The sequence below is a fragment of the Aotus nancymaae genome, unplaced genomic scaffold, assembly GCF_030222135.1.
Source record: "Aotus nancymaae isolate 86718 unplaced genomic scaffold, 86718_ANA_hifiasm-v0.15.2.pri h1tg000028l, whole genome shotgun sequence".
Taxonomy (NCBI): Eukaryota; Metazoa; Chordata; class Mammalia; order Primates; family Aotidae; genus Aotus; species Aotus nancymaae.
The window spans coordinates 19,445,217-19,731,347 of record NW_026988441.1 but is presented as its reverse complement, the minus strand read 5'-3'; the positions used below and the strand labels follow the sequence as shown (position 1 = coordinate 19,731,347).

At 46.5% G+C, this 286,131-nt stretch overlaps 5 protein-coding genes, 1 long non-coding RNA gene and 1 pseudogene across 16 annotated transcripts in view; 3 read left to right on the top strand and 4 right to left on the bottom strand.

Annotated features, from left to right (window-relative positions):
* The window catches only part of TDRD12 (tudor domain containing 12), an 81,503-nt gene extending 5,283 nt beyond the window's left edge, over positions 1–76,220 (top strand). Inside the window, exons 1-27 of one of the 2 annotated variants that reach the window (XM_012448451.3) lie at positions 6,216–6,339; positions 8,954–9,090; positions 11,576–11,695; positions 13,730–13,785; positions 15,077–15,162; positions 16,102–16,291; positions 16,851–16,943; positions 29,868–29,965; positions 30,562–30,638; positions 36,439–36,519; positions 44,076–44,136; positions 44,493–44,600; positions 47,819–48,004; positions 51,009–51,165; positions 51,577–51,704; positions 53,907–54,098; positions 54,352–54,480; positions 55,466–55,583; positions 56,474–56,607; positions 56,738–56,958; positions 61,047–61,146; positions 63,541–63,728; positions 64,627–64,837; positions 67,099–67,191; positions 68,820–68,992; positions 71,401–71,469; positions 74,200–76,220. In XM_012448451.3, coding sequence (XP_012303874.2) covers positions 6,271–6,339; positions 8,954–9,090; positions 11,576–11,695; positions 13,730–13,785; positions 15,077–15,162; positions 16,102–16,291; positions 16,851–16,943; positions 29,868–29,965; positions 30,562–30,638; positions 36,439–36,519; positions 44,076–44,136; positions 44,493–44,600; positions 47,819–48,004; positions 51,009–51,165; positions 51,577–51,704; positions 53,907–54,098; positions 54,352–54,480; positions 55,466–55,583; positions 56,474–56,607; positions 56,738–56,958; positions 61,047–61,146; positions 63,541–63,728; positions 64,627–64,837; positions 67,099–67,191; positions 68,820–68,992; positions 71,401–71,469; positions 74,200–74,350 — 3,426 coding nt within the window. In that variant the 5' untranslated portion in view covers positions 6,216–6,270 and the 3' untranslated portion in view covers positions 74,351–76,220. Of the gene's footprint in view, positions 1–6,180; positions 6,340–8,953; positions 9,091–11,575; positions 11,696–13,729; positions 13,786–15,076; positions 15,163–16,101; positions 16,292–16,850; positions 16,944–29,867; positions 29,966–30,561; positions 30,639–36,438; positions 36,520–44,075; positions 44,137–44,215; positions 44,351–44,492; positions 44,601–47,818; positions 48,005–51,008; positions 51,166–51,576; positions 51,705–53,906; positions 54,099–54,351; positions 54,481–55,465; positions 55,584–56,473; positions 56,608–56,737; positions 56,959–61,046; positions 61,147–63,540; positions 63,729–64,626; positions 64,838–67,098; positions 67,192–68,819; positions 68,993–71,400; positions 71,470–74,199 lie in introns of those variants that run through there. The other variant, XM_012448450.2, reaches the window with a different exon arrangement.
* Positions 54,103–71,976, bottom strand: LOC110567327 (uncharacterized). Its single transcript, XR_002477783.2, has 5 exons — positions 70,720–71,976; positions 64,458–64,805; positions 64,078–64,334; positions 63,025–63,172; positions 54,103–54,894 (listed from the first exon to the last, which is right to left on the bottom strand). It is a non-coding gene; the product is annotated as an uncharacterized LOC110567327 (long non-coding RNA).
* A 7,159-nt stretch (positions 76,221–83,379) lies between the features above and the next one.
* Positions 83,380–113,849, bottom strand: SLC7A9 (solute carrier family 7 member 9). The gene is made up of 12 exons (XM_021666649.2): positions 113,743–113,849; positions 110,683–110,830; positions 110,172–110,414; positions 108,243–108,368; positions 107,901–108,000; positions 106,158–106,202; positions 105,406–105,529; positions 103,936–104,039; positions 92,797–92,893; positions 91,003–91,152; positions 87,053–87,227; positions 83,380–83,998 (listed from the first exon to the last, which is right to left on the bottom strand). Exons 1-12 carry the CDS (start codon positions 113,827–113,829, stop codon positions 83,934–83,936), a joined length of 1,464 nt encoding a protein of 487 aa, XP_021522324.1. The 5' UTR covers positions 113,830–113,849; the 3' UTR covers positions 83,380–83,933.
* A 7,377-nt stretch (positions 113,850–121,226) lies between these two features.
* Positions 121,227–201,198, bottom strand: CEP89 (centrosomal protein 89). 5 transcript variants are annotated; one of them, XR_010344299.1, is made up of 20 exons: positions 201,048–201,198; positions 195,568–195,674; positions 188,589–188,747; positions 187,070–187,256; positions 182,682–182,784; positions 176,767–176,795; positions 174,262–174,304; positions 169,800–170,018; positions 167,160–167,302; positions 163,124–163,174; positions 162,099–162,182; positions 159,570–159,673; positions 154,513–154,628; positions 151,798–151,978; positions 141,856–142,023; positions 140,498–140,639; positions 126,893–126,982; positions 125,198–125,367; positions 123,060–124,572; positions 121,227–121,694 (listed from the first exon to the last, which is right to left on the bottom strand). XR_010344299.1 is itself a non-coding variant. In XM_064381513.1 (19 exons), the coding sequence occupies exons 1-19, from the start codon at positions 201,084–201,086 to the stop codon at positions 124,332–124,334; spliced, it is 2,376 nt and encodes a 791-aa protein (XP_064237583.1). In that variant the 5' UTR covers positions 201,087–201,198; the 3' UTR covers positions 121,227–124,331. The 5 variants fall into 5 exon arrangements, 4 of the variants coding, with proteins under 4 accessions (XP_064237583.1, XP_064237586.1, XP_064237585.1 ...); XM_064381513.1 differs by having other exon boundaries at positions 121,227–124,572; XM_064381516.1 differs by lacking the exon at positions 195,568–195,674 and having other exon boundaries at positions 121,227–124,572.
* On the top strand, positions 139,231–139,313 carry LOC135276909 (U4 spliceosomal RNA; annotated as a pseudogene).
* Positions 201,199–201,458: 260 nt separating the features above from the next.
* On the top strand, positions 201,459–208,324 carry FAAP24 (FA core complex associated protein 24). 4 transcript variants are annotated; one of them, XM_064381512.1, is made up of 5 exons: positions 201,459–201,484; positions 202,056–202,174; positions 202,294–202,430; positions 202,914–203,066; positions 204,931–208,324. In XM_064381512.1, exons 2-5 carry the CDS (start codon positions 202,069–202,071, stop codon positions 205,180–205,182), a joined length of 648 nt encoding a protein of 215 aa, XP_064237582.1. In that variant the 5' UTR covers positions 201,459–201,484; positions 202,056–202,068; the 3' UTR covers positions 205,183–208,324. The 4 variants fall into 4 exon arrangements, with proteins under 4 accessions (XP_064237582.1, XP_064237581.1, XP_064237580.1 ...); XM_064381511.1 differs by lacking the exon at positions 201,459–201,484 and adding an exon at positions 201,487–201,639; XM_064381510.1 differs by lacking the exon at positions 201,459–201,484 and having other exon boundaries at positions 201,487–202,174.
* A 1-nt stretch (position 208,325) lies between these two features.
* On the bottom strand, positions 208,326–282,572 carry RHPN2 (rhophilin Rho GTPase binding protein 2). 3 transcript variants are annotated; one of them, XM_064381507.1, is made up of 15 exons: positions 282,500–282,572; positions 264,482–264,597; positions 248,202–248,330; positions 245,980–246,055; positions 240,829–240,906; positions 239,375–239,499; positions 234,424–234,590; positions 229,115–229,302; positions 228,545–228,701; positions 225,576–225,695; positions 222,625–222,819; positions 220,550–220,626; positions 218,463–218,609; positions 217,467–217,622; positions 208,326–210,583 (listed from the first exon to the last, which is right to left on the bottom strand). In XM_064381507.1, exons 1-15 carry the CDS (start codon positions 282,566–282,568, stop codon positions 210,326–210,328), a joined length of 2,058 nt encoding a protein of 685 aa, XP_064237577.1. In that variant the 5' UTR covers positions 282,569–282,572; the 3' UTR covers positions 208,326–210,325. The 3 variants fall into 3 exon arrangements, with proteins under 3 accessions (XP_064237577.1, XP_064237579.1, XP_064237578.1); XM_064381509.1 differs by lacking the exon at positions 282,500–282,572 and adding an exon at positions 275,446–275,462; XM_064381508.1 differs by lacking the exon at positions 218,463–218,609.
* Between the last annotated feature and the right edge of the window lie 3,559 nt (positions 282,573–286,131).

Here is a 286,131-nt window from a genome sequence, read left to right as displayed (position 1 = left end):
TGTGTCTGTTTTTGTACCAGTACCATGCTGTTTTGGCTACCGTACCCTTGTAGTATAGTTTGAAGTTGGGTAGCATGAAACCTCCATCTTTATTCTTTTTGCTTAGGCTTGTCTTGGCTGTATGGGCTCTTTTTTGGTTCCATATTAATTTTAAAGTAGTTTTTTTTTGTAATTCTGTGAAGAATGTCAATGATAGTTTAATGGGAATAGCATTGAATCTATAAATTACTTTGTGCAGTATGGCCATTTTCACAATACTGATTCTTCCTATTCATGAGCATGGAAGGTTTTTCCATTTGTTAGTGTCCTCTTTTTTCCTTGAGCAGTGGTTTCTAGTTCTCATTGAAGAGGTCTTTCACATCCCTTGTTAGTTGTATTCCTAGGTGTTCTCTTTGTAACAACAATTGTATTATTTTAATAACCTTGTACCTTGTAGCCTTGCAAAGTCAATTATTAGTTTTAGTATGTATTATATATTTCTTATTGTGGCAAAATACATGTAACATAACATTTGCACTCTTAACCATTTTTAAATGTACAGTTCATGGTATTGAATACATTCATAATGTTGTGCAGCCATCACCACCGACCATCTCCAGAAGTTTTTCTCCTCTTGCAAAACTGAAACTCTGTACCTGTTCCCCTCTCTTCCTGGGCCCTGGCAGCCACCACTCTACTCTCTTTCTCTATGAATTTGACTACTTTGAGTGCCTCATATAAGTGGAATCATATAGTTTTTCCTTTTCTGACTGGCTTATTTCTCTCAGCATAATGTCCTGAAGGTTCATCTATGTTGCACCATGTGTTAGAATTTACTTTCTTTTGAAACCCAGTGCCATGAGATGAATGTGAGGACCCAACTACTTGGGAGGCTGAGGCAGGAGGATTGCTTGAGGTGAGGAGTTTGAGGCCAGTCTGGGCAATATAGCAAGACCCTGTCTCTTAAAAAACAAAACAAATAAATGTCTTTTTTTAAAAAAAGAATTTCCTTCCTTTTTCAGACTGAATAATACACCATTGTATACCACATTTTGCTTATCCATTTGTCTGTCAAGGGACATTGGATTGCTTCCACATTTTAGCTATTGTGAACAATGCTGCTATGAACACAGGTGTGTGAGTATCTCTTCAAGATCTTCCAGTTCTCTTGGATCTATACCCAATAGTGGAATTGCTGCATCATATGGTAATACCATTTTTCACAGCAGCTATGCCTTTTTACATTCTACCAACAGTGCACAGTGATTCCGGTGTCTCCACAGCCTTGCCAACACGTTATTTTCTGTTTTAACGCTCCTTTCTTCACATTGAATTTTCAAGGTTTTTTTTTTTTTTTGACAGTAGTTACCCTCATGAGTGTCAGATAGTATCTCATTATGGTTATGAATTATATTTCTCTAATGATTAGTGATTTGACCATCTTTTCATGTACTTATTGGCCATCTGTATATCTTCTTTGGAGAACTGTCTATGCAGATCCTCCACCCATTTTAAAATTGGTTGGTTGGGATTTTTTTTGTTGTTGTTGTTATTGTTTTAAGAGTTCTCTGTATATGCTGGATATTAATTTCTTATGAGGTATATGCCTTGCAAATATTTTCCCCCATTCCATAAGTTGACTTTCTACTGTGTTGATAGTGACTTTTGACGCACACAATTTTTAAATTTCAATGAAGCCCAATTTGTCTATTTTTTCTTTTGTTTTCTGTACTTTTGATGTCATATCCAAGAAATTATTGTCAAATCCAACATCATAAAACGTTTGCCCTGTGTTTTCTTTTATAGTTTCAAGCCTTCCATTTAGGTCTTTGATCCATTTTGAGTTAATTTTTGTGTATGGCATTACATAAAGGTCCAAATTCTTTTTTTTTTTTTTTTGAGATAGAGTCTCTTTCTGTCACCCAGGCTGGAGTGCAGTGGTGCAGTCGTGGCTTACTGCAACCTCCACCTCCCAGGGTCAAGTGATTTTCTTGCCTCAACCTCCTGAATAGCTGGGATTACAGGTGTGCCCCACCACACCCAGCTAATTTTGTATTTTCAGTAGAGACAGGATTTCACCATGTTGGCCAGGCTTGTCTTGAACTCCTGACCTCAGGTGATCCACCTGCCTTAGCCTCCCAGAGTACTGGGATTACAGGTGTGAGCCACTGTGCCTGGCCTCTTAAGTTCATTCTTTTGCATGTGAATATTTAGTTTTCCCAACACTTGTTTGTTACAGAACCTTTCCCTGAATGGTTTTGGGACCCTGGTCAAAAATCATTTGACTAGATACAAGGGTTTATTCTGGACTCTCTATTCTACTCTGTTGGTCTGTATGTCTTTCTTTATGACAGTACCACACTGTTTTGATTCCTGTAACTTTATAGTAAGTTTTGAGATCAAGTGTGAGTCCTCCAGCTTTGTTCTTTTTTGAGATTGTTTTGGCTATTTTGGAGCCTTTGGGATTTCATGTGAATTTTAGAATGGACTTTTCTATTTCTGAAAAACATGTCATTTGGATTTTGGTAGGGATTGAATTGAATGTGTAGATTGCTTTGGGTAGGATTGACATCCTAATGATATTAAGTCTTCCAGTCAACGAATGTGAGATGTCTTTCCATTTATGTCTTCTTTAATTTATTTCAGCAGTGTTTTATAGTTTTCATTATAGTTCTAATTTTTAATAGACTCTTTAAGATTCTCTGTGTAGACAGTCATGTTTTTTATGAATAAAGACAATTTTATTTCTTCCTTTCTAGTCTTCCTGTCTTTTTCCTGTCTTATTGTACTAACTGGGACCTTTAGTACAGTGTTAGTGAGTGCACCCCTAGTGAAATTTTTATTTTTCATTTATGAAATTTACTTTTTCCACAGCTTGTGTGTATATATATCTGTATACATATATAGTTTCCATTTCTTACATGAGATTCTTTTGTTTTCAACTCACTATAACCATCTCATCCTTAAGTTCTCTATTTGTAGTAGCTGTTTTTAAGTCCTTGCCTGTTAACTCTAGCATATGAATGTCTTGGGTTCACTTTCTGGCGACTGCTTTTTCTTGGCCATGTAACACATGATCATTTCTTCAAGTGTCTAATAATTGTCTGTTTTAGGGTGGACGTTGTGGTTATGATGAATAAACTGCAAGTATTGATGTGTAGTTTAGTCGCTGACTGGCCGGTTGCACTTTGGAAGGTACACTTTGTGTACACCAGTTTGGTTTTGCCCTGATTGTCGGAGCACATCATCTTTGTCCTGGAACATGGTCTTCTTGAACATTGCCTGAGGTGCTTACTAAGCCTCTGTAACTTCTTTTCACGCCTGAGGTGTTTACTAAGCCTCTGTAACTTGGTAAGATGCCTACTCCAAATTCCATTTTCCTTAATGAGTGTCAAAGACAAACAAATATAGACATTAGTGATAGTGGTGAGAACAGATTTTATTCAATAACAGTAGGGGAAAGAACAGAGCTCTATTCTGATTTGTGTACAGGTGACTGGGCCTTTTAAAGGGAGAATGGGCAGGAGCAGGACTTGGGTGAAAAGTTACAAAGACTGGGTCAGTGTATTTTTTTTTTTTGCAATGGAATCCCACTCTGTCTCCCAGATAGGAGTGCAGTGGTGTGATCTCAACTCACTGCAACCTCCACCTCCAGGGTTCAAGCAATTTTCCTGCCTCAGCCTCCTGAGTAGCCGAACCACAGGTGGCACCACCACGTCTGGCTAATTTTTGTGTTTTTTTTGTAGAGACAGGGTTTCATCGTGTTAGACAGGCTGGTCTTGAATTCCTGACCTCATGTGATCCACCCACCTCTGTCTCTCAAAGTGCTGGGATTACAGGCATGAGCCCCTGTGCCCCGCCTGAGTCAGTGTAAATGTGGCGAGGCAGTTCTGTCTGCTAGCTGGTAGTTATAGAAGTTAGGATTCTGTCTTCCCACAGAGACTGGAAGACGCTTCCTAAAGATTACATTTCAAGGAAAGCTTTCTGGTCCTTGAGAAAGACACTCATGAGTTGTAGTAGGTACACATTCCCAATCTTGAGCCTTTTTTAGTACGTGCTCCAAGAAGGGGAGGTGAGGGGGCTGTGTCAGGTATTTGATGAACAAACCATAAACTTTCCTGGCAGCAGTGAGCTAGCTCAGGCAGGCATTTTGATGCGGTGCTGGTTGTCTCAGGGACACAGCCTTATGCTGCTAGAAGCCACGCTAGAGTTTGGTTTTCTCCAAGTGCAGAGGTTTGGATGGAGTTGCTCCATGTCCAGGATTCTGCATTTCTCACGAGCAACAGCTGAAACTGCGTACTTTTTGGAGACACAGTTTCACTCTGTTGCCCAGTCTGGAGGACAATGACATGATTTGGCTTAGTGCAACCTTCGCCTCCTGTTTTCAAACGATTCTCCTGCCTTAGCCTCCCCAGTAGCTGGGATTACAGGCCTGCACCACCACTCCCAGCTAATTTTTGTATTTTTAGTAGAGACAGGGTTTCACCATGTTGGCCAGGCTGGTCTCAAACTCCTGACCTCAAATGATCTGCTTGGCTCAGCCTCCCAAAGTGCTGGGATTACAGGCGTGAGCCGCTGCGCCCAGCTAAAACTGCGTATGTCTTTCAGCCTTCCCACTGTCGGTCTTCTCTGGACTCCTTGGGGTCTCATCTCTGCTAATAATGTGACAGGTGTTCTCATGCAGACTTTAGTGCTTCCCCTCTGTGGCTCTCCATTTAGGAATTTTACCCTTTAATTCTCAGCTGCCCTGGCAGCCCCAAACTCTTTGCTGATTCCTCAAGCCACAGACATTATGACTTTGTCCTTGAATTGCAGCTGCGTCACACCATGTGAACTGGGGAATGGACTCGGGGAAAACCCATGTAAAAGTAGATCTCACCCAGGGAAGTTTCCTTCTTTCAGGCGTTGAAGCTCCTCCAGGTTCTGCTCACTTTGGTAGCTCTTCATGCCTTCAAATCGTTATTTTGTATTTTTTCCAGGGATTGTTGTTGTTACCCACAGGTGATATAGAAACTATTCTATTGTTACTGGAACCAGAATAACTGCTGTTCTTTTTTCTGATTATTTGTTATAAAAATGTTCAAACATTCAGAAAAGTAGAAATAATACTAATGTGAATACCTGTATTCTTGCCACATTGGATTTAGGATCCCAAATCTTGAGATGTCATTGCTTCTAGGCAGCGTTAGGTAATACTTTTGAAAAATCATGAGTTCTTGGCCGGGCGTGGTGGCTGACACCTGTAATCCCAACACTTTGGGAGGCTGAGATGGGCAGGTCGCCTGAGATCAGAAGTTTGAGACCAGCCTGGCCAACACAGTGAATGAAACCCTGTCTCTACTAAAAAATACAAAATGAGCCAGGCACAGTGGCATACGCCTGTAATCCCAGCTGCTTGGGAGGCTCAGGCAGGAGAATTGCTTGAACCTGTGAGGTGGAGGTTGTAGTGAGCTGAGATTGCGTCACTGCGCTCCAACCTGGATGACAGAGCGAGACCTTTTGATATTTTCAATTCAAATTTAACTTTTCACTTTATACTTGTGTCTTTAACAATGAAAATCTTGGTTTCTAATAACAGTAGTACATAACAAAATATGTTCCAGGAAGTCTGACTTTCTTCCATGTCCCTTGTCCATTTGTTCCCTCCCCTTAGGTGATGATTTGCATTTATTTTGGTTTATCTGCCATTAATTCTCTTATTATGAGCAGGATGTGCTTATATTCACATTTTTTCCTCTGTCTTACAAAAGAAGGATACAGGTCAGGCACAGTGGCTCATGCCTATATTCTCAGCACTTAGAGAGGCCAAGATGGGAAAATTGCTTGAGCCCCAAAGTTTGAGACTAGCCTGGGCAACATAGGGAGACACCATCTCTATTTTTTGTTGTTGTTGTTGTTTTAATTAAAAACATTTTAACCAACAAAAGTACTAAAAACTTTGCTCTGAACCTTGCTTTGTACATTACGGATTTTTTCAGAATATAGGAGATTGAGGACATCTGTTTGTTTTTTGAGTCATGGCACATAATTGAGAATTACTTACATGTTTTAGAATTTTATCTTTGGTCTAACAATTTAAGCAAAGGCATTTGTCAAGAATTTGTTAGGTCACTTAAGAAACAGTAATCGTGGCTCTAAAGTTTATTGTGGTACTGCCTTTAAATCATACATTGTTCTGTTTGTCTTTTAAAATTTTTATAGATTGAAGATCCGGGTTGCTTCTGGGTTATTATAAAAGGGTGTAGTCCCTTTGTAGATCATGATGTCGACTATCAAAAATTACATAGTGCCATGAATGCCTTCTACAACAGCATGTGTCAAGATATAGAAATAAAACCATTAACATTGGAAGAAGGACAGGTATGTATCTAAATGTCCATCTCAATAAATAAAAAAGTAAATAACTAGGAGAAGTCGGTGTCTTTAAGGGACTAAAGTTTTAAAGGACAGAGTGGCTTTCTTGTTAGGGGCTAATGCAGCTGGTGACTTTTAAGTTGAAGCCAGTACTCCTTTACCATTCCAAGAGTCCTCTGACCCTTAAAGATTATGCTGGCTCTGCTCTATCTGCTCTACAAATGGAACAAGAAAGCCTGAATGACAGCACATCCGTTTATAGAATGGCTTACTGAATATTTTAAGCTTACTGTTGAGGTCTATGCCCAGAAAAAAAGATTTCTTTCAAAATATTACTGGTGAGCTGGGTGTGGTGGCCTGTGTCCACAGTCCCAGCTACTTGGGAGGCTGAGGTGGGATGATGACTTGGGTCTGGGAGTTCAAGTCCAGCCTAGGCAATGTAGCAATGAGACCCTGTCTCTCAAACAAAAAACAACAATCGGTGCTGATGGCCACTGAAGACAGTGCTCCTGGTCACTGAAGAGCTCTCATGGAGATGTGTAGGAGATGAATGTGTCTCATTTTCATGAGTCATTTTCAAGGTTGACTGCTGTGTGAATTACTGACTATTCATGGTATTTCTACGAGATGCTTTGACTTCAGCATTAAATAGAAATACCCTTCATCCTTTGTCAGGATTTCTGTTGAATTGTTTGAGTTTTGACTTACGTAAGGTTCTCTAGAACCTATCCCTTACAGTATGGTTGTATTGTATTTTCCCACTTGGATCCCCGAGGACCTCAATCTCTCTCGGTCTCCTCCTTTTCTGTGTGAGCACAGCTCTCCCTGCTGGACTGCTTTGTAAACCTGTGGTTAGCATATGGTTTGTTAGCTGAGTTGGCTGTGGCCTGGTAGTCCTGTGGTACAGTTAGGATGCCAAGGGCTGTCACTTCTGCAGGGTGGTTCTCCTTAAAAGGGGCTGCAGGCATTTACAGATGCTTCTTAACTTACTATATGGGTATGTCCTGATTTTGTAAGTCAAAAATACACTAAATATACCTAACCTGCTGACCAGCCTAGCTTAGCCTTGCCTACTTAAATGTGCTCAGAACACTTACATTAGCTTATGGTTGGGCAAAATCATCTAATACAAAGTCTATTTCATAGTAAAGTTTAAATATCTATGTATTTTATTGAATACTGCACATTATGTAAAAATTGCAATAGTTTCACACCATCAAAATGTTGAAAAATCGTAAGTTAAACCATCATAAGTCAGGGACTCTGCATTTATTCAGCCATCAAACAGGTAGTTTATTGATTGATTGATTGAGACAGACTCTCATTCTGTCGCCCAGGCTGGAGTGCAGGGGCGCGATCTTGGTTCACTGCAATCTCTGCCTCCCTGGCTTAAGTAATCTTCCTGCCTCAGCCTTCTGAGTAGTTGGGACTACAGGCACATGCCACCATGCCCGGCTAATTTTTGTATTTTTAGTAGAGATGAGTTTTCCATGTTGGTGAGGTTGGTCTTGAACTCCTGACTGCAGGTGATCCAGTCACCTCAGCCTCCCAAAGTGCTGGGACCACAGGCATGAGCCACCATGCTTGGCCCAGGTAGTTTATTTTTAAAACATGTTATTACTATTGTTTTTTGGAACAGGGTCTCACTGTGCCACCTAGGCTGGAGTGCAGTGGTGCAGTCGTAGTCCACTGTAGCCCACTCCAACTCCTGGGTTCAAGTGATCCTCCTGCTTCAGCCTCCCAAGTAGCAGAGACTACAGGCACGTATCACCATGCCTGGTTCAAGTAGTTTTTGAAGACTTAATAAATGCCAGGCACTGTACTAGGTGCTGGGAATACGGCAGTAAACAAAACAGAGAAAAATCCGTGTCATCAAGGAGCCAGCGTTCAGTTATGACAGATAGTAAGCAATGTCAGGGGCCAATACGAGTCACAGAGAAGGGAGTAGAAGGATGAGGCTGGTGGTAGCTTCCTGTTGGTCTGACACGATTGACAGTCATTCCTAAGCATTATTTCCTGATTTAAGAAGGTAAAGGAATGCATTTTCTTATTTTACTTTCTAACAATCGTCCTCAGTTAAGGAGTGAAAATGACTGTAGTAAGTAAAACAGTGACCTAGTACCCAGGTAGCCTGTGTTCCTGAGGTTCTCTTATGGGCAGAGGGGCTCAGCTTGGGCACGCCCAGCCTCCTGGCATCTCTTTCCTCTGCTCTAAGAGAGGATGTTGGCTGGCATGGTTTTGAGAGTAACTTTTAGCTGTCTTCTTCTATGACAAGATGTTAACACTGACCTTAAAACCTCTCTGTTGGCCGGGCGCAGTGGCTTGCGCTTGTAATACCAGCAGTTTGGGAGGCTGAGGCAAGCAGATCACGAGGTCAGGAGTTTGAGACCAGCCTGGCCAACATGGTGAAACCCTGTCTCTACTAAAATAAAAAAAATTAACTGGGCATGGCATTGGGTGCCTGTAATCCCAGCTACTCGGGAGGCTGAGGCAGGAGAATTGCTTCAACTTGGGAGGCGGAGGTTGCAGTGAGCTGAGATCATGCCACTGAACTCCAGCCTAGGCGACAGAGTGACACTCTATTTCAAAAAAAAAAAAACCTCTCTAATTAATTTTGCAGGTGTGTGTGGTCTATTGTGAGGAGCTGAAGTGCTGGTACAGGGCCATTGTCAAGTCAATTGTGTCTTCCGCAGACCAGTACCTGGCAGAATGTTTCCTTGTGGACTTTGCCAAGAACATTCCAGTCAAATCTAAAAAGTATGTACATGTTTATCTCACCTTACACTGTTTTCGGAGAGAAATGTCAGTTTCAGAGGAGAATATGTCTTTTAAACTGTGGGGCTAGAGGTCACTACCATTGAGAAAAGACAAAATTGGAGTTCTTTAGCTTCAAGAAGGAGGCTTTGTGGATTTCAGGTCTGCACCCAGTGACTGGCAGAGCGGGTGGGCAGGATGAAGGCTGAGGCAAGCTCTGGCCCTCTGCCGCTGTCTCTCCTGGCAGGGCAGGCAGGTTCAGGTGGTGTTCTCTGTGTTTCCTGGGGTTCCCTCTGCATCTCCTGGCTGCTCTCTGCAGCTCCTGGCTACTCTCTGCATCTGCTGGGGTTCTCTCTGCATCTCCTGGCTGCTCCTTGCTGCCCTCCTGGCCTGTCCTCAGTTTGCTTGTGCTGTTGAGGGAGGCTTGGCTGCAAGAAAGACGCTTCCAGAAAGTAGAGAGAAACGCTTCTGTCCACAGAGGGGGGTTGCTAGCATAGCCTTGGAGAGCAGAGAGCAGAGCATGTACTCACGTAGGTGTTCCTGGTTGTCCTACTTAAGAGAGGGAGGGTGTGACCATCAGTGAGGTTGGGAGACTGCTCAGAATGAGCTGGTGCCAAAATGGTGCTGTTCAGCCTTCACTCCTTCTGGGACCACGTGTCCTAGCTCATTAGAAAACACCAGCAACAATTCAGTCTTGGTGTTTTGTGATGAGTTTTCCATAGTTTCCCATCCCAGAGTAAGAGGATGTCAGTTTAATAAATATGAGGATTCTGATTCCATTGAACAAAGAGCAATACCAAATAGACTTGATTGCAATAAGAGGTGTCTATTCTTTTTTTTTTTGGTGACACAAAGTCTTACTCTGTCACCCAGGCTGGAGTGCAGTGGTGTAATCTCAATTCACTGCAACCTCTGCCTCCTAATTCAAGGGATTCTCCTGCCTCAGCCTCCTGAGTAGCTGGGACTACAGGCACCGTGCCACCATGCCTGGCTAATTTTTGTATTTTTAGTAGAGACAGGATTTCACCATGTTGGGCAGGCTGATCTTGAACTCCTGACCTCAGGTGATCCACCCACCTCGGCCTCCCAAAATGCTGGGATTACTGGCGTGAACCACCAGTGTCAATTGAGTAGAATAATTTCATGGCAGATGTGCTTATCAGACATTGGGAATTTGCAGTACTTACTGTAAGAATTTGAGCTTGTGATCCTGTATTTCATACAACCATAATTGCTACAAAACAATTATTGTGTTTAACTGGAGAGCTTTTCTTTTTGCATTTGGTATTTTTCATTTAGTTTGTTTTGGGTGAGAAAATTGTAGGATTAAATAGAGCTTGACGTTTCAGGGGCCTTGAGTGCAGCCACCTTTTTCTAACCTGTCTGAGACAGAAGATGGCCACGCTGCCCAGACCGGGCACAGTAGGAACCCTGGAAAGAGAGCCAGTTCATGTGGAAACAGTAAATGGAAGCGGTTTTTTGTCCAGGAGCAGTGACTCATGCATGTAATCCCAGTGCTTTGGAAAGCCAAGGCAGGAGGATCGCTTGAGACCAGGAGTTCAAGCAAGACCAGCCTGGGCAGCATAGTGAGACCCATACTCTACGAAGAAAAAAATGTAAAAATAAAGCTCTGTCTTTTGCTGAAGAAGAATGGAAATTAAATTGCCGAACGTACAATTTAAAAATCTCAGTCCTGCAACTCTTTTGTGCAAAGTTGGCAAATACTCTTAAAACATCTGTTTATTTACAGAAACTTTTAAGGTAATTTTGGTCATACGTTGAGATTGATATTTAGAAAATCTTGAATAGAGTTTGCTTTACAGTTTTCTTCATTGGTATCCAGTATTTGTTCACCTAAGGAGCCTTATTAGACTTTTTTTTTTTTCTTGAGACCGAGTTTCTCTCTTGTTGCCCAAGCTGGAGTGCAATGGTGCAGTCTCGGCTCACTGCAACCTCTGAGTCCCAGGTTCAAGCGATTCTTCTGCTTTAGTCTGTTGAGTAGCTGGGATTATAGGAGTATGCCACCACTCCTGGCTAATTTTTGTATTTGTAGTAGAAATGGGGTTTCACCATTTTGGCTAGGCTGGTCTCAAACTCCTGACCTCAGGTGATTCACCCGCCTCGTCCTCCCAAAGAGCTGGGATTACAGGCGTGAGCTACCATGCCCGGCCAGGAGACTTATTAGACACTTTTTCCTAAACTCCTACCCCTAGGTCATGAAATAGCTTTTTCACTGATACACTATCTATGTACCATATCGGTGCTTTATGTATCAAAAGAGTTGATTTTTTTCAGCCTCCCAAGAAACAGCTTTTCCCTCTCAGCCAAATGTCTCCAAGCACTGTTGATGGCTATATTAGAAACAGAAAGAATTGTTTTTTGTGTGTTTTGTTTTACATTAAGTATATTAATAAAATAGATGTACTTTAATGGAATATGTTGTATATAATTTTCTATATAACGGAGCTGTTTCTGTTTCACTTTTTAGCATCCGAGTTGCAGTAGAATCGTTTATGCAGCTTCCCTATAGAGCAAAAAAATTCAGCCTGTACTGTACAAGGCCTGTCACATTACACATTGACTTCTGCAAAGACAGTACTGATATCGTGTAAGTACAGCTTCTTAAGACCTTTGAATCCTTAGTAAAAGTCTTCTATCAAGTGCATGGTGTTATATGAAGCCAGTTTCTCTGTAGAATTGCTGAGCCGGAGGCCTCTGTGTTCCTCAGGAGGGGCTTCTGGGTCAGTGTTTGTCTGACCTTGCTGTGGTTGAGGAGTTTGGTGCAGGCCTAGCTCTGTGCTTCTTGCCTTTGTTTCAAACTTATAAAAAGTAATAAATTAACTGTAAAGAAAAATATTCATAAGGCAGAATCATGGAGCATTATATACATGTGTACACACAGACGTTTTTTGAGACAGGGCCTCACCCTGTTGCGCAGCCTATAGTGCAGTAGCATGATCATGGTTCACTGCAGCTTCAGCCTCCTGGGTTCACGCAATCCTCCTAACTCAGCCTCTCGAATGTCTGGGACTACAGGCACATGCCACCACACCCAGCTAATTTTTCTCTTCCTCTCCTCCCCTCCCCTCCCCCACCCCACTCCCCTCTCTTCCCTTCCCCTCCTCCCTTCCTCCCCTCTTTTCCCTCCCTTCCCCCCTCCTCCTCTCTCCTTGTCCTCCACTCCTCTCCCTCCTCCCCCCTCTCCTCTCCTTTCCCTCACCCTGCCCTGCCCTGCCCTGCTGATGTGGTAATTCTGTGTGTGTGAGAGAGGGAGAGGGAGAGAGACTGGCTGATGTGGTTATTGTGTGTGTGTGTGTGTGTGAGAGAGAGAGAGACTGGCTGATTTAACTGTTCATACACTAGACTGAGTTTTCTCATGGGTTATTAGGAATCAACTCGCTTTTGCTTTTTTTAAAAAAGCTAATTTTTAGGTGATTCTTTGTGTGTAACAAGGTTTTAGAACTACTGTCTTTACTGCCTTTTAGAAATCCTTTGTAATTTTCTTGAATTGCTTAATATCTCTCTTAGAAAAATAAAAATAACTACCAGTTTTGAGTAACGATTATGTCCAGGCACTGGGCTAAATGTTCTATGTACATTATCTCCTTTGATCTTTAAAGCAATTTTTGGAGGATGGTGGGGGCATCCCTGATACATAAAACCAGAAGAAGCATAGAGCATCATTCTGACCTTACATTTTTCTCTTGCTTACAAGTTTCTCCTCCTTCCCCACTGCCTACAGTTTTGCCTGCAAGTTTTTTTTTTTTTTTTTTTTTTTTGCAAAGCAAAAGAAAGATGTAGAAAAGACAAGATGGTAGGGGTAAAATGGGAGCCAGTAAGAGGGCTCTAGGGTCAGCAGAGTGAGGAACCGTAGTTCCATAGTAGCTGGGACCCAGTGCAGTAGTTCACACCTTTAATCCCAGCACTTAGGGAGGCCGAGGCAGGAGGATCGCTTCAGCCCAGGAGTCTGAGACCAGCCTGGGCAACATAGCGAGACCCTGTCTCTATAAATAAACTTTTTTTTTCATTGCTGGGTATGGTGATGCACACCTGTGGTCCTAGCTACTCAGGAGGCTGAGGTGAGGGAGAGGATCGCTTGAGCCCAGTTCAGGGCTGCAGTGAGCTGTGTTTGTACCACTGCACTCCAGCCTGGGTAAAGAGTGAGACCCTGTCTCAAAAAAACAAAATGAAACAAAGATAGTAGCTGACTGTCCTGTGACTGCCTGTTAGAGTGTTGGTATGCTAGCACATGTGCCCTCTTTGTGCCAGATTGTGCTAGACACCCCATACTCAGGATCCCTGCTCCAGGAGCTTGTGTTCTGGTTGGGGAGGCTGATTTGTCCCAGGTAGCTGGGGATGGTGGTGTCGTGACAGGCAGTGCAGTGGTGGGCACAGGTCATTCTCAGTGGGGCCTCTGTGCTGTGAGTCTGCACCTGTGCAGGTGACAGTTTTGAGAAGAGCGTGTTGCAGGATGTAGTGGGATCCTCACCCCTGGAGCAGCGCCAGTGCCAGGCGTCCCATTATCTGCATCACATGTTCCATATGTAGTGTGAGAAATGTCCGGTGCGTGCTTTACAAAATGCTGTTGGTGTGCTAGCCTCAGATTTTTATGTAATGAAGTTGCATCTGTTCACTGTTCCAGACCTGCCAGGAAGTGGGACAGTGCAGCTGTTCAGTACTTTCAGAATCTTCTCAAAGGTAAGCCAGTGCCTGATGACTGCAGCCTGCCGGGAAGAAACACCCACAGAGGCCCCGGCTTCTGCTGCTGGAGAGGGTTGGAGATGCCACCGCTAGCTGAACGGCCCTCCTCAGAGGGGTTCCCTAAGCTACCTGGGGCTTCTTCCAGCTCAGGTGCCACTGTAACTCTGCACCCATAGTGGCGTGGATGTCAGTAATTGACAGCTGAGATCAACAGGGGGCTGTTTGTGCAGGGGAACTCCTACACAGTAATAATGCCTGCCTCTTAGTTGGCATAAAAGCTGTGGCACTGCAAAATAAATTCATGTGGTTTTTGTTGGACCAGCAATTGATGAAAAACCTAGCATTTTTAGTGAGCAAGAGATAGTAAATGGGTATCTATTGTGTAATAATCATTACTGCTAATTTAAGATGCATAAAATGTCTTCAGCAACCAATTTCGTGTGCTCTTTTTATTTTAAATCAGTGACTATAAACAGTGTCTTTTGTGGCATCTGTCTTAACCCTGGCAGTCAGATACCTGGTTTTAGTGAGAGGGTTGGTGGGTGGGAAATGCCTGGGGTACTGCCTGGTACCTCATTGGGTCCTGGCTCCTCTCCTGTGCTGTGCCATTATCTGAGTAGAGGAGGAGCCAGATCCTTTGACCTGGAAGCAGTGGGAGGCTGGGAGGTCACTGGGGCTGGAGTTTTGGCCCCTGTGAGCCACAGGGGCTGCTGGGAGATGGGAATGTGGGTCTGGAGGAGGCCGGCCACCTAGTCCTCCATGGCTCAGGCGAGTGACAACTTCTGAGCCTGGTCTCCTCGCCGGTCACATAACCACTGTACTTATCTTGAAGGTGGTGGTAAAAACTCAGCGAAAGAAGGTTTCTAAAGGACTTAGCACAGTGCCTGGTAGGTGGCAGTGATGCAGCTGCCCGTGGGGTTTGGAGTCTCTAAGGGAGTAGCCAGGTGCTGCGCTCCGTGGGGATTTGCAGGGTACCGTGGATCTCACATGAAGGCTTGGGACTGGAAATCTGGGTTTGGGAGGCAGTGGAGGAGAAGAGAGGACCAGGAGCTATACTTGAGGAGGTATTCATGGAGTGGCACAGGAACCCGTTGATAGGGACAGGACCCGTGACCCACTCCACAATTAGGAGAGCCTTTGCCTAACATGCTCCCTCTGGGTCCTGCCTGAGGAAGCCATTTGGGCACTCTTAAATGGTTAGCAGAGGTTACTAGGTGGGAAACAGTCATGATTGTTTCAAATACACTCTTAACATCAGCTAATTGGTGTTTTCATTTATGCTATTTAGCAACTACCCAGGTGGAAGCCAGATTATGTGCGGTGGAAGAAGATACATTTGAGGTTTACCTTTATGTAACTATAAAAGATGAAAAAGTAAGTGAAAGAACTGTATTTTTAAAATATTTTATCATGATTTAAAATTTTACTTTAATAAAACAGAAAAAATGCCAAGAAAAACACTAAAAACACTGTTGTTCACACAGCATAGAAATTGTCCTCATCTCTTAAGGTCTGCCTTAGATTTGAAGTTAGCCAGGTCTGTATTTTCTTCTTTCGATTGCTTTAAAAAATGACTTCGGCATTTTATTTCAAAATGACCAAGAAATGATCATTATCGTGAAATGTTGTTTTCTTCTCATTGGATGTGATTTTTATGAATATAGTGATTTGCTGTAGCATTAGTTCACTGCCTTTCCCCCTGTACTTGCTCACTGTATGTAACGCGTGCTTGCTGTGGAAAATTCAGATCACAAGTGGAAAGAAAGCGGATATCACATGTGAGCGGCCCTGGTAGCATTTTGGCTGCTGCCCTTTCTGAAGGGTGGCTCAGGACACAGCTCAGCGCCGGACAGAGGTGGACAGAAGGGGCAGATCCAGGGCTGCTCAGAGCCCACGGAGGGTACCTTCACCATGGATTTTTAAAAAATTATATTTTGAAGTAGTTTCAGACTTACAGATGAGACACAGAAATAGCACAGAGATTTTGGGATATGCTTTGCCCATTTTGTCCTTATGTTAACATAGCACAAAACCACAGTACGGTTTTTAAAACCAGAAAAGTAATATTGATAAAATACCATTGAAAAAATGCTCATCGTCACTGATTATTAAAGAAATGCAAATCAAAACCACATTGAGATACCACCTCACGCCAGTTAGAAGGATTAGTGGGAAGTATTTGGTTTACCAGAGCAGGAGTCAAATGTTTCTATCAGATTATGTTCTATAAAATAATTTCTCTGAAAATTGAAATTTGAATATTTTCTTTAAATTCTCTTGACTATGTCTTATGAAATGTTTAAAATTTTACAGATTTGTGTTAATGATGATCTTGTTGCAAAGAACTATGCTTGTTATATGTCACCTACAAAGAATAAAAACCTTGATTATTTAGAAAAACCAAGATTGGATATAAAATCAGCACCCTCCTCCAATAAACTCAATCCAGCACTTACCCTCTGGCCAATGTTTTTGCGAGAAAAGGATGTTCGAGGAGTGGAAAGTGAGTCGACTCTCACCATATCAACTTCCCTTATGTTATTTTATTAATAATCTTAGTATATAGATATAAGTTGTACAGACTTTTCCCCACATGAAGACAAAGACTTGGACTCTGTTTAATATTTAAAGTTTAATCCTGATGAGGCCGTGACAGATTGTAACATCATAAAGTGCTACATGTGTTCGTGAGACCAGGAAAAATCTGTCCTCAATTTCTTATTAACATCAAGTTACGTTGTTAGAGGTCCAAATGTTTGTAATTTAGAGATTCTAACAAAACAAGGTTTTGAATATTTAGACTTCTAGACACTTTTAAAAAGAGCTATTTATCACAAGTAACCCTTAGCATGAAAATATAGGAGCTCGTCACAGACCGTGGAAACAATTTCCGATGTTTCTGTCCACATCCAGTTTTTAGTCCCCTCACCTTGGGTCCCCTAGTCAGCTCTCCTGTAACCTCAGAGCAAAAAGCAAGAGCAGAAGTGGTGTACAAATGAGTTCACATTTTTATATTGGGTTTTATTTCATGCTTTAATTCTGAAATTTATTCTTTCTATCAGATTCACGTGGCTTAAATTTTCTGGCACAGTCTCTGCAGCATACATGGTGCAAGGGTGTTGTCGGTGACCTCAGGCCAACAGCCACAGCACTGGGTGAGTTCTGCTAGTGTGGTTTATTTCATAGGCAGCATGAAAAAGGTATTCATAGCTTTTTAAAGATTAGAAAGGTTGTCTAGAAGGGCCATGGTAATTCTCTGCCTCTCTTTTCTTAATCTAATGTAACCAATTTGTGATGTAGATGTTGAAAGAGATCACGTGTCTTGCATTTCATACTTAGAAATTTTACTGTCACGTAAAGAACACGACAGGCACCTGTTTGTGTGCAGGACTGATTTATTTCTGCCTAGCCATTAGACCAGTAATCACTATCCGTTCTCAGAGTATACGTATATATTTATGATTGATTTTTCACTTAGGCAACAGAAAGCGTAAAAAATATGGAAGACAGGGTTATAAGGGCAGAAATACCTAGTTTTTAATGCCAGTCTTTAGGATATTTAATTAGAATTGCTGGGTGAGGGTGAAATTTGTCAGCCTCTTTGTTGCCTGACTCGTGCTCTGTGGTGGTTCCTCCGCCATTTCACTCTTATGCTAGATGTGTGTCCAGGAAGGCCTCACTTCATGTCTCAGATAGGTTCTTGGAAACTGACCTTAAGTAAAACAGTGTTATAATGAAACAACCTTGAAAAACAACATAATTTGAGGGCCTGCTGTACTTTGTTTCACTTAAATCCATGGTTTCCAAGAACCTGTTGACGAGTCAAATGAGGACTTACTGATACTTGTGGTCATAATATTTCCATAGTAAACCACAACTACATTAAAGCTTTAGCCAATTAAAATATTCCCTGTACTTCAGATTATTTTCAGTTACTTTGGTAATGTTGCTCATCATAGAGAAAGAAAGATACAAAGGATTTTTCTCAGCCACTTTACCTACTGGGGTCCTCCACAGACAGCAACATCCAAACCCTGTCCCCCACCTGGGCCTCACTCAGCCCGGGGCCTGGCCGCTGGAGGCTCCCCACTCACTCGGCCCACCTGTGCTATAGCATTCAGTGGTTCCCGAGCTCTTGTCCCGTGTCCAAGAAGAATGAGGTTATGCTGACAGTTAGAAGGGTGAGGATGGGCAGAAAAGAATTTTACTGAGCAACGGAACAGCTCTCAGTATAATCTCATTCTTCTTGGATGGGTGGTTTCTCTCTCAGTGTGGCTGGGCTGGGGCTTTTTATGGACTCAGAATGGGGAGTGCGTGCTGATTGGTTAGTGAGTATGCAAAAAAGGTTAAAGTAAACACACCACTCAAAGGTGGGTATGACATTGTAGAAAACCAATTAGGAAAGGGTAGGTATATGTGAAATAGGTGAAGGGTAGAGATCAATGAGAGGAAAAAAATGCCAAACAGGAAGACAAGTCCTCAGTCCAGTCAGTGGATTACCTGAGACTTGTAGCTAGGCTTTAAAACTGTTTTCTGCTTGAAGATTGGGTTTCAACAGGGACCCACCCCTGTCTGCCTAGACATTTGGCTGCCTTTTGCCACTATCAATAGCCCAAATTGTAGAAACCTGTCATCTCACTACCTACTTTTTAAAATTGCAGCGTCATGGCCAAGTGCAGTGGCTAATGCCTATAATACCAGCACTTTGGGAGGTCAAGGCTGGCAGATCACTTGAGGCTGGGGATTCAAGACCAGCCTGGCAAATATGGTGAAACCTCATCTCTACTAAAAAAAAATACAAAAATTAGCCGGGTGTGGTAGCATATGCCTGTAGTCCGAGCTACTTGGGAGGCTGAGGCAGGAAAATCGCTTGAATCTGGGAGGTGGAGGTTGCAGTGAGCCAAGATTGTGTCATTACACTCCAACCTGGGTGACAGAGGCTCTGTCTCAAAAAACAAACAATTAATTAAATTAAATTGTAGGGCAGGCACGGTGGCTCATGCCTGTAATCCCAGCACTTTTGGAGGCCAAGGTGGGTGGATCACCTTTGAGACTAGCCTGGCCAACATAGTGAAACCCCATCTCTACTAAAAATACAAAAATTAGCCAGGCGTGGTGGCACGTGCACTGAGCCAGGAGAATTGCTTGAACCTGGGAGGCAGAGGTTGCAGTGAACCAAGATTGTGCCACTGCACTCTAGCCTGGGCGACAGAGGGAGACTCCGGCTCAAAAGTAAATAAATAAAATTGTAGAGCTTTTCTTTCCAAAGTTTTCCATAGGGTATTTATAAAATTTTTATTTCACAGAAATGAAATCCTACTATATATGCCTCTTTGTAATATATTTTACTTAGTATATGGCTGAACTCCTTTCTAGGTCAAATATATTCGGTATAATGTGTTTAAGGACATAGGCTGTGATGTGAGACTGTCAAGGTATCAGGCTGCTTCCTTCTCTGGGACGTGGGGCGTGTCGTCCCCATCCCCCTGGGAGTTGCTGAACTGGGCCATCTGTGTAGTGTGCTTGGCTCAGCGCCTGGCCTATGGCAGCCTCAGCCCATGTGGCCCCTGCCTCAGATTCTGATATGCCTCCTGTAGGGGGTCCAGTTGAGAATTATGGCAGAAGGTAGCCCCTATTGTTGATGGGAGTGTATTCTTTCCTTTTATATTCTTTTTCCATTGGAGGAATAAAAATACCAGGTACTACATCACTGTGTTTAATTATTGTGTGGCTTTCCATTGTGTGATATGTCAAAATTACTTTCAGGAGTCCCAGCTTGCTGGGCAGTAATTGTTTCCTGCTTACCACAATCAGTACTGGAATGAACAGTGCTTATCTTTGAAAAAGAAAAGGTTATGGTGAACAACAACAAAAAGCTAATGTGAGGTGTGACTGAATTGGCATGTAAAAAACAGAATTATTAGGTGTTGCTTTTCCAAGTACGGATTTCCCTTTCCTTTAATTATTGTGAGAAGCTACCTCAACTATGTTTCAGTTAGTTTTTGGTGTTTCTCTTTGAAGTTGCCTAATATTTTTAAGAATCAAAGTATAACACTTTGCTAATACTTGATTTGCTAATACTTGATTAAACAATCCCGTATTACAGAAGGACTACAGTGAAAAATATTTTTTTCCTTTGCAACCTCTTCTTACCCCAGGATGTCCCCTAGAGATAAACCCACTTTTTAATGTTGTTTATTTTGGTAGTTTTCTCCAGATTTAAAAATAATTATGTATATTTTACTATTTTACTTCTTAGCTTTAGACATTGTCTTGATTTCTAGGGCAGATTTGCCCTCATGTCCCTAACTCACATTCATTCATTTATCAGATATTTATGAAGCCCTCACTGTCAGGTGCTGTTCTAGAGATTCACAGGAGGGAAACAAAATCTTTGCTTCCATAGAGTTTATAGCCATCTCCTCAATAAAATTTTTTATTTTACAATAATCACAAACTTACAGAAAAGTTGGAGAGTATTACAAAGAACTTTTTTCCCAAACCATTTGAGAATAAGTTGCTGACTGGCTTCCTCAATACTTGAGTTTTTCCTAGAAAGAAGGACATTCTCAAAAATATCTACAATACAATGATCAGAGCATGAAGATTAACACTGATATATTGTGATCATATAACTCCCAGGCACCATTCAGGTTTTGCTGATTATCCTAATATTCCCTTTTTAGCAAAGAGATGTCATTGAGCATCACTTGCTGCATTTAGAGAACACATTTCTTTACTCATCTTTCCTCTGGAATAGTTCCTGGGTTTCCTTGATTTTTATGACCTGGCGCTTTGGCAAATTATAGACCCGTTATTTTGTAGAATGTGTTCTGGATTTTGGCCATTCTAATAGGGGTGCAGTGGAATATCACTATTTTAATTTGTATTTCTCTAATGACATATGATGTGAGCATCTTTTCATATGCTTATTTGCTGTTGGTATATCTTCTCAGATGAGAGGTCGCTTCAGGATTTGCCTATTTTATTTTATTTATTTATTTTTTGAGGTGGAGTCTTGTTCTTTCACCCAGGCTGGAGTGCAGAGGTGTGATCTCGGCTCATTGCAACCTCTGCCTCCCGGGTTCAAGCCTCTTGCCTCAGCCTCCTGAGTAGCTAGGATGATAGGTGCCTGCCACCACACCTGGCTAATTTTTGTAACTGTAGTAAAGACGGAGTATCACCATGTTGGCCAGGCTGATCTCAAACTCATGAGCTCAAGTGAGTTGTACCCCCTTCTCCTCTTCCCCCACCCCCCAACTAGCTGGAAGGGAGACACAGTGATAGATCATTTTGGAACAGGAGATGGCAGCAAAACCTTCAGGATGGCAAGGCCAACAAGACAGAAGGAGCACAGACTCTGATGACCTGCCTGCATGCTTATGACATGTTAGAGAATTAATCTTCTTTCTTCTTTTAAAAAAAGAGCAAAAGAATTGACTACTTAATAAAAAAAATGATAAAGTATTGTGGAGTTTCTAATACATGAAGGATTAAAATGCGTGACAACAGACCGGGCACTTTGGGAGGCCGAGGCAGGTGGATCACCTGAGGTTAGGAGTTTGAGACCAGCCTGGCCAACATGGTGAAACTCCATCTCTACTAAAAATACAAAAATTAGCTGAGTGTAGTGGCACACACCTGTAGTACCAGCCATTCAGGAGGCTGAGGCAGGAGAATCATTTGAACCCAGGTGGTGGAGGCTGCAGTGAACCAAGATTGCCCTATTGCACTCCAGCCTGGGAAACGAGCAAAACTCCATCTCAAAAATAAATAAATAAATAAAATAAAATGCATGACAACAATTGCACAAAGGTCAGGAGGGAAGAAATGGAAGGAGACTGCTGTAAGTTCTTCATGCTATCCATGAAGTGCCTAATACTGCTTGAAGGTACACTGTGAGAGGTAAAGATGTTTACTCTAAGCCCTAAAGCAATCACTAAACATAAAAAACAAAAAGTTATAGGTGGCCAGGTGTGGTGGCTCGTGCCTGTAATCCCAGCAGTTTGGGAGACTGAGTTTCTGCCTCTGTCTGTTCTGAGTCTCTCTGTCCACGTGTCAGTCTCTCCAGTGTTGGGGCAGCAGTTTGCCCTGTGACCTCACTTGGATGGACCTAGGAAGAGTTCCTGATTTTTCAGTGTGTTCAGCTTTTTACTTGTTAGGATAGAGTGATAACCATCAGGCTTTTTACATGTTCGACTGGGAACTGGAAATTACACTAAGTTTTAAAATGTAAGACTGACAAATATAAGTTTACAGCGTTTACTTCTTGGAGATTCTAATTGCTTTTCTTTTTTTACTTATGTTGTCCATCTTCATTGACTCCTTAAGTTGTTCCAGATTCTCATTTATGGTATTCAACATCTCCTGTGATTTGAATCTTTTAATATCTATTGAGACTCCTATTATGAGCCAGGATATGATCTCTCTTGGAAAATATTCTGTGTGTACCTTAGAAGAATATGTACTTTGCTGTTCTTGGGTAGAAGGTTATAGAAATCTCAACTGGTTGATAGCGTTCAAACCTTCTTTATCTTTATTGATTTTCCATTAACTGTTCTGGCAATTATTGAGAAAGAGGTTTTGAAGTAGCCAACTATAGTTGTTCTGTTTTCTCTTTCTAGTTCTGTCAGTTTTTCCTTCATGTATTTTGAAGGTTTGTTATTTAGGTACATAAAAGCTTAGAATTTTTATGTCCCCATGATAAATTGATTCCTCAGTCATTGTTAAATGGGTCTCTTTATCCCAGATAGTATTTTTGCTCTGAAATCTACCTTAGTATTAATGTAGCTGCTCTAGATTTCTTTTGATTAATATTAGCATAGTATGTTTTTTTAATGCCCTTTTAGTTTTAACCTATTTGTGTCTTTATATTTAAAGGGGAGTTCTTGTAGGGAGCATATAGTTGTGTCCAATCTGTCCATCTCTGTCTTTTAACTGGAGTATTTAAATCATTTATATTTGATGCAATTTGTTTAAAATTTTTTGTCATTTAAAATTTTTGTGAGTACATAGTAGGTATATATATTTATGGGGTACATGAGATGTTTTGATACAGGTATGCAATCTGAAATAAGCACATCATGGAGAATGGGGTACCTATCCTCTCAAGTTTTATCCTTTGTGTTACAAACAATCCAGTTACACCTTTAAGTGATTTAAAAATCTAAAACTAAGTATTGATTTATAGTCACCCTATTGTGCTATAAAATAGTAGATCTTAATTCTTTCTAATTTGATGTAATGTATTGATGTTATTGGCTTTTAATCTAGCATCTTGCTATTTTCTGGTTATCTCGTCTGGTTTTTGTTCCCTTTACCCTATTTTTCTGCTTTCTTTTGGATTAAGTACCTTTTATGTTCCATTTTAACTTGTTTGTTAGCTTATTAACTATAACCTTTGTTATTTTTGTTATTTTTTTTTTTTTGAGACAGAGTCTTGCTCTGTCACCCAGGCTGGAGTGCAGTGGCGCAATCTTGGCTCACTGCACCCTTTGCCTCCTGGGTTCATGTGATTCTCCTGCCTCAGCCTCCCAAGTAGTTGGGACTACAAGCATGTGCCACCATGCCCAGCTAGTTTTTGTATTTTTAGTAGAGATGGGTTTTAACCATGTTGGCCAGGGTGGTCTTGAACTCCCGACCTTAAGTGATCCACTAGCCTCAGCCTCCCAAATTGCTGGGATTACAGGCACGAGCCACCACACCTGGCCACCTATAACATTTTGTTTTTTATGTTTAGTGATTACTTTAGGGCTTAGAGTAAACATCTTTACCTCTCACAGTGTACCTTCAAGCAGTATTAGGCACTTCATGGATAGCATGAAGAACTTACAGCAGTCTCCTTCCATTTCTTCCCTCCTGACCTTTGTGCAATTGTTGTCATGCATTTTATTTTATTTATTTATTTATTTTTGAGATGGAGTTTTGCTCTTGTTTCCCAAGCTGGAGTGCAACAGGGCAATCTTGGTTCACTGCAGCCTCCGCCACCTGGGTTCAAATGATTCTCCTGCCTCAGCCTCCTGAATGGCTGGTACTACAGGTGTGTGCCACTACACTCAGCTAATTTTTGTATTTTTAGTAGAGATGGAGTTTCACCATGTTGGCCAGGCTGGTCTCAAACTCCTAACCTCAGGTGATCCACCTGCCTCGGCCTCCCAAAGTGCCCGGTCTGTTGTCACGCATTTTAATCCTTCATATATTAGAAACTCCATAATACTTTATATCATTTTTTTATTAAGTAGTCAATTCTTTCACTCTTTTTTTAAAAGAAGAAAGAAGATTAATTCTCTAACATGTCATAAGCATGCAGGCAGGTCATCAGAGTCTGTGCTCCTTCTGTCTTGTTGGCCTTGCCATCCTGAAGGTTTTGCTGCCATCTCCTGTTCCAAAATGATCTATCACTGTGTCTCCCTTCCAGCTAGTTGGGGGGTGGGGGAAGAGGAGAAGGGGGTACAGCTCAGAGGTTGCACACGATGCTTCCTCTCTCATTGAAGGTCTGGGAGAAGTTGTCCTTCTTTTGGATTGCCAGGCTCCCACTAAAAATCAGGGGTTCTGTTACCTCAAAGTCAGAGTTAGAAAACTGCCACCATGGGCCAAATCTCACCTGCCACCTATTTTTGTACAACCTCTAAGCTAAAAGTGATTTTTCTATTTTTTAAATAGTTGAAAAAAATTAAAGGAGAAAGAATATTTTGTGACACATTAAAATGATATGAGATTGAAATCTCAGTATTTACACGTACAGTTTTACTGAACATAGCTGGACACATTTGCTTACATATTTTGTACAGCTGCTTTTGCACTGTCACAGCTGAGTTGAGTGGTTGTACCTCAGGCCACCTGTTCCACAAAGCCTGCAGTATTTACCAGCTGGCACTTTGTAGAAGGAGTTTGCGGACGCTGATCTGGAGCTTGGACTGAATGATATTACAGGATAACTAACAGACCTTGTCACATTCCCCAGCACGGTGACCACAGATTTTGTATGTCTCTTTAGACTTTAACTCAATTTTAAAAAAAATTTTTAAGATGAGGATATATGTTTTTATATTTACCTTCATATTTATCATTTCTGGTAGTCTTTATTCTCTTTTTTTTTTTCTTCTTCAGAGACAGGGTCTTGCACTGTTGCCCAAGCTGGAGTGCAGTGGTGTGATCATGGCTCACTGCAGTCTCAAACACCTCAGCCTCCCAAATTGCTGGGACTAGGCACATACCACCATGCCTGGCTAATTTTCAGACTTGTTTTAGAGACAGATTTTCATGATGTTGGTCAGGCTGGTCTCAGACTCCTGACCTCAGGTGATCTGCCTACCTCGGCCTCCCAGAGTGCTGGGATTACAGGTGTGAGCCACTGCGCCCAGCCTTTCTTTAGCTTACTTTGCTTGGATAGAGCACATCCACACCCTAAGGGCCGGGTATGTGGGAGCTGTTTCTCATCAGCTCTTGAACCCTGTTACTCTCATTGCAATGGCAGGGGTGGCCTTTTGGATTGCAGATCACTTTCCTCATTACTTATGACACTGCACATGTTTTCATGTTCCTGTCGGCAATTCGTGTTTTCCTTTGTGAAGTCCCTGTTTACATGTTTTAAAACTTAGGTTTTTCTTATCATAATAAGCTGTGAGACTTTTTATTTTTAATCTTTTTGGAGACAGGGTCTCCCTATGCTGGCCAGGCTGGTCTCAAACTCCTGGCCTCAAGCAGTCCCTCTGCTTCAGTCTTCTGAAGTGCTGGGATTATGGGCACAAGCCACTGTGCCTGGCTGAGTTTTTAAAAATATATTCTAGAGGTGTCATTTGTCATATATTTGTATTATAAATAAATTTCATTCTAGTCTGTGGCTTGTCTTTTCATTTTCTTAATGGTATTTTTCAGAGAGAGAAGTTTTTGATTTTGATAAAGTCTAGCTGATCACTTTTTTTTCTTTTAGGATTTCATGTCCTCTTTTTTTTTTTTTTTGAGATGGAGTCTCACTCTTGTTACCCAGGCTGGAGTGCAATGGCGCGATCTCGGCTCACCGCAACCTCCGCCTCCTGGGTTCAGGCAATTCTCCTGCCTCAGCCTCCTGAGTAGCTGGGATTACAGGCACGCGCCACTGTGCCCAGCTAATTTTTTTGTATTAATAGAGACGGGGTTTCACAATGTTGACCAGGATGGTCTCGATCTCTCGACCTCGTGATCCACCCGCCTCGGCCTCCCAAAGTGCTGGGATTACAGGCTTGAGCCACCGCGCCCGGCCGGATTTCATGTCCTCTTTAAGAAATCTTTGCTTTCTCTATGTTTTCTACTTTTGGCTTTTACATTTAATTCTAGGATCCATTTCGAGTTAGCGATGTGAGGTAAGGGTCAGGATTTGGTTTTGTTTCTTCCGTGTGAATGTTCGGTTGTTCCACTATATATTATTTTGCATTTGTTGAGCTGCATCTTCAAGGTATATTCCTGGAAGTGGGGTTTCTGGTCAAAGAATGGTTTTATCTCTGTTGCCAGGTGCTTTGGGTACTGTATTATCTGGGAGTCTCATGGGAATCTAGGAGGCTGCCTGTTTGCCCACAGCCTCACCAGCAGAGAGTTTCAAGTTTTTGGATTTTTTTCAGTTTGCAGTGAGAAATAGTAACTTAAATGAGTTTCTGTTTACATTTCCTTATTATGAGTGCCACTTATGAGTCTTTAATAAGTCAGATACATTTATTGTGATTTAATATATATTTGGACTTCTTTTTATTATCTCATTTCGTGTTTTTGTTTGTTTGTTTGTTTGTTTGAGACAGAATCTCTCTCTGTCACTGAGGCTGGAGTGCAGTGGCTTACTGCAGTCTCTGCCTTTCCGCTTCAAGTGATTCTTCCATCTCAGCCTCCCAAGTAGCTGGGATTAAAGGCACGCGCCACCACGCCCAGCTAATTTTTGTTTTTTTAGTAGAGATGGGGTTTCACTATGTTGGCCAGGCTGGTCTTGAACTCCTGACCTCAGTGATCCACCTGCCTTGGGCTCCCAAAGTGAGCCACCATGCCTGGACTCATTTTGTGTTTTCTATTGACTGTAGTTTTCCTCTCTAGTTTATTTGTTATTTTCTGCCTCCTCTTGAATTGACCATTTTCTCCCTCTTTCTACTATTTTTTTTTTGAAACAGAGTTTTGCTCTTGTTACCCAGGCTGGAGTGCAATGGCTCAATCTCAGCTCACTGCAACCTCCGCCTCCTGGGTTCAAGCAATTCTTCTGCCTCAGCCTCCCGAGTAGCTGAGACTACAGGCGTGCGCCACCATGCCCAGCTAATTTTTGTATTTTTAGTAGAGACGGGGTTTCACCATGTTGACTAGGATGGTCTCGATCTCTTGACCTCGTGATCCACCCGCCTCGGCCTCCCAAAGTGCTGGGATTAAAGGCGTAAGCCATCGCGCCCGGCCTCCTCTTTCTACTCTTTTATATATCGCATTTCATTTCTCTTAGCCTTAAATTTTATATATACTTAATGCTTTCTAATAAAGTTTCAAGGTAATCATGGTTCTCACATCAAGAATGTCACCTTTTCTTTTATAAACTCCTCTTCCGTTTCTGTTCTATTTTCTAGAATTTTAGTTTAACTTGCTATTTTATAAATACTTTTTTAAGTTCCTTAGAGTGGAATTGCTTGGGTTCGAGTCCCAGATCTGTTCTGTATTAGCTGAATAAACATGGGCAAGTTATTTCACTTCTCTGTGCCTGCTTTCCCTAATCTCAAAAGGGGGAAATAATTGTGCCCATAGAGAAATCACATGGAATACAGTAAAGTACATGCTACTGTCACATAAAATTGAATTATATAAAGTTAATTCATATAAAGCATTTAGAATAGTTCTTGATATATAATAAGTACTAAGTAGATGTTGATTATATAATTAATATTATGGAACTACTGGTTTCTTCTTCTCCTTCCCCAAGTATATACTTTGTAGTTCTTTTAGTAGGGAGCTGTCTTTGTTCACGCTGCTATAAAGGAATACCTGAGACTGAATAATTTAGCAAGAAAAGATTTATTTGGCTAACGGTTGTGCAAGCTGTACAAGAAGCATAGAGCTGGCATATGCTTCCGGTGAGGCCTCAGGAAGCTTCCAATCGTGGCGGAAGGGGAACAGGAGCTGTGTGTCGCCCAACGAAAGAGGAAGAGGGAGAGAGGGGAGGGAGTGCTATATTATCCATCTATTTATTTATTTATATTTTTATTTTTTGAGATGGAGTCCCACTCTGTGACCCAGGCTAGAATGCTGTGGTGCAGTCTCAATTCACTGCAACCTCCACTTCCCAGGTTCAAGTGATTCTCCTGCTTCAGTGTCCCAAGTGGCTGGGACTACAGGGGTGCATCACCATGCCTGGAAAACTTTTGTATTTTCAGTAGAGACAGGGTTTTTTTTTTTTTTTTTTGAGACGGAGTTTCACTCTTGTTACTCAGTCTGGAGTGCAATGGCGCGATCTCGGCTCACCGCAACCTCCGCCTCCTGGGTTCAAGCAATTCTCCTGCCTCAGCCTCCCGAGTAGCTGGGATTACAGGCACGCGCCACCATGCCCAGCTAATTTTTTGTATTTTTAGTAGAGACAGGGTTTCACCACGTTGACCAGGATGGTCTCGATCTCTTGACCTTGTGATCCACCCGCCTCGGCCTCCCAAAGTGCTGGGATTACAGGCGTGAGCCACCGCGCCCGGCCTGAGACAGGGTTTTACCATGTTGAGCAGGCTGGTCTCAAACTCCTGACCTCAAGTGATCCACCTACCTCTGCTTCCCAAAGTGCTGGGATTACAGGTGTGCCACTGCACTTGGCCTGTTTGGTTTCATAAATACTATTTCTTCTTTTATTTCTTGGATATTTTAAATAAGTTTATTTGAAAGTCCTTTTCAGACTGATGTTTTATCTTCATATGGTCAGGTGTGAATATTTCTCTCCCAATCTCCTGTTTTATTTATTTATTTATTTACTGTTTATGATGGCATTGGACTACTTTGTGGACTTAGTGATTTTTGTTTAAGAGCTTGTCTTGTATGGACATTTCTCTCTTGGTGAATTTTAACTACCACCTCCACTCCTAGTTCTAGAGTTTATCTTTTTGGCTGAAAGTTGTACCCTGATAATGTAATTCCAAACCAAAAGACCACATGACATGCAGACTTGGGTTCCAAATTACTTTAAAGAAGGGTTAGGGCAGTTTATAGTATCATTTCACATTTCAGTGACTTCTGTTATTTAATAGGTGAAAGGTGTATCTTGTCATTTCAATTTGTGTTTCTTTTATTAATAGTAGGACACTTTTGTAGAATTGCCTCTCTGTTTCCCTAATAAATGATTGCTGGGTAAAACAACAGCCATTTTATAATGCTCATGGGTTCTGTAATCAGGAATTCAGTACAGGCATGGCAGGAGGGTTTGCCTTTGTTCCACACTGTCCAGGGCTTCGGGAGGGAAACTTGAGGGCTTGCAGTAACTAAGCGGGTGTGTCTGAGGACTCAGGCACGTTCTGGCAGTTGATGCTGACTTTTGGCTGGGACCTCAGCTGGGGCTGTCGTCCACAATACCCTGGCAACCTTTCCATGTGGCGACTTCCCCACAGCATCATGGCTGGGCTTCAGACGTGAGCATCTAAGATGGCAAATCCTGACTATGTCGCCTTTTGGTGATGTTGCTTTAGAAGTCACACAGCACCACTTCCCTGTTGGTTATGAGCCCACCCAGGTGCATGGGAAAGGAACATAGAGCCCACCTCTTGGCGGGAGGCAGGGTCGAGTTGTAAGAAGAGCCTGTGTGTTGGTGCACGTTGCTCTTGTCTTAAGGAAATGTCACCTGACAAGTTGGGAAAATATTGTGTTCAATTATTAGTCGGTTGGTATGGGAATTTTTAGAACATTGTAATTGTTTTTTTACAATAAAGGTTGAAACAAGATTTTAAAATATAATCCCCTCAACTAAGGCTTATTATAAATTCATATTCCATAAAAATTTTACATATTAAGATTTTATAATAGTATTTGCTTTTATTATATTCCTTTTTATCCTATTTTCTATTAATATCACTTTTCCATGTAGCTTTCTTATTACCATTTTTATTTTGCAGACGAAGCTGTAAAATGTAATATGGATTCATTGAGAGATTCACCAAAAAACAAATCTGAAAAGAAACAGCATTGCCTCTCTTTAAAAGATACAAATAAGGTTGTATTTTTAAAATGTTCTTTAAATACAAAGTTCATGTAGTGTTAACTTAAAAATTTTCTCTTTTGAAATCTCTCTGAAACCAAAAGTAAGTTTTCTGTTAAAAAATCCTTGGCCATGTTAGCTTTGTTCATGAAAAAGTATAGTTTGCACGTTTGCTTATTCTGAAAGGAGAAAATAATTCCAACTCTTTCACATCAAGCGCTTCTTACTCGGCCTAGTTTGCTTTCTAAAGAATTGGATATTGATTCTCCTTTTAACGAAGGTGTGAAAATCTGGAATTCCGGGGCATTGTCATAGGGACGTGCAAGTCTAACCTGCCCTCCAGTCCCTTTGACAAGACAGGTGAAAGTCATTGCAGGACATTTTAAATGTCTGGAATGCCAGTGGCCTGCCATTTTGATGTTTAATGAGTGGTTATGGCGCTGGCATAATCACTCAGTTTTCCAGTTTTTTGTCTCTCCATATCTCTGTGTGCATGAAAATTGTCTGGGATGGTTGTTCATGAGAATAACTCCCATGGAATTTTAGTTCCAAAAGAATGTATATATGTTGCTGGCATACACATTCTTTCTGAAACAAAGTTTTTTTTACAGTGTGTTGAATCTTCGGCATACTGGCCAACAAAAAGAGGCATAACCATATACGCTGATCCAGATATACCAGAAGCAAGGTATGATTTGAAAATTCAAGCTGGTGTGGTGGTGCCTGCCTGTAGTCCCAGCTACTAGAGAGGCAGAGCTGGGGGGATCACTTAAGCCCACGAGGTCGAGGCTTCAGTAAGCTATGATTGTACCACCACACTCCAGCCTGGGTGACAGAGTGAGACTCTGTCTCTAAAAAGAAAAAAAAAAAAGAATAAAGAATAAATAATTTGTGTATAATTGACTAGAGACTTAAGGGTGATACTTTTTTTTTTTTTTTTAAAAGAAAGAAAGAGAAAGAATAAAGAAAAAGAATAAAGAATAGGAGGAAAAAGGAAGAAAAAGAGAGAGAGAGAATGGAAGTATTGCTTTCTTGCCCAGGCTAAAATGCAGTTTAGTAATGGGTATTGAAAACCTCTTTTATACCAATAATTATACTTGATGTAAACAGGAAGGAATAAGGGAAGAAAATAACAAACGAGCAGCCAACCAATATTTCATTTAAACCTATGAAGTGCTATGCGATTACTGAGGAGTGATTTACTTCCAATTATGTAGTCACTTATGGAATAGGTGTGAGGTGGTAATGTATGTTTTATGTATTTGAAGTGGAGAGTTCTATAAATGTTTATTAAGTTTACTTGTTCCGGGTCTGAGTTCAAGTCCTGGATGTCCTTGTTAATTTTCTGTCTCATTGATCTATAGAATCATTAGCTCTTCTTGTTACATTGATCCTTTTGCCATTATGTAATGTCCTTCTTTGCCTCTTTTGCTCTTTGTTGCTTTAAAGTCTACTTTATCAGAGGCGAGAATTGCATCTCCTGCTTTTTATTTATTTGTTTATTTTTACTCTCTGATTGGTTGATAAATCTTCCTCCTTCCCTTTGTTTTGAGTCTTTGTGTATCGTTGCATGTGAGATGGGTCTGGATGCAGCACACCAATAGGTTTTGGCTTTTTATCCGATTAAAATATATATAACTTTAATACTGGCATTTGATGCTAGCTGGCTGTTTTGCCCATTAGTTAGTGTAAATTTTTTGTTGTGTTAATGTTCTTTTCTTTTTGATATATTTTTGGAAAGGCTGATATTGGTTGTTCCTTTATATGTATAGTGCTTCTTTCAGAAGCTCTTGTAAAGCAGGCCTGGTGGTGGTGAACTCTCTAAGTACTTGTTTGTTCGCAAAGGATTTAATTTTTCCTTCGATTATAAAGCTTAGTTTGGATGGATAGGAAATTCTGGGTTGAAAGTTCTTTTCTTTAAGGATGTTAAATATTGGTCCCCACTCTTTTCTGGCTTGTAGGGTTTCTGCTGAGAGATCTGCTGTAAGTCTGATAGGTTTCCCTTTATGGGTAACCTGACCTTTCTCTCTGGCTGCCCTTAGTATTTTCTCCTTCATTTCAACCCTAATAAATCTGGCAATTATGTGCCTTGGGGTTGGTCTTCTTGAAGAATATCTTTGTGGTGTTCTCTGTATTACCTGGAGTTGAATATTACCCTGCCTTGCCAGGTTGGGAAAGTTTTCCTGAATGATATCCTGAAGAGTATTTTCCAACTTGGATTCATTCTCTTCATCACATTCAGGTACACCTATCAAACGTAAATTAGGTCTTTTCACATAGTCCCATATTTCCTGGAGACTTTGCTCATTCCTTTTCATCCTTTTTTCTCCAATCTTGTCTTCTCGTTTCATTTCACTGAGCTGGCTCTCGACTTCTGATATCCTTTCTTCTACTTGATCAATTCGACTGTTTAAACTTGTGCATGCTTCGCGAAGTTCTCGTGTTGTGTTTTTCAGCTCCATCAATTCACTTATATTCCTCTCTAAATTGTCCATTCTCGTTAACATTTTGTCAAACCTTTTTTCAAGGTTCTTAGTTTCTTTGCATTGGGTTAGAACAAGTTCTTTTAATTCACAGAAGTTTTTTATCACCCACGTTTTGAAACCTGCTTCTGTTATTGGAACACACTCGTAATCTATTAAGTCTTGTTCCGTTACTGATGAGGAATTGCGATCCCCTGTGGAGGGAGAGGCATTCTGATTTTGAGTATTCTCTACCTTTTTACGCTGATTTCTTCCCTTCATTATGTATTTATCTGTCTGTTGTCTTTGTAATTACCGACTTTCTAACTAGGTCTCTGAGCAGACGTCCAACTTGTTGATTCCCAGTGCCGAAGTCTGAGCAATCCACTGCGCCGGCCAAAACAGCGGTGTTAAGATGGATGGTGCTTTTCTGCCCGGGAATCTCCAGACTCTGCACCAAAAACTGGCGCACTAAGGTGCCAGCTAAACTGCCGCGCCGGCCACAAGAGTCGCTCTGGCGACACGTGGGGCTCCTCTGCTGGGAATCTCCTGAACCGTGAGCAACAAATATTCGTCTGAAAGTGTGGCGTCCTCTCGTTCTCTGTGCTTTCACTGGGAGCTAGGAGCCCGAGCTGCTAGTGATCAGGCATTTTGGATCTCTCTCAAGGGTGATATTGTCTTATACAGTGTTCTGTAAGATTGATTATGGGAAAATGGTCCATTTTCAAAGAGTGGCCCAGGCAATTTTGGTTAAACATCATATATATTAACAGAAAAATGTGACACCTGGTTGATATCAGAGTTGACTGAAAACTGGTAGTGGCCCTGGAGTCTGTCTCCTCTTTGCCTTGTTGGACAGAGCTGTCTCTGTAAGGCAGTTCTGAAGTTTGGCATGGAGTGGTCCTGATGGGCGGGATGGCCTCACATGGCCAGATGGAAGCAGAGGCTGAGTGGTTACCCAGGGTGGAAAGAGAAGAATGGTTTCATGAGTCTCGGAGACTGGGTCTGTACTCTGTCCTCTTCAAGATACATGTCAGTGACGTTAATGACATCGCAGAAAGGATGTCATATTGTATCACTTCGTGAATGATCTAAGAACTCAAAGCAGTAGACTTTCACACTTCGCCTCGTGGACGTTATGCTGTGGTTTGTCGTATGTTTTACTTTTACATACCTCATAAATGCTAGACTCTATTTCACTTTTATTTAAATAGTCAATTATAACCTACAGAGAGTTAACTAACACAAGTGTCTTCTCTTTTTACCTATGTGGTTGCACTGGTGTTTTTTACTTTTTGTGTAGATCTCTATTTCCATCTGGTATCATTTTCCTTCTACCTAAAGCACTTCCCTTAGTATTTCTTGTATTGCAGCTCTGCTGTTGATGAACTCTTTCAGCTTTTTTTTTTTTTAAGTATTCAAGTTCATTTTAAAAAGGATACCTTTGCTAGATGTAGAATTCAAGGTCGACGGGACTTTATTTAAAGATGTTGCCCCTCTGTCTTCTCGCTTGCATTGTTCCCAGCACTGCCTCTACTGTAACCGCTGCCTTTGTTCCTCTGCCATTTCCTCTGACTGCTTCTCAGATTTTCTCTTGATTACTGGTTTGAGCAATTTAATTTTGGTATACCAGCTGGGCACAGTGGCTCTTGCCTATGATCCTAGCACTAGCACTTTGGAAGGCCGAGGTGGGCAGATCACCCGAGGTCAGGAGTTCAAGACCAGCCTGGCCAATATGGTGAAACTCCGTCTCCACTAAAAATAGAAAAAAGTTAGCTGGGCTTGATGGTGGGTGCCTGTAGTCCCAGCTACTTGGGAGACTGAGGCAGGAGAATCACTTCAACCCAGGAGGTAGAGGTTGCAGTGAGCTGAGATCATGCCACTGCACTGCAATCTGAGTGACAGAGCAAGACTCCGTCTCAAAAAAAAAACTTATTGTATACCTTGCTGTCATTGCTATCATATTTCTTATGCTTGGGGTTCATTAATGCTCTTCATTTGTATCTTTCCTACATCAAATAGTCATTATGTCTACAAATATTTTTTCTGCACCAATCTCTTTTTCCTCTCCTTTTAGAGATTCTCATAAAACAAATGTCAGATATTTTGATATTGTCCCAAAAGTCCCTGAGGCTCTATTCATTTTTTCAGCCTTTCAGTCTTGCTGTTCTTTAGATTAATGATTCTACTGATCTGTCTGTATGTTCATTCTCTTCTATCATCTGCCTTCTGCTATTGAGCCCATCCAGTGAGTATTTTATTTTATATATATATATATATTTTTTTTTTTTTTTTGAGACAGGGTCTTGCTCTGTGACCAAGGCTCTCAAGTGCAGTGGAACAATCCTAGCTCACTTCAGCCTTGAATTCCTGGGCTTAAGGGATCCTCCTACCACGGCCTCCCAAGTAGCTGGGACTACAGGCATACGCTACCACAACCGGCTAACATTTAAATTTTTTGTAGAGGTGGGTGTCGCACTATGTTGCTCCTACTGGTCTCCAACTCCTGAGACCAAGTTATCCTCCCACCTCGGCCTCCCAAAATGTTAAGATTACAGGTGTGAGCCATGGTGCCTGGCCTGTATTTCTTATTACTAAAATTCTCCCTTTTTTTTTTTTTTCAAAAGTGTGTATTTCTTTGCTGAGAACTTGTGTGTTTCCACTCAGGAGTGCTGGCCTTTTCTTCTTGTAGAGTGAATGTCCAGTGATCGCCACCCTGAGCTACTGGGGTTGGCGCCTGCTGATTGTCATCTCTCTCAGCAGTCAGTCTGGTTTTCCTGGCCCATGTGTGCTGAGTAGCTTTGGACTCACGCTGAATATTTTAAATGTTATGTTGCGAGACTCTGGTTTCTGTTAACATTCTCTAACGAGTGTTGGTTGTGTCGTCTTAGCAGGAGGTTGGTATCTCCCTGAGGTCGGGCCCTCATACTCTGCCTCGCAGTCTCTGGGTGGCGGTGGCCGTGTGAGCGCAGGCTTTGGGGCAGCCAGTGGCTTGTGTTGTGTCATGAACCAGCTTGCTGTCTTTCTTTTCAGAATTTCCCTTACAGTTACCAGTTTCTAGGGGCTCCTTCCCCCTGTTCCTCTGGCCAGATGGTTTCTCTTAGAGGCATTGCTGTGCAGTAACGTGGGATTGGGCCACCTTGAGAATAAAACAAATAAGGGAGAAAATAGATAGAGATTTCCTCACGCAGTCTTTGGACCACAGCTCCCGTCTCTGAGTTCCTCTGGATTTAGGTGTGGGTCTTCTCTCAGGGTTACAGGTCACCACACTGCTGTTGCTGTTGCTGGGTGCAGCTCTAAGATCAGAGCTGGCTTTGGGGCGGGGCGAGGAAGGAAAAGAAAATCGATGGGAATTCCCAACACTCTCTGGTTTAAAGGGCGCCTCTTCCTACTTCTCTGGCTTGAAAGAGGAGGTCTCTCTTGGATTCTGCCGTCCGCATCTGCCACAAAGTCACCCTGAGGTCAACACAGAAAGACGTGGGGAGGAAAAAACAAGAAAGTCCTGGTGATTCTGTTTTTCAAGTGTTTGACTTCTCTCCGCTGCTGTTGGGGCCTCATCCAGAATCTCTAGATGTGATCAGCAGGAGGAGGAGGCTGTGGTGGGCCTGCTCCATCCTGGCCAGGATCGGCACCAGAAGTGTCAGAAGTGAAGCTTAAAGGACTAAGCTCTCCTTCTCACAGAAATGTGCTTATGTAGATAAACCGATTCCTCAGTGGTGCTTCTTAAATTTTTAATCCAGAAAATAAAGATATTTTCAGCATTGGGGTAAATGGGTTCATAAATTTTCATATTTTAAGAGACAGGGTCTTGTTCTTGTTGCCCAGGCTGGAGTGCAGTGGTGCAATCACAGCTCACTGCAGTGTCCCAACTCTTGAGCTTAAGCGATCCTCCCACCTTGACCTCCCTAGTTGCTAGGACTATAGGCACATACCACCATGCCTGGCATTTTTTATTTTTGTAGAGATAGGGACTCATTACGTTACCCAGGCTGCTGTTGTCAAATTTTAATTAATTATTTTTTCTAGTGATTTAAGTCAGAAGCCAAATGAGAAACCTCTTAGATCAGCTGAGAAGAAAGAATATGATGAGAAGATTGGCTGTGTGAAGTAAGAATTTTTTCCTTGGCCTGAATTGTGTATTGAAATAATTATAATAAAATTATAAACGAGAAATCTACATATTTTATTATTAATTTCAAACCTACATTCCTATCAAAAAATAAATGTACAATGCAGCTTCTGTAGGGTTTGACATTAGTTTTTTCTTTTCCATCCCACTTGGGCACATTTTTCTGTTAAAAGCTTTCTTCCAGTGTAAGTAGTCATTTTCTACCTCACTTTCTGGATTAACTTAGTGAAGCGAACCATGTCACAAATCGAATTAGATACAGTTGATCTTTTGGGGCCGTTGATGTTCTGTGGGTTGGTCTTTGCTTTCTTTCCAGTTCTCTGAGGCAGCACTGCCAGAGAAACTGTGAGCAGTTTGCCTTTATTTTATACTTGTGTAATCTACAAAATATTTACATACCAATTTTTGTTTTGAGACAAGGTCTTCCTCTGTCATCCAGGCTGGAATGCGGTGGTGCAGTCACATCTCACTGCAGCTTTGACTTCCTGGGCTGAAGTGATCCTCCCACCTCAGGCTCCCAAGTATCTGGGACCCCAGGCATGCACCACCATACCTGGCTAATATTTTATTTTTTTGTATGGAGGGGTCTTGCTATGTTACCCAGGCTGGTCTCAAACTCCTGGCCTCAAATGATTCTCCTGCCTCAGCCTTTCAAAGTGCTAGGATTGCAGGCATGACCACAGCTCCCAGCCTCATGCCATTTTTATACTGTCATGGAGCTCTCAGAGTGACAGAGTGTGACAGGTCAGAGGTGGGGAGGTCCTGCTGTATCCACTGGTTTGCCTGGGGCTTGGAGCAAGGATGTGGACTGGGCAGCCATGTGGGCTTCCCAGAGGCCACGCTGATGGCCTGCCAGGGCTTCTTACCCCACAGGACACCACCCAGTATTTCAAAGCTGAGGCTTTGAAGGCTTCCAGGAGCCCACAGAGCTGGGGAATGCTGTTGATGCACCTGACTGACACCCCCCTCACAGGGCAACCTCAGCCCTAATACCCAAAGGTTTTGCTGTCACAGTGGTTATTTTCCTTGGAACAGAAGGCCTTGCATTATCCATGCAGCTTATTTCTTTATTATTATTATTATTATTTTTTTTTTTTTTTTTTGAGATGGAGTTTCGCTCATTACCCAGGCTGGAGTGCAATGGCGCGATCTCGGCTCACCGCAACCTCCGCCTCCTGGGTTCAGGCAATTCTCCTGCCTCAACCTCCTGAGTAGCTGGGATTACAGGCACCCGCCACCATGCCCAGCTAATTTTTTGTATTAGTAGAGACGGGGTTTCACCATGTTGACCAGGATGGTCTCGATCTCTTGACCTCGTGATCCACCCACCTCGGCCTCCCAGAGTGCTGGGATTACAGGCTTGAGCCACCGCGCCCGGCCCTATTATTATTATTATTATTATTATTATTATTATTCATTTTGAGACACAGTCTTGCTCTGTTGCCAGGCTGGAGTGCAGTGGTGCCATCTTGAGTCACTGCAACTTCCACCTCCTGGGTTCACGTGAGTCTCCTGCCTCAGCCTCCCAAGTAGCTGGGATTATAGGTGCCAGCCACCACCATGCGCAGCTAATTTTTGTATTTTTAGTAGAAATGGGGTTTCACCATGTTGGCCAGGATGGTCTCAATCTCTTGACCTCGTGATCTTCCCACATCAGCCTCCCAAAGTGCTGGGATTAAGGACCTGGCCTCTTTATTATTTTAAATTGTAACCTGGCAAATTAACCCTGGAATATTCTTTCTTTCATTATTATTTTATTTTTTAAATTTGAGACAGAGTCTTGCTCTGTTGCCCAGACTGGAGTGCAGTGGTGCAATGTCAGCTCACTGCAACCTCCACCTCCCGGGTTCAAGCAATTCTCCTGCCTCAGCCTCCTGAGTAGCTGGAATTACAGGCACCTGCCACCATGTCCAGCTAATTTTTGTATTTTTTGTAGAGGCAGAGTTTTGCCATTTTGGCCAGGCTGGTCTCGAACTCTGGACCTCAGATGATCAGCCCACCTTGGTCTCCCAAAGTGTTAGAATTATAGGCATGAGCCACCATGCCCAGATGACCCTGGAATACTGCATTCCCTTTTATTTTCATATTAGAAAGTTCTGTCTTGTCTCCTGTTTTGCTAAAATGCCTTTTACTTAGAATCCATGGATTAAATGTCAGTTATCCTGTCAGTCTCCTGTGGGTTTCAGGGAGCTTTGCGGTGGTTCAAGATTAAACAGCAAAGAAGGCTTGGAGTTCCTTAGGGACACAGGGATGACCTCGTGATCCTGGGACCCACTCCCTTGACCAAGCAGAGGTCCTGCATTGGTTGCACTGCATCCAAAGCCTGGGGAACCCTGTGCTGTCATTTCTGGCAAGATAGTGAAGGCAGCCTGGAGGAGAGGCACCCTTTCCTTAAGGATGGCCAGTCAGTGACCCGCATTGCCGCATCCCCAAACCTCACTTGGGACTATGATAGTGACTGTCACGATGTGGCCAGAGGGGCACAGGGACCTTGGTTTGTTGCCAGAGGCCAGGTGTGAGGAGAGAGGCTGCTAGCCTCCTCTGTGTGATGCCTGTGGTTTTCTTTTTCCTGTCTTTTTGTCTCGTTGATGGCATTGCTCAAGCTTGTAAGTACCAGCAAGCAGTTATGTTTCTTTCTCCTCGGGCCCGTTCCTTCATATAACTCATTTTGGAGACCCTCAAGGTTACAGTACATTCAGGAAGAGGTCACCCCAGATTCAGTCTGGCCCATTCCAGGATCGCATACCACCGTCCCCTTGGGAATCCTAGATGCTTGGGTAGCAGAGGGAGTGGCGGGGCCCACACCCGGGTTTAAGGGCCCTCCTAGCTGATTTCTCTCTCCTAATCTTTGGGTGTCCAAGACTAGGAGAGAGAAACCGCTCTGTTCACTAAGGGCTTCTGGAGGTGGTGAGGCAGCCTGGATTGGGTTGAGGTTGTGTTTCTAAGCTGGTGCCAGCTTCCGCCCAGCCTGTGGGAATATGCTGGGTCGGGGGTGAGTCTCAGCTCTGTGTGGTGACTCTCGGAGCATTATTTTCAGGAGGAGTTTGGACTTTGGCACTGTAGCCATATGTGCTGCAGGGAGTACTTTGATGACTGGTTAAGAAATCCTGTGCATGGGAGGGTGGAGTGGTGCCTGCTTGCTGCTCACGTCATCTCTGATAGTTAACGTACCCTGGAGCCCTCTCTGCAGTTCTTCGTCTTTCCATCTTCTGTGTCCCTCATGCCTACTGTGATATTCATTCTTTATTCTTCTGTTGTCTTCCTTTAAACATTTTAACATCAGCCTGCTTTGTACTGCTCACTGATTGAAGATGGAAACATTCTCTGAATACATGCATTCTTTTTTTTTTTTGGACAGAGTCTCACTCTGTGGCCCAGGCTAGAGTGCAGGGGTGCGATCTTGGCTCATTGCAACCTCTGCCTCCCAGTTTCAGGCGATTCTCATGAGTCAACCAGCCAAGTAGCTGGGATTACAGGCATGTGCCATGACACCTGGCTAATTTTTATTTTTATTTTTTGTATTTTTAGTAGAGATGGGGTTTCACCATATTGGCCAGGCTGGTCTTGAACTCCTGACCTCAGATGATCAGCCTCCCAAAGTGCTGGGATTACAGGAGTGAACCACCGCACCTGACTTAAATATGCACATTCTTCGTGGTACCATTTCGGTGTCAGAGTCTGAACAACAGTGCATGTTAAAGCCTGGACTGAAATGCCCTTCACACAGGCTGCTGAGTCCAGGGTCAGACGCTGTCCTTCTAGACCCAAGCCCTCTGCCAAAGAACACAGGAGCGGTGAGGACGCGGCTCTGTTGTACAACCATTCCTCTTCCCTCTTGAAATTACACCCATGCTTCTGTTCTTCCCATGACCCCACTCTGGCTGCATCATGATCCAGTGAGATGAGTGTGCATTGTCCCCAGGCTGTGAGCAGGTGAGTGCTGCAGAGCCCTGCAGTCACAGAGCATGACTGCTTTTCTATTCTCACATGGCCTTTTGGTTTACCTGAAGTTAATAGTTGTTTTTTTTTTTTTTCTTGGATGGGGTCTCACTGTGTTGCCTAGGCTGGTATCAAACTTCTGGCCTCAAGTGATCCTCCTCCCTCAGCCTCTCAAGTAGCTGGGACTACTGTGTGCCACCATACCTGGATCACTTTCCTAAATTTTTAATCTGTCTTAAAGATTCATCTCTAGAATTCTCCTCTGTTGTCAAACTCAGATTCTCACTTGTGACTCTTTGGAGATCTCTCCAGACCCTTCCCGCCTGCTTTGGTGTGTGCCTGATGTGTCCCATATTTGTCACCAACATCCTGAGATTCCGGCATCTTTCTTGAATTTAATCCCTTCTTTTCTGGATCGTCCATCTTCTTACTTAGTTTACTCCCTTGTTTTGGTGGAGAGCATCCTTTAGTAGCTTTCTTGGAAGGGAGACACAAAACATAAATTTTTTAGAGACTTTGCGTAAATGCTTTTAGACTATCTTCACACTTGATCAATAGTTGGGGTAAAAATTTTGAAGACATTTCTACTTCTAGTTTCTACTGTGAAGACGTCCACTCTATTCTGATTTCTTTATATATCTCTCCTTTTTTCTCTCTCTCTGGAAGCTTTATAGGAAGCTTCCTCCTCTGTTGCCAGTGTTTGGAAGTTCCTGATGTTGTGCCTTGGCACAGTTCTGTTATTATGCTTGTTGCTTGGTGGACCCTTCCAATGTGTAGCCTCGTGTCTCTTACCCCTGGGAAATTCTCTTGACTTTTTCATTGTTCTCTTACACTCAATATTCTCTGTCTTCTTTTAAGAATCTCTGTGACTCATATGTTGAACCTCCTGAATTGGTTGTGTAATTTTATAAAATATATTTTTCTTCTTTTTTTTTTTAATCTCTTTGTCTTCTTGCTTTATGTATTTTTTTGAAATGGAGTCTCGCTCCGTCACCCAGGCTGGAGTGTAGTGGTGGGATCTTGGCTCACTCTAACTTCTGCCTCCTGGGTTCAAGTGATTCTCCTGCCTCAGTCTGGGATTACAGGTGCCTGCCACTACACCTGACCATTTTTATATTTTTAATAGAGACTGGGTTTCACCATGTTGACCAGTCTCAAACTCCTGACCTCCAGTGATTTGCTTGTCTCGGCGTCTCAGAAGGCTGGGATTATAGGCATGAGCCACCATGCCTGGCCTGCTTGACTTTTTGGAATGTTTTTACAATTTTGTCGTCTTCTCATTTTATTGAGTTTTTTATTTCGAACATCACATTTTTAATTGGCAAGGGTTTTCCTTTCATTCTCTTTTCTCTTTCCAATAGTGTTGTACTTGTTTCATATATATGATAGTTTCTCTCATTTCTCTAAGGAGACTAATGATTTTGGTGGGAGGAGTTTTCTTCTCCCTACACTGCTTCTTTTTCTTGCAGGGTGCATTATTTGCTTTTTAGGTTGGAGGCTTTCCTTAGATGTCTTGCGGTCCTTGGTTGTCTACTTTTATTTCAATGTAGAGGCCCAGTGAGCTGGTGAGGGTCTCTGAGTGTACAAAACCTGTGAGACTGAAGTCTTTCTCTCTGTCTTTCCTCTCCGGTGGGCCAGATGCCAGAGGGAAGGTTTCTCCTATCTCTGCCCACTGTGGTGAAGACCTGCCCCTGTCCTGGGGGCTGAGTGGAAGGTGCAGGCTGGGTCTCCCTGTCCTATGTGTGCTTAGCCTCCCTCTTTTCAGTTCAGCACCTCTGTTTGCAGCTGACAGCTCGTAGCCTGAGAGTTCTGCTTTATCCTCTCCAGAGATTCAGCCCCTGGGCTTCCTCGGATTGGGGTGAGTGGCTGTCTGGTGTGGAGCAGCAATAAGGCAATGCAGAGGTTCCTCCCTGGCCACACTGTTGCAGCCAGGAAGACTGGCCCTAATTCCTAAGCTTTCTGAACATTGTTCTCTGCAGACAGAGTCAGGCCTCCCGTGGCTGGCTCAGTCTCAACTGTCTTGGGGCTACTACCAGTTTGTCCATCTGTTTTTTAGCTTCTAACATTGTTTTGGAATATTGTCTCTAAAATACCGCTTTTTTGAGATATAATTCATGTCCCCTTTTTCAAGTGTACAGCTCAGTGGTCTTTAGTATATCCACAGAGTTTGCAGCCACACAAGTCCATATCCATTAGTGGCCACTCTCCATTTTCCTCTCTCCACATCCTTTGGCAGCCAGCAGTCTGCTTTCAGTCTCTGTGGGTTTGCCTGTTCAGGACATTTCATATTGATGGGATCATATGGTGTGTGGGCCTTGGTGACGCTGGTTTCACAGGGCACGGTGTTTCCAAGGCTCACCTCTGCCATATCGTAAACGAGCATAGCATGCCTTTTCATGGCTGACTTATGTTCCATTGAGTACATGGAGCATATTTCATGTACCCATTCATCAGCTGATGGAGTTGGGTCTTGTGTCTTTTGTGTTTAAAAATTCATTTACAGGCCGGGCGCAGTGGCTCAAGCCTGTAATCCCAGCACTTTGGGAGGCCGAGGCGGGTGGATCACGAGGTCGAGAGATCGAGACCATCCTGGTCAACATTGTGAAACCCCGTCTCTACTAATACAAAAAAATGAGCTGGGCATAGTGGCGCGTGCCTGTAATCCCAGCTACTCAGGAGGCTAAGGCAGGAGAATTGCCTGAACCCAGGAGGCGGAGGTTGCGGTGAGCCGAGATTGCGCCATTGCACTCCAGCCTGCGTAACGAGAGCGAAACTCCGTCTCGAAGAAAAAAAAAATTCATTTACAGGGCTGGGCACAGCGGCTCACACCTGTAATCCCAGCACTTTGGGAAGCCGAGGTGGGCAGGTCACCTGAGATCAGGAGTTTGAGACCAGCCTGGCTAACATGGTGAAACCCTGACTCTACTAAAAATTCACCAGGCGAGGTGGCGGGTGCCTCTAATCCCAGCTACTTGGGAGGCTGAGGCAGGACAGTCGCTTGAACCTGGGAGGCAGAGGTTGCAGTGAGCTCAGATCGCGCCACTGCACTCCAGCCTGGGTGACAGAGCAAGACTTCATCTTAAAGAAAAAAAAGTCTTATTTACAGGAATAGGGCTTTAGGAAGGAGTACAGTTTGCCATGTGTAAAGCCAACCCTCTTTATCCTGGCGTCCCCGCCATGTCTGTGGGTTGTGACTTCTCTGTGACTGTCCCTGGCCTTACCCATGTTAGGGTTGGGCTGGAGCTAGAGGAGAGCAGTTTCAAATTCCTTCTTCAGAGGTGGTTGTAGACAAGTCCTATCTGGTCTTGTTTTCTCATCCATAAAATAAAGATATCGAAGTACACTAGTAGCTCCTGAGCTTGGCTGGGGCCCCTCAGATACTCTCAGGGGGCCTTTGTGTGGCAGGGTTGTGGCAGCACAGGTGCAGGCCCTCATGTCTCACAAACCAAGCAGAACAGAACAGGTACTGGTTGTACAGCCAAGCCATGGGCTGTGCAGTCCCTGCTATCTCCATCAAGGAAGAACTGAAAGAATAGCTCTACTGAGGAAACAGAAACACCTTTTTCTTCACTTTCTTCTTTTAACTATCTTACAGATTACTACAGTTTTTAAATCCAGATCCTTTGAGAGCTGATGGAATCTCTGATCTCCAGCAGGTATTACAGGCCCTAAAAAAGTAAATTAAAAAGAGAGAAAATTGCTTATTCTTTACATCCTTCTCCTTCCTCCCTCCAGACTTGAGATTAGAGGAGAAACTCCTTAAATGGGGGACTCTACCTGAAGACATCCTTTTAGAAACGATCTAATGGATTGTTGCTTCTGAGAAATTGTTCCATTTTTTGCGGGGGTAATAAATGGTCTTCCTTTTGGAATTTTTTTTTTTAAATAAGCATATATATACACCCAGGTGTTTACAGTGAAATCTGTATTTCCTTCATTTCTATGAAATTCTTGCTCTCCTGTGCTAACGCCTTGGGGCAGATACCGTTGTCTAATGCACACGTTCTCTTAGTTGCAGAAGCTGAAGTCGGGCCTGCAGCCGCCTGTGGCAGTGCTCCGGAACAAGATCAAGCCCTGCTTAACCATCGAGTCGTCACCACTGTCGGCAGAACTGAAGAAGGTACAAGCGCTCGTAAAACCACATTTATCAAGAAACACCAACATTTCCTAATATAGAAGGATTTTTAAATGGTTCTAAGGTTGCATTGTATAATTCCTTTGCTTTTGAAATTCTGTGCGCGTGTGTGTGTGAGAGAGAGAGATCACAGGCATGAGCCACCATGCCCGGCCTAATTTCTCATTTACTCTTAAGTCCAGGTTAGCATCTTAGAAGTGAGTGAGTGTTTTGTGAGGCAGCTGCTGTGGAACTGTGAGCCTCTTCTGCAGTCAGGTTTCCAGTATGCCTGGGGACAGGGCTGCGGGAGGAGCAGCAGGCTGCCAGGGGAGTTATAATGCATTCCCCAGCTGTTCTTTTCAAAATTGCCTTACAGATGTGGAAAACTGATCATATATGTTTATCTACTTTTTTCTGATTAAAAAAAGTTAAAAAAATTTTTTTAAGGTAGGAAGATAAAACTACCAGGACAAATAGCATGAGAGAGAAGTGGACAGATTCCACAGCCTTAGAAGATGAAAGCAGGAGAAGGAGTGTGGCTGCCTCTGCAGGGAAGGAGCACTTTGCAAAGGGAGCGTGAACCCCTTGCTCTGTCTCCTGAGCACCCACAGCTGGCTTGTATTGTTCTCAGCAGCAAGGTTGGAGGCTCTTTTTGAAGAAACTGAATGGCCCTAGAGAAATGACCTTCAGATTATGCTATTTGAAATTCTCCCACGAACAGGCCCTGCTTGCTGCCCTGTCTTCCTGCGGTGAGGTGACACTCGTGGTAACAAGAGTCGCCCAGTCCACAGAGCCTCCAGTGTCTTCCTCTCCACCATGAACAGACATTAGGGGTCATGGACATTTGAAGAAAGCCTTCACCTTAAAAAAAAAAAAAAAAAAAAAAAAAAAAACAGGCCGGGGTGCAGTGGCTCACACCTGTAATTCCAGCACTTTGGGAAGCTGAGGTGGGCAGATCAGCTGAGGTCAGTAGATTCAGATCAGCCTGGCCAACACGGTGAAACCTCATCTCTACTAAAAATAGAAAAATTAGCCATGCATGGATGGCACATGCCTGAAGTCCCAGCTACTCGGGAGGCTGAGATTGGAAAATCACTTGAACCCCCAGGAGGCAGAGGTTGCAGTGAGCTGAGATTGTACCACAGAACTCCAGCCTGGGCAACAGGCTCTTGAAGAAAAAAAAAAAAAATCAAAATAAACTCTCAAGGAAACAAGCAATGCAGTGAATAGGAGAAAGTGTTAGAGAATAAATATCCCTAGAGAAAATAAATATCCCCAGAGAGAAGATATTGCATCCCTAACAGTTTACTGTTAAAGGAATGCAGTATCTTCTCTCTGGGGATATTTAAAATAGGATATTTTTTAAAGGAACAGGCAGAAAAAAAGGTTCTTGGAAATTCAAAATAATGAAAAATGTAAAAACCACTAGTATGTTTGAGATATAAAAGAGAAGCTAACTATCAGAAAGTAGAAGAAAAAGGCAAAGAGACGGAAATGAGAGGGAAAATTTTTGAGGTTCTCTTTGAGGTCTAGTATCTCAAAATGGAATTTCTAGGAAGAATGAAGGAAGATGGTAGGAAATTTTCTGAAGATTAACATTTTCTGGACCTAATGGACAAGAATCTTCAGATTAAAAGGACCTATCCATCACAGGCCCAGCACAACTGCCGAAGAAAGAGATTAGACATGTTCTTCTGAAGCATGTAAGGTGAGGAATCCAAAGATTATGAGAGATGAAACTGGTCCTACACACCAGACCAGGAATCAGAATGGCTTCAGATGTCTCCACAATGCACCAGATGAGCAATGATGTCAAAATTCTGATGAGGCTGGATGCGGTGGCTCACGTCTTTAATCCTCATACTTTGGGAGGCCAAGGTACTGATTGCCTGAGCTCAGGAATTTGAGACCAGCCTGGGCAACATGGTGAAACCCTGTCTCTACTAAAATACAAAAAATTAGCTGAGTGTGGTGACACGTGTCTGTAGTCCCAGTTGCTTGGGAGGCTGAGGCATGAGAATCACTTGAACCTGGGAAGCAGAGGTTGCAGTGAGCCAAGATCACACCACTGCATTCCAGCCTGGATGACAGAATGAGACTCTGTCTCAAAAAAAAAAAAATTTTTTTTTTTTTTGATGGAAAGCTCTTTCCAATCAGAGGTCCATACTCAAACTGTGGATAGAGTGTGAGGGTAGAATGAAGACATTTGCAGACATAGAGTCTCAAAAAAACTTACTTCCCTTCTATCTTTTGTTAAGAAGATACTGAAATTTCATGTTCTCTACCAAAACGAAGTAACCCAAGAAAGATGACCACATAGGTTGCAGAGGAAGGGTGATGGTGAAGGATGATCCCAGGATGGTTGCTGAATGCCAGGTGCAGCGCATGGGTTCTGACTGCAGCTAGGGCTCAGGACTCAAGAGGACTCACAGAGCTTATGGTGTCAATGAGCTCAGCCTTTTGGAAGATCCTGTACATGTGGGTGGAGAACTCTGTTGGAACATTTGGGTTTTAGTGACAGTTACATAGAAAAATAAGCAAATAAAAGCTTACCTTTTAAAAAGCTTTACAGATGAAGCTGATGGACTGGCAGGTTAGGAGAATGAAGAGGAAAAGCCTCATCCTTGACCGGTGAACTTTAAGTGCCTGTCAATCGGCCACCTGTTGGATCCTTTTAATTTAGAAAATTGAAACAAGAATCTTTTTTTTTTTTTTTTTTAAAGGCAGAGTCTCACTCTGTTGTCCAGGCTGGAGTGCAGCGATGTGATCTCAGCTCACTGCAACCTCCACCTCCCATGTTCAAGTTATTCTCATGCCTTAGCCTTTGGAGTAGCTGGGATTATACATATGCGCCACCACACCCAGCTGATTTTTGTATTTTTGGTAGAGGTGGGGTTTCACTATGTTGGCCAGGCTGGTCTCCAACTCCTGACCTCAAGTGATCCACCCGCCTTGGCCTCCCAAAGTACTGGGATTACAGGCGTGAGCCACTGTGCCCGGCTGCAAGAATCTTTTATTGGAAGTCTTAATAGGAGAAAGAGCAAGAGTCTTTTAATAGGAGGTTGGTACTGAGAAAAGATTCTGGGAAACTTAACAGGTTAGGGCTTGGGGAAATACCGGGTTTGGTGATGGGTAGTGCTTGTTGGGGTGAAATGAGCCATGTGACGGAGTTGTTGTTAGATTTCTCTACCTTGTTTTGGTTTTTGGTTGTTGCTGTTTTGTAGGCTCTTCAAAGAAATAAGTTTCCGGGCCCCAGCCACACTGAGTCTTACTCTTGGCCTCCCATAGCCCGTGGCTGTGACGTGGTTGTCATTTCTCACTGTAAAAGCAACCCTTTGCTCTACCTCCTACCAGTGCTGACAATTTTGCAAACAGGGGCCTGCTACAAGTCATTACCAAGTAGAAACGGAGTAAGTCAAAGACAGTTTTGCCTCATAACCAAACGCGTTGAATATTTATTTTAAAATTATGCGCCTCTCCTTTGGGGAAAGTCAGGTTCCATTATTCAGTTTGATTTTCAAACTTCCATGCCAGAAACTATCCTGTGAGAAAGTGTCCTTTCCCCATTCCCATTACTGATGCACTCACACTGATTCTCACCTGGAGCCCCCAGTTGTGGGCCATTGGCTGAGGCTTTTAGAAATGGTTATTGAGGCCCAGCACTGTGGCTCACGCCTGTAATCCCAGCACTTCGGGAGGCTGAGGCGGGTGGATCACCTGAGGTCATGAGTTCGAGACCAGCCTGGCCAACATGGTGAAACCTCATCTCTACTAAAAATACAAAAAATTAGGTAGGCTTGGTGACCTGCCTGTAATCGCACCTACTTGGGAGGCTGAGGCAAGAGAATCGCTTGAATCTGGAGGCAGAAGTTGCAGTGAGCTGAGATCGTGCCATTGCACTCCAGCCTGGGCAACAAGAGCAAAACTCCGTCTCAAAAAAAAAAAAAAAAAGAAATGGATATTGAGTTTCTAAAACGCTCTCACGGACCTGAGTCTATCTAACCATCACAGCAGGTGCATGAGATGGGCAGGCCATGCATTGTTCTCCCCATTTCACAGAGGAGAAAATGAGGTTCAGCAAGAGTTACTGGGGTCAATTTCCCGCTGACAGGGCTAGGAGTGGGGTTGAAGTCAGGACTTCCACTGCCTTGTCCCATGCTCTGCCAGTCATTTCCTAGCTCCCCACCCTGCTTCTTAATCCTTCTTAACTTTTCCCATGTGGGGAAACCTCAGAATAACTATATTAAGTCTGTTCTAGCATTGCTATAAATACCTGAGGCTGGGTAATTTATAAAGAAGAGGGGCTTAACTGGCTCATGGGTCTGCAGGCTGGAGCAGAAGCGTGATGTCGGCATCTACTTGGCTTCTGTGGAGGCCTCAGTAAACTCACAGTCATGATGGAAGCCTAAGGGGGAGCAGGTGTGACACGTGGCCGGAGCAGGAGAGGGGGAGGTGCCACATACTTTTAAACGCTAGATTTCAAAGAACAGCACCCAGAGGACAGTGCTAACCCATTCATGAGAAACGGCCCCCCGATTCAGTCACCTCCCACCAGCCCCCACCTCCAGTACTGGGGATGACAATTCAACATGAAGCTTGGGCAGGGACAGAGATGCAAAACCACATCACTAAGAAAGAGGCGGTGGGAAAGAGAGGAGCAGTGCGAGGGTAAATGACTAAGAAAGAGGCGGTGGGAAAGAGAGGAGCAGTGCGAGGGTAAACGACAGAGGGTGTGGCCCTGCACTGCTGGGTTGCAGCTGTTAGGGGCCTGATGGGCATGGAACCTGCATCTTGGGGCCTGGCACTGAGGGTGCTCCAGACAGGGCTCTGCCAGTGAAAAACAGCAATAAAAAGACATAGGTTGCAGTTAGAAAAGATACTAGCTCATTTTTCTAATCATGCTATGCAGTTTCATGATTTCTCTTTAGAAAGTTACATCTGTTATTATGAATCGATTTAATCAAATCAATGGATACGTTCCTATCTTCCAAATTAGTTAGCAGCAGAGCCCTGCTGATGAGAAGCCACTTGTGTAGAGGACAAACCCTGGGTTGGGGCAGAAAGCGACATCCAGGTCTCGTCCCTGTGGCCCCCAGCTTTCTCCATGCCTCCATGGTCAACCTGCTTTCAGGCCTGTGCCTGGAATTTGGGCCCACCTGGATCTGTGTGAATGAAAGAGGAGGCTCCACTTGTCTTTGGTTACTGGAGGGTGTGTGCCAGGAAGGTATCTGGCAGGCAATGCAACTTCAGGAGTTACCTGTGGGCTCACAGAGGGCAGGGTTCAGAAGATAGTCTCCTAAGGAAGAGGAGTTTCTCTCTTTTTTTTTTTTTTTGAGACAGTCTCGCTCTGTCACCCAGGCTAGAGTGCAGTGGCATGATCTCGGCTCTCTGCAACCTCTGCCTCCCGAGTTCAAGCAATTCTCCTGCCTCAGCCCTCTGAGTAGTTGGGACTACAGGCACACGCTACCATGACTGGATAATTTTTGTATTTTTAGTAGAGACAGGGTTTCTCCATATTGGTCAGGCTGGTCTCGAACTCATGACCTCGGGTGATCCACCCGCCTCAGCCTCCCAAAGTGTTGGGATTACAGGTGTGAGCCACTGCACCCAGCCAGGGTTCGTCTTTTTTAAGGTCCCTTTCAGGAGGCATTACTTCCCTCTTGTGCTTAGGATCTGTACAGAGGATCTGGAGTCAGACTGCTTGGGTTCAAATCCTATTGCTATCATGTATTAGCTGTGCAGCCTCGGGCAACTGACTTCACTTCTCTGTGCCTCAAATTCCTCACCTATGAAGTGAAGCAGTGATAGCCTCTGCCCCATGAGAGCGTTTTAAGAGCTAAATGAATGAATACTTGTGAAGTGCTTCATTGAGACTCTCAGAAAAATATGACTCAACGTGTCTAAATCTAAATAGATTTAGACACATTGAGTCATATGTATTTTTTTTTTTTTGAGAAGGAGTCTTGCTCTGTCACCCAGGTTGGAGTGCAGTGGCGCTATCTCGGCTCACTGCAACCTCTACCTCCCAGGTTTAAGCCATTCTCCTGCCTCAGCCTCCCGAGTAGCTGGGACTACAGGCGCATGCCACCACGCCCAGCTAATTTTTTGTAGTTTTAATAGAGACGGGGTTTGACTTCACCATGTTCAGCAGGATGGTCTAGATCTCCTGACCTTGTGATCCACCCTCCTCTACCTCCCAAAGTGCTGGGATTACAGGAATGAGTCACCACGCCCGGCCTGTATCTAAATCTATTTTAATGAAATTATACTGTAACTTTTCTGACCTATATGATGATGATAGCAGAAACTTACAGAGTGCTGCTTCCGTACAAAGAGATGTTCTTGATGTTTCACATGTGGATGCTGAATTCCTAACTACTGTCTGGAGTCATTTGAATGTGTCTGTCTTCGCAGCCTCTCGCAGTCATTGTGTGCCCTGGATGGAAGAAGGCCCAATTTATTTTTGAATTATTGGGAGAATACAGCATGTCCTCCAGGCCTCTTCATCCTGTGCTATTAACAATTGGGCTTCACAAAGAGGAAGCCAAAAAAACGAAGCTTCCAAAGGGCTGTAAGTATCCTTTTCAAGCAGCTGGGTTTCCCTACAGAAGACAGTGGAGCCTGGCCAGGCAGGCCTGGGTCCTCAGTTACGTGGCTTATGTGATAATGCACTCACAGTCACTAGTCCAGACCTGCATGTCAGCTCCCAACAGTATCAATTATGAAGGTTTGGTCTTGACTTACGTCTGCTTCACTGAGAAAACTATGTCACTTCATTCATTCATCAGCTATTTACTGAACTCTTAAGCTGTTTGTTAGATGCTGGGCATATGGTGTTGACTAAAACCCACCCACCTAAGGACAGAAACAGTGTTTTGCTTCATTGGAAGGCCTTTCTAGAAAGTATGTGGACTGTTAGCAGAGGAAATCTTAGAACAACCTGTGGAAAATTGAAAATGTTCACTTTTTCTTTTAAACACAGGTGATGTGATTGTTACCACCCCACACAGCCTGCTGAGGCTTCTCGCCTGTCAGAGCCTGCTGTTCCTCAGGCTCTGCCACCTGGTCCTGGATGAGGTGGAGGTGCTATTTTTGGAAGCCAACGAACAGGTGAGTGTGGCTTAAGGTCCTCATTACTCAGAAGAGAGACGTGATTAACGTGCTAACTGCTGGCAGGAAGGAGGAAAAGTGTCTGGTGGGGGCATACACTGATTAATCTAAAAAATTTTCTTGCTTTAATTTCTATAATTAAGAAGAAAGAATAGTTATCTGAAATTTCCTTCCCAATGTTAAAATTCTTTCTGAAGAGCAAACATTCTTTCCCCTAGTGATTTCTTAAAATGCTTAAATTTTTTCTGATTACAGAAGCATGATTTTTATTTTTATTTAGAAAATTTAAGACTTGGAGAAGAGCACTTGAAAAACCCAGTCCCCACAGCCATAGTCTTAGAAGGGATCCTTCTTACTGTTTTGGAGTACTGGCTTCTTTGAATTCCTGTGTTTGTTGATAGACATAGGTAATCTAAGATCAGGGTGCATTTTACAGGCTGTTGTATAGCCCGCATTGTGCAGGGCGCAGCAGCATGAGGGCCACCGCTTCCTGTTCCACAGCCTCATGGCTATTGGCCATGTGGTATTCAGTTCCGTGGACATCACAGAGTTTGTTTTAAAACTGTCTTGATTTTGGACATTCAACATAATTTGTATATGTGTGTGGCTATGGAACATGAATTTTTTTTAAATTGCCCAACTTCCTGTTGATTCGTAAGAACATGAATGTTTTTTGCGCTTGTTTCCTTTAGGATGAATTCCTAGGAAGGGAATCATGGGTCAGAGGCTGTGAGCTCTTGTAAGGCTTTTCTTGGAAGCAGTGTCACACGATCACCAAGGGTGTGCACTTGGGAGTAACGATGGCCTCAGCTTTGAATCCAGGCTTTGTTACTGACTATAGGGCTATGCAGGGTTCCTGAACTCATCTGAAGTCTCAGGTTCTGATTTTCATAAAACTAGTATCTAGGCCGGGCGCGGTGGCTCACGCCTGTAATCCCAGCACTTTGGGAGGCTGAGGTGGGCGGATCACAAGGTCAAGAGATTGAGACCATCCTGGCCAACATGGTGAAACCCCGACTCTACTAAAAATACAAAAATTAGGTGAGCGAAGTGGTGCACGCCTGTAGTCCCAGCTACTCGGGAGGCTGAGGCAGGAGAATCTCTTGAACCCGGGAGATGGAGGTTGCAGTGAACCGAGATCTTGCCACTGCACTCCAGCCTGACAACAGAATGACACTCTGTCTGAAAAAAAAAAAAATGTTTAGTAGTAGTTTTAATAGAGACGGGGTTTGACTTCACCATGTTCAGCAGGATGGTCTAGATCTCCTGACCTTGTGATCCACCCTCCTCTGCCTCCCAAAGTGCTGGGATTACAGGAATGATATAAAAAATTACTAATGTCTAGGCATACTGCTCTGTGCAGCGTCCTTTCTGAAAGCATGACCTGACATGCACTCCCGTCAGCCACATGCCAGGCTCTCCACACCCCTGTGAGAGCAGGCTTGGCCCAGCTTTCTCTTAACAGTCTAATTGGCCAACAGTGCGATCTTGTCAGCCTAATTTATATTTCATTGATTACTTTTTAAGTTTTCAGTTAATTCATATCGATCATTTGTCTCCACTCTGAGTTGCTTATTCATTTCCTTATTTTCTGTTGGGAGGATCATCTTTTACTGATCAGTTTTTAAAAGTTTTTATTAGAAAATGTTAATCTCTTATTAGTTTGTTATACATATTCACCAAGATGTTGCTTGTGCTTTAATTATAATGAAGATTGTAGGATATTTGTTGACTTTAAACTTAACATTTTCTCCTATTTAATTTTTGCCTTTTTTTTTTTTTTTTTGAGACAGAGTTTCATTCTTGTAGCCCAGGCTGGAGTGCAAAGGCATGGTCTCGGCTCACTGCAACCTCCACCTCCTGGGTTCAAGCGATTCTCCTTCCTCAGCCTCCCAAGTAGCTGGGATTCCAGGCATCTACCACCATGCCCAGCTAATTTTTGTATTTTTAGCAGAGGTGGAGTTTTGCCATGTTGGCCAGGCTGGTCTCGAACTCCTGACTTTAGGTGATCCACCCACCTCAGCCTCCAAAAGTGTTAGGATTATAGGCATGAGCCCCCATGCCCGACCTTTTCCTTTTGTTTCTGAAAGGCTTTCCCTACTCTGAGAACAGAAAATATACAATCCCTTACATTTTATGTTCTGCCACACTAGTTCTTACTCTTCTGAAGTAAAAATGAAATTAATCATACTCTTTTTTCAGATGTTTGCTATATTAGATAACTTTAAAAAAAATATTGAAGTTGAAGAAAGGGAATCTGCACCACATCAGATTGTTGCAGTTGGAGTTCATTGGAACAAACATATAGAACATCTCATCAAGGAGTTCATGAATGATCCCTACATTGTGATCACAGCCATGGAAGAGGCTGCTCTCTACGGCAACGTCCAACAGGTAATTGTGTGTGCATGTGTGTTGTTGGAGGGCTGATGAACACCAGCAACTTTTATTTCATAGCTTAATATTAAACAATTACAGCTTTGATTTTATATATAAATTATGAATGAAATACAATTATAGTTGAATATTTAAATTTCTATTGATTTCCTATACATTCTTTTCTATTAAAATCCCAACACCTATGGAAAGTGGATCTGGAGCACCTAGGGCATTAAAAAGTCACATTGCTTCTGTACTTCATTACCAGGTAGTTCATCTTTGCCTAGAATGTGAGAAAACCTCTACTTTACTCCAAGCTCTTGATATCATTCCAAGTCAGGCACAAAAGACCTTGATCTTCACCTGCTCTGTAGCTGAAACAGAAATAGTGTGTAAGGTGAGCCCATCCCCACATAAAAATGTTCTGTTTGTTTCAACTGGTTGACGCTCATGTCATCACAAAATTACTGGGGTAGTTGACTGTGTGGCAGGGAAGTACAGTTTTACAAATTTAACATCAATCAGAAGAGGCGGTGGGGTTGCTCACTGAGCATGGAGGCTGGAGCCCTGGCGCTGGGGAGAAGCAAGTGGGTGGGCAGGGCCTTTCCCCTGCAGCAGCGTTCTCCAGGGCAGAACAGTTTCATCTTGGTGGACCATTAAAAGTATCAATTTATAAACATGACAACATCTTCTGTACCCTCTGTTTAAGAAGATTGAGGTTGCTCGTGCCTGAGATCCCAGCCATTTGGGAGGCCGAGGTGGGAAGATTGCTTGAAGCCAGGAGTTCAAGACCAGCCTGGGCAACATTTTTCTACCGGAAAAAAAAAAAAAAAAAAAAAGGATTGAGAAGATAACAGTAAAAGATATCATACAGCCAAAAAATCAAATAAATTGGCTAAAGATGTATTCAGTTTTATTTTGTATATCTTAGTGCTAAAATGTAGAAGTGAAGCCAACTACCAAATACGAGAATTAGTAGTACATCTACCTTTCTGCAACAGTGAGCTAGAAGGTATAGTTATATGGTACTCCAGTCAACAAGGACTTTCTATCTGATGTATATGTGTATATGCATATGTATATATACATATATATACACACACATCACACACAAGTATAGCTGTGCTATTTTCAAAGGAAGCAAAATTTTTAGCAAAATATTGCTTATTTCACTTGAGGAAGGTTTTAGACATAAACTACTGAGTTTTGGAAATAATATTTAAGTTTATAATCATCTAATTAATTCTTAAGAATTACGGGATCAATGAGGTAGTGCCCTCACAGATAATTTAAAGTGCTTTACATTGGCAATTACTGATGGAACAGTTGGCTTCCAGCCTATATCCCTGACTGCGACCTGGCTTCTTTGGTTTCATCTTTAGGTAGTAGAAAGCAGTTCAATATTTTGCTTGAAGATGCATAAAGAAGTGGTTTTTAACTTACAAAATGTTTTAGAACAATGGAAGAAGAAGTTAAGTTCTGGCTCTCATATTGTATTAGGTAAGTGTTTTAATTTCTACTTCTATTTAGTGAAGGCTGAGCTACTAGGAATCCTGTCTTTAATTCATTTGTATATCTCATCTTCAGATTTCTCATTATTCCCCAGGTTTACTGACAGTTTATTAGCAATGTTAATTTCAAAATGAAAATCTCCACTAAGATTTTGATGTTGAGGTGAATTTCTCAGGTCAGTAGGCAGCCACCGTTAGTCTAGATATTCTCCCTAGAGTTATAGTTTGAGGATCACTGTCATATATAAGGAGACATATATATAGTCATCCATTATTGCTAAATTTAATATTAGAAATATAAAAGTCAAAATGTGGAGCCAGGCACAGTGGCTCACGCCTGTAATCCCAGCACTTCGGGAAGCCAAGGTGGGTGGATCATGAGGTCAAGAGTTCAAGACTAGCTTGGCCAATGTGGTGAAACCCCATCTCTAAAAAAAAATACAAAAATTAGCTGGACACAGTGGTGCATGCCTGTAGTCCCAGCTACTTGAGAGGCTGAGGCAGGAGAATTGCTTGAACCCTGGAAGTGGAGGTTGCAGTGAGCCAAGATCATGCCACTGCACTCCAGCCTGGGCTATAGAGTGAGACTTCATCTGAAAAAGTAGAAAAGTCAAAATGCATAGAATAAGTGGAAAACATATGGGCTGCTTGGATTTGTAATAAGAGACATTTTTCAGGCTTAAAAAGGAGACCACTTTTCTCTGGATTTTAAGCACTGGGCTGTGGCATTTTGGGGAAAAAATAGGGGAGAAGTTTCTCTGCAACCAAAAAAGTAAAATATGATACAGAAATGCACTGTGGTGTGGCCGTGGGAACTGCCGGTTAAACTAAGTGTGGTAACTTCAGCGCACGTGACACTGTCGGACTCCCTCTCTGCAGCCCTCACGGATGACTGCGTCCCACTCTTGGCCATCACTGATGCCACGTGTGTGATTCACTTCAGCTTCCCTGCCTCGCCAAAAGTTTTTGGTGGACGCCTGTATTGCATGTCTGATCATTTTCACACTGAACAGGTTTGGTGAATTTTTATTCTCTTCCATATTCCACTGGCATCTTCTGTGTCATGATAAACTGAGTCCACAAGGTTTCTTCATTCAGACTGGAATAGATGATCCACTTCCTTTATTCACCCCCACTTTTCAGGGTTCTCCTGCAGAACAGGGAGATAAGAAAGCCAGATCTGTCTTGCTGCTGACAGAGAAAGATGCGAGCCACGTAGCGGGCGTCCTGCGCTACTTGGAGAGAGCGGACGCCAAAGTCCCTGCAGAGCTGTACGAGTTCACTGCAGGAGTTCTGGAAGCCAAAGAAGATAAGAAAGCCACAAGACCTCTTTGTCCATATCTGAAGGCTTTTGGTTTTTGCAAGTAAGCCAGTGATTTGTTTCTTATTAAACTGAGGTATAATCTGCAGTAAAGTGCACAGCTGTTGCAGTGTGGTGAATTGTCATGTATCTGTAGAAGCCACCACCTGCTCTGAGGGAGCGGCCCTGGGGTTCCCTCACTCTCATCCCCATGTGGTGCCCTCCCCTCTGCAGGGCTGTCAGTGCTGATTAATTTTGCTTGATTTTGAACTCCATAGAAATGGCATCGTGGTTTGTTGTTTCTCATGCCTGGCTTCTTTCTCTCAGCCTCCTGTCTGTGATGTTGGTCTGTGTTGTTGTGTGTATCTGTGATTTGTTCTGTAGCTCAGTGTTCTGTTGTATGACTGTATCACAGTGTGTGTATCCATTCTCCTGTGGATGAGCCTGTGAGTGGTTTCCACTAGCAGGCTATGATGTTTGAAGCTGCTAGGAACACTTTTGGCCATGTCTTTTGTGGAAATGTGCACCCATTTCTCTTGGGTAGACGCTCCGGAGTAGAAGTAGCAGGTCCTGGGGTAGGCATGCATTTAACTCTTCCAAAGCGGCTGGCCATTTTCTGGTCTGGTCAGTGCTGTCTGAGAGGCTGAGTTGTCCCCGACCCTCACCAATGCTTACTGTTGGTGGTGGTGGAGTGGTAAACCATTGTGATGTTAATTTGCATTCTCTAATGATTAATGATGTTGAGTATCTTTTCATCGGCTTATGGGACAGTTGGCCATTCTCTTTTTGTGAAGTGCCTGTTGAGGTCTTTTGACCAGTTTTTACATGGAGTACTTTTTCTTCTTGGTTTGCGGGGGAGTAGGTTATCTATACTCAATGTAAGTGCTTTGTGGATTCGTGCATTGAGAATGTCTCCTGCAAGCTATGGCTTGGATTTTCACTCTTTTTATTTATTTATTTAATTTCTGGGGTACATGTGCAGAACGTGCAGATTTGTTACATAGGTATACACGTGCTATGGTGGTTTGCTGCATTCGTCACTCTGCTGATGAACAGTCATTTTTAATTTTGATGAAGTATTATTTAAGGTTACTTTTTGTGTGCTTTTATTTAGGAAATATTTGCCTATGTCAGCTGGGCATGGTCGCTCATGCCTGTAATCCCAGTACTTCGGGAGGCCAAGGTGGGCAGATCAGTTGAAGCCAGGAGTTTGAGACCAGCCTGGCCAACATGGTGAAACCCTGTCTCTACTAAAAATACAAAAATTAGCTGGGTGTGGTGGCACAGGCCTGTAATCCCAGCTACATAGGAGACTGAGGCAGGAGAATCCCTTGAACCTGGGAAGTGGAGGTTGTTGTGAACCAAGATTGCACTACTGTACTCCAGCCTGGGCAGCAGAGTGAGAGATTGTTCCACTGCACTCCAGCCTGGATGACAGAGAAAGATTCCATCTAAAAAAATTGTCTATTTCAAGGTCATGAAGGCATTCTTCGATACTTCTAGAAGCTCTGTAGTTTTAGCTTTCACAGTTACACTTATAATTCATATTAAATTAGTTTTTATGTATGACCAGGTATGGTGGCTCATACCTATAATCCCAGCACTTTGCGAGGCTGAAGTGGGAGGATCACTTGAGCTCAGGATTTCAGCCTGGGCAACACAGGAAGACCCAGTCTCCTTAAAAAATATAAACAAAAAAATTAGCCAGCTGTGGTGGCACATGCTTGTAGTCCCAGCTACTCAGGAGCCTGGAGTAGGAGAATCGCTTGAGCCTTGGAAGTCGGGAATGCAGTGAGCCATGATTGTGCCACTGCACTCCAGCCTGGGCAAAAGAACAGGACTCTGTGTCCAAAACAAAATTATATGTGTAATGTGAGATCTGGGGGCAAGGTTTGCTTTTTCTATATGGATGATGGTTTGCTCCAGCATCATTTATTTAAAACATCATTTGGTTCTCACTGCATTAGTGTGTTTGCCATAAGCCAGGTGATGGTATATGAGGTCCATTTTTGGACTCAGTTCTGTTACAGTGGTCTATTTGTCTAACTTTATACCAGTACTACACTTTCTTAGAGCAAGTCTTGGGAGCTGGTGTATGAGGCCTCCAGCTTTGGTCCTCTTCAAGGTTGTTTGGCTATTTTAAATCCCTTGCATCTCCACATACATTTTATTTTTTGTATTTTATTTTTCTGAGGTGGAGTCTTGCTCTGTCACCCAGGCTGGAGTGCAGTGACACGATCTTGGTTCACTGCACCCTCCGTCTCCTGGATTCAAACAGTTCTCCTACCTCAGCTTCCCAAGTAGCTGGGAATACAGGTACCCACCACCATGCCCAGCTAATTTTTGTATTTTTAGTAGAGATGGGGTTTCACCATGTTGGCCAGGCTGGTCTTGAACTTCTAACCTCAAGTGGTCTATCTGCCTCAGCCTCCTAAAGTGCTGAGATTACAGGCATGAGCCACTGCACCCAGCCTCCACATACATTTTAGAATGAGCCTGTTAGTTTTTCTGGAAACCCTGAGGAATTTTTCTAGGGACTGCCTTGATTGTGTTAATCAGCTTGCAGAGCAAGGTATCAGCTTGGGTACCTTGACAGGCAAGGGGCCCCTCTGCGTGATCCAGACACAGCACCACTGCTTGCTTGATACACAGACAGCTGAGGCTGGGGCTTGGGTGTCTGATACATAGCTGCTGGATTGAATTTGAAGGTAACTGTTGACATTAATGGTTTTGAATTATGGTACATTAAATGTGTTACTAGCAGCATTTCTATTTATATTTAAAGAATACCGACTTTTTTTTTTTTTTTTGAGAAAGATTCTGGCTCTGTCACCCAGGCTGGAGTGCAGTGGAGTGATCTCAGCTCACTGAAACCTCTGCCTCCCAGGTTCAGGCAGTTATTGTGCCTCAGCCTCCCAAGTATCTGGGATCACAGGTGTGTGCCACCACACCCAGCTAATTTTTGTATTTTTAGTAGAGATGAGATTTGCCATGTTGGCCAAGCTGGTCTCAAACTCCACTCCAGACTGGGGAACAGAGTGAGACCAAACTCTTAAAAAATTGCTAGAGAAATAATGAAGTATGGGCTCAAGTGATCCGCCTAACTTGACCTCCCAAAGTGCTAGGATTACAGGCATGAACCACCGTCCCCAGCCAAATACTGACTGACTGACTGATTTATTTATTTATTTTATTTATTTGGAGATGGAGTCTTGCTCTGTCACCCAGGCTGAAGTACAGTGGCACCATCTTGGCTCACTGCAGCCTCCGCCTCCTGGGTTCAAGCATTTCTCCTATATCAGCCTTCTGAGTAGCTGGGAGTACATGTAGTAGTAGGCACTACATGTAGGTAAATTTTTGTATTTTTAGTAGAGATGGGGTTTCACCATGTTGGCCAGGCTGGTCTTGAACTCCTGACCTCAGGTGATTTGGCTGTCTTGGCCTCCCAAAGTGCTGGGATTACAGGCATGAGTCACTGTGCTCGGCCTCAAATACTGACTTTTAAAACGGCAATTTTTAAAACTTTTAAAACAGCAACTATTTCTCCATGTGGAAGTAGCTTTGTAGTTAAGGAACGGCCTGTAGGTTACAGATCGATTGGCCTTTGTTGTGTATTGTGGCAGTGTATTTCTAATTCAGTCTTTATTTTGGAAGTATACTTTGTTCATTTACATAAGGCATTTTAGAATGCCTAGAGAAATAGGGTGGCTGAGCTGGGAGGATCTCTCGAGCCCAGGATTTAAGAGGCTATGGTGAGACATGATCGTGCCACCGCACTCCAGCCTGGGCAACAGTGAGACCAAACTCTTAAAAAAAAAAAAAAAAGTTTTGACATGATCATGCCACCACACTCCAGCCTGGGCAACAGTGAGACCAAACTCTTAAAAGAAAAAAAAAAAAGTTTGCTAGAGAAATAATGAAGTAACTCATTAAGTTTATTTAGTGTTAATTAAAATGTAGAATCCATTTCCATTTATTTATGTATTGTTAATGTCATCTGAAATATTTAATGTGGTTATTCAACTTTTAGGGTGTTTGGAACAAAAATTCTCTGATTTAAGTTGCAGATTAATTTTCTGAAGAAAGCAGTAAAATTCACATTAACAGTTGTTATTTATTTATGATTTTTAAATCTCGTCATATTATTTTCAGAGACAAAAGGATCTGTCCTGACCGACACCGTATTAATCCAGAAATAGACATGCCAAGAAAACTGTCCAGCCAAGCCTTACCTTCATTTGGATACATTAAAGTAGGTTAAAGATCCTTGTGTCCTGTGACGAACCGTCATGTTAATGAACGTGTTTTATTTGTTAAGCAGGATCTTAGTCGATGTAATGAAGCCTTTCAGTGATCAGTATTAACATACCACCATCAATCCGACCGGAGGCACGTGTCCTTACAAGGCGCCTTATGTCAGGGCCCCAGCTTATTTATAAGCCAAGATCAAATTCAGTAAGGGATGACAGTTTAAGGATTTTTTTTTCAATTATATATTCAGAAAAAAACGTTTCTGTTTGGGGACTGTTAAAAATAATGCAGTGACCTGGTGCGGTGGCTCATACCTGTAATCTCATCATTTTGGGAGACCAAGGCAGGCAGATCACTTGAGGCCAGGAGTTCAACACCAGCCTGGGCAACATAGTGAGACCTTGTCTCTACAGATTTTTAAAATAATAATAATGCAGTGATTACATGAATCTTTTCAAGACATTCATGATAATTTCTTTGAGGAAAATTCTGTAACAAGATGCAGATAGAATTGCCAAGCTAAGAATTTTTTATTTTCTTTCCACTCTTTTTTTTATTAATTTCTTCATTTCTTTTTGAGCATGCCGTTTCTCTCCTTTTCACCTGTTTCCTTAGGGCAATATCTGTTTGGTTAGTTTCGTAGACTGCTGTAACTGATTACCACTGAGTTAGTGACTTCAAGCAAGACACATTTCTTCTGTCATGTTCCTGGATGCCAGAGTCCAACGTCAGGGGATCAGCAGGGCTGTGCCCCTCCACAGCCTCCAGAGGGTGACCTGGCCTGCTCCTCGCCCGGCGTCCTTGTGTCTCAGCCGGCAGCCACTGTCACTGTCTCTCCACCTGCATCTTTACATGACCTCCTCTTCTCTGTGCCCCTCATAAAGGACATTTCATTGGAGGGAGGGCCCACCTGGATAACCCAGAGCCCTTTCCCGGTCTGCAGACTTCACTACATCTGCAAAGACCCTGCTTTCAAGTCGGGTCAAAGTCACAGTGGCCTTGGGGGTTAGAACATGGACATACCTTTTTTGGGAGAGCCACCATCCAACCCACTATAGTTTTCATTATTGAATTTTTAAAAAAATTTCTAAGTCTTTCCTGTGTTCTGTCACCTCATTTCTAAGTTGTTCTAATTCTGATCTGTTACTCTTTTATACACGTATCATTTTCTTAGTTAACAAACTAAAAGCAGGTTTTCTTGAAATTGAAGGTTATAGTTTTGATCTGTTTTGTGGATGTATCTTTCAAACAGCTTTCATTGTCTGTAGGGACTATTCTTCTGCTCTTTATTCTCTTTTTAATTACTTTTATTTACATATTATATTTTATTATTTTATGATGACTTAATATCAGATTTGACCTTGTTACTTTGCTATTGCTTGTTTTTAGATAAAATATGTTTTCCTGACATTTTGGAGGAGGTACGGGTCAGGGTAACTTTTCTAATTTCACAGAGTTCTCATTTCTGTTGTTTTACATGCTGTGTAAAATAAATATGGTGACATAGTTATCTGGTTTTCTCTTCCTTCATGCCTCTTGTCCCTGGAGAGATAGGGTGGAGATTTTGCAGGGGCTCCAGCCTTCACCCACTGTGGGGGCAGGTGAAGCCTTCTGGGCTCACTTGTTGCACTGACTGAGCCCGTTCCCAGGGAGGGCCTCTCGCCTCTCCTAGAGCTCTCTGTTCTCAGGTCTGTCGCTTTGTTTCCTCCTGCCCAGGCACAGACACTGGTGCCTGTGGGTGTCACCAGCCTGACCCTCTCCCCCATCCTGCCAAGTGCCTACTTCTCACTTCTGGGCAGCCAGGGCTCCCTGCCTTCACACAGAGCATCTGTGCCCTCTGCAGACTTTCCTTGCACACTGTTCCCCTGCCTACTCTAACCTGTGAGGGGCTGTCTTCTCCAGCACGTGCAGGCTGTGGCCTCTCTGTCCACTTCTGGATTGCTGAGGGTCTCTGTAGGATGCGGCTTCATCCCTGTAACCCTGGAGGCTGGTATACAGTAGACTCTTGATAAAATGCAACTTGTTATCTGAAAAAAGATCAGAAGGTCTCAAGAGACAGCGGTGGTATTTTCAGAAGAATTTTTATAAAAGTACAGTTAGAAGGTAAACAAAGGAACACTTACACCTAATAATGAGGTTTTAAAATAATGAAATTTGCAAAAGAAAAAAATCTTCTTTCACTAGATTTAAAGTGAAACTGTAATTCTTTGTGACTGTGGTGTGAGGTGTTGATTTTGCTTTGGTTTTTGGCTAGCTTCCTAGTTTATTTCCAGATCCACATTACTAAGCTTTGGGTTCTTAGGTTGGGTACTGATTTCTGCAGATACAGGGAGTGTGTACATCTTCGGTTTAGACTAAGTTTGTTTCCTGGTCATGTTTACTATATATGTTTCAGATAATACCCTTTTATATTTTGAATGCAACAAATTACTTTGGCCGTGTAATTGATAAACACATGGATCTGTATGCAACTCTCAGTGCTGAAATGAATGAGTATTTTAAGGATTCCAATAATAAAACAACTGTGGAAAAGGTGGAGAAGTTTGGATTGTATGGATTAGCAGAAAAAACGCTTTTTCACAGGTAACGTATCTGTTTATTTCATCTGTAAAGTTTTGAAGCATGAGGTAACTAATGGTATTGAGTTCCGATTTCCACCTCTGTCATTTGACTCATTGTGTATGTAAGCCTGATGACAGCAGGGTGTCCCTCCAGATGCCTGCTCCAATTCTTCATGGGAAACTCTTTCCCAGGCTCCTGCGCCCAGTGACACTGTGACATGTTGAGCCATCACTGCGTGCAACATACACATACATCTTTACCTCACTTAATTCTTGCCAAATTCCTGTCAAGTGGGCATCATGCCCATTTTACAGATAAGAAAACTGAGACTTGGTGATGTTATGAACATGGTGTAAGGTCAGCTCGATACCTGGCATAGTGTGTTCCAATCCAGTCAGTCTGAATCACGTTTGCACCCACTTGCCTTGAATCCACACCTGGCGCCACTCGGTGATAGCCTTGAATTCAGAAACTTTGAAACTTGACAGGCGACGTGGCTCATGCCTATAATCCCAGCACTTTGGGAGGCTAAGGTGAGTGGATTGCTTGAGCCCAGGAGGTCAAGGCTACATTGAGCTGTGATCATGCCACTGCACTCCAGCCTGGGCCACAGAGCAAGACTCGTCTCTACAAAAATAAAATAAAATAAAATAAATAAACTTTGAAACTAATTTACTATGTTAATTTTTACAATGTAGTTAGATAAAAGGATTTAGTCTGTTCAAAAGTACTACATGTTTTCATACTTACATACACTTTAATCCCCCACTTGAATTTCTGAACACCTTAGTTTTTCATTTCTAGTATAGAGTACAATTATAGAGTTTCTTTTTGTATGTTTTCCATTTCATGGTAATTTGAGGCAAAGATGATCTTTTCTGGGATCTCTGGGTTGAACCGATTCCCCATTGCTTTCTAGGGTTCAGGTGTTGGAAGTGAGCCAGAAAGAAGACGCCTGGGCCCTGGATGACATCCTTGTAGAGTTCATTGATGAAGGTAGGACGAGGCTCGTCACGAGGGACCAGCTGCTGCATCTCCCGGAGCATTTCCACGCGCTTCCCCCACAGGCTGTGGAGTTTATTGTCTGTAGGGTGAAACCTGCTGACAACGAAATGGAATGGAATCCAAAGGTGGATTATTTGGGCTTTTTATGTTTTGTTGACTTTTAGAATATATTTAACCCAGAATATACACAGAATTGAGGCCTGTCTGAATTTAGAGTGTTGCGTTTGGGCAGGGAAAGCACAGTCTGCTTAGATCCCTCTGGTGCGGGAACGTCCCAGGTGAGCCCTTGGAGAGGTGCCAGGAGGCCGTGACACTGCTGCCACCACTATCCTTGTGCTTATGGTCACAGAATTGGTATAAAGTAAGGATGATGGTAAAATAAATTGCTCATCAGCTTAAGCGGTGGAAGCACCTACAAAAGCGAACATTCCAGGCTGGGTGCTATGGCTCATGCCTATAATCTCAGCACTTTGGGAGGCTGAGGGATGAGGATCCCTTGACCCAAGGAAGTTGAGGCCACAGTGAGCTATGATCGTGTCACTGCATTCCAGCCTGGGTGACAGAGCGAGACCCTGTCTCTTTAAAAAAGAAAAACGTGAAAAAAGTAGACCCTCCAGCAAAAGAGGGGGCAGAAGCAATGGGCAGTCTCAGGAGAGGCCAGATGATTCCCCTGGGGCAGGGACAATGGCCCAGGAAGAAGAGATGGAGGCCAGAAAAGCTGCCAAAGGAAGGGTCATTTTCTCTGGGCTTCCTGAGTTAACTAGGATGTCACCAAGTAGAACGGATGAGGCATTGAAAGCGAAGAGAACCACCAGTGCTGAGGCACAGAAGAGGGCCCCGTGTGGGCTCATGTGGCCGTCCAGGTGGGGTGGACCAACCCCTGCAGACCTGTGCTGAGGCACAGACACAGAGGGGCCCGTGTGGCTCATGCGCTATCCACATGGGGTGGGAAAGCCCAGCGCTTGCAGCCAGGGAGAGACCTGCAGCAGTCCTGCCTGTCACTGGAGCGTCAGTCATGTTGATGAGTGCCCCCATTCTCCAAGGAAAGGTTACATTTTGCATAATTCGACAAATGGGATTCAACATTACGTCAAATTCAACAAATACGTCATTGCAATTGGTAAAGTAAAAACAGTTGGGTTATAAGCAAGGTTAAACAATAGGAAATAAACAGGTGAATATTTACACGTTACAGGATAAATACACAACCTTACTGTCCTAAGTGTAGTAAAAGGAGCTTTTATCACAAGGCAGTGGCGCTCCTTCTTTCTAATGACTGTCTGCTGTGTACCAGGTGCCCTGCTGGGTTCTGGGGATGTAGCTGTCAGCAGGAGGGTCACAGTCCTTTCCCCAAGAAACATCTGACCTGTAAAGATGACAGACCAAAAGTATTCCTTGAAGGAGTAGCCTTCTGTAGAAATGGAGAAAGGTTCTCCTGTGTATGTTCTTCCGAATTAACTCAGTACAAGGGGGATGGAAACAGGCAACTCCCTCCTGCCCTGCTTTGTTCATGTTAAAATGTGCATGAGAGGTTGCTCGGATAGGTCCTGCCTGTTGTGTTCCTCCTTGAGAGGAAACGGCCATGGCTAGACGTGCTGGCTCACACCTGTAATCCCAGCGCTTTGGGAGCCCAAGATGGGAGGATTGCTTGAGCCTAGGAGTTCAAGACCAGCCTGGGCAACATTGTGAGACACCATTTCTACAAAAGAAAATGTTTTGATTAGCCAACTGTGGTGGTGCTACTAAAAATTAGCCAAGTGTGGTCTCGGCTACTGGGGAGGCTGAGGCAGGAGGATCGCAGGGGCCTTGGAGTTCAAGGCTGTAGTGAGCTATGATTGTGCCACTGCACTCCAGCCTGGGCGGTGGAGAGAGACCTTACCTCAAAAAAAAAGAAAGAAAACAGCCATTTGCTCAGGAATGGGTACACAAAGACCAGGCCTTCAGCTCCAGTGTCACTGGCTGCAAGGCAGCTCCATTGCAGTGACAGCCTCAGAGCAGGGGAACACCTTTCCCTTCACTCTCATTGAGCTTTCAAAGAAATAGGCATCTGTGCTTTAAAGACAGATTGGCAGGTGATAGAGGAGATGGAGTACACACGTCCACAGAGGAAAACCTACAGTGTTGTTGGGTCCTAGAGGCACAGAGCCCCGCCTCAAGCTCTGGGAACTCCCTAGTAAGAGGCCATGGGCAAGTTCCCTTCCGCAGCTGCCTCACTAAACTCTGCTGTTAGCCCTGTGCACAAAAGGGGGTGATGACCTTGGTGACCTCATAGCATTACTGTGAGGCTCAAATGAAATTCATGGAATATTTTGCAAACTCTGTGGCGAATACAAAGTAAGTTATCTTTTAAAGCCTCACCTAAAATAACGTTAAGTGCTTTTTTCAGGTTACCAGGTACATTCATCATAAAATTGTTGGAAAATTGCATGATGCAAAGGTGATCCTGGCTTTGGGAAATACAATTTGGATTGATCCAATGGTAAGTATGCAGTTTTCTTAACAATAAATCTGTTTGAATGGGCCCCTAAAGTTATCCAGATTATTCTAACCCGTCACTTGAATAACTGCTGCACAGAAATGGTGACTTATTTGGGGTTTTGTTAGGGAGAGGTGTTTTTCATGTTATTTGGGGCATGAATTGGGCTGTGGGTTTCCTTTTTTTCAGGGGAGTATTTTACATTGTAACCCAGCACATATGTGCACTGTGTATGTAAGGCACACACATGCAGCCGAACAAAGCTTCATGAGGACTCCACACGACATTCTCTGATGCTCACGGTTTCTGACTTGCTCATTCACCACGCACTTACTGAGCGCCTGCCACGTGCCAGGAGCAGTGCTGGGCAGTGGGGTTCCCTCTGTGAGCAATGCAGATGAAGCCCCATCCTGCAGAGGAGGTGGGGGGGAGGACACATGACAAGGACATGTGACTCACAGGTGTCCATGTCTCTCCACGGCTGCTGGTACCACCCCTCCCTGCTTGTTCCCCACAAGCTCCACTTCTCAATTCAAAATTCTGCTGTATTAGACTTAAACCTTATTATGAATACTTAGAAGATTTAAAGGAGTTAGTTTATAAAAACTGTTGCTGAAAGTTATTTTTATCAGGTTGGAAAAGCTTTAACATGTTAAAAGGGCAGTTTGGATGTAAGATTTTTTCTCTAAGCAGAAAACGATTTTCAAAAGAGAAAATATAGATTACAAATGCAGGTAAATGAGGAGATTTGGGCATCTTAGTTGGTGTTGTGATAGTATTGTGTTTATTTTTTGTTGGAGAGAAAAGCAGAAAATTTATTAAGGAGGGATTTAAAAGAGATTGAAGCAAAAAAGAAAGCCCACCTGGCAGATGTGTCTACGCTGCAGCGCGTGTGGCGGTGCCCACGGTGTACCAGAGGGAAACAGACCCACCCTCACCGTCTCCACCTGATCCTGCTCCCACCCAGTTTGAGTGGAGAGAGGCTCCTCCGGATAGTCCCTGGTGGGCACACATTCCTGGGGTTCACCTAGGAAGGGGCCTCAGCCAGGGCAGGCCTGGAGCACCCCCCATTCTCACCATGGAAGGGATGCCCCTTCCTATGCCCATACCCACAACAGGGCCAGTCTGTTGCAGATTATTGTGTTTTACTTAATTTTGTGTAAATAGAAATGGATGAGGATGTTTTGGTTGCAGAAAAGATGAGCAGAAGAAATGGCCCGGAACAGGATTCAGGGCCTTGGCATAGGCCCTTCCCAGGCGCAGGCAGATGGTGAGCCTCGGCAGGGAAAAGTGGTTGAGAAGGAGTAAGAAAGATGTCAGAAGTGTGTATCTGGCCGTGGCCTTACAGATTGGTCTTGACTACAGGTTTATCCTAGATTTGCTCTTGCCCCCCCACCCCCCCCGCCACTTGCCCATATTTCTGTGGCATGGGGCGAGGTGTGGACAATTTGGATGGAACCTTAGGTATGAACCAATCCAGATGCTGCCGTGGGAAGCTCTGCACATCGTGGCAAGCGCTAAAGTGTAGCCGACGTGGCAGGATGGGCCAGAGAGGCCCTGTGAGAGTGTCTGTGCTTCAGTGAAAATTCAGAGTGACGACTTCTGATGTTCTGTTTTTTCATTGATTCCAGGTGCACATTACAAACCTTTCCAATTTAAAAACCTCTGTCATTGATTATAATGTTCGAGCTGAAATTTTGTCCATGGGAATGGGCATTGATAATCCAGAACACGCAGAACAACTGAAAAAACTACGTGAAGGTGCTAAGATGCCAGCTTCTGAAGAAAGCCTAAGCCAGACCCCGTAAGTGGATTTCTGTCTCCTTTTTGGAAGAGCTTTTGGAAGTAAAACTCACAAGTGTTAAGGACGTGTTTTATGAAAGTAGAAGAGTTGGCCAGGTGTGGTGGCTCACACCTATAATCCCAGCACTTCGGGAGGCCGAGGTGTGTGGATCACAAGGTCAGGAGATCGAGACCAGCCTGGCCAACATGATGAAACCCCGTCTCTACTAAAAATACAAAAATTAGCTGGGCGTGGCAGCACGTACCTGTAATCCAAACTACTTGGGAGGCTGAGGCAGGAGAATTGCTCGAACCTGGGAGGTGGAGGTTGCAGTGAGATGAGATCGCACCACTGCACTCCAGCCTGGCGACAGAGCATGACTCTGTCTCAAAAAAAAAAAAAGAGTTTTTAATGAGTCTCCATGTACCCATCACTCGATTGTAGTAATGACCAAGCTTTTGGAAATCTTGTTTTATCTATACCCCATCCCACCCTTGCTTTTTTGGAGTATTATAAAGCGGATATCAAATATATTATTTCACCTGTATCTCTTACAGCAAGGATGGTTGTTAACTTTTTATTGACAAACGGCACACATACAGAAAAGTGCACACATCAGACATGCACGGTCAGATGTGTTGGGTTTTTCTGAGCATACCTGTGTAACCAGCCCGAATCAAGAAACAGAGCCTGCCTGAGAGCCTCCCCCTCCCTCCCAGGGACTCCTCCCCACCAAGAGGAGCCATCTCCTGACATGGAAAAGGACAAATGGTTTTCCCCGGTTTTGTACTTTGTTTGAATGGAATTAGACAGTATGCTTCCTCACCACGGTGAGTGACAGAAGCTAGGCTCGAAGGAGGCATAATTTCTCTAAATTCTCATAGCTACATCATGTTCCTTTGTATGAATATACCGTTATTTGTTTACCCATTCTACTGTTAACCAGGGAAATTTCCAGTTTGGGGTACATTAAACATTATCATACATGCCTTTTACAAATATATTTCTGAGGGAATGGGGAATGGGATTGCTGAGTCACAGAGTTACTACCCAATAGTGTTCCAAAGTGACTGCGCCAGCGTCTCCTCCCATGACGGGTATTAGAGAGACTGTGACAGTCACTCTGTGGAGGGATCCTGGCAACTCCAAAGGGGGAAGGATCTGTATCAAGAATTTGTTCCAGCCAGGAGGAGAACGGCAGGTCCCTGTTAGGCAAGTGGGCAAAAGCCCCGAGCAGCCACTTCAGGATGTCTAATTACCATATGAGGAGGTGCTGGAACCCCTGAGTCCTCAGGGAGATGAAGATGAGAGCCCAGGGAGTAACACCACTGCATGCCCAGCCCACCAGAAGGGGGAAATGAGAGAAGGAAGGAAAACATGCACCAAGTGTGGGCACGGATGCGAGCAGCGGGGCTTCAGAAAACCTGACCAGAGCGCTGTTAGCACAGCTAAGAAGACAGTGACTTCTCCAATCCCATGTGTTTTATTGTGGCAAAATTCACATGACAACAGCTGCCATTTAAACTGTTTTTAGGTGTACAATTGAGTGGCACTTAGGACATTCTCAGTGTTGTGCAGCCATCATCACTATTCATCTCCAGAACTTGCTCATCATCCAGACAGAAACTCTCTGCCCCTTAAATAGTAATTCCAGAGTCTGCCCCTGCCAGCCCTACTCTCCTTTGTCTCTGTGAATCTGCCAATCCTGGGTACTTTAAGTGGAATCATCTGCCGTTTGCCTTTTGTACCTGGCTCGTCTCGGTGTAACGTCCTCAAGGTCCACCCGTGTTGCCGCCCGGGTCAGATTTCCTTCCCTTTGAAGCTCATCCTCCATGGCATGGATCACCACGTTTTGCTTCTCCATTCATCCGCCTGTGCACGCCTGGGCTGCTGCCCCTCTTGACTGGTGGATGTGCTCCTGTGAATGCAGATGTACAAATACCTGTTTGAACCCCTGCCTTCACTTCTCTGGGGTTGCTACTTGGCAGTGGAGCTGCTGGGTCCTGCGGGGATCTTGTGTGTGATTTTTGGGGAAGCTCCATCCAGTTTCCACAGCAGCTGCCCCATTGCACATTCCACCAGCCCCCCCCAAGGCCTGCAGTTCTCCATATCCTCTCCTGGGCCCCGCCTGGGGTGCAGACTCCAGGTCTCCTCAGGGCTCTTCCAGGCATGCCTCTGCGCACATGCGGCTTTCTAAATGGCCGGTACACACGACTGCTTTCGAACATCCTAATTCCCCAGTCTCTTGCTCTCTGCATCTTCTCCAGCCCAGCCCACACAGCCCTCTTGGGTCTGTAGGGCCTAGTAGTTTTAGAAGGAGGTCCCACTGCTTTCCCCCCTGCACTCCGAGCTCTGTCCTCCACTGTCTCCAAACACGCTCCACAGATACCCATGATCATTTGCAAATAAAGTCTGCTTTGCTCCTCCAGGCTGACGGTGACAGGAACCAGGCCTGCTCAAGACCAGGATTGTCCGTCCAAGGAGCAGGAGGGGCACGGGTGAGTAAGAACACCACAGAGCTTCCTCCCAGGGCGCATGTGTAGTTGGGAGCCAGTGAGGCATGGTCCACGTGGATGCCGGGGAGGAGGCCCCATGGGCTAGGGGAAAGTCTGGGTGGCGAGTTCCAGGAGCAGGGAGGAAGATGCCGGAGCAGAGCAGCACACAGGGACCCGGAGGTGCAGTGGCCACAAGAGGCTGGGCCAGGTCTTGTGAGGCCTGTGGCCACTGCAAGGAATGGGCTCTCGCTCCACAGAGCCAGGAGCCACGAGGGGGTTTTGAGCAGAGGGGTGACTTGAACAGAAGTTGATTCTTGGCTGCTGTGTTGAGAACAGACTGAAGGGAGGGCTAGGGGACAAAGACTGTGCCAGGAGCTTAGGACAGAAAGACGGAAGCTTGGACCGGGTGGCTTTGTGGAGGCTGAGAAGCCGCCAGCTTCTCATGGTGTTCGGCTGGAGCTGACGGGGCTGCAGGCAGGCTGCATCTGTGGCAAGAGCACAGGCCTCATGGCAGGGCCTGGGAGCCCCAGAGGTGTGAGAGGAGGGGTCTAAGGGTGAGCCCTGGTGCCTCCGCCGGGGAGTGTGGAAAAGGCGGGGGATGTTGCAGCTAGCAGGTGGAGGAAAGCCTGGAGAGGATGTCTGGAGGTGGGTGGGTGAGGGATGCACGTCCCAGGCAGGAGTAATGAGCTTGGCCCAGGTGCAGCTGCAGACCCAGCGAATGCGGACCGAGACTGACAGCTGGGCTAGTGCCTGCAGGGTTAGTGGTTGCTAGTGATGTTGAAAGATTCCTATGTTACAGCTGAAAGGAGGAGGGTTTAAAGAGAATGTGGGCCGGGCACGGTGGCTTATGCCAGCAATCCCAGCACTTTGAGAGGCCAAGGCAGGAGGATCGCTTGAGCTCAGGAGTTTGAGACCAGCCTGGGCAACATAGCAAGATCCTGTCTATACTAAAAATATAAAAGTTAGCTGGGTTTGGTGGTGTGCGCCTGTAGTTCCAGCTACTTGGGAGACTGAGGTGGGAAGATTGCTTGAGCCCAGGTTTAGGCTGTAGTGAGCTGTGATTGTGCCACTGCACTCCAGCTTGGGTGACAGCAAGACCTTGTCTCCAAAAAAAAAAAAAAAAAAGCAAAGATGAACACCTTATGGTCTAAAGTTTTTTAGTTTTTTTACCTTAATAAAAATGGGTACCTATGGGATTAGGATACAGGGTAGTTTCCATCCACTTTTAAGAAATAAGAAGAATTTTCCCATACTTTTAAGATGCTCTTTTAGAAAGGAAGAGGTCATTAAAGTTCAGTAGATTTAACCAACACAAGTTTAGTGGCTTATGAGAAGCACTGACTTTGAGCCCCAGCTCTGTGCTAAGGCTCTGCACGGCCCCTTTATAACACTAGGTTTGTGGTTAGGAAGTGAGCTTACCATACCCATGATTGTGAACACAGAGCACACAGCAGTACAGGCACTGCGAGGTTTCACAGGGAGCCTGCTAGGAGAGACCCCATCTCAGACAGCTCCTGGAGAACAGGGGATCCTGACAGGTAGAGAGGGAACTGGCGAGAGTCTCTCGGGCTGTGACCGGCAGATCTGGAAGCCACAGGACTTAGTGGTGGGCAGATGTAGGGGAGCGTGGTGCCTGGGGGACGCTGGTGCAGTGGACGGTGACGGGTGGTTCCCACACACAGCCCTCAGCAGAGGAGGAAAGGCCGAGGTGGGCTGTGCAGGTACTAGCTTTTAAGGTTACTGAAAGTCTAAGCCTAGGGCTCAGAAAAGCAGCTGGGGAAGGCTCTTGGTTTGCTGCTGTTTGAGGAGAGTCAAAGCTTGGTGAGTGTGAGGAGGAAGGAAGAGGATGGGTGACTGCACAGAGCCCAGGGAGGGGCAGTGACTAGGGACACTCGCTGCCTGAATCTGGAAAGTGCCATGCCACTGGCTTGTTCCCGGCCAGAAGATGCGTGTGCCCCTCCTTCTCACAGCTCTGTGTGTGTGTGTGCGTGCTCATTTAGGCTTGAATTGTCTCTTCAAAGATGTACAAAAACCAAGTCACATTGTCACCCATGAGGCAAGGAGCTGGCTGGCTGGGGAGCAGGGGTGAGAGGGAGCTTTTCACGGTACAGCCAAATTTGACTTATTTTAAAATACTGAGCTGCATGAATGTGGTTACCTGTTCAAAGAACCAAAAGAATAACACAATTTAAAAATTTTAAAATAAATAATCTAGCTAGTTATTAAGTAGGATAAAATACGGGGCAGCACGTTGAATTTAGTAGGTTCCATGTGTTTATGTGTGTCTGTCTGTGTGTTTTAGATAGCAGGGTATAGAAGGCAATAATTTCTTTTTTATGCAAAGAATATTTCCAGAAGTAGGCCCAAACTGGTAACAGGGGTGGTCTCTGGGAAGATGGCCCCAGAGACTGGGTAGGGGAGGCGGGAAACTGGCTTGTCACTTCTGTCCTGTTTGAAGCGGGCAGCAGTGAGTGTGGAAGGCAAACTACCCTGGTGAAGAGTGAAGGCCTTCCCTGGTCATGTCAGTCACTGGGCCATGAGCTTGCCCATCACCCTCATCAGAAGGCACAGAGCTGGCAGGCTGCCCAGGGCATCTTAAATGAGCCACAAGCTCTATGTGGGTCTGACTCCCCAGGGCCACAGGCACTTTGCAGTCATTTATTGCCTGCCTTCCTCTCCCACTTGGGGAGTTCCTGTAGAGAGCCAGGTGTTAACCCCGCCTCTCCTGTCTAGGACACCTCCTCCAGCAGAAGATGCTCGCCTGCAGAGCCTCCAGGCCGAGGACCGGGGTGCAGAAGGAGGGGCTGAGTCCAAGACGAGCTCAGAAAACCAGAAGCCTGGTAAGTATTTGCTATTCAAAAGATGGGTAAGTTCAAATTGTTAATGTCTGGAAATTTTCTATTGTTTAGACTTTCCACTTTGAGACGAAATGTAGAAAAGACGACATAAACTGATGTCACCTAACGGTTCTTATTTTTGACAGTTCAGCCTCCAGTGTTTTGTTTTTGTAGTTTGAGGTCTAACATCCGTCCAGTGACGTGCACAGATGTTAAGTGAACAGCTGAGCAGTGTGTGTGTGTGTGTGTGTGTGTGTGTCCCCATCAACCACACCCAGATGGAGCTGTTGAACATTTCCAGGACCCCAGCAGTCTCCTGCCCAGAACCCTCCCCACTGACCATTCTGATTTCTGACCCCATTAGTTTTGCTGAATTGGAAGCACATAGAGTACATTCTTTTATTTGAAATAGAGATGAGGTCTCACTGTGTTGCCCAAGCCGATTTTGAACTCTTGGCCTCAAGTGATCCTCTGCTTCAGCCTCCAAGAGTATTGGGATTATAGGCCTGAGCCACTGTGCCCAGCCTATAGTATATGTTCTTATGGCTTCCTTCAATCAACATTATGTCTGTGAAATTAATCTGCATTATTACAAGTGTTGTCATTTTTTTCTTGATTTTGAGAAGTATTTGCGTATTGCATGGCTCTCTTCAGACTTTACGTCTAGGCTCACTTTTATTGCATGGTGCTTCAGCAAAGAGGAGGAGCTGGCGTTTGAATAGAGTTGGCTGACCTCGGCCGGGATAATCGCACAAACTTAGCAAAGATTTCTGACATGTATGAACTTGGCACTAGTTAGGTGCCATAAAGAATAAAGATAATTAGTCGGGCATGGTGGCGGGCATCTGTAATCCCAGCTACTCAAAAGGCTGAGGTGGGAGGATCAATTGAACCTGAGAGGCAGAGGTTGCAGTGAGCTGAGATCACACCACTGCACTCCAGCCTGGATGACAGAGCGAGACTATGTCTCAAAAAACAAACAAACAGAACTGCTTGGGCACGGTGGCTCACGCCTGTAATCCCAGCACTTTGGGGTGCTGAGTCAGGTGGATCACTTGAGGTCAGGAGTTCAAGACCAGCCTGGCCAACATGTTAGAACCCCATCTCTACTAAAAACACAAAAAAATTAGCTAGGTATGGTGGTACACACCTGTAGTCCCAGCTACTTGGGAGGCTGAGGCAGGAGAATCGCTTGAACCCGAGAGGCGGAGGTTGCAGTGAGCTGAGATCGCACCATTGCACTCTAGCCTGGGCAACAGAATGAGACTCCATCTCAAAAAAATAAAAAAGAAAATAAAAGACAAACGGGACAAAACCCAAGCCCTTGGAGAAGGGGAAGTCAGTGAGGAAGAAGGAGAAGGAAAGGAGAGGTGAGACCATTTGCCGTCACTAGAATTTATCTTCATGTGGCCTTCTAATTTTGGTATTTGTTGTCTTTATGAAATGGGGTTAGGTCGTTGCTCCTTGTCTTGACAAATCTTAGAAAATGCCTAGACGACATATATTGATAAACTCATCCCATAACTAAACAGAGTCCCCAACACTCCAGCGCCGGGACCTCCAGCTTTCCACATCGCAGATGTTCAGTGCTCCCGCTCTGGTCCCTCATTCCACTTCCCAGGAGGGCGGGATAAGATCCTGGGAGGGTAGACCCTGCACGGCTCCGCTCCCTTTGATAAACATCCGAGACAGTGAAACCCACAGATAATGCAGCTGAGGTGCCGAGAGCCCCAGAGGGCAGTTCACTCCCCTACAGATTGATTCCTCATTGAAGATGGAGATTGAGGGAGGAGGTGGCTCTGTGACGGAGGCTTCTTGCCTACTGCCTGTGTGATTCCCATGCATCTCTGGATATGTTTTGGAAATTGTTTCCTACAGAAATTATTCCAGCCATTTCCACAAACAGCTTTTTTTTTTTTGGCGGGGGGAGAGGGGGTGTTGAGACGGAGGTGGGTCATTTGGAAAAATGGGTTTAGATGCATTTTATTGTTGCCGTGGTCCAAACCCAGGTATGTCCTTTCTTCATCACAGTCCCATTTATTGCTCTTGCTGGCAGTGACTGCGGCTGGTGAGGTGAGAGGTGCAGGTGAGGAGAAAGGGTCTTCCAGAGGCAAGTGGTACGTGGGGGACTAGATGTAGCTGTTAAAATGCACATGCACCTTCTCTTCATAAAGATTGCCCCTGGATTCAGCCACAGTGGGGGCAGCTGGTTTAGCTGTGTGGGATCTGCTGGAAAGGGTTTTCTGAAGAGTTCTGGGAAACAGAGAAGTTGCAAGGCCAGCTGGTCAGAGGAACAGGGTCACTGGGACAATTGCCGTTAAGAGGATTTTCCCAGGGCAGTGTTGATTCCACGGTAGCAGACTGGGATCCAGTAGACTGCAGAAGTGGAGCTGAAGCGGGTCTGCACTGCTGCAGGCCCTGCTACCGGCTGATCTGCGCTTTGCATAGAGCCTGGTGGGGCCCAAGGGGGATCAGAGCAGCCAGGTGGGTCTCCCAAACCGTAGCTCTTGGAGGACATGCAATCGTTTAGTGAGCTCTGCTGGGAAGCTCCAGCTATTAAATGTCCACTGCAGCCACCAGGCACTCGGCCGCCTTCGTGGAAGAGCCACTCTAACGGGGAACTCCCCAGCTCTGTGTCTCAGCTGCAAGAGACTTGTCTCCGGGATCCTGTTCAGGTTCAAGCAGTTGAAAGAAAATGCCACGCACTTTCTTCATGGTTCATCTTGCCTCGGCTTCCCAGAGAGTTTCTGTTTTTGGATACTCACTGTCTCCCTGTGGCTAGAAAAGTGTGATGTGTCCATTGTGTCACCACGAGCTGGTGAGTGGGCAAGGCCTGAGCTTCAGAGGTCCATCACGGTTAGGATGGCGTTTCCTCCGCAGCTTCTGCTGGCTCTGCCGCAGGTGGCTGGTCTCAGGTGGCCTCCTCTGCAGACACACCACCCAGACGTCACTGTGCCAGGCAGGGCTTCTGGAGGACCTGGGCGTGGGATGGTTTGTGTTGCATGTGGTGCGGCTCATGGCTTCCCAGCTGTAGCTATGCTCTATGCAAGCAAAACACCACCTCTAAACTCCCTCTGCCAAAGGGGAAGTTACATGCCAGACCTGGGTCTGAGCTACCTGCCTTTTGTTCCCAAGCAGACAGCTGTCCCTTCACAGCTCTGGGTCGTAGCCCTGTGTCCTGTATGCCTCCTGTCACATGTCACTTTATCTTGTGTAAAATGTAGCTTTCCTGAGCTCCAGGGGACGTGTGATTGGGTTTGTCCCGCCCCTCTGCCGCCCTTTCTCCCTCTGGCTTGCTCTCCCCTTTAGACACTGATGTTCACGAAGCCCCTTTGGGAAAGCAGTGGCTACAGCACTCCTGTGATTTGTGTGTTTCCCGGGGCGCATCCTTAACCGTGGATAAATCAACCTCGAGTCGGCTGAGATTCCCTCAGTCACTTTTTGGTTTATGACTCCGAGGAGGAATCTGGCTGCTTGCTCCCAGAAGCAGTCTCTTGTTCTTGTTCACGTTCGGTGGCAGGGCTGCCTCCTTCACACCCCAGCCTCACGCCTCTGTTTTTAGGATCAGTCCCAGCTTCTGTGATCAGGCCAGGCCACCCTGGATTCCTCTGCTTGCCTCCCCTCAGAAGGACTTGGGGATTGTGTTCTCGAAGGTTCTTGATGTCACTGGGTCAGTGCACTTGTTTCCTGAGGCCACTCGATGGCAGGCGGGAGGTGACACCAAGGATGGCGTTTTCTCAGCGGGAGTCTGTTTGCCATTGTATTCTATACCATGAATAAACCACAGATGGTGGATCTGTTTCCCATCTCAGCCTACTGTGATTCCAGCAGCTGTGAACATTTTTGCTCCGGTGTTTGAAAGGAAGCCTCACCTCTTGAAGATTGAGAGGTTTACATTATGTTGTTTGAGGACATGTCGTGTCCGGCACTGGCTCCTAGTGCGTGCTGGCCGCTGTCCTTGAAGTCGTCCTTAGGGCGTCCTGGCAGGTCAAGACAGCCCCAGAGAAGCCTGCACGTTTGTATCCAAGGCCAGCCACTGCAATGAGGTTCTTTTTCAAATTAGTGCCTTTACTTCCTGGTCATTTAATTTTAATACTCATCAAAGGCTGTTTTTATTTTAAAATAAAATTGTAGGCCAGGTGCAGTGGCTTAAGCCTGTAATCCCAACACTTTGGGAGGCCAAGGCAGGTGGATCACCTGAGGTTAGGAGTTCAAGACCAGCCTGACCAACATGGTAAAACCCATCCCTACTAAAAATACAACATTAGCCGAGTGTGGTGGCACATGCTCGTAATCCCAGCTACTTGGGAGGCTGAGGCAAGAGAGTTGCTTGAACTTGGGAGGTGGAGGTTGCGGTGAGCCAAGATCGTGCCATTGCACTCTAGCCTGGGCAACAAGAGCAAAACTCTACCTTAAACATAAACATTTTAAATTTTGTTTTCCTATGTGATGGTTTTAATTTTTTTCTAACTGTTCTTTGCAGTTAGATACTAGGGTTACTATACAATTTACACTCTTATGTGGTTCCTGATCTAGAAGTTGCATAAGGTGCAAAAAAGCGTATATATGTGTGTACATGATGGAGTTACATATAAATAACCTGTAGGACAATCTGACTTTGGTTTTGTGCAGAAATTTCATCTGGAAACACTGAAGGTGCCTCCGTTAGCAGGACTGCACAGCCACCTCTGAAAAGGTAGGTCCGCTCGGCGTGGAGGAGTTGGCTTCCCTACCCAGTAAATAAGACTGATGAATATACAAGTTCTTTCTCTCTCCTTCTAGCTTCCACCCACAAGTAAAATGGTTCCAAAAAGAAGATGTCATCATCTTAAAGATAAGAATAAGGAATGCGAAGGACTACAAGTGTCAGTATTTAAGAGATAGAGTCGTTTTCAGGTAGGTTTATGTATAGTCATATAAAGTAGAATAGAAATAATTTCTAGCAAGCCGGGCGCGGTGGCTCAAGCCTGTAATCCCAGCACTTTGGGAGGCCGAGGCGGGTGGATCACGAGGTCAAGAGATCGAGACCATCCTGGTCAACATGGTGAAACCCCGTCTCTACTAATAGAAAAAAATTAGCTGGGCATGGTGGCACGTGCCTGTAATCCCAGCTACTCAGGAGACTGAGGGAGGAGAATTGCCTGAACCCAGGAGGCGGAGGTTGCAGTGAGCCGAGATCGCGCCATTGCACTCCAGCCTGGGTAACAAGAGCGAAACTCCGTCTCAAAAAAAAAAAAAAAAAAAAAAAAAAAGAAATAATTTCTAGCATTTTAAAAGGCTGACTTTATTTCTTTTTATAACCCAGTGCTTGGGTGGGAGACAAGTTTTACCTGGCTGATCTGGAACTGCAGGGCAACATAAGGGAAGATGACTGCACATGCGTGATTAGAAACGATGAACCTCTAATCACTCTGGCCAAAGAGAGCAGGGAAGCGTGGTGTCACCTGCTCAGACATAGGGTGAGTGGGGATGCGCTGCAGCGGCCGGTCTTCCCTGCACGTGTCAGTCACCCACTCACTGTTAGCCGTTCTCTTGAACAGAACCCCAACGTGGCTTTTGATTTTGATCACTGGGAAGACTCTGAAGAGGAGAGCCACTTCCCCAAGGGTAAGGCGTGGAGCACCCACTCTCCGTGGGGTTGTAGGTCCTGAGGGCAGTGAGGGACACGGTCACCCACGTAGGGATTCAGCGTTGGTGGAAATGGGCCTTTCATGTCAAGAAAGATAAATTCGTTTTCTCTTTCTCGATCTTGGTGCTAAATGTTCTGGTTTGAGTATTTATCAACCCTTGGTTATAAACATACCTTTTAATAACACATTACAGTATTCTTCCTAGAAGAATAATTTGTAAGCAGACAAATTTTACCTGCTCCTTTCTTACCTAAAATAATAAAAATATACAATAAGATATGGAAAGATGGAACCCAAGGCATTCTTTTCTGCATTGACCCAAATAATGGGGGGAAATAAAAGATCTGATGATCAGTCTGCACTTATTTGTTGTATCTTACTCCTTTAGAAGTGAATTGTAAAAACCTGCCATACACAGCGGCAGAGGAAGTTGAAGACAGTAGCAGCACCTCTGAGGATGACGACAGTGAGAGTGAATGAGAAGGTGAATGGCGTCCTCAAGAGCAGCTGGAAGATGCTGAACAAAAGTTGGTATTGCCACATGACTGCAAGTTAAGAACACAATCAGTCATAGCGAAATCTTTCTTTTTTTTTTTTTTGAGACAGTCTCGCTCTGTTGCCCAGGCTGGAGTGCAGTGGCACAATCTCGCTCACTGCAACCTCCGCCTCCCGAGTTCAATCAGTTCTCCTGTCTCAGCCTCCTGAGTAGCTGGGACTACAGGCGTCCACCACCACACCCAGCTAATTTTTGTATTTTTAGTAGAGATGGGGTTTCACCATATTGGTCAGGCTGGTCTCGAACTCCTGACCTCAGGTGATCCGCCTGCCTTGGCCTCCCAGAGTGCTGGGATTACAGGTGTGAGCCACTACGCCTGGCCAGCCAAATCTTTCTTTACCTCAAGGATAAATGATTACTGTCAGCCTGTGATGCTGGACTTTGTAACGGTGAGAAATTCTTTGTTGACTTAAAAATAGGCTGATGACAAGACCGTCAAAGGAGGGTGGACACAGAGAAATGGCAGGTGTGGACTGACCCCTTTGGCTTGTCTGTCCTGCCCGGCACCTCTCGCCGCTCACCCTGGCAGAACAGATGCGCATCTGGTTGATGAAATGTGCTGTCTAGAGTCAGTCCATCCATTTTTTTGTTCACCTAAACCTCTGTTTGATACATTGCTACAGACCTGATCTTACGCATATAAATTGAGGTCTCCAGTGTACGCACTTATGCTCAGCCACTGTTGAACCAGCCCTTCCAGCCATGAGCTAGTGGGACTGAACATACCTGTCTTACCTGCACTGATAGTGTCAGTGTCCTTGGACAGTGCTAGCTCCTCAGAGTAAGCTGACTTCTGACGAAGAGATAGTCAAAGGATAGGAATCAGATTGCTCAGTAAGACCCAGGGCTTTCCGGGGTGAAGCTGCTGGTTCTAAACAATCCCCTGGACCTGCAGAGTCCTGAGCAAATGGCACAAAGGTTGCTGTTTAGCGGAAACTTACAAGGGCCTGTGTGGTGCCTGGAGGTGACCTTTGAACACCTACATGCCATGAGCCCTGCAGACATTTGCGGCCCCATCCTTATGTGGCTGCAGCACCTGGGGTCACCAGGTTTGGAGGAGGAGTGTATGAGGTCATGGCCATGCCCAGAGGCTGGTTTTTCATGCTTTGGGTTTCTTTGTTCAGTAGAAAGGTGACCTATTGAGAAATTGAGAGTCCTGTGTGTTCAGTATCCATTTGTCAGCTTTTCCTCGGAGTGGAAAAGAATTGGGATAGAACATGAGTGTTGTGTGATGGCCCCAGAGCTTTATTTTTTTGCATCAGAAAGTGCCAGGCTTATGTATGTCCCAGGTAGAAGCCAAAGCTTGAACTAGAGGCGAACTTTGTCATCCAGGCTGTCCTGTGAGCAGGTGTGGATCACACTCTGGCTCAGTTTCCTATCTGTAAAATGAGACATCCCCTCATTGTGTGGCCTGGCCTTGTCTCGGGGAGCACCCACCGAGTGCTGCTGGGTTGGGCCTTGCCCTCCCCCAGGGAGGACGTGCTGTGCAGCCAAGACAGCTGCCGGGAGTGTGCCCAGGTCACTGCTGGGACCCTTGCAGGTGACTGGCAGGTATCAAATGGCCCATGAAATAAGATAATTTTCCTTGTTCGTAAATTGGGCAGGCTCTTGGGAAGTAGAAAGTTCTGGTGTCTTTGCCGGCAAAGGTTTTGACTGTGGAGCACTTCTGACGCCCATATCAGTATCGGCTTCTCTGCATGCAGCTGCTGCCCCTCTCGGAGGTCTGTGGGCGGCCATCCTGTGGCTCCCTGTGCACACCGGCTGCCTGCTGTTCACGCCCAGGTGTGCCGAGTCTCTTCTGTACAGCATAGCAAATGGTAATAGCTAGTAATGGAGCTGCACAAACGTGTTTCCTGTGCAGGGAGGAAAATCCGTTTCTTTCTTCAGACATTCAAATGTTCTAATATCTGAATCTCTAAATAACATTTTGTGGGACATAGGATGCTATGTGAACTATTAGCAAATAATTGGTTTTCTGCACTGCTATGAATATGTCTGATTTCAAGTTTTGGGCAAATAACTAAAATGCTTGGTGAAAGTGCCTTTGTCTCTAGCTTCTAAAATCGCTGATACTTAGTTGTGGTATGGATGTCTTTTGCAGTATATCGGCAATAAAATTTCAGTGTTTTCACAGAAATGTTGCTTTTTACATTTTTTAAACAATATTTTCCCTGAATGCTAAAATAAAATAAAACTTTATTAACCACACTTTCTGGTTGGACTAAAATGCCCGTAAAGGCTGCTGGGGAGCCAGTGATGCTGACCGGCGATGCAGGGGACCCTTGTGATGAGCACGCCAGCTGCGGAGGGTTCTGGATAGAAGCTCAGCTCTTGATACTCATCCTGGCAGATACGTGCCATGCACATCACAGGGTCAGTATGGGATGCCGGTACTTTTGGGTTGGGGGAGAGTGGGTGATAAACATTTGTACTTCAATATTTTTATGTATTTATTTACTTTTTGAGTTGGGGTCTCACTCTGTCATGCAGGCTGGAGTGCAGTGGCATGATAATGGCACACTACACCCTAGACTTCCCAGGCTCAGGTGATCCTTTCACCTCAGCCTCTTGAATAGCGGTGACTACAGGCGTGCACCACCATGCCTGGCTAATTTCTGTGTAGTTTTCTGTAGAGACGTGATTTTGCCATGTTTCTCAGGCTGGTCTTGAACTCCTGGACTCAAGCGATCCATCTGCCTTGGCCTCCCAAAGTGCTGAGATTACAGGCGTGAACCACTGCACCTGGCCAGTAATTTACTATTATTTTTAAAATCTGTATCAAAGCAAAAATGTCATCCATTTTATTGACATTGAGTTTAAAGAACACCCTTCAGGCCGGGCGCAGTGGCTCACGCCTATAATCCCAGCACTTTGGGAGGCCAAGGCGGGTGGATCACGAGGTCAAGAGATCGAGACCATCCTGGTCAACAAGGTGAAACCCCGTCCTACTAAAAAATACAAAAATTAGCTGGGCATGGTGGCGCGTGCCTGTAATCCCAGCTACTCAGGAGGCTGAGGCAGGAGAATTGCCTGCCCAGGAGGCGGAGGTTGCAGTGAGCCGAGATCACGCCATTGCACTCCAGCCTGGGTAACGAGTAAAAACTCCGTCTCAAAAAAAAAAAAAAACAACAAAACAAGAACACCCTTCAAGTGTGATGTGCCCTTTGTTAAACAGTTGCCACTGTAACAGTAGCTTTTATGCGGCCCTTCCCTAAGCTTCTGCCTTCTGTTAGGTGACATCTCACCTGACAACAACTTTAGCAAACGCTTGTCACTCCTCCCCTCTGGAACCCCCACCCAGAGAACTAAGAATATCTAAAAGTAACAATATTATAAACATCTGAGTACATTTTATTCATAAGAAAAAAATCAAGAAGAAATAACCACAAATTTTGCTTAAGAAAATAAATTCAGCTTTGACTTAGCTACAAGAGATGGAGCTTGTTACTCAGGTCCTTCCTCCGGTGGGACCACTTCCATTAGCATCTGAAGGTGCATGGTAATCGGCTCTGAAATAAGAGTCAAAAATGAGTGCAATTAGAAGACCGGAATTCAAAAGCTTCACGGGGGTTGTGGATGAGGGTGACATTGTTCTCAGTCTTTGGTGACCTGTCACCTAGACCCTGCGCTTAGGGGATGGCCGGTGTTTAGAGCTGACCAGAACCATCCTTCGTTGCCACACTGGTGCTTTGGAGATAAGTTACTTCCTCTTAAAGAATTAGGAATTTTATTGCCACCAAACAACTTACACTCTAGGAAAAATTTAAATGACTCCATTATGTGTATACATTTACTACCACAGACCAAGAGTTGGCTATTTAGTCTGAAGTCACTAAGACTGCATTTTGTTTAAAATACAGATTTCTTGGTTAAATATTCTAGAGCTGAGAAATAAGACATATTTTGTACCATTAGGCTACAAGTTATCCTGGGTAGATTCTGTTAGTATAATCAAATCCAAGTTCAGCAGCATGGGGGAAATGGCTGTTTTCTTTATAAGAATAGATTTTTCTTTCTATAGAAGTGTGCCTGCAACCTCCCTCCTTCTCAGCTGAGGGTTTGGATCAGAGTAAGGAGGTAGGGGGTAGGCCCAGTGCGGTGGCTCACCCCTGTAATCCCAGCACTTTCTGAGGCTGAAGCAGGAGGATTGTCTGAGCTCAGGAGTTCGAGACCCACCTGGGCAACATAGCGAGACCCTATCATCTCATACATACATACATACATACATAAATGTATTTTTAAAAAGAGGTGGGGTTTGTAGGGAGCTATTTCAGGAAAGGAAAATTCCTGGTGGAATAACATAACCATATCTTGCTTTTGTTTCCACTTTGTTGATCAACATGAAATCAATTCTCTCCCTTGGTTACAGCACCACTGTCAGGTAAGCAATGGTCCTGGGGTTCACAGAGGAGGTCATGGAGGTGGGGAGAGGATCTGGCACGCACCCAGCCTGAAGAAAGGCACTAGAACGTCCCTGTGAGCAGGGTCCAGAGGCCCTGGCAGCTTTCCTGCCTTCTGGTTGGGTTTCACACTTTCCTGGCTTGTGTATTCTCCCAAAATTGCAGGAATAGAAATAAAAACCTCCTAGGAGTGTCTGGAGGGGTGACTGCTTACACTTTCCAGTTCAGACAAGCTGAACAGGAGAAAGAGGCAGGCTTTCTTTTTTTTTTTTTGAGATGCAGTCTCGCACTGTTGCCCAGGCTGGAGTGCAGTGGCTCAATCTTGGCTCACTGCAACGTCTGCCTTCCGGGATCTCTGCTCACTGCAACCTCCGCCTCCCGGGTTTAAGTGATTCTCCTGCCTCAGCCTCCCGACTAGCTGGGATTATAGGTGCCCACCACCACGCCCAGATAATTTTTTATATTTTTAGTAGAGACAGGGTTTCACCATGTTGGCCAGGCTCTTGATCACATTCACTTAATAAATCTTAAGTGGCTGTTTCCGGCTGCCACAGCCAGAATTAAATTGTGCACAGCCCAATTCCTGTCCTCAAGGAGCTCCTGGGAGAGGAACAGGAAGACCAGGAAACGGATCACCTCACAGCCCCGTGAGGATGCCCAGGAAGTCTTAAAAACTTTTAAAAATGGGTTTTTCTGCAGTTGAATCTGCACTGTATAGGATAAAAACTGTGAATATAGGACAGACTTTTTTTTAAAGGTGTAATTCAGTCTCTCTTGATGTACTCTGACACAAGTGCTTTCTTTTCAGAAGCAAAAGTGGCTACTGTAGCCAAACTTTTAAACAATTGTCCTAAAACTGATGAGGGTCAGGACTGCTAAACAATGAGCCCGTGCCTTTGGCATTAGAAGGCTTGGACCCCGGCCCAGTTCCCCAGGGCAAGTCCATGGCTTTTTGAGTGTCTTTGTGATGCTGCCAGGCCTCTTAGATGACGTCTGCATATCAGGCAAAGGAGAATGGTGTTTCAGAAGGAGGCGCATGATAGTGGGAATATGCCTAACGCTACTGAACCTTGCACTAAAAAGGAGCTGAGATAGCAACATTTATGTTGTGTGTTCTTTGCAATTAAAAAGAAAATGGGACCAGGTGTGGTGGCTCATGTCTGTAATCCCTGCACTTTGGGAGGCTCAGGCGGGTGCATCAACCTGAGGTCAGGAGTTCGAGACCAGCTTGGCCAACATGATGAAACCCCAACTCTACTAAAAATAATTAAAAAAAAGTTGAGTGTGGTGGCAGGCACCTATAATCACAGCTACTTAGGAGGCTGAGGCAGGAGAATCACTTGAACCCGGGAGGCAGAGGTTGCAGTAAGCTGAGACTGCGCCACTGGACTCCAGCCTGGGCAACAAGAGCAAACTTCCATCTGAAAACAAAAAAAACACAAAATGGGCTGGGCGAAGTGGTTCACATAATCCCAGCACTTTGGGAGGCCGAGGCGGGCAGATCACTTGAGGTCAGGAGTTCAAGACCAGCCTGGCCAACATGGCGAAACCTCATCTCTACTAATACAAAAATTAGCCCGGTATGGGGGCAGGCACCTGTAATCCCAGCTACTTGGGAGGCTGAGGCCAGAGAATCCCTTGAACCCAGGAGGCAGAGGTTGCAGTGAGCTGAAACTGTGCTACTGCATTCCAGCCTGGGCAACAGAGTGAGACTGTGTCTCAAAAAAAAAAAGGTGCAGTGGCTCAGGCCGGTGGTAGTCCCAGCACTTTGGAAAGCCAAGTTGGGAGGATCATTTAAGTCCAGGACTTTGAGACCAGTCTGGGCAACCTAGTGAGACCCGGTCTCTACAAAAAATTAAAAAAATAGCCAGGTGTGGTAGTGCATGCCTGTGGTCCCAGCTACTTGAGAGGCCCAGGTGAGAGGATGGCTTGAGCTTGGGAGTTCAAGGCTGCAGTGAGCTATGACCATGCCACTGGCACTCGAACCTGGGCGACAGGGCAAGACTGTGTCCCGCCCCCCAAGAAAAACCAGAAAATGCTGCTTTCCCTCCCTACTTATTACAGGTGAGACACTGTGACAGAGGTCTTGGAGTCAGGACAGGTGAGGACGCCATGCCTGCCTGCACCTCACAGAAGCCAAGCAGCCCTTCTGTTGGTACTTACTTGAGATTTTCTGAGCCCATCCAAACTTGTAGTAGACAAACAGGAAGTAAAATATAAGGCCACTCAATATAAACAGCATACAGTAGAGGTACTCCCACTCGGGCTTGCTGATGATCGGAGCCAGAACCAAAAACACGGAGATGAGCGTCACCAAGACGGGGATGACTATGGGCACCTGGAGGCAAAAAACAGGTCACGCTGTGGCCATGGGCACTCATTTTCTTTTGAAATTTTCCACTTAACTGATATAAAGAGAGTATGATGAACTCCATGCACCCCTCCTATAATTTCAATAATTTTAATGTAATTTTGCCAAGCTTATTTCATCTACTCCACCTTTTAAAAATTTCTTTAAAAGAAATTTTGGGGTCGGGCATAGTGGCTCACACCTGTAATCTCTCAGCACTTTGGGAGGCCAAGGCAGGCAGATCACTTGAAGTCAGGACTTCGAGACCAGCCTGGCCAACATGGTGAAGCTATCCCTACCAAAAACACAAAAATTAGCCAGATGTGGTGGTGCTCACCTGCAATCCCAGCCACTCGAGAGGCTGAGGCAGGAGAATTGCTTGAACCTGGGAGGCAGAGGTTGCAGTGAGCTGAAATCACACCACTGCACTCCAGCCTGGCCGACAGAGTAAGACTCTGTCTTTCTTTAAAAAAGTTTAAAATCACTTTTTTTTTTTTAGTTTATTTCTGTCTACCACCTTTCTTTTCCCTAAAATATAAGGAAAATATCAGACATCATGTGATTCTACCTGTACAATATCCAGTATGCATCTCTACCTGATGAGGACTTTCTATTCTTAACATGCTTACCACCCCCTCTCCTTTTTTCTCTTGTCGCCAGTTTGTGGACAGATTGGATGATTCCTCTATGCAGTGTTCAGTGGGAGCTTTCCCTGGTTGCCTCCTCCTGTTGCCATTTAACTTGCTCCTCCATCTCCCGTATTTCCTACAAACTGTTAGATTTAGGGGCAAAAATGCTTCACCATCGGAGCAGTGCCCTTCCTTCCGTGACACACCACGAGGCATGTGATGTTTAACTGTCCCACCTTTGAACTGCTGCGGTTGACAGCAGGCTCAGGGCAGGAGGAGCCGTGTAACCCCACCGTTATACATTTCTCCATCAATTTTTCATGGTTTTAGAGTGAAACTAAAGATCAACTGTTGAGACACGGTGGCTCACACCTGTAATCCCAGCACTTTGGGAGGCCAATGCAGGAGGATCACTTGAGCCCAGGAGTTTCCGACCAGACTGGGCAACATGGTGAGATCCCATCTCCACACACACCCAAAAATGCAAAAATGAGCTGGATATGGTGGCGTGCACCTGTAGTCCTAGCTACTCCGCTACCTGAGGCAGAGGGATTACTTGAGTCCAAAGGGTCAAGGCTTTCAGTGAGCCGAGACCGAGCCACTGTACTTCAGCCTGGGCAACAGAGCGAAACCCTGTCTCCAAAACAAACAAAACCTATGATATCAATTCTGATCATTCTTTTCACTGTGTGGTTATATTACCTACTTGTTATAGAGTCAGGTTTACCTCCATTTGTTTTCCATTTTTGAGATTCACCTTTGCCTTTTTAATTTTGTTTTCTAATATAATTTTTAACTTGATTTTGCTTTATTCTCCCATTATTTCTTTTTGAATGAATACATATGTGAAGAAACACACACACACGTTCGTCTTTCCCCATCTTACATAAAAGATAGCAAATAACGATTTTGCACCCTTTTTCCTTGAATATATTCCAGCTAGTATGTCACAGTAATATATGAAGTTGTTAATCATCCGTTTTCTACTGCTGTGTATCACTGTTTTAGACATGCAACAGTTTATTCAACTAGTCCTGTATTAGTTGACATTTGGATTGTGTTGGACGTCTTGCTGTTAAAATTAATGCTGCCGTCAATGACCTTGTGTATATTTCGTAATTCTGACAGTTTCATTTCTGGATAGATTTCCTCAAAACAGGATGGCTCATGCCTGCTAGATGTTGCCAAATCTCCCTCTATGATGGCTATGCCATTCATATTCCACTAACGGCGTGTGAGCGACCACCCTTTCGTGGCCTCACTGCAGTCAGACTTTTGGATTTCTGCCCATCTGACAGCCAGAAGCAGAGTTTGGTTTGCTGGATTTGTTTTGTTTTCATCTGTAAGTGTCATTGCATTTTTCCTTCCCCCTGCCCCGCTCCCACCCTGAGATGGAGTCTTGCTCTGTCCCCAGGCTGGAGTGCAGTGGCACGATCTCAGCTCACTGCAACCTCCTGGGCTCAAACAATTCTCCTGCCTCAGCCTCCCGAGTAGCTGGGATTATAGGCATATGCCACCATGCCCAGCTAATTTTTGTATTTTTATTAGAGACAGGATTTCACCATGTTGGCCAGGCTAGTCTCAAACTCCTGACCTCAAGTAATCTGCCTGCCTTAAGTTTTTTTTTTATTAGTTCCTTCCAAGTGCTGGGATTACAGGCATAAGCCACTGCGCACAGCCGGAATTAATGTACTTTTATGTCCTATTTCTATTAATATTTCTACTTGGACCCAAAAGTTTAACTTTTTTCTGTCTGATATTTTTTTTAGTTTCCTTCTTTTGACCGTTTTCTAGCATGTTTCTTTGTTCTTATGTTCTTTCTTTTTTTGAGACAGGGTCCCTCTCTTGCCCAGGCTGGAGTGCAGTGGCACGATCTTGGCTCACTGCAGCCTTGGACCTCCTGGGCTGAATCAGGTCTTCCACCTCAGCCTCCCACAGAGCTGGGTCTACGGGTGTGCACCACCACGCCCAGGTACTTTTTGTAGAGATGGGGTCTTGCTGTTGTCCTGGCTGGTCTTGAACTCCTGGGGCTGATCTTCCTTCCTTGGCCTCCAAAAGTGCTGGGACTACAGGTATGAGTCCCCACACTCAGCCTGTGTTCCTTCTTCTCCTTCTTGCACACTCTATTTCTGAAATGATTTTTTTCCCTAACATGATGTTCTGAAGTGCCAGTGGGACATGTCCTCTCTGTGTCCTTCCCAGTCGAGAGATTTGTATCCACAGGCTCCAGCTCCTTGACCCTGACGGTCTTGCCAAGTGCCGTGTCCTTTCTCTCTCCAGCAGTTGTTTCTCTTGCTGTTGTCTTCAGTGGCCCCTCTGTCCTTCTGGAAAGGAGTTTTTGTGGGGAGTTTCTGGGGTCCTCAAGGGCTTAAGCCACTGCAGCCCTGCTCCACCACCTCCCTGGGGGTCCTCCGATCTTCCCACTGAGAACCTCACTCCAAGCGTGCCCTCCCTCCTAGGGACAGGTGGGGCTGGAGCTAGTGGGCGTCCACTTAGTCTGGAGTTGGTGGTGAGACCTCATTTCCTCAATTTGCGTTCATGATGTTGGCTGAAGGGTTTCTCCTTTGCTATTCTACAGGCTCTGTCTGTTTCTAGGAGGGATTTTGTGCAGATTACAAGTCTATGCTACCGTGATGATTTTGCCTGCGATGACATGACCACTGTGGGTCTGCCCGGCTCCAGGCAGGCTGCGCCATGACTCGGCTGATGCCAGAGACTTGTCCATAGCCAAGACACAGGCCAGAAAGGACCACTGGACATATCTCTGAAAACAAAGTCCTAAAGCTAAAGATGGTAACCTTATTCTTATCCTAGTTACTTAAGCCCTTAGTTTACCTAACTTTTTCTTAATGTCTGTCATCATAAGAAGTCAATAGCACAATTGAGAGAGAAGTGGATCTCTTTGGTTACAGAGACAGGCCACAGGTATTCTTGATCACTTAAAAAAATGAATAAGGTAGCTAATTGGATCATAAACTATGCTATGAAGAGTAAACTCCATTCTAAAATATTTTTAAAGAATCAAGTCAGATTGGAACTAGAAGGCATGCCCCTAGCATTTGAAAGAGTTACCTCTATCTCATTCATTACAAAAAACCCAAAGCCACTTGTGACTTCTGGGAATCCAAGCTTACCTTGATAGGCCTTTCCAGGTCTTTCTTTGTAAATCTCATCACAATGAGTCCTAGAATCGTCAAGCCATAGAAGAGCCACGAAGCAAAGCTGAAATAATTGACTAACAAGTTTATGTCACCAGGGATGATATAAATAGTTGCTATGATACCCTGATAGAAAGAAGAATGAAATCGTAGGTCATTAGTACACAAAACACTGTTCTCATGTCACAGAAGACCGAAGCAGCGGTTTTTCTTGTGATTTTAGCATGAGAGGAACTTCCTAGGCATCCCTTGACAGTTGGGGTCAAACTGACTTTGGCTATGATAGCTTTTTCCTATGAAGCCTGCAGAAAATACCTGCGAAATTTCTGAATCTTTGAAATTGTGATTTTAATCAACAGAAAAATAAAATAGTAGATTGGTGCAAAAGTAACTGCAGTTTTTTGGGGGGATTTTGTTTGTCTTTGAGATGGAATCTTACTCTGTCACCCAGGCTAGAGTACAGTGGTGCCATCTTGGCTCACTGCAATCTCTGCCTCTTGGGTTCAAGTGATTCTCCTGCCTCAGCCTCCCGAGTAGCTGGAATTACAGGCATGTGCCATCACGCCCAGCTAATTTTTGTATTTTTAGTAGAGATGGGGTTTCGCCATGTTGACCAGGCTGGTCTCAAACTCCAGACCTCAGGTGATCCACCTGCCTCAGCCTCCCAAAGTGCTGGGATTACAGGCGTGAGCCACTGCACCCAGCCCATAATTCCGTTTTGTAATGGCAAAAACCACAATTACTTTTGCACTAACCTAATATGTATGAATATTATATCAGCTTCATACTTGCGAATTTTCCTCACAGAGCGTTTTCAGTGTGGGCCACGGCCCTGGACTGGAAGCTCACATCTACTCGTGGTCTGTGTTAGTTGCGTGGCCCTGGACTGGCATTTCCCGGCTGTGTTTTCCTGTCTTCAGAGTGATAGAGTGTAGCGGTTCTCCTCTGGGGGAGGGGTGTAGACCACCCCTGAGGCTGGGAATGTGGACGGTTGCTCGGTGCCCAGACAATTGCACCAAACAAGGACCATGCACCATGGAGCAGCTCCCATCAGAGGATGTCAAAGGGGTGGCCAGGCACAGTGGCTCACACCTGTAAACCCAGCGCTTCAAAAGGCTGAGGCGGGTGAATCACTTGAGGTCAGGAGTTAGAGACCAGCCTGGCCAACATGATAAAATCCCGTCTCTACTAAAAATACAAAAACCAACCAAGCATGGTGGCGTGTGCCTTTAATCCCAGCTGTTCGGGAGGCCAAGGCAGGAGAATCGCTTGAACCCGGGAGGTAGAGGTTGCAGTGAGCCAAGAGCATATCATTGCACTCCAGCCCAGGTGACAGAGCAAGGCTCTGTCTCAAAAAAAAAACAAGATGTCAAAGGGCATTTATTGCACAAGGATCCAGTGACTTCTCAATCATTAGACCATAATGAGGGGCGGTTGTCAGTAACCTCCTGGTAAATGTCTTACCCTCCTTCCCTGTAAGCTAGTGGGCTTTTATATAGAGTTTGTTACCAGGGTCGAGGCACAGACAAATGCACACAGAGGCACTGAGGGCGCAAACCGTGCCTTCCGTGGATAAATTCAGACAAAGGAGCAGTTATTGGGTACATTGTTCGACTCGTCTTGGGATTCTTTCTATATCTGTTTGATGGCAAGGAATAAGCCCATCTGGGTCATTTGGAGGCCACCAAGCTTAGCAGGGCAGGGCTACTCCACCCCGTGGATGGAGGGCCCCCACCTTGAAGATGGGCTGTTAGCGGGATTCGTACTCACGTGAAAGATGATGGCAGGGGCTGGGGTGAGGCGCTTGACGCTGATGTAAGAAAGCACTTTGAGCATGTGGCCCTCCCGGCCTGCCACGTAAATGAGTCTGGAAAATAATGACATGGGAGTCTGCTGACTGGAATGCAGGCCATCCGTCCAGGGCCACCGAGGACGTGAGCTCCAGAGTCCACTAAGGAGCCCTCGGGAGGCTCAGGAAGGTTGCTGAGCATGCACCTGGGCTTCAGATGGGGGTCAGTCCACGGGAGAGGAGTGGGTTTTGGCAGAGTGAGTGAGGAGGTTAAATGCACTCAAAGAACAGGTGCAGTGGCTCACAGTTGTAATCCCAGCACCTTGGGAAGCCAAGGCGGGAGGATGACTTGAGCCCAGGAGTTGGAGACCAGCCTAGGCAACACAGTGAGATCCCATCTCTACAATAACTAAAAGTTTTTTTTAAATGTACCATTTCTTTGTGTTGGGAATATTCAATATCCTCCTCTAGCTATCTGAAGCTATATATTAATATGAATGTGAGCTATAGCCACCCTGCAGCGTGTAAAACACTAGAACCTATACCTCCTGTGTAGCAGTAATTTTGTATCTTCTAGCAAGTCTCTCCCTATCTCTCCTTCCCCCCAGCCTTTTAAGCCTCTGGTATCCTCTGGCTAACCAGAATTTCTTGAAAAAGTTACCATAATTAAAAATGTGAGCCAGGCACAGCGGCTCATGCCTATAATCCTAGCACTTTGGGAGGCTGAGGCAGGTGGATCACTTGAGGTCAGGAGTTTGAGACCAGCCTGGCCAACATGGTGAAACCCTGTCTCTACTAGAAATACAAAAAATTAGCTCGGCATGGTGGTTCACACCTGTAGTCCCAGCTACTTGGGAGGCTGAGGCAGGAGAATCATTGGAACCTGGGAGGCAGAGGTTGCATTGAGCTGACATCACATCATTGCACTCCAGACTCCAGGCTGGGTGACAGAATGAGACAGACTGTCTCAAAACAAAAAAAAAAAAAAAGGAGAATTTTTACTTAAAAAAGGAACCATCCACCAAGAAGATATAAAAAACAAGAGCCACAGCCAGGCGCGGTGGCTCACACCTGTAATCCTAGCACTTTGGGAGGCCAAGGCAGGTGGACTGCTTGAGGTCAGGAGTTCAAGACCAGCCTGACCAACATGGTGAAATCCCATCTCTACTAAAAATAAAAAAATTAGCCAAGCATGGGTGGTGGGTACCTGTAATCCCTGCTACTCCAGAGGCTAAGGGAGGAAAATTGCTTCAACCTGGGAGGCAGAGGTTGCAGTGCGCCGAGATTGCACCACTGCACTCCAGCCTGGGCAACAGAGCAAGACTCCATCTCAACAACAACAACAAAAACAGAAGTCCTTGAAACATAGAAAACAAAAATTGGCAAATCATCCAATCTGAGTGCAAGATTTCAACATTACAAGTTACAATCTTGATGATCATATAAAAATCTACATGTAATTACGGAATACACATTATCTTCAAGACCATGGGAAACATAAAAATATCAATGAGCTACGACGGGCATTTTCAAAGGTCTAAAGAATTGATACCAGGCACAGTGGTTCATGCTTGTAATCCCAGGACTTCAGGAGGCCAAGGCTAGTGGATCACTTGAGGTCGGGATTTCAAGACCAGCCTGACCAACATAGTGAAACCCTGTCTCTACTAAAAATACAAAAATTAGTCGGGTGTGGTGGTGGGCACCTGTAATCCCAGCTACTTGGGAGGCTGAGGCAGGAGAATCACTTTAACCTGGAGGTAGAAGTTGCAGTGAGTCGAGACTGTGCCACTGTACTCTAGCCTAATTGACAGAGCAAGACAGACTCTGTCTCAGAAAGATAAATAAGATAAAATATAAAATAATAAAATAAACTGATATCAGGCCAGCCACTGTAGCTCATGCCTGTAATCCCAACACTTTGGGAGGTTGAAGTGAGAGGATTGCTTGAGGCCAGGAGTTTGAGACCAGCTTGGGCAACATAGTAAGACCTCACATCTACAAAACAACTTAATATTAGCCATGCATGGTGGCACATGCCTGTAGTCCCAGCTACTTGAGAGTTGGTGGGAGGATTGCTTATGCATAGGAGTCTGAGGCTGCAGTGAGCCATGATTGTGTCACTGCTGGAGTGCACTGGTGTGATCTCAGCTTGCTGCAATCTCTGCCTCCCAGGTTCAAGTGATTCTCCTGCCTCAGCCTCCTGAGTAGCTAGGATTACAGGCATCTGCCACCATGCCCCACTAATTTTTGTGTTTTTAGTAGAGACAGGGTTTCACCATGTTGGCCAGCTTGGCTTTGAACTCCTGACCTCAAGTGATCTTCCCGCCTCGGCCTCCCAAAGTGCTGGGATTACAGGTGTGAGCCACTGCACCCAGGCTTGGGTATATATTTGAATGAACTGAAATCCGTATGTCAAATATCTGCACTCCCATGTACCTCTGGGTGTATATTTGAATGAATTGAAATCTACATGTCAGAGGATCTCCGCCAAGATGACCGAATAGGAACAGCTCCAGTCCACAGTTCCCAGCAAGAGCGACGCAGAAGGTGAGTGATCTCTGCATTTTGAACTGAGCTCTGAAGGGAGCAATGGATCTCCCAGAACAGCACCCGAGCTCCGATAAGGGATAGACTGCCTCCTCAAGTGGCTCCCTGACCCCGTGTATCCTGACTGGGAGATAACTCAGACAAGAGAGCTCTGGCTGACATCTGGCAGGTACCCTTCTGGGATGAAGCTACCAGAGGAAGGAAGAGGCAGCAATCTTTGCTGTTCTACAGCCCCCGTGGGTGATTCCCAGGCAAGCAGGGTCTGGAGTGGACCTCCAGCAGACTTGCAGCAGAGGGACCTGACTGTTAGAAGGAAACCTAACAAACAGAAAGAAATAGTTTGAACATCAACAGAAAGGACATCCACTTAGAGACCACATCCAAAAGTCACCAACTTCAAAGACCAGAGGTAGATAAATCCATGAAGATGGGAAGAAACCAGGGCAAAAAGGCTGAAATCTCCAAAAACCAGAATGCCTCTTCTCCTCCAAGGGATCACAACTCCTCATCAGCAAGGGAACAAAACTGGATGGAGAATGAGTTTGACAAATTCACAGAACCAGGCTTCAGAAGGTGACTAATAACAAATTTCTTCGAGCTAAAGGAGCATGTTCTAACCCAATGCAAGGAAGCTAAGAACCTTGATAAAAGGTTAGATGAAATGCTAACTAGAATAACCAGTGTAGAGAAGAACATAAATGACTTGATGGAGCTGAAAAACACAGCACAAGAACTTCACGAAGCATAAAGTTTCAATAGCCAAATCAATCAAGTGGAAGAAAGAGTATCAGAGATTGAAGGTCAACTCAATGAAATAAAGCAAGAAGGCAAGATTAGAGAAAACAGTGAAAATAAATGAACAAAGCTTCCAAGAAATATGGGATTATGTGAAAAGACCTAATCTGCGTTTGATCAGTGTACCTGAAAGTGACAGGGAGAATGAAACCAAGGTGGAAAACACTCTTCAGGATATAATCCAGGAGAACTTCCCCAACTGAGCAAGGCAGGCCAACATTCAAATTCAGGAAATACAGAGAACACCACAAAGATATTCCTTGAGAAGAACAACCCCACGGCACATAATCGTCAGATTCACCAGGGTTGAAATGAAGGAAAAAACTGCTAAGGGCTGCCAGTGAGAAAGGTTGTGTTACCCACAAAGGGAAGTTCATCAGACTCACAGCGGATCTCTTGGCAGAAACCCTACAAGCCAAAAGACAGTGGGGGCCAATATTCAACATCCTTAAAGGAAAGAATTTTCAACCCAGAATTTCATATCCCTCCAAACTAAGATTCATAACTGAAGGAGAAATAAAATCCTTTACGGACAAGCAACTGCTGAGAGATTTCACCACCACCAGGCCTGCCTTATAAGAGCTCCTGAAAGAAGCACTAAACATGGAAAGGAACAACCAGTACCAGCCACTGCAAAAACATAGCAAATGGTAAAGACCATTGGCACTATGAAGAAACTGCATCAACTATCAGGCAAAACAACCAGCTAGCATCAAAATGGCAGGATCCAATTCACATATAACAATATTAACCTTAAATGTAAATGGGCTAAATGCCCCAATCAAAAGACACAGACTGGCAAATTGGATAAAGAGGTCAAGACCCTTCGGTGTGCTATGTTTAGGAGACATATCGTGCAAAGACACACATAGGTTCAAAATAAAGGTGTTGAAGAAGATTTACCTAGCAAATGGAGAGCAAAAAAAAGCAGGGGTCACAATCCTAGTCTCTGATAAAACAGACTTTAAACCAACAAAGATCAAAAGAGACAAAGAAGGGCATTACATAATGGTAAAGGGATCAATGCAACAAGAAGAGCTAACGCTTCGAAACATATATGCACCCAATACAGGAACATCCAGATTCATAAAACAATTCTTAATGACCTACAAAGAAAGACTCCCACACAATAATAATGGGAGACTTTAACACCCCATTGTCAATATTAGACAGATCAACAAGACAGAAAATTAATAAGGATATCCAGGACTTGAACTCAGATCTGGACCAAGTGAACATAATAGACATCTACAGAACTCTCCACCCCAAATCCACAGAATATACATTCTTCTCAGCACCACATCGCAGTTATTCTAAAATTGACCTCATAATTGGAAGTAAATCACTCCTCAGAAAATGCAAAGGAACAAACATCATAACAAACAGTCTCTCAGACCACAGTGCAATCAAATTAGAACTCAGGATTAAGAAATGCACTCAGAACTGCACAACTACACGGAAACTGAACAACCTGCTCCTGAATGACTACTGGATAAATAATGAAATGAAGGCAGAAATAAAGATGTTCTTTGAAACCTAGAGAACAAAGACACAATGTACCAGAATCTCTGGGACACATTTAAAGCGTTTTCCAGAAGGAAATTTATAGCACTAAATGCCCACAAGAGAAAGGAGGAAAGATCTAAAATCGACACCCTAATGTCGTGATTAAAAGAACTAGAGGAGCAAGATCAAACAAATTCAGAGCTAGCAGAAGACAGGAAGTAACTAAGATCACAGCAGAACTCAAGGAGATAGAGACACAGAAAACCCTTTTAAAAAAAAAAATCAATAAATCCAGGAGCTGTTTTTTTTTAAAAAAGACCAACTAAATACATAGACCACTAGCCAGACTAATAAAGAAGACAAGAGAGAAGAATTAAATAGATGGAATAAAAAATGGTAAAGGGGGTATCTCCACCAATCCCACAGAAATACAAACTACCATCAGAGATTACTACAAACACCTCTATTCAAAGAAACCAGTAAATCTGGAAGAAACGGATAAATTCCTGGACACTTACACCCTCCCAAGACTAAACCAGGAAGAAGTTGAATCCCTAAATAGACCAATCACAAGGGCTGAAGTTGACACAGCAATTAATAGCCTACCAACCAAAAAAATTCAGATGGGTTCACAGCTGAATTCTACCAGAAGTACAGAGAGGAGCTGGTATCATTTCTTCTGAAACTATTCCAAACAATACAAAAAGAGGGAATGCCCCCTAACTCATTTTATGAGACCAAGATTATCCTGTGGCAGAGACACAACTGAAAAAGAAAATTTCAGGCCAATATCCATGATGAACATTGATGCGAAAATCCTCAATAAAGTACTGGCAAACCGAATCCTACAGCATATCTAAAAGCTTATGTAACCTGATCAAGTTGGCTTCATCCCTGGATGCAAGGCTGGTTCAACATATGCAAATCTATGAACGTAGTCCATCACAAACAGACGCAAAGACAAAATCCACATGATTATCTCAATAGATGCAGAGAAGGCCCTCGACAAAATTCAGCAGCCCTTTATGTTAAAAACGCTCAATACACTAGGTATCAATGGAACATATCTCAAAATAATCAGAGCTATTTATGACAAACGCACAGCCATTATCATACTAAATGGGCAAAAACTGCAAGCATTCCCTTTGAAAACAGGCACTAGACAAGGAAGCCCTCTCTCACCACTCCTATTCAACATAGTATTGAAAAGTTCTGTCCAGAGCAATCGGGCAAGAAAAAGAAAGAAAGCGTATTCAATTAGGAAAAGAGGAAGTCAAAGTATCTCTATTTGGAGACGATATGATTGTATATTTAGAAGACCCCGTCGTCTCAGCCCCAAATCTCCTTAAGCTGATAAGCAACTTCAGCAAAATCTCAGGCTACAAAATCAGTGTGCAAAAATCACAAGCATTCCTATACACCAATAACACACAGAGAGCCAAATCATAAATGAACTCCCATTCACAATTGCTACAAAGAGAATAAAATACCTAGAAATACACCTAACAAGGGATGTGAAGGACCTCTTCAAGGAGAACTACAAACCACTGCTCAAGGAAATGAGAGGACACAAACAGATGGAAAAACCTTCCATCCTCATGGTTAGGAAGAATCAATATGAAAATGGCTACACTGACCAAAGTAATTTACAGATTCAATGCTATCCCCATCAAGCTACCACTGACTTTCTTCACAGAATTGGAAAAAACTACCTTAAACTTTATATGAAACCAAAAAGGAACCTGCATAGCCGAGATAATCCTAAGCAAAACAAACAACAACAACAACAACAAAAACCAAAAACAAAGCTGGAGGCATCAAGCTACCTGACTTCAAAATGTACTACAAGGCTACAGTAATCAAAACAGCATGGGACTGGTACCAAAACAGACTTATAGACCAATGAACCAGAACAAAGGCCTCAGAGACGCCACACATCTACAACCATCTGATCTTTGACAAACCTGACACAAGCAATGGGGAAGGGATTCCCTATTTAATAAATGGTGTTGGGAAAACTGGCTAGCCATGTGCAGACAGCTGAAACTGGATCCCTTCCTTACACCTTATACAAAAATTAACTCCAGATGGATTTTAAAACATAAGACCTAACACCATAAAAACCCCAGAATAAAACCTAGGCAATACCAGTCAGGACATAGGCATAGGCAAGGACTACATGACCAAAACACCAAAAGCAATGGCAACAAAAGCCAAAAGAGACCAATGGGATCTAATTAAGCTCCAGAGCTTCTGCGCAGCAAAAGAAACCATCATTAGAGTGAACCGGCAACCAACAGAATGGGAAAAATTTTTGCACTTTACCCATCTGACAGAGGGGCTAATATCCAGAGTCTACAAAGAATTTAAACAAATTTACAAGAAAAAAACAACATCAAAAAGTGGGCAAAGGATATGAACAGACACTCCTCAAAAGAAGACATTTATGCTGGGCACGGTGGCTCACTCCTGTAATCCTAGCACTTTGGGAGGCCGAGGTGGGTGGATCACCTGAGGTCAGGAGTTCAAGACCAGCCTGACCATCATGGTGAAACCCCGTCTTAAAAAAAAAAAAAAGAAAAAAGAAGCCATTTATGTAGCCAACAAACATGAAAAAAAGCTCATCTTCACTGGTCATTAGAGAAATGCAAATCAAAACCACACTGAGATACCATCTCACGCCAGTTAGAATGGCGATCATTAAAAAATCAGGAGACAACAGATGCTGGAGAGGATGTGGAGAAATAGGAACACTTTTACACTGTTGGTGGGAGTGTAAATTAGTTCAGCCATTGTAGAAGACAGTGTGGTGATTCCTCAAGGATCTAGAAACAGAAATTCCATTTGACCCAGCAATCCCATTACTGGGTATGTATCCAAAGGATTATAAATTGTTCTATTATAAAGACACATGCAGATGTATGTTCATTGCAGCACTGTTCACAATAGCAAAGACTTGGAACCAACCCAAATGCCCATCAATGATAGACTGGATAAAGAAAACGTGTGACATATACACCATGGAATACTATGCAGCCATAAAAATGGATGAGTTCATGTCCTTTGCAGGGACATGGATGAAGCTGGAAACCATCATTTTCAGCAAACTGACACAAGAACAGAAAACCAAACACTGCATGTTCTCACTCATAAGTGGGTGTAGAACAATGAGAACATATGGACACAGGGAAGGAACATCACACACCAGGGCCCATTGAGGGGTGGGGTGTTAGCGGAGGGATAGTGGGGGTTAGGGGAGATGGGAGGGATAACATTAGGAGAAATACCTAATGTAGATGACAGGGTGATGGATGCAGCAAACCACCATGGCACGTGTGTACCTATGTAACACACCTGCACATTCTGCACATATGCCCCAGAACTTAAAGTATACTTAAAGAAATCCACATGTCAGGTGTCTGCACTCCCATGTTCATGCCGTTATTCACCATAGCCGAGACACAGACACAACCTCAGTGTCTGTCAACAGATGAATGAATACAAATCTTATATATACAATGGAATACGATTCAGCCTCTAAACAGAATGGAATTCTGTCATTTTTTGACAACAGGGACGACTCAAGAGAACATTACGCTAAGTGAAATAAGCCAAAGAAAGACAAATATCCCATGGTATTCCCTTAAAAGTTATGGAGCTGTAATTAGGGAAAATGAGTCAGGCTGGTGGGACCAAAGGAAAGCAAAAAGAGATGAAGCAGATAAGCTACAAGCCTGCCTTTCTTCGTGGTCCAGGACACACAGTCTTCCTGCGCCCCGTGATTGCCAGACACTCAGCTAATAGAAAAATGCGTTAGCTCATGCGACCTTCGCATTATCAGTACTTCACGTACCCCTCTCCAGCACACAGCACAAGCACCAGCCTATAAAATCCCAGCAAGCCTTTGTCTCTTTGCAGTCAGCTCCTCTCTCAGTGACCTGCCCACCCATTGCACCCTTGCAATGTATTTTCCTTTCTCTAATAAATCTGCCTTTTTTTCTTTTCTTTTTTTGAGACGGAGTTTTGCTCTTGTTGCCCAGGCTGGGGTGCAGTGGCACGATCTTGGATCACTGCAACCTCTGCCTCCCAAGTTCCAGTGATTCTCCTGTCTCAGCCTCCCAGGTAGCTGGGATTACAGGCATGTGCCACCACACCCGGCTAATTTTGTATTTTTAGTAGAGACAAGTTTTCTCCATGTCTGTCAGGCTGGCATCGAACCCCCGACCTCAGGTGATTCGCCCGCCTCGGCCTCCCAAAGTGCTGGGATTACAGGTGTGAGCCACTGCGCTTGGCCAATCTGCCTTTCTTGACCAACGACTGTCTTGGTAAATTCTTTTTATCTCTGTGCCATGAGCCCAGATACTTGTTTACCTGCAACATACGTGAAATCTAAAATTTCAAACATAGCAATTCTAGTCTCAAAAGAGAGTAGAACATTGGTTACCAGAGGCTGAAGGAAGCGGGGCCTGAGATGGCAAAAGGGGAAATGTTGGTCAAAGGCTACAGTTTCTGTTTGATGGGAGGAATAAGCTCTGGTGATCCATTGCACAGCAAGGTGACTATCGTTAACAATGGTGTACATTTCAAAATGGCTAGTGGATTTCCAATGTACTCACCACAAAGAAATTATAAGTATGTGAGGTCATACATATGTTAATTAGCTTGATTTGCTCATTCCACCATGTTTACATGTACCATATACATATATGCAATTATTGTTATTTTTTAGAGACAGGGTTTTGCTCTGTCACCCAGGCTGGAGTACAGTGGTGTGATCATGACTCATTGCAGCCTGGAACCTTCTGGGTTTACACGATCCTCCCATCTCAGCCTCCCGAATAGCCGAGACGACAGGCATGGGCCACCACACCCAGCTAATTTTTAAATTTCTTTTTGTAGAGATGGAGTCTCACCATGTGGCCCAGACTAGACTTGTACTCCTGGCCTCAAGCAATCCTCCTGCCCATTATAAGCAATTATTATTTGCAAATTAAAAATAAAATAAGGCCAGGCATGATGACTCATGCCTGTAATTCTAGGACTTTGGGAGGTCGAGGCAGGAGGATCACTTGAGTCAGGAGTTCAAAACCAGTCTGGGCAACATGGTGAAACCCCATCTCGACTAAAACTACAAAAATTAGCTGGGTGTGGTGGCGCATGCCTGTAATCCCAGCTACTCCAGAGGCCGAGGAGAGAGGATTGCTTGAGCCGTGGAGGTGGAGGCTACAGTGAGCCAAGATGGCGCCACTGAGTTCCTGACTGGGCTACAGAGTGAGACCCTGCCTCAAAATTAATTAATGAAAATTAAAATCTAAAAATTTATAAAGAAATACAAAGGATCTAGCTAAAACGCTTTTGACAAAGAATGAAGTTGGAGTCGTAGCACTACAAGTATTTCGATTAGGCTGTAGAAGAATGATTTTATGGTGTTTCATTTTCTAACAGACTTTGTCAATTTCACTCGGAAATATATCCATCCAGAACACTGGACAACTGAGCCAAGACACGTGTTCAAGGATGTTCACTGCGGCAATGTTCACGGAAACCACCCACACCCAGGTGTGAGTGAAGGATTTGTTATGTTATGCTGTATCCAAAAGTGTGATACAACACAAGTGGTGGTGGTCTCCAGACCAGGAGGGTCCAGAGGATGGGCAAACCACACCTGTTTGTGCAAATAAAGTTTTATTGGAACGTGACCACGGCTGTTCACTTTTGGGTACCAAGGCAGAGTTGAGAAGCTGTGATAGAGGTTTATGCAGCCTGCGAGCCTGGAATATTTACCATGTGGCCCTTTAAGAGAAAGTTAGCCAATTCTGGGTTATTTGCAAATTTGCTAATTAGCAAATTCGTTTGTGTGTGTTAACATGGGAAGATGTTCAGGAAGTATCACTAGGTGAAAAATATCACTAGGTGAAAAAAGTTCCAAGTGTAAACCCAAACCTCATTTACCCAGAGTCTCTTCCCTTCCCCTGGTGCTGAGGTTGGGAGCTTTCCCCCATGTTTGGAACTAGGGCCCCCTGGAGTGGGAAGGCTGAGATTCCAGGCAGCCTTGATCAATTCCCGTGTGCAGGGCCATCCATGCCTTCCTGGCCAGTTTGCGGTGGGTTCAAGCCACGTCCCTTCCCTGGACTTGGGTCTCCTACTTGTGCTGGGCATGAGTTTCGCCTGGCAGAGCCCTGAAGATTTTAGCTGTGTGGATTCCTTGGGTGTGACATTGGCTTGGCTGCCCCTGCCCACCCTGGGAGTGACAGCCGGGGGTCCCCTACCTGCCCGCTGTGAAGCAGCTCCCATTAGCAGCACCGATGGTTGAAAATGCCACAAAAAGTGGAACAACCCAAGAAGCTGGATAGAGAACACGGTCACCAAATGTCTGGTGAGAGAAGCGAGATGAGTCCTGAGGGTCCTTCTTGGCCTCCAAGAGCCGCCAGCCCCTAAAAGCTATTCTGGCCTCCCAGGGGACCCAGGGACCCACCTCAGCTTGGGGCACAGCCTCCCACTCCTCCACTGCAGAGGAGAGGGGAGAACACCACTCGCCTGTCTCCAGATCTTGTGATGGCAAGAGAAATCTCTTATCCACTACTCCCGGGGATAAATCTATGTTTTATGTGTTTATTTTGAGATGGAGTTCTGTTCTTGTTTCCCAGGCTGGAGTGCAATGGTGAGGTCTCCACTCATTGCAACCCCTGCCTCCCGGGTTCAAGCGATTCTCTTGCCTCAGCCTCCCAAGTAGCTGGGATTACAGGCACCCACCACCACGCCTAGCTAATTTTTGTATTTTTAGTAGAGGCGGGTTTCACCATGTTGGCCAGGCTGGACTCGAACTCTCGACCTTGTGATCTGCCTGCCTTGGCCTCCCAAAGTGCTGGGATCACAGGTGTGAGCCACTGTGCCCGGCCAAATCTTTATTTTTTAATTTGATGTTTTTTTTTTGTTTTTTTTTTTTTTGAGACAGGATTGCACTCTGTTGCCCAGGCTGGAGTACAGTGGTGTGATCATGTCTCAAGGCATTCTCAACTTCCTGGGCTCAAGCGATCCTCCCACCTCAGTGTTCCAAGTAGCTGGGGCCACAGGCACTCGCCACCACACCTAGCTGCATAATTCTTGGTCATGTCAATATCCTGATACCTTCACCTCCACTTCCTGAACCTGCACTCCAACCGAAATGGCTGAATTCTCCCTCCCACCTGAGCAGCTCCAGTCTTGTGGTCAGTGACCTCAGCAGTTATCCACACTGTATCTCCTGTACCTTCTGAATCCCCAGCACTTGGTTGTCTGTTGGCAACTGCAGGTCTCCAGCTGCCTCTTCACTGACTCCAGGGCCTCTCACCTCTCAGCTCCTATGACTCATTAGCATTTAGGGTGGTACAAAAGTAATTGCCGTTTTGCCACTGAAAGGAATGGCAAAAATGGCAATTACTTTTCCACCAACCTAATATGATGACCTCCCCTGACTCCCTGGTACTTTCTGCCTCTGCTTCATGCTTATCTGTCAAACTGTAACCCTGGCTAGCCCTGCCTCCAGCTCCATACTGTGTGCACCCAGGCAGCTGGTCCCATCTCTGCCGATGCCTGACCTCGTGTGGGGCTCGGGGGCTGCCCTGACTTGTCTCGTCTCCCAGGCTCTTCCATGACTATTGTCCTCCTTCCCTGGGAGGGACCTCAGCTCCAGTGCTGACACCTGCCTTACCCCTTCCCATAAGCCACGGCCCCTCCAGCAGTGACACCCAGGCACTCACCACAGCCACGGCCTGGGACTGCAGGAGCTCGGTGGCAGTCATCACGGTGAAGTAGGACACGTTCATGAGGATGTAGCATGCCATCACCAGGGGGATCCCGATGACAATGGCCAAGGGCAGGTTTCTGGGAGGTGCAATGACACAGAGACCCATGGTCAGACCAGACACCCTCCCTGAGGCCCTCCCAGGGAGAACATTCGCAGGCAGCAGCATCCCAGCAGGAACATGAGACATTTTCAAATGAGAATGCTGCCTCTGACTCCACAGCAGTTCACATGGAACTGTTTATAAAGCAAAAAAAGCCAGAGATAAAGGAAGACCAAACTCTACCTCCCCTTAGCAGCCACTGCTGTGCCCCAAACCAAGCCAAACTCTAAGCGTGCACAGTGAGCTCATAAGAAAGCAATTGATGGCTGGGCGCAGTGGCGCACACCTGAGAGGCCGAGACAGGAGAAATCTCCTGGGGCCAGGAGTTCAGGACCAGCCTGGCCAACATGGCAAAATCCCATCTCTACTAAAAAAAAAAAAATACAAAAATTAGTGAGCTGAGATTGCACCACTGCACTCCAGCCTAGGCAACAGAGCGAGACTCCATCTCAAAAAAAAAAAAAAAAAGAAAAAGAAAAGAAAAAAGAAATCATTCACTGTTGGGAAGGGTATCATGGAATAACCAGGGAAACAGCTCCAGCCTTCACCAAGAGAAGAGAAATCAGCCTGCCCCGCCCCATCCCCTGCGCTGACTCAACTGTTACCTGTAAGGGTTCTGCAGTTCTTCTGTGATGTAATTCAGTTGATTCCTGGAAGAAAGAAACAAGCATGACACGGCTTGACTTTATTTTTCTGTTATGAACCCACAATAATAAATGTTGGCCTCATTTAAGATTCTCTGCCAGAGAGAAAACTCTCCTGCAGGAATTCCCGATGAATTTCTTTCCAGGTTAATGGCCCTGGTAGTGGTGGGGCCTGGGGCCCTACCCAGAGCGACACATCTGTCAGCTGGTTGAGTCTTTGCCCTCCTTGGGAATCACACAGATTTGGAAGAAGAATGAGGAGTAGTGAGTCCCCAAGGTGCCTTGAAAAAATGGAATATTATCTGAGAATGAAATCTAGAAATGCTTTGCAGGAGAGAAGGACCAGTGTCACAGACTGTCATGCTTCTCCCTTAAAGGACAAAAATGGGCCAGCACTTTGGGAGGCCAAGGTGGGCAGATCACTTGAAGTTGGGAGTTCGAGACCAGCTGGGCCAACATGGTGAAACCTCATCTCTACGAAAAATACAAAAATTAGCAGTGCAAGGTGACAGGTGTCTGTAATCCCAGTTACTCAGGAGGCTGAGTCAGGAGAATTACTTGAACCTGGGGGGATGGAGGTTGCAGTGAGCCGAGATCGTGCCACTGTGTTCCAGCCTGGGTGACAGAGTGAGACTCCATCTCTAAAAAGGACAAAAACAATCTCACCCACTAAACCCAATAAATATATAAAATTTGTATGATATTTTGTTTGTAGGACAGCCCCCCAAACCGTAAGTTCAGAGAGGCTCCCAAATGTAATGATTTTCAGGGTTAATTAGAAGTGCTATTGAGTATTCTTTGTTTAATCAAGAGCCTGGGGCTGGGAGTGGTGGCTGACGCCTGTAATCCCAGCACTTTGGGAAGCCGAGGAGAGAGGATTGCTTGAGTGCAGGAGTTTGAGACTGGCTTGGGCAACAGAGAGAGACTCTTGTCTCTACAAAACAAAAATAAAAAAATCATCAGGGTGTGGTAGCTCCTATCTGTGGTCCCAGCTACTCAGGAGGCCGAGGCGGGAAGCTGGCTTCAGCCCAGGAGTTCAAGGCTGCAGTGAGCTGTGATCATGCCATTTCACTGCAGCCTGGGTGACCAAGTGAGAGCCTGTCTCTAAAAAAAACCAAAACAAAAAAACAGCTGGGCTTGGTGGTTCACACCTGTAATCCCAGCACTTTGGGAGGCCGAGGCAGGTGGATCATGAGGTCAGGAGTTCGAGGCCACCTGGGCCAATATGGTGAAACCCTGTCTCTACTAATAATACAAAAATTAGCTGGGCATGGTGGCAGGCTCCTGTAATCCCAGCTACTTGGGAGGCTGAAGCAGGAGAATCACTTGAACCCAAGAGGTGGAGGATGCAGTAGGCCAAGACTGTGCCACTGCACTCCAGCCTGGGCAACAGAGTGAGACTTGGTCTCAAAACAAAACACAACAGAAAATCCAAGCTTGGGCCCTGGCTGCCTCTAATTCAGCTGAGCTTGTGTTGGCCCGGTGAGGGTTCTACACAGAGCACTCTGGCTGACTGAGAAGGTGTCTCCAGGAATAAGGGCTAGAGGTTGTCACATGCTTCACAAAAAGGAAATGTGAGGGTGAATGTCAGAGTCACACCAAACGCCAGAAAGGGGAACTCATTGCTTTCCATGACGGCTGGAGTTAAAGTCGCCTGGAGAATCCCACCCACCCCCAGACTCGGGACATCCCAGGACGCCTCACCATCCATCGTAGGCCCAGAGTCCATTGTAAAACGCCAGACTGATGGCTCCCACAGACAGCTGGGCGCCCTCAAAAGAATTCTCAAAATTCTTTGTGTTTCCTGTAATGAAGCCAGACAGTGAACGGCAGGTGTCAGCCAGCCAGATCTTGAGTGCACCTCCACGTGAAGACGGGCATGATGATGACCCCAGCTTATTAAACACACTCTGAAACTAAGGATCTGACCCACTGAGTTCCTGCCACGCTTCCTTGGAGATGGGTTTGTGGGGCAAGGCTGGTCCCGCTCCCAGTGGAAGGGGTTCTGGTATGTGCCCGTGCAGGGCCCGCCCTCCCGTGGGTCACCTTGGGCCAGGAGCACAAGCCCGCTGATGATGATGATGGCCACGATCACCAGTTTGGCTGCGGTGAAGATGTTCTGGACATAGCTTCCCAGCCGCACGCTCAGTGAGTTCACCGTCATGATGAATACTGGAAGGTGGGGGCAATTTCTGCATTTATGGTTTTCAACAAAGCCCTGGAGAGAGTCTCCTTTCTTTTATATACTGTGTAACTTTTTGCTTTCACTTTATTTTTATTTTTATTTTTATTTTTTGAGGCGGAATTTCGCTGTTGTTACCCAGACTGGAGTGCAATGGCGCGATCTCGGCTCACCGCAACCTCCGCCTCCTGGGTTCAAGCAATTCTCCTGCCTCAGCCTCCCGAGTAGCTGGGATTACAGGTGCGCACCACCATGCCCAGCTAATTTTTTTTTATATTTTTAATAGAGACGGGGTTTCACCTTGTTGACCAGGATGGTCTCGATCTCTTGATCTTGTGATCCACCCACCTCGGCCTCCCAAAGTGCTGGGATTATAGGTGTGAGCCACCGCGCCCGGCCTACTTTTTTTTTTAGATAGAGTCTCACTCTGTCACCTGGGCTGGAGTGCAGTGGCACAGTCTCAGTGATCTCTGCCTCCCAGGTTCAAGTGATTCTCCTGCCTCAGCCTCCTGAGTAGCTATTATGACAGGTGCACGCCGCCATGACCAGCTGATTTTTGTATTTTTAGTAGAGCTTGTCTGGAGCTTCCAGCAGGGAGGTGCAGCTACTCGTATACCCTTGACCAAAAGCCGGTCCTCCTCTGTCGGGGTGCTTGTCCTCTTCAACTGAGCATGCAGCTTCGGGAGGGATGCACGTGGAGTGGTGAGGGAGGAAGGGGACACCGGCCTAGCCAGCCAGATCAGCCGAATCAACCCTGGCGATCAATGGGGTGACAGGTGTCCCTGCCAGATCGCCCTCAGATCCAATTTTTGTAATTTTATCTTTATTTATTTAGAGATGGAGTCTCACTCTGTCGTCCAGGCTGGAGTGCAACAGCATGGTCTCAACTCACTGCAACCTCCGCCTTATGGGTATCAAGCAGTTCTCCTGCCTTAGCCTTCTGAGTAGCTGGGAATACAGGCATGTGCCACCCCACCTGGCTAATTTTTGTATTTTTAGTAGAAACCGGGTTTTGCCATGTTGGCCAGGCTGGTCTTGAACTCCTGACCTTAAGTACTGAACCCACCTTGGCCTCCCAAAGTGTTGGGATTACATGCATGAGCCACCATGCCCAACCTTTTGTTTTTTGAGACAGGGTCCAAGGCTCAAGCGATCCCCCCACCTCAGCCTCCCAAGTAGCTGGAACACTGGTGCATGCCACCACACCCAGCTAATGTTTTTATTTTTTTGTAGAGGCAAGGGTTTCACTAGGTTGACCAGGCTGGTCTCAAACTCTTGGCCTCAAGCAATCCTCCCAACTCAGTCTCCCAAAGTGGTGAGATTCCAAGTATCAGCCCCTGCCTGTGGCCCACCCCTGCTCCCCCACCAGCCACCACATTTATCTCTCAAATCCCAAGAGGGAAGATCCCAATATGGGAGCTTAAGGACCTTTAAAATGCACCTGGAGATGACCTTTGCAATCCAGCTGGGCTGCCTCAACCGGCAAAAAATTATCAGGGCGTGGTAGGCATCCTCCCGAGTAGCTAGGATTACAGGCACCTGCCACCATGCCGGAAAAGGAGCCGGGCCCTGAGCCAAGGCTCTGCCCTTCAGGATAGCTTGTGGCCTCCCTCTCGGTAGCCCCCACAGGCCTGGGGGTCCCCAGTGTGCGGCACCCACAGGTACAGCAAAGGCTGATGCCAGGCCCTGCCTGGCTTCGCACCAGAGACTCTGGCTCACTAGTGGGGAGCTGAGGGCAGAGTCCCCGGACAACCAGGTCCTTTCTGACCCCCACCCTGGGCTCGGGTACTCACAGATGGCGGCAGCAGCCAGGCATTTCACAACAATTTGAGGAGGCTTGCAGCCTGGGTAGAAGGACGCGCACACGTACTCAGAGAAGCTGAGGCAGATGATGGCGAAGGACGAGGGCTTCATAACGATCAGGCTGGCCCAGGAGAAGAGGTAGGCGGGGATGGGCCCGTAGGCCTCCATCAGGTAGGGGTACTCACCCCCAGACTTGGTGATCATCGTGCCAAGCTCTGCATAGCACAGGGCACCTGGAACGCAGAGAGGAAGGGCCCACAGGCCGCTCATGAGGCACTGCCCCTACCCCAGGGGCTGTTCCCCGGGGGGGGCTGCGTTCATATGGAGGGCCACCATGGTGTGCCCTTGCCGGACGGCCCTAAGCTCCAGCTGCTGGACATTCAGACCAGCCTGATTTACACCTGTTTGCCACACAAGCGCCGAGAGGGACCCCGGCAGGGCGAGGGCTGGCACAGATAGCGCCTGCCTAGTGTGCCCCACCAGGGAGCCACGTCTCTTTACCCAGTGTCGAGACGACCCCGCAAGCTGCCCATATGATGAGGCAGGGCCCCACGGCTTCCGTGTTGCTGAGCACAGACTTGGGGGAGATGAAGATCCCGGAGCCGATGATGGTGCCCACGATGATGGAGATGCCACTGATGAGGCCCAGCTGGGTGTGGAGGAAGGGAGAGGGCGTTAGTGCCACGCCCAGGCCCAGCCCAGAAGTCCAGGCGCCGCCCCCTTCCGGAGGGCCAGGGCAGGCCCAGCCAAAGCCCATGCCCCAGGCGCTCCCAGCCTGGGCGGCTGCTGTGGCAACACCAGGACACCACTCCCCGGGCTTTGCTCACATTAACTCGATGAATTCTAGTGACAGCCCTGTGAGCTGGCCACGCTGTACCACCCCCATGGTACAGAGGAGGACGCTGAGGCACAGAAAGCTTAGGAGGCTGCTAGAACCGGCTCATGTTCTGCCCCTAACCACGATCCTGTGCCCTCAATGGAAAGGCCGACTTGGCAACAGCTCGCCAATGAGAAAGGTCCTCAGGAAACGCCTCTGCTCTGGGCAAATGAGAAAGGAGTGTGCCACCAAAGCAGAGGAAGTCAGGGCCTGGAATCCTGGCCAGAGGTGATGTGCGGAGTGAGCAACAGAGGCCTCCCAGAAACAGAAAAGTTGTGGGGACTGTGAACTTTCTGTGGTGCCATTTTATCTTATTTTTGTTTGTTTATTTAGAGTGAGGGTCTCTCTCTGTCGCCCAGGCTGGAGCATAGCTGTGCAATCATAGTTCACGGCAGCCTCAAACTCCTGGCCTCAAACAATCCAGCTCAGCCTCCCAAAGTGCTGGGACTGCAGGCGTGAGTCACTGTGCCTGGCCCTGTGCCATTTGCTAGGATGTGAGCTTTCTTAGAACAGAACCCAGCTCAGAGACATCAGATGGTTCCATTCCTGTGAAGTTCAAGAACAGGTGACTCTAATCGAAAGCCCTATGAATTCAGGGCTGGGTCCCTGCCTAGAAAGGGGCAGGAGGGGGCTTTCTGGAGTGGCACATCTGTCAAAACCCATCAAACTCAGCACGAAAGATCTGCACATTTCAGCCAGGTGCGGTGGCTCAGGCCTATAATCCCAGCACTTTGGGAAGCCGAGGCAGGCATTTACCTGAGGTCCAGAGTTTGAGGCCAGCCTGGCCAACATGGTAAAACCCCATCTCTACTGAAAAATACAAAAATCAGCCAGATATGTTGGCGCACACCTGTAATCCCAGCTACTTAGGAGGCTGAGGCAGGAGAATCACTTGAGCCTGGGAGGCGGAGGTTGCAGTGAGCCACTCACTACACCTGAGTGACAGAACGAGACTGTCTCAAAAAGCACTGCACATTTTACTATATATAAATTACACACCAATCAACGAGGAAGAAAAAAAAAAAGCCCAGCTGAGGCCCTACTTGTACACCTGTGCTCAGAAGCGGCCCCGGCCAGATCTCCAGAGCCTGAAGTTTCCAGCATTTGTGTTCACCTGGGAAGAGGCTGGGCTTGGAGTCAGATCGCATTGGATGAGGGGCTCCCAGCTGCAGGCTGCCACCCTGGGGACTCTGCACACACAAGCAGGATCCCTGGGGTGCAGCATCAGCTTTCAGGGACAAGACGCACTTCCAGGGCAGGGAGGGACGGGCTCAGCCCTCCTCCTCGTCTTAGCCCTGCCCAGGGCTTTGGTTTGGCTCTGGAATCCTCCCTCCCTTCTGCTGAGGGACCTGCCTGGGTTCTGATCTGGGTGAGGTCTGCATTCACCCTGAAGTTGCCTGCCTGAGAGGTAGACCTAGCTCAGTTTTCCGTTTTTAGACTCAAGGTCTCGCTCTGTCGCCCAGGCTTGGAGTGCAGTGGCACGATCATGACTCACTGCAGGCTAACCTCCTGGGATCAAGCAATCCTCCCACTTCAGGGTCCCAAAAGTCCTAAGGTTACAGGCGTGTGCAGCCACACCTGGTCCCAGCTCAGAAGACACATCTGGGGATTTCTCAGCTGTGTTGAGGCTCTTGCTGGGATCTAGCCTAAGACTGGGAGAGGCAGGGGGCTGCAGCCCATCGTCTACCTCCTGGGGACCCCAGTCCCAGGCCAAGCCATTTAGGCCATGCCAGCCCCCAATCAAGCCCTAAAGCCTTGGTGCCGTCCCTCCTCCATCCCCTCTGCTGCCAGGCACGGGAGCTCTTAGAGGTCCCACCCAGACCCCTGCTCTGGAAGCAGAAACTGTCCTGAGCTCACCCGCGGCTGCCTTTCCTCATCCTGGGAGCCTGAAGCCCTTCTGTGCCTCCATGCTGAGTACCTGCTGCTCCCAACTGCCTGGGCCTGGCGTGGTGTGCCGTGTCCAGCTCCCTTCTGCCTTCACCCTAGCCCCAAGACTCCCTTTCCCTCCAGGCCCAGGGCCAGCCCCAGCAGCTCACTGCAGCCCAACTCAGGGCGGCCGTCCCTGCTAGACCCCTGTAAGACAGAACGGGCTCTGCTGGGGGCAATACTTCCCATCACTACAGCCATTCAGACATAAGAGGGACAGGTATTTCGAGGGGACCCAAGCATCAGAACGCCCTCTCTGGCTGGGCACACTGACTCACACCTGTAATCCCAGCACTTTGGGAGCCCAAGGTAGGAGGGTCACTTGAGCCCGAGAGTTCCAGACCAGCCTGGGCAACATAGCAAGAGCCTGCCTCCACAGAAAAAAAATTTCTGAAAGTTAAAAATTTGGCAGTGCCTCTGTAGTCCCAGCTACTCAGGAAGCTGGGGCAGGAGGATCGCTTAAACCCGGGAGGTGGAAGTTGTAGTGAGCTGAGATCGCACCACTGCACTCCAGCCAGCCTTGTTGACAGAGCAAGACTCCGTCTCAAAAAAAAAAAAAAAAAGAACATGCAGAGTTCCCTGGGAAGAGGGAAAGAGGTAAGTCCAGAGATTGTCCCCTTAAAGATGTACTTTACAAATTAAAGAGCACCTCTTCTGCCCTGTCACTAGAGATCAGCAGGGACTTCACTGCCTGTGCCCCTCGTTCAGATGCCCTTGCCTAACCTGCAAAGGGCCCTCCCCACCAGAGACCGCCTTACCTCCTTTTGGAGAGTGGTGGTCTTGGGCTCTTGGCTCTGGATCGACTTCTCATCCTCTCTCCGCTTTCTCAGGCCGGTCTCCCCCATGTTTCCTCCTGCTGGTTCCAGGACACTGCAAGGAGGACGCACAGTTGAATCTTGGTCCAGCAGAAGTGCAAGTCTGGCCTAGACTAGGGGAGCTGGCTCCAAAGCACAGTGTTGGTTACTGCTGCAGGTGGGCGCCGGTGCCAGCCCTGTAGGGCTCATGCGCTGGGCCCCAGTCAAAGTCAGTCATTCGCGTCGTCCAGGCAAGGGAACGCAGCTCCCTGCTACTCTCCAAAGCTCAGCTGCTTGCTTAGCTCTCTCCTAGACAGGCCCTGGGAGCCTCCTGGCCCATGTGCCTGTGCCTTGAAAGTCATTCTACCTCTGTAGTCCGATTTCATTTTTTTTCAAAAGTAAAAAGAAATATTTAACAACATCCTGGGCCGGGCGCAGTGGCTCACGCCTGTAATCCAGCACTTTGGGAGGCTGAGGTGGACAGATCACTTGAGCCCAGGAATTTAAGACCAGGTGGACAGATCACTTGAGCCCAGGAATTCAAGACCAGCCTGGCCAACATGGCGAAACCCGTCAATACTAAAAATACAAAAAAAAAATTAGCCGGGTGTGGTGGTGGGTGCCTGTAATCCCAGCTACTCGGGAGGGAGAATAGCTGAGAATAAGGCAGGAGAATCGCTTGAACCAGGAGGCAGAGGCTGCAGTGAGCCAAGATCATGCCATTGCACTCCAGCCTGGGTGATAGAGCTAGACTCCGTCATACAAAAAATTAAAATATCATGGAATGTCTTTATCAGAATCAAGTCTAGGGAAGGAAAGTTTGTCTTATAATTCCTTCCCAAGATTAAAGGTACTCCATACATCACAGATCCACAATACAGGTACTTTTTCTTTCTACTTTTATTTTTTATTTTTTTTAATTTTTATTTATTTTTTTTTCTTTTTTTTCTTTTTTTTTTGATTTTCTTTCTACTTTTAAAATTTTTACAATATTTTTTGTAAAGATGGAGTCTTGCTATGTTGCCCAGGCTGGCCTCCAACTCCTGGACTCAAGCAGTCCTCTCACCTCGGCCTCCCAAAGGGCTGGGATTACAGGCATGAGCCCCCATGCCTGCCTGGCCAGGTACTTTTTCATTGAGTGATGAAAGGAATGAAAAAATTGCTGAGGAAACCCAGTTTCAGACTGAATTAGGAGATACCCATGCACCACTGTACCCTCTCTGTCAATAAATTCTCTGTCCAGGCGCTGGCCAGGAGAGCCATGAGCCTTCCTGTCACCCATCGACCTTACCTTCCTCCGTGATCCTGCAGAGCCGGAGGAGCCGTGGTGCAGCTGACCACCCGTGCCTGCACGGTCCAGCCCTAGGAATGGCCATGTCTTGTGCCCAGGAGTGGAGGAAGTCAAGAGGGTACAGAGGTCAATAAGGGTAATTATTAAACACCTTTTTTTTTTAAGCAATGAAGCATAGATATGCCACATAAAAAGGGGAGGGTCAGGCAGATCAATTTCTCTCCGAAACCATTTTTGTTTTGTTCATTTGTGTCTAGGTCAGGTTATTTTTTAAAACCAGATGGTCCCAAATCATCTACATGTTTTACCCAAAGATAAAATAAATTATGCCTTCTTTTATCTTTGGGAATCAGAGGAGATAAACTTTGGAACCACTTCTCTAATTGCCTTAATAGGCTGTATTTAAAACTCAAGTCAGGCAGCGCAAACAGGAACTGCTGTGTGTGCGTAACTCTGCTGTTGGTCAGTTTCCTCCCTGCCCAGGAATTTCCCCCAGCCCTGGGCCTGGCACTGGCTGAGCAGGTGAGAGTGGCCGAGCCTTTCCCACTCACCCTTTACCAGCGACAGGGCTTCACCACTTGGAACCACAAGCAGTCCTGATGCAACACAGGCCCCTGCGTCCTCCCTGCAGCTGTGGCCAAAAGCCAGTCAGGTCTGGCTGTGGTACCGTTCACGTAGCCATGTCACGGCTCATCAGACACAGGGACACAACACCTTGCTCATCAGGGAAACGGAGGCCTATAGGGGAGACGGGAAACACAAGGCCAGGGAGCTCCGGTCCCCAACCAGGGCTGCCAGGGTCTGGATCTCTCCAGGAGGGAGCAGAAGTTCTCCCCACGCTGCTATCGGACCTAGGCTCAGGCGGCAGCCTCAGGGGTCAGTGCTAAGCCCTGTCAGATAGGGAAGGAAGCTTCTTATGAGACAGGCAGGAGGACAGCCTGGCACAGCCTAAGCAATGTGTCTGAAGCATTGTGACTGTCATCTTCAGCCAAAACTCTGGTAGCTTTGCCTTTGGGCAAACTTAACTGCATCCTAGATATTGGATGGAAGCTAAAGCCAGGGATGGAAGAAACTGGGCCAGTCTCTAGGGGTCAGTTTGGGGCAAGCAGAGCGGAGAGAGGGACAGGTTTCTCTGAAGGCCATCTGTACAACACAGGGACCCTTGGTGTCCCAGAGGCAGGGTCCCGATTTAGAAGTTTGTCACCTCCCATCTTGGGAGGGCCCAGGCTGTTCGCCTGCCCGCCATGCCCAAAGCCCAGAGTAGACAGCCTGGAGAGTAGAAGCCAGGGGCTGTCACCCCAAATAGAACCTGCCCAGGGGTCGCTGGGGTCACTCCTCCTAGCGCTGCAGCACTCATCATAGCACCCGACACATCCATGTTTGCAGAACACCACAGAGACACCCTGCGTCAAAAGTGCCCCAGAGGACAGTGGTCTCCGCTGGGGCCAGACAGCCCTGCAACCTCACCCACTACCTACAAGGGCTCGGCTGCTCTGCCAGGATCAGCATCTGAATTTGCAAAGCGAGGCTAGCAACGGGCGCCCCCTCATGGAACACGCTGAACTTGCGCATCCCATGGATGTCCAGGCCCTGGTCTTCCTGAGCCTCTGCCAATGGCTGGGTGTGAGGGTCTTTGGTTAAGTCAGAAATCTCCACTTGAGTTCATTTTGGGTCCACAGTGAGCGTTTCTGAAGGTTGTTTCTTAAAGCTGTGTTTTTCACCCCAGTCTCCACCTCTCCCTCCTTGAATACACAGAGTATTCGAGTAATTCTCATAAGCTTCTTCTAGTGGAAAATACTGAGGATTTGATCTAAAAAGCAAAATCTTCCCCAGTTCTTGAAGATGGTTGGTTGATTGTGCATCCAGCACTTCTGCCATGTGGCTGAAGTTTCACCTCCCTGCTGTCGATTCTTTTTTATTTTTTTTTGAGATGGAGTCTCACTCTGTCACCCAGGCTGGAGTACAGTGGTGCAATCTCAGCACACTGCAGCCTCCACCTCCTGGTTTTAAGCAATTCTCCCTGTCTCAGCCTCCCGAGTAGCTGGGATTACAGGCATACCCCTGCCACACCCAGCTAATGTTTATATTTTTAGTAGAGATGGGGTTTCACCATATTGGCCAGGCTGGTCTCGAACTCCTGACCTCAAGTGATCCACCTGCCTTGGCCTCCCAAAATGCAAATCCTACTGTGGTTTTTACCATTTTATATATTTATTTTTTGAGACTGAGTCTCACTCTGTCACCCAGGCTGGTGTGCAGTGGCACGATCTCAGCACGTTGCAACCTCCACCTCCCAGGTTCAAGTGATTCTCCTGCTCAGCCTCCCGAGTAGCTGGGATTACAGGTGTGTGATACCACACCCAGCTAATTTTCATATTTTTAGTAGAGACGGGATTTCAACATGTTAGCCAGGCTGGTCTTGAACTCCTGACCTCAAGTGTGATCCACCTGCCTCCCAAAGTGCTGGGATTATAGGCATGAGCCACCGCACCCAGCCTACCACTCTATTTCTTGACTTTCACTTTCAACCTGTGCTTTTCCCTTCTGATTGCAACAATGCTTGCAGTTTGAAGACATTCGCAGCATCTGCATTTTATCTTATATTTGGTGCATATTTTGTTTCAGTTGCGGAGGGGAAAATGCTTCCCTCCACCCTGCCGGATTCTTTGGTTGGGCTTCAAATTGAGACTAACGGGAGGGAAACTTTTAATTATGTGTATATGCAACAGAGTCCCACGAAGCAAGAGACTTGAAGAAAGGCCAGAAGACTAAAGCCTATATAGCATCCTGAGCTATATAAAAAGATTAGGGGCTTGGGGTTTCCTGGGCTGTTGGAGACCAGTAATGGGATGGCAAGGGAAGGAAATGCATGGTGAATAAAGGTCATCTGGTCACGCAGATGTAAGTCTCTCAGGTAATAAACATTGTCTCTTCCTGGTAGATACTTGTACTCAGGTAAATTTCCTTCATGACATACATTTCTTTTGCAAAGGGCGGCTTTTCAGAGCTACACCTGTTGTGTCTGCAGTTTTAGAATAACCAGCGCAATATATCCCAAAGAAGTATATTTTGGGGTGACATATATATGGTCTTCTACAGTCATATTTTGGTAGTTGTATGTCCTGAGCCCCAGCATTTCCTTCTTCTGTGATGGTTTGTTTAAGACAAGGTCGCTCACTCCCAGACTAGAGTGCAATGGCGTGATCATGGCTCACTGCAGCCTTGACCTGCTGGGCTCAAGGGATCCTCCCATTTCAGCCTCTCAAAGTGCTGAGATTGCAGGCGTGAACCATTGCACCTGGCCTCCTGTGATTGTTTTAAAGACATCTTTAATCCCATAGTGTCAACCCATTTCTGCACAGCCTCTGGGATGCCCAGCTGGGCGCTGTGTTCTCTAATTCACTGTCCTCATGACAGAGGCAGGGTCTTGGGCAAACATTCAGGCAGAGGCTGTATCTTCCTTCACTACTTAAAGCTTGCTCCAGACCTGCCTTCAAGTTTTCAGACTTTCTCCTGTTCATTAAGTTCACTCAGTCTTATATTCCTTCCTACTGCTGCTGACAGTAGTATTTGGGGATTTGGAGGAGGACCCAAAAGACAGGTATAACTGGCATATGACCACAGAGAGAAGTGGTGCTCCCTTACCTCCTGAATTCCAACCAGAAGAATTTGTGATCAATCAGTGGTGTACAAAGGCTTTCAATGTCAGGGACATACTGTCTAACAATAAAACAATTAGCAAGGAAAGCATAAACATAATTTCAAAACTCTTATCTAGGAACAATCTATATATATATCCAACAACTATTGGAAAGCACAATTCTGCCTTCGAACTTTGTCCATCATTTTTATGTGTTCCAAGTAATATGGTTTTACAGAAAATTACCTGCTTGCAGAAGCCAGCGCAGTCACAGCATGCCGTCAAAACACGACTTCCCATCCTGCTCCCTTCCCCACCGACATCATCACTGTTCATGGTCACCGCCCCTTTTCTCAACCATGGTGGCCACACATGATGAAAAAGCTGTGTTTGCTGCTGAGGTTGGGGAAAGAGGGTTCTGTGTCATCAAAGATCTTTAATAAAGAACTATTATTTTTGGGGCTGGGTACTGTGGCTCACACCTGTAATCTCTGCACTTCAGGAGGCTGAGATGGGGGACTGCTTGAGGTCAGGAGTTTGAGACCAGCCTGGGCAACATAGCGAGCCCCTGTCTTTACAAGAAAAACATTTTTAACTATTAGCCGGGCATGGTGGTGTACACCTATAGTCCCAGATACTCTCAGGAGGCTGAGGTGGGACGACTGCTTAAGTCCAGGAGTTCAAGGCTGCAGTGAGCTACAATCGTGCCACTGGACTCGTCTGGGTGACAGGTCGAGACTCTAAAATAGGGAGGTGCCATTTTATGTAATCTTGTTTCTGTCTACCCAGCATCCGCAACGTGGAGTAACTGTCCCTTTATGGGGGACACTGGTGGGCTACCAACCAAAGGACCTCACTTCTCTGGCCACACAGGATGACTCAGGACATTAGCTCAGCCAAGAGGCCATTGTCTCCCAGGATTTGCTATCTGAGTGAAGCACAGGGTAGGCTGACAGTGTTCAACTACTGAGAATCACCCTCGGCAATGGCTATTCTGGCTTCTGTCCTCAAAACATGGTGAGAACCACCCAGTGTACATTTCCAAAATATTTCCTTCTTTCCCTTAACATTGGGCAGTATAATTTCTGTTGCTTGCAACCCAGCCCTGGTATGCTACATATACTACACACAAGCCCCTCACTTTCAAAGAATTATTCTTAAATAAAATACTCAGGACCCTCCTGACCAGGGGAAATAGATGCTCCAGGCTCCTGATGACTCCAGGCGGCAATGCTCTCACCTCGGTGCACTCTTCCTCTCTCATCTATACCCTCTGTAGAGTGCTGACACACAGGTGGACTGGGGAACAAGGGGATGGGGGCCCAGAGCACCCAGCACAGATGCGGGGAGCCAACCTGGGTCCTCAGCAGCAGGTGGCTTGCCCAGTTCCAGGAAGTGGCCTCATGCACTCCATAGGTTTGAGGTCTCCTTAGCCCAGCCTGGGTCCTCACTACCTCTGTTCTGTTGTTTGTAGACACTGCGCCTGCAAAGCAGCCCAGCAGGGCCCTGCAGGGGAATATCAACTATAAAAGCCGCCCTTCTCCTTTCCCTCCAGCACCATCCCACCCAGCCCACCCCCAGTCAAAAATGAGGAAAAGAGATGAGTCTGAGGCTGGGCGCGGTAGCTGATGCCTGCAGTCCCAGCACTTTGGGAGGCCGAGGTGGGCGGATCACTTGAGGTCAGGAGTTCGAGGCCAGCCTGGCCGACATGGCAAAACCCCATCTCTACTAAAAATACAAAAATTAGCCAGGCGTGGTGGCACATGCCTGTAATCCCAGCTATTCAGGAGGCTGAGGTGGGAGAATTGCTTGAACCTAGGAGGCAGAGGTTGTAGTGAGCTGAGATCACACCACTGCACTTCAGCCTGGGTAACAAAGCAAGACTCCATCTCAATTAAAAAAAAAAAAAACAGCCGAGCCTGGGAGGCTGGAAGAGCAGCAGGTTTCCCACCCAGATTAGGTGCTATGGACTCACACCTCAAGAAAATCACGAGAGGCCCGACCAGCTGCACCCATCCCCTCTCCCCCTCCTGGCTGCAGCCACTCCTGACGCCAGCCCAGCTGTGACCCGGCAGAGGTGCCACAAACCTGGCCACACTGAGCCCTCCCCATGCCACCCAGCCCCTCCCAGACGTGTTTTGAGTGAATGATGTTTCCTGTCTTACTTGAGAATTCAGGTATCAGCCCAGCCCCATCCCAAGAGGCTCAGCCTTCTGCTGTGGGATCTGCATCCAGCTCAAGCCCTCCCTGCTGGAAGGGCTGCCCGGGCCCAGGGAGGGCTCTCCTGAGCCACCCACACTGGCAACTGTACCTTTCACTCCCGCTGATGACACAGGTGGGGGAGGGGCTGAGGAGCAGTGACAGCTGTGCCCCAGGGGCCAAATGCTCAGCTACCCTTTGCCTTAAATCTTCTTCCTCTCAACAGTTATTGGTAACACCATCAAGTGTTGATGAGGACGTGGAGCAATCGGAACTCGCGCAGAGCTTGGTGATGAGAAAATAAAATGACACAAGCACTCAGGAAGCAGGCCTGGCTATTTCTTTTTAAGTTGTGTAACAAAATTCACCGTTGTCCCTGTTTCCCAGCATACGGTTCAGTGGCATTAAGTGCATTAAGGACAGCTCTCACGACAGACTCACACCCACACCTGTGTCCCAGCCTGCTTTGTCCACTGTCCCCATTTCCCCAGGGCGTTTACTTTTTATTTTATTATTATTTTGAGACAGGGTCTCACCCGGTTGCCCAGGCTGCAGTACAGTAGCACAATCATAACTCACTGCAGCCTCGACTTCGCAGGCTCAAGTGATCCTCCCACCTCAGCCTCCTGAGTAGCTGAAACCACAGGCGCCACCACCATGCCCAGGGCTGCTTTTAAATAATGGCAAAGGCAGCAAGGCTCACCTGAGTGCCTGGGTCATGTTCTACAGCTGTTTCACTTTGGTTACTTTCACCTTGACCAGGAATCTTCCAGTGCCATATGAAACCTCACCAGGACCAGGAAAGAGAAGGGTTCCTTGCTCAGACTGGACACTTGTAGGTGGAAGGAGGAGCCCCTCCCAGCAGGCCCAGCTCTCCCTGGTGCAGTTTGGCCTCATTTCCCGCCCAACCTCCAGCTAAACCCCTTCCTGCTGCTCTGAGTCCCTGCTGTGCTCCCTGGGGTCCTCTCCACTCTCCTGCAGCTCCTGAAACCCTGTCCACTCCTCAAGGGCCGAGGCATACCAGTTCCTCCCAGAACTACCCCATAGTCTCTGTCCTCTCCTGGAACCTCACAAGCGCCCTGCACACCTCTCTGCCTTGCCTGCCCTGCCTTCCTTGGCATCCTGGACTTGCGGCTTCTCTGCCCATTTCCTATGGGACCCAGCAGGAGGCTGGGCAGAAACTCGGGTCTGTGGGACGACTGCCCCTGCCCTGGGCAGGAGTCCCCACACTTGCAAAGTACGTTTGTGCTGTGTGAAAAACTTAAAGCAGAAATGTGAGAACAAAAGTGGACACTTCTTAAAAGAAGAAAATGTTTGAATAAAAGGCAGAAAGACAGGGATATCAACAGTGGTTCTCTGGGTCACGATGGTGGCAGCAGCGTTCCTGCTGACCAGCACCCCTGCCCTGCACAGCCACGCTGGGCTGCTGCCGCCTGTCAACCTGTCTACAGGAGGCTGCAGAGTGACCGTAAGTGCCTCTGAAATAGCATCAGTTATTTGTTAGGTCATCTCCTAGGGAGATGATACACAGTTTTTAATCCCGGTGAGTCTTTCTACCGCTTGTAAAATAAAATTAAATTACAATGATTCAACTGGTGAACAAGCTTACAGAGTCAGAAAAGAACTACGACTTTCTATCTCAACCTTCTGTTTGGCAATCAAAGATCACATGTGGAACTTCTGCAAGTGACCAAGAACCAGTGCTGGGGCCTCCTTCACACCTGAAACAAGGCAGGACTTCACCGCGAGGGGCTCTGTAAAGGAGATGCTGCAGGGTGCCACCCCTGAGTCCCACAGTTAGTCCCACAGTTATTGGGATTACAGGCACGTGCCTGTAATCCCAATACATCCAGGAGGAATAATGTTATTTGAAGCCAAATGATTTAGACTAATATAATAGCCCAGTGTCCCCAAGTCCCTCCAGCATGCCTGGGACTGAATGGTCCTGAGTGGCTGGGGTAATTTTCCTGAGGAGGTGGCACTCATCTAACACACACGGAACAGAACCATGGCCCCCTGGTATGTTTCTTGGTGGTGGCAGTGAGGCAGGGACTCTGCCTTAGCTCAAAGCCAGGGCTCTCATTACATGGGTGGGGAGCTGTGTGGCTCCAGAATAAATTACCTTCCCAGACCAGGTGCAGTGGCTCATACCTATAATCCCAACACTTTGGGAGGCCCAGGCAGGATAATTTCTTGAGGCTAGAAGCTTGAGACCAGCTTGGGCAACACAACTCCTGACCTCCGGTGATCTGCCCAGCTTGGCCACCATGCCCGGCCTAGAAAAAATTTTGACTTTGGTTACATTCACCTTGGTGCCCCCCACCATGCCTGGCTATTTTTTTATTTTTAGTAGTAATTTTGCAAAAAAATTTTTTTACAAAATTAGCAAGGCATGTTAGTGCATGCCTGTCGTCCCACCTACTCAGGAGGCTGAGGTGGGAGGACCGCTTGAGCCTGGGAGGTCAAGGCTGTGGTGACTGCACCACTGCACTCTAGCCTGGGTAACAGAGTGAGACTGGTCTCAAAACAAGCAAAAATACCAACTAAATAAAAGGGAATAAAGTACCTGCTCAGGAGGATGGAGGAGGGCTGGGGGAGAGGGCAGAAAAGGTATGTACAACTTACAGGGCATGAACAGGAGCACCTTGGTTTTTACCAAACAAGAAAAGACCCCAGTGCTCATGCACAGCTATCATCCGGCCACTGCCACGGCCTGGCTCCTCCAGTGACACTTCCCCAACCAAAACACGGATGAGGGTTCCGCTGCCCGCTCCATCCCTCCAGGGCTTCCCAGCTGCTGATCTAGGAGCTGGAAGGCAGTCAAGGCAGTCGCGCTCAGCAGGCCACCTACTCACCAGAGCAGTGGGTGTCACAGAGCTCGTCTCAGTGACAATGCAGCCAGCGAACATGCCTTGGCTTCAACACATTTCAGCAGCATGTTATTAAAATAAAGCACAATAAGCCAGGTGCAGCGGCTCATACACGTCATCCCAGCACTTTGGGAGGCCAGGCAGGAGGATGGCTTGAGGCCAGGAGTTCAAGACCAGCCTGGGCAACACAGCAAAACCTCATCTTAACAAAAAAGAAAAAAAATTAGCTGGGCCTGATGGTGCACACCTGAGGTCCCAGCGACTCAGAAGGCCGAGGCAGAAGGATCTCAAGCATGTTTGAGGCTGCAGCGAGCTATGACTGCACCACTGTACTGTAGCCTGGGCAGCAGAACGAGACCCTAGCTCCAGAAAAATAAAAATAAAAAACAAAATTTAAAAAATAAGGCAAAATGTTATCAATAGATTAAACTCTGAGACCATTTATTTATTCCTTGACCCGCGGTGCTCAGTGGGCTTGCGCGCCTCTGGCTGCCACCGTGGGCTGCCCTCCGGGGAAGGCCCACGTGAGGCGGAACTGTCAGGCCAGCGGAGCCTACACCACGGGCTCTCGCAAACTCTGGCAGGCGGGGGCAAGAGTCTTCAGGTCGCATGCGCTGACATTGCAGCCAGCCAGCAGGTCAGCCTGAGTGACGCCATTGAGGCTGGGGGCCATCAGAGCTCTGGGGTTCTCCCGCACGCCTGTCCTCGTGAGTGTGTCCTGGAGAAGTTCTTGGATTCTTCGGTTTTCCCTGAAGGTGGATTCCCAAATAACTTCAAGTTCACCTTCCATTTCTCTAAGGGAAATAAGTTTAAAATCACACAATTAAAAAAACATAGTATAGAGCCATGTGAATCCCAAAGTAGCAAGAACTCAAAACAGAAGAATGCTAACGGCAGAGAACAGAGCCCTCGGCGCCCGAGTTCTGAAGCCAGGGCTCCGTGTGGAATGAAGCGGCAGGGGCCCTGGGAATGGGAGCAGCAGGAAGGCAGAGGCTGCGAGGGCATTTCTCTTCCTGTTACATTCTGCCCTTGACTTTGGCGTTAGTGTAAATCCCTGCGTTCTCTCAAGAATGAACTTGGGCATGTCGAGTAAGAAACTGCAGGGCTGACCTTGGCCAGCCAGATGCTCTAGCACGATGGCCTGGGCTCAGGTGAGAAAGGCAGTTAGAGGTGCGTACTGATTCCAGAAGTCCAACAAGAGGAATTTTTAAAAGAATACAGCAAACGAGGAGCAAATAAAACTCAAGACCCAAAAACAAAACAAAAACTCAAGACCAGTATTACATTCAGATAAGAGTAAAGTGTAAAAACAAAATTAAACTGTGGAGCAAATAAAACAGGCCCAGAGGGTTTTAGCAGAACCCTCAATCACAAACATTCCAACCTCCCCGCGGGCCGTGGCGCAGGGCGGGCCCCCACCTGTTCTGCTGCAGCGCCTGGTCCAGCACCTCCTGCTTGTCCTTCAGCACCTGGTGCAGGTACCGCATCTCCTGCCGGTACTGGGCTGTCTTGCCGGCGAAGTCCTCCTGCTGCTCCAGCAGACGGTGACTGATGTCCCCCAGCTTCACTGCTGCCTGCTTCTTGTAGCCCTGGTCGGGGGAAGGACTCTGTGAGTGAGGGGACGCTGCCAGGCCCGGGTGGATGGTGCTTGCATGACTCCTTGCATGTCAGAGCCTTTTAAATCTGCTAACCCCAGAAAAGTTTGAGCTGGCTGGGTAAGTCTGGATCATAAAAGTCATAAAAAGTGATAAAATAATTTCAGGTATAATAAAACCAAATTTTAATGTATATGAAGCCTGGTTCTTTGTATGCTAAAAATAAATGAAAACATAAAATATCACCATTGGGCGCAGTGGTTCATGCTTGTAATCCCAGCACTTTGAGAGGCTGAGTCAGGCGGGTCACCTGAGGTCAGGAGTTCGAGACCAGTCTGGCCAACATGGTGAAAGTCCGTCTCTACTAAAAATACAAAAATTAGCCAGGCGTAGTGGCACATGCCTGTAGTCCCAGCTACTTTTGAGGCAGAACTGGGAGGATTGCTTGAACCCGGGAGGCGGCAGCTGCAGTGAGTGTGATCGCATCATTGCACTCCAGCCTGGGTGACACAGTGAGACCCTGTCTCAGAAAAACAAAACAAAACAAAAAAACACTATTACAGAACAAACTGGATGTTCTTGCTAATTCATCCACAACTGTATTTTTTCCAGGACAACTTTTATCCCTGCATCAGCTGGTAACCTAAGAACTAACGCCGATACTGGTCAGCACTGTTTCACCTTGACAGGAAGCCTCACCTAAGAATACAACGAGGGCTGCCACTCTCTGCCGTCAGACAGACAGCTGAGATGAAAGCCCGTCATTTACTTTCCTTCTTTCGTTTTTACCGTATAGTACTTAAGGTTCTGAATTGTCCTGTGAGCATTTCTCAAATTATTGTCACAGGGAACCTGCCATGTAGTTCCATAGGCTCATTATTTATAAGAAACTCTGACATTCAGTTTATACATCCTCTCTGACCCAAGAATGGTTTAGTGCAGATTTTACACTTCTACGTGAAATAACTTTTTGTTTTCTGATTTTGCTTATTAATTTCTGGTTTTCATATTGTGATCAACAAATGCTGGCTGGGCACTGTGGCTCACGCCTGTAATCCCAGCAACCTCAGCTCACTGCAGCCTCAAACTCCTGGGCTCAATGGATCCTCCCCCATCAGCCTACTGAGAAGCTGAGACTACAGGCAAACGCCACTATACCTGGCTAACTTTTTAAATTTTTTTGTAGAGACTGGGGTCTTGCTATGTTATCCAGACTGGTCTCAAACTCCTGACCTCAAACAATCCTCCTGCCTGGGCCTCCAGAGTCACTAAGATTACAGCATGAGCCACTATGCCTGGCTTCGTATCTTTTTTCTTAAACAGCTGTGCAGTATTTTATTGTGTGGATGAACCAAAGTTTATTGAATGAGGTGAGAGGTGCTATTTTGCCAGCAAAAATCTTATAATGCTTTTACTCTGTGGACTACCAGTGACGCACATGCAAAAATGTGTCATTTTCTTAAACACAAAAATCCACACCATCTGAAAATGGAATCCGCAAGGCCAAATAACTACTCACCTTGACTTTTTCCTCTAACTTTCCCAGGCGAATGTTGCTTTTTATGACTTTGTTGAGCACTCCATCCTTCTCACTTTCTAAACATTTCGCCTGTGGAGAAAGGTGATAAACGGACTCTCAGTTTACAGAAAAATGGAAGTAACAAATGATATTTTGCCAAGAGTATTACTGCTACTGCTCACAAGTAATCTCCATTCTACAACCTGTCCTGCCTCCACCCCTTCCCCACGCACCGTATGAGGGCCTGGGCCTCAGGCAAACAGATGGGAATTGGCAGGAGCAGGGCATGTGGGGTGCCCTGCTGGGCACAAAGAGAATTCCAGCCCTACAGACCACGGGAACGGAGGAGCCTGTCAAGGTTTCCAGAACGCATCTCTACTCTTATGGAATCTTTCTTTCAATTACATCCAAGGAGTAAGTGCCAAAATGCCAATCAACTCGTAACCTGACTCATTTGAACAACTTCAAAATTAAGGATAATGTAATATGAACACACAATGCTGCTTCTCCAAGCCATACATGAAAGGCAATACATCCAGGAGAAATTACGTCATTTGAAGCCAAATGATTTAGACTAATATCCAGGTTGGAGATGACCTGCTAGATTCTGTAGATTAACTATTTCAGATGCTAAAATAAGTAAAAGTGAGCATTCTTTCCAAGGTGGGCTAGTGGTGACAAGTTTGACTTTCCAGAAGGAAAGATAAGTCACAGAGAAATTGCTCCAGTTCACATGGAAGATTCACCCTAGAAGCAGGACTTAAAAAGATCTCAGGCTGGACTTGGTGGCGCGTGCCTGTAATACCAAGTATTCGAGAGGCTGAGGTACGAGAAGGGCTTGAACTCAGGAGGTGGAGCTTGCAGTGAGCCGAGATCGCGCCACTGCACCCCAGCCTGGGTGACATAGCGAGACTCTTTCTCAAAAAAAAAAAAAAAAAAAAAATCTCAGTATCTAAGACTATTGTGTCTCCCACAAAAATGTGATAAATGCAAGATGGTGCAGTCATACTTGGGGAAACTGAAAGTGATCTGTAGCCAGAGATCCTCAGCAGAAACTTCCCAAGGCAGAGTGGAGTCCTCCCACTGCTGGTGTATATACAGGATGGGGTACAGGCTCTCACAGGTCCTGGAGACCAGGACAGGGTAGGGCTGGAGTACATGACTCAGTCCTGGGACAGGGTAGAGACTGGCAGAGCAGCCAGTACCACCCCTGGGCCTGGCAAGAGGGGCTGGCCTAGGCACTCCCAGGGTCAAGGAGCCTGCAAGGCCGTGGGGATGTGTCCACCCCGCGCCTGGCTACACAGGACTGAGTGCCCTTCCCAGACATCCTGGCAGCTCCCATGCATCTCCCTGTATGAACAACGGTGTCTGCGTGGACACAGGAGTCCCTGGTGATGGGTGGAGCCAGCATGGATGAAAGAAGCTCTTCCAGACCCTACATTTCCGCTTTGACTCTGAGGGGCCTGAGGATTCTAAACTTGACAGCTAGGCCATTATCAAGGTCAAGGCAGAAGGGAACATGTTTTACTAACAGTTCGTTGGCTCAATGGGTAACGAACTGTTAGTAAAACATCGGTGCCTGCATGCACCACCCACGGGCTCATGACAGTTATGCTTGTCTCAGCCCTCCAAGAGGACTGGTCCACTTGGAGTCCCATCCCCAGCAAAGTCTCACCATAGCCTCTACTAACAACTGCAGACTAAGCCACTGAGGAAATGACAGACGCCACTGACACTGTTTACAGCTGAGGGGATCATAGGGAGACATGTATGCACACATACAGAATCCAAGCTAACGTGGCTTAGCCAACCAACACTGTAGATACATGTATAGGAAAAGGCTTCCCCTATGAAAGCCAGTACAAAAAATTAGAAGTGACTGTTACACTTGATTTGCAGAGATCAATGAAAGGACATAAGAAACATGAAAAAGCAAGGCAATATGACACCTCCAAAGGAACATAACTCTCCAACAACAGATGCCAACAACAACAGAAAGAAATTTATGAAATGCCTGAAAAAGAATGAAAAATAATGATATTAAAGAAGCTCAGTGAAATACAAGAGAACACAAATAAACACTATAAAGAAATCAGAAAAGCAATTCAGGATATAAATGAGGAATTCACCAAAGAGATAGATATAAAAAAGAACTAAACAGAAATCCTGGGACTGAATAATTCAATAAATAAAATAAAAAATACAATTGAGAGCTTCAACAATAGACTAGATCAAGCAGGAGAAAGAATTTCTTCTGCTTTTGAAATAGTGAGATATAAAAGAAAGAGAGACAGAGAGAGAGGGAGACAGAGAGGGAGAGAGAGAGATAGAGAGAAAAGGAGTAAAAGAAAGAGAAAATCTTTTTTTTTTTTTAAATGAAGCATGCCTTCTGGTATTCCAAGGGGTGAAAAGAAGTTTAATGGCATAAAAAACCTATTCAACAAAATAATAGTTAAAAACTTTCCAAGTCTAGCAAGAGATTTAGAAATCCAGATATAGGAAGCTCAGACTGCCAAAAATGTCTTCTCCCCATGATATTATAGTCAAACTGTCAAAAGTCAAATACAGAATTCTAATTATATATGTGTGTGTGTGTGTGTGTGTGTGTGTGTGTGTGTGTGTGTCTGTGTGTCTAGTTACATATAAGAAACTCCCATAAGACTAACAGCATATTTCTTTTTCTTTTTTCTTTCTTTTTGAGATGGACTCTTGCTCTGTTGTCCAGGCTAGAGTACAGTGGCATGATCTCAGCTCACTGTAGCCTCCGACTCCCAGGTTCAAGCAATTCTCTGGCCTCAGCCCCCCAAGCAGTTGGGATTATAGGCATGCACCACCACACCCGGCTAATTTTTGCCTTTTTAGTGGAGACGGGGTTTCACCATGTTGGCCATGCTGGTCTTGAACTCTTGACCTCAGGTGATCTGCCTGCCTCAGCCTCCCAGAGTGCTGAGATTACAGGTGTGAGCCACTGTGCCCAGCTTATAATGTCTTTCTCAGAAGAAACCTTACAGGCCAGAAGAGAATGGGGTGATATATTCAAAGGGCTGAAAGAAAAAAAACCAAACCTGTCAACCAGCCAAGGATACTATACCCAGCAAAGTTATCCTTCATAAATGAAGAAAGAATAAAGACTTACAGATAAGCAAACACTGAGGGAATCTGTCACCACTAGACCCATCCTACATGAAATGCTTAAGGGAGTCTTATACCTGAAATTGAAAGAACGATATCTACTATCATGAAAACACAAATAAGGAAGAGAAAAAACTCAAATGTTACCACTAAAGAATAATGAGATAAATAAGAGGAACGAATGATATACGAAATAACCAGAAAACAATCAACAAAATGATAGGAATAAGTCCTTGCATATCAATAGTAACCTTGAATGTAAATTAATTAAATTTTCCACTTAAAAGATACAGACTGGCTGAACGGATATTAGAAAAAAAAAACAGAGGGAAGATCCAAGATGGCCAATTAGGAGCAGCTCAAGATTGCAGCTCCCAGTGAAAGCGCAGAGGGTGAGTGGATGCCGCACTTCCAGACAGATTTTTATTGCCCACAGACCAGGAGATTCCCAGGCGGAGGAGCCCCACGGGTCGCCAGCGCAGCTGTTTTGGCCGGCTCGGCTGTTTTGCTGGTGCCCCGGTGCAGTGGTTCTCCATACAAAATACACTGATCTGGGTGCCCTTTTAGCCGGCGATTGGAGCTCCGGGAAGGCAGAGTCGCCCATTCATCTGATTAAAAAGGGTACTGAAACAGGGAGCCAGGCCAGGAGATTTCCGGGCAAAAAAGCGCCATGAATCTCAGCGCCGCTGTTTCAGCCGGTGCAGTGGGTCACCACACGGGATATCACACAGATCCTGGCGCCTTTTTAACAGGTGACTGGAACACCTGGGAGAGAGTCGACTGTTCAACTAAAAAAAAAAAAAGCTCTGAGTCAGGGAGCCAGGTGATCAGGCTCGGCTGGTCCCACCCCCACAAAAAAAACAGCAATTGGAAACGCTCTGGGTTGAGAGTTTCACAGCAAGCACAGCTGAACTCGGGATGGTCCAGCTCTGTGGGGGAGGGGCGTTCACCATTACCAAGGCACTCCACCACTACGGAGGTAGTCCGTCATTGCTGAGGCAGCCCACCATTGCCGAGGCAACCCGCCATTACAGAGAGAGTCTGCCATTACAGAGGTGGGCCACCATTGCCGAGGCAGTTCCAACTACACCCATATAAACAGGACTGCAGGGAAGTTCACAAGGCAGCAGGGCAGAGCCCACAGCAGCTCAGCAAAGCCTCTGCAGGCAGACAGTGACTAGGCTGCCTCCTTGCTGGGCAGGGCAGCCCTGAAAAAAAGGCAGCAGCACAATGGAAACTCATAAAGGCCTAACTCCCCAGGACAGAACACCTGGGAAAAAAAGGGGTTTATGAGTTCAGCTGCAGCAGACTTAAACGTACCTGCCCAGCAGCTCTGAATGAACAATGGAGCTTACAGCTCAGCACTTGAGCTCCTATAAAGGACAGACTGTCTCCTCAAGCAGCTCTCTGACCCCCGTATATCCAAAGAGTCACCTCATAAAGGAGAGATCAGACTGACATTTGGCGGGTATCCTTCTGGGACAAAGATAGCAGAAGAAGAAACTCGTAGCAACCCTTACTGTTCTGCAGCTGCTGCAGGTGATCCCCAGGCAAGCAGGGCCTGGAGTGGACCTCAGCAGTCCTACAGCAGAGGGGCCAGACTGTTAGAAGGAAGACTAACAAACAGAAATAACTTCATCATCAACAAACTGGATGTCCACTCAGAGACCTAATCTGAAAGTCAGCAACTACAAAGACGACAGGTGGATAAATCCACAAAGATGGGAAGAAACCAGCGCAAAAAGGATGAAAACACCCGAAACCAGAACACCTCTCCTCCTACAAGGGATCACGACTCCTCACCAGCAAGGGAACAAGGCTGGATGGAGAATGAGTGTGATGAAATGACAGAATCAGACTTTAGAAGGTGGGTAATAAGAAACTTCTGTGAGCTAAAAGAACATGTTCTAACCCAATGCAAAGAAACTAAGAACCTTGAAGAAAGATTTGATGAAATGCTACTGAGAATAGACAACTTAGAAATGAATATAAGTGAATTGATGGAGCTGAAAAGCACAACACGAGAACTTTACGAAGCATGCACAAGTTTCAACAGCCGAATTGAGCAAGCAGCAGAAAAGATAGCAGAGGTCGAAGATTAACTCAATGAAATAAAACGAGAAGGCAAGATTAGAGAAAAAAGGGTAAAAAGGAATGAACAAAGTCTCCAAGAAATATGGGACTATGTGAAAAGACCTAATCTACATTTGATAGGTGTACCTGAATGTGACAAAGAGAATGAATCGAAGCTGGAAAATACTCTCCAGGAGATTATCCAGGAAAACTTCCCCAACCTAGCAAGGCAGGCCAATATTCAAGTCCAGGAAATACAGAGAACACCATAAAGATATTCCTCAAGAAGAGCAACCCCAAGGCACGTAATTGTCAGATTCACCAGGGTTGAAATGAAGGAGAAAATGCTAAGGGCAGCCAGAGAGAAAGGTCAGGTTACCCACAAAGGGAAGCCCATCAGACTCACAGCAGATGTCTCAGCAGAAACCCTACAAGCCAGAAGAGAGTGGGGGCCGATATTCAACATCCTTAAAGAAAAGAACTTTCAACCCAGAATTTCATATCCAGCCAAACTTAGCTTCATAAGTGAAGGAAAAATAAAATCCTTTGCGAACAAGCAAGTACTCAGAGATTTCATCACCACCAGGCCTGCTTTACAAGAGCTCCTGAAAGAGGCACTACACATAGAAAGGAATAACCAGTACCAGCCACTCCAAAAACATACCAAATGGTAAAGAGCATCAACACAATGAAGAATCTGCATCAACTAATGGGCAAAACAGCCAGCTAGCATCAAAATGGAAGTATCAAATTCACACATAACAATATTAACCCTAAATGTAAATGGACTAAATGCCCCAATCAAAAAACACAGATTGACAAATTTGATAAAAAGCCAAAACCCATCAGTGTGCTGTAACCAGGAAACCCATCTCACATGCAAGAATACACAAAGGCTCAAAATAAAGGGATAGAGGAAGATTTACTAAGCAAATGGAGAGCAAAAAAAAAGCAGGAGTTGCAATTTTTGTCTCTGATAAAAAAGGAACAAAGATTAAGAGACAAAGAAGGACATTACATAATGGTAAAAGGATCAATGCAACAAGAAGAGCTAACGATCCTAAATATATACGCACCCAATACAGGAGCACCCAGATACATAAGGTAAGTTCTTAATGACTTACAAAGAGACTTAGACTCCCACACAATAATAGTGGGAGACTTTAACACCCCATTGTCAATATTAGACAGATCAACCAGACAGAAAATTAACAAGGATATCCAGGACTTGAACTCAGACCTGGAACAAGCAAACCTAATAGACATTTACAGAACTCTCCACCCCAAATCCACAGAATATACATTCTTCTCAGCACCACATCACACCTACTCTAAAATTGACCACATAATTGGAAGTAAATCACTCCTCAGCAAATGCAGAAGAACGGAAATCATAACAAACAGTCTCTCATACCACAATGCAATCAAGTTAGAACTCAGAATTCAGAAACTAACTCAGAACCACGCAGCTTCATGGAAACTGAACAACTGGCTCTTGAATGTTGACTGGATAAACAATGAAATGAAGGCAGAAATAAAGATGTTCTTCGAAACCAATGAGAATGAAGACACAACATACCAGAATCTCTGGGACACATTTAAAGCAGTCTCTAGGGGAAAACATATAGCAGTAAGTGCCCACATAAGAAGCGAGGAGAGATCTAAAATTGACACCCTATCGTCAAAATTGAAAGAACTAGAGGAGCAAGATCAAAAAAACTCAAAACCTAGCAGAAGACAAGAAATAACTAAGATCAGAGCAGAACTGAAGGAGACAGAGGCACAAAAAACCTTTCAAAAAATCAATAAATCCAGGAGCTAGTTTTTCGAAAAGATCAACAAAATAGACCACTAGCCAGATTAATACAAAAGAAAAGAGAGAATAACCAAATAGATGCAATAAAAAACAATAAAGGGTATATCACCACAGATTCCACAGAAATTCAAACCATCATCAGAGATTATTACAAACAATTCTATGCACATAAACTAGCAAACCTGGAAGAAATGGATAAATTCCTGGACACTTGCCTCCTCCCAAGCCTAAACCAGGAAGAAGTCGAAACCCTGAATAGACAACTAACAAGGTCTGAAGTTGAGGCAGCAATTAAGAGCCTACCACCCAAAAAATGCCCAGGTCCAGATGGGCTCACAGCCGAGTTCTACCAGACATACAAAGAGGAACTGGCACCATTCCTACTGAAACTATTCCAAATAATCCAAAAAGAAGGAATCCTTCCCAAATCATTTTATGAGACCAACATCATCCTGATACCAAAACCCGGCAGAGACTCAACAAGAAAAGAAAACTTCAGGCCAATATCCATGATGAACACAGATGCAAAAATCTTCAATAAAATACTAGCAAGCCAATTGCAACAGCACATCAAACAGCTTATCCACCATGATCAAGTAGGATTCATCCCAGGGATGCAAGGCTGGTTCAACATACGCAAGTCTATAAACATAATTCACCACATAAACAGAACCAAAGACAAAAACCACATGATTATCTCAATAGATGCAGAGAAGGCCTTCAACAAAATTCAACAGCGCTTTATGCTAAAAACCCTCAATAAACTAGATATTGATGGAATGTATCTCAAAATAATAAAAGCTATTTACGACAAACCAACAGCCAGTATCATACTGAACGGGCAAAAACTGGAAGCATTCCCTTTGAAATCTGGTACTAGACAAGGATGCCCTCTCTCACCACTCCTATTCAATATAGTACTAGAAGTTCTAGCCAGAGCAATCAGGCAAGAAAAAGAAATAAAGGGTATTCGAATAGGAAAGGAGGAAGTCAAATTGTCTCTGTTTGCAGACAACATGATTGTATATCTAGAAGACCCCATCGTCTCAGCCCAAAATCTCCTGAAACTGATGAGCAACTTCAGCAAAGTCTCAGGATACAAAATCAATGTGCAAAAATCACAAGCATTCCTATATACCAATAACAGACTTAAAGAGAGCCAAATCAAGGATGAACTGCCATTCACAATTGCTACAAAGAGAATAAAATACCTAGGAATACAACTAACAAGGAACGTAAAGGACCTCTTCAAGGAGAACTACAAACCACTGCTCAACAAAATAAGAGAAGACACAAACAGATGGAGAAACATTCCATGTTCATGGTTAGGAAGAATCAATATCGTGAAAATAGCCATACTGCCCAAAGTAATTTACAGATTCAATGCTATCCCTATCAAGCTACCAATGACCTTCTTCACAGAACTGGAAAAAACCACCTTAAACTTCATATGGAACCAAAAGAGAGCCCGCATAGCCACGTCAATTCTAAGCAAAAAGAACAAAGCGGGAGGCATCACACTACCGGATATCAAACTATACTACAAGGCTACAGTATTCAAAACAGCATGGTACTGGTACCAAAACAGAGATATAGACCAATGGAACAGAACAGAGGCCTAGGAGGCAACACAACATATCTACAACCATCCGATCTTTGACAAACCTGATAAAAACAAGCAATGGGGAAAGGATTCCCTGTTTAATAAACAGTGTTGGGAAAACTGGCTAGCCATGTGCAGAAAGCAGAAACTCGACCCCTTCCTGACACCTTACACTAAAATTAACTCCAGATGGATTAAAGACTTAAGCATAAGACCTAACACCATAAAAACCCTAGAAGAAAATCTAGGCAAAACCATTCAGGACATAGGCGTAGGCAAGGACTTCATGACCAAAACACCAAAAGCATTGGCAACAAAAGCCAAAATAGACAAATGGGACCTAATCAAACTCCACAGCTTCTGTATGGCAAAAGAAACAGTCATTAGAATGAATCGGCAACCAACAGAATGGGAAAAAATTTTTGCACTTTACCCATCTGACAAAGGGCTGATATCCAGAATTTACAAAGAACTAAAACAGATTTACAAGAAAAAAACAAACAAGCCCATTCAAAAGTGGGCGAAGGATATGAACAGACACTTTACAAAAGAAGACATACATGAGGCCAACAAACATAGGAAAAAATGCTCATCATCACTGGTCATTAGAGAAATGCAAATCAAAACTACATTGAGATACCATCTCATGCCAGTTAGAATGGCGATCATTAAAAAATCTGGAGACAACAGATGCTGGAGAGGATGTGAAGAAATAGGAACACTTTTACACTGTTGGTGGGAGTGTAAATTAGTTCAACCATTGTGGAAGACAGTGTGGCGATTCCTCAAGGACCTAGAAATAGAAATTCCATTTGACCCAGCAATCCCATTACTGGGTATATATCCAAAGGATTATAAATGGTTCTACTATAAGGACACATGCACACGAATGTTCATTGGAGCACAGTTTACAATAGCAAAGACCTGGAACCAACCAAATGCCCATTGATGATAGACTGGACAGAGAAAATGTGGCACATATACACCATGGAATATCATGCAGCCATTGAAAACGATGAGGTCATATCCTTTGTAGGGACATGGATGAACCTGGAAACCATCATTCTCAGCAAACTGACAAAAGAACAGAAAATCAAACACCACATGTTCTCACTCATAGGCGGGTGTTGAACAATGAGAACACATGGACACAGGGAGGGGAGCATCACACACTGGGGTCTGTTGGGGGGAAATAGGGGAGGGACAGCGGGGGATGGGGAGTTGGGGAGAGATAGCATTGGGAGAAATGCCAGATATAGGCAAAGGGGAGGAAGGCAGCAAATCACACTGCCATGTGTGTACCTATGCAACCATCTTGCATGTTCTTCACATGTACCCCAAAACCTAAAATGCAATTAAAAAAAAGAAAGAAAAAAAACCATGATCCAATTATGTGCTGCCTACAAGAAACACATTTCACTTGTAAAGATCCATACAAACTGAAAGTAAAGGGATGAAAAAAATATTCCTTGAACTGTGATCTGGTGGAAAAAGAAAACAAAATTTAAAAAAAGAGAGAGAAATAGTCCATGTAAATGGGAACCAAAAGCAAGCAGGAGTAGCTATACGTGCATAAAATAAAACAAACTTCAAGTCAAAAATTGTCAAAAGAGACAAAGAAGGTCAAATTATAATAATAAGGGGATAAATTCAATAAGAGGACATATATTCTAAACATATGCACCCAACACCAGAGCACCCGGGTATATAAAGCAAATATTATCAGATCAAAAAGAAGAGATAGACTGGAATATAATAACAGTTGGGGACTTCAACACCCTACTCTCAGCAATCAGATCACCAAGACAGAAAACCAACAAAGAAACACTGAATTTAACTGCACTTTAGACAAAATGACCTAACAGACATTTACAAAACACTTCATCCAATGACCACAGAATATACCTTCTTCTAATCGACATACAGAATATTCTTTAGTATACACTGTGTGTTAAGCCACAAAGCAAACTCAACACATTTTAAAATGCTGACATCATATCAAGTGTCTCCTCAGACCACAGTGGACTAAAACTAGAAAGCAACGAGAAGAACTCTGGAAACTGTACAAACACATGGAAATTATACAACGTGTTCCTTAACGATTGAGTCAATGAAGAAATTAAGAAAGATGTCAAAGATTTCTCAAAACAAATGAAAAACATGACATCATAAACACAAGATACCAAAACCCATAGGTATCCCATAGATACAGCAAAAGCAGTACTAAGAGGGAATTTTATAGCAATAAATGCCTGCATCACAAAAGTGGAAAGATTTCAAATCAACAACCTAATGATCACCTAGGAAAACAAGAACAAACCATACTCCAAATTAGTAGAAAGAAAAAATAAAGATCAGAGCAGAACTAAGTGAGGTAGGGTGAAGTGTTCTTATAGTCCCAGTGACGCAGGAGGCTGAGGCAGGAGGACTGCTTGAATCCAGGCGTTCATGGTCAACCTGGCCAACAAAGTGGAAAACCATTGCTAACAAACTGGAAAGCCTAGAGAAAATGAACATATTTCTGGACAACATACAACCTGCAGAGGCAGGATAAGTAAAGTTAGGAGACCATACTGACTTGTCCCCTTCAGTGAAGCTCCACAGGCTCCTCTGGCATGGGCTCCTTTCATGTGCACCCTTGTACGTCAGCACCTAACTCTTTTGCAAGATAAGTAGTCCCACAGGATCCCAGCCAACTACCAGGTGGTTACATGTTCCTGATACCCAATATGGCCTAGGAAAAAGAACTAAAGTCCCTCATTCATAATGTAGCTTCCTCAGTCTCCAGCCGATCAGCACCAAAAGCCCAAGAAGCTACTATCTTAGCTATTAGGAATTAGCTACTACCAATTTCTGCCTGGGGAGGGATAAAGACTTCTCCAGGGTCCTGCATGCACAGCTAGGCACAAGGTTTTGCTTATAGTGACCTTTTCTTCATTTTAATAGTAAAAAAAACACACCCCTAATGAGACATGTGATGCATGTTAGAGCATGTAGATACTGAGGGCATGCACCAACCACAGGTCCACCTTTGCCCACTCAACCTACCAGTTCTTTATGAATATGCATGCACAGCTCCTGTAAAGGGCATTCCCTTAAGATACTAGGGGCTGTCTCTTCCTCTGTCTCATGGAGTGTACTTTGGCTTTGCGATAAACTTCTTTGCCTGCTTTTACTTTGAACTTGCTCTCAAATTCTTTTGTGTGGTGAAGTCAAGAATCTGAACTGGCCCATCAACAACACTACCAAGATTGAATTAGAAAGAAACAGAAAACCTGACCAGACCAATAACAAATAATGAGATTGAATTATTAATAAAAAGTTTCCCAACAAAGAAAAGTCCAGGACCAGATAGTTTTTCTGCCAAATTCTACCAACCTTACAAAGAAGAACTAATACAAATTCTCCTCAAACTATTCCAAAAAAAAAAGGAAGAGGAAGGAATTCTCTAATTCTTTGAGGTCAGCAATACCCTCATACCAAAACCAGAGAAAGCCACAATAAAAAGGAATACTACAGGCCAATATCCCTAATGAACACAGATGCAAAATCCTCAACAAAATGCTAGTAAACCAAATTCCACAGCACGTAAAAAATGATCATGGCATGATATGCCATGATCAAGTGGGATCAAGAGATGCAGACTGTTCAACACACACAAATCAATAAACGCAATAGATCACATCAACAGGACGAAGGATAAAAACCAGATGAAGCTTTGCGCAGTGGCAGTATCGTAGCCAATGAGGTTTATCCGAGGCGCGATTATTGCTAATTAAAAAAAAAAAAAAAAAAAAAAAACCAGATGAGCACCTCAATGGACACAGAAAAAAAACTGATAAAAATTCAACATCCCTTCATGATCAAAAACACTTGGTAAACTAGACATAGACGGAACATACCTAACATAATAAATGCCATATATGACAAACTCACAGCTAACATCATACCGAGTAGGGAAAAGCTAAAAGCCTTTCCCCTCAGTACTGAAACTAGTTAAGGATGCCCACTTTCACCAGTGGATAGATCGAAACCATCCTGGCTAACACAGTGAAACCCCACGAAATATAAAAAATTAGCCGGAGACTGAGGCAGGAGAATCCCTTGAACCTGAGAGGCAGAGGTTGTGATGAGCCGAAATTGTGTCACTGTACTCCAGCCTGGGCAACAGAGTGAGACTCCATCTCAAAACAAAAAAGATTTGTAACATTTTTTGAGAATGGTATCTCAAAACCAGTTTAATTAGCATTTTTATTTCTTTCTTTTTTTTTTTTTAGGGACAGGGTCTTGCTCTGTCTCCCAGGCTGGAATGCAGTAGTACAGTCATAGCTCACTGCAGCCTTAAACTCCCACAATCAAGTGATCCTCCCACCTCAGCTTCTGAGTAGCTGAGACTACAGGTGCATGCCACCAAGCCTGGCTAACCTTTAAATTTTTTTGTAGACATGGGGTCTCGCTATGTTGCCCAGGCTGGTCTTGAATTCCTGGGCTCAAATGATCCTCCTGCCTCAGCTTCCTGAGTAGCTGGGACTATAGGACACAGCACCATGACAGGGTAACACAGTCGAAATTTTAAAATACAGATGCTTCTCAACTTACAACAGGGCTACATCCTGATAAACCCATCATAAGTCAAACAAACTGTGTATCAAAAATGCATTTAATCCTGACAACACAGCAGTTGGTTCCCAACTTATGATGATTCAATCTACATTTTTTCAACATTTATAATGGTGTGAAAGCAACAGGCATTTAGTATAAATGGTAGCCTCATTATAAGATATAAGGAGCTCTTCAACTTACAATAAGGTTACTTCCCAACAAATACATCATAAAGTCAAAAATTCCTAGGTCAAACCATCCATCATAAGTCAGGGAGTGCCTGCATAAAGCTTTTAATAGATCATTTTTAAAAATACTCTTAAAATCACATTTACATATTAACTTGCAGTTTACTTGATGTAACCTTCAGGAAACTTACCAGACACATAAGACTGTCACGTTCCTGGGTTATAGTCTCTGCCAGGCCAACAAGGTTTGCCAGGTACTGGTGAGCAGACATTTCATTCCCCATGGCTTTTTCCACCTGCTTTTTGAGGACCTCAATTTTCTTCTGAGATTTCCTAGAGTTATCCCAAATGGTAGACCAAAAAACCCATTAGTTTACATGGCTAGGGCATGGTGAATATCTGTATTACAAAAACAGCAAGTATGTTAGCATTTAAATGCTATTCTTCAGCAACCTAAATCTTCTATTAAGTTTCAAGGTGAGAAGAGGTAACTGAATTTAATTTGAAACTGAGCATAATTAGTGACCCCAACTCTCAAGTTAATAGGAGGAGTTCCAAATGTCTAACAATGAATAAGCTCATTAAATTATATATATATATATATATATATATATATAATTTTTTTGTTTGTTTGTTTTTTGAGACATAGTCTTGCTCTGTTGCCCAGGCTGGAGTGCAGTGGCATGATCACAGCTCACTGCAACCTCCACCTCCCAGGTTCAAGTGATTCTCATGCCTCAGCCTCCTGAGTAGCTGGGTTTACAGGCACCACCAATAGTCATATGATAACCCTAAGACTCCAAGTTTTCCTAACCATGTCCCAAAAGTCTACTTTGGGATTACTGGATCCAATTACTAGATTACTGGCCAGCTAATTTTCTGTATTTTTTTTTTAAGTAGCCATGGTTTCTCTATGTTGGCCAGGCTGGTCTTGAACTCCTGACCTCAAGTGATCTGCCCATCTCAGCTTCACAAAGTGCTGGGATTACAGGCATGAGCCACTGCACCCAGCCTATAGGCTCATTACCTATTACTCTATTAACTTTCTGGCTCATGTTCTAAAAGGAAATGTTGGTTAACGGTTAACAGAAACATACTTATTATAGTCTGATATCCAGTCATTTTAATTACCCTTTTCCATTTTATAGCCACTATTAGAAAAAGAAAAGATTAAAAGAAATGAAATGGAATAATCTTCATTTGTCTTTTTTTTTTTTTGAGACCGGGTCTCACTGTCGCCCAGGCTGTGGTGCAGTGGCACAATCTCAGCTCACTGCGGCCTCTGCCTCCCAGGCTCAAGCAATTCTCCTGCCTCAGCCTCCAAGTAGCTGGGATTACAGGCGCCTGCCACCATCGCCTGGCTAGTTTTTGTATTTTTAGTAGAGATGGGATTTCACCATGTTGGCCAGGCTGGTCCTGACCTCAAATGATCCACCCGCCTTGGCCTCCCAAAGTGCTGGGATTACAGGCATGAGCCACTGCACCCAGCTCATTTGTCTTTTTTAACTACTGAAAATAAAAACCAACTTAAAGGAAAAAAGATATGAACCTATTTATTTTCTGTGCTTTTTCAAGTTCGGCTTCCAGCGCTTTCTTCTGCTCTGTCAGACTGTTCCTCTCTAACAGCAGGCTCTTCTTCTGTGCCTGCAGGACTGTCAGCTTTTCCATCAGCTCTTCCATCTCAGCCCTTTCTTTCTCTTCTTCCTTCTGTAACTGGCTGAAGGACAAAAACATTACAGGCTCGCATCCCGCACAATGAAGCTAAAATGGGGCAGTCGCACAATGAGGCAGGTGAGTGGTAACAGCCCAGCTCTCCAGCCCCTGGGTGGGTCACTTGGAAGGCCTCTGTGGAAACATCTCCCCATCCTGGGCCCTAGAGGACCTGGGACCAAGCTGCTAGACAATGGGAGAGAGGGTGTGTGTGTGTCTGTGTGTGTGTGTGTGTGTGTGTGTGTCTGTGTGAGACAGGGCCTCACTCTGTTGCCTAGGCGGAGTGCAGTGGTACAATCATAGCTCACTGCAACTTCGAATTTCCGGATTCAAGCTATCCTCCTACCTCAGCCTCCCAGCAGGGACCACAGGCACACACCATGCCTGGCTAATTTTTGTGTTTTTGTAAAGACAGGGTCTCACTATGTTGCCCAGGCTGGTTTCAAACCTTTGGGCTCAAGTGATCCTCCTGCCTTAGCTTTCCTAAGAGCTGGGATTACAGGCATGAGCCACCACACCCGGCCACACACTTCTTTGATGGTGATGATCTAACCTCTTTTTCTGCCCACAGTTTTGGCGCGAGCGTGTGGGGGTGTGTGTGTGTTTATACCCTATTCCTTGCAAAAAAAAAATCTAAGACCATTCTACTTTTTACATGGTTATAAATGCTAGATTAAAAAAACCTGCTAATAATTAAATTAAAAAACCCTACTGCTAAAACAGTTTTTTTCCTAATAATATTATTATAAATACATGTTTTTAAGATGAAAGAAAGAACACAGGGGCACTTGTTTTGGTGGACATCAGTTTGGGACTGAATTTGCGCAGAGAGTAACTTGGGACAGGGGCTGCATCCTTTACCAGCACAGCAGGAATACACAACAACGTATGATTTTAAGGTTTGTCAACTGTAAAACACACAAAATCCAGGATTGGTTTCTTTCATTGTAAACTTATTTAACTATTATTTTATTGGATAAATTGTTGAGCTGGATTAACGATAAAAGGTTAAAGAAGAATGTTGAAAATACAAAGACTTCTGCTTACAGCCAAGAGAGAGTTACAGAGACCAGATTCACCCTTCAGCTAGAAAACCAAGCAGAACAGAAGAAACAACAGTTTTCAGACTTTGGACAACAGGCGAGGCAGGACTGTGATCCCGAAGGGAAGGGAAAATAAGGTGAATGCTGCAACTGCTCCCTCCACCTTCTTGTCTGGCAGACACCTGCTGAGCCCAGGAGCCTGAGATCCAAGAGCAGGCAGGTCACGGCAGCTGGAATTTCCAGGGCAGGGCAGAGGGCATTTCACAGAGGGAGAAAGGGCTCTGGAGATCTTGAGGGGTCTTTGGGTGGGTACTGCTCTGTCTGTGTGTGAGGAGAAACTGCCTAAGGCCGAGGAAAGAAACACTACAAAGAGTAGGCAGAACAATTTCTGACATTTACAAAGAACCGGAAATAGTTCACGCACCCACCAGTCAGAATGGAAAGGACTTATAATAAAAGAGAAGTGTTACTGTCTTGGGGCTAACTTAGCCCTAGGCTAGAGGATGCTTTGGGTCCACCCTAACAGAAGTCAGCTTTGGAAGAATCCAGTTTAGCCAGGTGCGGTGGCTCATGCCTTAATCCCAGCACTTTGGGAGGCTGAGGTGGGAAGATAGCTTTAGCCCAGGACTTTAGACCAGCCTGGGCAACATAAGAAGACCCTGTTTTTACAAAAGTACATAAATAATAAGGAATCCAACAATTCTCTAGTGGCTTAAGTGTGCACCAGAAGGAAATCTAACACTATTTAAAGCGATGCAATAAGCCTAGCATCCTGCAACATAAAATCTACAACATCCAGCACCCAATCAAGCATGAGATAAGCAATAAAATATGATTCATGATCGGGAGGGGAAAAAAAATCAACAGAACAGATCCAGAAGTGAGAGAGATGATGGCACTGGCAAAAAAAAGGGTTTTAGAAAAACATGCTCCTACATTTGAGAAAGCAGAGAAAAACAGCATGCTGGAGACAGAGTACAATAAGACTCAAATGGATCTTACAGAGGTGGGAAAATCATTACATGGAGTGAACGATATATTGGATGGGACTAACAGCAGATGAGATTGTAGAAGTAAAGATCTGTGAAGTTGAAGGCACAGTAATAGACACTGCCTGAATGAAGCCCAGAGAGAAACAAATGTGGGAAAAAAGTGAACAGAACGATCAAAAGGACAACATCAAGTGGCCCAGGAGAGATGCGAGGGAAAAACAGGAGAGAACGTTAAAGAAATAAGAGCCGAAAGAGTTCCAAACTTGATGAAAAATATACACTGATAGCCCCAAGAAGCTTCATGAACTTCATGCAGAGTAAAGAAACCATGCTGGCTGGGTGCAGGGACCCCCACTGTAATCCCAGCACTTTGGGAGGCCAAGGCAGGAGGCTCATTCAAGGCCAGGAGTTTGAGACCAGCCTGAACAACATAATGAGACTCCGTCTCTACAAAAAAGATTAAAAACTAGCCAGGAGCAGTGGTACAAGCCTGTAGTCCCAGCTACTCGGGAGGCTGAGGCAGGAGGATCACTTGGGTCCGGGGGGTTGTCCTTTTACTTTTGACCTTTCTCTATCTTTATGCTTGCGACATATATCTTAAAGACAACACAGCTGCGTTTTAGTTTAGCCAGTGTGACATTCTTTGTCTTTTAATTGGAGTATTTTGCGCATTTAGTGTATCTACTATTGATATGTTTGGCTTTAAATCTAACATTTTACTTCGTGTTTTCTATCCTCCCACTTGCCTACCTTTCATTTTCCTGCTCTTATTTGGATTATTTTTTAAGCATTCTTTTTCCCCCGTACTAGTTAAAAAGTTATACACATTGTTTCCAGAAATTTCATCATACATATTTTCAAATTATAAAATTAGTCAACACTTTTATCCTCTTCCGAATGATATAAAGACTTTAGAACACAAACTCCATGGACCTTGTGCCTGATTATATGCTATTACTGTCATGCCTTTTAATTTTATATATTCTTAAATCCCCAAACATATTATCATTTTATAGACTCATGTTCATTACATTTATCTGCATATTTACCACTATCATTTACTTTCATTTTACTTCCTTCTTGCTTCTCAGGCATCTTGCCTTGAATTAGCCATTCCCTTCTCGGGGGGCTTCCTTGAACATCACATCTAAAACAGTCCTACTGACTGCAAGTCTCTCTCCATCTTACTATCCTCGTTTATATATATATGTAGATATACACTCACATATATAAATATTTATATATAAATACTAATATTTACATATAATATATACATATTATATATATGTATGTATATATATAAACAGAACATCTTTAAGAGTAAGAGTAGGCTCAAGCCTGTAATCCCAGCACTTTGGGAGGCCGAGGCGGGTGGATCAAGAGGTCAAGAGATCGAGACCATCCTGGTCAACACGGTGAAACCCCGTCTCTACTAAAAATACAAAAAATTAGCTGGGCATGGTGGCGCGTGCCTGTAATCCCAGCTACTCAGGAGGCTGAGGCAGGAGAATTGCCTGAACCCAGGAGGCGGAGGTTGCGGTGAGCTGAGATCTCGCCATTGCGCTCCAGCCTGGGTAACAAGAGCGAAACTCCGTATCAAAAAAAAAAAAAAAAGAGTAAGAGTAAGAATTCTTAATTTTGGCTATTGTGTGTTTCAGTTCTAAAAATTCTATTTGTTTCTTTTTCAATTCCACTATGTTATGTTTTGTACTTCCCTGAAGAAATTTTGAACTCCTGGGTCCAAGAGATCCTCCCGCCCTGGCCTCCCAAAGTGCCGGGATCGCAGGCATAAGCCACTGTGCCTCACCCTGCCCTAGGACTTTTTTTTTTTTCTTTGAGACAAAGTCTCATTCTGTAGCCAGGCTGGAATGCAGTGACATGATCTTGGCTCACTGTGCAACCTCCGCCTCCTGGATATAAGCAATTCTTCTGCCTCAGTCTCCCAAGTAGCTGGTACTACATGTGTGTGCCACCATGCCCAGCTAATTTTTGTATTTTTATGAGAGTCGGGGTTTCACCATGTTGGCCAGGATGGTCTTGATCTCTTGACCTCATGATTTGCCCACCTTGGCCTCCCAAAGTGCTGGGATTACAGGCATGAACCACCTAGGACTTTCTTAAAACCCTCCCAGACAAAATGCTTTTATTCCCTCTGGCCTAAAGAACAAAGACCAGGGGCCAGGAATGGTGCTCATGCCTATAATCCTAACACTTTGGGAGGCCAAGGGAGGAGGGTCACTTGAGGCCAGGAGTCCAAGACCAACCTGGGCAACACAGCAAGACCCCATCTCTACAAAAATATTTCAAAGTTAGTCCCACATGGTGGCACATGACTACAGTCCCAGCCACTTGGGAGACCAAGGAAGGAGAATCGCTTGAGCATAGAGTTCAAGGCTGCAAGTGAGCCATGATGGAGCCACTTCACTCCAGCCTGGAAGACAGGATGAGATCTTATCTTAAACTGAACTAAACTAAACTAAGAGAATAAAGACCACAAACTTTAACATTCTGAGGACAGTCTACAAATGCTTTCCCTCCAAACATGTCTGTGGTTTCTCAAATTTTTTTTTTTTTTGAGACGGAGTCTCACTCTGTCACCCAGGCTTGAGTGTAATGGTGCAATCTCAGTTCACTGCAACCTCTACCTCCCAGGTTCAAGCCATTCTCCTGCCTCAGCCTCCTGAGCCACTGCAACTACAGGCATGTACCACCATGCCTGGCTAATTTTTGTGTTTTTAGGAGAGATGGAGTTTCACCATGTTGGCCAGGCTGGTCTCGGTCTCCTGACCTCAAGTGATCCACCCACCTCGGCCTCCCAAAGTGCAGGGATTATAGGCGCCCACCACCATGCTTGGCTAATTTTTGTATTCTTACTAGAGACGGGGTTTCACCATGTTGGTCAGGCTGGTCTTGAACTTTTGGCCTCAAGCATTCTGCCCACCTCAGCCTCCCGAAGTGTTGGGATTACAGGCGTCAGCCACCGTGCCTGGCCTATGTCATCACTTTTGGTTGACTGATATTTCTTTAGGATGTGTGTAGGTGTGGGGGTCTTTTTTTCATTCACTGCAGTGGGTACCTCTGCACTGAACCCGCCAAGGTCTTTAGAGGTCTGCAAATGCCCTTCAACTATTAGCTTCTTCCTTTATATTGTCTCTTGTATCCTTCTGAGGCTCCTGATGACCTAAGGCTGGACCTCCTGATGGGTCCTCCACTTCTAGTACCTTTTCTCTCCATTTCCCAATTGTTTGTTTCTAAGAGATTCTTCAGAAGAGGAACTGGTTCTTGGTGTGTACTGTGTCAACTGAGGGATTTTCTGCCCTGGTGGTTCCCTGCGCAGACATCTCCCTGGCTGCCGAGGAGGCCTCTGTGTACAAGATAAGGTGCGTGCAATGGTTGGCTTCACTTTAGGATACAGGTCTCCCAAAAGCCAGGATACAGATTTTCCTTTGTAGATACCACCTGTCCCCCTACATCTTTAGCTCTCCCCAAAGAAGTCTGCTACATTTCCTTAGAGAAGTGGGTTGACACCTTGTTTTTCTCCCACCTTCATCTTGAGTAGGCCCAACCTTTCTAGAAAATAGTAAAAGCAAAGAGAGCCATCTCTGTTTCCAGGTGTGACCACCAGTCTGCCCCAAAGCCAACTGACAGCTCACCAGGAACATGAGCTTGTACCATTTCCCACATCACTGCTCCTGCCGTGCAGGGCTGTGAATGAGCAGAGGAAACAAGACAAAATGCCCATTATCTGCCTGGCTTTCAACCAGGGTACGTGGAAGAACACATACGCACCAGGCCTCGATGCTCCCCCACCCCCTACAGGTTCAATTGAGCCCTTTTATCCTTATACAAAAGTCTTGTCCTCACGACCTCACTTTTGCCTGAGGCACAACCCTTTCCCAAACTGCTCCCAGATATTCCCCAGTGTGGAGTCAACTGCTTTGCTGACTCATCAGTACATATTCTGCATGCGGCCTGTCTCTATTATGACACCAGCAGGGCAAGGGGCTTCCTAATGGAGGCTGTCCAAGGGCCCTTCTGCCCTCTTGAGCCTCACTCCAACGTGTCCTCAGCTTCCTTCACGTCTGCAGCAGCCAAAGCAAAAACACTGAGTTTCCCACTGCTCATTTTGTCTATTTTTCCACTAGGTCTTCATTGAATCCACAGTCCAGCTCTGATGAATTCCTGTCCCTCTTCCATGTTATAAATTCTCTCTCCAAACACCGCCCCCTCTATGGGAGAGCCCATTAGGGTCACGCCCCCGGCTCCATCCTCCTTATTCCTCTACCCTCGACCCACCTATCAGCTCTGAGCCCAAAGCTGCTCAGCCAAAGCCGCCATAAAGGCTTTCCTCCCAAGTCAGTGCATTCTGAGCCACTAAAGTCTTTCTTTAATTTCCACTGAAAAAACATTTGGTGGCATCTTTGTTATTTTAAAATGGTCATTTCTCCCCCTCACTTTCACCATTAGTGACTTCCTTTTAAACTTTTTATACCTTCTTTACTTACATCTAGGGGCCTATCAGACACACAATTGTGTGTCACTTAACAACGGGGATACGTTCTGAGAAACTCATCATTAGGTGATGTCATCATTGTGTGAGCACCAGAGTGTACTCACACAAAGCCACATGGCACAGCCTACCACACATGTAGGCTAGATGGTGGAGCTGTTTGCTCATAAGCTACAAACCTACAAAAGCTGTTTGCTCATAGGCACAGCATGTTACGGTACTGAACGCTGAAGGCAAGTATAAATCAATGGTAAGTATTTGTGTATCCAAACATATCTAAACAGAAAAAGTACAGTCAGAATACAATAGAAAGAATAAAAATGGAGCCAGGCACGGTGGCTCACGCCTGTAATCCCAGAACTTTAGGAGGCCGAGGTGGGTGGATCAGTTGAGGTCAAGAGTTTGAGATTAGCCTGGTCAACATGGCAAAATCATCTCTACTAAAAATACGAAATTGCCGGACGCGGTGGCTCACGCCTATAATCCCAGCACTTTGGGAGGCCGAGGCGGGTGGATCACCAGGTCAAGAGATCGAGACCATCCTGGTCAACATGGTGAAACCCCGTCTCTACTAAAAATACAAAAATTAGCTGGGCATGGTGGTGTGCGCCTGTAGTCCCAGCTACTCGGGAGACTGAGGCAGGAGAATTGCTTGAAGCCAGGAGGCGGAGGTTGCGGTGAGCCGAGATCGTGCCATTGCACTCCAGCCTGGGTAACAAGAGCGAAACTCCGTCTCAAAAAATAAAAATAGGGCCGGGTGCGGTGGCTCATGCCTGTAATCCCAGCACTTTGGGAGGCCGAGGCGGGTGGATCACAAGGTCAAGAGATCGAGACCATCCTGGTCAACATGATGAAACCCCGTCTCTACTAAAAATACAAAAAATTAGCTGGGCATGGTGCCGCGTGCCTGTAATCCCAGTTACTCGGGAGGCTGAGGCAGGAGAATTGCCTGAACCCAGGAGGCGGAGGTTGCGGTGAGCCGAGATCGCGCCATTGCACTTCAGCCTGGATAACAAGAGTGAAACTCCATCTCAAAAAATAAATAAATAAATAAATAAAATAAATAAAAAATAAAAATAAAAATACGAAAATTAGCTGGGCGTGGTGGTGCACTCCTATAATCCCACCTGCTCAGGTGGCTGAGGCACAAGAATTACTTGAACCCAGAAAGCAGAGGTTGCAGTGAGCCGAAATCATGCCACTGCTCTACTCCAGCCCCTGGGAGACAGGGTGACACAGTGAGACACTGTCCCAAAAAAAAAGATAAAAATGGTTCACCTGTACAGGGCGCTTACCATGAATGGAGCTTGCAGGACTGGAAGGAAGTTGCTCTGGGTGAGTGAGTGAGTGATAAGTGAATGTGAAGGCCTCGGACATCTCTGTACACTCCCGTGGACTAAATACCGTACGCTTAGGCTACACTTAACTAGTTACTTTAAAAAGTTTTTTTCCTTCAATACTACATTAATTTTAGTTTACTATAACTTTTTACTTTATAAACTTTTTAATTTTTTGACTTTTTTATAACACTTAGCTTAAAACACGTTGTACAGCTGTACAAAAATATTTTCTATTTTTATATTGTTATTCTCAAGCTTTTTTCTATTAAAATTTTTTTTAAACTTTCTAGACTTTTTTGTTTCTTTTTTTAATGAAGAACAAATGCACATAGGAGCCTAGGCCTTCAGAGGGGCAGGATCATCAGTGTCACTGTCCTCCACCTCCATGTCTCAACCCACTGGAAAGTCTTCAGGGGCAGTAACACGCATGGAGCTTTCACCTCCTGTGATAACAATGCCTGCTACTGGACACCTCCTGAGGGACCCGCCTGAGCCTGTTTTACAGTTAACTTTATTCTTTTATAAGTAGAAGTACACTCTAAAATAATCTTAAAAAGTAGGGTAAATACGGCTGGGCGTGGTGGCTCACACCTGTAATCCCAGCACTTTGGGTGGCCAAGGCAGGTAGATCACGAGATCAGGAGTTCGATACCAGCATGACCAACATGGTGAAACCCTGTCTCTACTAAAAATACATAAAAAAAAAAAAAAAGCTGGGCATGGTGGCACATGCCTGTAATCCCAGCTCCTTGGGAAGCTGAGACAGGAGAATTGCTTGAACCTAGGAGGCAGAGGCTGTCGTAAGCCGAGATCCTGCCATTGCACTCCAGCCTAGGCAACAAGAGCGAGACTCCACCTCAAAAAAAAAAAAAAAAAAAAAAAAAACCCAAAAAAATGTAGGGTAAATACATAAACCAGTAACATAGTCATTTATTATCATTATCAAGGATTGTGTACCGTACATAACTGCATGTGCTAGACTTTCATAGGCCTGGCAGTGCAGGTTTACACCAGCATCATCATAAACACGTGAGTCATGCATTGAGCTATGATGTTACAATGGCTATGGCATCACCAAGTGACAGGAATATTTTGGCCCCATTATACTTGTATGGGACCACTGTCGTATATGTCATCCATTGTTGACTGAAGTGTTGTTTCATGTATATTTATGTAGTTGTGACACAACCACAAAACGCATTGGCTGCAGGAATACATGTCTGAGAAAAATAAAATTATAAAGATGACCATGATTTCAAAAATATTTCCTTCCTCTACTGCAACAGAAAAGCACATGTCTGGCCCAATGTGGTAGCTCACGCCTGGAATCCCAGCACTTTAGAAGGCCAAGGTGAGTGAACTGCTTGAGCCCAGTTCAAGATCAGCCTGGGCAACATGGTGAAACCCCATCTCTACTAAAAATACAAAAATTAGCTGAGCGTGGTGGTGAGTGCCTGTAGTCCCAGCTACTCAGGAGGCTGAGACAGAAGAATGGCTTGAACCTGAGAGGCAGAGGTTGCAGTGAGCTGACATCACACCACTGCACTCCATCCTGGTGACAGAGTGAGACTCTGTCTCAAAAAAAAAAAGTCCCATTCTCACTTTCAGACGCCTGTGCCGCTATGCCAAGCATGACCATAGGTGAAGAAACCCAGAAAGGACTCAGCAACCTCTCTCCATTCTGCCTCTAACCACAGGCAGAATGACTCGTTATACTCAAAAAGTCACTAAATCAGCTGGGCATAGTGGCTCATGCCTGTAATCCCAACACTTTGAGAGGCTGAGGTGGGCAGATCATTTGAGTCCAGGAGTTTGTGACCAGCATGGACAACATAGCAAGACCCTGTCTCAATAAAAAAAAATAAAAATAAAAAAGACAAAACATTAAATCCTTACCTTTTTAATTCATTTACAATTGATTTATGAACTTCCACTGCGATTTTGCCATCTGAGTGTGCTTTGAGTTCTCGGCATTTGGCGCGTAAAATCTCCAGCTGTTCCCTGTTCTCTGCCAGCTCCTTTTCCTGGTCCTGGGTTTTCGTCTCCAGGAGCATTAGCTGTTTAGTCACCTTAGAAACTGAAAAACAAAAGAGGAGGATACAAACTTGGCACAGAAGTCTTCACAAAACACAATTACTGGCTGTTAGGAAATACTAACGAGAGTCAGCTGATAAAAATGACCTGTTAAAGATCTTCTGGAGTGTTATAAATTAACACCACAGGCCTTCTCTTTAGAAATTACTGTCCCAATTGTGCATGGTGACTCACACCTGTAACCCCAGCCCGTTGGGAGGCTGAGGGGGTCAGCAGTCCACAACCAGCCTGGGTAACATAGTGAGACCTCTCATCTCTACATAAAATCTAAAAATTAGCAGGGCATGATGGCATGTGCCTGTGGTCCCAGATACCTGGGACACTGAGGCAGAAGGACTGACTGCTTGAGCCCAGGAGATCAAGACTGCACTGAGCCACATCTGTGCCAAATGCACTCCAGCCTGGATGACACAGCGAGACCTCGTCCCTAAAAACAAAAAACCCCAAAGAAATTACTATCTCTACATTAAGCACTCACTAAATATATGATGTTAAAAATAAGACCCACTATAATATTTAACAAAACAAGATTCCAGTCTTCAAGGAACTGACCTTCCTGAGACTGCAGCCTTAAATCACACACAGGTGTGCAGCCTTAAATCACACACAGGTGTGCAACCATACATCATAACACAGTCCTGAAAGCTGCAAGATTTTCAAGATCTTTAAGGACATCAAACATGGCCAAACTAAAAACCAGATTTGTTATTTTCCTTCCCTTTCCTCATTGAATTTTTTATTTTATGTCCTGTATCTAAAGTAGTCATAAATATTTGCATCCTATGTTACACAGTTGTATGTAGTAAGACATTTCTTGGGCATCTGTTGACACTAGCACTTAGAGGTATTATAGCATAAAACTGTATATCTCTCTACTCTATGAAAATATCTAATTAGTGTCTGGGTGCAGTGGCTCACGCCTATAATCCTAGCACTCTGGGAGGCTGAGGTGGGTGGATCACTTGAGGTCGGGAATTCGAGACCAGCCTGGCCAACATGGTGAAACACCCTTTACTAAAAATACAAAAATTAGCTGGGCATGGTGGTACGTGCCTGTAATCCCAGCTACTCAGGAGGCTGAGGCAGGAGAATCGCTGGAATCTGGGAGCCGAGATCACGCCACTGCACTCCTGTCTGGGCGACAGAGTGAGACTCTGTCTCAAAGAAAGAAGAAAATATCTAATTGGTCAAAGAGAATATCTAAATGGCTGTTTCTGGGCAATGGGAAAATAGCATAGGCAACTCACTGAATCATACAGGTCAAAAGGTTTCCCTGCCCCCTGTGACCAGAAATCCTCATATCTGTTCAGATCTGGTAGGTTAAAGAAAATGAAGCACAGTAAATAGGAAATTAATGTCATCCCCAACCCCAAAAACAAAGATAGGAGGGCGCACAACTCTGTTTCCCCTCTCCCACTCGACAATGTGAGAGTAAAGGCAAATACTTCTGGGCCATGCAGATCTCAGGGGAAGTCAGGTGCAGGAAACTCCTGTGCACCTCTCTGAGATGCTGTCATCTTTAAACATGACCTGGTTCTAAGAAACACAGGAAGTGCTAGCCCAGCAACTGCAGCCACAGCAGGGCCTTGTCATGGACCTGCCATGGCATGGAAGGGGCTGCCATTCCATAAGCAGCTGGAGAGGGGAAAACCTCCATCTGCTTATCTGAGTACCAGGGCCTCATGCAAGACGGCTTGTGTTTCAGCTTCCTAGCCTATGCCATTCTTCACTAGGAAAGGAAAAAAGTAAAGCAAAGGGAAAAAAACGCCACTGCATTCTGTACTCATAAACTGTGGTTTTAGGGCGGGTGCAGTGATTCACGCCTGTAATCCCAGCACTTTGGGAGGCGAAGGCGGATGGATAGTCTAAGGTCAGGAGTTCAAGACCAGCCTGGCTAACATGGTGAAACCCCGTTTCAAATAAAATAAATTGTGGTTTTAAAGCAGAAACAATGACTCTTAGCCTGGCCTCCTTACAGCCGTGCACTGTCACAGACTGTGAGGCTCCCAGGGGTTGGGGGAGTGTGTGGGAAAAGGAGGGAAGAGGGACACTCTCGGAAGGTGTCTGACGGTGACCAGTGACCGAACCTGCAGAGGTTTCGCCTCCCATGCCCGCAAGCTCTGAAGGAAGGAAAGACACAGGGGAACTGTTTAGAAAGTGAACGGTTCTGCTGATTTACTCATCCAACAAATATCTGGGAAGAGACCCTGTGTTATTTCAGATGTTTACCTCTTGTGGTCTTTCCCATTTCTAAGGTACTATTTTACCCTAAAACCAGCTCTGCTGAGTCTAGCGCTATCACCTACAAGTGATTTACAAATCCATAGGATGATTAGAGACAGTGGAGTTTAAGAAAGCAACCTATGCACTGAGGGTAATGACTTGGAAAGCTTTTAACAGTCGCATTTCAGTAAAGAATGTAAAACATGATGGCGACCCCAGCAGGAGGGAGGTAGAAGGGTAAAATGACAATAGTGACATCAGCGTGTGGCCAGCGCTCAGCCGGAAAGACCTCACCTTCTTGGAGGCGCTCCTGGTGGCTGTCCTTGGCCTTCCTTTGCTGAATCTCCAACTGCTCCAGCAACAACTTGTTTTCCTCTAAAACCAGTTTTGCTTGAGTCTGAAGCTGCCGCCTGCAATTGATTAACAAGATGAAATACTGTGATTCAGGTGCTGAATGGCTACAGAGACACTCTGGAATCTAAAAGGAAGCAATGGGTACATTATACGTCATGAATATCAAGCCATGTCTTCATGTTAAACATATTAACACAGCAACAAATCCTGCCATTTGTAGTAAGCTGGAGAAGGCCAGCCATGAGGTCTGAATTATAGACTGCTTCAGAAACACTCTTAGATGTCAAATTTCAAACACGTACAGAAGTAAAGAGAATAGAGTAGGAGACTCCCATGTGCACAATACCCAGCTTGAGCAGTCACGAAATGGCTGATGAGGTTTCATCTGTATAAACCTCTAATCCTGCCACCCACTACATTTTGAAGCCCACATGGCATACATTTAAAGCATTTAGAAAGTTCCCATTTTAATTTTAAAATACTCCCCCATAATCAGTAGCATATTTGCAAAAAAAAAAAAAAAAAAAATTACTGTTAGCAGGCTTTGAAATGGTTTCTTAGAACTGTACGAATCTGCCCCAGGCTTCCTCTCAGCACTAGCAAACCCTCTCCTTCCAGTGCAATGCAAATCCAAGCCCAGCTCAGCCCTCCAGATTGCAAATTCTGATTAGAATAAGCTGCAGGGACCTTAGAAATCACCTAGTCAAATGTTGATCACCCAAAGTACACTGGGTGGTAAGTTTACTTAGTAAGCAATAAACAATCTCGATTTGCACTTAAAACCCTAAAGGTGAGGTGGAGGAAGGAAAGAGATAAGATGAAAGGAGTCGGGCTGTTTAACAGTGGTGTGGCCCCAACCGTGGCTGTGCATGGGCTCCTGGGCACTGTGGGGGTGCCTCTTGCCTGCTACTGGCACCCATGGAGTGGGTTGCCATGCTGTAGGGAAGGGCCTCACCCCAAACTGGTCTGTGCCAGCCCCCTCACTCCCACCGCAAACTGGGCAGCTCCATGATGGTCTGTTTTATGTTTCAGACTTATTTATTTTGAGATAGGGTCTCACTCTGTTGCCCAGGCCGGACTGCAGTGGTGAGATCTTGGGCCACTGCAACCTCTGCCTCAGCTTCCTGAGTATCTGGGATTATGGGCATGCACCACCACACCAAACTCATTTTTGTATTAATTTTTTTTGGTAGAGACAGGGTTTCACCATGTTGGCCAGCCTAGTCTCAAACTCCTGACCTCAGGTGATCCTCCTGCCTTGGCCTCCCAAAGTGTTGGAATTATAGGTGTGAGCCACCATGCCTGGCTGCATTTTGGACTAATATATAAGACTTCTTTATTTGTTCATTTATTTCTTCCTCCCTCCCTTCATTTTATTTTTTATTTTTTAGAAACAGGGTCTTGCTCTGTCACCCAGGTCATGCTTGGTCATCCAAGCGCCATCATGGCTCACTGCAGCCTTGAATTCCTGGGCTTAATCAATCCTGCCTCAGCCTTCTGAATAGCTAGGTGCATGCCATCACGCCCAGCTAATTTTTTTTTTTTTTTTGAGACAAGGTCTTGTTCTGTCGCCTAGGCTGGTCACAGTGGTGTGATCATAGCTCACTGCAGCCCCAAACTCCTGGCCTCAAGTGATCCATCTTGGCCTCCCAAAGAGTTAGGGTTACAGGAGTGAGCCACCCAGCCTGGCCCATTTCTTTTTTAAATGAAAGGGATCCTCCATTCCTAAAAAAAAGTTCAAAATCTCAGATTTGGGTTAACACTCCCTCTTATTTTATTTATTTATTATTATTATTATTATTATTATTTGAGACAGGGTCTCGCTCTGCTGCCCAGGCTGGAGTACAGTGGCACGATCTCAGCTCACTGCAGCCTCTGCCTCCTGGGTTCAAGTGATTCTCCTGCCTCAGCCTCCTGAGTAGCTGGGATCACAGGCATGCACCACCACGCCCAGCTAATTTTTTGTATTTTTAGTAGAGACTGGGTTTCACCATGTTGTCCAGGCTGGTCTCAAACTCGTGGCCTCAACTGATCCTCCTGCCTTGGCCTCCCAAAGTGCTGGGATTACAGGCATGAGCCACTGTGCCCAGCCACCCTCCTATTTTATAGAGAAAGAAACAGACCCATTAAGCCTGAGGTTACCCAGTGATTCACGGGAAGTTAGGGAAAGAAATACAAAATCTAGTTGCAGCCCAGAAGTTCATTGAGAAATTACTGGCAACCAAGCAGAAAGCGTCTGCTGGGCCAGATGCAGTGGCTCACGCCTATAATCCTAGCACTTTGGGAGGCCAAGATGGGCAGCTCACCTGAGGTCAGGAGTTGGAGATCAGCCTGTCTAACACGGTGAAACCTTGTCTCTACTAAAAATACAAAAAAAAAACATTAGCCAGGTGTGGTGATGGGGGCCTGTAATCCCAGCTACTCGGGAGGCTGAGGCAGGAGAATCACTTGAACCAGGGAGGCAGAGGTTGCTATGAGTTGAGATCATGCCGCTGCCCTCCAGCCTGGGTGGCAGAGCAAGACTCTGTCTCAAAAAAAAAAAAAAAAAAAAAAGCAAGCATCTGCTGAAGGATGAAGTCCGTGTACCGAGTGCCACGTGCAGGTTTAGCAGCCATGCACGTGTGCAGGTACCGAGAGCAGCAAGGAGCTCTGCCCACCAAGTGTGATGCTCCAGCTGGAGGGCACTGAATTCAAAGTAAGGGGCTGGCGCCCAGGGAGGCCCCGAGCAAGCCTGACGCTCTCCCCATGCCGGTGTGGGCCATGACACTCGAGCAGAGGGCAGACTTCAAATCCCAACAAACGCAGGACTGGAAAACACTGCAGGGCTGTGGATTTGAAAGTAGGGCCTGTCTTTCTTTCCTTTGTTTAGCTGTTTTCATTTTAAGGAAATGCAGACAAGTTGGACTTGTAGCTACACACAAGGCTAGGGGAGGAATCTGGGGTTCTGGAATCTCACAAGGTCTCTTGAGCCCCAGCCTGGCTAAGCTGCTTTCCAGGGCACTGTTCAAGGAGGGCACGAGGGGAGACACACTAGGAACCCTGGCGGAAGGAAATCCAAGCTCAGAATTTGGAGGTCACAGAGCACCAAGACCCAGGAGTTGCCCGGGCCAGGCCCACCTGACGCATCGGTGACCACAATCAAGGAGAACCAGTAGTAAGAGTGCTGTTGACTCAATTCTAGATTTCTAAACATCACATCTAGAAAATATTTCATTTTTCCCAGTGATGTTAAGACATTAGAAAACACTAAATATAACATACCTATTCAAAGTGAGTAGTTTTGGTTTTCTTAGTCCTGCCTGGATACTGCTTTTAGGCTTTTAAAGACACGTACTTTCTCTAATTCAGTTAACAGGCATTTGCTGTTCCTGTGCTAGATGTGGGGCCACACACAAAAATAAATAGGATATTGGTTCCTGCCCTTGAGGGGTTTACAAAGGAGAAGAGGGAGGCAGATGTGGAGGCAGACAGGATAGGCAGGCGCAGTGTGGCAGGTACCAGGACCAGGGCATGTGTTTAGGGTCACATCAGAACTAGAGACAAGGGGCCGGGCACGGTGGCTTACACCTGTAATCCCAGCACTTTGGGAGGCCAAGACGGGAGGATCACTTGAGATCAGTCTGGGAAACAGTGAGACCCTGTCTCTACAAAAAATTAAAAAATATTGGCTGGGCATGGTAGTGCATGGACCTGTAGTCCCAGCTACTTGGGATGTTGAGGTGGGAGGATGGCTTGAGCCCAGAAGGTTGAAGCTGCAGTGAGCTATGACTGAGCCACTGCATTCCAGCCTGGGCAATAGAGTGAGACCCTAACTCTAAAAAACATCAGAAACAGAGATACCGAGTGCAGTGGCTCACGCCTGTTAATTCCAGCACTTTGGGAGGCCAAGGCGGGCAGACCACTTGAGGTCAGGAGTCTGAGACCAGCCTGGCCAACATGATGAAATCTGTCTCTACTAAAACTACAAAAATTAGCCAGGCGTGGTGGTATGTGCCTAAAGTCCCAGCTACTTGGGAGGCTCAGGCAGGAGGATCGCTAGAATCCAGAAGGCAATGAGTCGAGATTATGCCATTGTTGCATTCAAGCCTGGGCAACACAGCAGGACTCTGTCTCAAAACGAGAAAGGAAGGAAGGAAGGAGGGAGGGAGGGAGAGAGTGACACATGGGAGCAATAATGGCCTCTCCTGAAGGCAGCGCTATAGACAAGGCACCATTCCAGCAGGACCCTAGAGGGTAAGGAGTGCAGAAGGGGCTTTTGAGGAAGGACAGGTTGGAAGTGGGGCAACCTCAGCTGTCAGGGTATCTGCCAGGGCAGGATGAATGGGAGCTAGTTGTCCAGGCCTCATCCTAAGCTTTCTGTTCTCAAACCCTGGGAGCTATCACTGGGGCCTAAGAAGGGATGGGAAAATCACCCTAGAAAAATACCACCTCAGAAAATAAAAAGCAGAAAGCAACTATATTTCAGGTTTGAGAACGTACTTAGAATTTTTTTTTTTTTTTTTTTTTTTGAGACGGAGTTTCACTCTTGTTACCCAGGCTTGAGTGCAATGGTGCAATCTCGGCTTACCGCAACCTCCACCTCCTGGGTTCAAGCAATTCTCCTGCCTCAGCCTCCCAAGTAGCTGGGACTACAGGCATGCGCCACCATGCCCAGCTAATTTTTTGTATTTTTAGTAGAGACGGGGTTTCACCATGTTGACCAGGATGGTCTCGATCTCTTGACCTCGTGATCCACCCACCTCGGCCTCCCAAAGTGCTGGGATTACAGGCGTGAGCCACTGCGCCCGGCCCCCTACTTAGAATTTTTAAAGTCATCTTGAAAATATAAGTTTAGAATAATTTATTAGGGTTTTATTGTACCTTATGAATTTCTTAGAAACTCTCCCTTAAAATATTGTAGTTAAAAATGTAATTATGTATTTCATAATTTTATAACGTATTTTCCTATTATCACGTGTTTTAAATTAGCAAAAGAGCAGAAACACCACGCCACTTGCCATTCCTCAGTGGTAACAGGACTACTCTTATTTAACTCCTGGTGCAATTCTTCATTTTCTTTCACCACTTCCTGGACTCGCATCCTAAACATTCTCATTTCCTCCTGAAATAAAATATACGCAAATTACAACACACACATACACACACATCTCTACTTCTCCGTTCTGGTGCTGCTGCTATGGCTAAAATCAAACGGTAACAGCCTTTAGCAAGGTCTCACAACAGGCCAGCCTTCGACTCTCGGTACCAGCACAAGCAGTGCCTGCTCTCAGGGAGCTTATGGTCTAGTGAGAAAGCACCAGGACAAAATGTAAGGCCAAGTACAAGAGGCAAAGCACCCGGGCTTCCAAGTACTCGATTCCTCATTTGATAATGTTGTTCTATAACTGCCGAATACTGACAGAAAAGGCAGAGGTGCCCATCAACACTGTCATTTTTCCTTTGTTTAAAGACTAGGAAAAATTGGAAGTTTTTAATGTAAAAAATAAGAACTTTTCATCCTTAATTAAAGCTAGATTTGGTGGGGAAGGGGTTAGTTAGTGTGGGAGTTGAAGGAAGCTCTTATTTTTTTATTTTTTTGTTTTGAGACAGGGTCTCGCTCTGTCTCCCAGGCTATAGTGCAGTGGTGCAATCATACCTCACGGCAGCCTCAACCTCCTAGGGCTCAAGCAGTACTCCCAACTTAGCTTCCCAAGTACCCAGGACCAAAGTTGTGTGCCACCATGCCCAGCTAATTTCTGTATCTTTGTGTGCCACCATGCCAAGGTAATTTTAATTGTTTTTTAAGGACCCTCCCAGCTCAGGATCCCAGAACAACCAACATTTCTCCCCCTGGATCCTGCCAATCTGTATCACCACTTAAATGAGGAACCCAGAGGAAGGGGCGATCCTCCTGCCTCAGTCTCCCAAAATGCTGGGATCACAGGCATGAGCCACCACGTTTGGCCAAGGCTCTTAGTTTTGTCCCTGACAACCACTGGAAGTGTCTTACTAGCGTCATCAGTGTGCAGAGCCTCATCGGCCATCAGCCGCAACACGAGGTCTGAGGCTAGACCTGTTTTGACTCCTAACAGCCTGTGTCTGTTTCAGCTCCCACCAGTCTGTGCGTGTGACACTTCAGCTGAGCCTCCTCCATCAGGCCTTTTCCAGTTTCTGTGTCCTGCCCTGTCCTCTGGTGAGAATCTGAGGTGCCAATATTTACTCTGGTGTGCCTCTAAAATATTCCACCCTCAGCTGTCAGTGTTTATGCTTACACCCTTTTAACTTGAAGCGGCACTGTCAAGTGTCTTCTCCTCTCATCTCTCCACGCAGACACACTCACTCACGCTGGCAGTCCATGTGACTCTTTTTTGGAACAGGGGTCAAGCAAACTAAAGTGTGCAAACCAGCTGCCTGTTTTTGTAAATAAAGTTTTATTGGCACGCGTCCTCACCCACTATCTACATGTAATCTTCAGCTGCCTTCATGTTGCAACAGCAGGGCTGAGCAGGTGCAAACAGAAACTGCATGGCCTCCAAAGCCTAAATTACTTATTAGTTGGCCCTTTACAGAAAGTGTGTGCTGACCCCGATTTAGAGGGAGCACCAAAATAATATTATTAGTTATTAGGATTGTTATATATTCAATTAGTACAAGGCTTATTCACGCTCTTAGAAAATTAAGCGTCCAACACAAAGACTAAATGAAAAGGATCAAAATTACTTTCCATGGGACATGGACACAGGACAGCATCACTAACAAGGAACAAGCTGGAAGCCTCTTAAAGGACCCTCCCCAGCTCAGGATCCCAAAACCACCAACATTTCTCTGGCTGGATCTTTCCAATTCCAGGGATCTATATGGCCACTTAAATGAGGAACCCAGAGGAAGGTGGGAGGCACAGAAAGCATCTACAACACCCACACAGGCTTGGCCTGCTGCAGTTAGAATGTGAGCTCTGCTGCCCGAAGCCATTCCATGAAATGGCGGTGGACAAGGCAGAAATGGATAAAAATCTCACTTCCTATCCATTTCCAACAGCTCAGTAATCGGACTTCCCTGGGGTCAGCTCATCCTAGAATTAAGAAGCATCTAAGTTTGCCTAAAACATCTCTAGCCTATTTCCTTACCATGTCTGCCCAAATGGTCCTTCTAATGGTGGTGTTTGCAGCTGCAGAGTACCACGGAAGAAGTGTTTCCCTCCTGCTGTCTTCCCTGCACCCCAAGGTCTCAGCCCAGATGGGTCGGCTGTCCAGAAAGCCATGGCTCTCCATGCAGCCCTGCCCTGGCCTTCCAGACCTCTCCCCTAGCTCCCTACCCACCCCTCCTGCTCTCCCAATCACTCCCTTACTTCCTCCCCTCTTCCTTCTTTCCCTCCCTCCCTCCATCCCACCCTGCCACACTCCTTCCTTCCTCCTTTCTGTCCTCTAATAAATATTTGATTATCTATAATATGTTGGGCATATCCACATTCAAAATGTTTCTGTAAAATTTGAAGCGGTCCTATATTTTTATAAATCTTGTCTCTTCTGAGACATGTGCCAGCCTACCTGGAGGGTGGCATTGAGCTCGTCTTTCTCTTTCATTATATCTTCATAAGCCAGCAACAATGGTGACAGGTACTTTTTATCCAACTGAAGACAGAGAGTAAAAGAAGGTTAATATATTTCAAACATCTAAACACAACCAGCAAATTTTTCAAAGGCAAGAAGATACATTTTTTTGAAATGGTTTCTTTGGTGGTGGTTGTTACTGTTTTTTAAGGACCCTCCCAGCTCAGGATCCCAGAACAACCAACATTTCTCTCCCTGGATCCTTCCAATTTCAGGGAACCCAGAGGAAGGCAGAAGGCACAGGAAGCATCTACAACACCCACACAGGCTTGGCCTCCTGTGGTTAGAATGAGCTTTGCTGCCCAAAGCCATTCCCACTCTGCCATCCAGGAGTACAGTGGCATGATCTCAGCTCTCTGCAACCTCCACCTCCCAGGTTCAAGTGATTCTCCTGCCTCAGCCTCCCAAGTATCCAGGACTACAGGCATGCACCATCATGCCCAGCTAATTTTTGTATTTTAATAGACACAGGGTTTCACCATGTTGGCCAGGCTGGTCTCAAACTCTTGACCTCAAAGGATCCACCTGCCTTGGCCTTCTAAAGTGCTAGGATTACAGATGTGAGCCACCGTGCCTGGCCTGAAATGTTTTTTTTTTTTTTTTTTTTTTTTTGAGACAGAGTCTCACTCTGTCACCAGGCTGGAGTGCAGTGGCTCGATCTCGACTCACTGCAACCTCTGCCTCCTGGGTTCAAGTGATTCTCCTGCCTCAGCCTCCTGAGTAGCTGGGACTACAGGTGTGTGCCACCACACCCAGCTAATTTTTGTATTTTTAGTAGAGATGGGGTTTCACCATGTTGGCCAGGATGATCTCGATCTTCTGACTTTGTGATCCATCCGCCTTAGCCTCTCAAAGTGCTGGGATTACAGGCATGAGCCACTGTGCCCGGCTGAAATGGTTTTTAATGGCTATGCAAATATAGTCTGAAAATATGGGCCTGAAATTAAATAACTTTCACTTACCAACCAGGGTGGTATAGGGCCTTTGGATGGGAGGCCTTCAATATTTAAGCTCTAAGAACAAAACATATATTGAAGACAAGTTAAACCACACTTCCTCTGAAATTTCAAGTCTTAGATATTCTTAATCTAGACTGGGCATTGCCCATCTATGTATTTATCTATCTATCTGCCTACCCACCCACCTACCCACCCATCCATCCACCCACCCAGCTACCTACCCATCCATCCATCCACCCACCCACCCAGCTACCTACCCATCCATCCATCCACCCACCCACCCATACACTCACCCATCCATCCACCCACCCACCCAACCTACCTATCCACCCATACACTAACCCATCTATCTACATATACGTATGTATATATGAGAGAAAATTTGTTTCTGAAATGTTTAAGAGTAATATGCAGATATAATGCCCTTTTTCCTCTAAATACTTCTATTTCCTAAAAACAAAAACATTCATTTACTTAACCACAGTACTGTCATGAAACCAGGAAATAACGCTGATAACAATGCTATTTTCTTATTTATTTATTTATTTACTTATTAATTACTGCTCCTTGCAGAGCAGGGCTACCCCATGGGCATTGTGCCTTGTGTAGCCTATAATACTATTTTCTAACCTAACGCATATATTATCTTCAAATTTCATCTATTTACCACTAATGTTCTTGCCTACTAAAGGATCCAATTAATTCAGGGTCACATGTTGCATTTAGCTGTCAAGTCTTTTATGTCTTTTTTTTTTTTTTTTTTTTCTTTTGAGACAGGGTCTCATTCCATTACCCAGGCTGGAGTGCAGTGGTGAGATCACGGCTTGCTGCAACTTCTGCCTCCCGGAATCAAGCGAGCCTCCCACCTTAGCCTCCTCTCAGCAGCTTGGAACCACACTTGGCTAATTTTTGTAGACATGAGTTTTTATCATGTTGTCCAGCTGGTCTTGAACTCCTGGGGTGAAGTGATCCTCCTGCCTCAGCTTCCCACAGTGCTGGGATTGCAGGCGTGAGCCACCACACCTGGCCCTTTTTTTTTTTTTGAGGTGGAGTCTTGCTCTGTCGCACAGGCTGGAGTGCAGTGGCACGATCTTGGCTCACTGTAAACTCTGCCTCTCAGGTTCAAGCGATTCTCCTGCCTCAGTCTTTGGAGTAACTGGGACTACCGGTGCCTGCCATCACGCCTGGCTAATTTTTGTGTTTTTAGTAGAGATGGGGTTTCACCATGTTGGCCAGGCTGGTCTCAAACTCCTGACCTCAAGTGATCCACCCACCTCAGTCTCCCAAAGTACTGGGATTACAGGCGTGAGCCACCGTACCCAGTCTCTGACCCTTTTTAGTCTTTGAAAATCTGGAACATATCTAGTGACTTTTTTAATTGGATGTTGAACTTTCTCAATTAAGAAGCATCTAAGTTTGCCTAAAACATCTCCAGCCTATTTCCTTCCCATATCTGCCCAAATGGCCCTTCTAACAATAATTCTAATAATATCATGACATTATTGAGTGCCTGGATTTTGTTATCTTCCTTTAAAGAGTACTGGTTTCTTTTCCTTCCTCCCTTCTCTCTCTCTCTTTCAGCTCCTAAGTTGCTTGTGGATCACCTTCATGCTTCTGAGGCTTGTTTTTTTACCCTGGTCATGGTAGGTCTATAGTGACCTTTCCTAAAAAGCTCATTTAGCCATACCTCTCAGGCACGGCCCTCCTGGGCTCTTGACTCAAAGCAAGGTCTCTCCATTGCAGCTGGGCAGAACTATAAGGTTCCCAGTGCTGTGTGAGCTCTGGGAACCATGCAGCTTACAGCTCCCTGTTCTTGTTTTCTGCCCAGTCTCCTGGAGTCTCCTGTATATGTGCAGGGTAGTATTCCACAAGACACCAAGGAGCCCCATGCAGATTTATATAAGTAGCTCTTTCTCTCCAGGGCTCCCTCCTTTCTGGTATTCGTGCCCTATAAATTCTAGTCTCCTCAGCTTCCCCAGACAGGAGAGGGCTCAGCTCAGGCCCTTCCTCCTTGCTCTGTGATCTGAGACTGCCTCTAGACAGAAAGCAGATCACAGGCTGATCTGTTTATCCTGCTGCTCTTGAGGGTCACAGGCCGGTGCTGCCTGTGTTTGATCTCTGTAAACATTTGCATTTCATATTCTGTCTGGTTTTCTATTTGTTTACAGCAGGAGGGAAAATCTGGTACAGAATCAATGGCCTGGACAAAATAATTCTTATTTCACAAAAGCTTTCCAATGCGAACACCTTAGTATTTATTTAATTACCCATTCACTCTGTAAACATTGGCAACTCACTAAGTCATTATGGACACTGCAATGCAACCCTTGTTATCCAGGATTCTATGACCTAGTAACAGAAGTAAGTTCCACTAACACAAATGAACATGATATACAAAAGCAGTATAGGGTAGAATGCTGTAAGTGCCTTCAGAGTAATTAAAAACAAAAGTCTGCAATGGTTTAAAACAGAGAGAGGGCTGGGCGCAGTGGCTCATGGCTGTAATCCCAGCACTCTGGGAGGCCAAGGAGGGTGGATCACTTGAGGTCAGTAGTTCGAGACCAGCCTGGCCAACATGGTGAAACCTCGTCTCTATTAAAAATACAAAAATCAGCTGGGCATGGTGGCGCATGCCTGTAGTCCCAGCTACTCAGGAGGCTGAGGCGGGAGAATGGCTTGAACCTGGGAGGTGGAGATTGCAGGCTGCAGTGAGCCAAGATCATGCCACTGCACTCCACCCTGGCAACAGAGCGAGACTCCATCTCAAAAAAAAAAAAAAAGAAAGTGAGTATTATGTTAAGTAAAAGAAGCAGTCAGTCACACAAGGTCACGTCTTGTTATGATTTCATTTCTATGAAATGTTCAGAATAGGCAAATTCATAGAGACAGAAAATAGATTAGTGGTGACTAGGGACTGAGATGGAGGAAGTGGCTGGCAGGGGAAAGTGTCAGGGAGTGACTCCCAACAGGTATGAAACTTGCTTTGTTTTTGAGACAGAGTCTCACTCTGTCACCCATGCTAGAGTGCAGTGACACAATCTTGGCTCACTGCAACCTCTAACTCCAAGGTTCAAGTGATTCTCCTGCCTCAGCCTCCCAAGTAGCTGGGATTATAGGTGTACACCACCATGCCTGGCTAATTTTTTTTGTATTTTTAGTAGAGATGGGGTTTCATCATGTTGGTCAGGCTGGTCTTGAACGCCTGACTTCAAATGATCTGCCCACCTCAGCCTCCCGAAGTGCTGGGATTACAGGAATGAGCCACCACGCCCGGCCGACATTTCTTGATTTAACAAAAGTGCTGTAAAATTGATTGTGGTGATGGTTGCATAATTCTGTGACTACAATAAAAACCACCGAATTGTATACAGCATGTGGAGCTGGACTCTGCAACTGTTCTTAGAACAGAAAACTCTGCTTTCCTTTCCAAGTTCATGCACTGACAGCAGCAGCAACCTTCAGGAATGTGACTGAGAAGGGAGCAGCCAACACAGACTTCCATTCTTTCACTTTTTTTTTTTTTTTTTTTGAATTTTTGAGACAAGGTCTTACTCTGTCGCCCAGGCTGGAGTACAGTGGTCCAATCTCAGCTCACTGCACTCTCGACCTCCTATGCTCAAGAGATCCTCCTGCCTCAGCCTCCCGAATGGCTGGGGCTACAGGCATGCTAAATTTTTTTAATTTTTTATTTGTAGAGACTAGGTCTTGCTGTTGCCCAGGCTGGTCTCAAACTCCAGAGCCCAAGCAATCCTCCCGCCTCAGCCTCTGCAAGTACTGGGATTCCAGGCATGAGCCACCTCATCCAGCCTCTTTTACTTTATATACTTTTGTATTGTCCCAATGTTTTACAGTCTCTATTGCTTTAATTAAAGGGAAGAAGGAAGGGAAGGAAGCAAGAAACAGAATGATCCTTAGAAACACTGTGCCTTGGACAGAGCTTTTCTTCTATCATAATAAGAACCTCTCAAGACTGGAAATCAGTTCAACAGGAAAGCCTGCAAAATCTGAAAAGCTGATTTTTCATGATTGGAAACGTTACCTCTTCCTTGGACAAATGCCTGAATTTTGTCTGATATCGACTGAGTTCTACATTCAAACGATGCACGGTCATTTTCAACCCATCATTTTCATCCACCAGTTCTTGGGCTTGTTTTCGCAGATAAAGTAACTCGGGTGCAGCAACTAGAAAAATAAAATAATTTAGTATTATGCTATAAGAAATAATGTCATATTTATCCAGATTTTATTTAAATTGCAAATCATTTGCTTTCCCCCCCTTTCACACTCAGAGACAATGAACTGTGTGTATGTCTGTGTGAATAAATAAAAGTTACAAAGTTTTCTTTTCTTTTTTTTTTTTTTTAAAGACAGAGTCTCGCTCTGTTGCCCACGCTAGAGTGCAGTGGTATGATCTCGGCTCACTGCAACCTCTGCCTCCCAGGTTTAAGCAATTCTCCTGCCTCAGCCTCCTGAGTAGCTGGGACTACAGGCGCCCACTACCACACCTAGCTAACTTTTTTATTTTTTTTTTTCACAGAGATGGGGTTTCACTATGTTGGCCAGGCTGGTCTCAAACTCCTGACCTTGTGATCCACCTGCCTCAGCCTCCCAAAGTACTGGGATGACAGGCGTAAGCTACTGCGCCCAGCCAAAGTTACAAAGTTTTTAAACATTGAACAGTTAACATTATATTGGAAGTTTGTGGAAGTTTTTGCAGGTACAATAAAGTAAAATAAAAATTTCAAGTTGGAAAGGAATAGTCACTGTTTCAGATGACATAAAAATATGTGCTTTGAAAAATCATATAGAATACATGGAAAATATATTAGAGCTAATAACTTTCCCACATAATAGCAATGTCCTATTAGAAAACAAAACAGAAAATAGGCTGGGCTCGGTGGCTCATGCCTGTAACCCCAACACTTTGGGAGGCCGAGGTGGGCAAATCACGAGCTCAGGAGATCGAGACCATCCTGGCTAACATGGTGAAACCCATCTCTACTAAAAATAAAAAATAAAAATAAAAAAAAAATTAGCTAGGTATGGTGGCATACACCTGTAGTCCCAGCTATTGAGGAGGCTAAGGCAGGAGTGGCTTGAACCCAGGAGGCGGAGGTTGTAATGAGCCAAGATCACACCATTGTACCCTAGCCTGGGTGACAGAGAGAGATTTTGTCTCACAAAAACAAAAAACCAGAAAATAGATCCCACAAGGTAACAGCACAAATAACTTAAACTATCTAAAAATAAATCTACCTAAGATAAGAATTATGCAGGGCCTATATGAAAAAAACTGACACTACCTTACTTAAAGCTATATTATCAGTTTTAGGTAAATGGAAAAAGGTGTAGAGAAAATATTGGTGAATATTTATGTAATCTTAGAGTTAAAAATGACTTAACACCAAGGATGTAAGTCATAAAAGAAAAACATCTTATAGATTTAGCCCAATTATCAACAAACTAAGAAAATATTATACCTATGACAAAGGGATAAAATCTTTCGTATGTAAGGAGTTCCTGCAAATCAGTAAAAAGAAGTCAAGTGTCTGAATGTAAAGTGGACAACTTGGCCATGCACAGTGGCTCATACCTATAATCCCAGCACTTTGGGAAGCCAAGCAGGAAAAATCCTTGAGGCCGGGAGTTTGAGACCAGCCTGGGCAACATAATGAGAGCTCATTGCTATAAAAAATTAAAAAAAAAAAAAAACCTTAGCACGGCATGACGGTGCTCGCCTTTAGTCCCAGCTACTCGGGAGGCTGAGATGGGAGGATCACTTGAGCACAGGAGTTCAAGGTATAGGGAACTCTGATCACCCCACTGTAGGCACCTGGGTGACAAGAGTGAGATGCTGTCTCTAAAAAATAAATAAAGTGGGCAATTTTATGAAAGAAAAAGAAAATGACCTGAAAAGATATGAAAAAATATTCAAGCTTATTGATAATAAAAGAAATACAAATTAAAATACTGTTTCTTTTTTTAACTTATCAGATTAGCAAGGAAAACATAATCATTGCTGAGTCTATGGTAAAGAAGGAGCGTTTATATGCTTCTCTTGGGGATAAAAGCTGATGTCAAGTATATATAAGCAAAGCATCAAGTTCTAAAAGAAGTATTGGAATTTCTGTTTTGTTTTTTTTGTTTTTTTTTTTGAGACGGAGTTTCGCTCTTGTTACCCAGGCCGGAGTGCAATGGCATGATCTCAGCTCACCGCAACCTCCGCCTCCTGCGTTCAGGCAATTCTCCTGCCTCAGCCTCCCGAGTAGCTGGGATTACAGGCACGCGCCACCGTGCCCAGCTAATTTTTTGTATTTTTAATAGAGACAGGGTTTCACCATGTTGACCAGGATGGTCTTGATCTCTTGACCTCGTGATCCACCCGCCTCGGCCTCCCAAAGTGCTGGGATTACAGGCGTGAGCCACCGCGCCCAGCCCTCTGTTTTGTTTTTTTAAATTTAGCTTCTTTCCAACCTGAGGAATTTCTTTGGTGTAATACTGATACAGCAGATGAAATCAAATCTCAACAATCATAAGGATATTAACAAAAAGCCTGAAACGTTACAACATAAATTACCAATATAAATATCAACGAATATCAAAACATAAAATATTAACTCTCAGAATAATTGACTGAAGTCCCACTCATTCCTCTAATAAAAGCATCACCCATCCCCACCGTCCTGTGACACCGCCTTCTCAGCCTCTTCCAGCTTTCGCTTCTCTTTTTCCGTTCCCTTAAGTTTTAACTGCAATTCTTTCCTTGCTTGTTTCATTGCATTTAGTTCAAGGGTAAGGCTTTGGTTCATATTCTTTAGGTGCACATTTTCTTCTTTTAATGCCTCAAACTTCTCTCTGGTTATTTCTGTATGTCTTTGACGTGTTCTACCAGCTGTATCTGAAAGGGTAAAAAGGGGAAAGTTTTAAAATGTTAATTGATGCTGACAATGTTACATCAAAATCATGTGACTTTTTTCCAAAAAGCACATCAGGCTTGGTGTCGTGTACTTTGGTCCCTGGGAAGGGAATGGCTTGTACAGGAAAGAGTAAATGGCCTTGTGAGGTCACAGCAGGCAGAGAGATACTGAGGGGAGGCCAGAGCTGCAGGAGGCCGTGCCTATTGTGATGTGGCGTGGAAGGTTCATCTTGCAGGGCAAAGCCAGCGGGGCTTTCAGGCAGAAGTGTAAGAAGGAGGCTCTGCTCTCAGGTGACTCCCTCAGGCTAGCAGGGAAGAAGGCAGGTTAGAATGAGGCCCAGCCCAGCAGCCGAGGGGCAGCATTAGAGTGGGGACAGAGAGAAAGGGACACGCGAGAGCAGGACTCAAGGGCTGGTGGCTGGCTGGGTGCGGGCATTGAGAGAGAAGCAGACTCAGGACGACCAGTCAGGCCTGTGTCTGGCAGATGCTTCCCCAGGTAGGAGCGCACCGTGAAGAGCAGGTGGGGATGGAAGACGAGGAGGCAGGCTAGGGTTAGGACACAGGCCTGAAGGCACCAGGAAGAGAAAATAGAGGTCACACAGGACCTTAAAAAGGAACAGCAAGGAAGCGGGGTGGAAAACAGCGCTGTTCCATGGGGAGATGTGCTCTGAAAGGTCACAGGAGGTGAGGCTCCCGTGGCTCCCTGGCCAGCGTGCCTCCCAGGGGAGGTGGAGGTGGAAGGGAGCTTCCACACAGACAAGGGCATGATGGCTGGTGGCTCCGGAGAGCCTGGCCCGACCCCTGACACACATATCCAATCCCTAACATACAAAACGTGAGGTTCAGAAATGGGAATTCCATAGCTATACAGAAACAAGGGAACCCTGAAAAATCCCAGAGAAAACAATGGAGATGAAACTGAAGATGAACGCCACAGCCTGAAATGTGCCGAGAGAGGGCAGCTAGAAAATAGGGGAGGGGTGGCTCCAGGGATATGCCTTGCCCTGGTAGGACTGGAGACACAAAGTGGTCTAGAAAGAGCTGCTGAGGCTGGGCCTGGTGGCTCACACCTGCAATCCCAGCACTTGGGGAAGCTAAGGCAGGAAGATCACTTGAGGCCAGGAGTCAAGACCAGCCTGGGCAACATCGCAAGACCCAATCTCTATGAAACTCAATCAGTAAATAAAATTATATTTAAAAAGAAGCAACTTGAAACAGCTGATGAGCTGTCCGGTTAGACAACCAGAGGCGGAAAAGCAGGGGGTTAACCCACCTGACCCAGGGAGCAACAGCAGAAATGAGTGCCCCTCCTCAGGCAGGACACACAGGCCCTGAGGGCAGAGAGGCAGGGCAGAGCAGGGGGCTGGAGAAAGCCGGAAGAGGGGTTCCCACGAATCCAGGCTGGCCTCACATCCTGACCATCCCCATCAGTCGGTACAGCCTGCCAGCCCGCTGGCCCTCCCTCTCCAGGCAGGGTGCAGTAAACACAGGTAGCATCCCCCTGCCAGCCACAGGGAATCTCAGAGACCCCAAGAGGCAGCAAACAGCAGAGCCAGAGAAGCACCAAAGGCAAGTGGGCAAGGAGAAGGGGCTGCAACACAAACCCCAAGACTGGACGCGCACGGTTACCGCTTTCAGAGACACAGTCGGTATCTCGCAGAAACCATGGAAGTTAACATTCGATTAATACCATAAACTTAAAGCATGGGCCAGACCGCAGGATGCACATCATGAAGAATGAACACCTGGCATAGAAGTTAGAGTCCCAGCAATCGCCCAGAATACAGCACTGAAAATGCTGAGATTGAAAGGGTGCAAATAAAGTGAATCTGACGCGGAGGAGACTTAAAACAGCATTTCCAGAGCAGCGATGCTGATGGCAGTGGCGGCCCATCTAGACCAGCCACCACATAGACTCTAGAGCAGGGAGGTGTGGTCCAAGCCTCTAGCTCTGCGGAGCAGGCAGGAGTCCCACCTTCCCTGGGTGCCGCTGCAGCGCCCAAGCCCAGCTGCAGACCCGAGAATCTCTGTAAGGCCCCCACTAACCCCCACAGGCTCAGAAGTGCCTGCTCCGACTGCCTGGCTTCACCCCACTGTGGGCATCCGCTTCAGAGGCATGGTCAGGGATGCACGCTCCATAGCGCCATCAGGAGCCAGGGACAAGTGGGAGCCCTGCCCCTTCTGAGCTGGCGAGGCAGCAGCTCCCAGGGTGCTACTGCAAGCCATCCTCCCAAGTGCAATACCCAGGTGTCTCTGCAATCTGCACCCTCAGGGGCCTGGGAAGGCTCCCGTGTTCCTGCAGGCTCATGGGTGTTTGCTCCAGCTACCTGGCCTCTCCCTGCTCCCCGTGCCTGCTCTAATCTCGGAACAGGGTTGGGGCCAAGCCTGGGCACTGTCATGGGCTGGCTGGGAGTGCACATGCTCAGGGCAGTGCTAATATGCCAGCACCCTGTCGCCTCAGCCCCCTCCAGACTTTGGGCACCCATGAGCACAGGAGGGGAAGCCAAGCGGGGCTGAGGGTGGCTCTGCACTGGCCTCCGGGTGCCCCTTGGTGTGAGCAGGCTGGGTGCCATGGACCGAGCAGCGGGAGGCAGACAGGCTCCTGGAGGCAGGCAGGTCCCTGGTGAGGCCCCACCTTCAGGTCAGAGAGGGCCTGAAGGCTGGGGACCAGGCTGCCCATCCGTGAAACCGCAGTGGGAATTCGTGGTGCCTTTTCCAGGCCCACCCATGGCCGCCCATGGACCAAATGGTACTCACTTTCTCCCTTCTGAGGCCCATAAAAGCCCCAGGCTTAGCCAGAGCAGAGCAGATGGGATAACCAGCTGCAGAGAAGAGCCACCCTCTCCAGGGCTTCCTCTTTGCTGACAGCTGCAGAGACAATCAGATGACCTGCCTGCAGAGAAGAGTCACCCACTCCAGGGCCTCCTCTCTGCTAGGAGCTAGGTGGACATCAGGACAACCAGCTGCAGAGAAGAGCCACCCACTCCAGGGCCTCCTCTCTGCTGAGAGCTGAACACTTGATGGGACAAGTTGCCTACAGAGAGGAGCTGCCCACTGTGGGTTTCCTCTGAGCCGTCCTAACATTCAGTAAAGCGCCTCATCATCTTGCTCACCCTCCACTTGTCTGCTTACCTTATTCTTCCTGGACGCAAGACAACTCAGGCAAAGGTACACTGGCACCACAGACATTTCTGGCCAGACAAGCAACACCCCAAAGATCTTGTAATGATGTGGGACCTAACAGCAAAAATTATAACCTCCATTTTGGAAGCTACTGAAGCTCCCCAAACTGTTTGGGTCAGGGGGATGTAACCCATATTTGGACCTCTCCCTCCGCCTTCAGCCTCAGGAGCAGAGCCCATAACTGCACCCACCTGACCAGCATTGATCCCAGCACATCCCACAGGTCCACTCCTCCCACCAGGATCCCAGCACATCCCACAGGTCCACCTCCCTTCCCCCAGGATCCCAGCACATCCCACAGGTCCACCTCCCTTCCCCCAGGATCCCAGCACATCCCACAGGTCCACTTCCCTTCCCCCAGGATCCCAGCACATCCCACAGGTCCACCTCCCTTCCCCCAGGATCCCAGCACATCCCACAGGTCCACCTCCCTTCCCCTAGGATCCCAGCACATCCCACAGGTCCACTTCCCTTCCCCCAGGATCCCAGCACATCCCACAGGTCCACTCCTCCCACCAAGATCCCAGCACATCCCACAGGTCCACTCCTCCTACCAGGATCCCAGCACATCCCACAGGTCCACCTCCCTTCCCCCAGGATCCCAGCACATCCCACAGGTCCACTTCCCTTCCCCCAGGATACCAGCACATCCCACAGGTCCACTCCTCCTACCAGGATCCCAGCACATCCCACAGGTCCACCTCCCTTCCCCCAGGATACCAGCACATCCCACAGGTCCACTCCTCCCACCAAGATCCCAGCACATCCCACAGGTCCACCTCCCTTGTCCCAGGATCCCAGCAAATACCACAGGTCCACCTCCCTCCAGGTCCAACTTCCACCCTCCCAGGATCCAAGCACATCCTGCATGGACATACGTCCACTACCTAGTGTTTGGACCCTCTCTTTTGAGACAAGGATGGAAGTTCAACAACTAATACAAGAAAAAGAAAACGTAATCTTTATTTTCAGATAAAATTAATCTGGATATTCTCCAGAACGACAAGCTTTTCAATCATAACATAATTCAAAAGGCAGATACCTGGGGAGGGTGGCGGTTTCTCACGTAATGGAGGTTTTTCATCCTAGGAAAGAAAGAACATAAGAGGAGTAAGTGCAGAGCATTAGTGTTTTACAAAGCAGACACAGGCAGTTAGGTCATTAGACAGCAGGTATAGAAGCATGCTTTATTTCCTTCATTTTGACGCTTGTTCTTAGTTTGTTTTAGCTTTCAAAACTTTAATATCTTTGTCCTATCCTACAGAAATAAAAAAAGAAAAAAAACTTTAATATCTGCTATTTCTTTTTTCCTTTAAGACAGGGTCTTGCTCTGTCACCCAGGCTGGGGCGCAGCAGTGTCATCACAGCTCACTATAGCCTCCAGCTCCTGGGCTCATGCAATCCTCCCACCTCAGCCTCCCAAGTAGCTAGGATTACACGTGGGCCATCATGCCTAATTTTTTTTTTTTTAGCTTTTTTTTTTTGGTAGAGATGGGGTCTCATTTATGTTGTCCAGGCTGGCCTTGAGCTCCTGGGCTCAAGGGATCCTCCTACCTTGAACTCCCAACATGCTGGGATTATACCATTTCTTATACCTGAATTGTAGACCTTAAATGTCTTCTCCTCTGGGGGGCTCTCTCAGGCTATAAGGGAAGGCCCGCCTGCGCTTTCTTCCTGCATTTCTGCACTGAGTTCAGTGACTGCCTTTACAGGTAGATCCCATGAGTGGCAGGCTGTGGGCTCACATTTAAAAGCATGTGCTAGGTAGGGCTGCAAGTGGTATGTGGAGATGCCCACAGCAAACTCCAGCCAGGCCTCTTCTCACTGGGATGGGCAAAAAGGATCCCATCAATGGCGGGAAAGCACATTTGCAAAATGCTGAGAAAGGAACATTAATAAGATATTGCTTCTCAACCCCAAACCTAGAGGAAAGGGAAGGCTGGGAACTTCTGTTAATTTTTCTTTACACATTGGTGTGATATTAAGTTTCTGATTTCTGCTGACAAAGCAGACAAGGTTATAAATTAACTCTCCTGAGAAATGTTTAATTTTTAAGTTCCCATGACATCGCACAATGAGAAACTTAAGTTACAACTATTTCCATGTTTGCAAATTAGTTATTAAAATTCTCAGGCCAGGCCGGGCGCAGTGGCGCACACCTGTAATCCCAGCACTTTAGGAGGCTGAGGCAGATGGGATCACCTGAGGTCAGGAGTGCGAGACCAGCCTGGCCAACATGGTGAAATCCCATCTCCATTAAAAACACAAAAGTTAGCCTGGCGTGGTGGTGCATGCCTGTGGTCCCAGCTACTCGGGAGGCTAAGGCAGAGGAATCGCCTGAATCCAGGAGGCAGAGGTTGCAGTGAGCCGAGATTGCGCCACTGGACTCTAGCCTGGGAAACAGAGCAAGACTCTCTCTCAGAAAAAAAAAAAATATATCAGGCCAGCCATGTCACATCATGCCTGCAATCCCAGTGCTTTGGGAAGCCAAGACAGGAAGATCGCTTGAGCCCAGGAGCTTGAGACCATCCTGGGCAACACAACAAGACCCCATCTCTAAAAAAATGTTTTTTAATTAGCCAGGAGTGGTGGCATCTGCCTGTAGTCTCAGCTACTCAGGAGACTGAGGCAAAAGGATCACTTGAGCTCAGGAGATTGAGGCTGCAGTGAGCTATGATCACACTACTGCACTCCAGCCCAGGTGACAGAGGGAGATCCTGTCTCACAAAACAACTTTTAAAAAAGACAAAATTATCTATTTGTTCTACATTCATTCTAATTATAAAGTATTTTTTTTTTTTTTTGAGACAGAGTCTTGCTCTGTTGCCAGGCTGGAGTGCAGCTGGTGCAATCTCAGCTCACTGCAATCTCCGCCTCCTGGGTTCAAGTGATTCTTCCGCCTTAGCCTCCCGAGTAGCTGGGACCACAGCCGCGTGCCACCACGCCCGGCTAATTTTTGTGTTTTTAATGGACATGGGATTTCACCATGTTGGCCAGGATGGTCTCGATCTTTTGACCTCATGATCCACCCACCTCTTTCTAATCCTTTTTTACTTTCATCATTAAACTATGGAAAATATTAATTTCCTCATGTTTTAAAAGTATTTAAGGCTGTGCACAGTGGCTCATGCCTGTAATCCCAGCACTTTGGGAGGTCGAGGTGGGTGGATCACTTGAGCTCAGGAGTTTAAGACCAGCCTAGGCAACATGGTGAAACCCCATCTTTACCAAAAATACAAAAAATTAGCTAGGTGCGGTGATGTGTATCTGTGATCCCAGCTATCCGGGAGGCTGAGGTAGGAGGATTGCTTGAGCCTGGGAGATGGAGGCTGGAGTGAGTTGAGATTGTGCTACTGCACTCCATCCTGGGTGGCACAGTGAGACCCCCTTCTCAAAAAAAAAAAAAAAAAAACATTTAAAAGGAATATTCAATAGGAAATAACTCTTAAAGGAAGATTTGTTTTCCCCCACAAAACACCAAAGTTGTTGAAAAATTATGATGAAAACTCTATTGAGAAAATCAGTTTTTTTAAAAAAAAGATCTTACCTTTAAATTCAGAACAGAGTGTTTATCATCTGATTAAAAAAAGAGAGAGAGGGAAACTTTTAAAGTAGATAATAAAATGTGACCACTCAGAAAAGTACAGTCACAGAAACTCACCTTCCACAGAGGAGCTCAATGAGGCCTGGGACAGGGATAAAATTCACAGGGTCACAAGGCAAGTGGGTCCCAGGGCCAGGTGAGGGCCTGACTCTAAATTGTCATCTCTCTCCCAGACCCATTTCTGAGCACCATCTGTGCTCATGTGACTGCAGAACCAAGGCCAAACTCATCAGTGGCTGCAAGCCTTTCCCGTGCCAGGCTCCTCCTCTCCTTCCGACACTTCTCCCCGCCACTCTCCCCATGTCTTGCCCACCCTTCCCCAGACAGGCCAATGCCAGACTCCTATCTGCCCACCCTCCCCATGTGCAGCATCCAACCTGGTCAGAAAAATAGTTGTTCCTTGAAGCAAACTATCTCAGTGATAGAGGAAAACAAATCCCGCCCTGTTACTCATCTTCCACACATCTGCAATCCAGGTACCCTAGGAAGCAGGTGATCTTACACCCTAGTTTGCCTGTACACACTCATGTTGTGAAAAGCTGAACACAGAGTTGCTTTTTTTTTTTTTTCTTGAGATGGAGATTCACTCTGTCCCTCAGGTGGAGTGCAGTGGCACGATCTTGGCTCACTACAACCTCCGCCTCCCAGGTTCAAACGATTCTCCTGCCTCAGCCTCCCAGTAGTTGGGATTACAGGCGTGCACCACAACGCCTGGCAAATTTTTTAATTTTTATTAGAATCAGGGTTTCTCCAAATTGGCCAGGCTGGTCTCGAACTCCTGACCTCAGATGATCCACCTGCCTCGGCCTCCCAAAGTGTAGGGATTACAGGCATGAGCCACTGTGACCAGCCCTGAGTTGCTTTTAACTTTCTACTTTTAATTTGCAGAGCAGAAATAACTGGCTGAAAATAAACTAGAAACATGCAAAAAAACAGGGGAAAAAACCCTACAGAATTCAGACAACAGAAGAAAATGCTAGAGATACACACAAAATTCTAAATCTACTTCCTGGTTGGGTGTGGCAGCTCATCCCTGTAATCCTAGTACCTTGGGAGGCCAAGGTGGGTGGATCACTTGAGGTCAGGAGTTTGAGACTAGCCTGGCCAACGCTGTAAAACCCCATCTCTACTGAAAACACAAAAAAAGCCAGGTGTGGTGGCACTCGCCTGTAATCCCAGCTACTTGGGAGGATGAGGCAGGAGAATCGCTTGCGCTTGGGAGGCAGAGGTTGCAGTGAGCCAACACTGTGCCACGACACTCCAGCCTAAGCAACAGAGCAAGACACGATCTCAAAAAAAAAAAATCTACTTCCTGATGTATTGAAAATACCAATACTTGAACAACTCATCACTGAAGAGCTCATTTTTGGCCAAAGTCATCTTGATCAACTGTTTTTAACCAAACTGCTTCCAGTCAAATGTTCACGGGCAGCCCAGACTACTCTCCTGCGTTGGACACCAGGTGAAATGCTGCCTTGCCCTTATGAGTTCAGCCTGATGAGCCCTCCACCCCCTGCCACCTTCCCTAATTGGCAGACAACCACCTCTTCTGCCCACTTTAGCACCCCAGACTACAGTTTGCAATCTGCACCTACTCCTCTGCAGTTGGGATGAAAGAGGAAAGGCCTATGGCTCTGTCATCTCTGGCACACGGCAGGTGCTTAACAAATTTCCAGTGAGCAAATGTTTAAAGTGATACAACAAAAAAAAATTCTATTCTTAAGAACACTTTTACAATAGTCTTGATTTGGTATCCCATAATGCTACCTCAGACCTGACTGCTTTCATATTTAATGGAGTTTCCTATGTCTCCCTTAAATTCCTCACAAAATAAATCTTGGGGAGCAGGGGGCTACATAAAATAGAATGGCAAAATGTTGACAGTTGGCTGGGCACATTGGCACATGCCTATAAACCCAAACACTTTGGGAGGCTGAGGTAGGCAGATGGGTTGAGCCCAGGAGTTTGAGCCCAGCCTGGGCAACAAAGCAAGACCCCATCTCTACTAAAAATACAAAAATTAGCCAGGCGTGGTGGAGCACACCTGCAGTCCCAGCTACCTGGGAGGCTGAGGCAGGAGGCAGGAGGCAGGAGAATCACTTGAGCCTGGGAGGCTGAGGCTGCAGTGAGCCGAGATCACACCAGCACACTTTCAAGCCTGGATGATGGAGAATGACCCTGCCCCACCCCAGAAAAAATGTAGACAGCTATAGAAGCAGGGAGATACATAGGTTGGGAGTTCATTTTACTAGTCTCTCTACTTTTGTGCACGTTAAAAATGATCACAATATAAAGTTTTTTTTTTTTTTTTTTTTTTTTTTGAGACGGAGTTTCGCTCTTGATACCCAGGCTGGAGTGCAATGGCGCGATCTCGGCTCACTGCAACTTCCGCCTCCTGGGTTCAGGCAATTCTCCTGCCTCAGCCTCCTGAGTAGCTGGGATTACAGGCACGCGCCACCGTGCCCAGCTAATTTTTTTGTATTAGTAGAGACAGGGTTTCACCATGTTGACCAGGATGGTCTCGATCTCTTGACCTCGTGATCCACCCGCCTCGGCCTCCCAAAGTGCTGGGATTACAGGCTTGAGCCACCGCGCCCGGCCACAATATAAAGTTTTTGAAGGGCGATTCATGTATTTTCCAAAGGAAATCATGCTATTTCATCTTAGTCATCAACTTTTCGAAAAAGAGTCCTGTCACTCAGGCTGGAGTGCAGTGGTGGAATTTGAGTTTGGGGTTTAGGGTTTTTCAGAACTATGCAGGGGCTTTTAATGCCCATCACAAAGCAGACATCACTGCAGGAGCTGCAATCCCTCCCAACCACCACCTGTGTGCCAAGTGCATATTCCCAAGTGTGCAAGTGGCCACTGCCTCTCATCTCCAAATCCACCTTCCCGGCCAGTTCATGTTACTGCAACAGTTCCACCCAGCCAGCTGGCACCATGCAGGCTTCCTCTGCAGGGTGCTGGAGAGAAGCTCAAGGAGCTGGGGCTTTACTTTCTGATTCCAGCTTCCTCCGACTCTTCCTTCCTTGCATTAATTTCTTTTCTTAATTTCTATTTTTTAGAGTCTGAGGGTCTCACTATATTACCCAGGCTGGATTCAAACTCCTGGGCTCAAGTAACTTATCTTCCCATCTTGGCCTCCCAAGTAGCTGGGATTAAAAGTGGGATTACGTGCCCAGATCCTTTCTTTCTCTTTCCTTTTAATTTTTTTTTTGGGGGCGGGCAGCAACATGCAGTATCTCCCATAGTGGCTTCTCCTGGCCCCCTATCCCAGTGAATTTCATTAGGGCTGCACCGCAGCAAACTTCTCAGCCACCTGGCAGGCCACAGTTACATCCTCTCAAGGAAGGTGTGGCTCTTGGTTCTGGGCGAGGTTCCTCCAGAGCTGCTTCCTCCTGAAGGCTGACTTTGTGTCAGCCCTAGGGACAGCATCTGCTCCCTTGAGCTGTTACTCCTGAATTCTTGAATATTCTCCTTTACTGATTAGTAGGCAATCCCGTTATTACTATCTTTCTTTTTTTTAGAGACAGGGTCTTACTCTGTCGCCTAGGCTGGAGTGCAGCGGCACTATCACAGCTCACTGCAGCCTTGACCTCCTTCCTGGGCTCAAGTGATCCTCCCATCTCAGTCTCCTGCACAGCTGGGACTACAGATGTGAGCCACCATGCCCAGCTCCCAAACCTGTTATAATTAATAGTTCTTTATAGTACACTTTCCCTTTTCAAGTCACTGTGTGTGTTCTGACTCCTGACTGGACCTTGACTGATGTATGCTCCATCAGGCCACGCAGTGCAGATGTTAGACAAGGGGGGAGAGAACCAAATCTGGGGACACAGGAAGACATTTGGCATGTGTTGTGAGATGAAAGGTAACAAAACAGTGTGTACTTTAAATACATACACTCTAAATTGTTAAAAGTCATTATCTACGGGAGCACAATTAAGTAGGTCTAGCTTTATGATGTGGTCTGGCTGTGTCCCCACCCACATCTCATCTTGAAATGTAGCTCCATAATTTCCACATATTGTGGGAGGGATCTGGTGGGAGATAACTGAATCATGGGGGTGCTTTCCCCCATACTGTTCTTATGGTAGCGAATAAGTCTCACAAGATCTGATGGTTTTATAAGGGAAACCCCTTTCTTTTGGTCCTCATGCTCTCTTGTCTGCCGCCATGAAAGACGTCTTTCACCTTCTGCCATGATTGTGAGGCCTCCCCAGCCACGAGGAACTGCGAGTCCATTAAACCTCTTTTTCTTTCTAAGTCTTGGGTATATCTTTATCAGCAGCTTGACAACAGACTAATGCACTTTATATATTTATGTATTTTTTTTTTTACAATGAGATAGTATTACTTTTGTAATTTAAAAAGAGATGCACTTTTTACATAACTCTACTATTTAAAAATTATGCCAACTGACCAACAGGTGTTTTCTGGCCCCGGGATTCTGAGGCTGGCATTCTGTTTTCCTTGAGAAATGATTTACATAAATATTTCCCTGAGCCCGAGCAACTCTGGAGCTGCTGATAAAGCAGTTGTTGGTTGTCCACTTGATGCCTGGCTCTCATCACTTCTAAAATGTGGAAACTGAAAACGTTTCCCTACCTTTTGCTGTAACATGTTGAGTTCTCTCATAGTGATAAATCAAATGATACAAGTCCACGCACTCATTCACCCAACAGACTTTTCCTGATGGGCCACTGTGGGCCAGGTCTTTCCCCAAGCACTGGGACTAGGGAGACCCTATGTCTATTGCTTAAGCCCAGGAGTTCAAGACCAGCCTGGCTAACACAGCAAAAAAAAAAAAAAAAAAAAAAAGCCCAGTACCTTGTACTTTAAAAACAACCTAATATCCAGGAGCAATCGACTGTGGAATAACTCGTTTTCTTTTCTTTTTGAGATGGGGTTTCACTCTGTCACTAAGGCTGGAGTACAATGGCACGATCTCAGCTCACTGCAGCCTCTGCCTCAAGGACTCAAGCAATCTTCCCACCTCAGCCTCCCGAGTACCTAGGACCACAGGCACATGAAACCATGTCTGGCTACTTTTTGTATTCTGGTAGAGATGGGATGTCCATTTTTTGTAGAGACGGAGTCTCACTATGTTGCCCAAGCTAGCCCCAAACCCCTAACTAAACTCAAGAGATCGACCTGCCTTGGATTCCCAAAGTGCTGGGATTATAGGTGTGAACCACCACACCCAGCCTTGTTTTCTTGAGACAAGGTCTCATTCTATCACCCAGGCTGGAGTGCAATGGTGCAATCACAGCTCCATTCTGGGTTTAAGTGATCCTCCCACCTAACCCTCCTAAGTAGCTGGGACTACAGGTGTGCACCACCTTGCCTGGCTAATGTTTATATTTTTACTCTTTGTTAAGACAAGGTCTCCCTGTGTTGCCCAGGCTACTTTCTTTTTTTTTGAGACAGAGTCTTGCTCTGTCATCAGATGCCAGGCTGGAGTGCAGTGGTGCAATCTCAGCTCACTGCAACCTCCGCCTCCCAGGTTCAAGCAATTCTCCTGCCTCAGCCTCCCGAGTAGCTGGGACCACAGGCGTGCACCACCACACCCAGCTAATTTTTGTATTTTTTAGTAGAGACGGGGTTTCACCATGGTCTCAATCTCTTGACCTCGTGATCCACCCGCCTCAGCCTCCCAAAGTGCTGGGATTATGGGCATGAGCCCCATGCCTGTATCCTCATTTTCAATAAAAAATAAATTTCAAATATATTCCTAGTTAAAATCAGAGAGCTAAAGCGTGAAGGGGCAATGGGTATGTTTTTCTAAAAATAAGCAATATTCATTAGGGAAAAATGTTCTTATATTTTATAAAAATTGTGGCTTTTTCTTTTTTTACCTTTTTGTTGTGTCAGCTGTGGTGCAGGAGGTAAGCCTGGAAACCCATCTTGATCAGAAATACTTTCATCATCTTCACTGTCCACCCCATGTAACAATGGCACCTTTTTGTTATAAAAGACAAAGGACCAAAGAAGTGAGAAAGGTAACCTATATATATAGCATGTCTCCTAACAAGTTCCAACATCTTCTTTCACACCTTCCCCACTGGGAGTTCCCTCCATGGGCACTTCAGCTGCTTTCCTTAGTGACACACAAAAGGACTACATCAGGTGGGGCTGGATGACATTTCCAAGCCCTCAGGAAAAGCTTAGGGGCAAAGGCAACACCGTTCAAGTTATGCTAAGGCCACTGAGAACTCCACATACCAGCCATGTTGCCAGGACAGCTTCTCTTCCTCATCCCTGCCAGGGACCACCCGATACCATTCCACCCTGGTACTGACACCATGTTACTAGTTTCCCCCATCCCTTTTTTTTGAGATAAGCTGGAGCGCAGTGGTGTGATCACAGCTCACTGAAGCCTTGACTTCCCAGGTGCAAACAATCCTCCCACCTCAGCCTCCAGAGTAGCTGGGACCACAGGCGTGCAACACCACAGCCAGCTAATTTATTTTTATTTTTTTGTAGAGACAAGGTCTCCTTATGTTGCCCAGGTTGGTCTCAAATTCCTGGGCCCATGCGATCCTCCTGCCTCAGCCTCCCAAAGTGCTGGGATTACAGGCATGAGCATAGCACCTGGCCCATGTTAGTAATTTTTATGTGGGACAAGAACTGCTGACCTATCCTGGGAGGACTCTCATCAAAGCCTGCAATGTTCACCAATTATGTAAGTCCACTGTAAACTTCATTTACTGATGAACTCCCCTCTACTGTCTGAGAGTAGCTCAAATATAGGTAACCATTCATGTTAGCTATATAGGAGCAACTGACATTTTGTTTCATCCCAACACGGCAGGGCCACAGAGTTGTCCTTTAGAAAGGCCCATGGGCCAGGAATAGGACTTGCTGCTGATGAGGAGGAGACATTTCCATTGGCAGGAACCTGGGGGTACAGACAGGGGTTGCCTAAGAGGAAGAAAAAGAACAGTGAAGCAGGTCTTTTTTTTTTTTTAACACATGGTCTCACTCTGTCATCCAGGCTGGAGTGCAATGACACAATCGTGGCTCACAGTAGCCTCTACCGCCTGGGCTCAACCAATCCTCCACCTCAGCCTCCCAAGTAGCTAGGACCACCACGTCCGGTTAATTTTTAAATTTTTTGTAGAGATAGGGTCTTGCTATGTTGAACAGGCTGGTCTTAAACTTCTGGCCTCATACAATCCTCCTGCCTCGGCCTCCCAAAGGGCTGGGATTACAGGCATGAGCCACCACGCACAGCTAACCTTGAGCTTTTTTATCTCCCAGGAACAAACTGCCTGTTCAATCTGTCAAAAATATATCAAGTGACTTACTATTCTCAAGGAAATATGAAATGGATAAAGATGACTTAAAAAGCATCAGGAAGATGCCCAATATGGACGACTGTTTGACAGTATCTACTGTCAACCTAAAGCTGACGGTACATATGCCCTATGACCATACACATACCATTCCTCAGTATACACCCACCAGAAATACACAAATATGTATATCAAGGGACACATCCCCAAATGTCCACAGCAGCACTATTCCTAAGAGCCCCAAACTGGAAACAAGCAAGTCTCTGTCATCAGTAAAACAAATAACTGAGTAGCACAGTTGTACAATAAAATATACAGAAATGAGAATGAACCAGCCCCTGCTGCATACAGTAACTGAAGACTCCAAAACTCCAAACAGTGCAGACTGTTCAATTAAATTCATGTAAATTTTCAGAACAGGCAAAGCCAATCTCAGGTTATTTTTAAAGATAAAAGCTAATCTTGGCAATGGTTAACTCTGTGGGAAATAGTGACTAAGAAGAAGGGGGATTTCTAGGGTACAAGTAATTTTTTTCTTAATCTGAGTGGCGGCTAGTTTTTGAAAATTTATTGAAATGTACAGTTATGATTTATTCACCTCTTGTGCATATTTTATATATCAATAAATAAGTCTACTAAAAACATACCTTTGTAAAGAATTTGTGATGCTTTCTATAAATATACTTTAAAAGGCTTGGCCGGACGCAATGGCTCACACGCCAGTAATCTCAACACTTTGGGAGGATCACCTGAGGTCAGAAGTTTGAGACCAGCCTGACAACATGGTGAAACCCCATCTCTACTAAAAATACAAAAATTTGCTGAGCGTGGTGGTGGGTGCCTGTAGTTCCAGCTACTTGGGAGGTGAGGCAGGAGAATCACTTGAACCCAGAGGCGGAGGTTGCAGTGAACCAAGATTGCACCACTGCACTCCAGCCTGGGTGACAGAGCGAGACTCTGTCTCAAAACAAACAAACAAAACTATAATACAACAGTACTACAGTTGTTTACTTAAACTTGTAGTAAAAGAATAAAAACACAAACTTCCAGCATGCACTCCAAATCCAAGAAAAGATGGGTTTCCAAGTGGGGTTGGGAGAAAAGGTAACAACAACCCTAGTAGTAACACTGTATTATTTATTATTTTCTACTTTTCACATTTAAAAATTTTCCTACTACACATGGCTCCTAGAGCCACCCTAACAGACTTGCCTTAAAAAAACCAAAATATTTGTCCTTCTAACAAGGAAAGAGTCTCTGTAGGTCACTGTATCGCTTTCTTCCAAGGGAAATATGGTAGCAAGCTTTCCTTCTAGAAAAGTGGAGTGATATAACTCTATCTGTAGCATTGGTGCAAAATAACCAGCTGGCAAGTGTACAGGTAGGAGCACTGGGCCTGACTCTGAGCCCAGGAGAGCCCGGCAGCAGCACCTCCCTTCTTGGGGCTCTGGGCAGTGTCTGCCTATTCCAGAGCTCCTTGCTATGGGAAACCTAATTCTACATGTGAAAGTCTGTATATGCTGGAAAATGATGGTGAGTTCACGAAACAACCACATAAGGATCCCTCAAAATAAGCTCCCTAAGACCATTTAAAATGTATTTTAGGGCCAGGTGTGTTGGCTCATGCCTGTAATCGCAACACTTTGGGAGGCCGAGGCAAGAGGACTGCTTAAGCCCAGGAGTTTAAGACCGGTCTGGCTAACATAGCAAGACCCTGTCCCTTTAGAGAGAGAAAAAAAAAGCCAGGTACGGTACCACGTGCCTGTAGCCCCAGGTACTCAGGAGGCTGAGGTGGGAGAATTGCTTGAGCCCAGAAGGAGGTGGTTATAGTGAGCTATGATCGTGCCTTTGCACTCCAGCCTGGAGGCAGTGAGACCCCATCTCGATTTTTTTTTAAAAAGTGTTTTAATGTAGTAGAGGCTAATCAATATATATATAATCAATAATGGTGTAGCTTAATGCTACCAGTCTATATGTATAGACACTATAAATAACACATTATAATGATGGTGAAAAAAGAAAAGGGGCTGGGTACGGTGGCTCACGCCTGTAATCCCGGTGCTTCAAAAGGCTGAGGCAGGTGGGTCGCTTGAGGTCAGGAGTTCAAGACCAGCCTGGGCAACATGGGGAAACCTTGTCACTACAAAAAATACAAAAACTAGCCAGGCATGGTGGTGCATGTCTACAGTCCCAGCTACTTGGGAGGCTGAGGTGGGAGGATCACTTGAGTCCAGGAGGTTGAGGCTGCAGTGAGCCAAAATTGTGCCACTGCACTCTAGCCTGGGGGACTGAGTAAGACCCTGTCTCAAAAAAAATAAATAAAGATAAAGGAAAAAGAGAAATGGTGCTCTATATTGCCATTAAAGAAATGTCATCATCTAGTTTCCAAAACCCTGGGAGCAGTTTAAAAATCGGGGTTTGCAGAGCAGCTGGCAGTGGAGAAGTGGGTCTCCCTGAATCGCTCTGTGTGTGGTTCCCTGATGTGTGACAGGGCAATGAAGGGAATTCCTCACCGAGTCAGCTAAGTTCAATGCACATAGGAGTTAGAAACAGAGGCGCGCACAGGTATGTCAGCTCCCACTGAGAGACGCATGGCGATATTCCCCATCAGGCACAAATTGAAAGAAAGGATGTAGTGTGCGAAATGATACCAAAAAGTGACAGGAAATTTAGCTTCCAAGGTGGAAGAAAAGAGCAAGATTGCTAAGCTTTGAATGGAAGTCCACATTAAGAATGTAAAGATGTTCATCTTCATTATTGCAGGATAAAGAAGTTTATGTTTTAATCTGACAAGAGAGAAATGAGGCCGAACACGTTTAAAAAATAAGCCCCAAAGCAAATGCTATCAAATGTGAAATAGCGAGAAGAAATCCTTAGCAATGCACTAATTTACCAAAACTTAACGTCAGGGTGAGGGTCAAGAAGAAAGCTGGGAACATGGAAAACACCTGATTTTTGTGTGGCACAGCATACACGTCATCACCGTGGCCTCCTTCATCCTTCTGGGCACTGACATACCCCAACTCCTTGCAGCTGGATGACAGCTGAGTTTCAGTGTCCTCTTCTTCCCCATAGTCCAGCGTTTCAAAGGATGGCAAAGAAGATCTTCTTACCATCTCATTCTGCCAATTTGGTCTGTATTAGAACATTCACAAAGAAAACAAAGAAAAAACCACTTAACACGTGACACTGATAGATATACACGTATTAAACGCACTGCCTCCAAGTCCTTACCATAAATGTGTGATAGTACAAAGTACACAGAAGCTAAAATATGACATTTTCCACCATACATCCCTTTGTACACTCAGCATACCCTTCTAGTTTCTGTTTTTAGAGTTACTGCATACATATACAATTTGCCTTGTTATAAATAAGAAGTTTTTCTTTTTTGAAATAGGGTCTCACTCTGTCTCCCAGGCTGCAGTGCAGTGGTGCAATCACAGTTCACTGCATCCTCAACCTCCCTGGGCTCAGGTGATCCTCCTACCTCAGCCTCCCAAGTAGCTGGAACTAACCATGCCAAGCTAATTTTTGTATTTTTTGTAGAGACAGGGTTTCACCATGTTGTCCAGGCTGGTCTCAAACTCCTTGGCTCAAGTGATCTGCCCACCTCAGCCTCCTAAAGTGCTAGGATTACAGGCATGAGCCACTGGGCCCAGCCTGTTATTATTATTATTATTTGAGATGGAGTCTCACTCTCATCCAGGCTGGAGTGCAGTGGCGCAATCTTGGCCCACTGCAACCTCCACCTCCCAGGTTCAAGCGATTCTCCTGCCTCAGCCTCCTGAATAGCTGAGATTACAGGTGCATGTGACCACGCCTGGCTAATTTTTAAATTTTTAGTAGAGATGGGATTTCACCATGTTGACCAGGCTGGTCTTGAACTCCTGACCTCAGGTAATCTGCCCGCCTTGAGCTGTTTCTAGATGATTCCTGTACATCCTAAGCTCTCCCCTCAACCCTCTCTTCCTTAGGAGGAAATCTTCCTTACCCCCAGCCCTGTGTCAGCTCAAACACAGGACAAGCAATAAAGGAGAAGATGATGAAGGAAAAGGCTTAACCACAACTGCCAAGAAGGTCAAATTAGTGTGAATGTCCAGAGATACATGAAGAGGTGAGGAGGGTCCACTTTCACTGTTCAGATTGCTGCACGAAGAAATTTACAAAGGGCTGGAAGCAACGCTGAATTCATTAGCTCTGTGCCGCTGTGAAAATGGCCAGGACCCATACAAGTCAAATCTAGAACAGACCCCAGAGCAATTAGGTTGCTGGACAGTGTCCATTGGACATTGGTGATAAAAATCCAGCAACTAAGACTAGTCATAAATACGTATATGAGCACCCATGCACCCACACAGGTATATATGCATACACATGTACATATGCACACACACATGTAGGGACCAGGCTGAGCTGCCCCTCTTCCACCCTGAGAGGAAGCAGAGCCGGCGATCTGGTCCCCACCGAGGCCTTAGCTCTGAGGTGGTGGCGTAGGGCTCGATGAAGCTGTCCTGTTCAACACTGCTCACGTCACTCTCAGACCGGGATCTCCGGCGAGGCTGAGGAATGGCAACCGTCCGCCCAGTCAATGTTGTCGCCAGAATGGCTGCTGCCAGAGCAGATCTGCAGACAAAAACATCCCACAGAGATGGTGAGACACGAACACTCCAGGTGAAGGCTGAACAAGATACACGCAGGCTTACCTTCTGCTGGACAGCGTCGACTGAGCACTTACTCTGCACCCATTGTTTACCGCGGGCCGTCAGACAATCTCATTCGATTCTCATGCAACTGTATGACTACATATTATTGCCATCCCATTTTCCACAGAAATTGAATGACCTGTAAAGATTTCCTAGCCAAAAGGAGGTAGAACCGGGCCTCTTATCAAGGCAGAGCCAAAAGCCTACATTCAAGTAGTTTTTTATTAGAACGGAAGATCAGAATGGGAAAAAAAAAAAGAGATCTAGAAAGACAGAAAAGATTTAAAAGGGACTTTAAAAATGCTTGCAAATTACTCAGGAATATTTTACAGGTAAGTTAGAGTCAACAGATTTAGCTGTGCCTAAAAAAGTAAAACAAAAGCCCCTGTCCCAGCTCACTGCCTAGGAAAATGTCCACGTCACAGCACAGGGAGGAGGAACAGGGGGAGCCAGGTAGACTCCCTGAGCTGTAGAGATGGAGCTGAGAGTCAGGGACACCAAGGCAGAGAAACCTGCGGGAGAGAGTGCAGAGAGGGGAGGACTGCGGAGAGAACCGGGAGATCTGCAGGAGGTCACCCAGTTTCAGTGGAATACTGCACAGCACACAAGTGTGAGGAAATCACCCGACAGTGGAGGAGGAACCAACCACCAGGATCAGAGGAGCAGTGCCAGGTGCTTACACACAGCCAGGGACAGCAGCTGCTCCCACCGGGCAGACTGGAGAAACCTATCATTCACGAGACGCTGGGTGCAGCACTCAGAAAGGTCTGGCCCCGGTGCTGGGGAATAATTAGACCTGGCTGCGCACCGCTCCACGCCCCACCTAACAAATCGTAAAAGAAAGACCTGAAAGATCTAACTGTTTCCAAGCAATTGAACTGCATCCCGGAACAAAGGTCAAGACATTTTTAGGAATACAAAACTATCCAGCACTCAAGGTAAAATTCACAACAAGATCTTGTATCCACTTAGATAAGCAGGTAGGCAAAGAGATAGCAAACCATCATCTAAAATGAAGGCAACCATCAACTGAAACCCAGTAAGAACTGAACACGTATGTAGAACTGGCAGAAAAGTGCATTCAGATAGTTATTACAGCTGTATTTCTTATATTCAAAAAGCCAAGTAAGACATGGACGATTGTAAAAAATCCCAACTTCATGAGATAAAAATGACAGTATCAGAGACAGAAAGTATCCTGGATGCGATTAACAGATTATATATTGCAGAAGATCAGTAAAATTAAAGGCAAAGGCAACAGAAAATTACCAAAATAAAATGGAGATGGAAAAAAAAAGTTTTTAAGAGGATCAATGAGATATGGGATTAAAAAAAACACTGTTTTTATATTTTGGGTTTGAGGGGGTGGGGATTGAGATGATCTCACTCTGTTGCCCAGGCTGGAGTGCAGTGGCGCGGTCACAGCTCAGCATAGCCTCAATCTCCTGGGCTCAAGTGATCCTCCTCCCTCAGTCTCTCGAATAGCTGGGACTATAGGCACACATCACCACATCTGGCTAATTTTTATATTTTTTGTAGAAATGGGGTCTCGCTATGTTCTCCAGGCTGGTCTGGAACTCCTGGGCTCAAGTAATCCTCCTGCCTCAGGCTCCCAAAGTGTTAGGTTTACAGGCATAAGCCACCACGCCTGGCTGCTGTTTTGTTTTAAATCACTACATTTTGGTGTAATTGTTACACAGCAATAAATAACTAATAGCCTCATCATCAAATGGTGCTGGAAAAATCAAATCTCCGTATGCCAAAAAAAACCCATTGCAATCTCCAAGTGTTGAAGGAAGGAAGTGATTGGATTATGGGGGTGGTTTCTCCCATCCTGTTCTTGTGATAGTGGGTGAATTCTCACAAGAGCTGATGGTTTTATAAATGGTAGTTTCTCCTCAGCTCTCACACAGTCACTCTCTCTCACCTGCCACCATGTAAGACGTGCCTGCTTCCCTTCCGCCATGATTGTAAGTTTCCTGAGGGCTCCCCAGCCATGCAGAACTGTGAGTCAATTAAATCTCCTTTGCTTATAAATTACCCTGTCTCAGGTAGTATCTTTATAGCAGTGTGAGAAAGGACTAATACACATATCATTTACAAAAATTAACTGTAAACAGATTAGAGACCTAAATGTACAGCCTAAAACCATAACACTTCTAGAAGAAAATATAAGAGAAAACCTTTGTGACCTTAGGTTACATAAAGATTTCTTCAACATGAGATATTGAAAGCATGATCCATAAAAGAAAAAATTGTAAGCTGGACTTCATAAAAATCAAGAACTTCTGCTGTTTGAAAGGCACTGTTTCAAACAGTGAGAGACAAGCCACAGATACAGAGAAATGATAGCAAATCACATATTTGGTAAAGAACTTGTATTCATACTATGTAACAAATCCTCAGAATGCAATCATGGAAAACAAAAAAGGCTGGGACTGTGATATCTCCAGGAAGCCCCCAGTCTTCACCCAAGTCTCTGCTTACATCTCCTGGATGAAAAATGTCATTGTCTCCAACTGAACATGTTCCTGTGTCCAACGGCCTTCCCAAGATCGTTCTTAGATCTGCAACAGGACTTGTGATCAACAAGGAATGCCCAAATTTGTAAATGGGCAAAGGATGTGAACAGATGCTTCACTGAAAAAAACATGCAAAGCTGACAAACACATGAAAAGATACTCAATACCATTAGCTATTAGAGAAATGCAAAATAAGGCCAGGTGTGGTGTCTCACGCCTGTAATCCCAGCAATTTGGAAGGCTGAGGCAGGTGGATCACTTAAGGTCAGAAGTTCGAGACCATCCTGGCCAGCATGGTGAAACCCCATTTCTAAAAATACAAAAAATAGCCGAGTATGGTGGTATGTGCCTGTAATCCCAGCTACTCAGGAGGCTGAGGCACAAGAAACACTTGAATCTGGGAGGCAGAGGTTGCAGTGAGCTGAGATTGCTCCACTGCACTCCAGCCTGGGTGACAGACTGAGACTCTGTCTCAAAAATAAGAGACTCCATCTCAAAAAAAGAAAAAGAAAAAAACAAAAACAAATAGAAAAACCACAATGAAATACTACTACACACCCATTAAATGTCCAAAATTTTAAAAACTGACCAAGATAATTCCTCGTGCTCTTCTGTTCTAAACCAGGCCTATCAGAGTGGCTCCCACAAGGAGGGCAGCAAGGATTGTTCTCTCATCAACAAGGTTGTGACCAGAAAGTACCCTATCAGCACTCACGAGCACATCTATGGAGTGTGCTTTAAGACACTGTCCCCGGCACACACAAAGAGATCTGACAATTTCCCATGAAAGAGCTGGGATCTCCAGATGTGTGCATTGACACCAGGCTCCACAAAGCTGTCTCAGACAAAGGAGTAAGGAATATCCCGCACTCTATCTGGGTACCACTGTCCAGAAAGCGTAATGAAGATGAAGATTGAGCAAACAAGCACTATACATTGCTCACCTATGTACGCCTACACTACAAACATCTACACTCAGTGTGGATGAAAACCACTGACTGTCCAAGTTATAAAAGACCACACACACACACACACACACACACACAGAGGCACTCATACGTGTGCACACGAACACACACACAGAGGCACTGACACGTGTACACACAAATGCACACACACAGGCACTCACACGTGTGCACATGAACACACACACAGAGGCACTCACACGTGTGCACACGAACACACACACACAGAGGCACTGACACGTGTGCACACGAACGTACACACACAGAGGCACTCACATGTGTGCACACAAACACACAGAGGCACTCACGTGTGCACAGGAACAAACACACACACAGAGGCACTAACACGTGTGAACACACACACAGAGGCACTGACACGTGTGCACACGAACACACACAGAGGCACTCACGTGTGCAAACACACACAGAGGCACTCACACGTGTGCACACAAACACACACACACTGACCAAACCAAGTGTTGATGAGGATATGAAGCAACTGGACTCATATACTGTTGGTGGGAACATAAATGGGACAACAACCTTGGAAAACAGTTTTGACAGTTTCTTAATAAATTAAATACCCACCTAGTATAAGGTCCAGCTATAGATAGTTACCCAAGAGAAATGAAAGTATATATCCAAACATTTGTGTATACTTTTTTTTTTTTTTAATAGAGATGGGGTTTCACCGTGTTGGCCGGGCTGGTCTTGAACTCCTGACCTCAGGTGATCCGCCTACCTTGGCCTCCCAAAGTGCTGGGATTACAGGAGTGAGCCACCACACCAGGCCTGTGTATACATTTTTTTTAAGAGATGGAGTCTCGCTTTGTTGCCCAGGCTGGAGTGCAGTGGTGCAATCTCGGCTCACTGCAACCTCTGCCGCCTGAGTTCAAGTGATTCTTGTGACTCAACCTCCCCAGTAGCTGGGACTCCAGGCATGCATCTCCACACCCAGTTAATTTTTGTATTGTTAGTGGAGACGGGGTTTTGCTGTGCTGGCAAGGCTGGTCTTAAACTCCTGAGCTCAGGTGATCCGCCTGCCTTAGCCTCTCAAATTGCTGGGATTACAGGTGTGAGCCACCACACGCAGCCACTGTGTAAATGTTCATAGCAGCCTTATTCTAGTGACCAAAATTACAAACAAACCAAATATCCATCAACAGGTGAATGGATAAACAAACTGTGGCATTTTCATGATGAAATACTCCTCAGTAAGGAAAAGGATGGATTATTGACTTTCAGAACACACGTGAATTGGAATAATCATGCTGAGTGAAAGAAGGCAGCGTATTTTATGTACTTCCACTTATATAAAATTCTAGAAAATACAAACCAATCCATAGTGCGAGAAGGGAGATGAGTGGTTGCCTGGGGATGGGCAGGAGCATAGAAGGTGGCAGAGAGGGGCAGGTGGAAGGAATTACAAAGAAGCATGAAGACTCTTGTCAGAATGATAGATACATTTATTATCTTTTTTTCTTTTTCAGGAGCTACCCTATTACCTTTTTAAAACAAATTTTTTAGGGCCGGGCACGGTGGCTCACGCTTGTAATCCCAGCATTTTGGGAGGTCGAGGCAGGCAGATCACGAGGTCAAGAGTTTGAGACCATCCTGGCCAATGTGGTGAAACGTCGTCTCTACTAAAAATACAAAAATTAGCTGGGTGTGGTGGCTTCTGCCTGTAATCCCAGCTACTCGGGAGGCTGAGGCAGGAGAATCGCTTGAACACAGGAGGCAGAGGTTGCAATGAGCCGAGATCATGCCACTGTACTCTAGCCTGGTGACAAAGCAAGACTCCATCTCAAAAAAAAAAAAAAATTTTTTTTTTAGAGGCAGGGAGGGCCTCACTCTGTTGCTCAGGCTGCAGTGCAGTGACACGATCATTGCTCACTGCAGCCTTGATCTCTTGGGCTCCAGTGATCCTCCCGCCTTAGCCTCCCCAGTATGGGATTGCAGGCATGCGCCACTATGCTCAGCTCATTTATTTTCTTTTTTTGTATAGGTAAGGTTTTGCTTTGTTGCCCAGGCTGATCTTGAACTACTGGGCACATGCAATCCTCTGGCCTCAGCCTCCCAGGATCAGTTTAGCCCAAGAATTCAAGACCAACTTAGGCAACATAGTGAGACCCCCATCACTGCAAAAAATTTAAAAAATTAGCCAGGCATGGTGGTGTGCCTGTAGTCCCAGCTACTCAGGAGGCTGAGACGGGAGGATTGCTTGATGCTAGGGAGTTGAGGCTGCAGTGAGTCACAATCCCATCAATGCACTCCAGCCTGGGCAACAAAATGAGACCCTGTCTCAAAAAAAATCTTTTGTTTTGGCCAGGCCCAGCAGCTCACGTCTGTAATCGCAGCACTTTGGGAGGCAGAGGCAGATGGATTGTTTGAGCCCAGAAGTCCAGCTCAGGCAACATGGCAAAACCCTATCTCTACAAAAAATACAAAAATTAGCTGGGCATGGTGGTGCCTGCCTGTAGTCCCAGTTACCCAGGAGGCTGAAATAGGAGGACTGATTGAGCCTGGGAGGCAGGGGTTGCAGTGAGCCATGATTGCACCACTGCACTCCAGCCAGGGCAACAGAGCAAGATCCTGCCTTGAAAAAAAAAAATTTAAAAAAAGAAAATTGTCCAGGTACGGTGTCTCACACCTGTAATCCCAGCACTTTGGGAGGCTGAGGTGGGTGGATCACTTGAGGTCAGGAGTTCGAGACCAGCCTGGCTAACATGGTGAAACCTCATTTCTACAAAAAATACAAAAATTAACTGGGCATGGTGGCAGGCACCTGTAATCTGAGCTACTTGGGAGGCTGAGGCAGGAGAATCTCTTAAACCCAGGAGGTGGAGGTTGCAGTGAGCCGAGATCATACCACTACACTCCAACCTGGGTGACAGAGCAAGACTCTATCTCGGAAAAAAAAAAAAAAAAGAAAGAAAATTATGTGTATAATTCAAAATTCCCTGTTAACCTAATACTTGGGCATTGATGCTTTATATTTTTTAAAAAATACTCATCACATTCAATCATGAAATGTGAGAACTTCATGCAGCTGAAAGGGATAGACCTCAAGTCAGTTCATTATCCTCAGAGACACTATCTTCAGTGCGTCATTATGGAATCGTGGTAAACATTTTTAAGGACGTGACTCTAACCACCCTACTTGTAATTTTCTGGGCAGTTTGAGCAGTTCCAGGATCCAGTACTTGGGGGCTGAGCACGGGGTGACCTCGGTGCCTGCTCATGTGGGACTCACCTTGGTCTCTCTGGGGACGGGTTGGGGCTGCGGGGAGGAGGTGTGCGGGGCACAGCTGCCTTCGGAGCAATGCTGGCTGCAGGTAAAAGGCCATGGATGATGTGTTTCTGCACAAATGAAATCCAACAGAAGTCAATGGGCTGGGTCACTGGATCACCTGAGTCTTGTCACCAACTCCCTCCCCTGGGCCTGCAAGGGAACATCTGCATTGGCCACCCATGGATCCAAACCCATCAGAAGCCCACTCCTCCCTGCCATCCCGTCCCCATCAGGACAGACAAGTGGGCACAGCCAGGGAGCACCATGACAGCTGCTTATTGTGGAACCTTCTTGTCCTTCCTTCCTCAGAGCTTCCCTGGCTGTCCCCAAGAGTCACCCTCTAGCTCTCCCACACCTCCCACAGCACTGCCCCCAGTGATGTCTCATGTGACTCCCCCTGCAGAGGAGGGTGACTTCCTGAGAAACAGGTGACTTCCTTATCTCTTTTTGCTTTGTTTTGTTTTTGAGACGGGGTCTTGCTCTGTTGCCCAGAGTGGAGTGCAGTGGTACAATCATAGCTCACCACAGCCTCAAACTCCCGGCTTGAGCAGTCCTCCCGCCTCAGCTGTGCAAGTAGATGGGACTACAGATGTTCACCACTATGCCTAGCTAATTTTTGTATTTTTTTGTAAAGATGGGATCTCACTATGTTGCCCAGGCCGGTCTCGAACCCCTGGCTGATCCTCCCACCTCAGCCTCCCAAAGTGTTGGGATCACAGGCATGAGGCGCCGCACCTGGCCAACTCTCTTATCTTTATCAATCCTAGAGCACATTGCCTCACACCTCAAAAGGGCTTAATATAAAATTTTAGGTGGCTTATCTCCAAGATAAGTAATGAAAACTAGCTCCTACACATAATGAAAGTCAGAGAACCCCACTTTAGGTAACTGGGAGTCTCAAGTTTCTGGGTCTAGTCCAATCATTTTCTTGGCAGGAACCATTCATTCCCACCTACTAGATGCAGAACACCATGACAGCAATGAAGACATCTTGTCGTCAACCCCGAGGTGGTGAGTAGAGAGGAAAAACACCAAATAGTTATTACAGAACATAGAATTATGGAATGAGCTGGAAGAAAGGATCTCTCACTAAAAATGAAAAAAATAAAAAGAGCATCAGTGAGATGTGGGAGAAAAACACTATCATTTTCTGTTTGGAGCCAGTAATTAGCACAAAGTGCTGGGGTGGTGCAGGCAGGGAAGCACTCCTCCAGGTCTGGGGCCAGGCTGGGAACTTTCAAATGCTTTCCTTCGAGAAAAGCACACAGGCATTTAGACTGGGCTTTCAAAGATGCCCACTGGTCCCACATTTGGAAATGTTATGGAATAGCATTCTAGGAAGCGGGAACAGCATGAACAAAGGAATGGAGCAAGACGTTGGTTGCAGTGCTGTTACGGTTCTCTGTTTTGCTGGAGTACAGAGGCATCTGCAAGTGTGGGGTTGGGGGAAGGTGGGGACAATTCCCAAGGGAAGGGCTTTCAGAGCAGACGGAGGAGATCCCAGGGCATAGTGAGGAGCAGTGGCCTGACAGTGGCCCCAGGAAAGTTAGGGAGTGGTTGGCAAGAGACACAAGGTTGGGAAGTGTGGCATGGCATGGGGGCATCTTTCAGGAGTGAGGGATGGGCAGACCTTCCAGTCATCTCTTACAGCCCCTACCCCCCACTTGCACAGCCACCCACAGGAGCAGATGCTCCAAGCAGTCTCTACCCAATACCCCCACTCTGTTTACCTCTCTGAGTGGTGCCCACCACCCTGCATCTGTCAAGGGATTCAACAGTTTCCATGTCTGTTTCCTCCCCGCCGCCCCCCACCACCTGCTGCACGGTAAGAAAGAGTTTTTGTTTGTTTGCTTGTTTTGGAGACAGAGTCTTGTCTGTTCCCCAGGCTGGAGTGCGGCGGCATGATCTCAGCTCACTGTGGCATGATCTCAGCTCACTGCAACCTCCACCTCCTGGGTTCAAGCTATTCTTGTGCCTCAGCCTCCCAAGTAGCTAGGACTACAGGCATACGCCACCATGCCTAGCCAAATTTTGTATTTTGGTAGAGACAGGGTTTCACCACGTTGGCCAGAGTGGTCTCGAACTCCTGCCTCAGGCAATCCACATGCCGCAGCCTCCCAAAGTGCTGGGATTACAGGTGAGAATCATCAGGCCTGGTCAGAAAAGGTTTTCTTAACTTTGAATCCCAGGGGCTGGCATCCAGTAGGGTCCTCCAAAAAGGCTGCCTAAGATTTATTCTTGTTTTTCTTTGAAAGCATGAATCGCCCATTGCACACTAAACGTGTCTCATACCATCACAGTCATTTCCTAACTCTGGTCCCCTCGCCGATCATGTCTCTACCAGGCAGAAAAACCCTCAGAGGCAGCCCCACTCTCTCAACAGCAGGCACGTGTCCAGCACGGCATACTCGGGCTGATATAACTTGGTTCCTACCAAGTGTTATAGGATCTCTGGGGTGTCAATTTTTCTGGCCGGAACCTCTGTGGCCACAGTGCCTTTGCCCAAGTTCTTGTCCTGTGTCCAGGAAGAATGGATGAGGTACGCAGACCTCAGAAGCGTGAAGAAGAGTTTTATTTAGTCTGAGACCAGCTCAGAGGAGTGAGTAGCTCCCCTCTGCAGGCAGATCGTCTCATGAGCTCAAGTGTTTACCTCAGCAGAGAGGAGGCCATGGAGAGGGTGGCTGCTCTCCACAGGCAAAAGCCATTCCAATGTCTCTGCAGGTCTCTAAAGCTCTCAGCAGAGACGGTAGCTCCTCTCTGCTGGCAGGTGGTCTCTGCAGCTCTCAGCAGAGAAGGTTCTCCTCTCTGCAGCTCATCATCCCGTCCCCTCATCTGTCTGCCCTCTTTGTCCTTTGGCCGTCCTTTGCCCTGCTCTGGCTGAGCCCAGGGTTTTTATGGACCTCAGAGGAGTGGAAGTGCATGCTGACTGGTCCATGGGCAGCCATTGGAAGGCCCAGAAGAGGCTCCATGAGTTTCTCCTCTAGGGGACTGGCAGCCCAGCCCCCAGCCTTTAGGCCCTCCCTAGCCTGAGGGTGGGGCCTTGCTGGGGACCCTGCCCCCTTCCTCCTCTGCCATTCATGGCCCCAGGGCTTGGCTCCAATCCCCCTCCAAGATCAGAGCAGGTGGCCAGAGTGGAGAGAGGCCATGGGTGGGAGCAGACACTCCTGAGCCTGCAGGAATGGAGGGTGGAGGAATTGTCCTTCCTGGGATGCCCGACAGTGCAGGCTGCAGAGACACCCCGGTCCTGTGCCTGGGAGGGCAGCCACAGCTGCACCTGGGAGCTCCCATCCACCAACTTGGAAGGCGCAGGGCTCCCACCTGTTCCTGGTTCTTGCCCGCAGCTTCAGGCCTCGCAGCTGCAGCTACAACTGCACCTGGGAGGACAGATCCTGCCTGTTCCCGGCTCCCCCAAGAGCACGGGAGGCTGGCATCCACAACTGCAGTTTGGGTGGCTGTAGCCCCCCACAGGAGGTTGGAGCTCCTGCCTGCTCCCTAGAACAGGAGGCTTGGGTCTGCAGCAGTTCACAAGACGCAGGGCTTCCACTGGCTCCATGGAGTGTGCAGCCCCTGCCATCACAAGGACTCAAATTCACTTCCTGCTTCCCCTGCTCTTCCTGGGCAGAGTTCGTGTACTTCAGTACTCAGCCTCGCCTTCCATTTCCCAAACAGCAAGTAATTCACTCTTTTTCAGGCCTTGGTATTTGCTGTCTTCTGCGCCCAGAACTTCCCTTACTCTCCGCCAGGCCCAGGCCAACTCTCCACTCAAACGTTGGCGTCGCTGCCCTTCTGGTACACACGTCAACAGCAGTTCTTGTTTTACCATTTGGCACAGAATTATTTATGGGCTTGTCTATCCTCCAGACCATGTGGCCATAAACTGTCAATCAGTTGTGGGTATCAGCACACAGCAGGCACTCATTAATGTTTGCTGCTTTGAATGAAAACTCAGGCCAGGTGCAGTGGCTCACACTGTAATCCCAACACTCTTGGAGGCTAAGCTGAGAGGATTGCTTGAGCCAAGGTTTAAGACCAGCCTGGGCAGCACAGTGAGACCAACACACACACACACACACACACACACACACACACACACACAAACACACAAAATAATTATTTTTATGTTTTTTTGAGACAGAGTCTCGCTTTGTTACCCAGGCTGGAGTGCAGTGACACAATCTCAGCTCACTACAACCTCTGCCTCTCAGGTTTAAGTAATTCTCCCACCTCAACCTCCTGAGTAGCTGGGATTATAGGCACCCACCACCACACTTGCTAATTTTTGTATTTTTAGTAGGATGGGGTTTCACCATGTTGGCCAGGCTGATCTTGAACTCCTGACCTCAAATGATCTGTCCACCTCAGCCTCCCAAAGTGTTGGATTACAGGCATGAGCCACCTTGCCTGGCCTCTACAGAAGAATTTTAAAAATTAGCCAGGCATTGAGACTTGGCAATGTGAGGCAAATAATAAAATAAATAAAAAATAGCATGGTGGTGCACACTTGTAGTCCCAATTACTGGGGAGGCTGAGGCAGGAGGATCACTTTAGCCCAGGAGGTTGAAGCCGCAGTGAGCTATAATCGTGCCACTGCACTCCAGCCTGGGCACCAGGACAAGACCCTGTCTCTAAAAATAAATTAAATAATAAATAAATACAAGAATCCCTTTGGCTGCTATGTGGAGGATGAACCTAGTTAAAGGGCGAGAGTGAAAGCGGAGAAACCAGTGCAATCTGCCGCAGCGGTCCGGGTAGATGCCGGAGGCCGGGATGTGGGGGGAGATGGGAACAGCTGGCAGATGTACGTCGTGGGTAGATGGGATGGGACTTGCTGATGGGGTGTACATGGTGGGTGGTGGAGAGAGGAATGAAGAATGACTATATCCAGCCATGCAGCAGATGTACGTCGGCCAGGAGTTAACTCCAGGCACTGGGACGAATGCTACAGGGGAGACAGAGTGATTCCTGTTCAACTGTGGCCGACCCTGGGGCAGAATATTGTTAAGGGCGGACGTAGTAGCTCACGCCTGTGATAGCAACACTTTTGGAGGCTGAGGAGCTATGTTGGGCAACATAGCAACATCCCTGTCTCCACAAAAAATTGAATTAGGCGGGCGTGGTGGCGCGCGCCTGTAGTCCCAGCTACTCGGGAGGCTGAAGTGGGAAGATCTCTTGAGTCCAGGAGTTCGAGGCTGCAGTGAGCTATGACTGCGCCACTGTACTCCAGCCTGGGCGACACAGCGAGACCCTGACTAAAAAATAATAATAATAATAATAATAATAATAAATTAGAACACGAAAAATCAAGACTTCTTAAACTGAAAACCATTTCCTTTTGTGCCGCCACCTTGTCTGGATCTCAGGCCAAACCCCAAACCCGCCCCAACCCTTTACACTTAACCCCCGGCCCCACAGAGCCGCGCGGCGGGCGAACATCTACTTACGAACTGGCTCCTGCGGCCTCTCCGAAACCCCAGGAACATCCTTGCGGCGCGACGAGGCCGGACCGGGGGCTGGACTCATCAGCAGATCGCTCCAGCGCCAGGGACCACTCCCTAAAAGCCCGCCGCAGGCCCGACCCACAGCACGCTTTCTCTTCGCAATGGACTTTGCAGCAACCACGTCGGCCATTGGCTAAACTCGACCTCTAGCCAATCAGAGGCAAGGTTACTGCCACACCGGTCGTTCTTGGCAACCAGCGGGTTCCCGTTGAAATCCCCGACAGAGCGGAAACGTCCACCCTGTTCGTTCTCTTATTGGTCAGGATAGGCGTTCATTTCTGACACCACAGCCTATCCGGCGCTGCGGTTGGCGGAGGGCGGGCTAGATCACGGACTGGGAGAGCACCGGAGGCGTGAACCCGGAAGTGGTGCGGCAGCAGGTAATGTGGACTCTAGACTCGGACAGTGGGGTCCCTGCCGCCTCGGTCCGGACCCAGGACTAGACTAAGGAGCCACGGTGCAGATCCAGCTGGGGTGTCGGGTCTAGGCACGTAATGAAAATGAAGGAAGCGGACACCAGGACAAGAATCTCCTGGTTCTTAGAAAATTTATTTCGCTGCAGATAATTGGCAAACGGGATTTCGCTGTGTTGCCCAGGCTGGTCTCGAACTCCTGGACTCTAGCGATCCTCCCGCCTCAGCCTCGCCCAGTGTTGGGATTACAGACGTGAGCTGCCATGCTCAGCCCAGGATTCTGATCGTGCCTCTGCCCTTATTAGAACCCAATGCCATTACCACCTCCACCATCACACACCCCCTCTCCAGCCACCCTGGCCTTCGTTGAGACCTTTGTGTTTTCTTATTAGTAATTTAAAAAAGAATCTTATTTGACAGTTCTTTGACAATTCAGTCTGCAGACGGGATCCTGCCCCAGAGGCCCCGGCTTGGAGTGGAATGCAGGGCCGTGTGCGGGAGAGCCTGCTCAAGTGCCGCCTGGCTTTTCTCTCCTTAGGTAGAGACTGCCCATGGAAAGGAACCCCTCTGATGGCACGGGCCCCGTGCATGTGCCTTTGGGGCATGTTGTGGCGAATGAGAAATGGCGCGGGTCACAGCTGGCGCAGGAGATGCAAGGTCAGTGGGCTGCCGTCTGCCAGCTCTTGCCTCCTCTGACACATTAAAAAAAAAAAATTGCTTATTGCCATCTTTTCATCCAAAGCTCACGGAACTCATTTTCTTCTCTGTATTTTAAGGGAAAATTAAGCTCATTTTCGAGGATGGCTTAACACCAGACTTTTATCTGTCGAACAGATGCTGTGTTCTTTATGTCACCGAAGCTGATTTGGTGGCAGGAAATGGCTACAGAAAGAGGCTTGTTCGGGTTAGAAATGTAAGTATTAGGCTCGGCGCTGTGGCTAACACTTGTAATCCCAGCACTTTGGGAGGCTAAGGCAGGTGAATCACCTGAGGTCAGAAGTTCGAGACCAGCCTGGCCAACAAAAATTAGCTGGGTATGGTGGTGCACGTCTGTAACCCCAGCTACTCAGGAGGCTGAGACGGGAGAATCGCTTGAGCCTGGGAGGCAGAGGCTGTAGTGAGCCGAGATCTCGCCACTGCACTCCAGCCTGGGTGACAGAGTGAGAGTCCATCTCAAAAAAAACCAAAAAACAAAAACAAACAAAAAAACAAATGTTAGTATTGGATTCAAGAAACTGAAGTTGAACATTGATTTGTTTCACCACCCCCCTTCCCTCCATCCCTTGGTATCATTTATTTAAAGTCATTGGCCAGGCCAGGCAGGAAGTGATAGCACTCTTAACCTAAAAAGTAATTTGGTTGCAAAATGATTTACTGTCTTTTTTTTCCTTTCAAGTCCAGTAATATTCAAGGAATTGTAGTTGTTGAAAAAACCCGGATGAGTGAACAATACTTCCCAGCCTTACAGAAGTTTACTGTGCTGGACCTTGGAATGGTGCTGCTTCCAGTGGCCAACCAGATGGAAGCATCCTGCCTCATCATCCAGTTGGTGAGTATGGATTCCTACACCTTCACGGTAGCCGTGTCCTCATGCACACTCAGCTGCCCTCCCTCTAGCTGCAATGTATCCATTCTATGTCATTCTCTGCTTTGGTTTATAAAACCTCTTTGCCACCCACAGTCTAGGGAAGTATATCACAAAGTGCACAAGTTGGAGATCTGATTTTAGACTCCCAGGCTGTGATAGCTCCATCACTCATTATCCTGCCCTTTTGCTGGTGAAATTGTCAACTAGAGTCTGGGCACGGTGGTTCACGTTTGTCATCCCAGCACTTTGGGAGGCCAAGGTGGGCAGATCACTTGAGGCCGGAAGTTTGAGACCAGCCTGGCCAACGTGGCAAAACCCTGTCTCTACTAAAAATACAAAAATTGCCTGTTGCAGTGGCTCATGCCTGTAATCCCAGCACTTTAGGGGGCCAAGGAGGGCAGATCACCTGAGGTCAGGAGTTCGAGACCAGCCTGGCCAGCGTGATGAAACCCTGTCTCTAACTAAAAATATAAAAATTAGCCAGGCGTGATGGCGGGCACCTGTAATCCCAGCTGCTCAGAAGGCTGAGACAGGAGAATCGCTTGAACCCAGGTGGTGGAGGTTGCAGTGAGCTGAGATCATGCCATTGCACTCCAGCCTGGGCAATAGGGCGAGACTCCATCTCAAAAAAAGAAAATACAAAAATAAGCTGGGCATGGTGGCAGGTGCCTGTAATCCCAGCTACTCAGGAGGCTGAGACAGGAGAATCACTTGAACCCAGGAGGCAGAGGTTGCAGTGAGCGGAGATTGCACCATTGCACTCCAGCCTGGGTGACAAGCGAAACTCCATCTCAAAAAGAAAAGGTCAACTAGAAGCTGCTTTTTCTCATCCCCATGTGTTTTTGTTAAGCATTAGCACCTTGTGCAAGTTTTTTTTCTTTTTTTCAGACAAGGTCTTGCTCTGTTGCCCAATCTGCACACCCGCTGGAGTGCAGTAGCGTAATCTTGGCTCACTACAACCTCTGCCTGCCAGGTTCAAGCGATTCTCCTGCCTCAGCCTCCCAAGTAACTGGGATTACAGGTGCCTGCCACCACGCCCAGCTAATTTTTGTATTTTTAGTAGAGACGGGGTTTCACCATGTTGGCCAGGCTTGTCTCGAACTCTTGAGCTCACGTGATCCACCCACCTCAGCCTCCCAAAGTGCTGGGCCACCACACCCGGCCAACACTTATTTTTAAAATCAGTTTAGAGGCTCACACTGCTAATCCCAACATGGGGGTAAGACCCAAACATCAATTGTGTGTGTGTTGTGTTTTTCTTCTGTTTTGTGTGTGTTTAAATCTCCCCCTCTGATGTGGAGCTGGAGTTGAGAGGCACATTGCAAATGCAAGCAGCCACAAATGGTTCACAGATCCCTCTCTACCACATCCTTTATGTCACGGTTCCTAACTTTCCTTGATACAATGCTATTGTCTGCCTTTGTATAGCCACTGGTAACTGCAGACCAGGTTTCTCCTTTGAGGCAGGCTTTCTGCAGGGCCTGCGTGAAGTAGGTCTGGTTTAGGTGTAGCCATCATTTAATCCTGCACAACTGAAATGTTTCTTAATGGACCATCAGAAAGTGTTGGAATTCCTCAGTGTGTTTTTCTAAACGTTCTGAAAACTCACGTTTTTGTAAATTATTAATCTTACTCCTTTGTGTGGTTCACCTTTTAATAATTTCACTGATGTCTGAGAAATCATATTCATGGCATATGAAAACATTTGTTCCCGTGAGTCAAGCTGAACAAAATGGAAAAACTAAATTTCCACAAAACAAATTTTAAGAAAATGGCCAATTCTCCAGAGGGCGCTCACATGCTGTTCCTTTCATTTGCGGTTCAGGTTCAAGAGCAAATCAAAGAGCCCAGTAAGAACCCTCTTCTAGGGAAGAAACGGGCCCTGCTGCTGTCTGAGCCATCCCTCCTTCGAACTGTGCAGCAGATCCCAGGAGTTGGAAAAGTTAAAGCTCCCCTTCTGCTCCAGAAGTTTCCAAGCATCCAGAAACTGAGTAATGCTTCCATTAGGGAACTGGAGCAGGTGGTCGGACAAGCAGTGGCACAGCAGATCCATGCCTTCTTCACACAGCCCAGGTGAGGGCTGGCCTCAGGGACATGGCGTCGTCTCCCCAGACCACAAACATCAGGATCTTGTTTTCAGCTTTAAAAAACAAGAAAAAGGTCCTGGCGCGGTGGCTCACGCCTGTAATCCCAGCGCTTTGGGAGGCCAAGACGGGTAGATCACCTGAGGTCAGGAGTTCGAGACCAGCCTGACCAACATGGAGAAACCTCGTCACTACTAAAAATCCAAAATTAGCCAGACATGGCGGCACATGCCTGAAATCCTCGGGAGGCCAAGGCAGGAGAATCGCTTGAACCCAGGAGGCAGAGGTTGCCGTGAGTCGAGATTGCACTATTGTACTCCAGCCTGGGCAACAAGAACAAAACGTCATCTCAAAAACAAACAAAAAAAAAAACAAAAACAAAAAACCAACCAAGAAAAAGGGCTGGGTGCAGTGGCTCATGCCTGCAATCTCAGCACTGTGGGAGCTGAAGCAGGCGGATCACCTGAGGTCAGGAGTTCAAGACCAGCCTGGCTGATACGGAGAAACCCTGTCTCTACTAAAAATACAAAAATTAGCCAGGCATGGTGGCAGGCACCTTTAATCCCAGCTACTCGGGAGGCTGAGCATGAGAATCACTTGTACTTGGGAGGTGGAGGTTGCAGTGAGTGGAGATCATGCTACTGCACTCCAGCCCGGGTGGCAGAGCGAGACCCTGTCTCAAAAAGAAAAAAAAAAAAAACAAGAAAAAGGATTTCCTAACAAACAGGTATACTTGGAGGTTAAGTTTAATTTAAAAATTTTAAAAAAAGAAAAGAAAAAGGTTTTCCTGTCACAGCAACTAGTGAAAGATGAGGTGACCTGAATGGAGCCTGTGGGTCGTCCTGCCTTGGTGTCTGAGTTCAGCTTTTGAAGTTAGTGGGCCACAGAGAGCACTGCCATCATTCTAAGATTAAAGGGGCTGGTGGGATCTTCCCAAGAGTCAGGGACTCTCACACTCAGCAAAAAGCCAGTTAGGGCTGATTTTAATGTGTGACCTTGACCTGCATCTGTCATGGAAAGCGCCTTCTAAAAAGCTTTGGTGGGGCCAGGCGCGGTGGCTCACGCTTGTAATCCTAGCACTTTGGGAGGCCAAGGTGGGTGGATCACCTGAGGTCAGGAGTTCAAGACCAGCCTGGCCATCATGGTGAAACCCCATCTTTAAAAAAAATTAAAATTAGAAAAAAAAAGTAAAAAGCTGTGGTGGTGGATGTGACCATCTAAAGGAAACATATGTACAAAGAAGCACTGTGTATCCTAAGCCCCTTGTCCCTGCTGTCAGAGCTGCAGTTCTTCAGGTCCGGCCTTCATATACCTGTTCCGCGAGGCTGCTTCCAATGTAAATAAATAATTCCGCTACACTTCTTTCTTTCCTTTGTTCCTCACCCCGCCCTTTTATTGGCAGATACACAGTTCGTTTATAATCATTTTGTATGTCTTCTGCACGCAGAAAGTGTGGAGTCAGAAGCTCCCTTTAAAGTTGAAAACTCAATGTGCATGAGGCAGAAAAGGACGTGTTTGTAAATATAAGACCCAACAGTGGGAGGACTCAAGAAAATGATGGCAGCAGCTGCAGCCAGTGAGGGAACCAGGGGCTGGGGATCAAAAGGTACAAACTGCCCATTCAAAAAATAGACACAGGCAGCGGGGCATGGTGGCTCACACCTGTTATCCCAGCACTTTGGGAGGCCAAGGCAGGTGGATCACCTGAGGTCAGGAGGTTGAGACCAGCCTGGCCAACATGGTGAAACCCCGTTTCTACTAAAAATACAAAAAATTAGCCAGGCGTGGTGGTGCTCTGCTGTAATCCCAGCTATTCTGGAGTCAGTTTGCATTGAGCCAAGACCACGCCATTGCACTGCAGCTTGGGCAACAAGAGCGAAACGCCATCTCAAAAAAAAATAGACACAGGCACAGTGGCTCATGTCTGTAGTCCAGCACTTTGGGAGGCTGAGGTGGGAGGATTGCTTGAGTCCAGGATTTTGAGATCAGCCTGGGCAACATGGCAAGACCCCATCTCTACAAAAAAATTTAAAAATTAGCCAGGCATGGCAGCACGTGCCTGTAGGCCCAGCTACTTGGGAGGCTGTGGTGGGAGGATGGTTTGAGCCTGGGAGGTTGAAGGTGCAGTGAGCCATGATTGTGGCATTGCACTTCAGCCCGCACAACAAAGCAGAACCCTGTGTTGAAAAAAAGACAAAAACCAAAAAATAAACGAAGATGCCATCTGTTTTAGAAAATACTAAGATAACCTGAAAGTTCTTTTAAGTTCTGCTCTGTGTAATGTTAGTAAATAAAAAAAAAAATCAAAACATTAAAAATATTGGCCGAACTCAGTATCTCATGCCTGTCATCCCAGCGTTTTGGGAGGCTGAGGTAGGCAGATCACCTGAGGTTGGGAGTTCAAGACCAGACTGAACAGCATGTAGAACTACTAAAAGTACAAAATATCGCTTCTCAGCCTTTTGGCTAAGATCAAGTGTAAAAGTACAAAATTAGCTGGGCATGGTGGTGCATGCCTGTAATCCCAGCTACTCAGGAGGCTGAGGCAAGAGAATCACTTGAACCTGGGAGGTGGAGGTTGCGGTGAGCCGAGCTTGCATCATTGTACTCCAGCCTGGGCAACAAGAGTGAAACTGTCTCAAAAAAAAAGTATCGTGGGCCAGGCGCAGTGGCTCAGCTCATGTCTGTAAGCCCAGCACTTTGGGAAGCCAAGGCTGGTGGATCACAAGGTCAGGAGTTCAAGACCAGCCTGGCCAACAGTGAAATCCTGTCTCTACTAAAAATACAAAAGTTAGCCCACTGTAGTGGCACGCACCTGCAGTCCCAGCTACTTGAGAGGCTGAGGCAGGAGAATCGCTTGAACCTGGGATGTGGAGGTTGCAGTGAGCTGAGACCACGCCGTTACACTCCAGCCGGGGTGACAAAGTAAGACTCCGTCTCAAAAAAAAGAAAATTTCATGCCTGTAATCCAAGCACTTTGGAGGCCAAGGCGGGCGGATCTCGGGAGTTCAAGACCAGCCTGACCAACATGGTGAAACCCCATCTTTTTAAAAAAAAAAAAATTGTGCATTAGGGGGAGAAACCATTTGAAAGAGGAGGGAATGAAAGTGAAATAAAAGTAAAAGGAAATATTCACTCAGATAAATGAATATGTTTATTTAAATATTTATACAAACATGGCCCTAAGAGCAGCAGATACACTTTCCCAAAGATGGTTGCTTCCTTTAAGACATTGCACAACAGAATATAGTTATCCTTAAAATTAGACTACATATTTTAGCTATGTAATGTGTACTGTGTCAACAGTGAACCTTATTAGATTCACGGTGTCATCCAACTCATAGCAAGATAAAAATCAGCAGGAATGTTATTTTAAAAAGTAAAATAGGGCTGGCGGCAGTGGCTCACACCTGTAATCCCAACACTTTGGGAGGCCGAGGTGGGTGGATCACCTGAGGTCAGGAGTTCGAGACCAGCCTGACCAATATGGAGAAACCCTGTCTCTACTAAAAATACAAAATTAGCTGGAAGTGGTGGTGCATGCCTGTAATCCCAGCTACTTGGGAGGCTGAGGCAGGAGAATCACTTGAACCTGGGAGGTGGAAGTTGCAGTGAACCAAGATCTTGCCACTGCACTCCACACTGGGTAACAAGAGCAAAACTCTGTCTCAAAAAAAAAAAAAAACGTAAAATAGAGGGCTGGGCATAGTGGCTCATGCCTGTAATCCCAGCACTTTGGGAGGCTGAGGTGGGTGGATCATTTGCGGTCAGGAGTTTGAGACTAGCCTGGCCAACATCGTGAAACCCTGCCTCTACTAAAATATAAAAATTAGCCAGGCATGGTGGCGGGCACCTGCAGTCCCAGTGACTCAGGAAGCTAAGGCAGGAGAATCGCTTGATCCCAAGGGGTGGAGGTTGCAGTGAGCCAAGATCATGCCACTGCACTCCAGCCTGGGCAACAGAGCAAGACTCCGTCTCAAAAACAAAAACAAAAAAAGTCAAATAGAACTTTAAAGTTGAATCATTTACATCTTTACCTTGTAAAATGTAAAACTACTTTTTTACCCAAGACTTAAAATATCTAATTATGTACCTTCTTTAAAAATGAAAAATGTTTTGAGTATCAAACAGTATATTATCTACCTTGTAGACAGCATCTTCATCTAACACTGCCACTGTGTTAGCAATTCTTAACTGACCTCAAACTAGAAGAAAAGCTGCTCCTAGGTTGTTTTTATGTAATAAGTCAAGACAAATTTGGCACTAGACTTTTTCTAGAAATAGCATTCATATTACATTGATATAATAGTAACATCTTAGGCCGGGCATGGTGGCTCATGCCTCTAATCCCAGCACTTTGGGAGGCCGAGGCAGGCAGATCACAAGGTCAGGAGATCGAGACCATCTTGGCCAACGTGGTGAAACCCTGTCTCTACTAAAAATACAAAAAATTAGCCAGGTGTGGTGGCACGTGCCTGTAGTCCTAGCTACTCAGGAGGCTGAGAGGCAGGAGAATCGCTTGAACCTGGGAGGCAGAGGTTGCAGTGAGCTGAGATAGCGCCATTGCACTCCAGCCTGGGTGACAGAGTGAGACTCTGTCTCAAAAAAAAAAAAAAAATAGTAACATCTTGTTTTAGGTTAATGAATTCCTATTAGGAGGCAGCACTTCAGAACAGTTTTTAGTGATACAAATTCAATTCTATCATTATAGTCCTTTGACCTGCCTTAATTCCAGGGTCATCTGAATTCTAGTTTAAGGAATGATTATTAGCCAAACCTAGAAACAACTGAAAATTTTACTAATATAGGTAACCCCAGTTTAACTCTAATAGTGACAAAAGTCGTAACTGTCGCCATTAAAAACAGCCATAGTTCCTATCTTCGACACTAGTCTATTTACAATATATAATAAATAACTTGCAGCAGTATAGTGACATGTCTCAAAAAAAGTTCTTTTTTCACAAATTCCTAGAGGTTTCTTGTAACTTTCCTTCATAAAAAGACATCGAATGAGAGTTTATACTATGAGAAAAACAGGATTTGAGAACAGAGAGATATTTTCCATTATGGCACAAACGTTTAAGGCCGAGTCAGCACCGGAAATGTTCGGGGCCCGAACGTGTCTGTTTCCTCACGTTAGTACAAAGAACTGTCTGAGTTGAGAAGGCTGAAGGGGGAGGGCAGCTTCTTCTTGATCTGAGGCCGGGCAACCCCGACCGACGGGAGGCACAAGGTGCTGGCTGACTTCTGTCTATTCTTGGTGCCCCAGCTCAGGAAGGAAAGCTTCTTGGAGATTTTCTTGGTTTTATCAGTTTTGTCGCCATCCTCAATGGCTAAGCAGATCATGGAGTATGTTTTCTGCATTCCCACGGAGTATGTGGCGCACTTATTATGCTGTGTATAGAAAAGGAAGAAAAAGGGTGTCAGGCATCATCAAGATAGCTGATAAAATCTATGAAGTTCAGCCGGGTGCAGTGGCTCACGCCTGTAATCCCAGCACTTTGGGAGGCCGAGGCGAGTGGATCACTTGAGGTCAGGAGTTAGAGACCAGCCTAGTCAACAATGGCGAAACTCCGTCTCTACTAAAATACAAAAGTTAACCACAGATGGTGGTGCATCCCACAGATGGTGGGCTGTAGTCCCAGCTGCTTGGGAGGCTGAGGCACGAGAATCACTTGAACCCAGGAGGTGGAGGTTGCAGTAAGCCGAGATCGCACCACTGCACTCCAGCCTGAGCGACAGAGCGGGACTCCAGAAAATAAATACAATTAAACAGATATAATTCTGAAACTCAGGTGACCAATGCTTGTACAGAATTAGGTTCTTAAAACAAGGACAAACCTTTTTTTCTTTTTTGAGACAGGGTCTTGCTATGTTGCCCAGGCCGATCTTGAGCTCCTGGACTCAAGTGATCTTCCTGCCTTGGCCTCCTTAGTAGCTGGGGCTCCAGGCGTGCGCCACCAGGTCCAACAAGGATAATTTTTAAGGAATATACTCAATAGTAATAATTTAAGCTGAGGAGCCACAACTCACATTTTAAGGTTCTTATAGTTGAGAAAGTAATAATACAATGGTCATGAATATGAAAATACAGGGTGGGGTGTGGTGGCTCATGCCTATAGTCCCAGCTACTTGGGAGGCTTAGAGGGGAGGATTGCTTGAGCCCAGGAGGTTGAGGCTACAGTGAGTTGTGATTGTGCTACAGCACTCCAGCCTGGGCGACAGAGTGAGACCTCTGTTTCAAAAGAGAAAAGAAAGAAAAGAAGGGAAGAGGGGAATGGAGGGAAGGAAAAAGAAAGAAAATGCAGTGAGCAATAGGTGTCCCTGTCACCTGGGCTTCCAGGCCCTCCCTCAGGTAACCACTGTGTCACTCCTAGAGATGATATGCATGTACAAGTATTTCTATATGTGCATAAGTATATTACCATTCTTTTTCTTTTTTTCTGAGACAGAGTTTCACTATTGTTGCCCAGGCTGGAGTGCAGTGGCATGATCTAGGCTCACTGCAAATTCCACCTCCCGGGTTCAAGCGATTCTCCTGCCTCAGCCTCCCGAGTAGCTGGGATTACAGGCGTGCGCCACCACACCTGGCTAATTTTGTATTTTTAGTAAAGATGATGTTTCTCCATGTTGGCCAGGCTGATCTCGAACTTTTGACCTCAGGTGATCCGCCCGCCTTGGCCTCCCAAAGTGCTGGGATTACAGGCGTGCACCACCACACCTGGCTAATTTTGTATTTTTAGTAAAGACAGGGTTTCTCCATGTTGGCCAGGCTGATCTCGAACTCCCGACCTCAGGTGATCCGCCTACCTTGGCCTCCCAAAGCGCTGGGATTACAGGTGTGAGCTACCGTGCCCAGTCTACCATTTCATTTTCAAAAAAGGAATATACACTATTCTACACCTGACTTTCTTCCCCTAACACATCTTGGATTTCAATCCACACCAGTAGGTACAGATCCACTTCACCCTCTTTAAAGAATCCACAGTGAAGACGCTACTATTAGCCATGTTCCCCCTGTGGCATTAGCTACATTCACATCATTATGCAACCCCTGCCACCGTCCATCTCTAAAACGTTTTCATCTTCCTCAGCTGAAACTCTGTACCATGAAACACTCTCTACCATTAACCTTCAAAGAATCATGTAGTATTCAAACTAGAAATCTGAGGAAACTTACTTTCTGAAGCCTTCCACGTGGTTATTGCCAGCTTCTAAGGTTTGCCTAACATTGAGATTGTTTTGTTTGCCATGTTTATTAACCAGCTACTATGTTCTGGCACTAAAATTAGGCATACAATCTATCTCTGGAGTGGTTGAGGATATTGGTCCTAATATAAATCCTAAAAGGGGCCAGGCGTGGTGGCTCACGCCTGTAATCCCAGCACTTTGGGAGGCCCAGGTGGGTGGATCACTTGAGGCCAATAGTTTGAGACCAGCCTGGCCAACATGGTGAAACCCCATCTCTACTAAAAATCCAAGAATTAGCTGGGCACGGTGGTAGGCGCCTGTAATTCCAGCTACTCGGGAGGCTGAGGCAGGAGAATCACTTGAATCCAGGAGGTGGAGGTCGTAGTGAGGTAAGATTGCGCCACTGAAATCTCACAGCCTGGGATTCAGTGAGATTCCATTGCAAAAAATAAATAGATAAATAAGAGTTATACAGCAATCAAGTAGGGGTACTTCGAGCCCCTGAGGATGAAGATAGCTCCTCCTTTTCTAGAAAACTGATCCCACCACTAATCCCACCATGTTTTACGGAGCACACATAATGTCATTTAAAACAATAATAAAACTAATAATCCTGGAGACAGATGTGAGGCCTGCAAGCATTTCCCAACCCTCAGCTGCTCAGAGTCCATTGTATATCAAAACCACTGCCTTATAAATACCCTCAGTTCTCTTCCACCCGACCCCAGCAAGGCCAACTAGCTCGTCTCCACCCTCTGCCACCCACAGGGCCTATATCTGAAATGCTGTGTTTTGCTGGAGGACATTCACTAAGGCTTCCCTTGGAATTCTAACCTGACCCCAAACCTCTAATAGGCACCCATTTCCTGGCACTCCTGTGTGTCCCGAGTAATTTCATTTCCTTTTCCTCCTATATACTTGTTTCTTACCTTCTCTCTCCTCCTGAAGCCACTCACACACCCTACTAAAATCCCTGCTGTACACTTCATGGCATCTGTCCCCAAAGACCAAGCCCTTCTACGTGTCTGGATCCCATTCCCTCTATCCTTCAGGCAGCCCTGCCTCCCAGACCTCTACACACATGCACATGCGTGTGTGCGCATGCGCGCGCGCGCACACACACACACTCTCTCTCTCTCTTTCTCTCTCTTTCTCTTTCTCTTTCTCTCACTCCTGCAATGCGTACCACCACTTTCTTTGAAAAGCCCTTCTTAGGCTGGGTGCAGTGGCTCAAGCTTGTCATCCCACCACTTTGAGAGGCCAAGGCAGGTGGATCACAAGATCAGGAGTTCGAGACCAGCCTGACCAATATGGTGAAACCCCATCTCTACTAAAAATACAAAAATTAGTCGAGCATGGGGGCGCATGCCTCTAATCCCAGCTACTCAGGAGGCTGAGGCAGGAGAATCGCTTAAACCCAGGAGACAGACGTTGCAGTGAGCTGAGATCGCACCACTGCACTCCAGCTTGGGTGACAGAGTGAGACTCTGTCTCAAAAAAAAAAAAATTGAAATATAATTCATATACATGCATAAAATTTACCATTTCAATACACTTCTGTGGCTTTTATTTATTATTTTTATTTTTGAGACAGGCTTTTGCTCTGACACCCAGGCTAAAGTGCAGCAGTACAATCATAGCTCACTGCAGCCTCAACCTCCCTGGGCTCAAGCAATCCTCCCGCCTCAGCCTCCTGAGTAGCTGGGACTACAGGCGTGTGCCAGCATGCCTAGCTAATTTATTTTATTTTTTGTAGAGACAAGGTCTCGCCATGTTGCCCAGGCTGGTCTTGAACTCCTGGACCCAAGCAAACATCCTGCCTCAGCTTCCCAAAGTGCTAGAATTATAGATGTGAGCCACCATGCCGGGACATCAATGATTTTTAGTATATTCACAAAGTTGGATGACCATCATTACTACCTAATTTCAGAACATTTCCATCCCCCTAAAAAGAAACCTTCTACCTTGTACCTTTCAGCAGTCCCTCCCCACTCCCGTTGCCCAGCCCCAGCACCAATCTCCTTTCTGTCTCTGGATTTGCCTGTGCTGAGCATTTCATATCCATGGACTCACAGAATCCAATGGCTCGCTGGCCCTCTCTCAACTGACTTCTGTTGCCACCTCTCCACCGAAGTGTCTTTTTATCCTGCTGCCAAATGCAACAGGCATGGCTAAGCCGCCCTCATTCTTTACCTCTCAGCTGCATTCAGTGCAATCCATCACTCTCACTGCAAAGCTTTCTCCTCTAATTTGAGAAGCTCCTTTCCCCCCACCTCTCTGAACTCTCCTCCATTTCCTTTGCACTTGCTTCTCTTCCAACTGATCTCTAAATGTTTAGCCTCAGCCCTTGCCCCCCTGCAGGGAACTGCATTTTGTCTCACAGCTTCAAATATCGTCCCCATGCAATGACTCTCAAATATTTATTTCTAGCTGATTTCTTCCTCGAACTGAAGACTTCACATCCAATCTCCTCCTCTATGTTTACATCTGACCGCCAATAGCATCTGAAACATTCAAAACATAACTCTTGTTTTCGCTCTCCTCCACCTCCGTCACACCCCTGTCACCCATCGTTATGAAAAATAACCAGGCCAGGCACGGTGGCTCATGCCTGTAATCCCAACACTTTGGGAGGCAGAGGCGGGAGGATTGCTGAAGGCCAGGAGTGTGAGGCCAACCTTGGCAATATATCAAGGCCCCATCTCTACCAAAAAAGAAATTTACAATAAGTAGAGGAACAAATTAGCCAGGCATAGTGGTACATACCTGTAGTCGTAGGTACTTGGGAGGCTGAGGCAAAAGGATTGCCTGAGCCCAGGAAGTCAAGGCTACAGTGAGGTATGATTGTACCACTGCATTCCAGCCCAAGCGACAGAGTGAGACCCTGTCTCAAAAAAAAAATAAAAATAAAGGGCCGGGTGTGGTGGCTCACACCTGTAATCCCAGCACTTTGGGAGGCCAAGGTAGGAGGTCAGGAGATCAAGACCATCCTGGCCAACATGGTAAAACCCTATCTCTAATAAAATACAAAAAAATTAGCCGGGCATGGTAGTTAGCACCTGTAATCCCAGCTACTCGGGAGGCTTAGGCAGGAGAATCACTTGAACCTGGGAGGCGGAGGTTGCAGTGAACCAAGATCACGCCATTGCACTCCAGCCTGGGTGACAGAGTGAGACTCTGTCTCAAAAAAAAAAATAAATAAATAAATAAATTTAAAGGTAGAAAAATAACCACTACCCCACTACTCACGTGACTGATCAAGCTGAAAACTGAGGCCTCATCTCCCTGTCCACCATCTCCTTTACACAAATCATCCACAAATCCCCCATCAGTTCCACCACCAAATTATGTACCAGGGATGCTCATGTCTCTCCATCTCTACAGCCACCCCCATCACCTCAGCCACTAACGTCATCGGCCTGGACAACTGCCATGGCCAGTCTCCAGCAGCAGACACCCTTCTAAAACAAACATCACACCACGCCGGTCCCCTTCTGAAAAGGCCCAATGGCTTCCAAGCTCCCACCACTGCCGCCAAGGCCTCCCTCCCACCTCACTTCCCACGGCTCCCTCCTTGTCCTGCTGCTCTTGCCAAAAGGCCTTCTTTTTGCCTCTCTGGCAGGAGAAGCTTATTCAGCTGCAGGGACTCTGTACCTGTGGGTGCCCCTGCCCAGAAGAACTTTCTTGTCCCTCTGCAACTGGCTGGAACCTCCTCGTCACTCTCATGTCTGTTCCAGCCCTGCCTAGATAGAGCCTCACCCCTCCCCAGTCATTCCACCTCCGTCACAGGTCTTTTTTCCTTTACAGCACTTATCAAAATCCCGACCATTTATTTGCTGACCTACTGCCAGCTTCGTGGAGGCAGGGACCTTATCTGTGTAATGTAAGCTGGAGCTCTGACACCTAAGAGAGTGTCTGGCACTCGGCTGATCTTCAGTCAATATTTATTGAATGAATAAATGAATGCTGTTACTGAGGGAAGGTTGAGGGTACGTCATTAAGTGTGGCAAAGTGCAGAGGAGAACATCAGTAAGTGTGGCATGAATCCTCACACTTGGGGAAAATTTTTGGTTATTTTGGAGACAGAGTCTCACTCTTGCCCAGGCTGGAGTGCAATGGTGTGATCTTCGCTCACTGCAACCTCTGCCTCCCAGGTTCAAGAGATTCTCCTGCCTCAGCTTCCCAAGTAGCTAGGATTACAGACAGGTGTGCAGCATCACACCCAGGTAATTTTTATATTTTCAGTAGAGACGGGGTTTTGCCTTGTTAGCCAGGCTGGTCTCAAACTCCTGGGCTCAAGCAATCCCCCCACCTTGTCTTCCCAAAGTACTGGGATTACAGGCATGAGCACCATGCCTGGCCTTACTTGGGGAAAATTAAAGGCGATACCTGTGCAGGTGAACTTGAAGAGACTCCAATGCTTCCCAAATCTCCCAGAACATAGCTGATACTGTCTCTGGGGCATAGAGGGGGACTTTCACAGGTCGTCTTAAGCTCTTCTGAATTATTGGAATTTTTTTTTTTACTGTAAGTATGTATTACTTTTGTAATTAAACAATTTGATCACAAAAATAGATCAGTTGATTATTTTATCTACAGGTTATTTTTAAAAGTTTGCTAGCCAGGTGCCGTGGCTCATGCCTGTAATCCCAGTACCTTGGGAGGCTAAGGTGGGAGGATGGTTTGAGCCCAGGAGTTCGAGACCAGCCTGGACAATAGCAAGAACCTGTCTCTACAAAAAAATAAAGAATTAGCTAGGGGTGGTGGTGGGTGCCTGTAATTCCAGCTACTCGTGAGGCTGAGGTGGAAGGATCACTTGAACCCAGGAGATAGAGGCTGCAGTGAGCCATGATCACACCACAGCAAACCAGCTTTCTGTGTCTTTGGGAAAAAAAAAAAAAGTTTGCCAATTTTCTCTTTGACCCAAGGTGAGCACATTCCAGTGATTACAAGCTTTGGAGTCCAGTCGTTTGTACCGTGTTACACAGGCAGGAGACAGAGGGCCTGGTAAACACCTCTGGGGCTGAACTCATGCAGATTTCACTCCATTCCACTACGGACTGCCCGGGGAGGTAGCAGCGCTCACCATGGATGATGTGGAGTCCAGGAGGCTCACGACTTTCATCTCAATCTCATCCTCACCAAAACTCTTCAGCAGCTTCATAACCTCACTCACCGTCAGCCACTTACAATCCACAAGTTGAATGGAGACAATATAATCTCCTTCCCGGGCTCCTGCCACCTGCAAAAGTATTGTTGAAAATAAGTCAATGTTTAGTTCCTCAAATCCTTCAATCAGTCCCCATTCACAAAATAGGTAAATTTGCATCAAGAAAGCAAAAATTCACTTTGGGTGGCCAAGATGGGGCAGGGGAGGCTGTGGAGGGGGTGCAGATCACTTGAAGTCAGGAGTTCAAGACCAGCCTGGCCAACATGATGAATCCCATCTCTACTAAAAATACAAAAATTAGCTCAGCGTGGTGGTGGGCACCTGTAATCTCAGCTACTTGGGAGGCAGAGGCAGGAGAATTGCTTGAACCTGGGAGGCGGACACTGCAGTGAGCTGAGATCATACCACTGCACTCCAGCCAGGGTGCAAAAAAAAAAAAGGCAAAAATTGGCCAGGTACAGTGGCTCACACCTGTAATCCTAGCACTCTGGGAGGCCGGAGCAGATGGATTACTTGAGGCCAGGAGTTCGAGACCAGTCTGGTCAACATGGCAAAACTCTGTCTCTATTTAAAAATACAAAAAATTAGCTGAGTATGGTGGCACGTGCCTATAATCCTGGCTACTCAGGAGGCTGAGACGTGAGAATTACTTGAACCCGGGAGGCAGTGGCTGCAGTGAGCCCCAAGATAGCACCACTGCATGACAGTGACTCACTGCAGCCTCCACCTCCCAACATCTCAAAAAAAAAAAAAAAAAAAAAAGACAGCAAAAATCAATCCTTTTTGTTTTGGGAATGTAGCACCCATGAGGCCTTTCACATAAAGTCAGGCCTTTGACATGGGTGAACCCACCCTAAATTCAATCACCCAGATATCTGTGTTTGCTCTCGACCCAGAAAAGCATGTGCTTACCGCAGCAGAGCAGTAAGGATCCAGGAAGTGAACCTGAACCGGGGCGTTCCCTCTCAAGGTGAACCCCAAGTCCCCTTCTTCTGCAGTGAAGTGGATGCTTCGAGGAGGCGTCCACCGCTTATTAGCCGAAAACACAGATAAGGGGCCCTTTGGAAGACAGCATTGTTAGGTGTAGGATTTGAAGGCTGGATCAGACACTTGAAAGCTAAAGGGAATTTTGCCTGCTGTCCTTGAAGATCTCACTTGGCCTTGGTCAGGGACAAATGACACATCTGGGTAAGACATGCTACAGCAGTCATGTGACAACAGGGAATGCCATCTTCTCAAACATAACCAATATATTTTAAATAAAATTAACTTTTTTATTTTTCAAGACGCTGTCTTACTCTGTCACCCAGGCTGGAGTGCAGTGGCGTGATCTCAGCTCACTGCAGCCTCTGCCTTCCAGGTTCAAGCAATTCTCCTGCCTCAGCTTCCCGACTAGCTGGAATTACAGGTGCAAACCTGTAATTTTTGTATTTTTAGCAGAGATGGGGTTTCACCATATTGGCAAGGCTGGTCTCAAACTCCTGATCTCAGGTTATCCACCTGCCTCAGCCTCCCAAAGTGCTGGGATTACAGGTGTGAGCCACCGCACCCGGCCAAAATTATCTTAAGTAAAATCTCTAATATAAAAAATTTAATGCCAAGCATGTCATGCCTGTAATCCTAAGCACTTTGGGTGGCCAAGGCAGAAAGATTGCCTGAGGCAAGGGGTTTGAGACCAGCCTGGGCAACATAGCGAGACCCATTCTCCACTAAAAAATAAAAAAATTAGCCAGGCATGGTGGCGCATGCCTATAGTTCCATCTACTCAGGCTGCTGAGGCAGGAGGACTTCTTGAGCCTAGAAGGTTGAGGCTGCAGTGAGCTATGATCATGCCACTGTACTCCAGCCTGGGTGACAGAGTGAGACTATGTCTCTAAAAAAATTTAAAAACATAAAAAAATTTTTAAATCAACACTACCTAAAATTTACTTCTAAGATATGCTATCGTGCCAAGCACAGTGGCTCTGGCCTGTAATCTCAGGACTTTGGGAGGCTGAGGTGGGCAGATCACTGGAGGCCAGGAGTTTAAGACCAGCCTGGCCAAAATAGTGAAACCTCATCTCTACTAAAAATACAAAATTAGCTGATTGTAGTAGCACATGCCTGTAATCCCAGCTACTTGGGATGCTAAAGCTGGAGAATCACTTGAACCTGCAAGGCAGAGGCTGCAGTGAGCTGAGATCATGCCACTGCACTCCAGCTTGGGCAACAGAGCAAGACTCTGTCTCAAAAAATAAAAGATATAAATGAATAAAATAAAATATGCGATGGTCTGAATGTTTGTACCCTCTCAAAATCTGTATATTGAAACCTTATCATCAAAGTAATTAGGAAGTGGGGCCTCTTGAGAGGTGATTCAGTCTTGGGGCAGAAAGCTCAAGAATGGGATACACGTGGCCGGGCGCAGTGGCTTACACCTGTGATCCCAGCACGTTGAGAGGTGAGGCAGGTGGATCACCTGAGGTTGGGAGTTCAAGACCAGCCTGACCAACATGGAGAAACCCCATCTCTACTAAAAAGACAAAATTAGCCAGGCGTAGTGGCGCATGCCTGTAATCTCAGCTACTCTGGAGGCTGAGGCAGGAGAATTGCTTGAACCTAGGAGGTAGAGGAGATTGCACCATTGCGCTCCAGCCCGGGCAACATGAGCAAAACTCTGTCTCAAAAAAAAATAGAATTGGATACATGCTTTTAAAACAGGCCCAAGGGAACTCATCCGCCTTTTCTGCCATGAGGACACAGACGCAGGTAGAAGGCCCCACCTATAAACCAGAACATGAGCCTTTACCGGATATCGAATCTGCCCATACCTTGGTCTTGGACTTCCCAGCCTCCAGAACTGTGAGAAATATATTTCTGCTGTTCAAAGCCACCCAGTTCAAGGCATTTTGTTATAGCAGCTCACATGGACTAAGACACCATACTCGCCAAATTGAAGAGCTGTCCTCTTAGGTCATTTATTCAACATAGATTCAACATAGAAAGAGCATTCAACATACCAGTTTCTGGAAGAAGTCTGTGACTGTCAGCTTGGAGAACTGGGGCAATATAATTTCAACCTCTTGCTCAGTTTTAGCTAGAAAAGAAGATTATAAATGGGAGGATAAATGTTTCTGTAATTGAAAGTGATCCTTAAAGGCTGGTGTTGCGGCTCATGCCTGTAATCACAGCACTTTGGGTGGCTGAGGCAGGTGGATCACTTGAGGCCAGAAGTTGAAGACAAGTCTGGCCAACATGGTGAAACCCCGTCTCTACTAAAAATACAAAAAGCAGCCAGGTGTGGTGGCAGGTGCCTGTAATCCCAGCAATTCGGGAGGCTGAGGCAGGAGAATCGCTTGAACCCAGGAGGCAGAGGTTGCAGTGAGTTGAAGTCATGAACTACACTCCAGGCTGGGCAACAGAGTAAGACCCCATCTCAAAAAAGAAAAAAAAAAAGTGATCCCTGGGAAGGAGACAGTACGGCACTGTCTCTTAGTCACAGGTCCTTTCCCTCGGGTTTAGACAGTAGTTCAAGAAGACGGAACACAGCTTAACCCCGACCCCGGGTGAACTCTACCTTCCATTTGGGTACCTCCTGTGAGTCACACTCCTGTGGTTCGTAACTTATTCCTAAGCTGGGACCAAGGAGCGATAACCAGACACGTCCCCCACTTACGGGGCTTCCTGATACCTCAGGGGCTTAGTGTGCTTCTTTGGCACTCATAAAACCCTATGAGGAGGCCAGGCGTGGTGGCTCGCACTTGTAATCCCAGCTTTGAGAGGCCAAGGTGGGCGGATCACCTAAGGTCAGACATTCGAGACCAGCCTGGCCAACATGATGAAACCCCATCTCTACTAAAAATATAAACATTAGCCGGGCATGGTGGTGCGTGCCTGTAGTCCCAGCTACTCGGGATGCTGAGGCTTGAACCCAGGAGGTGGAGGTTGCAGTGAGCCGAGATCACACCATTGCACTCCAGCGCCCAGGCGACAAGAGCGAAATAACTTCTCAAAAAAAGAAAAAAAAAACTCTATTGAGAAGTCATCTATGTTTCAGGTGTTCAGGAGCTGTTATGGAAGCTGCATGCCTCACAGGACACAGTTCTGACATACTGTGCTATCTGTTTTCATCATAATTATTTTGAGACAGGGTATCGCTCTCTCGCCCAAGCTAGAGTGCAGTGGTGCAATCACAGCTCTCTTGCAGCTTGACCTCCAGGGCTCAAGTGATCCTCCTGCCTCAGCCTCCTGAGTAGCTGGGACTATAGGTGCATGCCACCAGATCTGGCTAATTTTAAAAAAAAATGTTTTGTAGAGATGGGGTCTCACTATGTTGCCCAGGCTGGTCTCAAACTCCTGAGCTCAAGTGATTCTCCTGCCTCAGCCTCCTAACATGCTGGGATTACAGGCTTGAGCCACCGTTCTTGACCTTTGCATTATTAATGTGTGATATGAGGATTTCCTAGTGAAAAGGAGTTTTACCAAATCACGACCACTGACAGCTCCATATCCCCACCAGCATCTTCACAGCAGGCTTGGACTTCCCTTAACATAAGTCTGGTCAGTTTCTAACAAAGGATCCCAAGACAGGCTGATTATACGTGAGAACAACAATATGCAGATATTCTGCATAAAAAGAATATCTAGGCCAGGTGTGGTGGCTCACACCGGTAATCCCAGCACTTTGGGAGGCCAAGTCGGGTGGATCACTTGAGGTCAGGAGTTCAAGACCAGCATGGCCAACACGGTGAAACCCCATCTCTACTAAAAATACAAAAAAATAGCTGGGAGTGGTTGCGGGTGCCTGTGACCCCAACTACTCGGGAGGCTGAGGCAGGAGAATCACTTGAACCTGGGAAACAGGTTGCTGTGAGCTGAGATTGCGCCACTGCACTCCAGCCTGGGCAACAGAGCGAGACTCCATCTCAAAAAAAAGAGAGAGAATTCCAGGGCAAAAGCAGCACCTTGGTCCCCGCCTGTGCAGCCCTCCCAGTGCCCAGCACGCAGCAAGGGCTTGCCCGACCCCCACAGGCCAGGCATGCTCTGTCTGCGGCACAGGCACCCCCACACTGGGCACACAGTCTAGGTTACTCACCAAGAACATCGGGGGCGTCAATCAGGTTCAGCAGGTCATCGTCCTCCTGGTGCTGGGCATACGTGAGCCGAGAGCGCTCCTGTGCCGCGGACAGCACTTTCTGCAGCACCTCGATGCTCCGCAGCTTCTTGCACAGGCTGGCCTCCCGCACCGACTCCTCGTGATGCGTAACGGCTCTGCGCAGATGGGACTTCCCTGTGGACGGAAGCCAGCACCCACGTGACTTGCGGATCCACCGGGCAGAGCCGAAGGGCTCAAGGGGCAGCCCAAGAGGGTGGACGTTCTCTTTTCTAAAGGATCTGCCTGGATAGCTTGAGACTTTTATTAATATACTATTTTATTTCATTGTATATTTTATATTTAGAGATAGGGTCTCACTCTGTTTCCCATGCTGGAGTACAGTGGAGCAAGCATGGCTTACTGCAGCCTCAAACTCCTGGGCTCAAGTGAACCTCCCGCCTCAGACTCCTGAGTAGCTGGGACCACAGGCTTGCACCACCACACTTGGATAATGTTTTCTTTTTTTTTTTTTTTTTTGTAGAGACGGGGTCTTGCTGTGTTGCCCAGACTGGTCTCAAACACCTGGCCTCAAGCAATCTTCCTGCCTTAGCCTCCCAGAGTGCTGGGATGACAGGCATGAACCACCGTGCCCAGTTCCAAGCCTTTCTGAAATGTAATAAGCTCACTTGTGTCCATAAGACGTTCACTTAACAAATATTTACCAAATGGGCTGGGTGCTAAAGATAAAGCAGTGAAGAAACAGGCTGCCCCTGGATTCCAGGAGTTTACATGTAGTGGTTGAAGACAGGTAACCAACAAGCAAAGAAGTATGTAATGGATTGGGTGGTGATGAGGTTACAGAGAAAAACAGAGCAGGGTAGGCGGAGATGGTAAAAGAAGACCAGGGATGGGGATTTCCTTCCACCAGGGCAGCAGGGTAAGAAGCAGCTAGATTTGAGATGCATTTTCTAGGTATAGCCAGAGGGATCTGCTAATCAAATGTAGGGCGAGAAAGTAAGAAAAGAAAAGCTTGGGACTGGTGGTTCGTGCCTGTAAACCCAGCATTTTGGGAGGCAGAGGCGGGACGATTGCTGGAGGCCAGGAGTTCAAAACCAGCCTGAGCAGCATAGTGAGACCAACATAGCATCTCTGCAAAAATGTTTTCACAGTATTAGCCAGGTGTGGTGGCGCATGCCTGTGGTGCAGGTACTCAGGAGGCTGAGGCAGGAGGATCGCTGGAAGCCAGGAGTTCGAGGCTCCACTGAGCCGTGACTGCACCACTGCAGTGCAGCGTGGGGGACAGAGCAAGATGCTGTAAAGAAAGCAAATCAAAGAAAAGGAAAGAAGAAAGGAGGGAGGAAGGGTGCATGGGAGGAGAGAGAGAAAGGAAAGAAGGAAAGAAGGAAGGAGAGAAAGGAAAGGAAAGGGAAAGAAAAGGAAAGCAACGAGGAACAAGGAAAGGAGAGGGGAGGGCTGAGGAGAGAAGAGCGAGGAGGAGAGGGGAGGGGAGGGCTGAGGAGAGAAGAGCGAGGACGGGAGGGGAGGGGAGGGCTGAGGAGAGAAGAGCGAGGAGGAGGGGGAGGGGAGGGCTGAGGAGAGAAGAGCGAGGACAGGAGGGGAGGGAAGGGCTGAGGAGAGAAGAGCGAGGAGGAGAGGGGAGGGGAGGGCTGAGGAGAGAAGAGCGAGGACGGGAGGAGAGGGGAGGGCTGAGGAGAGAAGAGCGAGGACGGGAGGGGAGGGGAGGGCTGAGGAGAGAAGAGCGAGGATGGGAGGGGAGGGCTGAGGAGAGAAGGGGGAGGGCTGAGGAGAGAAGAGCGAGGACGGGAGGGGAGAGGAGGGCTGAGGAGAGAAGAGCGAGGAGGGGAGGGGAGGGCTGAGGAGAGAAGAGCGAGGAGGGGAGGGGAGGGGAGGGGAAAGGGAAAGGATGGGAAAAGGGAGGGAAGGAGATAGGGAAGGGGGAGGAGGGGAAGGGAGGGGAGGAACATTAAGGGGAGGGAAGGGGAGAGGAATGGAGAGGGCAGGGGAGGGGAGGGGGAGGAGGGATTGGGAGAAGGGAAGGAGAGGAAGGATGGGAGGAGAGAGGAAGGGAGGGGAGAGGATGGAAGGGGAGGGGAGAGGATGGAAGGGGAGGGGAGGAGGGGAAGGGAAGGAGGAAGGGGGAGGGAAGGAGAGGAAAGATGGAAGGGGAGAGGAAGGGAGGGGAGGGGATGGAAGGCTAGGGGAGGGGAGGAGAAAGGAGAGGGAAGAGGTGGGGAGGAGGGGAAGGGAAGAGGGGGAAGGGGAGGGGGAGGGGAGGAGAGGAAGGATAGGAGGGGAGAGGTAAGGGAGAGGAGAAGTAGGGGAGGGGAAAAGAGAGGGAAGTAGAGGGGAGGGGAGGGGACGGGAGAGGTGGGGAGGGAAGGAGGAAAGAGGAGAGGAAAGAAAAGAAGAGTGGAGAGTGAGTCCGTTTCTGGCCTGAGCACCTAGAGGGGTGGGAGTTGCCATCACTGAGATGGGAAGCCGCATCTGTGTGCATGGGTGGTGCGCAGCGGGGAAGGTTAGGGAGGTGGAGGTCAGGTCTGCACATGGGAAGAGATATTCACACTGAGACACGGCAGGGACCAAACCAGGACACGTCATTACCAGTCACTAGGTGTTCTTGGTAATAAAGCCAGGCATAAGGAAATCAAACAGCTCCTTCCCTGTTAGCACGGTACAGGCTCACCCCATGCACCCCGAGGAGATGGCCAAAGTCCTGGCTCCACAGTAGGAGGCCTGGGTGCCATGGAACCCGTGAGAACACGGCCTGGGAAGACCTCTGAGGCTGGGGACTGCGCCTCATGACTTCTGAACCCAAAGCGGCCACAATGGCTGGGAACACCCCTCTCTCCCAGGACTCTCTCTGGCTGTCTGTGAGCAGGACCAGCTGGGCACCAAGTGGGACCCATGTCTGGGGGCAGGGGGACACGCACCCAGCTGTCGGCGCTGCTGCCCATTCTTCAGTGTGGCCAAGGGTGTCAGCCCCTCCGGCATGTGGTCGTAGAGCTGGGACAGGCACTTCTCCTGGTGGTCCACGTCTGTGCCTGGCTTCACTGGAAAGAGAACCACAGGTTAAATCCCATCTCGTGGACCTGGCCACACGCCTACGGAGAGATTTCTCTGTCCGCCACGTCTCCAGCTTCCTCTCTTCTGCAGTTTCACAAGGCATTTGGGATCATGGGTCTCCTTTCTGCCGCCTGGACACACCCCAGGCTGTCCAGTCCCTCAAGCTATTTTTTTTTTCTTTGAGATGGTCTCACTCTGTCACCCAGGCAGGAGTGCAATGGCACAATCATAGTTCACTGCGGCCTTGAACTCCTGGGCTCAAGTGATCCTCCCACCTCAGCCTCCTGAGTAGCTAGGACTATAGACGTGCACCACCACACGCCATTTTTGTAAAGATGGGGTCTTGCTATGTTGCCCAGGCTGGTCTCAAACCCCTAGGTTCAAGCGATCCTCCTGCCTCAGCCTCCCAAAGTGCATGAGCCAACATGCCCTGCTACCTCAAAGCTTTTGCTCACTGGGACCAGCCACACTCCAGAGGTTCGTAATTTGACCCTGAGCCCCGACACAATACCTCCTCCAACCCACTCACCACACAGAACCTCCTAGCGTAGCCCAGACCTCGTCATGGCCAGCCTGGACCACTGCAGTAGAGCCCCTTCCTGCTTCAACCGCACCTTCCCTGGTGCATGTGTATCCTGCTCTCAAACCTTGCAAAACCACCCTCCACTTCCTCAGCACCCTCGGCCTCTGATCCTGTGCTGACCCTTCCCTCCTGTGCAGATGGAAAAAAATCAAACTCAAATGTCACCACCTCTGAGAAGTCATCCACGACTACACCACGGAGTCCACCTGCTGCCATATTTGTGTCTCTGCAGCAATCACTGAGGTACTATATAGTATTTCTATCTGTTTCCGCACCTTGTCCCGCCTAATAGACTACACAGTGCTAGGAGTGGCGGCTCACACTTTCAGAGAGCCTACAGTATACAAGGCACTATTGAGCTTTGCATACAGGCACTTCATTTTCATGACAGCCTGTGAGGTAGGTTCTTGCTATATGCCCATTTTACAGATGAGAAAATCAAGGCAGAGGACAGCTAAGTTACTTGCCCAAGGTCATACAGCTCATTCATGGCACAGCTGAGATATGAACCCAAGAAGTATGGCTCCTTGGGTTCATATCTCAGCTCTGCCATGAATTAAAGACAGAAGAGGCTGTCTTTTTAATTCCTCAGGAGGCTGCCTGGATTCGTACTCATTACATCAAAAACCCCTGACCAGGTGCCTGGGCTCATGCCTGTAATCCCAACACTTTGGAAGGATAAAGTGGGCAGATAACTTGAGTTCAGGAATTCAAGACCAGCCTGGCCTACAAGGTGAAACCCCATCTCTACTAAAAATCCAAAAATTAGCTAGGCATGGTGTGTGCCTGTAGTCCCAGCTACTCAGGAGGCAGAGGCAGGAGAATCGCATGAACTCAGAGGTGGAGGTTGCAGTGAGGTGAGATCGGACCACTATACTCCAGCCTGAGGGACAGAGCGAGAATCTGTCTTAAAAAAAAAAAAAAAAAAGATCCCACTTAAGCTATAGGTAAAAGTCAGTCCTTGCCTTGGACTCAACATTTAAACATGTAACTCAGTAAATAAGTAAATATGTAATATTTTCATGCATTTTTTTATTTTTAAATTTTTTTATAGAGACAGAAGTTTCTCACTATGTTGCCCAGGCTGGTCTCGAACTCCTGGCCTCAAGCAATCCTCCCACCTCAGCCTCCCAAAGTGCTGGCATTACACGTGTCAGCTACCATGCCTGCCCTAATGCCATTTAAAAATATCAAAATTAATGCAGAAAAGCCCATGATGACTAAAACATGCAAATTTCTGTTTTTGTCTGAAGTTCCAATATAGCTCAGCACAGATTTTTAGTGATCTCTATCTTTATTTAAAATTTCCGCCAGTCATGATGGCTCACATCAGTAATCCCAGCACTTTGGGAGGCCAAGGTGGGACAATTGCTTGAGGCCAGGAGTTTGAAACCAACCTAGGCAACATAGTGAGACTCTATCTCTACAAAAAAATTTTTTTTTTAAATTAACTGGTGTGGTGACATGTGCCTGTAGTCCCAGCTACTCAGGAGGCTGAAGTGGGAGGATTGCTTGAGCCCAGGAGTTCAAGAAGGCAGTGAGCCATGATGATACCACTGTACTCCAGCCCCATCTCTAAAAATAAATAAAATAAAATTCCTATCATCACAGATTTTTTTTGCATTATTATTATTATCATTTTGAGATAGAGTCTTGCTCTGTCGCCCAGGCTGGAGTGCAGTAGTGCAATCTCTGTTCACTGCAACCTCTACCTCCCCGGCTCAAGCCATTCTGCCTTAGCCTCCCGAGTAGCTAGGATTACAGGTGTGCGTCATACCCGGCTAATTTTTGTATTTTTAGTAGAGACAGGGTTTCACCATGTTGGCCAAGCTGGTCTCGAACTCATTACCTCAAATGCTCCACCTGCCTCGGCCTCCCGAAGTGCTGGGATTACATTATAGGCGTGAGCACCGTACTCAGCCTGCATTAATTTTGGTTCTTTTAAAATATTACCTTAAAATGTTATTTATCTTGATTACTGCATTTTTGGCATTCCCTTAGATTCTAGATGAAAACTCTCGCACCCAGGCAGAATTAAAGGTGTCCCCTCTTCCTCCCTCCAAAGGAACTTATAACCCCTATCCCCACCATGGCCTGTGCAGCAGCTGCCTCAGTCATGGGTCATTCCCATCCTCTATCTTCAGCCTGTGAGCATCTCCAGGTCAGGCAGGTAGCTCTTGCTCAGCTCAGAATCCCCCCGGGGCAGCTGGACCACGACCCTGGCCAAACCCCCGAACCCTCCCCAACCCTTACCCTGGTGGTCGATGAGAAGGATGGCAGTGAAGTAGTGGGCCAGGGCCGCGTAGTGGTGGGCCTTCACGCAGGCCAGGCTGGCCCAGGAGTAGGGGATGTTCTCTTTCACCGGTGCCTGGCTCATGGCTGCATGCAGCTGCTGGTAGACCTCTCCCACCTGAAACAGAAGGGGCACTGGGAAGGGGCAGCCTGGCACAAGGGCCCTCATGAACCCAACTGCAGAGAAAGAGCCCTTTCTTCTTCCCATGCAGCAGCCCCTGCAAGGGGCCGCTCCAGAATCTGGGAGCAACTCCAAGCAACCCCTTGTTCCGTCATTGCCACAGTTAATGGGGAATCAGGCTGCCATCATTATGCTGGTTTTTAGGCTGAGCTGCAGATGGAATCAAATCAGTGATCCGTATCTGAAACACCAACACTTGCCAAGAAAACTCAAGCCAGCAGCCCTGGCCAGAGCTGGCACACCGCCCAGGTCACAGGCAGGCTCCCGTGGGAAGTCCCCGCTCCTTCCAGTGCTCCTGCGCCGGCGTCTCCTGCCCACTCCCCAGAGTCACAGGAACCAGGAAGTCTCACCTTGGCAGCCTCCTGAGCCACCTTCACCAACATGAAGAACTCATTCCGGATCCCGGGAAGGCTGATTTTCTCAAACACGCTTTCTTGGGCTTGCGCAAGCATCATTTTGACAAGCACACTGAGCATGGCAGGACTCATGTCGTAACTTGGAGTATGGGTAAATGTCTCTTTCAGGTAGTTTAAAACCCCTAAAAGTGGAAAATGTTTTGCCCATTAGTTCAGGTTCATATTTACTTCACCATGTTGCTGTAGAGAAAGATAGGAGGCCGGGGGCGGTGGCTCATGCCCGTAATCCCAACAATTTTGGAGGCCAGAGTGGGCAGATCACTTGAGGTCAGGAGTTCAAGACCAGCCTGGGCAACATGGTGACATCCCTTGTCTACAAAAAATACAAAAACTAGCCAGGTGTGGTGGCTTGTGCCTATAGTCTCAGCTCCTTGGGAGGCTGAGGCAGATCACTTGAGCCCAGGAGGAGGCAGAGATTGCAGTGAGCCGAGATCTCACCACTGCACTCCAATCTGGGTGACAAAGCAAGACTCCATCTCAAAAAAAAAAAAAAAAGGAAAGATAGGAGAAAAAATAAGCGTCCTAAAACAGCATCCTACAACATATTAAAAAATTTGATTCTCAATCATATGGTCCAGCAATTCCAGTCCTAGGTATATCCCCAAACAAGTGAAAGTGGGGACTTCACTGATGCTTGAACACCCATGTGAATAATGTTGTGAACCTTATTCACAAGAGCCGAAAAGTGGAAACAACCCAGACATCCGTGAGCAGATGAATGAATAAACACAAAGTGGCCTATCCATACAATGGAATATTTTTCAGCCTTAAACAGCAATGAAACTCTGACACATGCTACAATGTAAATGAGGACATTATGCTAAGTGAAACAAGCCAGTCGAAGAAGGACCAATATTGTAGGATTCCATTTAGATAAGGTAGCCGGGATAGTCAAATTCACAGAAACAGAAAGAAGAATAAAAGTTAGCTGGGGCTGGGAAAGGCGGGCAATGGGAAGTTATTGCTTAACTGAGTACAGAGCCTCGGTCTGGATGACGAAAAAGTTCTGGAGAGAGCTGGGCCCAGTGGCTACCGCCTGTAATCCCAGCTACGAGGGAGGCTGAGGTGGGAGGATTGCTTGACATTAGGAGTTCAAGACCAGCTTGGGCAACATACTAAGACCCCCGTCTCTTAAAAAATAAAAATTAAAAAAAAATATATTTTTTTAATGTATTCATTTTATTTATTTTTGAGACAAGGTCATACTCTGTTGCCCAGGCTGGAGTGCAGTGGCACAATTATGGCTCACTGCAGCCTCGAACTCCTAGGCTCAAGCAGAAGAGCTGGGACTACAGGCATGCACTAACCCACACCCAGCTAATTTTTACATTTTTTATACAGAGGGGGTCTCTCCCTATGTTGCCTAGGCTGGTCTCCAACTCCTGGACTCAAATGATCCTCCTGACTCAACCTCCCAAAGTGCTGGGCTTACAGGTGTGAGCCACCTTGCCTAACCAGAAAGAAATTTTTTTTAAAGCTCTGGACATATTTAGTGGTAATGGCTGCACAACGCTATGAATGTATGAATATATAAATGTACTTAATGCCAATGAACTCCACACTTAAAAATGGTTAAAATGTGCTTCTGGTTGGTAGGATAATTAAAAAATTTAATAAAATAATTAAATGATAATTTTATATTGTGTATTTTATCATAATTAAAAGGTTAAAATAGTTATCTATATATATATAAATACACACACACACACACACACACACACACAATTTTTTTTAAACACAATTTTTTTTTTTTGACACAGAGTCTTGCTCTGTTGCCCAGGCTCGAGTACAGTGGCACAAACCTGGCTCACTGTGACCTCTGCCTCCTGGGTTCAAGTGATTCTCCTGCCTCAGCCTCCAGAGTAGCTGGGATTACAGGAACACACCACCACATCCAGCTAATTTTCGTATTTTAGTAGAGACGGGGTTTCTCCATGTTGGTCAGGCTGGTCTTGAACTCCTGACCTGGTGATCCGCCCACATTGGCCTCCCAAACTGTTGGGATTTCAGGTGTGAGCCACCCCGCCCCGCCTTTTAACATAATTTTTAAAAACTGGATTATCTTCTGAAACACTTCTATCTCTATTGAGTAAAAAAAAACAGCCTGTTCCCTCAACTCCTGTGTCACCTGGGACAAAATTCCATTATGACAGGCGTGGAGGTGAAACCAGACAGCAGGCAGAAGAACTGAGGGGCTCACAGGGGGTCAGGCTCACACATAAAACCTGAGTTATTCAGCAGTCCAGGGCTTTTCCCCTGGACCTCAAGGAAGATCTATTCTGGCCAGGCAAGGTGGCTCATGCCTGTAATCCCAGTACTTTGGGAGGCCAAGGTGGGCAGATCACTTGAGGTCAGGAGTTCGAGACCAGCCTTGGCCAACATGGCAAAACCCTGTTTCTACTAAAATTATAAAAATTAGCCAGGCATGGTGGTACACACCTGTAATCCCAGCTACTCAAGAGGCTGAGGTAGGAGAATCGCTTGAGCCTGGGAGGCAGAGGTTGCAGTGAGTTGAGATCTCACCACTGCACTCCAGCCTGGGGGACAGAGTGAGACTTCATCTCAAAAAAAAAAAAAAAAAAAAATCAGCCAGTGCGCTCCAATGGAAATTTTCACACTGCAGCCCTCCACTGACTTCTTTATAGTTTAGAAAATTAACTGTTTGAAGCACTAGCTGACAATCAACCTGTAACTGAAATAGAATCTCTGACATGAATCTCATCTAACTGGTTCCTCTGGTTTTATTGCTGAGCAAAAAAAAAAAAAAAAAAAAAAACCCAGCCCTGCAGAGGGAGGGCACCTGCTGCTTGTGAGCTCCCCAGGGGCTCTCTCACACTCCCCACTGTTCTGCTTGCTTCATTTTGTCTACAGTCTGTCTCCACTGCTGTAATCTCGGAGACAGGACACAAGCGTGCCTGCCTAAGATTCCTCAGAAACATGAGTCCAGAAAAAAGATTTACAGCAAAAGAAATCGACTCGTACTTAGAATCTTAGCACATTGCTTCATCCCAAGGGACCAATCTTTTATTTTTTTAAATAATCATTTTTTGAGACAGGGTCTTGCTCTGTTGCCCAGGCTGGAGTGCAATGGCACGATCCTGGCTTATCACAACCTCAGCTGATCCTCCCATCTCAGCCTCCCAGGTGGCTGAAACTACAGGCAATGCACCACCACTCCCAGCTAATTTTGTACTTTTTGTAGAGATGGAGTTTTCGCCATGTTGCCCAGGCTGATGTCAAACTCCTGGGCTCCAGCAATCCACCCACCTCAGTCTCCCAAAATGCTGGGATTACAGGCATGAGCCACTGCACCCAGCCTATTTTTTAATTAAAAAAAAATTTTTTTTAGGGATGGAGTCCCACTCTGTCACCCAGGCTGGAGCACAGTGGTGCAATCATAGCTCACTGCAGCCTCCAACTCCTGGTCTTCAGTGACCCTCACATCTTAGCCTCTGGAGTAGCTGGGACCATGGGCATGCACCACCACACCCAGCTAATTTTTAAAGATTTTGTAGAGACAGGGTCTTGCAATGTAGCCCAGGCTGGTAGGACCAATCATTTTAGCAGCAGAGATTCCACAATGAGTCAAAGTGACAAAACTATGGTTCTTCAGGAGTCTGCAGGGCAAACTAATATCAGACAATGATCTACACAGGTGGAAGGAGCTCACACCCCTAAGCAGAATGTTGATTATCAGCCCAGAAGGCAACACGCTACAGCGCTAACGTGAGGACGTGGGGACCACACTGTGGTCTGCACGGTGCCCTGCTCTTGCATCCGTCTCCATGCAGAGTCTGAACCAGACACAGGCCCTGCTATAGGGGAGCAAGGCAGAACCCATGGGCATGTGTGAGCCGCACCAGGCTCACCCACAGCACTGGGTCTCGTGACCCCCATCCTCTATATGTGTAAGCACTCGGCTGCTTTTCTCCTCTACCCAGCACCTCTTTCTCATACTAAGACAAGTTTCCTCAGTGAGTGGCTGGGAAAAAAGAGGTTAAAATGGGAAAAGCAATTGAAAGTCCCCAGAAGCTGTAATCCCAGCACTTTGCGAGGCTGAGGAGGGTGGATCACCTGAGGTCAGGAGTTCGAGACCAGCCTGGCCAACATGGTGAAACCCCATCTCTACTACAAATACAAAAATTAGCTGGGTGTGGTGGTGCATGCCTATAATCCCAGCTACTTGGGAGGCCGAGGCACGAGAATCGCTGGAACCCAGGAGGCAGAGGTTGCAGTGAGCCAAGATTGTGCCACTGTACTCCAGCCTGGCGACAGAGTGAAACTCCATGTCAAAAAAACAAAAAATTAGCTGGGCGTGGTGGTGCGTGCCTGTAGTCCCAGCTACTTGGGAGGCTGAGGCAGAAGAATTGCTTAAACCTGGGAGGTGGAGGTTGTAGTGAGCTGAGATCCTCACTACTGCACTCCAGCCTGGGCAACAGAGTGAGTGAGACTCCGTCTCAAAAATAAAATAAAGACTGGGTGCAGTGGCTCACGCCTGTAATTCCAGCACTTTGGAGGCTGAGGCGGGCAGATCACTTGAGGTTAGGAGTTCGAGGCCAGCCTGGTGATCATGGGGAAACCTTATCTCTACTAAAAATACAAAAATTAGCCAGGCATGGTGGCGGGTGCCTGTAACCCTAGCTACTTGTGAGGCTGAGGCAGGAGAATTGCTTGAACCCAGTAGGCAGAGGCTGCAGTGAGTGAAGATTGTGCCACTGCACTTCAGCTGGGGTGACAAGAGCGAGACTCTATCTCTAAATAAAATAAAGACAGTTCCCAGAAGAAGGGACCTGAGCTACGAGACATCCTTTGAAAGCCTCACTTGACAAAGGGTTGGGATCACCCACCACAAGCTGGAGAAGTTGGCAGAATGCAGGTGATACTAAGGGCACAGAGAAGAATATGTACTGGTAAGGTACACCTAATACAAGAAAAAGAAGCCTACAATTTCACTATTTGGGAAAAGTTATTCTGATCTTCATGACAGTGTTGAAACAGTCAATGCACTGCCATCCCAAGGGCCACTTGTTTGGAAAAGATTCATCGTCAGCCACAGGATTCACCACGTGCATCAGCCATCAGGTTTGAACCACTGAGCAAGTTTCTTAATGGGGAGTTACACCACTGATGAAGACTAGTTTGGCCCTTGCGAGGGATGACCTGTAGACCCTCTTCAGTAGGGGGTCCCCTGATGCCCTGGGCAGGCCCCAGGCTCTGTCCAGGTAGCCCTAGAGGAGACATACCTGAGGCTCTCTGAAAGGCGTCTATGGCACTCTCCAGCCCAGCCTGCGTCTGCCGATTGCACCGGGTCCCAATCTGGGTATAGAGGGCCCCAGTGTTGAAGAGGACACTGGCCTTCTCCAGCAGCAGGTTCTGCTGGCTGACAGGAACCCCAGTGAGGGAGTCGTACCTAAGAAAGAAAGGCATTCCGAGAATACAGATTACTTGGCTAGTTAATGCTACTTTTGGGTGCATGTAAAAAAAATTCTTTTTTTTTTTTTTATTTTTAAAGAGTCAGGATCGTGGCCGGGTGCGGTGGCTTACACCTGTAATCCCAGCATTTTGGGAGGCCCAGGCGGGTGGATCATGAAGTCAAGAGATCAAGACCATCCTGGCCAACGTGGTGAAACCCCGTCTCTACTAAAAATACAAAAATTATCTGGGTGTGGTAGAACGGGCCTGTAGTTCAAGCTGCTTGGGTAGCTGAGGCAGGAGAATCGCTTGATCCCAGGAGGCAGAGGTTGCAGTGAGCCAAGATTGTGACACTGTACTCCAGGCTGGTGATAGAGTGAGACTCTCTCCAAAAATAACAAAAAGAAAAGAGGAATAGTCAGGATCTCACTCTCCTGCTCAGGCTGGAGTACAGTGGCATGATCATAGCTTACTGCAGCCTCCAAATTTAGGGCTGAAGTGATCCTCCCACCTCAGCCTGATGAGAATACCTGGGATTACAGGTGCATGCCACCATACCTCCCTAATCTTTTTAATTTTTGTAGAGATGGGGGTCTCACTATGTTACCCAAGCTGTTGTCAAACTCCTGGGTTGCCTGGGTACTGTGGCCAATGCCTGTAATCCCAAGACTTTGGCAGGCCAAAGCAAGTGGATCACCTGAGGTCAGAGGTTCGAGACCAGTCTGGCCAACATGGCAAAACCCAGTCTTCACTAAAAATACAAAAATTAGCCAGGTGTGGTGGCGGGCACCTGTAATCCCAGCTACTCAGGAGGCTGAGGTGGGAGAATCACTTGAACCTGGGAAACGTAGGTTGCAGTGAACCAATATTGCGCCACTGCGCTCCAGCCTGGGCAACAGAATAAGACTCCATCTCAACAACAGCAGCCAAAAAAACCTCATTTCAATAATGAAATTCCAGAATGCACATGCAATGAGGCTTTTGTTTCCAAGCAAGATGACAGGACTAATCACACTGACTGCCACAGCCACACGCAAAAATAAGGTTTCCCAACCAGGGCATCCTCCGGCAGGTGACCGGATAAACACATCGTGGGCATCCAGACAATGGAATATTAGTCAGCACCAAAAATGGAGAAATGAGCCAGCGAGCCATGAAAAGATGCAGAAGAAACATTGCTAAGTGGGCCAGGCGTGGTGGCTCACACCTGTAATCCAAGCACTTTGGAGGCCAAGGCGGGTGGATCACCTGAGGTTGGGAGTTCAAGACCAGCCTGACCAACATGGTGAAACCCCATCTTTTTTTTTTAAAAAAAGAAACATTACTAAGTGAAAGAAGCCAACCTGAACACTGCTATCTACCATACAGCACACTGTAAGATTCCAACACTCTGGAAAAGGCAAAACCCTGGAGACAGAAGAAAGATCAGGAGTTGCCAGGATTTAGGGAGAGGGAGGGAGGAACAGGGAGAGCACAGAGGATTTTTCCAGCAGTGAAACTCTTCTGTAGGACACTGCAAAGGTGGACCACTGTCATTCTACGTTGACCAAAAGCCACAGAATATGCACACGCAAGAATGAATCCTAATGCAAACTATGGACTCTGGGTGATAATCATGTGTCAGGTAAGTTCCTCTTATTTAAAAAATGTACCAGGCCAAGCCAGGCACAGTGGCTCATGCCTGTAATCCCAGTACTTTGGGAGGTTGAGGCGGGTGGATCACGAGGTCAGGGGTTTGAGACCAGCCTGACCAACATGATGAAACCCCATCTCTACTTAAAAATACAAAAATTAGCTGGGAATGGTGGCGTGCACCTGTAATCCCAGCTAGTTGGGAGGCTGAGGCAGGAGAATTGCTTAAACCCAGGAGGCAGAGGTTGCAGTGAGCCGAGAGGACACCATTGCACTCCAGCCTGGGCAACAGAGCGAGACTCCATCTCAAAAAAAAAAAAAAAAAAAAAGTACCAGGCCAGTGCAGTGGCTCATGCCTGTAATCCTAGCACTTTGAGAGGCTGAGGTAGGCAGACTGCTTGAGTCCAGGAGTTCAACAGCCTGAGCAACACAGAAAGACCCGGTCTTTGTAAGAAAAAAAAAAAGTGCCACTCTAAATAATGCCTATCTTTAAAAAGAAAAAGAAAAAGGCCAAGCACGGTGGCTCACAACTATAATCACAGCACTTTTGGAACCTGAGGTGGGCAGATCACCTGAGGTCAGGAGTTCAAAACCAGCCTGACTAACCTGGTGAAACCCCATCTCGACTAAAAATACAAAAATTAGCCGGGCATGGTGGCACATGCTTGTAATTCCAGCTACTTGAAAGGCTAAAGTAGGAGAACCACTTGAATCCAGGAGTCGGAGGTTGCAGTGAGCTGAGGTCACGCCACTGCACTACAGCGTGGGCAACAGAGCGAGACTCCGTTGCAAAAAAAAAAAAAAAAAAATGTGGGCCAGGCATAGTGGCTAACGCCTGTAATCCCAGCACTTTAGAGGCCAAGGTGGGTGGATGGCTTGAGCTCAAGAGTTCAATACCAGCCTGGGTAATATAGTGAAACCCTGTCTCTACCAAAAATACAAAAAATTAGCTGGGTGTGGTGGCATGTGCCTTTAATCCCTACTTGGGAGGCTGAGGTGCGAGGATAGCTTGATCCTGGGAGATGGAGGTTGCATTGAGCCAAGATCACACCACTACACTCCAGCCTGGGTGACAGAGTCAGACTCAAAAAAAAAAAAGGTGTGTGTGTATACATGTATGTATATATGCACACACACACATAGACACACACACACATATATGGCTCCTCCTAAATGAAATATGGTAATTATTAACCCCTCATAATTTTTCCTGAAATCTAATAACTCAGGATTTGTCTTACTTCTTTATTTTTTCAGACAAAGTCTCACTCTGTTGCTTAGGCTGGAGTGCAGTGGCATGATCATGACTCACTGCAGTCTCGATCTCCTGGGCTTAAAAGCGATCCTCCCAGCTGAGCCTCCCAAGTAGCTGGGTCTACAGGCATGCACCACCCATGCCCATCCAATTTTCCCTAATTGTTTTGCAGAGATGGGGTCTCACTGTGTTACCTAGACTGGTCTCAAACTCCTGGGCTCAAGCAATATACCCACCTTGGCCTCCTAACATGCTAGGATTACAGATGTGAGCCACTATACCTAGCCTAGGACTTGTTTTATTTATTTATTTATTTATTTAAACAGAGTTTCGCTCTTGTGCCCAGGCTAGAGTGAAATGGCACCATCTCAGCTCACTGCAGCCTCCATCTCCAGGGTTCAACCAACTCTCCTGCCACAGCTTTCCCAAGTAGCTGGAATTATAAGCACCCGCCACCACCCCCAGCTAATTTTTATATTTTTAGTAGAGACGGGGTTTCTCCATGTTGGTCAGGCTGGTCTCAAACTCCTAACCTCAGGTGATCCACCCACCTCGGCCTCCCAAAGTGCCGGGATTACCGGCATGAGCCACTGGGCTTGGCCCTGGGACTTGTTTTAAAGTTCACTCATGAACCATGGGATGTGCAGACAGCTTCTCCCTAATTCATGACTAAGGAGAAACTACCTTTCACCCTTTCAGCCATGCAGACAGCCTCCTGCATTTTTATGAAAAGTCATCTCCCTTTCCTTTGCTTTCTATCAGGTAGGCATCAGTAACTATCCATCCGCTGTGGAAAATTTTAATTCTGATATGCCCCTGACATACTAGGAGGTGTTCTCCTCTTACTGACACTCCTAAGGACACTCAGAGAAAGGGTGCATCTCCAAAGTATCTTTTTTTAAGTTGTTTTCTTTTTTGAAACAGTTTCATTCCTATCACTCAGGCTGGAGTGCAGTGGCAGGATCTCCACCCACTGCAACCTCTGCCTTCCAGGCTCAAGTGATTCACCTGAATCAGCCTCCCAAGTAGCTGGAACTACAGGTGCGTACCATCTTATCCAGCAAATTTTTGTATTGTTTCTAGATACAGGGTTTTGCCACGTTGCCCAGGCTGGTCTTGAACTCCTGGGCTCAAGTGATCCGCCCACCTCAGCCTCCCAAAGTGCTGGGATTACAGGCACGAGCCACTGCACTCAGCCTCCAAAGTATTTAAACTATACTAATCTTTGAAAATACCGACTGGATCTAAGGTCATACCACCCTGACATGCCTGATCCCGTCTGGAAATAGCTACTGGGGAGAAGAATCAAATATTCTGCTTACATTTTAAAAATCTGATCAAAGCTGAGTATGTGGCTCATGCCTGTGGTCCCGCTACTCAGGAGGCTGAGGCGGAAGGATCACCTGAGCCCAGGAATTCAAGACCAGCCCACGCAACATAGCGAGACCCCATTTCAAATGAAACCTGATGTATTTCTGTTTGGTGCTTTTGTCTCATTGAACAAAACCTGATTTTTTTCTCTCTCTCTCACTCACACACACACATGCATGCCCCTGTCTAATCTGAGACAAGAATCTTGCTTCTGGCTAATTTCACCTCAGAGCCCCCGTGCTTCCCAATGATACAACGAGCAAGAAAAAATGTCTCTTCTCCTTGGCTCCCTTGTTCTGAGAAGCAAGAGGCCACAGTCTCTTGGAGCCATCTCCCCCCAGATCCCCTTCATAAATAAATACCAATGTATTGACATCTTTTTAGACTTCCCCCAGATAAATGCAAGATAGGAAAGGGGGCTGAGGTACACGGGAGCACCCACAGAGGGGCATCTGTGATGCTGAGGTTCCAAAACTGTGGCTGTCGTGGCACGTGAAGCACCAGCACAGACCTCAGGCACCTACCAGGTGAACAGGAGTCCCATCTGCCGCGTGGGCGGGAAGAATCGACTCTCGACGAAGCCCAGCTGGATGAAGTATGTCATCAGCAGTTCCACCCCAGCCTCATCCCGGCTGGGTGTCCGACAAGCCTGCAAGGAAAAGAACCCCAGAGGGCAGGATTAGAAGAGGACACAGCTGACGGCCCTTCCCGGAAGGTGCTTTGCACACACCAGCAGGTGCCTGTAACTATTTCTGCAGTATGATGACCTCGCTGCTGGCATCATGAACTTTAGGAAGGGTGGAAAGAACCTGGGAGGAAGTCAGAAATCCTGGAATCCAGCCCCAGCCCTGGTCTCTCCCCTTCTATGGTTTTCCTTTTATTTTGAGACAGAGTCTCACTTTGTCACCCAAGCTAGAGTGCAGTGGCGTGATCTTGGCTCACTGCAACCTCCAGCCCCCGAGTTCGAGTGATTCTCGTGCCGCAGCCTCCCGAGTAGCTAGGATTACAGGAGTGCAGCACCATGCCCGGCTAATTTTTATATTTTTAGTAGAAACAGGGTTTTGCCATGTTGGTGGCCAGTCTGGTCTCAGACTGCTGACCTCAGGTGATCTACCTGCTTCAGCCTCCCAAAGTGCTGGTATTACAGGCATGCACCACCATGCCTAGCTAATTTTTGTATTTTTACAAAATTACAATGTTGGCCAGGCTGGTCTCAAACTCCTGACCTCGGGTGATCTGCCTGCCTTGGCCTCCCAAAGTGCTGGGATTACAGGCATGAGGCACCCCACCTGGCCCCCTGCTATGGTTTTCTTTGTTCTGGTTTCTTTTTTCTTTTATTTTCTTTTTCTTTAATAAAGACAGGGTTTCACCATGTTGGTCAGGCTGGTCTTGAACTCCCGACCTCAGGTGATCGGCCCACCTTGGCCTCCAAAGTGCTTGGATTACAGGCATGAGCCACCACGACCGGCCTTTTTTTTTTTTTTCTGAGACAGAGTCTTGCTCTGTCGCCCAGGCTGGAGTGCAGTGGTACAATCTTGGCTCATTGCAACCTTTGCCTCCTGGGTTCAACCAATTCTCCCCCCTCAGCCTTCTAAGTAGCTGGGATTACAGGCGTCCGCCACCACACCCAGCTAATTTTTTGTATTTTAGTATAGACGGGGTTTCACCATGTTGCCCGGGCTGGTCTCGAACTCCTGACCTCATGATCCGCCCACCTCGGCCTCCCAAAGCGCTGGGATTACAAGTGTGAGCCACCGTGCCCAGCCCCTTCTATGGTTTTCTTTTTTTTTTCCCACTATCAGTTTGCTTTTTCATGGGAAGAATTCTATGGTTTTCTTATGCAGCAAGTAGAATGGGCAATTCCAGCACCCCCCAACCATCACCTCCATCCACCTACAATTCACAAGCATGCAATAATGGGGTATCCTGAAGACTCAGAAAAGCCACCCTCCCCTCTCTGCTGCACACAAGAACTTACTTGTCTCAGATCCATAAGATCTGCAATTTCATCTTCATATAAATAGCCATCTTCACTGTAATGCTCCAGGATAAAATCCTTTAAGACAAATGAGGTCAGATACTATAAAATGTGACTGAAAACCATATATGTGCATAACAGTAATATGTCAATTGTGACCCCATGTTTAAAAAGGCAGAATGAAGAAAAACTTATAGGAGATTGAACACTGTAGCAATTTTCAAAGAGGCAGAATTTATTTTCTTAATTTTATGCAGTTTTTTTTTTCTTTTTAAATACAGAGTCTCGCTGTGTAGCACAGGCTGGAGTACAGTGGCACAATCTTCACTCACTGCAACCTCCACCTCCCAGGTTCATGCGATTCTCCTGTCTCAGCCTCTCAAGCAGCTGGGATTACAGGCGCCCACCACAACGTCAAGCTAATGTTATATTTTCAGTAGAGACAGAGTTTCACTCTATTGGCCAGGCTGGTCTCAAACTCCTGACTTCAGGTGATCCACCTGCCTCAGCCTCCCAAAGTACTGGGATAACAGGTGTCAGCTACTGCGCCTGGCCATAGATTTTGTTTGTTTGTTTGTTTGTTTGTTTGTTTTTTTTAAAAAAAAAAAACGGAGTTTCACTACCATTGCCCAGGCTGGAGTGCAATGTTGCGATCTCGGCTCACTGCAATCTCCATCTCCCAGGTTCAAGCTATTCTCGTGCCTCAGCCTCCCAAGTAGCTGGGATTACGAGCATGCGCCACCACACGCTGCTAATTTTTGTATTTTTAGTAGAGACAGGGTTTTGCCACATTGCCCAGGCTGGTCTCGAACTCCTGGGCTTAAGCAATCCATCTGCCTCGGCCTCCCAAAGTGCTGAGATTACAGGTATGAGCCACTGCGCCCCGTGCCCAGGTTTTTAAATGTTGTGTTGCTTCAGTAACAACTCCATTACTGAAGGCTCCAAAACCATGGCTGCCGTGGCATGTGATGGAGCTGAAGTTAATTTTTTGCTTAAAAATGTCTTTGTGGGCTGGTCACGGTGGCTGATGCCTGTTATCCCAGCAGATCACAAGGTCAGGAGATCAAGACCATCCTGGCTAATACAGTGAAACCCCATCTCTACTAAAAATACAAAAGATTAGCTGAGTATGGTGGCAGGTGCCTGTAATCCCAGCTACCTAGGAGGCTGAGGCAGGAGAATCACTTGAACCTGGGGGGCAGAGGTTGCAGTGAGCTGAGATTGCACCATTTCACTCCAGCCTGGGTGACACAGTGAGACTGTCTCAAAAAAAAAAAAAACTTAACTGAGAAACAATACCTTTCACAATAGCAGCAAAAGTACATTTCTAGGGATAAAATTAATATAATTAAGCAGACAACTATTAAACTTTACTGAAGAACATATGTTATTTCATTCACTGATTCAAAACATGATTTTTTGTGTGTGTGGTTTTTTTTTTTTTTTTTGGAGACAGGGTATCATTCTGTTTTCCAGGATGGAGTGCAGTGGCTCAATCACAGCTGACTGAAGCCTGGAGCACTTGGGCTCAAGCAATCCTCCCACCTCAGCCTCCCAAATAGCTGGGACTAAAGGTGTGAGCCACTGCATCTGGCCCTATTTCTTTACAATAAAACAAAAGCGGCCGGGCATGGTGGCTCATACCTGCAATCCCTCGGCTTTGGGCCGAGGCAGGTGGATCCCTTGAGGTCAGGAGTTTGAGCCCAGCCTGGCCAACAGGGTGAAACCTCGTCTCTACTAAAAATATAAAAATTAGCCAGGCGTGGTGGTGGGTGCCTGTAATCCCAGCTACTTGGGAGGCTGAAGCAGGAGAATTGCTTGAACCCAGGAGGCAGAGGTTGCAGTGAGCCAAGATTGCACCACTGCACTCCAGCCTGGATGACAGAGTGAGACTCACTCTCTAAAATAAAATAAAATAAAAATAAAATAAAACAAAATCACACTGTGAAGCTTCACTAAATTATAAAACATCACACGGACACACAGGTCAGATTTGAAATTCAGCTGCCCTAATGCAGTCTGCTGAACCACTCCTGCAGTACCTATCTGTATTTCTCTCAAATGTGGAAGGAAGAAAATAAAACAAAGTCCCTCAAATATTCTCATTTTCATATGATTGACATTTGTAGAATCTCTTTTAGGCCAAAATGACGTGGTTGGAAGCCTGCAACGAATAGCAGTTGGCCATGTCCACAACATGTGATGATTTTTATTTGTTTTAATGTGGAATTCACCACATTACCTAGTTGAATTTTTAAAGATGCCTATAAAATTCCTACGTTTCTCCAAGAGGCTCTTCCTTTAAAATGCTTGCATTCTTGGCCGGATGCAGTGGCTCACGCCTGTAATTCCAGCACTTTGGGAGGCTGAGGCAGGCAGATCACCTGAGGTCAGGAGTTCAAAACCAGCCTGGCCAACATGGTGAAACCCATCTCTACTAATAAAAATTAGCTGGGTGTGGAGGCACACACCTGTAATCCCAGCTACTCGGGAGGCTGAAGCAGGAGAATCACTTGAACCCAGGAGGCAGAGGCTGCAGTGAGCTGAGATCACATCATTGCACTCCAGCCTGGGCAGCAAGAGCGGAAATTCCATCTCAAAAAAAAAAAAAAAGAAAAAAAAAGTAGTAGTCAAAATGCCATGTTTTCTTTTCTAAACTAATAGTCCAAGATGAGCCAACTAACAGGATTATCATGGAGAGTAAAATAAGCCGGGCACAGTATTCCCACAGTGGTTCATGCCTGTAATCCCAGCACTTTGGGAGGTCAAGGCGGGAGAATTGCTTGAACCCAGAAGTTCAAGACTGAGCAACAGTGGGAAACTCTGTCTCTCTGAAAAATACAAAAATTGGTCAGGCACAATGGCTCACACCTGTAATCTCAGCACTTTGGGAGGCCAAGGTGGGTGGATCACCTGAGGTCAGGAGTTTGAGACCAGCCTGACCAACATGGAGAAAGCCCATCTCTACTAAAAATACAAAATTATCTGGGTATGGTGGTGCCTGCCTATAATTCCAGCTACTCAGGAGGCTGAGGCAGAAGAATTGCTTAAACCTGGGAGGAGGAGGTTGTGGTAAGCTGAGATCGCACCATTGCACCATTGCACTCTAACATGGGTAACAAGAGCAAAACTCTTTTTTAAAAAAAAAAAAAAAAAAAGAAGAAGAGAAAAGAAAGAAAAATCCAAAAATTATCCAGGCATGGTGGCATACACCTGTAATACCAGCTACTTAGGAGGCTGAAGTGGGAGGATCACCTGAGCCCAGGAGGCAGAGGTTGCAGTGAGCTGAGATCATGCCACCACATGCCGGCCTGGGTGACAGAGTCAGACCTTGTCTCAAAAGAAAAAAGAAAAAAAAAAAAAAGAACGTAAAATATTTCTTCGAAGCAATTTTTGCAATGCTATGATTAATTCCTATAACTGATGCCTGGGCTGTGTGGCACAAAGTTGGGTCACCTTGCACCTCATCCCCTTTCCCCTCCTTTATGGAAGCTGGAGGCAACTGGTTAAAAACTCGGATGGAGTTGAGGAGAGAAGGCAGAGGAGGGTATTCCAGGCACTGGACGGTCTCCTGGCCCCAGCCTGGAGGCATGGTCTTTCCTGGGTGCTCTGCTGCAGCACCTATCCCACTTCCCACCTGAATCCCCCACTGACCCATGGGCCCACAGGCAGGGCTTGTGGCACCTCTGGCACTCAGCACAGGGCCAGGCACAGGTGGGCCTCTGAGGATCTGCTGAACAGGAGAGGAGTCCAGATACCCCGGAATGTGGCAGGGGGACACACAAGCAAAGACTCTGGTTATTCAAATATTTAAGGGGAGTGAACTGACATCTTTGATTTCCTTTAAAATTGCATCGCAAAAATAAGATGGACTGATATTAGCTATTACTTTCTTTTTTTTCTTTTTCTTTTTGTTTTTTTGGGTTTTATTTTGTTTTTTTGTTTTTGAGACATAGTTTCACTCTGTTCAGCCTGTTGCCCAGGCTGGAGTGTAGCGGCACAATCTCAGCTCACTGCATCCTCTGCCTACTGGGTTCATGTGATTCTCTCATGTCTCAGCCTCCCGAGTAACTGGGATTACAGGCATATGCCACTATGCCCAGCTAATTTTTTTTTGTTTGTTTTTGAGACGGGATCTTACTCTGTCGCCCAGGCTGGAGACAGTGGTGCAATCTCGGCTCCCTGCAACCTCCGCCTCCATCTCCCAGGTTCGAATGATTCACCTGCCTCACCCTCCCGAGTAACTGGGATTACAGGTATGCACCACCATGCCTGGCTAACTTCTATATGTTTGGTACAGACAGGGGTTTTACCATGTTGGCCAGGCTAGTCTCAAACTCCTGAGCTCAAGTGATCCGCCTGCCTCCGCCTCCCAAAGTGCTGGGATTATAGGTGTGAGCCACTGTGCCCGGCCTTTAGCCATTACTTTCAACGGCAAAAACCACAATTACCTTTGAACCAACCTATCAGATACAAGAATGCATAGATGGACAGATATGTGAGGAAGCAATAGTAGCAGTACGTTCTCGGAAGAATCTACATAGTGAGTACACAGGGGTTCGCTATAAAATGCTTCGCATTTTTTGAGAAGTTTGGAAATTTTCATAATAAAATGTTAGAGAAAAAACTCTAGCTATTCTTCCAAAAACATAACCTAAATAGGTTACATGATTTAAGAAAAAAAAAGATACTATCAATAAAAGAGGATGTAAGTTTTAAATTTCAAAGCATATCCATGACAGATTCTCTTTGACTTGGCCTCCGGGAGAAGGCCAGCCTGGGATTCCAACCTGCCTCGCCCAAGACCCAGGAGGAGCTTCAGAAGCCATCAAAGGTGACAACAAAAATATGGAAGGAATAGATGTACAAATTATCCACGTGGCTGGCTGAGAAGGGGCTCAGGGTCACTCTGTAGGTATCAGCTGATTCTACCTGTTAAGCCTAAGGCCATTGATTGCAAGGGATACAGGGTCTCACTCTGTTGCCCAGGCTGGAGTACAGTGGCATGATCACAACTCACTGCAGCCTCCAACTCCTGGGCTCAAGTGATCCTCTCGCCTCAGCCTCCCAAGTAACTTGGACTACAGGCATGCACCACTGCAAATGGCCTGTTTCCACTTTAAACACAGAGTTGGGTGCTTTGAGATTTACCTTGAGGACGACTGAAAAGTCGACGTCTTTCGTTTCCTTCAGGCCAAGAGGAATCAGGGGAATCGTAAATGCCTCCCTATGAGGAACACAACAAGATATATATGAACACCCCCAATCGGAACCCTGTGCACCCCACGGCCTTGCCCCACCAGCAGCCCAGCTAAGGTGCACACCCTCTCCTCGCCCCATCAAGTACTCATTTTGCATAAGGATGATTCTGGTCACACCCCACCCTCTGCTCTAAAACTGACCCCAGCTCCCTAAGACATCGGGACCACCCCACCTAACACATCAGGCCCCTGGCATCTTGACACTAATTTATCTTCCAGTCTCAACGCCTCAATGCTTCCCTTTTTTTTGAGACAGAGTCTTGCTCTGTCGCCCAGGCTGGAGTGCAATGGCGCAATTCGGCTCACTGCAACCTCCACCTCCCTGCTTCAAGCAATTCTCCTGCCTCAGCCCTTTGAGTAGCTGGGATTACAGGTATGCGACACCACACCCGGCTAATTTTTGCATTTTTTTTTTAGTAGAGATGAGATTTTGCCATGTTGGCCAGGCTGGTCTCAAACTTCTGATCTCAAGTGATCTGCCCACCTTGGCCTCCCAACGTGCTGGGATAACAGGTAGGAGCCACCGTGCCCAGCCCGGTCTCAATGCTTCTTTCAGCAGTTGTGTTGAGAGTCTATCGTGTGCCGGGGTCTGTGCCTGGCGCACTTGCTGCTCCCACCTGGGCACACCACCCTGCTGCCCTGGGCCTCCTTTGTCAGCTCCTCGCTCCCTTCTCCTCTGCTCCCCTCAGCGGGCACCACAGCTGTGGCAGCTCTCCAAGACCCCCACATTCGCAACTCGAGGTTCGTAGGCGCCTCTTTTTGGGGCGTGTCTAGGTGTCCCACCACCAGCACAGGAGATGCCATCAGGGCAGGAGCCCCATCCGACACCTAAGTGCACCTGCCTTCCAGCCCAGGGTCAGACACCGTCCACTCCCTCTCCCCCAGCTGACCACCTCACTCAGTAACCATGGCTGCCCGCCCGGGGAGTGCTCCCTCTGCCTACATTCCTAGGGGCAGGGCCAGCAGGAAGTGAACGGAGCTCAGGCTGTGTTTTGCAAACAGGGATTTAGCTCCCTGACCTGTAACAGGAGACCTCCTTGGGCTTCTCAGCCCTGCCCCAAAAGAAGACCAGGAAGGCTGGGCAGGGCAAGGGAACAACGCGGCTGTAAGCCGAACCCGGCTCTGTGGCATAGCTGTGCTACAGGCAGGTGAGACCCATCCCGGGGGTACGGAAAGCTGGATCCTGCTGAAGGCTCCTTCAAGTCACGCAGGGCGGGAAGCAAGGTTTGCTTTTTCTGCAACTGTCCAGGCAATGAGAAGAGGAGGAGCGAGTGTCCTGAGTTCCAGCTCCAGGACACCCCAGCCCCAGTGTGGCTGACAGCACCCTCTAGGTGACCTTGGGCCTTCGTAAGTTTTCCCATCTGCACCATAAGGTCCTTTCTTTCCTGCCTACCTCCTAGAAGAGTGTAAAGATCAACTGTGCTAAGAAAGTAACAATCTACTTAGAAAACAGAATAGTGCAGGCTGGGCGTGGTGGCTCACACCTGTAATCCCAGGTGAGGAGGCCTCTCTACTAAAAATGCAAAAATTAGCCAGGCGTGGCGGCGGGTGCCTATAATCCCAGCTCCCTGGGAGGCTGAGGTGGGAGAATCGCTTGAGGTTGCAGTGAGGCAGAGTCTTGCTCTGTTGGCCTGGCTGTTGTGCAGTGGCATGATCTTGGCTCACTGCAACCTCCACCTCCCGGGTTCAAGCAATTCTCCTGCTTCAGCCTCTGAGAAGCTGGGATTATAGGCGTGTGCCACCATACCCGGCTAATTTTTGTATTTTTAGTAGACAGGATTTCACCATGTTGGCCAGGCTGGTTTCAAACTCTTGATCTGAGGTGATCCACCCGCCTCGGCCTCTCAAAGTGCTGGGATTACAAGCATGAGCCACCGTGCCTGGCCTCACAAATGGCTTTTTGCCCAACACTGCAGGTATTTCCCAACAAATGGGCTCCTCCCTTCCAGTCTAGCACCTTGCTCAACCCCAAACCTGATGGTTCTCTCAATTCCCAAAGTGGGGGCTGCCACTCCCCCGTCTAGAACCCTATCTGGCCTCTTTGTGCAGACCCTGAAGGCAGGCAGGCTCTCCGGCTCAGAGACTTCTGGGAGGTGCGCTGCTCCCACTTACTCTGTGTTCTGATAGACCCCCAATGAGATGTTCAGCCCCTCCAGCTCTTCCTTGAGGATCTGCAGGTCTGAGTTGACGAAGCTCAGCTCCAGCCGCGCTTGCTCCCGCACCTTCGGGTTTGTGGCCACTCTATTCAAAGAGAAGAGGGAGAGAAGTGCCCTCAGCCAGGTACCCCTGCTTCTGGTGAACAGACCCAGTCCCCAGTCCCTCCAGGGAGGATCAGGGCACAGCTTGCAGAGGAGTGCCAGGAGTGCTGGGTAAGGTATCTCAGAGACACAGGGCACCTGCCCAGCTTGCAGCACATCTGCCAGCATGTGGAGCTGGGGACACAGGCAATGACACTGTGAGCTGCAGACATGAACTCTATGACATCCTGCAAAAACTCAGCCTTGAGAAAACAAAACTGCTCCCGGCCATGCCCTGAAAGGCTGTAAGATATCCCCTTGAAAAGAAATGAATTATTCCTTTCAGTAGGAGAAATTAAAATAAATAAATAAACAAATATAAAATTTGTTTTTTAAAAAAAGAAAGAAATGGATGATTAGCTGGGCATGGTGCCACATGCCTATAGTCCCACTACTCAGGAGAACGAGGTAGGAAGATCGCTTGAGGCCAGGAGGTTGACACTGCAGTGAGCTATGATCATGCCGCTGTACTCCAGCCTGGGTGACAGAGCAAGACACTGTCTCTAATAACCAAAATAAAATAAGATGAAATAAAATATAAAAATATAGGCCGGGCACAGTGGCTCACACCTGTAATCCCAGCACTTTGGGAGGCCCAGCTGGGCAGATCACGAGGGTCAGGAGATCAAGACCATCCTGGCCAACGTGGTGAAACCCCGGCTCTACTAAAAATACAAAAATTACATAGGCATGGTGGCACGTGCCTGTAATCCCAGCTACTCAGGAGGCTGAGGAAGGAGAATTGCTTGAACCCAGGAGGCAGAGATCGCAGTGAGCCGAGATCGGGCCACTGCCCTCCAGCCTGGCAACAGAGTGAGACTCCATCTAACACACACACACACACACACACACACACACACACACACACACACACACAGATAGAAAGTAAAATAAAATAAATGAATGAGAAAACAGAGGAAGAGGTAATGCTTCCCAATTCATTCTGAGACTAGTATTAGCAACCCAAATCTAGCAACATATAAATAGGATTATACTCCGTAACCAAGTGGGATTTATACCAGGAATGTAAGGTTGGTTTAACGTCTGAAAATCAATTAATACACCATATTAACAGAATAAAGGACAAAAAAAAATCCATGGAGACTTCAACAGATATTTAAAAAAGCATGTGACAAAATCCATCACAGATTCATAATAAAAACTCTCAGCAAAGTAGAAATAAAAGAGAATTTATGAAATCTGATAAAAGATACCTACAAAAACCCACAGCTAACATCACACTTCATGGTGAATGACTGCTTTCCTCTTCTCACCAGAAACAAGGCAAAGATACCCACTTTTGCTACTTCTAATCGATAATGAGGCAAATAAAGAAATTAAAGGCATCCAGATTAGAAAGAAAGAAAGAAAACTATATTCGCAGATGGCATTATCTTATATATAGAAAATCCTAAGGAATCCATAAAACAATATTAGTACTGATAAATTTAGCAAGGTCGCAGGGTACAATCAATATACAAAAATCAAATCTTTCTTATTTTTTTTTTCTAGACAGGGTCTGCTCTGTCACCAAGGCTGGAGTGCAGTGTCACCATCACGGATTACTACAGCCCCAAACTCCCAGGCTGACGCCGTCCTCCAGCCTAAGCCTCCCAAGGAGCTGGGACTACAGGTGCATGCCACCACACCCAGCTAATTTTTGTATTTTTTTTTTTTTTGTAGTGATAAAGTCTCACCATGCTGCCCAGGCTGGTCAGGAAATCCTGGGCTCAAGCAATCTTCCTGCCTCAGCCTCCCAAAATGCTGGGATTACAGGAATGAGCCATCGTCCCTGGCCAATTCTATTTCTATATACTAGCAATGAACAATCTTGAAATTGAGAAAAACATTTCATTCACAATAGCATCAAAAAGAACAAAATAGGAATAAACAAAAGAATCACAAGACACATAAATTGAAAGCTACAAAAACAATGCTGAGATATATTAAAAGAAAAGCTATTTCATGTTTATGGATGGGAAGGCTCATTATTGTCAAGACACCAAGCCTCCTTAGTTAGTACATTCATTCTATGCAGCCTCAATCAAAATTCCACTAACCTTTTTAATAGACAAGCTGATCCTAACATTTATACAGAAATACAAAAAAAACCTACAACAGGCAAAACAATTTTGAAAGATAAGAACAGACTGGGAAGACTTATGTTATTTGATTTTAAAACTTGCTAAGAAGCTGAGCCGGGCGTGGTGGCTCACACCTGTAATCCTAGCACTTTGGGAGGCCGAGGCAGGTGGATCACCTGAGGTCAGGAGTTCGAGACCAGCCTGGCCAACATGGTGAAACCCCATCTCTAATAAAAATACAAAAAATTAGCCAGGTGTGGTGGTGGACGCCTGTGATCCCAGCTACTCGGGAGCCTGAGGCAGGAGAATCACTTGAACCAGGAGGCGGGGGTTACAGTCAGCTGAGATTACATCACTGCGCTCCAGCCTGGGCAACAAGAGCAAAACTCAATCTCAAAAAAAAAAAAAAAAAAGAAAGAAAAGAAAAGAAAATGAAAAGACAAGCCACAGACTGGGAAAAAATACTTTCAAATTATATACCTAATAAAGAATCTGTATCCTGGCTGGATATGGTGGTTCATAACACTTTGAGAGCTGAGGAGTGTGGGTCACTATTTAAGCCAGGAGTTCGAGACTAGCCTGGTGAACATGGTGAAATCCCATCACTACTACAAATACAAAAATTAGCTGGGGGTGGTGGTGCACACCTTGGGAGGTTAAGGCAAGAAAATCGCTTGACCCCACGAGGTGGAGGTTGCAGTGAGCTGAGCACATACCCCTGTACTCCAGCCTGGGCAACAGAGATTCGCTCTCACAAAAAAAAAAAAAAAAAAAGTTTTCAAGTAGAGCTTTTGAAATCTACTCAAAGACCTTACAGGTGCTCCCTCACGTTATAGATTGGGAATCACCACTAAAATAACAGAACTGGGGCCGGGCGCGGTGGCTCACGCCTGTAATCCCAGCACTTTAGGAGGCCGAGGTGGGTGGATCACGAGGTCAAGAGATCGAGACCATCCTGGTCAACATGGTGAAACCCCGTCTCTACTAAAAATACAAAAAATTAGCTGGGCATGGTGGCGTGAGCCTGTAATCCCAGCTACTCAGGAGGCTGAGGCAGGAGAATTGCCTGAACCCAGGAGGCGGAGGTTGCGGTGAGCTGAGATTGCGCCATTGCACTCCAGCCTGGGTAACAAGAGCGAAACTCCATCTCAAAAAAAAAAGAGAGAAAAAATAAAAAATAAAAAATAAAAAAAAATAACAGAACCAGTAACAACCACGTCCTAAATGAGGCCTGTGCTGAGCCTGTGTCAGTGATCCTTAGACTAGTATGAGAAATCATCCTCATTTCACGGATGAGGAAGCCTGAGGTTCATTAGCCAACAGCTCCGGCCAGCCAGAGAGACTGAGTATCTGACCTCTGTCCCTTCCCCTGCTGATGAAAACCCAGCCACCTGTCACCTGATTGTTTTGCTCACCACCTGGCCACCCTTCCCACCAATGCCCTTCATTCACCCACAGTCTGCTCTCTCCTGAGGCTCTCCCCGACCTCGCCACGTGTGACAGCACTCATCCTCTTGTGGCCCTGGAAGTCTCTGCACACGTGCACATTTGGATTCCCCCAGACAATAAGATATTGGAATCTCAGCTTGGTGAATTTCATCAATTTAGAGATTTGTGTGTGTGTGTGGCTATGCTAAGTAATACATTTTAGGCCAGGCACAGTGGCTCATATCTGTAATCCCAGCACTTGGGGAGGCTGAGCCAGGCAGATCACTTGAGGCCAAGAATTCAACATCAACCTCAGCAGCATGGTAAAACCCTATTTCTACTAAAAAGACAAAAATTAGCCAGGCATGGTGGCGCATGCCTGTAGTCCCAGCTACTGAGGAGGCTGAGGCAGGAGAATTGCTTGAATCCGGGAGGCAGAGGTTGCAGTGCACTGAGACTGCACCACTGAACTCCAACCTGGGCAATAGAACAAGACTCCATCTCAAAAAAAAAAAAAGAAACACATTTTATATCACAACTCAGTACATGCATGCACACACACACAGAGACACATGCCCCTTTTGTGAGACACAAAAGTCTCAAAAAAGTCATAGGTGTGATCCACTCCAACATATTCTATTCTACTCTAATAACTTCTTTTTTAAAAAACGTCTGCAACCTTCTAATTTTCTGATTATCAGACACTAACTGGGTATACAACAATTCAATTAGATTCTGACCCCCACTCCTGGGGTAAGCACATATGCCAGAGTAGAGGCCCCGTCCCACAAGGCTGCCCCTATTTTAGGAAACACACATCCCGGAAGGGGGGGATACCTGCGCTTCTGACTGATGAGCTGTCAATCAAGGGTTCCCACTGCTGCTTCTCAGGTTTGGTAATTCACAAGTATGACTCCCAGTACTGGTTTATGTTAAAGTATTCAATCCAGGAACAGCCAATTGGAAGAGGTGCACAGGGCAGGTTATGGTGGGAGAGGGGCAGTGCTTCCATGCACACTTGAGGAGGCACGTCAATGTGTGCACCAACCCAGAAGCTCCTTGAACCTCATCGTTTAGGGTTTATTTTTTGGGGGACAGGGTCTCGTTTTGTCACCTAGGCTGGAATGCAGAGGCGTGATCACAGTTCACTGCAGCCTTGCCCTCCAGGGCTCAAGTGATCTCCCACCTCAGCCTCCCAAGTGGTAGGATTACAGGTGTGAGCCACCGCACTCTGCCTTATTTCATTCTTTGTAGAGATGGTGTCTTGCTATGTTGCCCAGGCTGGCCTCCAACTCCTGGGCTCAAGTGATCCTCCCTTATCCTCCTGAGTAGCTAGAACTACAGATAGGCACCATTGCGCCTGGCTAATGTAGAGGGTTTTTTGTTTTTGTTTTTGAGACAACCCCTCGCTCTGTCCCCAGGGCTGGAATGCACTGGCATGATCTCAGCTCACTGCAACCTCCACCTCCCGGATTCAAGTGATTCTCCTGTCTCAGTCTCCCGAGTAACTGGGATTACAGGTGCCTGCCACATGCCCGGCTAATTTTTGTATTTTTAGTAGAGACTAAGTTTCGCCATGTTGGCCAGGCTGGTCTCGAACTCCTGACCTCAGGTGATCCACACACCTTGGCTTCCCAAATTGCTGGGATTACAGGTGTGAGTCACCACACAGGCCTAATGTAAGTTTTTTTATGGAGGCTTCATTAGGCATAGATGATTATTAAATCATTGGTCACGGGTGACTGAGCTCAATCTCCAGTCTCTCTCTCATCTCAACAGGTGGAGCGGGGAGGAGCTGAAAGTTCTAGCCCTCTCACCTCGGCTTGGGCTTCCTGGGGATCAGTATCCATTCTAAAGCCTCCCACCAAGAGTGATCTCATTAGCATATAAAAGATACACGATACTTTTATCACTCAGGAGCTCTGTGCCAGGAACACAGTAAAAGGACGGAGACCAAATATTTATCTTTTATTATGCCACAGCAACACACTGAACTGATGTCATTACACACCACAGGTCACAATCTGCAGCTTGTAAAACCTGTGCTACAAAGGGGTTATTGCGAAAACGACTGATTCTGTAGCTGATAATGTCCACAGGGATTAGGGTGGGGGGAAATTCTCCCACCCTTAAGTATCAGGAATGGGTTCATTTCTTTTTACAAATGGGTTTCCTTTTGGCTAGTGAATATAAAATGTGTTCCAGATACACTCCCTTCCTCCTGTTGCCTGCCAGGAAGCTCAGAGACAAACCATGGCTCACATTTCACAAGGTATATAGGACTTTGTGGCATGCACTAGCCTTACCTCCAGCTAAATCTCTCCTTTATTCTTCCTTCTCTTGCATTCAAATCTTCATTCACTCCTGATTTAATCTTACATGTTGTAGGAATGTGCTAAGGTACCTCAAATCCACTTTGGAATGAGGGAAGATAAACAATTATAATTCCTGGAGAACAAGCCTTTTTTTTCTTGGTATTTTTTCCTTAAACCTGGCATAGCCCTTTCCACATCATTGGGGTGCTGAACAAACTTCAGTTCATGGAAGAACAAATGACAGAGTGAAGACTACTCTCTCTAGGCAGTGAGGAAGCTGATTGGTTCTCAGCACCATAGTAGGTCCAACTTAAATATAAAAACTGAGTCCAGGCGAGGTGGCTCACGTGGGTAATCCCAATGCTCTGGAAGGCCAAGGTGAGAGGAATACCTGAGGTCAGCAGTTCAAGACCAGCCTGGCCAACATGATGAAACCCCATCTCAACTAAAAATACAAAAATTTAGCTGGGTGTGGTGGAACACACCTGTAGTCACAGCTACTCGGGAGGCTGAGGCAGGAGAACTGCTTGAACCTGAGAGACAGAGGTTGCAGTGAACAGAGATTATGCCACTGCACTCTAGCCTGGGCAACAGAGCGAGACTCCATCTCAAAAAAATAAAAATAGGCTGGACGCAGTGACTCACACCTGTAACACGAGCACTTTGGGAGGCCAAGGCAGGCGGACCACCTGAGGTCAGGAGTTAGAGACCAGCCTGACCAACATGGAGAAACACCGTCTCTACTAAAAACACAAAATTAGCCGGGCATGGTGGCACATGCCTGCAATCCCAGCTGCTCAGGAGGCTGAGGCAGAATCGCTTGAACCCTGGAGGCACAGGTTGTGATGAGCCGAGATCTTGCCATCACACTCCAGCCTGGGTAACAAGAGCGAATGTTCATCTCAAAAAAAAAAGAAAAGAAAAAAGGTGTAAACCTCTTTATGTCGGTCACTCTGAAAACTGCTGGCAGCCAGGTGGGGTCTTCAGTTGGTTTCTGTAATGCCAACCTTTGGTGCAACCATGATTCAGAAATCAACCCTGGATTCTGAGCTTTGTTTCTAGCACAGGCATCAGAGGCATTTGAACCAGAGCAACTCCATTTTGAGTGACGGATAGGAAAATGAGGCCGACACCTACTGGGCTGCATTCTCAGAAAAGTAGACATTCCTAGCCTCAAGATGTTTACAGTAAAGGGAATAAATTAATAATGTTTACTACAACAGACCCACATGGGAGTGTCAAGATATCCCGTTATCTGGAGAACAAACGCATTCCTAATTTTGCTTTAAATAATATCAATTCTTGTAAAATACAGTAATTTTTAAAAATTAATTTTTTTTTTTTTCTTTTTGAGTCTTACTCTGTCGCCCAGGCTGCAGTGCAGTGGCGTATCTCAGCTCACCGCAATCTCTGTCCGCCTCCCAGGTTCAAGTGATTCTTCTGCCTCAGCCTCTCCAGTAGCTGGGACTACAGGCACACGCCACCATGCCCGGCTAATTTTGTATTTTTAGTAGAGACGGGGTTTCACCATATTGGCCAGGTTGGTCTCGAACTTCTAACCTCATGATCTGCCCACCTCGGCCTCCCAAAGTGCTGAGATTACAGGTGGGAACCACTGCGCCCGTCTTATTTTTTTGAATTTTTACTAGAGATGGGGGTTTTGCCACGTCTGTCAGGCTGGTCTCAAACTCCTGGCCTCAGGTGATCTGCCCACATTGGCATCCCAAAGTCCTGGAATTATAGGCATGAGCAACTGCACCTGGCTGTCCCAACTATTTCTAAGCCCAGGCCGGGGCAATGGACAAAAATAGAGACAGCCCAAATTAGGGATTGTAGCCGGAGACTTGGTCATCAATACTGATGCTCAGTACCCAGGCTGCCCTTCTGAAGAAAAACAGATGGCTCCTACGGGCTTTTTCAGAAGTGCATGGCCTCTTTCAGCTTCTGCCTGAGTGTTCGCCACCTCCGAGGGCCCTGTGGTCTAGTAATTGGTGTTACAGCCAAAAAAGAACTTGAGGCCAACTGAGATGGGGCAGACAATGTGTCAGCCCTTTCCTGCCCACAGTCTTTCTATACAGGTGCTCCACAGTTTCCCTCTGGCCTGGACCACCAAGAGAAGGCCTACTCCCTTGGGTTTTTCGTGATGAACATGCACATAGCATTAAGAGTCAAAAATATCTCGCATGGTGGCTCACGTCTGTAATCCTAGCACTTTGGGAAGCCGAGGTGGGTGGATCACAGGTCAAGCGATTGAAACCATCCTGGCTTAAGTCCCAGCTACTTGGGAGGCTGAGGTAGGAGAATCACTTGAACCCCAGAGGCAGAGGGTGCAGCGAGTGAGACTGTGCCACTGCACTCCAGTCTGGTGACAGGGTAAGACTCCATATTAAAAAAAAAAAAAAAAAGTCGCCAGGCGCGGTGGTTTACGCCTGTAATCCCAGCACTTTGGGAGGCCGAGGTGGGTGGATCACGAGGTCAAGAGATCGAGACCATCCTGGTCAACATGGTGAAACCCCCATCTCTACTAAAAATACAAAAAATTAGCTGGGCATGGTGGCATATGCCTGTAATCCCAGCTACTCAGGAGGCTGAGGCAGGAGAATTGCCTGAACCCAGGAGGCGGAGGTTGCGGTGAGCCGAGATCGCACCATTGCACTCCAGCCTGGGTAACAAGAGTGAAACTCCATCTCAAAAAAAAAAAAAAAAAAGTTAAGAATGAGAAGAAGGCTGGACATGTGGCACATGCCTGGAATCCTAGCACTCTGGGAAGCCAAGGTGGAAGGAATGCTTGAGACCAGGAGTTCAAGAACAACCTGACCAACATAGCAAGACTCTTGTCTCTTAAAAAAAAAAAAAAGTTGGGGGGATGCTGGGCGCAGTGGCTCACTCCTGTAATCCCAGCACTTTGGGAGGCCGAGGCAGGCAGATCACTTGAGCTCAGGAGTTTGAGACCAGCCTGGGCAAAATGAGGAAACCCCACTTCTACCAAAAGTTAGCCAAGCATGGTGGCAGGCGCCTGTGGTCTCAGCTCGGGACTGGGATGCTGAGGTGGGAAAATCGCTTGAATCCAGGAGGCAGAGGTTGAAGTGAGCCAAGATTGCGTCACTGCACTCCAGCCTGGGTGACAGAGTGAGATCTCATCTCAAAAAAGAATGAGAAGGTGTCCCGCTTACTCGCTCTGAGTGACCAAACCACCACGTGTGAACAGGGGAAGAAGGCCACACTCAACTATTTCCTATAACGACTGATGACATCCATCTACACTTTTTCTTAATTTGGAGCCTCTGAGAACTTTTCCACCAAACAAAGCCCCTATGTGACGATAACTTCTCTGCCCAAGTCCCAAATTTCTTTAACATCCCAGTGTTTTGTCTTACAGATACATGTGACATTGGCATGGTGGCTCCCAACACTTTGGGAGGCTGAGGCAGGAGGATCACTTGAGGCCAGGAGTTCGAGACCAGCCTGGGCAATGGTCTCGAACTCCTGACCTCAGGTGACTTGCCCACTTCGGCCTCCCAAAGTGCTGGAATTACAGACATGAGCCACTGTGCCTGGCCTGAAAAGTTTTTGTTGTTTTTTTTTTTTCAATACATGTGGCTGGGAATGGGTGGCTCATGCCTGTAATCCTAGCACTTTGGGAGGCCAAGGTGGGTGAATCACGAGGTCAGGCATTCAAGATCAGCCTGACCAATATGGTGAAACCTCATCGCTACTAAAAATACAAAAATTATCTGGGCATGGTGGTGTGCACCTGTAGTCCCAGCTACTCAGGAGGCCGAGGCAGAAGAATTGCTTGAACCCAGGAGGTGGAGGTTGCAGTGAGCCAAGATCGTACTACTGCACTCCAGCTTGAGTGACAAAGTAAGACCCCATCTCGAAAAAAAAAAAAATGTATATTTTGCATTCTGTCCCTATTTGTTTTAGTGTAATTTTTTTTCTCCAGGTCTTTTAATAAAATTGTCCTTCCAGGAATAAGCACCTCGTTGACACAGTGACTTGCCACAGCTTCAGCGACCTTATTAGAGCAGCTTAGCCCTAGTCCATCTGATCCCAAATCCCGCTCTGCCAGGGATTCGAGAGGCTGCAGTGAGGACTGTCCCATCCCCTGCTGAGGTGGCTGATCAGCCAGACCCGCAGGACATCTGCTCCCTGCCTGTCTCTCGGTGGAGGAAGGCGGGACTTGGAGTTGGTGTCAGCCCCAAAGGCTATGGAGGGCTTACAAACCCCACCACAGACACACACCAGCCCTCCCACAACTGACAGTATGAGCTGTTATTAACCTCAAGTCACTCTCATGACAGCCAAGGCCACCCCAGGTTACTCCTGACCTAGAATTTCATCACCCCTAGGTCCAGGGGTCACAAAGTAAACTGGAGGCCTGAGAGACTTGTTCACTGGGCTCTCAGGGTGTTATTATCCACCCCCACTTAAAAGAGTCCCCAAAATTTAAAAATTCAACAATTGGTCAGGCACAGTGGCTCATGCCTGTAATCCCAGCACCTTGGGAGGCTGAGGCAGGCAGATTACTTGAGATCAGGAGTTCGAGACCAGCCTGGTCAACATGGCGAAACCTCATCTCTACTAAAAATACAAAAATTAGTGGGGCATGGTGGCAGATGCTTGTAATCCCAGCTACTCAGGAGGCTGAGGCAGGAGAATTGCTTGAACCCGGGAGGCAGAGGTTGCAGTGAGCCCAGATCGCGCTATTGCACTCCAGCCTAGGCAACAGAGCAAGACTCTGTATCGGGGCAGAATCAACAATCAATCAGAAGGTTTAAAAAAAAAATCCCCAAATCCCTAACTTCTCCTAGAAAAAAAATTAGAAGATGCAGCAACTCTGGCCCTAACCTCCCTGAGGCAAACTGCAGTTGCCCCATCCAGAGAGGGCATATGCTGTGGACTTCACCACAGTCCCCACCACTCCCTATTGTCTCACAGCACAGAATCCAGCCCCATTCAATCCTTTCAAGTCTACCTGATCCCTGTAAGCCTAGGAGCAAGACACTTTTAATCTAGCCCAACAATTCTCAGCACAACAGTGGAACCTGAAGTCCAGAGAGGTTAAACAACTGGCTCTTGTTCAAAGAACTAGTTAGCTAAAACCAGTTAAAACTAGGCAACCTGCTTTAAATTTCACAAAGATTGCCTCAATTTCAGAGAAACTTTGTCACATTTCTACCCCAGTTTTTCTCAAGGGAGGGAAGAAAGCTGAGAGAAGACAGAATATTGTCTCCGCTTGGCCTAAATGAAAAAGTACGGCCAGGCACGGTGGCTCACGCCTGTAATTTCAGCACTGTGGAAGGCCGATGCAGGTGGATCACCTGAGGTCAGGAGTTCGAGACCAGCCTGGTTAACATAGTGAAACCCCATCTTACTAAAAGTACAAAATTTAGCCAGGCATGGTGGCACATGCCTATAATATCAGCCACTAGGGAGGCTGAGGCATGAGATTTGCTTGAACCCAAATTAAGCTTGTTGTGGAGGTTGCCAATGAGCCGAGATCACACCACAGCACTCCAGCCTGGGCGACAGAATAAGACTCCATCTCAAAAAAGAAGAAAAAAACTGAAAATACATTTGAAGTATTTGGTATCGTCCTAAGCAAACTCCAGGAAGCTCATGGACTCCTGGCTCGAATAAGACTTTGAAGGATCACAAAGTCTGGTTTTTCAAGTGCCTGCCCAGCCACGATACCCTCCAACAGCCCTCAGGTAAGGGCTTAGCACCCCCATGTCCATTCCTGCATTTCTGGGGACATCTCCAAACATCCCCCACCCCTATTCCAGCCGTTCTACTTTCCTCTGGGGGCTGCGGTGGGAAACCTGAGAACCAGAAGACAGAAGGAAGGCAGGGCCCATTTTACAACTGAAACCACCCATGGCCTGCAGGGACAGCCACGTAATCGGTCGCCCAGGGACACCACGGGACCAGAGCGGCACTTGGCAAAACGCCCCATTTGTTTTAGGGAATCCGTTGGTGCTTACTGAGTCAGATTAATAAATACCTCCAGGGTTTCCTCTGACAACATTCTCCAGCAAGGGGCACTTTGAACCTTTGGGCCCCTGTGAGAATCATTAACAACCCCCCACCCCGACCCCTGCCAACCCAAGCAACTGCCAGTGTGACAATGAGCTTGAGCCAGGCTTGGGCCTCAGAAGGGGTGACTGCTGGTGTTGTTAAGAGAATAAGACACACAAAACTGTCCTAGTTCCTGCCTGAGAAAGTGCAAGTTCCCTGCTCCCAGGGGCCTCTCCAACCACCCTCTCTCTGTCTCTAAGGCTGGCCACCCTGAGCCAAACTCTATCACATTCAGAGTTCATTATTCCCTAGAGAACATCACTTCCTGAGGTGATTCGATTTGTTTACTTGTCTATGAAGGTCTCCTCCCATCCACCAACAAGAGAAATCCCAAAACAGGGCCTCGTCTGAACTGCGTGCACCTCACCTCTGCCTGCCACTTAAGAGGGGCTCAATAGCCAGGCACAGGGGCTCATGCCTGAAATCCCAGTACTTTGGGGGGCTGAGGCAAGAGGATCAGTTGAGGCCAGGAGTTTGAGACCAGCCTGGGCAACATGGTAAAACTCTGTCTCTACAAAAAATTTAAAAAAATTTTTTTCAATTGCCGGGCATGGTGGCTCATGCCTGGAATCCAAGCACTTTGGAGGCCAAGGCAGGTGGATCACCTGAGGTCGGGAGTTCAAGACCAGCCTGACCAACATGGTGAAACCCTGTCTTTATAAAAAAAAAAAAAAATTCAATTAGTAGGGTGTGGTGGTACACACCTGTAGCCCCAACTACTCGGGAGGCTGAGGAAGAAGAAATCGCTTGAACCTGGGAGATGGAGGTTGCAGTGAGTCAAGATTACGCCACTGCACTCCAACCTGGGTGGCAGAGCCAGACTCCATCTCAAAAAAAAAAAAAAAAAAATTAGCCGGGTGTCATGGTAACCTATGAAGGCACCACGGCCCTCTAGCCTAGGTGACAGAGTGAGATTCTTTCACAAGTCTCAAAAAACAAACAATAAAAGGAGGCCAGGTATGCTGGCTCAAACCTGTAATCCTGAGGCTGAGGCAGGAAGATTGCTTGAACCCAAGAGACCAGCCTGGGCAACATAGTGAGATCCCTGTCTCTTTAAAAAAATAAAATAAAACAGGCTGGGTGTGTTGGTTCACACCTGTAATCTCAACACCTTAGGCAGGTGGATCCCCTGAGTTCAGGAGTTTGAGACCAGCATGGCCAACATGGTGAAACCCATCTCTACAAAAAATGCAAAAGTTAGCTGGGGCGGGGCGGGGAGGGGCAGTGGTGGCACGCTCCTGTAATCCAGTTACTTGGGAGGCTGAGGCCCAAGAATCGCTTGAACCTGGAAGGCGGAGGTTGCAGTGAACAGAGAGCATGCCATTGCACTCCAGCCTGGGTAACAGAGCAAGCCTGGGCAAGAGAGCAAGACTCCATCTCAAAAACTAAATGAATGAATGAAAATAAATGAAGGTCAGGCATGGTTGGCTCATGCCTGTAATCCCAGCACTTTGGGAGGCCGAGATGAGTGGATCACCTGAGGTCAGGAGTTCAAGACCAGCCTGACCAACGTGGAGAAACCCCATCTCTACTAAAAATACAAAATCAGCTGGTCATGGTGATGCATGCCTGTAATCCCAGCTACTCAGGAGGCTGAGACAGAAGAATCACTTGAACCTAGGAGGCGGAGGTTGCAATGAGTCAACATCATGCCCTTCCACTCCAGCCTGGGCAACAAGCAAGACCCTGTTTCAAAACAAAACAAAACAAACTAAACCAAATCCAGCCCGACACAGCAGTAGCACTGCTTTTCCTGATGGAGTGGGTGGTTCAAGAGGGTTGCTTATATAATTCTTCTGGACCTCTGAAGTATTTCACAATAATAAATAAAAATAACTCACGCACTTAGAAGCACATTCAAACGCTGACAGGACTAAAATGAAAAGTGAGTCACCTCTACCCCCATCCCCAGTCTTGCCCCAAAGAGCCGAATCTGCTAACAGCTTCTACCTTCGTCCTCTTGTGTGTATGCAAAAGCATATGTACAACATCCTCTTTTTTTCTTTTGAGACAGAGTCTTGTTCTGTCACCCAGGCTGGAGTGCAGTGGCGCAATCTCGGCTCACCGCAATCTCTACCTCCCAGGTTCAAGCAATTCTCATGCTTCAGCCTCCTGAGTAGCTGGGATTATAGGCGTGCACCACTATACCTGGCTAATGTTTGTATTTTTAGTAGAGATGGGGTTTCACCACGTTGGCCAGGCTGGTCTCGAACTCCTGGCCTCAAATGATCCACCCACCTCGGCTTCCTAATGTGCTGGGATTATAGGCATGAGCCACCATGCCTGGCTGTATATGTACAACATCCATTAAACACACATACATGCACTCAGGGTGTGCTGCTCTGAACTTTTCTTTTTACCTCTTAATATCTCAGAGGTCTTGCCTAAGGAGCAAACACAGACTCATTCAGAAATGAACTGCCCCAAGGTCATGGCCAGAACCCCTCCTCCTGCTTGACTAAATGCTCAAGGGAGCAGCCCACGGGGAGGAGGTGATCCCACCATTCACTCAAGTCTGTGACCAGACGCTGGGAGCCTCAGAGCCTTGTGGCTCTTTTACAAACATTCAGTGTATCTGTTTTTCCAAACAACCCCTCAGGAAGGCTCCAGGTTCCCTAAGGCCTTCACAGATGAAGCTAACCCACTGGGAATACCCACAATCAATATCCTCGAAGATGTTTTGGCATCCTCGTCCCTGGAATCCCTGAAAGTCCCAGGAAGCTCCAAGGGACTTGCAGTTTCAAGCAGGTAAACCAGGCTCTTCTCTGCTGGAGTTCAGGTTCTGGGTCCCCAAAAGCACTCCATGTCTCTTCCTGAGGCCCCCGGAGGCATCTTTTTCACTCACCTGGGCAGCAGTATGGTGCCCACCTCAAGTAACATTGTAAAAGGTGGCATGGGGCCGGACGTGGGGGCTCATGCCTATAATTCCAGCACTTTGGGAGGCTGATGGATCACTGAGGCCAGGAGTTCGAGACCAGCCCAGCCAATACGGTGAAACGTCATCTCTATTGAAAAGAAAAGATTAGCCAGGCATGGTGGTGCACACCTGTGGTCCCAGCTGCTTGAGAAGCTGAGGCAGGAGAATCACTTGAACGCAGGAGGCAGAGGTTGCAGTGAGCTGCGATCAAGCCACTGCACTCCAGTCTGGGCGATGGAGCAAGACTGTCTCAAATCAAACAAACAAAAAGGTGGCACAGGGCTAAAAAGAGTCACCAGCAGAACTCTGAAGGAAGAAGAAACTCTGTACTGTTTGTAAACAGAATGAAGCTGGCACATTGTCTTTTGTCGCATTTTGTTGCCTGGAGAGGGTTTATACGGGTCTAGACACAAGTAAGGCTTCTCTGAGTTCTATGCTGGATAAGTAACTGTTCTACCACCAGAGCATACTAATGAGTGCCCTAGAGCACGGGGCTATGCTGAGCCCTCTCATTAGCAAGGTAGACACTGGCAATAGAAATGTCCCCCCTTTCTCTTTTCTTTTCTTTTTTTTTTTTTTTTGAGACAGGGTTTTGCTCTTGTTACCAAGGCTGGAGTGCAATGGCACGATCTCGGCTCACCGCAACCTCTGCCTCCTGGGTTCAGGCAATTCTTCTGCCTCAGCCTCCGGAGTAGCTGGGATTACAGGCACGTGCCACCATGCCCAGCTAATTTTTTGTATTTTTAGTAGAGACGGGGTTTCACCATGTTGACCAGGATGGTCTCAATCTCTTTGACCTCATGATCCACCCGCCTCGGCCTCCCAAAGTGCTGGGATTACAGGCTTGAGCCACCACGCCCGGGCCCCCCTTTCTCTTTCCTTTCTTTCCTTTATATATTCAATAAACATTTACCAAGCAGATTCTGCGCCAGGCATAATGTCAGGCAGTGGAGAAAAAAGACAAGTCCCAGAGAAAGCCAGAAAACAAACTTCAAGACAGTAATTGGGCTTCCCACCAAGATGGCTGACTGAATGGAGGCCAAATGCCACACCGCCCACATCCATCTGCCACCTACCCAATCCCCAAACACACAAACAGGCAGGGTAAAGTATCTGTTTCCAACATAACTGAGCTCCAGGCAAGAAAGGGATGACCGCAGATGCCAGAAATGAGAAGGAAAGCCAAAGCTGAAACCGAGAGCCAGGACTGGGAGTTTAGGGAACAGATGGTTAGGACTCAGGAGAGGCAGGGAAGCCAGAAGGCACCTACTTCAGAAGGTTTTCTGCTCCTGTCCTCATCCGCACGGCTTTCAGGATCTGCTGATTCAAAGCAGCTCTTTGGTTCTGCAATTTACTCCGACCAGTTTGTGCAAGGGGATTACAGCCCTGAGGAAAAATAAAAGATGCCCCTTCAGAGGTCAGCCACTTTAAAAATGATGACAGTGTTTAATATAATGGAAAACTAACTTTAAAAACAGTCTTTTCTGAAAAGAAAGCATCTACAGAGAAAATATTGAAAAGCATAAAGAAAAGTCACTCATAATAACACAATTCCAAAATAGCCACTGTGAATTGGTCTTTCCTTCTCATCTATTTTATTTATTTATTTTAATTTTATTTATTTCTTATTTTGGAGACAGGGTCTTAGCCAGGCGCTGTGGCTCATGCCTGTAATCCTAACACTTTGGAAGGCCAAGGCCGAGGCAGGTGCATCACTTGAGGTCAGGAGTTAGAGACCAGCCTGGCCAACATGGTGAAACCCTGTTTCTACTAAAAATACAAAAATTAGCCCGGTGTAGTGGTGTGAGCCTGTAGTCCAAGCCACTCAGGAGGCTGAGGGACAACAATCGCTTGAACCTGGGAGACAGAGGATGCAGTGAACTGAGATCGCGCCACAGCACTCCAGCCTCAGCAACCAAAGTGACAAAAATAAATTAATCCAGTAAATAATTAATTAAAGACATATCTCTAGGGCAGAGTTATAAGATCAAACTCCTTTAGGGCTACCGTGGACCAGCCCAATCATACTCCAGGACAGAAAGGCACACACTCCCTTGTGACTACTTCCCCTCATTGTTACTATCTACTTTTTTTTTTTTGAGACGGAGTCTTGCTCTGCTGCCCAGAACAGAGTGCAGAGACGTGATCCTGGCTCACTGCAATCTCCAACTCCTGGGTTCAAGTGATTCTCACGCCTCGGCTTCCCAGGTAACTGGGACTACAGGCGCATGTCACCATGTCCAGGTAATTTTTGTGTTTTTAGTAGACACTGGGTTTTGCCATGTTGCCCAGGCTGGTCTCAAATTCCTGACTTCAAGTGATCCGCCTGCCTTGGCTTCCCAAAGTGCTGGGATTACAGGGGTGAGCCACCGTGCGTGGGCTAGATCATACAATTTATTATATGTTTAACCATTTGAGGAGCTATCAGACTCTTCCAAAGTGGTTATACAATTTTACAACCCCGCTAACAGCATGAGAGTTCCAACTCATCTACATCTCACCAATACATGTGCTGGTCTATCCTTTTTATTAATGCTACATTGCGTGTATGCTATCGCTCGCTGTGGTTCTGAACTGTGTCTCCCTGAGAGTTAATGACGTCGAATATCTTTTCATTCATGAACTTATTGGCCATTGTATGTCTTCTTAGAAGAAACACCAATTTGGATCCTTTGCCCAGTTTTTTTTTTTGAGACACGATTTCAGTCTGTCACCCAGCCTGGACTGCAGTGGTGCGATCTTGGCTTACTGCAACCTCCGCCTCCTAGGTTCAAGTGGTTCTCCTGCCTCAGCCTCCTGAGTAGCTGGGACTACGGGTGCATGCCACCACACCCAGCTAATTTTTGTATTTTTTGGTAGAGATGGGGTTTTACCATGCTTGCCAGGCTGGTCTTGAACTCCTGACCTCAAGTGATCCGCCCACCTCAGCCTCCCAAAGTGCTAGGATTATGAGTGTGAGCCACCACACCTGGCCCTCCTTTGCCCAGTTTTAAACTGGGTTGTCTTTTTATCTGTATAGTTGAAAATTACAATTTTTAGTTTTTGCCAAGTTGACAAGCAAAAACAGATATCTCATTCTTCTAATGTGTATGTTTATTGTAACAGTGAAGGTAAAGGTTTTTCTGGATAATCTTGATCACTTAATTGTTTTTCAGCAAACTAACTGCCTGTGTTCTCTGACCATTATGCCCTGGGGTATTTGGATTACAACCTTTCATGCTATGAAGTTTAAGATCAGAATGAAAGCTTCATTTTAACTTAATGGTGTTCTTCCCACCGAAGACAGGTAGAAGCCCCAGGACCTGAGTTAGAACCACATTCCTCTTTGCCGCTTATCTCTACGCCCTGCCCACTGATGAAACTCCCTGGGAGTGGTCTGGCCAGCAAGTGAAGAGACTGCCCTTCCTCTCTCGCTGAGTCACATCTCAGGCCTGCACATACCTGGTCTCCCCAACCTCTCTGCCCAAGCCACAACCATGGCCCGGACCCCAAAAAGGTAGATATGAGTTATCTATAGCTGAAACCTTCTCAGGGATCCCAGTATTCTCCTTCCACAAAGATTTCTCGTTCTTGGCCAGGCATGGTAGCTCAAGCCTATAATCCCAGCACTTTGGGAGGCTGAGGCCAGAGGATCACTTGAGGCTGGGAGTTTGAGGCTGCGGTGAGCTATGACTGCACTACTGTACTCCAGCCTGGATAACAGAGTGAGACTCTGTCTCTACAAAGAATAATCATAAAAAATTTAAAATAATAAAACTAAAAGACTTCTCATTCTCATTTCCCAGCAGATCACCACCACCTGTCCCACACACAGCCCCACAACCTAATTTTATCTTCCCTGTCTCGAAAGGACACTTTCCCCTAAGTTCAAATTGCACAAATATTCAAATCTGAGCTGATATATATATATATATATAAATATATAAATATATATATATATATATATATATTTTTTTTTTTTTTTGAGGCAGAGTCTTGCTCTGTCACCCAGGCTGGAGGGTAGTGGTGCAATCTCAGCTCACTACAGCCTCCACCTCCCAGGTTCAAGTGATTCTCCTGCCTCAGCCTCCCAAGTAGCTGGTATTACAGGTGCAGGCCACCACACCTGACTACATTTTGTATTTTTAGTAGAGATGGGGTTTCACCATGTTGGCCAGGCTTGTCTCCAAACTCCTGACTGCAGGTGATCCACCTACCTCAGCCTCCCAAAGTGCTGGGATTACAGGCGTGAGCCACGACACCCCGCCCTGGAATGGATTTTAAAGTTAATATCATTTAAAGCAGGAAACGATCCCCGATTTTGTCTTTTTTTCAGATTTGAGATTAAAATATCTTTGGCCATGCACAGTAGCTCACACCTGTAATCCCAGAACTTGGGAGGCCGAGGCGGGTGGATCACCTGAGATCAGGAGATCGAGACCAGCCTAGCCAACATGGTGAAACCCCGTCTCTACTAAAAATACAAAAATTAGCCGGGTGTAGTGGTGTGCACCTATAATCCCAGCTACTCTGGAGGCTGAGGCAGGAGAATCACTTGAACCCAGAAGGCAGAGGTTGCAGTGACCTGAGATAACACCACTGCACTCCAGCCTGGGCAACAGAGCAAGACTCCATCTCAAAAAAACAAACAAACAAACAAACAAACAAAATTAAAATATCTTTAATGTGGGCCAGGTGAGGTGGCTCACATCTGTAATCCCAGCACTTTGGAAGGCTGAGGCAGGCGGATCACTGGAAGCCAGGAGTTTGAGACCAGCCTGGCCAACATGGCGAAACCTGTCTCTATTAAAAATACAAAAAAAATCAGCCGGGCATGGTGGCATGCGCCTGTAATTCCAGCTACTCGGGAGGCTGAGGTGATAGAATGGCTTAAACTGGGAGATGGAGGTTGCAGTGAGCTGAGATCATGCCACTGCACTCTAGCCTGGGCTACAGAGCGATACTCCATCCCCAACCCCGAAAAAAAAACCACGAAACTTTAATGTTAAGCTATTATAATTTAATATGTTAACATTAAAGAACTAAAACAACTGTCAGTCTATTTCCACTTCCGAAAATGACTATGGTTCAATTGGACTCAGAATTACCTGGATCTCCACTGCTGTGTTTCATTTTACAGGGAAGTTTGAATAACAAATTCCTTTCACGTACATTCCTGGAGTTCAGATAAGCAGCCATTCCAGCCTACAGATAAGAACTTTTTTTCTGTTCGTCTACTTTACCCAACTTCTGCCGGCTTGGAATTACTGCACCCTAACCAGCCCACAGTTGTGTGGTCAAGTTTCTAGATAAAGCATAGGAATGCTTAGGGTTAGATTTGACTGAGTAATTGGACCCAAAACCACATTACTTCTTCCTGACAGGTAAGGATGCTGGGCCCTGCTGGGGAATGCCAGAAATACCCTGGGGCTGTATGGAAACTTCCCTGAGAGGTAAACCTGGACAAGACTGCCAGGAAGACTCCCTGGCATCACCAGAAACTCAGCCATCTACTAGCCCCTGCCAGGGGCTGCTCTGTAGGGGCAAGGTAGGGGGTCTACCATCCTCACCCATAAATTTCTCTCCCCACCCCCAGTCTTGTCTAATAACAAGACCTTAGCCCTGAACAAATAGCTTCCAGAACAGCTGCTGCAACTCAGAGACTGGGATTGATTCTCAATAGAACACAGAGCTGCTTTGAAACTGGAGTGGGGGTTTGCACCAGGGACTCAGGCTAAAAGTCTCTCACTTGTGGGGCCAACTGAGCTGTCCTGACCTTGGGGGCTACTGTTGACAAGTTCTACAGTGACCTTCTCCTCCATGGAGTCTATTCCCTTCCCACACTAAGGTTCAGACATTTCCATCAGTCTGAAACTTAGAATGGTAGTCAGACAGCCAACCCCCAAGTAAACCAAGTACTCCATCCTGGCCAACTTGGTAAAACTCCATCTCTACTAAAAATACAAAATTAGCTGGGTGTGGTGGCACGCGCCACCAGTCCCAGCTACTCAGGAGGCTGAGGCACGAGAATTGCTTGAATCTGGGAGGTGGAAGTTGCAGTGAGCTGAGATCGCACCACTGCACTCCAGCCTGGGTGACAGAGCGAGACTCCATCTCAAAAAAAAAAAAAAAGAAAGAAAAGAAAGAAAAGCAAGTACTGAGTGAACCCCAGTGTCATCACCAGCTGTACAGGCGACTCCTGGGGTCGGCCCACTTATGTGGACCCTGGCAGGCGATCACAAGGTCAGGAGTTTGAGACCAGCCTGGCCACTATGGTGAAACCCTGTCTCTACTAAAAATACAAAAATTAGCCGGGCGTGGTGGCTCATGCCTGTAATCTCAGCTACTCAGGAGGCTGAGACAGGAGAATTGCTTGAACCCAGGAGGCGGAGGTTGCAGTGAGCCGAGATCCCGCCATTGCACTCCAGCCTGAGCAACAAAAAAGAAAAAAAAGTCAGAAAGAGAGCCCTTACCCAAAACCGACCATGCTGGCACCTTGATCTTGGATTTCTAACCTCTAGAACTGTGAAAAATAAGTGTGTGTTAAGTTAAAACAAAACAAAACAAAACAAAACAAAAAAACAAACTGGAGGCAGGCAGTTAATAAGGAAGAAAGGAAAGGATGGTCAAGCTACTCCTGGAATGGGGCAATTTTTCTTCCCCCATGGGGACACCTTTCCATTCTGGGCAGTGCCTGGCACCTGCTTCCCCTTCACCATGGGCAACGGTATGGGCCCTTCTTCCACACGGCCAAAGATAAAGCTCACACATGCAGAGGTGTTTCCAGCAAATCTAGGGCAACGTGCAAGCCTGGGATCTAGAGGTTCAGGCTAAAACTAAGTGAGAGATGACGCGGCAGGGCTGGGTCAGCTCCCAGCCAGAGAGACCTTCCCACAGGATACAGGAAGCCAGTTGTTGTTGTTGTTGTTTTTCTGAGACAGAGCTTTGCCCTCGTTGCCCAGGATGGAGTGCAATGGCGCAATCTTGGCTCACCGAAACCTCAACCTCCTCCCGGGTTCAAGCGATTCTCCTACCTCAGCCACCCAAATAGCTGGGATTACAAGCATTTGCCACCACACGCGGCTAATTTTCTTTTTTTTTTTTGTATTTTTAGTAGAGACGGGGTTTCACCATGTTGGCCAGGATGGTCTTGATCTCCTGACCTCGTGATCCACCCACCTCGGCCTCCCAAAGTGCTGTGATTACAGGCGTGAGCCACTACGCCCCACCAAAGGCAGGTGTTTTTAGCTGCTTCGCCAGCAAAGATTATTTTCTCTGCCTTTCTCATTCCTTCCTGGTTACGCAATCCCTCACTCAACCACCAAACGCTGGAAAACAGAATTGCTTGTTTATAAATTAGCCAGAGCTATCAACAAGAAAGCACAGAAAACAGCATGCATTACCCTGCAATACACACATACATCTAATTTAACTTTTCACCACACTGGAGATTCAGGGCAGGCTGGGTGGAAAGAATCTAGCTTGTCCATGTCCATAAAAATAAAAACGTGAATTTGGTACCTGTCAACAGCCCTCCTGCCCGTCTAGGATCTCCGCCAGGTGTCAGCGCTGGAGGTCGGGGCCCAGCCGTCTCCCCCAAGAATCCCAATCTATTCACACGAGGGAGGAGGGGGGCTCAATATGAATCAACACAGCCATAATCTTTAGTTACAAGCTCCCTTCAGTATGTTCCAGAAATCTCTATAAACTCCTACTGGGTGCCAATCATGGTTACTTTTCAACATGCTGAATAATTAGGCTTTTTTATTTTTTGAGATGAAGTCTTGCTCTGTCACCCAAGCTGGAGTGCAATGACACAATCTCAGCTCACTGCAACCTCCGCCTCCTGGGTTCAAGCAATTCTCCTGTCTCAGCCTCCCGAGTAGCTGGGATTACAGGAATGTGCCACCATGCCCAGCTAATTTTTATGTATTTTTTTTAGTAAAGACAAGGCTTTACCATGTTGGCCAGGATGGTCTCCAACTCTTGGTTTCAAGTGATCCACCCACATCAGCCTCCCAAAGTGCTGGGATTACAGACATGAGCCACCGCACCCAGTCTTGAATAACCAGGCTTTTACTGTGTCTCCCACAGTAAAAGCCTGGTTATTTTCAGACCAATAATATGCTTATTTCAACTGGCAGGACACATCAATAGTTTTAATAGGGGGCCAGGCACGGTGGCTCACACCTATAATCCCAGCACTTTGGGAGGCCGAGGTGGGTGGATCACGAGGTCAAGAGATCGAGACCATCCTGGTCAACAAGGTGAAACCCCGTCTCTACTAAAAATACAAAAATTAGCTGGGCATGGTGGTGCGCGCCTGTAGTCCCAGCTACTTGGGAGGCTGAGGCAGGAGAATTGCTTGAACCCAGGAGGCGAAGGCTGCGGTGAGCCAAGATTGTGCCATTGCACTCCAGTCTGGGTAACAAGAGCGAAATTCCGTCTCAAAAAAAAAAAAAAAAGAAAAGAAAAGTTTTAATAGTGTTTTGTTTTGTTTTGTTTTGTTTTTGAGACAGAGTCTGGCTCTGTTGCCCAGGCTGGAGTGCAGTGGCGTGATCTCAGCTCACTGCAACCTCCGCCTCCTGGGTTCAAGCGATTCTCCTGCCTCAGCCTCCTGAGTAGCTGGGATTACAGGCATGCTCCACCATGTCCAGCTAATTTTTGTATTTTAAGTAGAGACAGGTTTCACCATGTTGGTCACCCTGGTCTTGAGCTCCTGACCTCGTGATCCACCCACCTCGGCCTCCCAAAGTGCTGGGATTACAGGCATGAGCCACTGCACCCGGCCAACAATTTATCTAAAAAGCATCCCTGGTTTGGTAGAGGCGAGGCTGATATGTGCATGTGACTTTTAATTTGTATACCTTTGGGATTATCTTTTTGCAATTACTTATGTTACTTTTTTAATACAAATAATACTGGTGAAAAGAAACTACCTCTTATTATTTTATTTTTTATTTTTGAGACAGGATCTCACTCTGTTGCCCAGGCTGGAGTGCAGTGGTACTATTTCCGTTCACTGAAGCCTCAACGTCCTGGGGCTCAAGCAATCCTCCCACCTCAGCCTCCCAAGAAGCTGAAACTACAGGTCCAAACCACCACGCCTGGCTAATTTTATTGTATTTTTTGTAGAGACAGGGTTTCTCCAATGCCGCCCAGGCTGCTCATACGATCCGACCACCCTGGCCTCTTATAGTGCGGGGGATTACAGTTGTGAGTCACTGCATCTAGCCCTGTTTTTGATCATCTCTCCTTTCTCTTCTTTTTTTTTGAGACAGAATCTTGCTCTGTCGCCCAGCAGGCTAGAGTGCATTGGCACAATCTCGGCTCACTGCAACCGCCACCTTCCAGGTTCAAGCGATTCGCCTGCCTCAGCTTCCTGAGTAGCTGGGATTACAGGCACACAGCACCACGCCCAGCTAATTCTGCATTTTTAGTAGAGGAGATGTTTCACCATGTTGTCCGGGCTGGTCTTGAACTCCTGGCCTCAAATGATCCTCCTGCCTTGGACTCCCAAAGTGCTGGATTACAGGCATAAGCTACCACGCCAGGCCCCTTTTCTCTTCTTACAATCAAATGGAAACCTGGCCATAGGGAACCCTGAGGGTCTGAATGGGCAGCCCTGAGGGACTCACATCATTCACTGTGGTCTCTCTGTCCCTGGTGCTGCAAGTGGGGGACCTTGTCCTCCCCTGGCACCCATTACTGCCTCTCTGCCAGACACCCAGCCTCTGGCTGAGCTGTACCTGCAGTTCCACTGTGCCTTATGGCCACCTCCAATGCAGCCTTTGTACATGGGACTCTGGTACCTGAGCCAGAGGAGGAAGTGTTGATCAGGCCAGTGCCCAGTAGCATCAGGTGGCTTGTGGCAATCATCCAAATAGCCCCAGGAAACAAGGGACATTTACAGTGTTACAGCTCATCACGTTGACTCTCCTCTGAGTCACCATGAAAATTCTGTTTCTGCCAAGGGACATCTCCTGGCCAGGATCCCCCAGTGGAGGGCTGTTGGTAATGCAGGCCCTTGGGGCTGATGGCAGATATCATGCAGCTGGGCAGACCCTCTCCAAGGCCACAGTCAGCCTGCATCCAGCCTGGCCTTCAAGATCTGGCTTAGGGCTGGGTGCAGTGGTTCACACCTGTAATAGCCCACCACTGAGATGGGATGATTGCTTGAGGCCAGGAGTTCAAGACCAGCTTAGTCAACACAGTAAGACCCCATCTCTACAAAAAAAACAAATTTTAAATCAGCCAGGTGTGGTCATTTTTAATCGTGTTTGTAGTCCCAGCTACTTGGGAGGCTGAGGCAGGAGGATCACTTGAGCCCAGGAGGTCAAGGCTGCAGTGAGCTATGATGGTGCCACTGCACTCCAGCCTGGGTGACAGAGCCAGATTCCGTCACCCTAAAAAAAAAAAAAAATTGGCCAGGCATGGTGGCTCATGCCTGTAATCCCAGCACTTTGGGAGGCCGTGGCAGGAGGATCATAAGGTCAGGAGATTGAGACCATCCTGACCAACACGGAGAAACCCCGTCTCTACTAAAAATACACAAATTAGCTGGGTGTGATGGCGCATGCCTGTAGTCCCAGCTACTTAGGAGGATGAAGCAGGACAACCGTTGAACCCTGGAGTCAGAGGTTGCAGTGAACCAAAATCGCGCCACTGCACTCCAGCCTGGCAACACAGTGAGACTCCGTCTCAAAAAAAAAAAAAAAAAAAAAAAAAAAATCTGATCAGAACTTGATGGAGAAATCAGGGGTGGGGTCAGCATCACCAACCTTTACTCTCCTCTGCCTCCCTCCCTGTCTACCTGGCAACTGCCCCGAGGCTCCAAGGGGATGGATCTAAACTGCCAGAGGGGTAACATCAGTACCAACAGAGCTGAGGTTGCTGATCCTGCATGAGCCACGCCGTGCCTGGTAGACTCAGCCCATCCGAAGGCTTCCGCATCCACACGTGTGGTCATAAAGGATACACACAAGTGTCTAACATTAAATTAGCCCTCGCCAAGATGAATGCTGCTCATTCCGAGAACACATCCCTGCTCCTTGCAGAGGACTGCAAGGAGCTTCTGGGTTAAAACAAACAACAACAAACAAAAATGATCCTCCTTCCTTCTCTGCTGGAGCCTCCAGGAAGCCCCAGAGCCAATAGAGACCATAAACCAGGACACAATGAACCCAGAGGCCCCGACCAGCCTGGAGTTTTCTGTGAACAAGAAACAACTTCTACAGCTCTTGAGTAAAAACAAAGGAGCTAAATTCATTTGGGGGTATTAGCATTCCCAAAGGATGAAGAGGCAGAGATAAGAAGTGACAATGCCTCACTGTGTACTCACTCTCTCCTTCCACAGAGTACCACGACCTTTCATTTCCAGCCTTTCCGTGGCCCTAGGGAAAGACTTTCTCTGGTTTCTTTCCAGCTGCTTTTCTTCATGGTCAAGAACAGATTTTCCTGTGAGTTTTAATACTATGGGGTACAGGGGCAGTTGCAGGAAAGGAATCTGCTATCAGGATGCAGCATTCTAGAAACTTACATTATTCTGCAATTAACTATAGGCCAGAGCACAATAATTCTTCCAAGATTTTCAGTAGGAAGTGCATAAAAATCTGGGGAAAAGAAGTTACATTTCCATTGGTTGTCTTTTTGAGAAAGTAATTTATAGTAATCTTATAGAGCTGTACTTCTGTTTAAACACAAAAACATAGTGAGAAAGATAAAAATATGAGAAGCCAGGGCAAGCCGGGTGTGGTGGCTCATGCCTGTAATCCCAGCACTGTGGGAGGCTGAGGCTTGACCCCAAAGAATTCGAGACCAGCCTGGGCAACATAGTGATGAGAACCTGTCTCTATAAAAAATTAGCCAGGCTTGGTGGCTCATACCTGTTGTCCCAGCTACTCAGGAGGCTGAGACAGGAGGATTGCTGGAGGCTGGGAGGTCGAGGGTGCAGTGAGCTACGATCATGCCACTGCACTCCAGCCTGGATGAAACAGCGACACCCTGTCATGAATAAAAAAGGTAAGGCGCAGTGGCTCACGCCTGTAACCCCAGCACTTTGGGAGGCAGAGGTGGGGAGATCACAAGGTCAGGAGTTTGAGACCAGCCTGACCAATATGGTGAAACCTCGTCTCTACTAAAAATACAAAACCTTCTTCCTTCAGGTCCAAAAAAAACAAAAAAATACAAAACTTAGCCGGACGTGGTGGCGGCCTGTAGTCCTAGCTACTCGGGAGGCTGAGGCAGGAGACTTACTTGAACCTGGGAGGTGGAGGTTGCAGTGAGCCGAGATCATGCTATTGCACTCCAGCCTAGGCGACAGAGTGAGAAAAGAAAAAGAAAGAAAAGAAAAGAAGGAAAGAGAAAAGAGAAGAAAAGAAAAAGTGAGAGAGACATGATTTTATAATAGACCTGAAAGGTTTCTTTTTTCAGAGACCTCCCAAGATGCCAGCAGAGATCAGGAGGTCCATACTGGGGGTGTCAATGCCCATCCTGAGGCTAAGTTATGTTCTGAGGCTCTGTACGGCCAAGTCATCCTACCTGATTCCAAAAAGGCCAATTAATAAGGGGAGTCCTGGGCCGGGCACAATGGCTCACCCCTGTAATCCCAGCACTTTGGGAGGCTGAGACAGGCAGATCACCTGAGGTTGGCAGTTTGAGACTAGCCTGGCCAACATGCTGAAATCCCATCTCTACTAAAAATACAAAAATTAGCTGGGCATGGTGGCACATGTCTGTAATCCCAGCTACTCGGGAGGCTGAGACAGGAGAATTGCTTGAACCCAGGAGGCGGAGGTTGTAGTGAGCTGAGATCACGCCACTGCACTCCAGCCTAGGCAACAAGAGCGAAACTCCATCTCGAAAAAAAAAATAATCAAGGGGACTCCCTCCATCCCCCACCAGTGACTGTCTTACACATTCAGGATTCATGTCCAGGCCACATAAGGAACTTTTGAGCAATTAGGTGCACAAGACACAGTTGAAGCTCTGTTTAAGGCCCATGGACTACCCCACTTTTTGCTCTCTAGCCAAGAGGCTGATTCCAGGCTAGGCACAGTGGCTCATGCCTGTAATCCCAGCACTTTGGGAGGCCAAGTTGGGTGAATCACTTGAGGTCAGGAGTTCGAGACCAGCTTGGCCACCATGGTGAAACCCCATCTCTACTAAAAATACAAAGATTAGCTCGGCATGGTGGCCAATGCCTGTAATCCCAGCTACTTGGGAGGCTGAGGTAGGAGGATCGCTTGAGCCCTGGAGGTGGAGGATGCAGTGAACCGAGAGTCTACCACTATACTCCAGCCTGGGTGACAGAGCAAGACTCCATCTCAAAAAAAAAAAAAAAAAAAAAAAGCCAAGAGGCTGATTCCTTTTCAAGCATCATGCATGGCCGGAGCCATCCCAACAAAGCACCAATTCCGAGCCCGGCTCAGCACTCCAGGAAATGAGACCTGCTGGGAACTTCTGCCAAAGAAACCATATCGAGTCAGGGTCGGGAGTGCCGCTGAACCTCCCGAGGGGTCAGGCACTGAGCTGTCACTCCATAAATCCTTTTCGGATGAATGGAGCAGAATGGCATTTTAAAGAAAAGGGGAGGAAAGGCATGACACAGAGAACAGGATGAAAGAGAAGCCTGACTTTAGTGGAAATTCATTTGATCGTTCAGTGTGCACAAAATCCCAACAGTCAAGATACAGGCGTGTGGGGACTCACGCCTATAATCTCAGCACTTTGGGAGGCCAAGGCAGGTGAATCACTCGAGGTCAGGAGTTAGAGACCAGCCTGACCAATGTGGTGAAACCCCATCTCTACTAAAAAATACAAAAACTAGCCAGGCATGGTGGTGCATACCTGTAATTCTAGCCACTTGGGAGGCCGAGGCACAAGAATTGCTTGAACCGGGGAGGTGGAGGTTATTACAGGGAGCTGAGATTTACCACTGCACTCCAGCCTGGGGAACAGAGCAAGATTCCATCTCAAAAAAAAAAAAAAAAAAAAAAAAAAAAAAAATAGAGGATGGGAAGCCAGACCTGGGGAGAGATGCTCCAACATTCCAACTGCATCTCCAATCTCAGGGGCCGTCACTCACTGCCCCCGGCTGGCTCAGCCACCCAAGCACTGCAGCTGCTATTGGCAACCCTCACCCCCTCCTCAACTCCTGTGATCCCTCCCCAGCTCACCTTCTCCCTGAATCTCCAGTCATCCCCACCCACTTCCTCACCTTTGTCTTTAACTGGCTCTGGACTTCCTCATTCTAAAACAAAGCTGCCTTCTCTCTCCTCAGTTCCCCTCTGTCTCCAGCAATATTTTCCCTGCCCTTCTCCCCCTGTACCCTGTCACACTGACTTTTGTCCCCAACTCTCAACCATGCATTTCCTAAAGACTCCTAAAGGACTAAATCCAGGACCTTCCAGCATCCTTCTGACTCGTCAAGCCTTGCTCCACTAAAATGACTGACCTCTCAGCTTCCTAGACACCGCCACCGTTGTGGCTTCCCTCCCACTCTCTACCCACCCCTAAAGCAGAAGAACTCTTCCCTTCTTTTTTTTTGAGACGGAGTTTCGCTCTTGTTACCCAGGCTGGAGTGCAATGGTGTGATCTCGGCTCACCGCAACCTCCGCCTCCTGGGTTCGGGCAATTCTCCTGCCTCAGCCTCCCGAGTAGCTGGGATTACAGGCACGCGCCACCTTGCCCAGCTAATTTTTTATATTTTTAGTAGAGACGGGGTTTCACCATGTTGACCAGGATGGTCTCGATCTCTTGACCTCGTGATCCACCCGCCTCGGCCTCCCAAAGTGCTGGGATTACAGGCGTGAGCCACCGCGCCCGGCCCTGAACTCTTCCCTTCTAGCCCAGATCCTTTCACTCAGTACCCCGACTGCTTCCCAACTGGTGCCACCCAAAACTGCACCTCCAGCGAGGGCGTCCACATGGCTGTGGGACCATGGAGTGTGCTCTCCAGTGGGACCACCATGTGGATATCCCACGGGGACCTCAAGTCTACCCATCCATGCACTAGCCTCACGTTCACCCCATCTCGAGGAGGCACATGACCAGACACCTCAGGCAGGCATTGTGACGCTTTTTTTTTTTTGAAACAGGGTCTCATCCTGTTGCCCAGGCAGGAATGTAGTGGCGTGATCTTGGCTCACTGCAGCCTCCACCTCCCAGGCTCTCCGATCCTCCTGCCTCAGCCTCCTGAGTAGCTGGGACCACAGGCGGTGCCACCAAACCTGGCTAATAGGCAGGCATTTTGGATTCTCATTGGCAGCTCCTTCCCTGCCATAACCTGTCCCATCAGTCCTTTCCCTCTCTACCCGACACCGCCTTTTCTCCAGGTCTATCATTCCAACTTTCTCATCCCTGGAATCCCTGCCATCACTGTGGCCCTCTGGTCTGAGCTAAGAGTACAAGCTCGTGGAAAGAATGGGTGACTGAGGCTGTGTTTACAATGCCCTTTTTTTTTTTTTTTTTTTGAGACAGGGTCTTGCTCTGTCATCCAGGCTGGAGTGCAATGACATGATAACAGCTCACTGCAGCCTTGACTTCCTGGGCTTGGAATATCCTCCCACCTCAGCCTCCTGAGTATATGGGATTACAGGAACACACCACTATGCCAGGCTGATTTTTAAACTTCTTGTAGAGATGGGGTCTTGCTATGTTGCCCAGGCTGGTCTTAAATTCCTGGCCTCAAGCGATCCTCCTACTTCGGCCTCCCAAAATGCTGGGATTACAGGTGTGAGGCACCCCACCCCACCCACAGCACTTTCAGTCACTGACTGTATCATTAATAGTCCCTAACAGAGAAGGAAGGGCAAAGATGATAGGTATTAAAAGGGGCTAAATCCCCCCCAATGCCTCCCTGCCTGGCTCCACCATAGCTTCTTTCCCATCCCTCACCCATTCACCATTCAGGGATCGAAGTGGTCTTTCTCGTACACTAATCTCACAGGTCTGGTCCTGCTTTAAATACTTTGATGGATTCCACAGTTTCCAGGTCAATCAAGATGCATGACCCTGAACTGCCTGGCTCCCACTAACACCTCCACACCCTGGGGGTCCCTACAAAGCACTCACAATGCCACAGCTCTCAACAAGCTGTTCCCTCTGCCTGAAGGGCTCTTCCTCCCCTTCTTCACCTGGACAGCACCTGCCTTTCATTCGGCCAGCATTTTGTTTTAATTTTTACTTTTTTAAATGAACTTCTTGTAGAGATGGGGTCTTGCTGTGTTGCCCAGGCTGGTCTGGAATGCCTGGCCTCAAGCAATCCCCCTGCCTCAGCCTCCTAAACTACTGGGATTACAGGTATGAGCCACCATACCCGGCCCGCATTTGCTTTAGGTCAAATAGGCTCAGGTCATAGATGAGGAAAGATTCAACATCAACACCTTTTATTTTCCTAAGACAAATAGACTCTTTGAACTGGAATGACTTAACATGGAGTAGCACAACAATCATTACAAGGTCTCATTTTGAAAACTGATGCTTTTAAGTGAAGCAATGAGTCCTCTTATTTTGCACCCCTGATTCTCTCATCCAGCACCAGAGAAACTGCATCTAAAAAACGTGGCCAGGTGCAGTTGCTCATACCTGTAATCCAGCACTTTGGAAGGCTGAGGCAGGTGGATCACTTAAGGTCAGGAGTTTGAGACTAGCCTGGTCAACATGGTGAAAGCCCGTTTCTACTAAAAATACAAAAATTAGCCAGGCGTGGTGGCACACACCTGTAATCCTAGCTACTCGGAAGGCTTGCTTGAACCCTTCACTTGCAGTGAGCCAAGATCACGCCACTGCACTCCAGCCTGGGTGACAGAGTGAGTGAGACTCTATCTCAAAAAAAAAAATAAATAAATACACTGGGTGCGGTGGCTCACACCTGTAATCCCAGCACTTTGGGAGGCTTAGTTGGGCAGATCACCTGAGGTCGGGAGTTCAAGACCAGCGTGACCAACATGGAGAAACCCAGTCTCTACTAAAAGTACAAAAATATAGCCAGGCATGGTGGCGCATGCCTGTAATCCCAGCTACTCAGGAGGCTGAGGCAGGAGAATCACTTGAACCAGGCAGGAGAATCACTTGAATCTTGGTGAGCCAAGATTGAGCCATTATACTCCAGCCTGGGCAACAAGAGAGAAAATCCATCCCTCACCAAAAAAAAAAATTAGCTGGGCTGGGTGGTGGGCGCCTGTAATCCCAACTACCCGGGAGGCTGAGGCAGGAGAATCACTTGAACCCAGGAGGCAGAGGCTGCAGTGGGCCGAGATCACACCTTTGCACTCCAGCCTCGGCACAAGAGCAAAACTCTGTCTCAAAAAATAATAACAACAAATTAAAAAGTGAAAAACACCCAACTGTGCACCTTTCCTAGCTCCCTTGGCCATCCACTGTCTTTCCCAGTGAGGTGCCAAGAAGTCCTCCCCTGGGCTGGCAGACGTGGAGGACTCCCACAGGAAAACGTGCTCTGGAAGGCTTGGGCCCACCCCTCACAGGTGTACTCCTCTCGCTGCCATTTTCCCCCAGGTGCTGGTGGAGTGCCAGAGCTACACCTGTTCAGAGAACAATCTGGGGAGGAAAGGTCCCAGAAAGAGGCAGCAACTTGTGGGAGGCCACACAGCAATTTTGTGGGAGTGGCAGTCAAGCCCCGGGGCCTGAGGACAGACACAGGAATTCCCAGGCCAGGCCTCCTCCTGCAATTCCATAGCCTGTGATCCTCTGTCCCAAACGCTACACATAATTAGAAGCTATAATCCTGTAATTCCATGATGACATCTTTGAACTTAAATATACCTCAAAACTACTTTTTTTTTTTTTTTTAAAAAAAAAGCTAAAAGCAACTTCACAAAAAAGTTTTCCCACTCTGTCCCACACTATCCTGCCCAGGGCCCCTCACCAGTGAGCAAAACCCCAAGTCTCTCTGTGTCACCTGGGAGAAGGAGCAAGACGCCAAGACCATTTAGGAACTGGATCCTTAGGCTTTGAACAATCAAGAATTGATTCGTTTGTGGGAAATAGTTTCACTTCCCTATTTATAATTATGCACTGTCGTATCTATTACAAAAACAAAAATCAACAACAATCTCTACACCCACTCAGTGATCCCTGGCCAAAGGCCAAAAGCTATTTTTAGACTCCCTCGGGACCTAGAGGGAGGAAGGCGTGGAAGGTATAACCATGACTCCCGGCTCCAAACCATCTTTGTAGCCCAGGTCCTGCCGCCTGCGGGTATCCCACGGCCCCTGCTCCGCGGGCTGGGGTCGCTTTTGAGGCACTGAGTTCCCTGACTGTGATCTTCTGGGCAGAAGGCGGCAATGTGAGCCCCAGAGCTTCAGGGACGTGCCAAGAGCCCGCGAGGCCCGCCCGCGCTCGCAGCCGGCCCCCGCCAAGTCTCCCGGACAACAAGATAAATCCGCTTTCACACAGTGAGACGCGCAAGATCGCCGGGCTCACCTGCGGCGCTCACGCCCTCCTAGACGACCCGGAGCCGAGGAGGGGGCAACGGCGGAGGCCCTCTCCCACCAGCAGCTCTCCCCTGCCCCATGAAAAGTCCCACAGGCGGGCGTGGAAGCATTTTGTAGGCAAAAAGAGACAGCTGGCCGGGCGCAGTGGGTCGCGCCTGTAATCCTAGCACTTTGGGAAACAGGGGTGGGAGGATCCCTTGAGCCCAAGAGTTCGAGACCAGTCTGGGCAACAGAGCGAGACCCCAATTCTACAAAAAATTAGCCTGGCGAGGTGGCGCGCCTGCAGTCCCAGTTACTCGGAGGCTGGGGCTGGAGGATCGCTGGAGCCTAGGAGGTCGAGGCTGCAGCGAGCTATAATCGCGCCACTGCACTCCAGCCTGGGCAACAGAACGAGACCTCGTCTCCTCAAATAGGAGACCGCCAACCCTCCTGGGATGGTCTTTCTACCTCTACCCGCGCTCCCACCAAGCGCTCCTGCAACGCGCCCAGAAGCCAAGGGCGCCAGCGCAGCCAGGAACCGGTCCTTTCCCCAGGCACTAGGGATCGCAAGCGCGGGGGTTGTGTGTGGGGGCGACCAGAGCACCCCTCCAGGTCCTACGCCCGCACCTGCGCGGGGCGGCCACATGCGCCTCCCGTACTCCCCGCCCAGCCCCGGATGCCACCTGCCCTGGACGCCTGGAACACCGCCGCCCTCCTTCCTCCCCGCCGGCCTCCGGCCGGCCAGCGCCGGCCCAGTGCGCCCCCTCCCCCTCCTGGCCTGGTGGACCCCGACCGCGCGCTCCCGCAGCCTCTGTACGGCCCGGGAGGAAGGAGGTCTGGAGCCCGCAGGTCCCCGCCCGCCCAAGGCCGCCCACCTTCCGAAAGTAGCCATCGTTCTCCTTCTCCAGCGGCTCGGGGGTCGCGGGCAGCAGCGCGTCGGTCATGCTGGCGGCGCGGGCGCGGAGGGCGGACTGAGCCGCGGCGGTCAAGGCTGGCCGGAGAGGACGCGCGGCCCCGCCCCTTGCCCCGCCCTTCCCCTCCCCTCCACTCCCGCCCAGTCCCACGGGCCTTCTAGCCCCGCCTGGGACCCAGCCCCGGAACCCTAGAGACGCTCCCCTCCCCGCCCCGCCCCGCCCCGGGCCTCGAGCCCGCGCTCCTAGCGGCGCTCGTCACCCAGAGACCTGCACCTGGGCGCGGCGCCTCGGGGTTGTCTCTGGGCGTCGTAGCTGGCTCAACTTTGCGAGCGCTGCGAGGGCGCAGGGACGGCACAGAGGTGTCAGGGGCCGGAGCGAAGCCTCTTTCTGGGCACCTGCGCCCTGTCCTGGAGCCCGGGGAGTCAATGAGGAGGACGTGGGTCCAAGCGCGTCCCTCCCGGGTGAAGCCCGCCGCCGCGGGGGAAGGGGCCAGACGTAACGCCACGTCGAGGGCGCGGCGGTCCGGAAAAGCTTTCCCCAGGAGGAGTGTCCGGGGCCGAGGGAGCGTCGGCTGAGCCGCCGAGCGCCTTGCCCGGACTACAGGGGCTTGTTCGCAAGGGGTCAACCCAGCCGATCCCCCGGCCCGGCTGCATAGACGAGTAGGATCCGCCGGGGTCACGGACGGCCCTGAGCGAGGTGGCCAGGAGGGGGTTTGTGCCCTAGAAACAGCGATGTCCTTGAGCACAGTTCTTTTTTTTAAGAGATGGGATCTCGCTCTGTCGTCCAAGCTGGAGGGCAGTGTTGCGATCTCGAATGAGCCTGGACCTCCCAGGATCAAGCGATGCTCCAGTCTCAGCCTCCCAAGTAGTGAGGACTGCAGGTGCGCGCCACCACGTCTCGCCCTGTCTCCCAGGCTGGAGTGTAGTGGCGTTATCTCAGCTCACTGCGACCTCTGCCTCCCGGGTTCAAGCGATTCTCCTTCCTCACCCTCCTAAGTAGCTGAGATTACAGGCTCTCGCCACCACGCCCCGCTAATTTTTTGCATCTTTAGTAGAGACAGGGTTTCACCATGTTGGCTAGGCTGATCTCAAACACCTGATCTCGTGATCCACCCGCCTCGGCCTCTCAAAGTGCTGAGATTACAGGCGTGAGGTACCGCGCCCGGCATTTTTTTTTTTTTTTTTTTTAATGCGGAGTCTCACTATGATATTCAGGCTGGCCTTGAACTCCCGACCTTAAGTGATCCTCCCTGGTTGGCCTTCCAGAGTGCTGGGATTACTTGTGCACGCCACTGCGCCTGGCCCAGAGCGCGGTTCTTAACCACTACTACAGACCTCAGTTTTCTCGGCTGCAAAACGGGGCTCTTTTATTATTCTTGTATTCTTTTTCTTTCTCGGGCTGGTGGAGGACATGAGGACAAAACTGAGTGTTGGGGAGTAGGGATGAACTTGGTTTAGGAGGGAAAGGGTGACCCCTGGGGACGGGTTTTTATCAGTCTCCCACCAACCTCCTGCCTGCTGCTAGACTGTGAGCAGACGCCTGGCAGCACGTGGCGCCGGGACCTTGCCACCTCAGCAGGGACCCCCAACCCGTGGGACCATGCTCCTCTCGGCCGCTGTCTTGCTGTTAGGACTGCTTCTCCCCCAGCAGAAGGACAGCCCTCAGCCGTATAGATGCTGCAGGTGGAACATAAAGCAATGTGCTGCAAAACCAGCCCAGCGTTAACAACTAAAAAAAAAGGCGGGTAAAAAGGCGGGTAAAAAAACTAAACTAACAACTAAAAAAAAAGGCAGGTTAAAAAAAAAAGTGCTGTAATCCCAGCACTTTGGAAGGTGGAGGCGGGTGGATCACCAGAGGTCCGGAGTTCAAGACTGGCCTGGGCAATATGGTGAAACCCCGTCTCTACTAAAAATACAAAGATTAGCTGGTCGTGGTAGCAGGTGCCTGTAATCCCAGCTACTGGGGAGAGGCTGAGGCGGGAGAATCCCTCAAACTCGGGAGGGGGAGGTTGCAGTTAGCGGAGACCTAGACTATGCCACTGCACTCCAGCCTGGGCGACAGAGTGAGACCTTGTCTCAAAACAAAAAAAAAAAGGTAGTCACTGGAAACATAGTAGAGGGTGCAGCTGTCAGGGACGTTTCTGAAGTGAGTGTCTTTGAGCCTATGTGCTTCCCAAACTGCATAGGAAGCTATTGGGTTGGTGCAAAGGTAATTCCAATTACTGGGTGAGTTGTGCCAGTCACAGAAATGTAATCAGAAATTCAGCCTCTGCAGCCTGCAAGGACAGAACACCCCCATCCGGATTTAATCCTGCAGATGCTGCCCCACGACCTGCACCAAAGCCCATTAGGAGCTGAGTGGTTGAGGAGTGAAGGAAAACTCCTCTAGGGAAAAAAAATTATATTAAAAACAAAAAAGAAGCAACTAACAATCTAATTTCAGCACTCGCAGGTCACACTATTACTTGCAAACAGCTACTACTGTTTCAAGGATCAGGGAGCTGTGCATCTCTCTCTTATATTTGTAATACTAATAAACTTATCAATAATACAGCCTTACTTCGGCCAGGGAGTTTACAGATATTATGTTTAGTTCTTGAGACCCTTCTGCAAATAAAAGCAATAACCTTCATTTGACAGATAAGAAGAGCAAGGCTCAGAGCAATGAAGTGGCCACCAGCACTCCCCTTGCTGGCTGAGGTCATTCCCTACCACCTTCAGATTTTTGCCATCTTTTTCTGCCACCTTAAAGCTCAAATTGCTGATCAGGTGCGGTGGCTCACGCCTGTAATACCAACCATTTGGGAGGCTGAGGCACGCAGATCACAAGGTCAGGAGATCGAGACCATCCTGGCTAATACAGTGAAACTCCATCTCTACTAAAAATACAAAAAATTTGCCAGGCGTGGTGGCACGCACCTGTAATCCCAGCTATGTGGGAGGCTGAGGCAGGAGAATCGCTTGAACCCAGGAGGCAGAGGTTACAGTGAGCCGAGATTGCGCCACTGCACTCCAGACTAGGCGATAGAGCGAGACTCTGTGTCAAAAAAAAAAAAAAAAAAAAAAGGTGAATACAATAAAAGCCAAAGTATATTATTAAATCTAGCCAAACATCATTGCCTTTTTGAGTTGTTTCTTTTGTTAAAAAGGAAGAAGAGGCCAGGCACAGTGGATCATGCTGTTAGTCCCATCACTTTGGGAGACCAAGGCGGGAGAATCGCTTGAGTCCAGGAGTTCAGCCTGGACAACATAGTGAGACCTATCTCTACAAAAAAATACAAAAATTAGCTGGCTGTGGTAGTGTGTGCCTGTAGTCCCAGCTACTCAGGAGGCTGAGGTGGAGGACTCACCTGAGTCCAGGAAGTAAAGGCTGCAGTGAGTCGAGATCACACCTCTGCACTCCAGCCTGGGCAACAGGAGTGATACCCTGTCTCAAACAAACAAACAAACAAACAAACAAACAAACAAACAAAGCCAGGCATGGTGGCGCATGCCTGTAGTCCCAGCTACTCAGGAGACTGAGGCAGGAGGATCCCTTGAGCCCAGGAGGTAGAGGCTGCAGTGAGCTATGATCGTTGCCACTGCACTCCCAGC

Bases quoted from the DNA above. Each gene is read 5' to 3' on its own strand.
- SLC7A9 (XM_021666649.2), bottom strand. From the start codon at position 113,829: ATGGGGGAGACCGGCCTGAGAAAGCGGAGAGAGGATGAGAAGTCGATC. The intron at 104,040-105,405 runs GTGAGTGCCTGG...TTCTCTCACCAG, and splicing joins AGTCCCAGGCCGTGGCTGTG to ACATTTGGTGACCGTGTTCT. The intron at 91,153-92,796 runs GTGAGTACGAAT...TCTTTCTATCAG, and splicing joins CCCCTGCCATCATCTTTCAC to GGTATCATAGCAACTATTTA.
- CEP89 (XM_064381513.1), bottom strand. From the start codon at position 201,086: ATGTTCCTGGGGTTTCGGAGAGGCCGCAGGAGCCAGTTC. The intron at 162,183-163,123 runs GTAAGTGAAAGT...CTCTGTCTTCAG, and splicing joins GCCCTATACCACCCTGGTTG to TTGGATAAAAAGTACCTGTC. The intron at 140,640-141,855 runs GTTCATATCTTT...GGATAACTCTAG, and splicing joins AAAGCACAGAAAATAAATAG to GAAATCTCAGAAGAAAATTG.
- FAAP24 (XM_064381512.1), top strand. From the start codon at position 202,069: ATGGAAAGGAACCCCTCTGATGGCACGGGCCCCGTGCATGTGCCTTTG. The intron at 202,431-202,913 runs GTAAGTATTAGG...TTTCCTTTCAAG, and splicing joins GGCTTGTTCGGGTTAGAAAT to TCCAGTAATATTCAAGGAAT. The intron at 203,067-204,930 runs GTGAGTATGGAT...TTTGCGGTTCAG, and splicing joins CCTGCCTCATCATCCAGTTG to GTTCAAGAGCAAATCAAAGA.
- RHPN2 (XM_064381507.1), bottom strand. From the start codon at position 282,568: ATGACCGACGCGCTGCTGCCCGCGACCCCCGAGCCGCTGGAGAAGGAG. The intron at 246,056-248,201 runs GTAAGTGGGAGC...TGTTCCTCATAG, and splicing joins GGGGTCTATCAGAACACAGA to GGAGGCATTTACGATTCCCC. The intron at 240,907-245,979 runs GTAAATCTCAAA...TTTGTCTTAAAG, and splicing joins ACTTTTCAGTCGTCCTCAAG to GATTTTATCCTGGAGCATTA.